This window comes from Dipteris shenzhenensis, chromosome 26, assembly GCF_047967505.1.
Source record: "Dipteris shenzhenensis isolate YYH24624 ecotype China chromosome 26, Dip_SZ_1.0, whole genome shotgun sequence".
Lineage (NCBI taxonomy): Eukaryota > Viridiplantae > Streptophyta > Polypodiopsida > Gleicheniales > Dipteridaceae > Dipteris > Dipteris shenzhenensis.
Genome location: NC_141621.1, coordinates 20,599,482 through 20,887,839, shown reverse-complemented (window position 1 = coordinate 20,887,839; position 288,358 = coordinate 20,599,482). Strand labels below are relative to the sequence as shown.

The 288,358-nt window shown below is 43.0% G+C and overlaps 5 protein-coding genes, 1 long non-coding RNA gene and 2 other non-coding genes across 12 annotated transcripts; 5 read left to right on the top strand and 3 right to left on the bottom strand.

Annotated features, from left to right (window-relative positions):
• Positions 1–4,832: 4,832 nt before the first annotated feature.
• TRNAH-GUG (transfer RNA histidin (anticodon GUG)) lies at positions 4,833–4,904 on the bottom strand. Its single transcript has one exon. It is a non-coding gene; the product is annotated as a tRNA-His (tRNA).
• A 10,253-nt stretch (positions 4,905–15,157) lies between these two features.
• On the bottom strand, positions 15,158–25,388 carry HMG (high mobility group). The gene is made up of 16 exons (XM_087397395.1): positions 25,140–25,388; positions 24,656–24,841; positions 24,366–24,471; positions 24,114–24,250; positions 23,944–24,027; positions 23,231–23,325; positions 22,834–22,942; positions 22,467–22,553; positions 22,126–22,218; positions 21,808–22,005; positions 21,550–21,704; positions 16,323–16,485; positions 16,114–16,209; positions 15,840–16,019; positions 15,581–15,659; positions 15,158–15,450 (listed from the first exon to the last, which is right to left on the bottom strand). Exons 1-16 carry the CDS (start codon positions 25,347–25,349, stop codon positions 15,314–15,316), a joined length of 2,115 nt encoding a protein of 704 aa, XP_087253521.1. The 5' UTR covers positions 25,350–25,388; the 3' UTR covers positions 15,158–15,313.
• A 917-nt stretch (positions 25,389–26,305) lies between these two features.
• On the top strand, positions 26,306–26,405 carry LOC147884796 (U6 spliceosomal RNA). The gene has a single exon (XR_015543604.1). It is a non-coding gene; the product is annotated as a U6 spliceosomal RNA (small nuclear RNA).
• A 38,995-nt stretch (positions 26,406–65,400) lies between these two features.
• LOC147884795 (17.5 kDa class I heat shock protein-like) lies at positions 65,401–66,051 on the top strand. The gene is made up of 2 exons (XM_087398000.1): positions 65,401–65,564; positions 65,688–66,051. Exons 1-2 carry the CDS (start codon positions 65,414–65,416, stop codon positions 65,960–65,962), a joined length of 426 nt encoding a protein of 141 aa, XP_087254126.1. The 5' UTR covers positions 65,401–65,413; the 3' UTR covers positions 65,963–66,051.
• Positions 66,052–77,279: 11,228 nt separating this feature from the next.
• LOC147884794 (putative galactinol--sucrose galactosyltransferase 5) lies at positions 77,280–80,884 on the bottom strand. The gene is made up of 4 exons (XM_087397824.1): positions 79,294–80,884; positions 78,943–79,120; positions 78,462–78,820; positions 77,280–77,909 (listed from the first exon to the last, which is right to left on the bottom strand). Exons 1-4 carry the CDS (start codon positions 80,653–80,655, stop codon positions 77,337–77,339), a joined length of 2,472 nt encoding a protein of 823 aa, XP_087253950.1. The 5' UTR covers positions 80,656–80,884; the 3' UTR covers positions 77,280–77,336.
• A 37,773-nt stretch (positions 80,885–118,657) lies between these two features.
• On the top strand, positions 118,658–122,694 carry LOC147884793 (uncharacterized). 2 transcript variants are annotated; one of them, XM_087397369.1, is made up of 7 exons: positions 118,658–119,156; positions 119,635–120,017; positions 120,147–120,300; positions 120,385–120,777; positions 120,889–121,339; positions 121,857–121,938; positions 122,063–122,694. In XM_087397369.1, the coding sequence occupies exons 2-7, from the start codon at positions 119,682–119,684 to the stop codon at positions 122,252–122,254; spliced, it is 1,608 nt and encodes a 535-aa protein (XP_087253495.1). In that variant the 5' UTR covers positions 118,658–119,156; positions 119,635–119,681; the 3' UTR covers positions 122,255–122,694. The 2 variants fall into 2 exon arrangements, with proteins under 2 accessions (XP_087253495.1, XP_087253494.1); XM_087397368.1 differs by having other exon boundaries at positions 118,658–120,017.
• An 11,218-nt stretch (positions 122,695–133,912) lies between these two features.
• LOC147884792 (uncharacterized) lies at positions 133,913–135,011 on the top strand. 3 transcript variants are annotated; one of them, XR_015543587.1, is made up of 2 exons: positions 133,913–134,410; positions 134,577–135,011. It is a non-coding gene; the product is annotated as an uncharacterized LOC147884792 (long non-coding RNA). The 3 variants fall into 3 exon arrangements; XR_015543586.1 differs by having other exon boundaries at positions 133,913–134,431; positions 134,580–135,011; XR_015543585.1 differs by having other exon boundaries at positions 133,913–134,431.
• Positions 135,012–160,401: 25,390 nt separating this feature from the next.
• SECA2 (Preprotein translocase SecA family protein) lies at positions 160,402–286,399 on the top strand. 2 transcript variants are annotated; one of them, XM_087397301.1, is made up of 33 exons: positions 160,402–160,600; positions 160,837–161,157; positions 161,259–161,378; positions 161,483–161,552; positions 161,656–161,720; positions 161,976–162,060; positions 162,143–162,178; positions 175,419–175,510; positions 175,644–175,709; positions 184,938–185,002; positions 185,106–185,193; positions 185,319–185,384; positions 185,482–185,597; positions 201,757–201,847; positions 201,991–202,074; positions 202,153–202,245; positions 202,542–202,637; positions 202,739–202,824; positions 235,646–235,724; positions 235,911–236,024; positions 236,117–236,212; positions 236,307–236,370; positions 236,542–236,834; positions 236,956–237,011; positions 248,919–249,024; positions 256,754–256,834; positions 260,495–260,574; positions 260,745–260,799; positions 269,341–269,440; positions 269,634–269,805; positions 285,042–285,165; positions 285,533–285,607; positions 285,696–286,399. In XM_087397301.1, exons 1-33 carry the CDS (start codon positions 160,598–160,600, stop codon positions 285,867–285,869), a joined length of 3,312 nt encoding a protein of 1,103 aa, XP_087253427.1. In that variant the 5' UTR covers positions 160,402–160,597; the 3' UTR covers positions 285,870–286,399. The 2 variants fall into 2 exon arrangements, with proteins under 2 accessions (XP_087253427.1, XP_087253426.1); XM_087397300.1 differs by having other exon boundaries at positions 161,256–161,378.
• Positions 286,400–288,358: the final 1,959 nt, after the last annotated feature.

The following is a 288,358-nucleotide window of genomic DNA, read 5'->3' as shown; positions in this document are numbered from 1 at the left end:
ATCAGAAGAGTTGCCACAGCCTCCGCTTGCATTTAAGGAAGAGGATACTGAGTCTACTCTGAAAGCACTACATACTACAGAAGAAGTAGAGACTGAGTGTACATCTAGAGCACCACAGCCTCCATTGGAAGCATCAGAAGAGTTGCCACAGTCTCCACTAGAAGCATCAGAAGAGTTGTGATGCATGTATGATGTTGTGTTTGTAGTTTTTGTTGATTATACACCAATTTGTGACTTATTACTTAAGTGGCATTTACTGATGATATTTATATAATTATTTCATGCACACACTTTTATGATATGAATGTGTGATGATGTGATTATTTGGAAATATAACCTTGTGTGATGAGAATTTTGATATGAATATGTGATGATGTAATATTTGTAATATATTTCTCGTAAGTATCAATTCCCAATGCTCCACTCACTTAAAGTACAGCATTCCCAATGCTCTGCAAAATTTTATTCAGTTGGACAGTCTCCACTCACTTAAAGTAGAGCATTCCCAATGCTTCTCTCACTTTATTCCAACCCTTATCCTTATTATAGCGAACACATCGTGCCTTAGTGCACTTGTATTTCTTCCATCCTAGTCCTTCCACAAATGCTCTCTTATTTCTTACGTCCTAATCCTTCTAATTAACTTGTATTCGTCTTTCACTTTACATCTTCCCTCACTTTCTATCCCTTCAAGACACTCTCTTATTTCTTACATCCTAGTCCTTCTAATTAACTTGTATTCGTCTTTCACTTTACGTCTTTCCTCACTTTCTATCGCTCTCTCTCTCTCTCTCACTTGTAATATATTTCACTCGCAAGTATCAATTCCCAATGCTCCACTCACTTAAAGTACAGCATTCCCAATGCTCTGCAAAATTTTATTCAGTTGGACAGTCTCCACTCACTTAAAGTAGAGCATTACCAATGCTTCTCTCACTTTATTCCAACCCTTATCCTTATCATAGTGAACACATCGTGCCTTAATGCACTTGTATTCTTCCATCCTAGTCCTTCCACAAACACTCTCTTATTTCTTACATCCTAGTCCTTCTCAGTAACTTGTATTCTTCTATCCTAGTCCTTCCACAAACACTCTCTTCTTTCATCCATCCTAGTAACTTGTATTCTTCTATCCTAGTTCTTCCACAAACACTCTCTTCTTTCATCCATCCTAGTGCTTCTCATTAACTTGTATTCTTCCATCCTAGTCCTTCCACAAACACTCTCTTCTTTCTTCCATCGTAGTCCATCTCCCTTTCTTTATCATCTCCCCACCCATGGATGTCCTTGGCATTGTCGAAGATGTGGAGTTCAGAATTAACAGTCTCAAAGAATGGATTGCTGACCAAGGAGCACAGAGAGGCCAGAATTCGACAAGGTTCTCCTTTGACACACATGGAGAGAGAGGAATTTGATGCACAAAGGCACGCAGAGAGGGAGGAGACTCTCAAGATAGCAGAGAGTGAAAGACTTTTAAGACATATTATAAAAGCACGACAAGATCTCTTAGACTTCTTAAGTAACCTTTGTTATCGTAGCTCTCGTCATGGGCGATTTGATGTGGATGCTGAGAGAACAATAAGAACCTCACAGAGAAATTATAAAGAAACGATTTGTGACTGCTTAAATTACTTCTTTGCATGTAATTATGCAGTGAAAGATTGGGTTATTGAGAAGATAAGAGAGACCAATGATGAGATCTTCTAGACTTTGGGTGATTAAGAAGATAAGAGAGACCAAGATGAGATCTTTTAGGAGCTAATGTAAGGTGTTTTTTGACACCATATGGCTTTGAGTTATATGATCTACTTCTTGTACAAATGTGATGTGCTCTTTTTTAAATGTACTCTAGTTTTAATAACATGTCACGCCATTTTTTCTAATTTGATTTTTTAAAATCTTACGTTTTGTCTCTTTTAACAATGTGATGTCCTCTATTTTTAATGTACTCTAGTTTTAATAACATCTCACGTCATTTTTTCTAATTTGATTTTTTAAAATCTTCCTTTTTGACTCAATGTTTTGTTTTATAAGAGCCTCTTTTTTTTAAATGTTTTATCCAAAATTATCTCACAAAATGAATTTGGACAGTGCACCAGTCCAAAATTAATGAAATAGGTGTTAGATGCAAAATGTGGCCATGCTATTGTCGTCAAATAGAGACGAGGTGTCCACGAGAAGCATGTTATAGAGGTAACCAGTTCGAGAAGGTTCTCGCAGGGAAGGTGACGATGTTCTAGAGACGACGCTGTGCTAGACAATATATTCATAACAGGTTGTAGATACTTTGTCATAATCTGGACGCCACGACATTACCTTAGAATAATGCAAAATGATTAGCAGCACAAATTATTTCCATGACAGCCGCCTTGAACTGCAAATACTATCTGCTACAAGAAAATCCACGTACTTTGCATCACTCTGATCCACTGCTATAAGATCTTTAATATGTACTTCTTTCTCCCTTGTTTGCCGAAAGACCAAACCATGAATTTCAGTTGTTGTTGCAGCATGCAAGACGCTCTTTGGTTAAGATTCTCACAATTTGCATTAGACTCTCACAAAACTTTGAGACCTCATAAACACTTAGAGAAACACCGACTGGATAAGATCTCTTGGACCATGTTGAAATAGATCCTCACAAGAATTCACTTACTTGTTTTGACAAATATCTGTCATGCGACATTCCCATAGATCGTCACGACCCACTCTCATACCACTATTGGCTTTTAAGCTTCCAAATTACACACAACCCAACTTGCACTATATCAAGGAGACTACATAAGAAGATAGATAATCTCATAAAGTAACATTGCGCATGAAATATTTAATCAGAGAATAGGTCCTTTATTTAACTCTTATGGACTTTTGCTCACCTCGATGAGGTTTGTTGCAGAAAAGTACAAAGACAGATCCTCTATACAACTCTCTACAAGAATCCACCACCATTACTGAGTAGTTGCTCTACTAGCAAGAGCTACAATACAAGACTCATGACTCTCATCGAGTCAGATGGACAAGAAGAAAGAGCTCAAGGCTGTGATTCAGCACATCGATCCTAAACTGCCTTGAGTGGAAGTTGTCACATACTTTCATCTCCTCAGAAGTGGAGCATTGCTGCACAGATCAGAGAACACTCCTCTCAGAATATTCACAATAGAACCCCGAAAACCAATGATCTCCCTTTCGATTTTGATCCAGAAGTGCCAACATGAAGATAAATTAATTACAAGTGAATCAACACAATGATTGAGCAGGACAATGACAGCAGCAGCAAAGTCATCAACAATGACGCACATAAACTACAACAACTCTGTAATCTTTGGAAATGTAACGTTGAGATATTCGTGACGTTTAACTTGTACAATATAAAACCAAATTTTCGTAGTAGGGTTCCCAGACGTCCGAGGCACAATCTTGAGCATTTTGTTTGCAGCCTCAGCTATAACTAAATGCTATTTCTATTTTTGCATGGGCATTCGGGGGCATGCAACAAGCTTTGCTCGTAGTCCACATGTTCTTGAAGACATCGATAAAGGGTTCAGTAGTTCGATCCCTATAGCACAGAAGCGACTCCAACCGTTGCAATCTCAAATTTTGATAGAGCTTACCTATGCAATCGGTTGTTTGTCGATCAACTTCGCCCACGTCTTGATCCTGGTCGGAGGCTTTTCGAGCCTGTACACCGCTTGAAGGTGTGGAGGTTGTCTTCAACAATTCATTCAGGGGGGAGACGTCAAAAGTTGTTGTCTATTACGGTGGCTGAACTCGCTCCGTCTAGCAAGGAGCTCTTATCCCTGGGACATACACGAAAACCGGCTCACCTTATGCGCGAGATGAGTTGTGCCCCCATCAGATTCCGGCATGAATGACTGGATGCAGCCCATAGTTCTGCAGGAAGACCGAGAAGCTTTCAAATTCTTACGTAGGCGAGTGGTGCTACAGCACTTCCATCTTCTATAGGCTCTCCGATGGGAATTACGACAATTGTAGTCTCGTTTGCTTCATGAGACAAATTGTTGTAAGATGTGATTGTCACATACTAGTGATCCTAAGGGTCGATATGACCGAGGACCATTCGCATTCTCCATGCGCTGGGGAAAGATGTTGCTTGTGCATTCTGCTCGAGGTGTAAAGGTAGCTGGACGACGGATTGCTTTCGCCCAAGCATGCGTCGAAAGGACGTAGAAGTTGCAGGCAGCCTGCAAAAGGCAACGAATGAAACCAAACCAGAAGTGACAACAACAACGCTAACGACGAGGTTCATGAGTTGTAACAACAACGGCGTTGCTCGAGACTACACTCATGGGCTTAAGACACTACATTTGCATCGAAATAGAGCATGCAAGAGGAGTTGAACAGGAAAAGGAGCATGCAGAAGAAATTCGAGAGGTGGTACCAGATGAAAGTCGAGCTTGGATATGATGAGGAAGCCTCTTAGAAGGTCTGTCAAAGGCGAAACTCGAAAACGAATGCATGCGCGACGCAGCAAGATAACAAAGGGCAGTCCATGCAAGGAAGTCGGGGAAATATAAGAATGGCCTATGAGGTGGGCGCACGTGCGCAACAAACAAAGGGTTGCAAGCTTGTGGGGTGGCAGCGACCCATTGAACAAAAGAAACGAAAAATTTGTAAATCACACAAAAAATAGTTTTCGCTTCTTCAACATAACCTTTACATAGACTTGCTCCTACAGCAGCAGGCCAAAAATGGAGAATTTTTTAAAATAAAAATTGGCAATTTTTTAAAATAAAAATTGGCTATTTTCGCTTCTTTAATCGCCTTCACTTAAGACCTAGCTATGGCCAAAAAGCAAAACAAAAAAGAGAGTTTGTGGCTGCTGGGATTCGAGCCCAGGTCTCCACGGCCACAACGTGGAATTCTTACCACTAAACTACAGCCACATGGTTGAAATGGGATGGCAGCATAAAATATAAGTATAATTTTACTTTGCTCGAGAATTAAAGATGATCTTCGTTGCCGCAGCGTTGACACTCAATGTTCCTTTGCGACCCCCTCCCCAGTGTACGCCTGAGGATTTCCGTCCCGCTTTGTTTCGCTTGGGCCTTCACCTCCCCAAAGGAACAAGAGCCTAAATTCTCGGAAGGTCATGAATGGAAGTTTCGTGTCACTCGATTGTTGAAATCCGAAGACTGTGAATGCCTCGTGGTGCCCAGACTGGGCATGGTAAGGAAGGCCTTCAACTGTTTGGTCGATTGCAGGCTCAAGACGTGGAGCCACAGCTGCAGCGCCAGGCTATGTGCTCGGTGCTCTGCGTTAGGCATAGGTAGCGCTAGCTGTCCGTAGGCATAGGCGCAATGATCCTACTCTTCTTGCCTCTCTTTGCCGCTCGTGTATCGTCCACATTGAGCAAGCAGTGGCCGGAGAGAGGACTGTCATAAGGCAACAGAAAACCGTCCAAGCGATGGTCTACGAGCGAATAAGCCTTTCAGTGGTGCTTGTATGGGCGTGTAGTGCTCGCAGGCAAGGGCTACTGGGCAGGGCTTCCATCTCGGGCATCCCGTCCTGCAGGCATTCACTACTAACAGCAAAGGACTAAGGAAAGACGATAATAGCTCCGCTTTACAATTCTGTCATGCTAAAGGGCACTCACGACTGCTTAATGGACCAACCTTACTTAAACAAACTCCCCGGGACCATTGCTTCCGAGCTCTGAAACCTTCCTATGGGACAACCATTGGACTGGAACTATTCCAAGTGCCCTCTGAAACTATTCTGCTCTAACATAGCTTGAGCTTGATCAGACGGATTTCTCCTAGAGATGTTCAGAATGAGCTTGGAAGGCTTCAAAACTTGGGAACTCTTAATCTCAAATATAGCAGATTGCCTCGTGTTCTCCATTACCGTTGGCCAATCGCACAGCTTTGGCAAACTTAGCATGACTCATAACCGCTTAAGCGAATACATTCAGCATTTTACAACCTTACATATTTTGGAGTCTTGTATTTGGGAGACAATAACATGGAGGGACGGTCCCAAGATGGTTCCAACCACTGGACCAACTTTCTTTACCTTGATCTTTCCCGGAACTTTCGCATTGGCGTTCAACGTAAGCATTGTGCTCAATCTTTCTAGCTCCCTTGTCTTGGAGAATATGGATCTCTCCTACAACAATCTATCGTGTGAGTCCTTCGCTCGACTTTTGGTTTCTAATTCAATTTCATCAATTCTATTGTGAACATCCATCCTCGTGGGTTTGCAACCAATGCCTTTGGTGTGCTGCATACTTTCTCCAATCTGCTCTTTAGAGTCCTTCAAGATCAGGCCACCGTCCCTTAATTCAAAGAGGGAAAAAAGTTCGAGCCAGACATAGTGGCTGTAAAGGGGATCCACAAGTGTCAAAATTTTGTGGCTCTCCTTATTCCAAAGGCTAGCTTTTTACAAGGGTAGTACACAAGTTAGAGTGGTGCTATTTTTTAATGAAGAAGCGTGGAAGCACCTTGGAGGATAACAAATGACATGTTGCTAGCATTATGGGCAACTATTCAAGGATCTCTTTGATGATACTTAGCAACCATCCACAAAAGCAAGTGACTATAAATGGGAAGGACGTGCAAAGAGTGCTTAGGCTTATAGGAGGTAAGGATGCTTCTTTAAAAATATATATATGTGGTATCTAAGTTTCCTATTTGGGATGCACATATGAATAGTGATAGACATCTTCTTATGGAATCACAATGAAAATCTTATATCTTGTTCATGGAATATAAATATAAGCTTTCTTTCTTGAAATTTTGTACTTGTTCCAAACTATGTTATTTAGTTCTATGTGCATTCACCTTTGTTATTTTAAACATAAGCTTTCTTTCTTGAAATTTTGTACTTGTTCCAAACTATTTTATTTAGTTCTAAGTGCATTCACCTTTGTTATTTTAAACATATTATAAATGCATCCATCTCATAAGAAATACTATCATAGCAATGGTAATGTGTATTCAACCACATTTCTCCCAATGGGCGCATCAACCAAGTCCCATGTGGCATTCTTCTCAATGGATTTAATCTCAGCTGCAGATCCCTATTGTATGTGCCTGACCTATTCTGGGTCCTATATTCGGCCTAGAGTAGCTGCAGCTGGCCTGTCCCCTACGTTGTGCTGCTGTACTTATCTGTGGGCCAGGCAGCCCCTGTTGGAAAGGTCACCTCCCATCTGTAAGCCCCCATATGAGGAGAGCGTGGGGGAGGGAGACCAAATTTTTACTCAAGATTCCACCCGTTCCTCCCTCTTTACCTATTTTAATGGAAATAGATCATGTTCACAATGCATAGTTACAGTCTCCACTCCATTTCGAAAAAACTTTCAACAAAAATCAAGATTACTTGTTAGAGATCCTCAAGGTAGAAGCTGGTATTTTAACAATAATCATTATGGGCATGTATGAAAGTATTATCATCTACCTCTTTTTACCATTAAGAAAAGAGGACATGGAGGCTTGAGAGAAGACAAAACCCTCGAGCAACAAGAAGCCTCCTTTTAGTTAAGGTGAATTTGTAGTTTCAACAATTATTAAGAATGTCACAATTTTAGCATTAGTCAACTCTAGAGCCTCCTTAACTACAATCCACTCTTATCTCATTGCTCAACTAAATGTCCCACTTCCCTTGGGTAGTCACTCTTATCTCATTGCTCAACTAAATATCCCACTTCCCTTGGCTATTCACCAACTTATTTAGAGGCTTCTTTAGGATATCCTTTTTTATTAGTTTCCATTTGTCCAAGTTCCATTAATGCAAATACAAGTAACAAGGAAGACATGGAGTTTTACATTATCAATTGTACATGTGCAAAGGAGAAGCTCACTTACTTACTAAGAGATGCATGTAAAAATGTTTTTAAGATATGGAGTACATGACATCTTGGCGGTACCTTTTTTTTTCATGAAAGAGACTTCTATTAAGTATGAAAAAAACCTACGTGAGCAAGCTCGATGCAAAAATACATCATGTTGGGGATGAGAAAAAAAACTCTAGAAGAGTTAAGAAACTCAAAAAGAGCTAGAGAGAAACCATGGTTGAGGCTAAAAATGTCAACCCTAATGTAGTCTCTGAGAAAAAGGGAGACCCCCTCCATTCTAGAAGGAATATAACCCTACAGAGTCTACCCGAGAGGACCCCTGCATACTCACCCAACTGGCCATGAGAGTATAAATGGTATCAACCCAAATGCTGGCCAAGATAGGACCTATGATCCATCTACGGCCTCTGCGCATCTAGCCCTCCAAATCTACCAAGCAATAATACTAGCCAGTATCCCCAAGTAGAATACACATCAGGATGTACTGGTCTATGTCGTGAGATAGGCACATCCTCCATAGAACAAGGCTCAACTAGGTGTTGTCGAAAAGAGATGGCCTAGGAAGTATCTTGCCACTCATAAAAAATCTGGGGTCTTGATAAAGAGAGCCAAGCCACTGATCCCCAGGTCATGAAGAAATGAGAGGGAATAAAAGTGTTGAGAATCCTGGCAGCCCCTATCCAAATGACTCTCGCATGTCTACAGTCCCATAAGCAATGATGAATCAACTCCTCTACAGACGAGCACCTTGGACAAGTGGAGTCTGCTCCAAACTTGGATCTCTACCTGTTCACTGCAATCCCTCCATGTATAGAAAGCCAAAAAAATAAATTAACCTTTCTATTTCTTCGGGATTTCTAGAGCCTTCTCCAAAAGACTTTCTACAAATCAGCTGTCTACAGACACCTGATAACCCTCCCAATGAGGGGCAATGGAAGGTCTCCAACCTCTACAATTGATGTGGAACCTTCTGGCATTATTAACCGTGTATGAAAAGGAAGACTCCTCTCTTGGTTCCCTGCAACAATCCATTCCCACTCTCTAGAGTCCCAAATGACCTGAAGAGGAATACCTATCATCGAGAAATCCCCCATCCAAGGTGAACAACACACGGGTATGTCATTTGTAACCACCCAATCATTGGGTAAGGCTACTCTATCTGAAGTATCCTCCCTGCACTTCCTCTAAGATGACTGACCAATTGTTGTTGATAATCTTCTAGAAGCCTTTGAAGGCTTTCCAAGAACCAACCGAAGTGGCTAGGCCTCTCTCCCACTTGGACCACTACATATAATGAGACAAACCAAGCTGCCTACCATGCTCATCAAGTATACAATCATTCCACTTTGATAGGCTGCCTCTCAATCTCTTTGAGAGAGGAGGGAGGAACTCTACAAAGGTAATTCTGAGGCTTGACCAAGCTTTCAGAATAGCAACCCTAAGTGGGGAGGACGGAGATCTGAGACAGGCTGAAGAGAAATTCCATCTGGTGCAATCCATCTAATCTCCACCTAAGGAGGCTCTGCATGTCTGAATGCACTGAATGAAGAAATGGTTCCAAGGCTCATCCCCAGGTAAAAAACCTCTAACCACAAACTTGCAAAGCAAGGCCTTGCATTGCAAATTTGGGTCTATGATGTTGAGACCCCCGTCCTGCATGCGAAGGACCACCCTGACAATAGTGTTTGTTGTGCCATCTAGCCCACTCCATAAAAAATTCCTTATAGGCTTTATGAGAGCTGAGTGATGCAATCCCTAGAATTGCACCAACAAGAGCAAACATACCAAGCCGTGGCCAAAAGAACCTAGTTGACAACCACCACTCTAAATGCGAGGTCCAACCTGGTTGAACTCCAAAAAAAGGAGTTTCCTCCTAATACTCTCCAACACCGGAGCAAACCGCTTTAAAGAAGAGATACCATACCGACCTGGCATCTTAAGTACCTGACTGACACACCCCTCTAAGTTTAGGTGAAGCCCAAATCAGTCCCCCAGGCCGGAGAGTCATCATCACCGACCCAAAAGCCATTGGACTTGTTCCAATTAATGTGAGCACCTGTTGCCATACAAAACAAGTCCAAGGTTGTCTTGAAATATGTGAGAGTCTAAGGGAAGGCCTCCAAGAAAATAGTAGTGTCATTTGCTAGCTCACAATCAACTAGGTTCTCCTCCTGTCTAAGTGGTAATCTGAGCCCAAGAATATCACCTCTAGACCTGAGGAAAATGCCATCGCCTTAGCCACAATAGGAAAAGAAAAGGGGCAAGAGGGCATCCCTGACGGATTGATTTGGAGATCTAAAATCTACTCCCTTGACCCCTCCTATAAGTACCTGGCTGTGGGCTGATTTGTACAACATTGAAACCCCTATGATCCATGCATCTAAAAACCCAATATGATGAAGGGTGCCCTCCAAGAAGCCCCAATCTACCCTGTCATATGATTTTTCAAAATCCAGGAGCAGAGTGGACAAAATACTTCATGGCCCACTCTGAAGCTTCCCAAAAAGAAAATATATTATCAAAAATGCTTCTGCCATGAACAAATCCCATCTACGTATCATGTCTAAGATCTAGAAGTATGGGATGCAAATGCAAGCTAATCGCTTTTGCGAGGATTTTATAGCAAGTGCCCAATAAAGTGATAGGTCTCCATTGTGACACTAAATTTTTGCACCCTTCCTTTGGGATTTGATGTATGAGAGCCTCTGTAATTGAGTCAGGCATCTCACCGGAGTCCCAAACACCCTGCAAGGCTGAGGTAATGTGATCCCCAATCATATCCCAAAAGGTCAAGAAGAAAGAAGGTGTGAGTTCGTCTGCACCTAGGCACTTCCCCTTGTGAAGAGTAAGAAGTGCAAACTTGAAATCTATGTTGGTGAAAGGTGCATCAAGAGAAAGCCTCATATCTAGTTTCACCACAGCATAGTAATACACTACCATATGACCTATATGGCATCATCATTGACCTCGCTACCGGGATCTGTTGAGAGAAGGGAGGCATAAAAATCTATAGCTATGTGCATGACGATATTTGGATTTGATTGTAAACTCCGTCTGAGAGTCAATGAGTTGAGAAACACTCTCTCTACTTGGTCTGGGGCCATGAGTAGAGAAGAACTGCTTATTGACTCTACCTCCCTTCTGGATCAAGGACTCTCATGCATGAAAGGCATACTCTGCTCTCTGATCTATCAAAATCTGATGGTGACCCCCTTGCTGTAGCAAGGTGCTCCTGAATCCAAGCATTGTGTGGCCTCTTCTGCTCTTCCCTCTGCAAGGCTGCTAAGTACTAGTGGTGAACACCAATCTCTCGTCTAAGAATGGTAAAAGCCAGTAATATCGGAGAGTGCATTTACCATAAGTAATGGGGTAGGCACTCCACCCTACAAGTGAGAGACCCAGATCTGCAAAGCTGCCTCTGTGGAGTCCTCCTCTACATAAAGGGCATCAAGAATCCTAATACTGGCAGACCAACCTCTAAAGTGCAGCTCGAAAACCATTAGCACCATCAAAAAGTGATCCGAAGTGGAAACCCCAGAGGCAATGCAAACTAATCCTCCTCTATCCAAGGCCCAATCATCAACATAAAAACAGTCAATCCGTGCATGGATAGGTATCTAGGGCCTCCTGTTCGACCAGGAAAACAGGATTGACCGTGGAATGAGTGTGAAAGGCATCATGAAATGAAGCATCTTTGCCACTAAATCAGAAGAGGAATGTATCCCAAGCTGCCTTTTCCAAGGTGTGGATACCACCCTCTTTGCCTCCTTTTTTATCCGAGGGCAACTCCACCATGTTGAGGTCTCCTCCAATGACCCACGAATTTGCAATGGGGGCTCAGAAGAGCGATTCCTTCAAGAACAGGACACAATCCCCTGTATTATTGGGGGTGTAGAGGTTGAGGAAACCAACCTTATGTCCCCCAATCAAAAGAAGAATCCATTGGGCTCTAGAGGGGAAAATAACTCTGTGTGCAATTACGAAGGGGAGAAAAAAGTCCAACATTAAAATGCATGTACCTCCCCTAGTGCCCAAAGCAAGTGACCAAAAAGTGTGTCCTAAAAGAAATTTACATGACTTTGTGCAATCTTTGTCATGCAGCTTGTGCTCCCTAATGAATAAGACATCAATGGTGCCACAAGTAACACTTGGATGAAGTTGATTCCTGATCAACGGTATGCGACGGCGAGGAGGGACGCCACCAAGTCCCTGTATGTTCCAACTAACAATCCTCATCGAGAGGAGGTAGCATGGAACATCTTATCCGACCTAGTGGCGAAAACAAACCCCTCAATGGGGAAAGACCTCCTACTCAATGAGGGAGGGAGGAAGCCAAGTGGAGGAAATTTCCCAAGGGAAAGAAAGTGTCCATCTGAGGAAGGAGAGACCCTATCAACAGGAACCACTATCTCACCAAAGGTGGAAGGCACAAAATCCTCCTCCGGGAAGTCTATGAGATCTGACAGGGCTGCAAAAGAGTTCCTATGAACCAAACCTATCATAATGGTGCGAAGAATCCCTTCAAAGGAAGTGGATCAACAATGTACACAACCCCTTTCCCTCTATCCAAGAGGGGAGCTGAGGGAAGGGGTTGCTTAGAAATGGCATGACCTTGTAAACCTGTGAGGGCCTCTCTAGCCGAAGAAGTATCATCAAGTGCTTGGCCAAGGAAGGGGCTACCACTGAGCCAAGGGAGAGGTTGCAACCAGAGCACTAGCGTCCTGAAACAAATGAGCAACTAGAACAAGAATATCCAAAGCTCCAGATGGTATGGCATTCTGGACAGCGGCCCTCCTGATCTAGAGAGTGTGAAGGCCGCACACAAACTGAAACCCATCTAGGGACAATAGGTAGAGGTACCGAGGAAGCACTCTATAGAGGAAGAGCACTCTGATGCGAAGGAGTTGTCACAACACACTATCGAGGTCGAGTTGATGGTGCATGAACTATACCAACACCCTGTCGAGGTCGAGGAGGGGTGTTGGAATCGTACCACTCCCCTGTCAAGGTCTAGAGGGAGCTACTGTGCCATAAGACTTTTTGGGCCTCTTCTTATTTTTTGGGCATTCCTTGGCAAAATGCCCAACAATCCTGCAGATCTTGCACTGGTCCTATCTGCTTGCGATTTCCACTCTCTATCAAAAGAAAGAACCATCTGGATGCTGAAGCATGACATGGTCATCAGATAAATTAGGGTCCAACGAAAGGACCTTAACTCTAGGAACCCCATCAAAATTGATCACCTGTACAGCTGTAGTGGGCAAACCACGGAGGGGGGGGATCTCAGTGACAATACCAAAGTACTCCCCAATCCATGGGAGTAATCGATGGTAAACCTGTGGAAGACCGAAAAATCAGACGAAAAAAGAGAATCCCTACTTGGTCCTTCACAGAGTTAAAGCCCAGAATGAAAGGGTCAAAGAAAATCTTTCTATGTCCCAATTGCAGGCGAACGTCTTTGAGTCAGGGGGTGAGGTCCAAGGGAAGTGCCGCAGCATCCAGTCTCTAGCTTGTGATGTCGAAGGATGAGACCCATAGATGCGTGCGATCAAAGTGGTAGAACTTTCATGTTCTACATCCTTCTTGAGCTGTTGCAATTCATCTTCAAAGAATGTGACTGTTTTCGTGATCAATGGAAGCAGGATAGGATTAGCTGATTGGAAATCCATCACCAATCGAGGTAGGAAGGCCGATTCAAACTTAGTTGAATGATCCATCCATCACTTCTACTGCAAAAAGAAGGGGCGGGGAAGGGAGGACGGGCTGAAATAGAGAGGAACCAGAAGGGTAGGGGGAAGAAAAGAAGGGAGGGGCTGAGAAGACGGCAAGGAGGGGAAGAGATAGGGGCAAGGAAAGGAAGAAGAGGGAGCGGGAAGGAGGGGATGAGAAGGCGGGGAGGGGCAAGGAAGGGGAGGGGGGACGGACGAAGGCAGGGAGGGGGCTAAGGGAGGCAGGTAGGAGGGGCCAAATAGTGGCAGGGGAAGGCGGGGGTAGAGGCAGGGGTAGGGAGGCGAGGAAGGACGCTTAGGGAGGCAAGTAGGAGGGGCCGGGGTAGGGGCAAGGGTAGGGAGGCAGGGAGGGGAGGGGAGGGAGTTGAGGGGGGTGGGGAGAGGGCTGAGAGGGGCGGGGTAAGGGAGGCGGGGAGAGGGCTGAGAGAGGCGGATGATGGAGAGGAGGGGGCTGAGGGGAGGGAGGAGGGAAGGAGGGGCTGAAGGAGAGGGGGCTGAGGAGGCAACAGGGAGGTGTACGAGGAGGAGCAACAGCCAAACGAGGTTCTTTTCCCTCAGCTTCTTTCAGCTTGATAGTACTTTGAAGGGTGGATGACCAACAATATCACTTGCTTTAAGGCCATCCCAAATTTTCCAACTCTCACATCTAGTAGTGATGTCTAGCCATGTGGCCATGCTGCTTGGAATTGTGCAATGTGGTTACATAGTGCACACAAGCAATTGGTGTATTGGAATTTGTTAGCAGTGTCTGATCACGCCATTCAAAAACATTGGCAGAGTGTACCAATTTTGGAATTAGAAGGGGTTTCTTAGTACTCTTTGTAGTGCAAGAGCAAAAGAAAAATATAATTTAAGCCTCACCTTGTATGATTTTCACTTCATTATGTACCTTTTTTTTTTGTGATTCACAAACTTCTTTAGAGACTTCTTTAGGATCCACATTTCTATTAGTTTCCATTTGTCCAAGTTCCAAGACAAAGCAATTGTGCATCCTCAACAAATCTTCCCCATAACTTCAAGATCTAATTGGTTTCTTCATAATGAAGCATGAATTGACTACACACATAAATGCTTGCATTTACCCAATGCAAAAGCAGCTCTGTGGATTAGTGCGAGAGTCACTCATCATTCAACATCTTCAACAACCATTCAACTTGCATCAAATTCAGAAGCAAAATAGAGCAATTACTCTCACAATAGATTCAAAGGCAACCATCGAATTGTATAAAAGTCCATGGGCTAGTGAACCTCACTTGGTTAAGAAGCAAGATGAGCAACAACACTCAGTAAATGTCAAATGTATTGTATTTATTAAAGTACAAATGTACAACTTGTGAGAAGAAATCGCATGTGATGCTACCACACTCGGCAAATACCAGAGGCTACGCTTCTCACAACTTGGTGCTCTAGCTTCTTTTTTTAATCTAAAAATCCGATGGTATCTCCTTAACATCAAGAAGATCTGCAATAGCCAATATTACATGCAAGGATCCACTTCACCAGCACACACACATGTTGCTTCCCATTTAATCAGTAAAATAATATTTAGAAAATATCGCTCGCTGCTGCTGACATGAAAAAGTAACAGAAGAAATACAAACTCATCAGCTCAGCCTTGAACCAACTTCTTTTCTTCTTTGATTCACAGGTAAGGACAATTCACGTGAAAAAAAGATGTATATTACACCTCTCCAGAGCTATGGAGGACTCTTAACTGAGCTTAGGCAGAGAAGCTTTACATAGAACCGTTAGCCGTTAACCAGCAAGGCTACTCTGAATCTTCAGCAGACGACTCATCTCCAGCAGGTGCTTGAGCACCTTGAGCACTCCTGTATTGAGCCATCTCAGACTGGTATCGTGACTTGTCAAGCTTTGCACTGGCTTCAAAAGGTTCCTTTTCTTCCTCTGCACTCATCAAGGAATGTAATCAAGCTTCAAACAACTAAAAGTTCAGAAGTTCAACACAGAATGGCAGTCTCAATGGTGAAAATGTGCAAATAAACGTGCCTAAGATATCCTCTAAACTCTACAGTACCTGACAAAACCTTCCATCTCTCTCCAATAACCTTTCCAACCTCCTTGAACTGCAATCCTGGATTCGTTTTCTTGAGTGTCTGCCAACATAAATCATTGCAACCAGAAAAAAAATGTCTTCAAAGCATAAGAGATCAGCGCATATTATTGCTTTGACGACACAATTCAAGTCATAACAAAATAGAACAGATCCCACTTCTTGTTTCTCCAAAAATCCAACATATTGACTAAGAATGAGAATAAGGTTCACAAACACCCACCTCTCTTTCAGACTGTGCAAAGAACATGAAACTTGACATGGCTCTTTTCGGTGCATTCGGGTCCTTTTTCCTTCTTTTCTTTTTCTTTCCATCCTCTTCCCCATCTTCCTTCTTCTTTTTCTTTGAAGTGGCCTTTGGGGCAGCGGGTTCCTTTTTCTTTGGCTCCTTCTTAGCAGGCTTCTGAAATAAATGTGGTGCAAAGTTCTAGATCTTTAGGGGACAATACTATCCAGCAAATGAAGAATAAGCAGCAGTCCACAGTTCAAAGTCTTGCCTCTTCATCCCCATCCTCACTGGCATCTGAACCCTCTTCATCTGACTCATCTGTTGGAGAACCTGCATCATCCTTCTCCGCAACAAAGTCTTCGTCCTGCCAGGAAACAAACAAGGGCAGGCTACCGTTTAGCCCTAAGCTAGCCTTGAGTGACCTCCTGTTCACAATCAAATTAGAAAAAGACTGTAAATTCGATTAAAAACACCTACCTCTTCATCGCTATCTAGTGCATCTCCTCCGTCCCCATCACGAGCATTCTTGATCCGATTGAGATGGGGATCAACTGCCTCATCATCTGACCCTTCCAAAACAGCTGCAACTCCACCAGGCCCTTGCACCTCTCCCAAGTTTAAGATCTTAAGATTTTTGGAGCTGCAAAAAGGTGCAAAAAGATGTCCAGAGTAAGCATATTTTGACCAAAAGACCTAAATCCATAATTGTTAGGTTTGATGCAAGCTGACAACACTGTCTAACATTGGGCTGTTTGTTCACACAGATTCCAATCATGGCTCAGATTCGAGTGTCTCTCCCCTTGAATCGCTCCCTAAAGCCATCCCATTAGTTAGTCTGCAGTTAAAAGACCATCCAGAAGACAGGCAACTCCAGCCTACTTGGAGAAGATGTGTTCAGCGCATGCCACTTCGCTGGCATGGCAAGAATCGCACTGGAATGGAGCAGGCTTGGTCCTCCCTGCTTACTCCAATCAGTGAAATCCTCATAATTGGTGGCACCTGGTCACCTGACTGAGAACCTCATCGAAGCTTGGAGCTGACAGGATTTTCTTGGATACCCTCAAAGGCCAGTATGTGGCCTTCTAGACACCTTGGCTCCCTTATCTTATCAACTTTCAGTCTGAAGATGGCAGGTCATTTGTTTCCTTAAAAGCGGTTAGCAACTAACCTGCTACTTTGGGCTGGAAAAATGCTCTCTAAAGTCAAGTACAACACTCTTTCCACACACAAAAACATATGATTTTAAATGGAAATTCAGGTGGAGAACCAGCTCTTAAGTGAAACAAACAATTTACCACTTGAAAGATAGTGGATTCTTGGATATGTTGCAAGACTCTAAAATGGGAACTAAGATGAATAATTTCAAGAGGATCTAGTTCTGGTTTGTCTAAACATGCATATCGCCCTGCATGGATGGACATAGAACATAAGGGCAATTAAGCTTTAGAATGCTAATGACATCTGCTCATTAATATTTTTAGAGAGCAGGAACTCTATGTGAGATCTCAGTCAACGAAAGATGTTAGCCAACACAAACAAGGCTTTTATAATATTTGTTAGCCATCCAACATCACCACAATCGGAGGCCTAAGCTGTTCTTTATTAACTCAAATGGCCAAAGGCCACAATTTGCTCCTATTTTCAACAAAGGTACCGTGTGCAACTTTGGCACAATTTAAAAACATATTTGCAAGAGCCCATCCATAAAATCCCCAAAACATGATTGTATACAGCTGAAGGGTTTCATCCATCACATTATGGGTAGAAAAGACTCCTGCCTGTTGCTGAGGATTTCCAAAGTTTTCTGTACATCATGTCATGAATAAGGGACCCTAGAGAGTTCACACTCGAATCAAGGTCACAATAAGGAAGTGACAGATTACTAAAGACCATCTCACATAATGAAGATTTATGTAGGCCCAACAAGGCTGAAGTCAGACAATAGGTCTCAATATAGCTATTTCAGTGAGATGGTTATAATTAGCAGGTCTAAACAAGAGAGCATTAATCATGTAGGGAAGGTCAAGATAATGTCAAAGCAAAGCAGAACATAATACTCTAATGCTTTTCCCCCATTCACACTAAGCTCATCTGCATGTAAATTAAATCAGAAAGTCAATCCAAAGGCTACGGCAGCAACTGGCCGCTACAAGCTTATTATGCATGGCTAGAACTGTTTAACCAAATATTGAAGCATTTTTAGGCCAAAGTATCGCAAGAAAGGACCTAAGTCTAGCACACTCACACTGTAGAGGGTCAGGGTTATTTTCACAATGTCTTCGTAGTTCCTCCTTGGCCAACCTTCACGGAACACAAAGTGTGCCCTGCAAGTGCATTTCTAGAGAAATTTTGCGGGGCAATTTAGCTGACTAGGGAGCAACAATTAAAAGACTGCGAAATAATGAGCCGCTCAAACAACATTATCATGGATAACCTCCCCTGAAAACAAATACATTCACGTAACAAAACATGATCATTATATTATATGTGTATGTATGTGTGTGTGTCTGTGTATGTGTGTGTGCGCGCGTGCGCGTAGGTGTTGGAAGGAGGGGAGGGGGGGGCGGTCACTGGCATCCCACTCCATGGGACTTCATTTTGGGTTATATTAATGGCACACTTAAAGGCTTTCCTTTTGTTTCTAAAATGCTATTGGCCTAGCAGGAGATTCTTTCTCATCTCAAATAAAATGGTCGTGACTCTTGATGGCAATTCCTTGTGTGCGGAGAGCCTGCACTAGTCAAAGGTGTTTGATCAACCCCTTGTTAGGAGTGAACCTAGGCGCTCATATTTTGTTTCACCTAAAGGCATCACTCATGTTAGTGATGTACTTCATGATGATGGTACTTTATTGCCTTTTCCTTTGGCGGCTAGACAGTATGCCTTGGGGATGCATTATCGACCCCTCTAGCACTTTCTTTCTCAAATGCTTCGTTCTTTTTTACCAATGCCCAGGTTGGAGCTTACGTACATCCTGACTGATTGGTTATTACATCATCAAGGTTCTTCTTCCCGCCCATTATGCCGGCTGATATTTCAATGACTGGTCTATACAAGGTTTTGATGCCTCCTCCTTGGATATCACATCATTTGGTCTTTCAGTCGAAATGCCAAATGATGGCGCAAAAAATTGCAGCAGCTCTAGTCTTGCAAACTACCACTTCGTCAATAGGTTTTTCTATGGCGGGTGATGCTTGGTGTTATTCCCTTCGGCCTTCTCTTGGCCCATAGACATATTGCTCTTGCTTTATGCCATAGATGTTTGGCTCCCAGAGAATCCTTGCTCGATCTTTTTTCGCTTTGTCCTGTCACTCGTGACTTCCTGTTATTTCTTCAGCAGTGCCTCCAAACTCACTTTCCAATTGCCTCCTTTGGCAAGCTATTCTGGATCTTTGGCATCCACCCACGACGTGCAAAGTATGATCTATTTTTCATGTGGGTTCCTTATTGGGCACTCTGGACTCTGGAAGACATGAACCATGCAGTCTTTTGAGAGCCTACTTCCATGTTCTGCTTTTTCCAGATGTCACTTAGGCAATCCTTTCATGATTGCCTATCAGTTAGATTATACTATCTACTTGTCCTAAAATAAAAAAAATTTGATCGTGTTTGCTGATCTCCACTTTGGAGGCAGCCTCTTTGTAATATAAAGACACATGGATTTCACCCCCAAAAAAGTGTGAGTGTGTGTGTGTGTGTGTGTGTGTGTGTGTGTGTGTGTGTGTGTGTGGATTTAGACTATACTGCTTTCTTGTCATATAATGATATCTTTTGATCCTTGTAACTAGAGGTCCCCCCTTTGGGAACTGATTCTTGTAACATAATATTTGATGGATTTCACCACGTGTGTGATGGACAAGTAGTCTGCGTCAACTTTGTAATTGCAAAATCCCTCTTCACCAACAGACTTTTCTTTCGAGGATAGTTGTGGGTGTTTTTCCTTCTGGCATACTCCTAGCTCGAAGGCATATTGGGCCGTCTACGTGTCATCGCCGCTTAGCTACTCAAGAATCGGTGGTTCACATATTTTGGCATTGTTAAGATTCCCGAGATTTTCTTATATTTCTAGAAAGGATCTTGCAAGGCTATCTTTGGCAAGCTATTTTGGCTGTTGGATTACACCCTGACCGGCAAGGATATGATCTTTTCTTTTCCTAGGTTCTCTATTGGGCCCTATGGGCTCTTTGGAAGGACCGAAACCATTGGGTTTTTGGTGACCCTTCTCTAAACAAGTTCTCTTTTTTTCGAGAGTCCCTCTAGCAGAAGCAGTCCTTTTATGACTATATGTATGTGGGCCAATTGGATTACTCTATGCAAGTATTCTAAAGATGTAATTGCTCTCCTTAGAGACAACTTCTGTTAATATAACTATCTGGATTTCACCCAAGAAAAGTGTGTGTGTGTGTGTGTGTGTGTGTGTGTGTGTGTGTGTGTGTGTGTGAGAGAGAGAGAGAGCATATACATACATATATAAGTACACACACGCACGCATACACATATGTATATATGGCTCTCCAAATGTGCCAAGAGGCAATGCTGGGGTGTGTGTGTGTGAATGAATGTAAATATGGTATGTGTGTATATGATTTCACCCCCAAAAAAAAGTATGTGTATGTATGTATGTACGTACGTACTTACATATGTATGTATGTATATGTGCATATGTATGTATGTATATGTATATATGTATACATGTATGCATGTATGTATGAATGAAAATGTGTGTGTGTGTGTATGTATGTACGTATGTATGTATATATCTAGATGAATCCAAGAACATGCCCAAACTCATCCTCTAAAAACACAACATAGTGCAGTTTCAATCTCATGAAAGTCACTCACAAGATTGAAAACCATAAACTCCGTCACGCATAATACTATGATGACATCCCCACTAACGTCATCGACACCCAACAATGGGTGTAGACCATAGTATAAACATATGCTCACACATATGCTTATATGTATGTATGTATGTATGTTCGTATGTGCGTATGTATGTATGCATATACATATATATGTATGTAGAGATGAACATGCCCAAATTCATATATGTAAACGTTATAATATATATGTATGTATGTGTATGTATATATTATATATAATATAACAAATAAAGATACAGCCGATGCTTCAACATCACTTCATTCTTAAAAGGACTCTCGTAAGGGACTCTACACACTCTCTCTCTCTCTCTCTCTCTCTCTCTCTCTCTCACGTATGAATACGAGAACATGCCCAAATTTATATATGTATGTGTATTTAGAAGTCTCTCTCTCTCTCTCTCTCTCTCTCTCTCTCTCTCTCTCTCTCTCTCTCTCTCTCTCTCTCTACACACACACACACACACATACATGCATGTATATATAGAGAGATGAATCAAGAAATGCCCAAATTCATCCTCTGAAAACACCACACACTGCAGTTTCAATATCATGACAGTCCCAAGGTTGAAAACCATGAACTCCATCACACATAGCAGTGACTATGACATCCCCACCAATATCCTCAGCACCCAACGGGAGTGTAGACCACATTATAAATACATGCTCTCATTCTTTTACAGTTCATTCTTTATCAACTAAGACTACAATGTACATCTTTGACCAATAAAAACCCTTGTAAAGCACCAACATAAATAAGCACACATAAATGTTTGCCCAACAATTTTACTGTCATCAAAATCCCAAAATCGTGTTCATACTTGATAAAATTGAAAAGGTTATGGTACTCGTTGCGCTGAATGTTGCGGAATTGATGCTCTTGTTCACTTTTAAGGCGAATTAAAAGATCAAAGTAATGTGAAGACATGCTGCTCGTCCCAGCTGCACCGTGCCTTTCAAATTCAAAATAATCAATCTGCAGAGGACACAGTTTGCAATTTCAGAATCACCACAGCCTTGCATCAACTCTCAAAACAAAGGATCTCGACATACCATCAAAATGAGCTTAGGAGAATAACCTCATCATGAAGTATAAGTGTCGGGGGTTTTGGAAGGAAGAAAAAGCCCTTCTCCAATGGATATAAGATGCCATCCTCTGCCTTGAGAGAGGCCCTCACAGCATACCCATCTTGACTGCTTCGGAACTTCCCTGGTCTTGTCACCTTGGCCCCAGAAAGACCACGCAAAATTTGTGCAAAGACTTCAAATGCTAAGCCCTGGTCCGTGAAAAAATGATCACACTGTCCGTCAATGACTCCAAAAGCCTATTTTCAAAGCATTTCTAGCTACATATCAGCAATATTACGAGAAGAGGGATCAATCACGTGTGTGTTCACCTTGTATGAAGGTTCTAACCGGTCCTTGTACTTTGAATTTAGCAAATCTTCACTGATAGTTAGCTCACACTCAAAAATTTCTTCAGTGTGGAACTAAACACCAGCATAAGTCAAATAGCATACACAAATCAGTAGGTTGCAGCACTTCAGATGACAAATGAACATAATTGGAACTAGAAATGAGCAGGCCCAATGCAGATGACACCACCTAGTAAATCCAAGAATTAACCTAACGTGAGTACAAATTCGTCTTGGTCAGCAGAATATCAGTAAACTAACCAAAAGAATCATACTGATTGCCCAGTCTCACATTCACATCATGACAGATATAGGATGAATACCTGTAAAACGATGTGTGGGTAGAACGTTTGACCCTTTCGTATTGGAGGATCCAGTGTTATAACCACAAAAGTATGGGGTTGATGAGACTGAAGTACAAGAATATGAGTACATGAGTTACCACAAAAAGTGGAAGAGCAATACAACAGTCAAATTTTCGATGCTATGGAAATGAGCTTTATTTTCACAATACATGCTCTTGTTTGTCAGCAGTCAGAAACTCGATTAGACCATTCAATCACAGATATAAACAGATGGAGCTCACAATTGCAGCCAATTCTGTAAATATTCGCTATGGGAGAATCATAAGCAGTAGGCAAAAATATATCGATATTTATATGAACGTTGAAAACTAAGTCAGAAGTCTACCTTTGGCAACACAAAAAGACGCACTACACTGCTATATTGAATCTTGAAGTCATTTGCCTGGCCCTGAAGTCGCAAGAAGGAAAGATGCAGTTCTACACTATACCTTCCCCTGAAAGCATCCACAATAAGATGAGTACAATTAGATTCATGAGCCTCTCTCTCTCTCTCTCTCTCTCTCTCTCTCTCTCTCTCTCTCTCTCTCTCACGCACACAAGTATGGAGCATGTATATATGTATGCATGCATGTATGTATGTATGTATGTATGTATAAACATATGTAAGAGCGTATACACTCGTGCTTTGAGCCCCTCTCCCCCCCAAAAAAAACAAACAAACAGAAAAAAAGAAAGCAAAGTATGAGCTGCCTCATAACACTAGAAGCCCTAAAAGTAAATACCTTGGAGTCAAAATAGCGACCTCCTTGAACCAAGCAACAGCTTCAGCACCTGATGAGCCCACATCTGCCATTGACAAAATCTTCTCACGGAATACCTGGTCGTCAAGAAATATAAGATCAATACATTTCAAGACCTGCAATAAGCAAGCGCTTCAGAAGTGCTCTAGTAGTGGATGCGAGTAGGCCCCAAACAAAGTGGAAAACCCCCCTCCAGCATGAAACATCTGAACATACGATACCCTTATATAAAAATTTAAAAGAATTTGCACACCCTATACATTGAAAAATAATGCTAGAATACAAAATCATCATGTCATTACATAGAAAGTATGATCCCTAAAATGTTTTGCATGGCTCTAGTAGACAGTAAACTATATACCTTTATAAGACTAGAATAAGTCCAATCATACAAATTTAGATTTTTTGTTGTTCTAAAGTTCAAAAATCACAGAAAATAAAAGGGAAAATGAAAAAGAAGAAAAAAGAGGTAAACAAAAACTTTAATGAAAAACAAAAGGAAGACATACTTAGCAGAACGAGTAGTAGACAGTAAACTAGTCATTATCAAAACGAGCTACTACATGTGCAAATAACACTTAGATTTGGATGGATGTGCAGATGCATGTGCACACTGCATGTGTTGCATGCTTGCACACACATGTCGGAGCGCCTACACCCGTTCAATATAGCTGTAAATCAAGAAACTCGCAAACCTGAGCTGGGGGATGACTATCATCTCCCACATAATCGATGTTGGTATTTGGTACATGAAAGCTCATTTCCATCAAGCAATCTTTCTGAAAAGCAAACCATAATATCACAAACCGGCCATGTGATTGGATAAACATCTTGAAACATCAAGCAACACCTCACAGTTATATACCTCATTTGCTCCTGCTGTGTCATCTACATGGAACTCTAACAGAACATCAGTTTTGCCCTGCATTTGAGTCTGTGATACGTCGGCTAGAGACAATTCAAATGCTTGCTTCCCACCAACCACAAATGCCAGCATGTTTCCTACACATGTGAACAAAGTGGACCACAGCCAGGCATAGATGTCTTAATATGCCGATTTGAATTGACTCAATACTGCCAGAATCCTGATTATAGATGCAAAGTTCAGAACTCATACCATCCAAATCAGCTTGACCCCAATTTCTGCCACTTACGGCCAGATGTTTCTCTTCAGGTGTAACACCCATGGTTGCGGACATGAAACTTGATAAACTTAACATATCCTGGATTCACGCAGAGAAAAATTGCTTTAAATGATATAGATTCCTGCCATTCTCGTGATACATGAATAAAAGAATTAGTGCACTCACAATATACAGGAAAAAACAAAACAAGTTCAAGAAACGCACATGCAAAGAACTGGAATGATTAGCCCCTAGTGTGAGAGTTGAGATTAAAAGAGTGCACCTGCTCTTTGAAACCATTAAATTTCACATTAGAGCCTGCTTTTAGGCGTACACCAAGCTGGTAACCCCTAGGCACACGTGTCCAGCTCAAGGTAGATATATCTGCCTTGGGGACCTCGACGACCTTGCCACCCCCAGCCTTCCTCCACACAAAGCCTCCGTTATATATTTTCAGTTGCCCTGCGTTCTGGGATTCACAAGACCAGGAAGAGCATCATTAGCGTCAATATTGCATGCCCATCTAAAATTGGTATATGAAGCAGTGTAATTCATCGCTCCGCCCTCTCATTACGTAGCTAAGTCTTCCGACAGTCGCGAATCTCCAGCTTGAAGGGTAAACCCACTTCAAAAAAAACTACAACTGATACGAGCAACTAAAATGGGGTTTCAAATGGCCGCGAATAGGCCCTTAGGGTTTTAGACTGTCCCGATTAAGCAAACCCAAATAACAAGGCAGGTAGAAGATGAAGGAAAGTAGAACAAACCGTGCCGCCTCGACCACCGAGCATGATGTTGGCATACTGGTGCACGTTGTCGGCAGCCATGGTTCTGTGCGATGATTCAAAAGAGACGCCCGAAGAAGAGTGGCTCGTCTTCCCCCTATTATATATACTGATTTTGGCGCCAAGCCAAGGGTTTTTTTCTTCTTGTTTGGGGGTATGAGATGAGATTTTTTGGCGGTGCACACCGGTCATCAGATTGCTAATTTATGTGTGATTAGTGGAGATGGAATGAGCCAATCATGTCGCTAATATATGTGATTGGTGTAGCACTCCGAGGAGATGGAATGGGCCAATCATGTAGCAGTTTGGAGGAGTTGGCAGCCTTCATGGATCTTTGGTGTCGGTGTCCGGACCCCCGTCCCTCCTGTTGGGCCAACTAGGATGGCAACCCTTCACACCTCCTTTTGGAGGGGTGGTGTGAAGGGTCTATGGAAAGATGGAGAATTCTTGGCCTGCACTGGGTGAAGGTGCACGTTTTCTTAAAGGGAAAAGTCCTAGATAACCAGCAAAGCATGACCAGGCCTACCTACAATCTATTTTTGAAACTGTACACTGTTGTTGCGGCATCCTGTGCAACAAAACCCCTCTCTATTTCCAGTTGTATTCTCTACGTATGTAGACAGGAAGATGTTTCCTAGGAATGACACAAGAGGGATGGTTCTCCCATGAATTCTATGTAGATGCTTGTTCATGTGTGGTAGTTGACCCTACAACAATGAGCACAATATTGCATCTGACAAAGCATAGAGCTACATCTTTCTGTTCATTCTTTATATAGCCAATCGATGTGAATCCATGATGACGTCGATGGATCAAGGCGGATTTGTTATATCGTTTGGAAGCTTTTCTTTCGACTTCTTTTTCGTTTATTTTATTCCTTTATGTTTTTTGCATCGAATTATTAGACGTCAATGGTGCATCTAATTAAAACAGATAGAGTTTCATGTCGAAACTAAACTAAAACGGCTTGATATAAAATTTCAAATTGACGAAATGAGTTCTTTTATGATGTTGTGGGTCTATAGAAACTTACATGGTTGTTTGATTTTCGTTCGTAAGGTGTGCATTGCCTTATGTTAGTAGTGTACTTGTAGGAGCTAAGTATCTCTCCTTTATAAAATATATTCCACTTTAGGAAATAAGAAAAAGGCTCTTCAGAGATATTTGATAAAATTGGAATGATATAGAGAAGATTAGCATGGCCCCTGCACAACGATGACATGCATAAATCGAGAAATTTTTGTTTTTAAAAAAATCGATACATGATGTATGGGGAGAGGTGGCACACTTCTTCTCTGGTTAGCTATAATATGAGAGAGTGTGTCCCTCTCTTGTCAGCTTGGAAAGGAAAGTTTACCTTTGATTAGCTAGTCGTGCAATCCTTCTGTCGATAATAGTGCTATTTGACGGGATACCTGCATGGCCAAGACAACACGTAAAGCACATTCAAATAGTGTGACATAACATGTCATGATTAGAATCATTTATCTATTTTGTTCTCTCACACACATACACATGCAGATCAATTTTGTAAGTGTATAGGAGGGATTGCTTTAAATGTCTAAACAAAGACCAACTTTGAAAAGTTTAAGGTCTTGCATTTAAGCTCCATTCAAGCTCTCCTTATAGCCTCGAGCATCAAAAATGGCATCTAGATTGACTATAGATAGGGAGATTGGGTTTGTAATTGTCAATTCAGCTCCGGAGCAGCCATCAAAAAAGTATGAGCCGAGCATCTTTTAGAGGAGCTCTCAATCCCATATGACAGATCGAATAAGAAAGTTATAAAACCAAAAAAAAAAAGAAAATCCATACATGATGTATGGCAGGAGCTGGCACACTTTTTCTCTCGTTGTTTATAATATGAGAGAGTGTGCCCCTCTCTTGTTAACTTTTGTTTTTCAGTTTTCTTTTTTCTTACAGTTTTTTGCTCAACTTTTTGTTCTGCTTTACGAAGTTCGACTAGACACTTGCATGGAAACGAGAACACGTGAACTTAAGTTTAATGAAATCTCAAACACATGATACACTAACATTTCATATCTAGCATTGAAACACATGGACATTTACAAGCTCTCACTTAAAAAGAACTTTTTACCAATTAACGTAGCCAATGATTATATTTAAATAAAATGAGATGCCTTTAAATGTGCTTTGTGTATAATATATAGGTCCTTAAATAGGCCATATATGGAGTTATGACAGTCCATATACATAGAGTAAAAGGTTTTACAATAAGTTTAGCTATAATCTAAGCTATGAGTATAAGCCATAAGCTTAATCACAAGCTAAGCAATAAGATTAGCCATAAGCTTATCATTAAGCTAAGCCCAAAATCAAGCAATACGATTAGAATTAACTAAGTAAAAGCAACCATCATAAAGGCACTCGAAAATCAGCATTAATAACATGCAGTGCAATATGCTAAGAATCATTAAGCTAGGCTAAAATGTAAGGAATACAATGATCAAACTTTCTACAAACTTTAGAGTGCTCCAGAAACATGAACTGAGAATAGAAGGTAAGGTCCCGTAAATAGGGGGTAGAAAATCTCATGTCCCCCCTCCCACAAAATATAAGGCATATACCTTGAAAAGTATGCAAGATTTTAAGATTTGTACATATTTTTCATAATATGTGAGGCCCAAGGGGGGGGGGGTCTTTTGGATGAGGGGGGGGAAAACAAAAAATACACTAAAATATGAAAACCTATGTACTTTCAAATTAATGTAACTTTTTTATATGTTACCTAAACTTTTAGTGTAGAACACAACATGTTAATTTAACTAATTTCTACTCATGGCATATTGTTAAATTCATCTCATACTCATGATTTTGATAGTTTTTTTACTAGAGGGAGTTGGCGCCTAGGGTTTGTTGGAGCTAGTGCAAGGGTGGACATGTTGGAGAGAGAGGAGGAGGAGAGGAGGGAGAAGGCCATGCAAATAAATATTGGAGAGAGGAGGAGAAGAGGTGGGAGCAAGCGATATAGAGGGGTAATGAAGCTTTCTAGTGTTAAAGAAGACAAGGAGAGTTAGAAAGATTTTGTTGAGGGTCACTTTTGTCTCTCTCTCCTAGGTCCACTCTATTAATAGAGGTAATGAAGCCAAGTGCTCGACCTATGGATGATGGCAGAAGCTCAATCATCATCACAAAGTCATGGTTTTCTGATCATCAAATCAATGAAGGCCTTAGATGTTTATACACTTGGGTGGAATGTCAAGTCTTTTCGAAAATCAGGTAATGAAATTCTAAGTTAAGGCTGCCCACATGGAAATCTCTTACATATTGGATCCAAGTCCAAAAACGTGTACTCCAACTTGGCACATTCATGGATGTTGCGTAGAGCCCAATTCCCAATTTCTTACTTCCTTTTTCTAGGCACAATCACCCACCCAAATGTTCGGCACCAACCACCCCTCCAATTGCAGCATGAGCAACTTGAGGTTTACAACAAGATTGGATGACCACAGTATGTAAAGAAAATGTGACATGACTTCCATAGTACATAGTTGCAACATGAGCAACTTGAGGTCTATAACAAGGTTGGATGACCACAGTTTGTAAAGAAAATGTGGCATGGCAGCCATAGTACACATTTGTTGCCTGTGCAAAAAATTATGCATAGGCAACAAGTGTGTAAACATCCTATCCTTCTTCATGAATAAATACATTTTAGAAAATTTTCAAGTTGTGGGGACCTACTTTAAGGCCTTTTCACACTGCCTCAACACCTTCTAAAGAACCCTATTTATGCCGCACAAAGCTAATACAAACAAAAAAGATAGCTAAGTGGTTAAAACATGGCATGAAGTCTAGAGTTTGAGCCCCACCAGCTAACAATTTGATTTGTCTCATTCCAAATGCTTTTGCATGGGAGGCACTTGGGCTGGGGGGCTTGCCTGTCCAAGTTTGTCCAACCCGGAGGATTAAATGTGTTATCGACCCATGGCATGAGGCCCTTGCACAAACCCTTGGTGTAAACACCATCAGGTAGGATTAACGCATATTAATATGCCTAGGCTGAGGAATGGTGTTCGGGCGTTGATGTATTTCACATGCGATCGGAATTGCAATAGCTTTTCTACCCATTTTATTGGATCGACATGAGATGGGCCCACGTTTTGGGGTTTTCCACACCTTAGGCGGGTTGCCCAAGTTGGATGAAAACAAGGGTGTTTATAGATAGAAGCGCCCAAGCTTGGGTGCTACTCCACCAACCAATGAGCATGTGAGGAGGAGGATGGTGGGCAGATTGTGTTTACAAACTTCTCAAACAATTTTTTTTTGGCTGGTTGATATGGCCCTGACTATGTGCCCATCAAAATAATATTCTTAGGTGGCCAAGTTTGGTTACCAATTTATCCACCAATCATATTAATTTATAATATTCTTATTAGCATTGCCTCCTTAGAGGTAGTGCTATAGTGGAACATTGGTGAATTTCCACGTGTAACTTTTATTAAATTTAATTGAGTTGTGTATTTCAAATCTCCATTTATGGAGATCATGCTACAGCCACCAAGCTTGGTTACCCAAGCTTGGCACCTATTTATCCACCAATCATATTAATTTATAATATTCTTATTAGCATTGCCTCCTTAGAGGTAGTGCTATAGTGGAAGATTGGTGAATTTCCATGTGTAACTTTTATTAAATTTAATTAAGTTGTGTATTTCAAATCTCCATTTATGGAGATCATGCTACAAAAATTACCTTGTAATAGACCAAAGCCCTTAAAAAAGCCATTTGTTTTCTCTTTTGCATGCAAAAACACTTGCTTTACCACTATACTAAGAGGTAGTGCCCATGTGCACTTGTGCACTATTGTTTAGTGCTTTTTTGCTGGCAGGCACTAAGAGACATTGGGCGGTTTGTAAAGACTCCCACCCAAGATTTTCTCATAGGGGTGCCCCATACAAGTGGCTGATTTATAAAGGGACAAAATATGATAGACATCTCCTTTATCCAATTATTTTGTGCCGATGAAGTTTAAGACCCCATCACTTGTCTGGCACATCTTAGACAAAGTGGCAAACCACTACAGCCTTGCTTTTAAAAAGGTTACACAATCACTAAGTCCCCATTTAGAGAAAATGTAAAGTAGCTTGGATACATATTACAATTAGATTTTCTACTATGTTGTAAGAGGGAAAGGAAAGGTGAAATTGGAAGGAAAGGGAAAGAGAAAAAAGCAAGTGAAGGTGAACAAATATGGGGAAAGTTAGATGAGTGAACAAAGAGGATAAGAGGGAGGGAATATACTAGTGGGGACAACCCTCATTTAAATAATTACATGCTTTTAATAAAGGTGGTGTCACACAAGCTAAAATACAAAAATAATTAACTACTTAAAAACTTAGAAACAACTTAATCCTAAACATCATTAGTATCAACTAAACTGCCACTAAGTTAAATTTAAACTAAGAGTAAGGAATTGAGAAAGTCAGCATAACTTTTTGAACTGGATTTCCAACATCGGTCTTGATTAGAGAAAGAAGATGAATCTCAATCATAAGCCCTGCCATAATGAATGTACGACAATGGGGATTGTGTTGAATGTGTCTGCAGCACTAGCAGAAGACAATATGTGATGCCACTAAAGCACGGAGAATAATCTCAAAAAAGTTTATTTAGTATCACTCAATGCTTAGAGGTCCGCCCCCACTCCAACGACAAGAAGCTAGAATGAAATGTTATTGGTTACGTCTTTTATAGCATTTTTTTGTAAGGGAAAGAAATGTAGCCATAGCTTGTGGGAAAGGCAGCCATGAGCAACAACATCAAAATTTGGCTAGCAGTTGGAAAAGGGAAGACATTCGACTAGGGAATGTAAGCGGCTTACTTGTACAACGAAGCAGCCATGCCTGAAGATTAGAGCTAAATTGAAGGCAACCCATGGTTGAAGGCTTGGCGTAATGGGTAACATGCGACAAGATGATGAGCCATCAAGATGAAGGTGATCGGAAACAACACATAGGGCTGCAAGTTCTGTCAAAAACTCCTTTGTCCATGGTTTTATAATAAGATTTTATATATGTCAAAGATGTGGGGCTACAGTCTACAACCACAAAGTAAGAAAAAATGTGTAGAAAAATTCTCTGGAAAATTTTATGCATATTCTATATGGACCTTGTCCCCCATACCCTAGATTTTGGACTAGGGTAGTAACATAATACATATTGAGTTGGTGCCCCGGGCTCCAGGCATCCTTCCTCATTCTTGTCCTTCAAGAGCAAGGGACCTTGCATCTATTATCGCACTATTTGTGGCCTCAAGGATCTTAGGGAGCACATCAACAGTGTCAAGAATGTGCAAAAGATCATCGATGCCATGAAGTTGGTCTTGGCAGAGGGCACAAGAGGTTGTTGTGAATAGTCATCCCTTCTTAAAGAGGTTGTTGTGAACAGTTGTTAAGGTGTTGTTCATGCTCAATCTGTAACTATAAGCAGAGGATTTTGATTGTCCTCTGACCATTGATCCTTGGGGATTGTGGCTTGTGTGGTGGATCTAGCAAAAATGGGGCACCGACTAAGCCAACTAAGGAAAGTTGAAAGATGAGAGCTTCTTATTTCAAGTGATGCATCACATTCTTGTTAGTAGGTTTCTTGATATCGGTAATGCCCCCATGGCCATCATTGATAATAGTCGTGAGTTGTCTTCTTATTTTGGGCTAATTTTTTGGCGACTGACTAGGCTTGTCACATCCTCTTGATTAGCTTTGCACTCGAGTTTTATATAATGGACTTATAGTAGAAATCAAAGTAACACTACTTGGATGCTAAGGATGCCCCTAAAAGTATCATCTTTTATAACTTACATTTTTGAAGTAGTATAAGATCTCTATTTTTTAATTTTCTTTCATGTGTGATCAAAAGAATTCTTTGACATTATAGGAAAGCGTATTGGACAAAACATGTTTGTAGGAAATCTACAGATGCTGCCACATGGTAGCTCAACATGTGTTGAGTACGAGGGTCCCACACCCTACTTCCTAGCCATGCAGTCAACCTCCTCATTCCCCAAAAAGTCTCGGGAGGGATATGAGGAGGGCATTCAACAACCATTTTATATTCAGGGATCCATAGATTTATGTGATTTCTTCCTTCATCTTCCAAATGCGCATGCCAAGGGCCTTATTAGACCCCTTAATTTCTTTTATTTTTCCATTACCATGAGGGTGTTAGGACCATACCAAGGTCCCTTCTTCCAACAACCCCCATGGGCCTAGCACCCAAATATTTAGAACTCCCAGCCAGGTCTAATACGCTGACCACCCACTACTTCAACCTAGCACATGGTGACCACCCACAATAGGGCCGGGTCAACCATCAACAACACCTAGGAATCACCTGACGACTGCCCCCAACACCTAGGAGCCTCCAATGCACAATTTACTACACAGCACACAACACACGAGGGTCGTCATTTCCCACATGTGCAATTTATGTTTCAATCGCTAGAGAATTGCATACAGTGCAATAGCTTTAATAGGGCCACCATTGTGAGAGACCACGTACACATCTTACACTCATAGTCTATAGGCCCACAACTTGCTTTAATATCATGTAGGAAATCTGCATATGCTGCCACATGGTAGCTCAACATGCGTCGAGTATGAGAGTCCCACACCTTGCCTCCTAGCGACATAATCAATCTCCTCATTCCCCCAAAAGTTGTGGGGGGGGATATGAGGAGGGTATTCAACAACAATTTTATATTCAGGGACCCATATATGTCACATTAACTTAAGGGATTTCTTCCTCCGTCTTTCACATGTCAACCGTGCATGCCAAGGGCCTTTTTAGCCCCCTAATTTCTTTTATTTGTCCATTACCATGAGGGGGTTAGGAACATACCAAGGCCCCTTTTTCCAACAACATAATGGTATCAATTAGAGTGATCCGATCACATTATGTGTTACATAATGGATGAGCCACTAATCATCCATCATGTACACCATAATGTGATGAGATCACTATTGATAAATTAGAGGAGCAACATGCACAAGGTGCTGATGCACTTGCAACAACTAGTAAAGTTGCATGAAGGCACACACAGCCACAACACAAGACAAAACCAAAATGAAAAAAATGACCAAAGATAGCACATTCCGAGCTATACAACACACAAAATCCAATACAACAACAAACCATAAGCAAACACCTAGCCAACAAGACAAGCAAGCAAGCTGCTAACAAAACACATGTGAATAGAGCACAATCAAATCCGCATACTACCCATGTACAAAATGAACCACACAAAACCCGCAAACCTAAAGCACACATGTAATATGTGGACAAAGTAAACAAATGAGCTATAAAAAGGACACATGAACATCAACATAGTCAAAGTGCATGCGCGCACACACACGCAACCACATCCATCGAAACACCAAGGCACACACAAACTCAAAGCAGCCAAACACTAATCTAAAGGTAGGTACAATAGATTCCATGCCTCTTCCATGCATTGATGCTAATCTACCGAATCATAAATCGGTCCTTAGGTGATCCTTGCTGGATGCTATTAGCCATCCTACTGCTTCCATAAGGAGTTGTAGGAGGTGGAGAGTTCCCTCGACATTCCTCCAAGATCCCCTTTTCTCATGAATCACCGTCAGAGACCACACTTTTGGCACCGTTGCTGAGGAGATAGAGGTATGCTTTTGCTTGAACATACTTCTTCCATTATTTCCCATTGCCATGAAGATTGCTTCTCGAGTTTAGTGTAGGGATAGAGCTAAAAAAGTGAAGGAAAATGAGTGAGAAGGAAGAGAAAAAAAACTCAAACTATTTTTTGGAAGCTTTTGAGTGGTTTGTTGTAGTTTATGTACATTGGAGGTCTCAAGACCTAGGAGGTAGTGCTTGGAATCATTGATAAACCTTGGAGCAAGTCCCATCCCACTAGAAAAAGCTGAAAACTGATGATTGGGTTGAAGTTTCAAGGTCTTGGGAATGACAAATAGTCCACCATCTTGGGAAGAAAACCTTCCATTTTGGTCCAAACATGCTTGGTCTTTGTTATTTTTAATTCTTTTTGGTTGTTTCTTGTTGTTTAGTAGGTAGTTTAGCTAGGAAACTAGTCCTCATACACCCCAAACATAGCACAAAGGCCTAGGAAACTCAAAGAACCCCAAAAATTTAGTCTAGCCAGAGTGTTTCTAGGAAGAAATGTGGGGTTAGCCTAATGCAGCACACATGCCAAGTTAATAACCTAGCATACATCGAGATAAAATCTGTCGAGATAGCATTGACCATGCCGAGATAGCATTGACTCCATCAGGTTACCTTTGACTTTCTCGAGATAGTGTTGACTTCTCAAGTTTAGGACTACTACCATTTCTGACACCTTTGGACCTAGTTTGACAACTGACACCTGACATAATCTCAAACAGCTACTAGCATAATTAATGACATATCTTGTCCAAAATAAGGTTCAACTCTAACTCCACGCACATCAAGATAGTGAACGCCGAGATAATAACTCCATGCACACCTAAATAGTGCATGCTGAGATAATAGCTCCACACACACCTGGATAGTGCACGCCAAGATAATAACTCCATGCATGTCAAGATAGTGCACATCGAGATAATAACTCCACACACGAGGAGTTAGTATCCCAGTGCACACCAGGATACTAAGCTAGCACACACATTGAGTTAACAGACTAACTAAGGGGGGGAGACTAAAAACTCATAGGCTAAACCTCCAGGTGAGCAACCCCCTGAGCAACCTACTTGCTATTAAGGTCTAGAAAAATACTAGGAGCTGAGCTAGAACTGAAGGATAGTGCATCTAACAATTTGAGATCGAGCCAAGGAACCACCTTAGTATCAGCCTCATCAGGAATATCGATCCCTAGCTTTCACTCGGTTCATGGTCCATTACAGGGTGACACTTCTTGTTCAAAAGACTCAATCCGTTTCGACGCCAAAATGGGGGAGAACCCAAATGTGGGGGTCACTATAGCTCCCAACTCCAACTCGTTTAGGCCCCAATCCCCCACCCCCTCCACTATAGCCATGCATCTAAGGGAGTCATTCTCTATTATTATGGGAAGGTTTGGCTTGGCCGACCCTGACCTAGTCAATCCCTTTGTCAGGTAGACTCGAATAACTGAAGAGAAGCAAGAATTTCCACCAATGCCTGCATCGAAAAATGCTCAAAGCAGTCCCTTGCCAGCCTCAGCTGAAGAGACTTCAGGGTCGCAGGTTCAGTTTTATGAAGGTGAACCCTCCTTCATGAGAACTTTCAAGATCTGGGTACCTAGGTTTTGGCCACTAAGACCCAAAGAGTAGGGTAGTGATCAAATGAGCTTTGGGGAGAGCGCCTTGCCTCATTTCGTGGGCCCTCATCCCAATTTGAATGCAACTTGGGGAGGAGCTCTAGACAACACTCCCTTCCCATGGCTACACCTTATAAGCTGGTACCTAACACAACCATACCAATGCCAAGGGCTAGTAAACCCGAGCCCCCCGCGTGTTGGCTCTAGGTCCTACGACCTATTTGGCTGTTGAACTACTTTAATCCACCCCAAGGACCACCCAACTATGGTAGCATGCCAATCCCCCTAGCAGCTTCTCCCTCGCCATAGACAGTACTCACCAATGAGGCAATGAGGATCCTAGTGCAAGCACTAGGAAGGGGGCCCATGCTACAACGAGTCATGGGGAGAGACATTGACACTTCACAAAGCCATCCGATTACCATCTCCAAGCCTATCATGGAGTTTCTTAGAGAAGGGGATCCTATCTCCCACGTGAAAAAGTTTGAGCAGGTTTGCTAGACCTTGGAGACATCGGTGACCTGGACAAAGTGAATGCATTTGGGTTGAGCCTTGATAGTAAGACAAGTCAATGGTATAGGGCCTTATGGGTTGAAAAAAAATCAATTGGGAGATGTCAAGACCTTTATAGTGGGATTTTCTCCCATTGGCCCAAGATGGAGTCCAATCAACCAATTGTATGAGGTTAAGCAAAGGGAGAACGAAACCCTATGGGAATATATCGCCAGGAATAAACATTCAAATTCTTGTTGTGAGCCTCATGAGTGAATAAGTGATGAAAGGCTCCTACCTCGATTCCTTCTCAAGTTAAGGGATGCAAAATTGCATGACCATTTGTTCACCCTAAACCCCACATCATTTGAGTTGTGCAAGGCCGTTGCTTTATTGTGCCGTTGTACTTGATGGGAGAATCATGAGACCTCCTAGTGTCATTTTTTGAGGGTCAACCCCCTGTTGATGTATCAACAAAGGCAATCCTTGACCTTCACCGCCCCACCCAACCAATTCAATCAAGGTCTCAATCAAGGTCAACTTGCTATATAAGGAGTTCCTACCAATCAAGGGCAATACAAGGCCCAAAATCTACCATTGCCACCACCTGTTCTAGGCCCTCAACCCCCATTGCCTCGAATCACCCCTATGAACCAAGTAATTATTGAAGAACCTCAGAGTGAGTGGGAGGAACCAGATATTCCACAGACAAGTTACTCGGGGCCAAACGAAGAGTCCTCATGCCAATCTAGGCTAGATAAGTCACTACATCCTTCAAGATGAGCAGTATGTTCCAGTGTACCAAGCAGCTCCCACCCCTCACCGAGCCAGAGATATGAATACGTTAATGTGCAGGCAGGCCATCCAATGCTATACATGCTAAGGCCCACATCGGGCTAGTGAGTGTCCCTACAAGAATCAAGCTAGCTAGTCAATTTCCTTTTCAAGTGCCAATGACCTCACTTCCATAGAGAGTGCCCCTATAAAGACGATCAACTCTTGCCCCTAGTAGCTATGGCAGGCACTAACGTGTTGTTATGCATAGGATATGGGGTGGTCCACCTCTTTAAGGATTGCCCAAGGAGGCAAACCCCAAAGGCAACCCTGGACCCTAAGACCAGTATTAAACTATTGAGCATTAGAAGGGGCTAGGTTTCATTGGTGTCCCTGAATGTGATTACTAGGGCTCTAGCAAGGGCCCTGAGTAGGGAGCTCAAAAAATAGGACCAGAGAGAGAAGGAGCTATTCAGGAGCCATCAAGATCGGTGGATAAGGTTATAATCTAGAACGGGTCAGCTGAGGACACCACAACCACCTCCACCATGTCTACAGGTACTCGTCCACCCTAGGATCAAGAATGAGAATAATGTAATAGGTGGATGGCCATGAGATCACAGCTTAGGCTTCAATGGTGCACAGTGAGTACCCTAACCTGACAATTGAGAAGCAATGCCTTGAAGAGGCACAACAACTGGTCCGCAAATGCTAGGAAAGATTTGAGGAAAGGCTCAAAACTGGTAAGGGCAGGGATACCATACACCCAAGCTACCCACCCAGAACAGAGCTCCTAAAGCCACTCCTACACTAGAAAAGGTAGAGGAGAAGGGCTCGAGGGGAACTTTGGTAGGGAGGGGGTAGGGAAGTCACTCTTTAGGCATGCACAAGATGTTTGAGGAGGACACTAGGTGGCACTGGGATACAAACAAAGGAGGACCCTACATCATTTTATGGCTTTGAGGAACTACAATTGGAAGGCCAAGAACCCATCATCCAACCTCGAGATGTAGTAGGGCTCACCACCTTCTTGTCCAAAGAAGCTAAAATGCCTATAGCAGCTCTATTGAGGGGAAATCCTGTCCTCTAGAGTGCTAAAATGGATGAACAAACAGATGGTCACACCCCAAGAGATGGCCGCTGAGGTAGTGGAAGTCCCCATGGAAGAATCAAGTTTTCTGAAGATTTTGGTTAATAAGCTATGCCAACTTCGAGAGTGACGACACCAACACCATGCTCCCAATCGCCTACTAAAGCAAGAATGCCATGGAAATCTTGGACGAAGGAGTTGGTGTCAGCATCCTCACTAAATAATGCTGGGCAAATGGGGAACGCCTAACCTTGAAAACACCAATCTGGTTGTCAAATTAGCTAATGGATTCGGTAGGGGTGTTGATGTATATTAATATAAAAAACTTTGGCCTCACCTACCATTTCTAGTTTGTGGTAATGGATTTCCATGGGTAGCTAGATGGTTATGATCTTATTTTGGTAAGACCCTTCAAGCACACAGTAGGACTGGTCCTAAAATAGGATATATTTGCATAAGGATGATCAAATTGTTTGGGTCGACCTCCAAACATGGAAGGCCCATCCCTTGATTGACAACTTATTTTGCCACAAACTACTTACCCAAGTGGTAGAGGCCAAGGCCACCAGGAAGGTGAATGCATGGACAACCACCAAGTTCCTATATGAGAATGTGATATTGTGCTAAGGCCTTTCACTAGAATAGCAAGCGACTGAGAAACACATTTATCAATGATACCTGATCTGCATTTTGATGAGTGAGTTCCTCATTGTTCATAGGAAATCCACCCCTTATTACCTAGAGCAAATGGCCAAGCCAAGAGGTCGAACAAAATCTTGAGCCACATGATGACATGCATGGTTGAGGCCAGTCATATAACGAGTGGGAACATAGGATTACCACAAAACTATGGGCTTATCGGATGGCATATAAGGTTGCCACTAACTGCATGCCCTTTAGCCTAATGTTTGGGATTGAGGCAACCTCCAGATTGCATTTAGAGATCGATTATGCGACGAGGCGATTCTCGAAAAGATGATTGAGCTAGAAAAGTTGGATGAAACTAGATTAAGAGCATCATATGGTATAAAAGTTGTGAAATTACGCTGCAAAAGGTGGTTCGACTGTAATGTGCAAAATAAGTATTTAAAGGATGGTGATCTTGCACTACTATACAGTGTGAGGAACATGGAGTGCAAATTGAAATATCAAGGAATGGGTCCTTATCGGGTCATAGAAATAACACCACAAGGGTCATGCAGAATCATGAACCTGGTAGGTACTGAGATGGATGGATATATCAATGATAGCAAGATTAAATGCTATTATGGTCCCCTAAATCTCCAAATGCTACAAGCCATCCATTGTGAAAAGGAGATTATAAAGGAAGTTGCTCGTATGAAGTGACAAGCGATAGAGGAAGCTAGGTCTTGGTAGGCTAAAGCAAATAAGTCAAAGTTATTAACAATTTGTAAGGCGACTATAGAAGGGTTGAAACCCCTGGAGAATCTCACCATTGCCCCTACCAAGGTACAAGTGGATTTTTAGTGGTGCAAGGAGACAATTTGTTTAGTAGAGGCTTTCATTAACCCTAGAGTAAGCCACAACCTTATATCCTATGAGATGTGCACTCAGTTCTTGAAGTTTCACGTAAGCCTAGAGCCCACACCTATCATGGTATGCGCTGTGAATGGAAAAATTGCACCCATGATAAGTTTTACCCATATTAGTAAATAACCATGCAGTGGCGAGTAGATGTTATGTTATGCCTACAGGTGCCATGGACGAGTATGTCATTCTCGATAGAACTTGGTTCTGGGCTGTCAATTAAAAATTGATTGGCACGAATGCACAATGGAGGCACAATGACACTAACCAATGAGGGTAGCACCTCAGCTGTCTCGATGAGCTCTAGTATCTAAGGTACAATGAAAGCTGGCAATTGTAGCCCCATGCTAGCCCATGGCAGCAAGGCAGCCGCCCCTTTGAGGGAAGTAGCAAGCTAAGGGTGTCCACTTTTTGTTCACTCCCCAATCCTTAGGAGGTGGAAAAACAAGCTTTTTAGCACACAAAAATGCAAATCTCACCTACTTCCCTATGGATCTAGTCTTTGAAGTCTTCTGACACAACATCACACTTGCTATTGTGCACACAATCGTATAGTCTGATCGAAAATTCGATGCACACACAAAAAATTTCTTTGTGTCACACGGCATGGTTCTAGGGTGGTCACACGTTTGTCACGAACAGAGAGTGTCATATTAAATTCTAAATTTCTCACTCATTTTAGATTAAATGTTATTGAAACTTTGTAGTGGTCTCTTTGCATTATGTAGAGCTTAACTTGATTTATTGGTAATTTTTTGAATGATTTATCTAATTATAAATAATTATTTATAATAAATAAAGTCATAAAATACATGCATTTTAGTAGCACACCACATTTTTTTAGTATTTTGAATAATTAAGCAAATCCAATTCAGTGGAAGGTTAGTAGGCACATAAGGGTGTGTGGTTGAATCATCAAATCCCAAATCCAACGGTTAGATTTAGGAAGATTGAAGTTTAATTTTTACTTTTACTCCTTAGAGGATCAACAAAGAATATTAAAAATAAATCTAGTAATTCTCAAACATGACCAAACATTTCAAAAATGTCAATATTTTTAGTCCTCTGCATGATGAATAAGAGGAAAAAATTTTGGTTAAATTTGAGTAAGGGAAACGTACGATATGGCCTCCAACAGTGAAATCTCCCTTTTGTGGGGGAAAAAGGGCCACCCAAGCCTAATACCAAGACAAGGTAGGCTTGGTATTAGGCTTGGTGAGGTAGGCTGGGAGCATCACCGACCCTAGTGGCAAGCCTTTGGAGTGTGCATGCTGCCCATGCGGAAGGATGAGTCATCAAAACCATGCCACGTTGTTAGACCACGTGGTGCCATGTCATCAAGAAGATGTGACATCACTCCTTGCCATGTCACCTTACATTGCCACACGTGCTGCCACATGTGCCACCTCATCATTCCACATCATGAGCCATGTCATCACACCTTGCCACCTTGGCATACCTCCTCAACCTTGCCACGTCACCAATCCCTCCACCTCAATTTGCCATGTCAATCTACCACCTCATGAATGCCAACTCATCATGCCACATCACCTTTCAATGTCATGGAAGAGACTATATTACCACATCATGACCATGCATGGTGCCACATCAGCCAGATGTATACACGATGATGTGCGAGGCATAGAATACCTCAATCGAGGTATATGACCTGCGTGAGGCATACAATACCTCGATCGAGGTATATGATCGAGGATGACCGAGGGATACCTCGATCGAGGTTTATACATGCATAATGCATTGAATACCTCGATCGAGGTATATGGTCTGATCGAGGTATATGATCTGGTCATAGCATACCTCGATCGAGGTATTTGAAGGTACAAAACTTAGCCAATTAGTTTCAATCTTAGCACCTCTCCGCCAATAATAATGAAGAGCAATCCAAGAGCAATCTAGTGGATGAGTTGAGGCTCTCTATAAGACACCACGTTTTGGTTCATTTCACCCATTCTTAGCCATTCTTGCCTCCTCATCACTTTGTCACACCTTCCATCCTACTTTCATTGAGAATGGGTTCTCAAAGCCGTAGAGCTAGTAGACGTGAAAGATGTAGGACCCCCCCCAAATCTCATTGACGAGGAGTGCAAGCAGAAGGCTCGTGAGTGCAAGAGAGCCTCTAGAGTTCGAGCTCACGCTGCCACCACTGATCCACCTCCAGCTCTACCTCTACATCCCACCTCCACCCCCACCTCCACCCCCACCCCCACCCCCACCCCCACCTCCATTGTCCCCCCATCCTCATCCGCTCCCCTACCTCTAGCCTCCGCCCTTCCCCTAGCCACCTACATTTTGGCCTCCACCTCTACCTCTTCCCCCTCCCCCTCCCCCCGCTTCGCTTGGCGCCTCCCTTCCCCCGTCCACCCTACCATCTCCCATTGATCCCCTTGCCCCACCTTGCAGCAGCAGTGTTGCTTCACGATGTGCCTTGCCGAAGTCCACTATCCGTCGTCGTACTAGCAAGATTGTGTAGTCTTTTTTTTGTGACCTCACGCCAGCTTCGCAGTCTTCTCTTCTCACGTCCCTGATTGATCACCCTGACTTGGTAGAGTGTAGGAGGCTTGCTGGTCTTGGTGCACATAGAGATAGGGTTGTATCTAGTGAGGTCCTTAGCAGTGTTCGACGTTCCTATGCTTCTATTAAGCATAGGAACTCCAGTGATGCCTTGGCAGCACATCGTGCTATTGTGGCTGCCATTAGTAGACCTCATATGATAGGCCATGTGCGTACCGCTTCACGTCTTCTTCAGATTGCACCACGCACATTGCGAGCAGGCATCATTAGGAGGCAGAGTCTAGAGGATAGTGAGACTGATGCTCTTTGGGCTTCGAGTGGTCGTGCACCTCGCAGCGATCGATTGTTGGATGATTCCACTAGGTCCTTCATACAACAGTTTTGGGAGGAGCATTGCAGAGTATCCCCGATGTTCAAGAAGGCATTGCGGAAGAGGGTGTCACGCGGTGTGTACATTGAGCATGGTGCATGTTTTTTGGAGTGTACCCAGACTGAGTTGTACACTCAGTTTGTAGAGGCGCACCCGGAGTTCAAGATTGGGCAGAGGTCATTTGAGCGATGTAGGCCATGGTTTGTGCGATGCTCTCAGGAGCGTGACACATGCTGTTGTCGCTACCATGTGGATTTTGGATTGATGTATGACATATTCCGTTCCCTTGATGGTCATAGGGGAGTGGTTCAACTTCATTCATTCCATATTGTGTACACGAGATGGTGATGCTTTATTCCACTCCCTTGATTGTGTGGAAGGCACGTGTACTTTGTGTGGTGACTTTGCTAGAGTGCCACGAGTTGCACTAGATACTTGTGATGTGCAAATGGTTCATTGGCAGCAGTATGAGTACTGTACCTTGACATTAGATGGTGGTGCACAGTTGAGGAGGTTGCAGCTTGTGGGGAAGGACACACCACGTGTTGTATTCATTGACAGTTTTTGAGGGAAGCTGTACCGCTACATACGCCACTCGCACACTGCGAAATGGGAGGATCGTTAGTTCCATGCATGTTTGAGGACATTTCCTATAGGGGTGGTTGTCTCAGTGGTGGACTTTGCGGAGAATTACACCTTTGCACCATAGCATGAGATCCAATCGGAGTATTATTTCTCCGAACAGGTGACGTGTGATTGAGTATTGATTTTTTCCCCGCCTCATTATATTGAATTATTTCAATAGTCATATTTTTTTTCAATGCCATATTGCAGGTTGCTATATTTGTGCACATTAGCTATCGTCATGCACAGGCTCATGTGGATGGCATTGATAGCACCATGGACTCACGCGTCATTGTGCGAGAGTATCACTTCTACATTAGTGATGATCGATTGCATGATGCCCATTTTGTGCAGCATTGCTTCACTTTGCATGATAGTTTCTTGAGGGATCATGGTGTCACATGGCAGCGGCGCTGGATCTGGTCAGACGACGGCTGCAGTGGTCAGTTCAAATCCGCTAGACAGTTTTATTGGTTCTACAGATGGCACTGTGAGACAGGCATTCTGATCACATGGAGCTACTTCGAGACAGGGCACGGTAAGGGAGAGCACGATGGTGCAGGTGCTTGCGTGAAGCGTGCTTTGCGTCGATACCAGTTGCGTCACAGTGCCGATCGCTTCAAGGATGCACATGATGTGGTGCGGTGGTGCAGCCAGCACTTATCCACTAGTGCTATCTCCTCATTTCAATCGCGTGACGATAGGGTGGTGAGACGGTATTTTTGGTGCGTGGACATTGGGAGTCTTGATCGGTCTAGCCTTTTGATTGTCATTCTGTGCCTGGTACTCTTGATTTCCATTCCATCAGGAGTGTAGGTGAGTCTCACCCCACAATCTTTTCTCGACGGTTTGCATGTTTTTGCTCTGCATGCATTGATGATGATTGGGGAGGGTGCTCCATGATACCATGGGCCGATCCATGGGTACGGCGAGTGCTTTCTCCCTTCCAGCCTTGGGAGGAGGTACATGATGATCAGGATGCGGGATTCAGTTCCTCTAGAGATTATGACCAGCTTACAGATATTTTGCGTATTGGTGATATCTTCGCGGTTATTGCTTCGGAGGGCAATGAGGAGGGTGTGGATTATTACTTGTTGCGATGCTCTATGCTGAAGAGTGTGCTGAATGAGGATACAGTGGATGGGCATGGGATGCACTTCAATGCTCATAGCATGATCGTAGGTGGCCACTATTTTCAGCAGATACAAAGGCGTGGTCGCTATATTGAGTTCCAGGAGTACATGGCGGATCAGGAGGCATACATGTATTCTCATCTTGTTGTTGGGATCAAGATTACTTTGAGTCGTGTTCGCACTCGCAAGGCGACGTCCACTCCACGATGGCGCCTTGCAGTGGCGGATCACGAGAGCATACTTGCAACTATTGTCATGAGAGCTGATCCTGAGGAGTAGCACATTACATATCATATTTTTGGGGATCATCAGTTGATCAGATTGATTTTTATTGGGTATCACTAGTTGATTACGCTTTTTTGTATTCGATATGTATAGGCTCACTGTGTGATCGTACCATTGTAATTTTCATGGACTCATATTTTGTATTTCACTATGATGGCTGTATACACGTTCATACACATCATTGTATTAGATTCTATTTTATACATGATGTCCGATGTCTTCTCAATGGGATTTGTTGTGTTTGTAAAACAAAAAATTGTTTATTAGTAGTAATGTTGTAATTTGTTTTGTGCTTTAGGACATTTTAAAAATGTGACTAAGAAAATTTACGCACGTACTAACGAAATACGCGTGTGGACTTACTTGTTGGGGATGAAACTTCGCATGACTCTTAGGCCACCCTAGACATACATCCACGCGAGATTTGGTCTGAACTGATTTGGTGTGCGCCATGTGGAAGTTACAATGCGTACATTTTTACAATCCCTACTAGCACGACTGTGGCAAAGCTATGGCACACATACTAACGAAATACGCGTGTGGACTTATCTGTTGGGAATGAAACTTCGCACGACTCTTAGGCCACCCTAGACATACATCCACGCAAGATTTGGTCTCCAACTGATTTGGTATGCACCATGTGGAAGGTATAATGCGTACATTTTTACAATCCCTACTAGCACGACTACGTGTGAAAAATGGCGCACGTACTAACGAAATATGGATGTGGACTTATCTGTTGGAGATTAAACTTTGCACGGCTCTTAGGCTACCGTAGAGTACATCCACGCAAGATTTGGTGCCCAACTGATTTGGTATGCACCACGTGGAAGGACAAATGCATACATTTTTACAATCCCTACTAGCACGACTACGTATGAAAAATGGCGCACGTACTAATGAAATACGCACGTGGACTTATCTGTTGGGGATGAAACTTCACATGGCTCTTAGGCTCCCTAGACGTACATCCACGCAAGATTTGGTCTCCAACTGATTTGGTTTGCGCCACGTGGAAGGTATAATGCGTACATTTTTACAATCCCTACTAGCACGACTACGTGTGAAAAATGGCGCACATACTAACGAAATATGCATGTGGACTTATCTGTTGGAGATTAAACTTTGCACGGCTCTTAGGCTACCGTAGACATACATCCACACAAGATTTGGTGCCCAATTGATTTGGTATGCGCCACATGGAAGGACAAATGCGTACATTTTTACAATCCGTACTAGCACGACTACGTATGAAAAATGGCGCACGTACTAATGAAATATGCACGTGGACTTATCTGTTGGGGATGAAACTTCACACGGCTCTTAGGCTACCCTAGACGTACATCCACGCAAGATTTGGTCTCCAACTGATGTGGTTTGCGCCACGTGGAAGGTATAATGCGTACATTTTTACAATCCCTACTAGCACGACTACGTGTGAAAAATGGCGCACGTACTAATGAAATATGCATGTGGACTTATCTGTTGGAGATTAAACTTTGCACAGCTCTTAGGCTACCGTAGACGTACATCCACGCAAGATTTAGTGCCCAACTGATTTGGTATGCGCCACGTGAAAGGACAAATGCGTATATTTTTACAATCCCTACTAGCACGACTACGTATGAAAAATGGTGCACATACTAATGAAATACACACGTGGACTTATCTGTTGGGGATGAAACTTCACATGGCTCTTAGGCTACCCTAGACGTACATCCACGCCAGATTTGGTCTCCAACTAATTTGGTATGCGCCACGTAGAAGGTATAATGCATACATTTTTACAATCCCTACTAGCACGACTAAACCCTAAACCCTAAACCTTGAACCCTAAATCCTAAACCCTGTTGGGGATGAAACTTCACACGGCTCTTAGGCTACCCTAGACGTACATCCATGCAAGATTTGGTCTCCAACTGATTTGGTTTGCGCTACGTAGAAGGTATAATGCGTACATTTTTACAATCCCTACTAGCATGACTAAACCCTAAACCCTAAACCCTGAACCCTAAATCCTAAACCCTGTTGGGGATGAAACTTCACACAGCTCTTAGGCTTCCCTAGACGTACATCCACGCAAGATTTGGTCTCCAACTGATTTGGTTTGCGCCACGTAGAAGGTATAATGCATACATTTTTACAATCCCTACTAGCACGACTAAACCCTAAACCCTAAACCCTGAACCCTAAATCCTAAACCCTGTTGGGGATGAAACTTCACATGGCTCTTAGGCTACCCTAGACGTATATCCACGCAAGATTTGGTCTCCAACTGATTTGGTATGTGCCACGTGGAAGGTATAATGCGTACATTTTTATAATCCCTACTAGCACGACTAAACCCTAAACCCTAAAACCTGAACCCTAAATCCTAAACCCTGTTGGGGATGAAACTTCACACGGCTCTTAGGCTACCCTAGATGTACATCCACGCAAGATTTGGTCTCCAATTGATTTGGTTTGCGCCACGTAGAAGGTATAATGCATACATTTTTACAATCCCTACTAGCACCACTAAACCCTAAACCCTAAACCCTGAACCCTAAATCCTAAACCCTATTGGGGATGAAACTTCACACGGCTCTTAGGCTACCCTAGACGTACATCCACACAAGATTTGGTCTCCAACTGATTTGGTTTGCGCCACATAGAAGGTATAATGCATACATTTTTACAATCCCTACTAGCACGACTAAACCCTAAACCCTAAACCCTGCACCCTAAATCCTAAACCCTGTTGGGGATGAAACTTCACATGGCTCTTAGGCTACCCTAGATGTATATCCATGCAATATTTGGTCTCCATTTGATTTGGTATGCGCCACGTGGAAGGTATAATGCGTACATTTTTATAATCCCTACTAGCACGACTAAACCCTAAACCCTAAACCCTGAACCCTAAATCCTAAACCTTGTTGGGGATGAAACTTCACATGGCTCTTAGGCTACCCTATATGTACATCCACGCAAGATTTGGTCTCCAACTGATTTGGTATGCGCCACGTGGAAGGTATAATGCGTACATTTTTACAATCCCTACTAGCACGACTAAACCCTAAACCCTAAACCCTGAACCCTAAATCCTAAACCCTGTTAGGGATGAAACTTCACACGGCTCTTAGGCTACCCTAGACGTACATCCACGCAAGATTTAGTCTCCAACTGATTTGGTTTGCGCCACGTGGAAGGTATAATGCATACATTTTTGCAAGCACCTTTTCAATGCTTAATGTTTACAATTATGACACGGCATTATTTTTAAAATACATTATGTATTAGATGTGTGAATTGAGATATTTGAAATTCAAAATCATACTCTTAATTTTAAATACGCACATGGGGATGAAACTTCGCACGGCTCTTAGGTTTAGTGTAATAATTGCAAGCATTGATATATATGAAATTCAATATGATATTCAAAATGATAAAGTTGGAACTTGAACACTTTCAATGCTTAATGTTTACAATTACTTCACATGGCATTCTTTTTTAAATACCTTATGTATTAGATGTGTGAATTGAGATATTCAAAATTCAAAATTATACTCCTAATTTTAAATGTTTATGTTAGATTTGAACAAACTATAAACTGAGATAAACAAAGTGTGAAGAACATCATGAAAGTACGAAAATGCTCATACATCATAAAAGTAAGAACAATATCATGAAATTACCAAAATGAATCTGTACATCATCATCATCATCATGCAGAAGTGCATCCCTAAACAAGAAATGTGTGAAGCCTAAACAATCATCCTGAATCAGAATCTGATAACTCCACATATGATCCTCTAGTGGAACGCTGACGTGGCTCCTGTATGACCCGCTGCCCAACCGTTCGTTGTGTGCCCTCAGGCAAAGCCGGATCAGATGGGCCAGCCTCATCACCTGCATGAGATGGGCCAGCCTCATCCTGATGAAGAGGAGGGCATGCTGCACGTGCCACCGCTGCCATCTCTGCCTCCCTCGCCTCCTCTATGTATGCGCGTCTCAGCTCCCATAGCTGTGCATCTGCGAATACTCGTGCCTCAAATTCAGCGCGAGTAATCGTCTCTACATGTAGAAGACGTTGGTCTCGGCCCCGCCCAAGCTGCTGCTCCACCCACTGCTGCAATGATGTCTGCAGCTCTGCCTCTCGCTCAATACGACGTACCTCCTCTGCTCGTGCCTCGTCACTTGGCATGAAATCACCATATGAAAAGCGTCGTGGAATGCACGCTGCAACCACCGATGTATCAGCACCCTCCTGCATTAGCAACGCTCTCTGTGTCTCCTCCCTGTAGTGCTTTGTCAAGACTACGCGGGCGAATGGATCAATGGCCTGACGATGACCAAGATATAGATCATCCATGCCTAGTCCTCTGTATGTGGCCACATCAATGTCAGCAAAGCATACAGGGCACACTGATCGTGCCACCATGTGGCGGGTCATGCAATGGAGATGTGCGATGTGGCCGCATCCTAGTCCAAACCACCCTATGGTGTCAAACTCCTCGTGGCAAAGGATGCAAGTGGCAGTAGGAAGCCTGGCTATGACTGTTGCGTCTATGGGTGTCCTAGTCGGCACATCTACAGGAGGAGCGGGGTATAGGGCCACGCTGGGGTCGATCCTATGGCGAGATGGATCATGACTAATATGCCTCAACTGCAAAATATAGTGCTCCGCATGATGGTATGCTATGCATGTCCGAATCCTCTGCTCCTCCAAATCTGTTTGCAACAGTCGTACAGGAGACTCCATATCCTGACACAATAGATGTGCCTGCAATGCAAACATGTCGCGTACATGGTGAGAATTAACAAAAAAACTTCAGTTCAAAACACGCTACAAAAAATAAACTAACATAATCAAAATAACTAACCTCGTCCCTAGACTCGGCCAACAATGCCTCCAACTCTGCAATCCGTGCGTCTCGAGCCTCCAACTCAAGCTGAGGCGGTGTAGATGTGGGAGGTGGTGTAGATGTGGGAGGCTCCATCGATGATCGAGGTGGGGGAGGTGGAATCGAAAGTGATCTTGATAGGGCAGAGACCATGTGCTGCAAGGATGATGCCACTGAATGAACATCCCCCCTAATCTGTCCTCCAACAGCTCGCAATGCTGGTGCAGGGATGGTGTGCAACTCTGGTGCCTCGCGTCGACGCCGAACACCTGCAGTTTGACGCTCCTGATGCCCCATCCTACCATGTCCCGCTCTTGATCCTGGACGGGTACTAAGGTAGTCTACCCGATGACCAAGCACAAACTCAGCATATAGCTGCATGGCAAATGACCTGGCTATCTGACGGTTGTGAGGCAATCGACCACCATTCGCAGCGAGATATCTTGGATAAATGTGTGCTGCTATGATGGGGTGCCTACAACGTAAAATATGCAAGGGGAGCCCTGATCGTGGTCGCATCGCCTCAGTGTGACCATCCCAAAACATATCGTCTAAGGCCTGCCTGTGATGTGACTCACGCTCAAACAACTGTCTAATGGCTCTCCAGAATGGCTCTCCAATCCAAGCCATCACCAGTGATCTCTGCCTCAGCCTATGCCTGAAAGCTATCCACAATGTCCTCAACTGTGTCCAATCGACCCAGAGCCTCAAAAACTGAATCTAGACTCGCAACCAAGTGAGGGGGTGCCCTAGCATCCTGCAGTGCCCTCATCTCAGCTCTCAGCATCTCTATCTGCATACGAATAGTGGTGCCAAAACTTGTGCGCTGGCTAGCGCATGCACCAAAAAAACACATGGAAATTAATATTCTATTTGGGTAATGAAAATAATATTCTATTCAATATGACTTATAATCTATTTACGTAATGAAAACTATTTGTACGTACTCCTTGATGAGGTAGGATGTCGTTGGGATCATCCTATGCACCTACCGGTAGATGGGCCAAATGTGTGGCTAAATATTATGTTTATCAAACTCAATATTATTAAAAATTCTTAATTTTGATTAAAATTTTTTCAAACTCTAGTTGTTGCATTTTTAAACTTAGATGTCTCAAATATTTTTTCCTTATATGTTTCCCTTTTTTTACTTTTTATCCAATATGAAACTTTTCCACATGTGGTGTGAGGACCACATTGTCCACTTATGGCCCCTATACTAAGGATAGATAGTGGAGAGGTTTGGTTAATAAGACCTTCTTTGAATGCTTTACTGCCTTGGGTTTGCAATAGATATGGGGGAGATAGAAGGATACCTAATACATTACTTTGAACGATACACAAGCAAGGTGCATCTAGTATTTCTTGGACTACACATTAAAAAAGAGAGCGGGTTGACACTACAGACCTTTTAAAGCGAGAACTTTGAGAAAATAATTAGGCCTTTTCAATATTATCTATTTTGGTTGGGCAATCCACCTCAACTAGTGGCCATTCCTATAGATCATCACTTGGTTCCCATGCTTGGGGAGAGAGGAGACCTTTGGACAATCATAAATTACGTATGTGTTTTCGATGCGCTGGTGCATTTAGAAGATCCAATTAGCCATACGCTTATGCATCTAACCACTCTAGTGTTGGGGCCTTTGCCCATGTGGTGTGGTGTTTTAGGGATAATGCCCATGTGGTGTTTTATACAGCCTACTTACTCTACCTAAATTATGAAACAACTCTTAACCAACTATATAATCTATAATATTCCACATAAAAGATGATTTTTTAAAAGATGGTTTTGAAGACTAAAATTTAAATGTTTTTTTATTTAAATAAAAATAGCACCAATTTCAAAAATAACATAAAACCTACTTTAATCTCTCTTTTTCTTGTTCTTGTTTTCTTGTTTTTAATACATGATTTTCTTATTTTAATAAAATTCTTATTTTCTTGTTCTTGATACATGAATTCTAAAAACAAAATTTAAACGTTATATTAAATTCAAAACTTCAGTAATTTGTAAACTTCAGTTATAAATTTTTTTTAATAGATTATTTTAAAAAACAAATTATATACTTTTTGACATTTAAATAAAAACTTCACTAACTTAAACTCTTATTTTCTTTTTTTTAAAAGATCATTTTTAAAAATAAAATTTAAATGTTTTTTTATTTAAATATAAATAACACTAATAAAAAAAATATCTTTAATCTCTTTTTTTTTAAAGATGATTTCAAAAAACAAAATATATACATTTTCAAGCTTTAAATAAAAAATTACGTAATTCCAAAAATAATTAAAAAAAACTTTAAAATGCATTTCAAATTTAGAAATATTTTATAATTATTCCTATAAACTAAAATTTAAACGTTTCTTTATTTAAATAAAAATAGCACTAATTTAAAAAGCAACTTTAATCTCTTTTTTTTAAAAGATGATTTTAAAACCAAAATATTTACATTTTCACATTTTAAATAAAAAATTACGTAATTCCAAAAATAATTTAAAAAAACTTTAAAATGCATTTCAAATTTATAAATATTTTATAATTATTCCTATAAACTAAGATTTAAACATTTTTTTATTTCAATAAAAATAGCTCTAATTTAAAAAAATAACTTTAATCTCTTTTTTTCCAAAGATGATTTTTAAAAACCTAATTTTTACATTTTCACATTTTAAATAAAAAATTAAAATGCATTTGAAATTCGAAATATTTTATAATTATTCCTATGAACTAAAATTTAAACTTTTTTTTATTTAAATAAAAATAGCTCTAATTTAAAAAATAACTTTAATCTCTTTTTTTTCAAAGATGATTTTAAAAAACAGAATTTTTACTTTTTCACATTTTGAATAAAAATGTCGTAATTCAAAATTTTAAAAAAAACTTTAAAATGCATTTCAAATTTAAAAATATTTTATAATTATTCCTGTGAACTAAAATTTAAACGTTTTTTTATTTAAATAAAAATAGCTCTAATTTAAAAAATAACTTTAATCTCTTTATTTTCAAAGATGATTTTAAAAAACAATAATTTTTACATTTTCACATTTTAAATTAAAAATGTCGTAATTCAAAAATTTTAAAAAAATTTACAAATGCATTTGAAATTTACAAATATTTTATAATTATTCCTATGAACGTTTTTTTATTTAATAAAAATAGCTCTAATTTTAAAAAATAAAAAATTTTCATTTTCACATTTTAAATAAAAAATGTCGTAATTCAAAACTTTCAAAAAAACTTTAAAATGCATTTGAAATTTAGAAATTTTTTATATTTATTCCTATAAACTAAAATTTAAATAAATTTTAGCAAAAAAAAAAAAGCTACATAAAAAAAACCCTACCTGGACTCTCCTGCTCCGTCCATCTCCGTCGCTGTCCGTGGGTCGCTCTCCTTCGCTGGCGCAATTCCGTCGACGTCCCGCAAATCCGAAATCGGTCGATGAGGAGGAGCTCGATCGAGGTATGCAGAATGAGGGGAGTCGCTCTCCTTTTATAAGAAAATTTAGGGTTTCCCTACCTCAATCGAGGTATTTCACATGCAACATACATATCGCTCCATCATACCTCGATCGAGGTATAGACATGCCACGATACCTCGATCGAGGTATTTTGACATGCCCATACATCTTGGTACATCTACCTCGATTGAGGTATAGACATGCCACGATACCTCGATCGATGTATTGTGACATGCCCATACATCTTGGTACATCTATCTCGATCGAGGTATTGACATGCCACGATACCTCGATCGAGGTGTGTCGGCAGTAGCCGGATGCCACATGTCTCGATTGACGTATTCGACATGCGGCCAAGTCATCGGTCCAGCATACCTCGATCGAGGTATGTCAGCTGCCCTGTCGGATGGCACATACCTCGATCGAGGTATAGCTGGACATGCCACATTACCTCGATCGAGGTGTAGCTGGATTGCCACGATACCTCGAACGAGGTAGATGTGGCATGTATAGGTGGCTTGCCAGCAAACCTCGATCGAGGTATAGGCTCGGTCCGGTGAAAAAAGCCCAGCACCTCGATTGAGGTATTGGCTTGGCTCGGTTGTCCTCGTGTGTGATTTTCATTGGAACTAATACCTCGATCGAGGTATTGCAGACCGAAGCAAAACCTTTGTATTTTCACTCGAGCGGGTATCACACTCACCCGAACGTGGTTCGGAAGTGGACACCCTTAGCTTGCTACCACCCTTGAATACAATCAAGGCTTCCTCGTCCACTTTTGTGGCTCCCAAGTCCCATTATGTGTCATCCAATACAAGAACCATACTCTCGATCATACCTTCTGCATCGGTAGCCCTTCCCCTTGTTCTTCCCACGAAGAAAGTAAAAGACCACTTTATCCAGGGAGAAGTCCTTCCTGTTGGCAATTGGTACCTTGCAGTGAGTCACTCCCTAAGTGCAGCTCCACTTCCCCGCTTGGTTCTGACCCCATCTCTCCTACCCTCTGGAACTCCAAGGGCATCTTGGGCAACAATGGGAAGGAAATAAAAAAATCAATCCTGATGGATCCCCAAATATCTGCCCCAAGCCCAAGGTTACTATGAGGGTAATAGGTGTATCTGGGTACCTAGGGCCCCCAACCTCGCCACCCACCCACCATTGGGGCACCCACTAGGGCTCCACCTGCAAGGTCACCAAACATCAAGAATGTAGTGGTACCACAAGAACCTGCCTCTAAAAATGAGGTAGTGCTACAAGAACCCATTGCCGACACTTCATAGAAAATACAGCCAAGGTATGACCACTAGAAACCCCTTGCATCCTCGCATGATCCGACTCCAAGAATTAGCTAAACGAGAAACTGCAACATTAGTTGCACAAGAACTTGCTGGTTGAAAAAGGGAAAGGCATGGCATGCTAGGGTCTGAAGCACCACTTGCCAAGCCCAGTCTCCACCTCTACCTCAGCCTCAGTAATGAGCACGGTCCATCTACAAGAACCTATTTCTGAAGGGGATACATAACCATAGGAACATATTGTCACTTATGCGCCCTAGCCATTGGTACAAGGCACCAATTCTCTCACCCCAGGACCAGGAGGCTTGGTGGATTCCTCATGTTTATGGTCAGTCATAAAAAAGGCAGTCAATGGAAGCAATGTGATACCATCACGTCAGCAACATTGGCCCTGAGGTCCCAAATTTTTGTGCTTTTCACTAGTGCAATGAGCAAATATGCAGTTGGGAGAAATGCTAGGTATGATAATCCTTCCAAAGTTTGAATCTTCTCCTAGCTCTCATAATAAGTGATAATTCACAGCAGTTTCCCCCTCAGTGTAGGTGAAAATAGGAATCTCCCCTTGGTAGAGAGTCACTCCCTTCGTGAACAGGGCATCACCCTCTTTCCCCCCCAAATTCCATTCACAAAGCACTAAGGTGAATAGGTACCACCACTCCATCAATCAATTCCACCACAGTCCCTCCCCTAGCTTCTTCTTCTTCTTCTTCTTCTTCTCCTTACTCTCCTCCTTTTTGGTCCCCTCATAGTCCTAAAAAATGTCAAAGAAATGTCAAAGTCAGGACAACACACTCAAATGGCACCATAGAAGGACTCCTCAAAAAATTCATTGGGCTATTATCTCCACGTATGCGTCAAGTCACCATTGCAACATGCACCAAGTTACCATCATAGTGTGCTAGTAGTTACCATTGTAGTATGCATTGAGCTACCATCAGAGTGTGCATCGAGTTACCATTGCCGTGTATGCCAAGGTACCATCGCCGCATGCACCAAGCTACCATAATAGCATGCACTGAGTTACCATCATAGTGTGTTTCAAGTTTCTATCATAGTGTCTACCAAGTTATTAATAGCAAAGCATGCGTCGGGATAGAAAACTATAAAAGTAGGACTCTAGGCCAAAAATCCACTGCGTTAATAGTTATAGCCAAACTCTTGCATTTTTTTAAAAGAAATTTCAAGCTGACAACCCTGCCTCCATAGCTATCCTACTTGCTTTCTCGCACCCCGATCTCCTCCGTCTGCATGAGTTCTTCCTCTGAGAGTTTCGATAACTCTCTAAGCGATCTTTTCACAATCTACCACTCTTTCGGCCTCATGGAATCCAGCCAAACCCACGTCTCCATTGCCAGCTTGTCTAGCTCATCCACTACTCCATCCACCACCACAGCTCATCAACCATCTTCTCCCCTTTCTACTCCATCCATCACTCTTTCTCTTTGTCTTTCCCTTCCCAGCACATAACCCAAGAAGAGTTGGTGGAAGAAACCCAACCCTATCCTAAAGAGAGTGGCCAAGCTTCCACATTTCACCCCGCTGAGTGCTAAAAGTCATCTCCTCCTCTCCCCTCTATACTAAGGACTCCATCACAATAGCCAAGACTTCCCCTCTTGATAATGAGTGGCTCACTATGCTCAATGGCTTGGCTATCCAGTCATCTTTTTGCTACAAGCCCAACCTGGACTTCTGTGTCTCTTACCACACTTATGCTTGCTATGGAGCCTATCACGATCCCGAAGTAATGCCCTTCCTTGAAGGCATTGAACTTATTTCCGCTAGTCCAACAACTCCCTTACTACCTGGATCTCAAATTGGTGATCCAGTTCATCGACAGCTACACTCCATCTTGATGAGGGGTCAACATCTCGCCTTGGCTCAGCTTCATTATGTCCTTGTGGATGTTGATCTTCTTTAGGGACTGGTGTGGACGGGGTGTGGATGAGCCGTTGTTCAAAATTGGATGTTTTGCAGACCCAAGATATTGTCAAAGGCACCTTCTCCATTTTAGGGTGTTGGGTCTAGCAGAGTCATCGCAGGTGGTGGTCAAAGTGAAGGAGGGTATGGGACATCTTGGTCTAGAAGATAGGCATGAAGAGGATCAAGACCTGACTTGATAGTCGATGGCCATGGATGCAATGCATTAATATCAATGGGAACTTCATCTAGCTAGATTCGCCACTCTTCCTTCCATTGCTCGATCACGTGGACCACATCGGGGTCCATGATGCCTAATTGTATGCATTTATATTTATGTCACTTTTGCTGCCCCTGTGGCTTGGAAAACTTGGTAATGGGTGATTGGCACACTTGTACAAAATGTTCCCAGAGATGGTATTCTAGATCGTGGCTATCTCAAGTAATTGTTTTAGTTGAAGCATGGTCCCAACACACTCTGACAAAGTTGAGGGAGTCAAATGAGGCAAATCCTATATGTTATGCATGATAGATCACACTCATTTTGTATGTTGCTCATTGATTGAGTGCCTTGGTCTTCACCTACTTGTTGAAGTTGTGCATAGGCATGTCATGAAAAGACTTTCATTGGCGTAGATATTCTAAGGGGGTGACCTTGACTAGCTATTGATACAAAATTAGGGCATGGAAGGAGTCTTAGTAGCCACATCCAAGGTCTGATAGGTAACCTGAAAGACTTCTTTTCCAAGGATGGACCACAAAATGTCTGACGAGGTATTTAGGATCATGGGAAAAACTTCTAAGGGAGGAGGTAAGGGATTCACAAAAGGACGAGGGGGCTTCGAGGTAACTATGGATGATCTATTGGAGACTAGAACCCCTCCCGGTTGGGATACTTGATCAGTGGTCTTTAGCTCATCTAGCATCAATAGGACATGCACAGTCAATGCTTTGGAAACATGCTTAGTACAATGTACCCAACTACTGCCTAGAGTTGGGGTTAACTGGTGGGAGCCCACCATCTTTGAATTGGAGGTGCGAACGGCTTTACTTGGGGTTTGCACTTCAAAGGGGGTGCCCCAGGATGAACCTTCTTGACCCGCCTAGTCATATTCATTGTTGGAGTCCCTTCTTGGTTGTTTTCTAGGATGCTCATCATGCAGCACCCAAAGCATCATCTCAATCCACTTTAGCATGTGAAGTTGGTCTTCATAGTCTTGGTTCAAATGCCAAATCTTTACGACCTCAGCTTGGAGCCTTATAAACTCGGTAGTAGCTTTTGCCAGCACTTGTGTGGCCTCCAAGTCTTTGATGCACTACCGGTGTGTGCGCTTTTGCTCCCTATATGCTCAATTCTTTGCCTGGCCTTAGCGAGCAACTGCTTGTCCTCCTCTTGCTACTGCAGTTGCAATGCAGCATGCTTTGCCTTCAAGTCCTTCTTGCTCCTCAACTCGTCATAGTCTATCTTTAGGTAGGTTAGAGCGGCCAATTGAGCTTGGTCATGGGTAGCATACTCCCTTTGTGTAATGTGCACATACTGTTGGGAGGTACCTAGTACCTAGCCACTTGGTAAAGAGTGCACAAGGCACTATTGGATTTGGCCAATATCTAGCACCATATCTCAACCTGCTATGCTAATTCACTGAGAGGAGGAATTCATCCATGAAAAATAGTTCATTAATGCTCCAGTACTCAAGATCACCTTAAGGAGGAAAGGTGCGCTGTGCAGCCAGAATTCATCGGCCTATCTTTGGTTGTTCTCCCGATCAAACAAGTTGAGTACTTGTGGGCTCCAGACCAATAGAGATAATTGGGGCAGACACTGGGGTGGACACACCTATGGAGGGTATGACAAGGGGCCCCGTACCAGTCACCGGAGCAACAGGGGGCCCATAGCAATCACTAAAGAAACAAGGGGCCCATACAAGTCACCTAGTCACACTTGTGGCAATAATCGATTCATTGAAAATCGCAGCGGCAACAGCAATGGTCACATTTTATTGTGCACCACTATAGTTAAATAAAAAGTATCCATACTGAAGCTCGTGGGACAAAATGGAAAGGAGTAGTTACTAGAGGGATGGGTGCAATTGGGGTAAGGGCAGTGGATAGAGGTGTGATAGAAGGAGTGGAGTGACTTGTTGAGGATTCATCTCAACATCATATTCGAAATGTGCATAGCACTAACCCAAAAGAGTGCTAAAAAGGTAAGGGTTGGAAACCCTAACCTTAACACTAAAGGGGTTTGTATATATTCTTTATTTTTAACTAAATCTAGTGTACAATTAGTCATTTGTTGTGTGCTGTCTAGCTATGCCCTCTCTCATCTCCACTCTTCTCCTCTCCTCTCTCCATATTTATTCATGGTATCAGAGCTCCCTTGCCTTCCATTAAGGCATCATGATCCACATGAGAGAGATCAAGAAATTGAGAGCGGTTGTGTGTTCTTTCACTTCCATAGAGTGAGAAAATTTCCGTCCATTGAAAGGATTTTCATCCATTTTCCTTGAGAGATTTCATTCATTGTGTATGAGAGATTTGTGAGAATTCTAAAATAGATTTGTGTGAGAAAGAGATAGGGAGAGAATCATACTCCCGTGATGAGAGCCTCCATTAGTTCTACGGAGAGAGAGAGAGAGAGCCCTAGTTCTCCTTGAAAGAGAGCTCTCTACATGGAGAGAAAGAGAGAGATATCTCTTGATTCTTCTAGCTTGAGGGAGCTGCTAGACAAATGGGAGGCTTCCTTACTAGCTTCTAAAGCTAGCAGCGAGCACTCACGCAACCAAGGGCAACTGCAATCTCATACAACTATGCTATAGAAAGCTTCACAATGAGCTTACGACCTAAGGACCTCTCTAGCCTACAACAACACAAAGCTACTCTTCTTCTGCAACTAAGGTAAGCAACAAAGCAGCTCGAGCTCTATCTATAGCAGCGACTAGCGAGCCAGGCTTACAAGCTTTTCGATGAGATCCATAAGGCAATCGACCTATCTACTCTACCTACAGTTGCCTCCAACAACAAGCTCCCATCATCAACATTGTCACTCAGAGGTGCAGCCTAGCCTGCAAAGGAGCTCCTCAGCCGACAAACGAGCATGCAACAACACCGGCCACCCAGAGCGCCAACTCGACCTTGACGACTAGCCCACCAAAGCAACGAGCCAAACGGCTCTGATACACATAGTAGAATAGCAAAGTCAGCCTCCATCGACGACGAGTTGCGTAGCAATACCAATGAAGGCCAATCAGGTTAGTAGAGGGTGGCTCATTTCACAACCGACTCGGCTAATTCACAGCAAGCATCGCGACTCCTATGGCCGAGCAGCTCAAGCAACACCAACGCCCATGCAAAATGCATAGTCCACGACCATCTCTTGCTCTCCTCTTGCTGCGAAAAACTAAGGCAACAAACGATTTGCAAGCATCTCTGAGCATCGCTTCTCCACTAGCCAGGGAAGGCTTAGCGGTCCGACATGACAAATAGAAGCTCCCACGATGGCTCTTCCATCTACGAGCTCAAACACAGCATCACCCACGATTGTCAACACAATGTCTAACCATCACAAGCTCTGAGATGCCATCTCTGAAATGGCCAGTGCGGCGACAGCCACCGACGGGAGTTCTCAAGAGCGTCAAGGGTGGGTGGCTCTACTAATGCCATACTCCAAATGGAGCAAACAGCCTAGCCACAGATGCCATGACGCTACAACAACGACTCAACCTCTTTTCCATCGACAGAATCTAGCAGATTCTAACAGAATTTGAATGTTCCATTCATATCACACGTGGAACCTTATCAGAAACAAGGCTTGGCTTCCCTTGTGACACGTGGCCATATTTGGACACACAAGCTTGGGTTAGGTCACAATTTTGACACGTGGTAGGACCTAGCTACCACATCACCATGTTATCTACCATGTGGCACACTGCCACATCAGGAGAGCTATCCTTGTGCCACATCATCATCAATAGGCCCTTTGCCACATCACCTTATCTACGCAAACCTGCAGTGCCATGCCAACATTATCTACCATGTAGGCACACCTACCACGTCAACATTGCCACCTCAGCTACCCCTCAGCTACCACCTCATCACTACCATGTGGCACAGTCCCCTCGCAGCACAGTTGCCACTTCACAGGCACCCTGCATGAGCACAGACCTACCACGTCACACAGTGCTCCATAGGCACACCCCTTGCTAGGTATAGTCTCTTCATGTGCACATAGCTGCGCAGATGCGACACTTATTTGGAAACCCATCGAGGCTCACTGGTTGCTTTGGCCTTTGACTTTGTGAGCCACATCTTGATGTTGGGTAATTGGATGTCGGCCTACTGATCATGACTCTTCAAATTCATAGAAGGAAATAGGATTCTCTTCTGCAACCTGATGCCATGTTTGGTCCTCTTTGAACATTTTGTGCCTTAAGAGAGAACATCCCATTAAAGAGCCATCTGATCCTTCCTTGTCCACCTTTCCCAAGATGGGAGAGGCTTTAGGGGCTCTACTAAAGGCTTGTTAGTTTGGATGTATGGTATTCGCACCCTTGCTAGTCTTGAGCCATTGCTCTAATTTCTCTTGACAATCTCCTACCAACTATTGTGCCTCAATGAGGCATTGTTTTTCAATAGTGGGGTCAGGTATTTTCCTTAACCCTTAAGGATTGGGTTATACTTGTAAGTTGACAATCCCCTTGTGCTATCTTTGCCCTTAAACAAAGGGTTGGTTGGATTTAGAACTGACAGGGTGTGTATTGAAGATGTAAAAGTGGATATGGTAGTTGTGTCCTCATCGGATCTGCTCTGAATAATCACTCTGATCGTCTTCCTACTCTAATGGCACCTGTATGGTTTGGATCCCTAGTTGGGCACCTGTACAATTGGTATCCCTAGGTTGGGCTGTGGCTATTTTATCCTTCTTGGCATGCTTATGGAGTTCCTTTCTTAGAGATCTAGCTTGGTCCCTAGTGACTGAACATTTAAGGACACCGAAGAAACTTGGCCTCTCTCGACACTTAGTAGATTAATGCTGGTCTTAGGATCTATGGCCGTTCTTGGGGTCCTTCACATTGGACAGTCCTTGTAAAGATGGTCCACCTTGTAGTCCAAACACAACGGAGCATTTGCGCAAGTGGTAGTCCCTCAGGAAGTGAGGTCCTTGGCACTGAAAGCAAGCCAGTGGTTGATTAATTGGCTAGGGACTCATTGGCTTGGTGTTCTCCTTGATAGGTATAGCACTACATCGCGGGTCTATGCATTAAGGTATTCATATCCTAGGCTCTTTGAGTGGCAGGAGCCATTTGGTATACCAAGATGTATTGTTCATCTTGCATGATGTAATGGATTATCATGTTGGACCAGAATGGGGTACTCTCGTATTGCAAGAAGTTACTTACTCGATCACCTAGTTCATAGGGGTGATCCAAGGTGGTGAAGGTCAAGAGCCTAAGATAATGGATGTAATGGGAGGTTTTGAGCCCTATATTCCCCTTGGTTGGCAGAGAGGGCTTGCTTGAATGGCCAATTATCCTTGATTGAACTGATTTGGTGGTGTAGGCAAGATCAGGGGCTACCTCTATTAGTACATTGGCTGGGGGATGACCTTAGGATAGTGACACTGAGATGTCTCATTGTTTCCCCATCCAGTGCAATGGGCACAATAGAGTGCCACCCTAGACCTAAGGCAGGGGCATTCATTAGTTGGATGGTTGCTAGTGCGGAGACCACACCACACATTATCTCTTCTAGGGAATAGGTGAGGATTGCTTGAACCTTCCCTTGTCAATCCCCCCTTAAGTTGTTGGGCCACCCAATTCAAAAGGTGGGTGGCCACCTCATCTGGAGATGCACCCTTGGTGCGTGGAACTGCCTCCTTGGCTTCACCAACGCTAGTGGCTTTACTAGTGTGGGGCACATTAGATGAATAGACCTGTGACTTTTTTGCTTGGGCCATGTCTTTCATGTTGTCCAGAAAAGAAGCTAGAAGAAAGAAGCTTTTGCACAAGAAACTGGAAGAGAAGAAAAGCTATGGTGCAAGCTAGAAGAGTGGCTAGAAGCTACAAGCTTTAGACATGCATGATTGCATCAGAGGGGTGATTGTGTGAGTGATGATTGCATCAGAGGCGTGACTGCATGAGTGGGGGGGATACATGAGCTTGAGATTGAGCATGAAACTCAAAGTTTCATGTAATGAGTGTCGTCTAATGAGTATAATTGTTTCTCCCTTCTATAATAATATATTATTCACATGCTATCAAAATCAACAAGCCAAATTACCTTTGAAAAGTGCTTTGATTTTCATACTTTCAATGCACAAAAACCATGAAACCTAAACATGATTTCGAGCAAACAATTAGATTGTGGATCATTTTCCCTTTCAAATACTTTAATTTGAGTTTTCCATTTTGGATTTTCAAAAAAGGGTGGGTTGCAAGAAAAAAAGGCACTCCAAAATGAGCTCAATATGTTCATGGGAGAATGTGTGTGTGTGCACGCACACACATGCATGTATGCATGTGTGGGTGGGTGGTACAAGTTTGCATGAATGCATGTACATGCGTGTGTGTGTGTGTGCACGTGCATGTGCATGCACACACGTGCGAACGTGCATGTTTGTGCATATATGGAGGGATGTGTGCATGTGTGTGTGTGCGTGTGCGCATGCATGGCACACATGTGTGTGCACGTGTATGCGCATGTGTGTGTGTGATATTTAGAGTGCATATGCCTTTTTTCACTATAGATAGGAGCCTTATAGGTTTGAGAGTCCTAGAATAATATTATTTATATCCCTTGCCTTTTTCGGTGTTTCCCTTAAGAGATTTCAATAATCTAACATTACCATGTAGGAAAAATCCATACATGTTTTGTTGTGTACTTCATACATGGTTTTAACTACTTCTTCATTTCATACTTATGTTCAAATTTTCATGTCATCACCTATAGGGTTTGAAATCTTGAGCTTAGTGGATTGAATGTACCTTAATATATATCTCGATCATCCTTTTGTATCTTCCATCACTTTGTTGGCTTTTGTCCTTAGTTTGATCTCAACTCAAATGGTCACCTTCTTTTTTGTGGCCTTCTAGAGTTGTACACGTCCTCAAGCCTTTCAATCTAAGGAAAAGGGAGAATTCTCAATCTATATTGGATAATGGGCATGCAACCACCATAGTCTCCTTAGAGGTAATGGGGATTTCACTCATAGTGGATCCTTGCTTCCAAGTTGGTGCACTAGGTACTAAAAGCTAGGCCAAGCCACTACCATGGATACCTTTTACCTTCTCACAAGGAAAAGATTCAAGTTTTAATAGGTTTCTTTAAAAGTCCAAATCCATACAATGACTAGTTGATTGCATTGGATATCCGTACGTGCATAAAGCACTTGGCATGATAAGAGAAAATTCTTGCAAGCTGATAAGAATAATATTCTTCAAAAATCAACAAAGAAAAGGATTGTGACATGTTGATAATCCTCTCATAATCCTCAACTTTAATTTTGTTCCTTAACATGCCAACCATACAAAACACTTTTTCTCACACAAGTGTTACGTCCCTAGAACAGAAATATCTTATCTTTATTGGATATCTCAAATCTTGACATATCACGCGTTTATTCATAATAAATATCACATTGATAATATGCAAGTTCTTATCCCATGAAAACTAAAAGAAAGGTTGTGTAAGAATGTTTCTTTTCTTCTATGAAGGATTTAGCGAATAAGCCCCTTTTATAAAAAGTTCACATGCCAAAGGGGTAATTTATTCACTTGTCAAAATATTTTTAAAATTTTAAGGGTAAAGATATTTGAAAAGCCACATGCAAGTCACGAGGTTCTTGAACCCATGTGAAATGCATCTATAAACCTCTCCCCCACCTTTGTGTGATAATATTTCCCATTGTAGTGCAAGTTTTTTGGTCCTTCTCCTTCAAGTTGCTCTTTCAAGACCTTGACATGTATGTTCCTTTTGAAAAATTGACAAAGATAGTATGATTTTGAGAGAATATGAAAATGTAGCATTTCTTATTAGAAATAATACTTGTGCAGCGTGCTTAATATTGCTTGGTCTAGTAACATTTTTTTTGGTTTATCTCTTGTGTACCCTCTCTATCATTTAGTCACTCTAAAGTGCACAAATTATAATAGACTAGTGGTCATGGGCCTTCTACAAATTTCACCATATGTACGACTGGCCCTATGACATATTGAGCACCATTAAAGCCATATAAAATAATAATTTCTTTCTTTTTTCCAATTTTAAGAATCACTATAGGTAGGTTGTCTTGCCTTTAGTGTGTTTTGCATTGCAAGTGACATATACCAATAATAGATTGACACAATGCTCAATAAAGACGAAATACCCTATGAGAACAAGGTGGACAATCCATACTAATGCCTTGCCAAAGGGACGGCATCACATTAAGATGGAGCAAATTTGTTATTGTTGACCTCCCTTTGGATTAAGTATTTGATCCTATGCAAATATGGCATGCCCATACATGAAGCTAAGGAAAGGCTAGGGCATGTACCCATGGCACACAAACAATGATGCAATTGGCCATGTGAACTTTGTTCCCTTCATGTTCACCTCAAATTTCCTCAATTGGCAACATTATGTTAGGTGAAACCCTTGCTTTGATTACTCATCCCTACTCAATACCACACTAAACACAAAGCTCGATGCGTTAAATATAGGGGCAAATTATATAAACATTGGATGATTGATATGTCCCCCAAATGCTCTAAAAAATAGATCATTCAAGAAGCAAAGGGATACAAAGTGAAGAGGTTGAGGGTGGTAAAGGATAAAGAGAGAAGAGGCTGAGAGGGACTAAGGTACAAGGTGATGTTGCTTTTGGATATTTTTATCTTGCTTTTTGTACATGAAAAACTTAGATAGATGTATGCCATTTGGCAAAAGAAATATCCATCACATAAAAGACGTATACCACTTGAACATCTTTATCTTTACTTTGGTTAAATAATCCTACTTTGGAGATGCATGCCATGTGGAAAGGAATATAATAATATGTGGAATATATATGAAGAGGAGATGCGATGCTCTTAAAGCAAAAATATATTCTTTTCTAAGTGGTAAGTTGACTTATTTGTACATTGAGACCCACATATTCACCCACGTTGCCACCTATTCTCTTAAAGGATAATAACCAATATGTTGGAATATTCAACCTCAATACACAAAGAGAAGAAAATATTAAGGATAAGGATGCAACTGTTGTTTACATTATTTGGGCATGTGTATACATGTCAGCAAAAGAGGTGTTGCTAGAATCAACATAACAAAAGATAGCACAAAAGTGTTGCTAGAAACAATAAAACAAAGGAGCATGAAGGGATGTGTGGGAATGGGAATTGTGTGTGTGTGAGAGAGAGAGAGAGAGATTGCCTTGAAATAGAAAGAGAGAGAAAGAGGGAGGAAAAGTTGCATCACATGCCAGTCCTAGGCCAAAAACTCAATTATTATACTTCTAAGAAGCCTATAAAATGGCTCCCTTAACTGAATTCTGTAAGGCGGCTCTCAAAACAAAACCATGGCTCAAGCTCGCTTCGCATCCATCACAGTCCCTATCCAATCCAAACAGTTGTATGCAGCGATTAAAATGACGCCTTCTGAGAATTCTCATCCGCAAGTCGATTGGACAGAGACGGCCAACGCTCACATCTACGTAGCAACTGTTCCAGGTGCGTTATCCAGCTGCTCGATCTCTGGCTCGAATGTTCAACAATTTCGTTGGTTTTCTGTAAGTAGTATCGCATATTCCATGTTACTAGAAACGCTAACTCTGCTGGCATTTCGAGCTGCAGGATTCGGCGTTCAGGACATTCGGGTGCAAGTGGAGGACGACCGGTGGATGCTTCTAACTGGGCAGCGCAAACGTGAACCGGAGCTCCGAGAGGCACGACGGTTGCATCAAGTAGAGCGGGTGCAATCCTACGGGTTCCAGTTCAGATTGCAACTGCCGATGGATGCAAACGCTAGGAACGCGGAGACAATTTTGAAGAATGGGGTTCTGACGGTTACAATTCCCAAAACTGTGTCGAAGATAACGAATCCCCAATTCTACCGTTACTACGATTAGAGTGCAATCTAAATTGCACATGTCTTTATGCGGAAAGCTAAGGAGGTTTAGGAAATAGTCCATGTATAGGACTTCGTTTTGTATCATGGCAACAGGATCTCAGCCAGTTTACCCTTCTATCTATAATAATCGAATGGACTCCTTTTTAGCTAACCTACAAAGATGTGTCTTCCTTCATGAGGCTTTCCAGAATCAATACTTGCACAAATAACATAATTGAATGATTTTTGGGGTCCTCATCTTGATGGCCAAAACATCTAATTCTTCTTCTCAAGTTTTTGTCTTGCATTCCAAATAGCTCCATGTTGAGGACCAAGTCTCCAAAAATTATGGGAGAGAAGGGGATTAGAAACATACAAAACTCTTGGTTTATTTGCAGAAGCTAAGAAGCATTTTTAGGATGGCAATTTTTCCTTTTAGCTCTCATGAAGCCAAATGGCATTTCATGAGGATCTAATGAGTGGATAGGCTTGTACTTGGATCACTTTGCTTGTATTGCTTGAAAGCTAGGCTCGTTGTCTAATCACCTCTATTTTCTTGATCTTAGTATAGTTTCAATTTAAAAAATACTTAACAAAAATCTTGAGAAAAGTACCATTTCCAATGTCCACTCTAAAGTCACCCGAAAAGCAAGTGATTTTCCCATCATTTCCCAAGGTTATCCATTGCTGTGGTCATCCAACGAGTTGAAGTTAAAACCATATTTTCTATATTTCTCCTTGGAAGTATCTATTTCTTAGGGGGTCCATGCATGATTAGGTGTAGCCAATCGCGGAAACACTTTCAAGGCGCACCGCAACATGGATTGTAGAATTGACAAGTGGGTCACAATGACATGGAATAGCGCATGCACTTGTTGGGTTTTCTTGGTGTGCCCCAATTCTCACCATAACAAAGTTTTATCAGCCTCCTTTATAGCACCAGTGCTACTAGCACCACCATTAAATCTATTGTGCAGTGGTTAGCATACCACATGGACTTAAGCTACTATGACCACTACATTGGTGCCTACATGAGGCACTATTCACACATTTTTGAGCATGAATATGATTCTTGGTGGACTTACAATGCCGCCAACCACTGTGCTTGTTGGACCACTGCCATGGCCACATCAACCCGTGCATCAATTGCAACCATGTGGCATCGACAACCACAATGGCTAAAATTATAGTGTAGGCATAGTGGCCCACGTCAACCTCCACGATGGTCAAAACTAGCCATGCCCACCACTGGAATGGTTGTAACCAACCAATTGAATCTAGACACATCAACTCGCATTGAAAATATTTTAAATGAAGGGCAATCCTAAACCTTAATTGTGATGGTCGAAACTCGCCATGCTTACCACCACCACGGTGGTTGTAACCAACCAACTAAAACTAGATATGTCAACCCGCACAAAAAATGATATTTGCAGCTTGGGCAATCGTAAAACTTAATTGGGATTGTATCATTGGGTTATACCTTTAATTGGCATCAATGAAACATAATATTAATTTCATCAAAGACATGTGAAATCTCAATACTTTGAAAGGTTTCCCCCAAAGGGTATCTTTGAAGCCATGGATAGGATTCTTGGTGGAGGACATAACAACCAACCACTGTGCTTGTTGGACCACCACCATGGCCACGCCCATGCATCAACTACAACCACATGGCATCGACAATCATGATGGCTAAAATTATAGTGTAGGCGTAGTGGACCATGTCAACCTCGGAGATGGTCAAAACTAACCCATGCCCACCACCATGATGGCTATAACTAGCTAGCTAGAAACACACACATTGGCCCGCATGCAAAATATTTTAAATTGGGGCAATCCTAAAGCTTAATTATGATGATTGAAAGTAGCCATGCTCCCCATCACGATGTCTATAGCCAGACAACTGAAACTAGACATGTCAACCCTCACGCAAAAGATTTTTGGCAGCTCGGGCAATACTAAAGCTTAGCTAGGATTGTATCTTAAACTCTTCCAAAGATCATATAAATATCAAGATTTTTCATTAAGTGCTACACTACACTACATTAGATTAAGACTTAGTTGACCTTTAATCGGCATCAACGAAACAAAAACATAAATTCAAAAAAAACTTAAATTTAGCAAAGACACTGAAATCTCAATACTCTGAAATGTTGCCCAAAGCACTTGCCATAAAAAAGTGTGCGTTTGATACAAGAAACCTCAATAAGTCACAAGAGGTAGTACAACTCTTCAGAATCTTATTTAGATAAAGGATGCATTGAGCCTCAGACATAAGCTGGTACGTATTAGTGGAAGGAAGGTTGTAGATTATGAGAGAGCAAATAGGTGACAAGCAAATTGAGCAAGCTCAACCTTTCTTTCACTTGACTTATCTTCTAATTAGAATTTTGATGATCAAGTCAATCAAGTGCAAGACGTCACAAAAACTCCCACAAGATGACTTTTGTGGCATGGTCAACTTGGGCACATTGAAAGTTCTCTCGATGTGCTTTGTAACTACTTTGGGAGTGCTTTACATGTGTTTTGGTAGTGCTTTGTGACTACATTGTTACTGGATGGCTCTAGATTTGACTACTTTAAATATCACTTATTTCTACTTGCTTTGTGACATGCCATTGCATTGTGATTGCTTTTCCTACTTTGTATATGCTTTGTGACTCATTTGCATGTGCTACGTGTCTGCTCTCTCATACTTTGTGTTTTGGCACTGCTTTATATGTGTTTTTGCCAATGCTTTATATTTGTTTTGGGCACTACTTCATGTGCTTTTGGCATTGCTTTGAATGTGTTTTTTGCAAATGCTTAAATCTCCATTTGAAGATTTACATGTGTCATGTTTCTTTGGATCTAGTCTTTGTTGATAATTCGCAAGCTGGATAATCTAACATGCCTAGAAGACACGGATGTGTGCACGCGTTTATTGTTGAACCTTCACCTTTGGGTAGCATAGGACACAAGAAGAATGATGAACTAAGCACATGGTGTGGGCTTCTTGGATCAGATGCAATTTTCCATGATAATTTGCAGGCGGGGTCATTAGACAAGCTTGGAAGACATGCACTTGCACATACATTTACTGATGAATCTACAACTGTATTAGATAGTACACCATAGGGTGAGACCATTGAGCTAAGCCCAAGGCCTGCACTCCAACCTACATAAGAGAAAGTAATTCACATGGAAGATGAAGTAGTGATGCTTGAGGCGGAGGTAGTGATTAGTGAGTGGTTAGTGACCCATATTTTGAAGCTGTCATAGATGGACTCACTCTTGTAGCAGATGCTACAACCACCAAGGAGAATAGTCTAGAGGGGTAGACGATTGGACAATGGTTAAAGGGATAGTCAAAGAACCGTCATACATAGAACATCAAAGAGAAGGCGAGTCCATCAAGTGCACAGCTACCTAACACCAGGGGAAAAGGCTTAGAGCCCCGAGTGACATTGAAAAGGTTGCGAGCCTTGCAGCAAAGCGAAAAGAAAGTACGGCATATGCCCATAGGCCATGAGCCTACAAGAGACTGTAACCTATACATTAGAAGTGTGGGTTGCACCCTTATGTAATGAATGGCATATTACTAAAGTTTGGGTTATACCCTCATGGTAAGAAGTTGTGACAACCAACCTGCTGTATTTTGGAATCTCTAATTGTAGTCAAAGGTTTTCTTCCATGTATGTTCTCCATATTTTGTTTGAACTTCTTGAGAGAGTGCCTTGTATCGGCATACACATTACAAATATTTGATCATCATAGGCTTGTATCTTTGAAAATTTTATGTTGTATCTTTTGAAAATATAGGCTTGTATCTTTTAAAAGCATTTGATCTTCATAGGCTTGTGTCTTTTTAAAATGTTGTATCATCAAAGGATCTTTTGAGTGAAACATAGGCTTATATCTTTGAATGTTTTATGGGAGAGCAAGAGACAGAGAGGTCGCTTAAAGTTTATGAACAAGAACATAATCATGTCATGGTTTGTTTAGGTGACAAATTTACAACAAATTTGCACTAATCACATATGTAAAAGGTCCTTTCAAACTCTAGTACAAGATGAGTGTTGCACAAGCCTATGGTTCTTCTCTAGATCAATGAAGGAGAGCCCATAGGGTTTATGAAGCCAAGCTCAAGCAGATTCATCATAGTGGCGATATTGCCATACCACTCTTGAATTGAGAGAGTAGTTATGCACTGCCTCCCCCTCCACTTGACTACTACTACACCCCCAAGAGCAAGAATGTGGAACGCTGCGATCTTATTCATGGTGTGTTGGTTCATCCACACAACTGTGAAAAAGAGTTGTTCTAGCCAGGATGGCATGTTTATGCGTGGTAGGTATGAGACTTTAGCACAAGACCTGATCTCGATGTCACATTTTTTGTTCTAAAGGATGTAGAGTGTAATTGTGCTTGATGAATATTTTGAGGTACGTCTTCATTAACCATATAATATCGTTGCAAACCACTTCCTTTCTCACAAGGTCTTTCCTTTGATTCTTTTTCCCATTCACAATGGTGCCTATGTCCACATTCTAGAAGACCTTCACCATCACGCTTTTGGAAACTTGATTCATCTCATGAGGGCAACATGACATGTTCTTTGGACCACATTTTTTGCACTCACCCAATAGACATTGACGGAAGTGGAATGTGGCTCACATTTTTTGCACTCACCTCACCCAATAGATATTGACGATAGTGGAACGTCCTTTGGACCGCATTTTTTGCACTCACCCAATAGACATTGGCGACAGTGGAATGTGGCTCCAGCAAGTTTGGGGTACACCATAGACTCCGAGAGGGGAGTGACACCCTTGTAAGCTTGTCCAAAATCTTTGCAACCTTCACTATTTCCACATATCTGACACTCACAGTTGCAAGATGATCCATGAAGACCAAAATTCTGCATCCTTAGCTGATTAACTGTATCATTGATAAAAATCATTTGCACATGATACATGCAGCAGCATATGTACCTGTCCTTTAGCTTTCGCATAAAATAGGGCATCAAGCACTCAAATGAGCATTGTTGAATCATAATCTTTGGAAAGGTATCCTTGAATCGTTGGAAGAGCTCAACCTATGGCAACGTACAAATTAAGGGAGCTCTCAGAAGCAGTAACACAGACTATCAATTATCTACTTTTAAAAAAAAATCATTGGCATGATGTTCTCATTACATAATAACATTAGTGATCTCATCATAGACTCACCCGCTTTACGACAACCAAGGTTGAATCCATACAAGTTCAACAGTCATGCCATCCCATAGGTTTCTTTGTGGCCATAATTGACATATCACTTTGTTCCCCCTTTGTGCATTGTGAGTAGTCTCAAAGCAGTTACTGAAAGCAGTCTCAATGCGGTTACTCAAAGTAGTCTCAAAGCAACAACTGTCTTAAAATACTCTCATAGTAGTTCATGATGTCTCCAACCGGTCAAGAAGCAATCTGAAACAACTCTCGAAGCATTTCATCATGCCCTCCCATAGGTTTCTTTGTGGCCAAAACTATCACATCACTTTGTGCCCCTTTTGTGCATTGTGAGCAGTCTCAACAAGTAGTTATTAGAAGCAGTCTCAAAGGAATTACTCAAAGAAATCTCAAAGAAACTGTCAAAACACTCTTATAGAAGATGATCTTGGCTCTTAGTGAGTCTAGATCATTATTTATTTTGTTCAAAGAATTTTGTTGTTGGTGCTTTATTTCTTCTTGATTATGCTTCTCCCATTCGGCTGAAGGGGGGATTGTTGGGTTTGTGGGCAAGAAATTGTTTTCTCTAAGGTTCATAGAGGAGGTTCTATTTTCTGATGCATTGGTCGACACTTGAATATGCACGTGAGGTGATGTCTATTTGTGGTAGTGATGCTTGATTGGAACATGTGGGTGGCCCAATGCATGGGCGACATGTGGCAAGAGCCATGTAGTGGCTAGCAGGTTCTACGTGAGGCGGCATGCAGAGTCGGCAAGGAGGCGGTCTACAAATGTGCCTCTCGATGGAGATATTGGTCCTTTTGTCCAAGCTGTGAGGCTTTTACACAGTGTCGAGCAGATGCTCCATAGAGTCGTTATTCAATGAGTCTTCTACTCCACAATTGTAAGCCAAAAAATCGTGTACGAGTGATGCAATAGATCAATGTTTTTATCTAAAATAATAAGAGTGATTTGGGTCTGATTTTGTGTCGCCATCGTGAGTCTCTTTGTTGTTTTGGTATACTACATCATCTCATGGTCATACAACACTCCCATGCAATTTCGTTGTCTTCAATAGTTAACACTAAAGACAAGGGATATATGTGGGGATTGGTACAATTCCTCATCATCACACCACTCATTGATTGAGCTTCCTTGTTCACAAATCAACAGAATCTGGATGTGCATTTTGCACGCAAGTTGTATGAAGAGACCAGGAATGCTAAAACGCCATTTGCAGGCAATGTCACTCTCCGTCCAGTAAAGTTTGTGAGACTTCCAGAAGATGATCCTCAGTTGAAGGAAGTCACATTTCAAAAGCGCAGATTTTCTCAAAGCCTTTGAAGAGTTCAAAGATAGCGACTTTGTTGTGAAGCTAATCTCTACCAGACTAGATATCGGAATGACATCGAGAAGAGATATATGCTCGCAAAGTACAGGTTCCTTGATAGATGCAGGTTTGAGCCCATTGATGGGCAACACTTTTGTGAAGCTTTTAGAATCACCCTTGAAGATGGACGAAAAGGGATCTTGAATCACAATGAGTATCCATAAAAGTTTTAATGGGTCATCTGCTACATATGCTTATTTAATGATGACTCAAAATATATTCTTGAATCTGAGAGGTTGAATTTGACTCCGTTGACTAGGAGGAAGACTCAACTCTTTTTGAGATCCGAACAAAGGCAAGGAAGTTATGGACCGGATGTGGCTCGCCACAAACAGTAAAGCCTAAGGGGACCTACCATTGAATACAATATGAAGCGGACTCATTTTTTCAGATTATCTTGGATGTCTATAAAGCAAAGCATATGAAGCAAGGAAGATATCCTACAAGGCAGAGGAGCATGCGGTAGGTAAAAAAAAAGCAACGATAAAGCAATTTTCTATTGTTTGGTGGAGACCATTATGGTACGTTCCAAATGAAATTCCAAAGGATGTATGCCAACAATTGCTTGATGGTGATTGATTCTTTGGGAAGAAGAGCAAGCATAGTCGCTTGGATGAAGTAGTCATTAGAATGGTCAGAAGCAAGGCTGCTTTATCGGTGGCAATATTGTTTTTATTGAATTCGGATCAACAGTTCATTGGCAAATTTGTTAATGTGGATAAGAGAAAGGTCCTTAGTCTTGGTCAAATGATTGACTAGTTGTGGGCCAAAAAGTGGGTGTGTAATTAGATTCAGATGGCATTCCAATAAAGGATGCAAGAGGAAAGATGCCAAAGGTTTTAGAGAAAGAGTATGCAGAGATAAAGAAGAACACCTTGGCACTAAACTTGCAAAGTAAAGTAGCAGCAACTGGTGTAGCCTTCAGCTTCTATTATGACATCCTCTTATTAAAAGGAGGACAAAAAATCTATACGTGTCAATGGCATTGATAGAAAGCGCTTCATGGCAATGACTGGTGATGCTTGGGAGAAGCCATGTGTGTTTGTCCTAGATGAGTTGCAAAACTTTGGAGTGGCGGGGATAGTTGACCATGTAAAGTTTATCATTCAAGGCCCTTTAGAAGACAAGAAAAGATTAACACTGGTCCTATTCATGTCAGAAGCACGAAGGGATCCCCTCTTTATTAGTTTAACATCGATTGGATATACACTTACAAAAGTCTTTCGTGGTGTAGTGTTATGCTATGACTTTTTGTAAACCCTATGGAGCTGTATTACAAAGAGGCAGAAAAGCCTAAACTAGATGCAACAATGGTGGACTATCAAAAATCGAAGCACCCTAAATTGATAGATGAGATCGTATCCCACTTTTTGAATGATGGATGGATGGTAGAATTGTAGCGAATGGGTTTTGTAGCTACAAAACTAATACGCCAAGGTATTGATGTAAATATCATTGATACCCCCCTCATCCAATACAGTATTTTGATGCACTTTACAGTTGCACTACGGTATTTGAAGATGAAAGTTCCAAAAAAGAGAGAGGAGATAAACAAGGTAGTGGCTTAGAGGCTAATGACTCTAGTGCAAGTAATGAGGAGGTTGATAGCTCTTCATATAGTGGGGTGCACATGCTTGAACTGTGCATGAAGAGGAAGAGTGATTTAGTATCAGAGAGAGCAAAGGAGGTTCCACTCATCATACGAGAGGGCTATGAGAAAGATCCAATATATGATCGCCACTAAGCCTAGTGCAGACAAGATCAGCGGAAGAACTAAGGAGGCTCAAGGCACACTAAATAAGACACGAGAGGGAGATAGCAAATCTCTCTCTCTTATAATGTGTGTTCTCAATAATACATGATAGGCCTCTTATATAGAGAGTGCCCTTTGAATAGTCAACCATGTGGGATCCTCATCCACGTCTCTCCTTGTGGATATCCTCAATCCACATCTCGACATCATGTAGTCCACATCCTACTTTAATTCTTTCCTATACCATACCTTATCCTTTAATTATGTGCTCATGGCACCACAACTCTCAACACCTCCCCTTGGTGCCATGACCCTTTCGCTACTGCAAGGTGGTCATATGTGAGTTACATTCCATCACCTCCCCTTAGTGCATGCATTGTTACTTAAGGCGGTCAAGTGTGGTTTTTACATGTCAATACCTCCCCTGGGTGCTTTCATAGCTACTCTCAGGTGGTCAGGTTTGATTACAAAATATAGGCAAGGTCGGCAAGGTTTTTTTTCTGTTTCTCAATACATTCCATTGATGTCACCTTTTGACTCATGGCTTGATGATGATGGCGTTTGCTTCTTTGCTTGGTGTAGCTTCATGCATGATGCTTTGTTCTTCCATGTGCCTTGATGCTTTATGTGTGGATGCCATGCTTCATGCTATGGTCATCTCATGCACTTGTGCTTTTGGCATGCTTATGACAATGATGTGTGCATTCATGCATCACTTTTCCATTTGTTGCAAAGGTCTTTTGGCTTCCATTTCTTTAATTAGTTTTGGTTTTCAACAAAACATGAAAAAGATATGGAGCATGCCCTCAAATGGGTGTGCATAATTTTAGCACAATATTGGAGGCCCCTCAAACCACATCCAAGGTTCTCAATAAGGTATGCCCTTTGGTTGAGGAGAAGCTCACGTAGTGTACTATTCGAATGATTACTTGGTTACATGTATATGTAGAATAAAAATTTGACATTTTTCAATAAATTGTTATATCCTCTACTCTTTAGGATGCATGCTTCACATGTAACATAGCACTTGTAATGCTTTAATGGTCTCCTTCCAAATCTTTATTCCATATGTTTCTCGTCTCATGTTCAAGATTGAAATATGTATTACAACTTGAAGATGAAGTTTGTCGAATTCTATTGAGCAATGATAAGTTAATGGTCTGGCAAGATACACATATGTAAAAAATGCCATGAACCTCACCAAAAATGGCTACACCCAACCAAATGTTGACCCACATATATTATAATTTAGATATCTTTTTTTGTCATTGATTAGCATTACTACTCGTCAATACATGACGATGTACGTCCATCAAAGAAGATAGATGTACCTTTGTAAGCTCCCAGTAATGGGTGGGATGTTCTGCATACTGTTTTGGGCTAAGCCTCCATTTGCAAACAACCTTCTTGTCAGGAGACACCTCAGTGTTGTCTCTCCAGAAGAAATGGACAACACATTGAACAAAAACGAGCTCTAAATCAGGCAATCGTGCCTACATCTTTGGCCTCGTTAGCCTATGTCAACACGATGCTTCTTAAATTTCGTGGTTGAATCCTAAGGGCTTTAGCAAATTTGGTATCACTAAATTGATTAGTTGTTGATTTATTGGCATTGCTATGCTTGTATCGACCTTATTTGTTGGCAATGCTCCACGATGTGGGGCATTGCTCTCCTTGTATTGACCTTACTTGCACTTTGCACTCCTTTAACAACACTTGCTGATGTCTTTAAGCTATCTGCAATTGCCACTGATATTGTTTTTTTTTTAAATTATATTTCATTCACAACCTATTTCCTGTTTGGATGCCATATAATCCTAGTCAAATGTTTGCCGCTCACACTCAATTCAAGGTATCTTGTCACATGTTTGAAATGTCACACAATTTTAATGTCAAGTGTCGTTTGTTCCATTCCAAGAATTTTAGTTGAGATAAGAGAGAGAGAGAGAGAGAGAGAGAGAGAGAGAGAGAGAGAGAGAGAGCCTGTGAGACAACCAGAAAGACTGAGAGACGACAACGAGAGAGCGCAATTAGAGGGAGAGAGAGTGAGCACACAAATCCTCGTTGTGTGGGGAAACGATCAAAAATTACAAATCCTCAATGTGTTGGTAAGGATTTTGAAATTTACACAGGTTGCAAGCTGAGAGTACTCTATGATTTAGTACTATATCTATGGTTAGAATTCCATTGTTTTTTTTCAAAGAGAGTACCTTTTACATACACCATAGCGTGTTTAGACCTGTAGTACCTTAGTTCAATGGATGGGGAATTTTTGATTTAGGAGAATTACATGAGCTTTGTAACATGACAGGATTTAGAAATACATGTCCAATGTAATTAATTTCTACTAATATATGGAGGGGAGCTTTAAATTCAAAATCCAAACATGTACACATATGGAAGGGGATAAACAATTGTGTCGACTAAAAAAAGCCTATTAGAGACTGTAAATAAAATCATTGAATATAATTCTGGTGTGTAATGATTTAAATGTAAGTGAAATTTAGTATGGAATAACATTTCTTCTTGAATTGATTATAGACAAAAATGTGAGAATCTACATTGACGCTTGATTCATAATGCCAAAAGTATATGCATGCAAAAGTCTTGTTAAATTCAAACGGGCCTCATAAAACTACAAAAAAAGGAAACTGTATATATTATAGCCAAAATGAATATTGTTCCACATTACCATGATTAGCGATGCATTACAATGAAGTAACATAAGAATGGCATGTTTCCACGAGGTTTCCACCCCTTTCAACTTAGTACAATTATGGTTATTTACAAGGTTAGGAGGGCTAGCCAAGCCTTAGCTCTAGATTAAGGAAAATAGAAAACGCTAGAAGAAAACTAGAGTGAAATAACACTCTCATAATTTTGGATGGGTATATACAAACTTGGAATTCTCTAAATTCAAATTAGGATGATGATGGAATACTATGTTTTTTTCCCAAAAAATGTGTGTTGTGGATGAAATTATGATCACTTGAGGCCTTGCCATTGCTCTGAGTAGATGGGCTTCACAGCGCCTTGGATTTTTTAAAGTTAAAAGTCCTCAAAAGATGAAGCTTAAAGAGCAGAAGCCATGCGGTGGGCTCCAAGGGACGTTGACTACGAGGCGTCCATCAGAGGGTTGGAATGAGAAGGGGATTGGGGTGTTGTCCAATGTAACAAGCTTGGCATTGGTGGAGGCATAGGCAATGAACTCTCCGGTGCCACGGACATCCACTTGAACACTGCAATTTTTTGCTTGTGTGCATGTGGGGATGACTTGTTGCACAGTGCCACCAGCATTGAACATGTTTGCAAGGCCAAGGGCAGCAAACTCAAGGCCATGGGCGATCTGAGTGAGTGGAACGATGGCGTAGATCTCAAACTCGAGGGGCTGTAAGTCCATGTGGAGGGCACCATGAGGGCCGCGCAAGATCGTGAGGTCGCCACTATTGCAACCGAGGACTGCGAAGCCATCGCCGAGTTGCAATTCGGATGCCATGTGACTCCATCCTACATCGCTCGCCATAATGGTTGCTCGACACGAGACACGACACTCAGGAACGCACTGAGTGCGCCGCAGCACCTTGCTCCACCCGCCACCTTGGCAGTTGAACACTCCTACCACACCTCCACACTGCATGAAACACAGCATTGGCAACACGAACCTGAAGTGAGATGGAAAGTCGAGACTCATCAGGGAAGGTGAACCATCATGATTGTGCGAAGAATCAAGGGAATCAATTTTGAATATTTGAATCCAGGTCTTAGCATGTTGCAAAACGTTTCTGTCTTTAGACGACATAACTAAACGTCACAGTTTTTCACAGATTGCCTTCCTGTTTGACAGAAAAACCGATGTGATTTATTCAGCGCATTGTGAACTGATAGCTATAGAATTTCGCTTCGAATCGATGACGATGAATTCGGCAGCAAAAATCCAATGTTAAACAAAGCGTCCGAATCATTCAAAGCGAAGGAATCGGTGTAAGTTGTAACGAAATTAGTCAGGCCCGCAGCAGCAGACATCATGCAATTCATCTGATGACGAATCTAGAGGAAACGTTTGCACTTGACATGATGGCGCGATGAAGATCAGAAGTAATCGGAAGTTGATCAGATCATTGCAGGCCGCAATTTGGACGGGGAAAAGACGGAAAAGAAAGTAGATACTGGAGCCATTGCTTACCTCGTTCAGGTTCCAGATCTTGAGCACAGTCTGGCCGTCCTGCGAGGGATCGAGGAACAAGCAGTCGAGAGTGGGCAGAGCGAAGGCGGTGCAACGCGGGATGGTTCCATCTGGGAAAACCAATTTCCTGAGCAGATCGAAGTCGTGCTGTCCTGGTTTGTCACTCACGTAGATTGGACCGCCGGAGATGGCCCTGGAGGCCGCATGAAAGGCAGCCGTCAAATGCTTGGTCTGGAACATATCCCAATCTGGCTGGATGAATTGCCCCATCCACAGACTGTTGTACGCGCAATGCACCATGTGCAAGCCTTGCAGCCAGAACGGATCTCCGTTCGGATCTTCACACCAGAAATCGTCGCCTGCATTGGACGGATTTCAACGTATAGGTCCGTCAGAACATGCACCAATTGAGCACAATTCCTCCGAACAGTTTATTTAGACATGATAGATTTCGAGTCATTCGATTTGTGATGTTGCTTACCCACTCTGCCCATCGAGATTTGCTCCGTGCCCAGTAGCATGAAGTCGTTACAATGCTCCATGCTCGCTATCACTCTGTTTCCTCCAAAGTTCTTCCTCATCGAATCACTCAGCGCGTTGTAATAAGCCTTGGATAGCTCCACTCGCCCACCGTATTCTTCACCCAGCATCTCCAGAACCTGCAATTAGGAGTCAGTACCTTGAGCGGTCCGGAATGAAAAGACTGACAAAGAAAGACCGAAATTATTAACGCTCCAGCACTTTGCAAGCGAACTTGACGGCAAAATCCTTTCTGAGATGAAATCGCATCAAACATGTAAAATTGTGCGGAAGAACAAGCGAGGATCCTTACATGTATGACATCCACCTTAACGCCCGTGATTCCATTCTTTGCCAAATAGGAGTGCATTTTGTCGTAGAATCTATGCGTGTTCTCTGGAGGCACAAGTCCGATCGTATTACTAACAAGCTTATCGACGGCGAGATCTTCCATAGTCGTTGAGACGCCAGGGGCGAGAACAGGCTGCACCAATTGCGAATGGCAAGAATCAGGCAACCCTGGGCGCACTCCACCCCAGTAACCAGTCAGTGCATGCCAAACATAGATGTCGTCCAGGAGCTTGAATTCGTGCTTCAAGTCGTGAATGAAAGCACCCATTCCCTGAGTCCTGCCTTGCAAATCATCATCATCTTCATCATAATCATCATCATCATAAATTTCCAAAAGTTCATCAGCGTTTCCGAGCTTTGTGTTGATAGGAGTACTGTGGCATGCCATTGTGAGGGTGCCAGCTGAATAATTTCTGAATTTGCTATTCTCCTGCACGCTTGTGAGTCGGCACCACATCTGATCGCCTGCAACCGTCTGGTGCGTTGCATCTTCTGATGGCTCCTGATGATCGTACCCAATAGATTGCCAGCCATCGTCTAGAATCAGAAATCTTGGCTGAATGCCTCCGTCTACAAAGCCCTTAACACCGTTCCAGACACCTTCAGGATTGACCGTCAAGTAGAACGCATCCCAGGTACACCAGCCAAACTTGTCTAGAATAGCCGGAGGCGATTTCTCCTCGAGGTGTCTGAACGTCCCGAGATGAGCTCGAAGGGCTTTCACTGCATCTTTCACGAGAAGAAAGGGGTCATGCCCCGCATGCAGATAGACGCAAGATCTGAAAGAGGATTGACGCACTGATGCCGAGCCACTTTCGACGCACACATCTACGTTGTCGTCCCTCCCGGCCTGAAGAGAAGCTCTGAAGCTGCCTTCGCAAATCGGGAGTATGAGCACGTAAGGATACCCGGGGCATCCTTCTGCTGCAGCTTTGCTTTGGGTGTCGAGCAACAGCATCTGGGTCTCCGTCTCCAAATCGGAGCCACAATCTCCCACCCATTGCGTTGTCCACCACAGCTTGAACCTGAAGATGCTTGTAAAACGAGTGCCCCTCAACTTTCCCAGAGAAACCACATGGCGGCTTTCATCGACGGGGGCGTTAAAACCTAGGAAAGCGCTATACGATTTGAGCGAAGAGCAACCAGAGTGAGGGCTTCTAAGATAGACAGACAAGTAGGGAGACAGGACGACGTTGGGAGGGACTTGAGACAGGACTGATCGACCATTGAAGCGAAGTTTCCCTTCAGAAATTTCGAAACCTCTTCCAAAGACGTCGGAATGCTCATGATCCTCGGGAACGTGGGCTGACACTGCGGGGGCCATAGAAGTATTCTTGTGGAAGTTGTCTAGTGAGAGGCTAAGAAATTGAGCTGACTTCTTACAAGGAAAACTCAACAAGATTCCAAATGTCGGGGTGGATATGAAAGTTTAAGATACAGGGACAACTACCCGTTAACCTATCAGAATTGGAAGATCTGCAACAGATGCGACCTCTAGAAAACGTAGGGTTGCCAAAATAAAAACTAGGCTTCAAGTAGATCATAAACAGCCAAGGTGGGAGGGGCCTATTAACGTGAAGCACAAACAGCTTGCGGATGCAGATAGGCGAAGAAGCAAATGATGGGCGAGAGCAAAAAAGGGAGACCTTGGAGGGGAAGGAAATATGGGAAAGGAGAAAAAGATGAGGATGTTGAGAGTAGGAGGGACGATGAAGGCTGGCGGTCAGAGGAAAAGTTCCAAAGCTGGGAAGTGAGCTACAAGGGAGGCTGCGGATTGAAGGAAATGTGGTGCGGAAACTGTGTGGGGAGGATGGGAATTTATAGGAGAGCTGGGGAGCAATCGGATCGTGGAACTCTTAACGTGTGTCTGTGTACCTGGCCCGGATGGAGGGTGGCAGCAGAAGGGGTGCATAAATTGACCTGATGCATTGACAGGGGAAAAGCTGTCTGCATGGGGTGAGAATTGTTGCAGTTTGAAAGTTCGAGGATGTTGCGTTGCGTGGGTTGAGTGTGCAGGAGACAAAATTGAGATCGACATCGAACAACTGATAAATTGATAATGCAGAGATCAAGTGAGAGATGAGAGACTTTTGTCATCGCGGATGAAAATTGCTAAGAACTTGAGTCTTGGACGATTGTATAAGACTTGGAAAACTAGTATGCAGGAGACGACAATATTCAAGATTACAATTTACGTGAGAGACGAGAGACTTTTGTAATTGTCGATGAAAATTGCTTGGAAGATTGTAGTCGGTGCGGTGACCTTCAAGTCAAAGCATGTTTGGGTGAACATCAATTGTAATATTGTATAAACTCAATTCAAGGCATAAAGTCATGTTTTCAGCCGACACGGAACTGGCTAACGGCCGCTCTGCTGAACATCTGGCAGTTGAAATTCGTTAACAATACTATTTCTCCCACCGCCCTTCTATAATCTATTATCTTTATACCCCACCTTCGCTCCAATTTCCAACTGCCATTAACGACCATCTACTCCTGTCCTTCTCTTGCAAGCAATCAATCCTTTGTATTTCATCTTATCCTCTTGATTCTTAACGTATTGTCGCCTGCTGAACTATTTGAGAATTAAGATTACAATTTCTTCACCGCCCTTCTATTATCTATAGCTCCAATTCCCAACTGTCATTAACGACCACAACTAATGCTCCCTTTTTATTTCGAATTTCAGGTTATCAGCTTGCCCTCACCCAAGAAGTGCCCCCGCTTGCATTTCCTCAGCTCAGTGAACGGATAAGAAACAGATTCGCCTTACTTCGCCTTACTTCGCCCCTATCATCGCCCTCCAAACGCCATCAACCAACAAGTGCCCCCGCTTGCATTTATCGTCAGCTCAGTAAACGGATGCAGTGCTCGGCTTGTAAACGGATAAGAGCGTTCCACCCACCTTCCTTGATGCTTCTGCAACCCGTTTTAGCTCCGTCAACGACCAGCTGCCAAATCGCTCGACGATATGATGGTTCCAGCTTCCTTACAACCCGGATGGATATTGTAAATCTAGTCCAAATCCTTAGACCTTTTCCGAGCGCGGAGGAGAGAATTGACGTTGATTTGATGGTTGTCGGTTGAGCACTCATATTTGGATCATGCCAATATGTACAAGACAAACGTCACAAGATCCTTACATGTTGATGTAGCCTAACACCACTTGAAATGTAAAGAATTGCTTCGACTTTAAATTTTGAAGAAGAAACTCAAACATTTCAACATAACCCCACTTGGTTTTTGGCCTGCCATAAGTGGAGGCCTAATTAAACCCGATGGGGCTCCTGAAAACTCATTTTCTTGGTGGGATTGGCGACACTTGGTAGAAATTTGGAGATCTCTTCTCTCCACATTTTTAGCCCTCTCCTCTTTCCCTCCCCCCCCCCCCCCCCCTCTCTCTCTCTCTCTCTCTCTCTCTCTCTCCCCCCTCCCCCGCTCCCTCCGAGTCCGGACTCCCTCTCTTCCTTTCTCTCTCTTTCTTCCTCCTCTTGGCAGGCCTATCGAATGATACATATTATTCATCTTGTTTTTTTTTGGGGGCAAAATGTTAACTTTATTAAAAAGGAAAATAGAAAATGCTATACATTGCGTTTGTGTCTGACATAGATACTGAGTACAAAATTTCCTTAATACCAGAGTCTGGCTAAGGCTTTACAAGCATCATTTTTGTAGCCAAAAGATACCATTATCCTTTGATTTCTTCCATGTAACTTGATATCGGTATTCTTCCAGGAGGCAGCCATTGGAAGGCTCTTCCATTCCTAAACTTCCACATAAGAGACAATATAGCAGCTCTCAGTGGTTGCATTGTTTGGTACGTGAGGTCATTTTGCTTGCCTTTGTCGTCGAGGAGTGCTATTCTCCACTTAAACTTGATGTCTATATTCAAACTGTTCAATTTCCTTTCCACAGCCATCCACAGTTCCCTAGAGATCATTTCCATAGCAAGTGCATAATATGGGTTTCTCTGAACCTGCACCAAAGCGGTCACTCTGAGGGGATGCGGGGGTTCCATTTTGATAGCCGAGCTCTACTAACCGATAGTTTGCCTATCGCAACCCACCATAGTAGAACGCTTAATCTGTAAGAGTGTATAGCATCCCATACTCTCCTTAATCTCGCTGCCCATCTGTCGATTCCATGTCGCGGTGCATGGAATCTCCATTGCCTACGCACCACTATTGCACCTGTTGTCGACTTTGAGCCCCTGAAGTCACGACTATTCATTCTATTCAGGGGCTTACCAGTGGGGCTAGATTACCCCCTAAAATCTTGAGCCTCCCTATAGAGAACACACTATTCAAAATTTTTGGACTTTCTCTCTTGGTTTGGACTTTTTTTTGGAGCATATCCTCTCCACTCAACTTCACTTAGTGAGCTAAAAAATTGGGTCTTTTAGAGCACTAAATGGGTCACTTATATACAAATATGGCCTTATTAAGCTAAAAAGTCAAGTAGTGACCTCTAATTTTTAAAAAAATGGCTCAGTGAAGCTATAATTTCCAAACTCGTGCATGGTGTCCCCATCCAATAACTATAATAATAATAATAGTAGTCTCCTAACTCTAGTTCAATTTTAACACTATGAAGTGAAAATATGACACCATATGAAAAGAGTTTGTTGAATTCAACATATAAGTGGTGTATAGATACACCATTTTTTTGAAAAAAAATCTTGAGTTTGTTGAATTCAATATATAAGTGGTGTATAGATACACCCTTTTTTTGAAAAACAAATCATACAATAAATTATCTTATTGGTGGTGTATAGATACACCATTTGTATGGAAAAAAGCATACAAAACATTATCTTATGCATCTGAATCTCGTTCAGAGTCATCAGATTCATGTAATGTATTTGCACTTGATGGGTCAAGTCTTGCCAAATGATGTTTAATATGGACATGACTTGGATCAGGGATTGTGATACATTTTTCAACATTGTATCCATGCTTCTTTTTAAAACTTCGTGTCCTCGATTTTCAGCAATGAATAATGCTACTGACTTCCATCTCTGTTTATCCCTCATTATTTGGAACCCATTCACGTTTCTTTTGCAAGCATCCCTCATAGAGTTGTTTTATTGTATATCTTCTCGGGAGATTTTTCAATGGCCTTGGTTCATACCATAAAGTTGTAAATGTTATAGGAGTTCCCTTGTGATCCCTTTCTATCTTAGCAACCTTTGCAACCCAAATTGGGCCACCTTGGTCATCCAACTCTGAACCTGGATCAGATGCCCAAACTGCAACAAATAGACCCTCTTCAATCTCATTAGATGGTATAAACTCTGGTAAGGGTTTGTCTCCCTTCATGCCACAATATTTTCGAGGTAAAAGGCATTCCTCTGCTTCTTCCATATCTACTAACATATTTAAAGGAAAACTTGGTGACCTAGCTTGTTCCGGCCAAGAGGATTCACAGTATTCAATGCTCATTAAGTTTTCTTATCTTTCTAAAGATTGGATAAGTGCTTCAGTTGATTTAATTATCTCCAAATTCTTAGTTGATTGCTCAGGATATTTTTGCATCATACTTTGAAGATGTTTAATGAAGGCTTTCAAGCCTTTCATTTCATCTATGTCAAGTGATTTGTTTTTTGCAAGAACAAATCTAGTTTCCTCCAATGGAATTATTCGTTGTAATAAAGCATATGACTCACTCCATAAATGATCTCCATCTACTGAGTAGTGCTTCCATTGCATCACTGGAATATTGTTATGCATGTGAAACCGAAAGTAGTGTGGATTTGTGTGTCCTATTAGGGCATCATCTCCTATTTGTAAATGTGGCTCTATGAATGCTCTCCAATCTACCATCCTCTCTAAGATAGCCACTTCTGATTCTTCCTTGCGAGAACCTCCAATTTTTTTCCCAATTCAAAATAGCATATCCTCCATTGTCAAAACATCCATTGCCTTCAACTCACCAGAGATAACACTAAAGATTTAATCTATGTCTTCATGTGTATGGCCGACAAGAAGAAAGCCAATTTCCACTTCTTCAAATATTTTCAAACCAATCAGCATAGAGCATAAAGCAAATATATATTTATTCTTGTTCTCTCTCCAGTAATTATCAGCTTGTATTCACAACGTGTTAGGTAAACATCTGTGAGCATCTCTGACCTTTCTTATTACTTTCATGATTGATGTAATAACTTGGTTACTATCATGGTCATGCAAACTATCAATCCATACATCATAAAAGATTCGGTATCCATGTACTAATACTCCACACAAGTGTGTTTTTAGTCCACGTTTGCCCTCCAATGCCAGTGGGATACATCTATATCATGGCAAAGTGGTTGTATTCTGGTCCATGCCATCAATGGTGATGCACATGGACTTATCGACATGTGAAATAGCTTCCTCTCTCCAAGAAGCATACAACTTTCGAGCATCCTGCACATGACGTAAATGGATTGATCGCCATTTAATATATCTTCCTCGTTGCTGCTCACATTTACTATGTTCAATGGCATTTTTAAATTGATCACATGTCTTACAGTTTGACATCCTTTGCTTTGATGGTGTCTTGACATGGCAAAAATCTCTACGCCAAATTTTGTACAAGGTTAATCGTGAAATCATGCTCTCGTCTCTGTGTTGTAAAGTTTTATTGACAGTTTCTAGGATGACCTTCTTTGTCATTCTCAAAGGAAGATGTTGTTGGCATTCGACACGTCCATCTAGCATTATTTGTTGAAGATGAGGCTGCGGTAATGCATGGTCTTCGAGAACTTGCTTTAATGTTGCGGTTGCATTTATAGTGCTTCCATGGCATTTAAGCTTGTAGGTATTTCCATGAATTGTATGAACAACTTTTTCTTTCACCTCTTCCCAGATGGTCCAGTATGTGCCATGTGATAGTCCAGTTAACCATTGATATCCTCGATTGCAAATGGGTCTCCCATTAACCATGGCTTTCAATCTAGGTTTACAGTGTCTTGTGCTCAAATCTTGATTAGCGCCTTGATGAAGAAAGCATGAAAACTCTTGAAGAAGATAGTTATGTCTATTAGGCACTGTCTTACTCCAAATACCAAGGCGTATGGCTACACAATCATCTTTCCCAACTTTTTTAATGCAAAGTCTCTTGCAACAAACTCGCATAAGCATCCTTTCCATATTCTCCTCGGATAGCATTACATGTCTCTTTAGTTCTAGAATTGATGCCATGATTCTTCGCCTCTTCACACTCACATACTTTCTTTTTGTAAATAGTGTCTTGTGTTTTCTAGTTGTAAGACCATCAAACCTCGAATCCATTTCCCTTGAATCTTCATCTTTATAATCAAATGCTATGTGGGCTTGAGAATTATTTGATACCTTATAATATCTTGGAAATGGCAATCTGGTAGACATGTTCATTGATGTCAATTTGTTGCCAATGCCTCTTGAATTTTGTGGTTGAACTGTTTCTCCTTCGGAACTCAAGATTCTCCCATCTATATTCTCTGGCATGCTAGCAACAATATTACGAACAAAATGACAAGTCTCAAATTCTCTGCCCCTTTTGCCTTGTGTTCGAGTGGTAACATCATGATCATTGTCACTAATATCATCAATTCCTGTTATTGCATCACTTATCCCATCGATCTTTGCGTGTATTTTTCTTTGTGGTCCCATCTTATTATTCTCAACACAAGACAAGTCTTCTATATCAGTAAGCATGTTTGAGTCACTTGCAACACAAGACAAGTCTTCTATACCAGTGAGCCTGTTCGAGCCACTTGCAACACAGGATAAGTCTTCTATACCAGTGAGCCTGTTCGAGTCACTTGCAACACATGACAAGTCTTCTATATCAGTGAGCCTGTTTGAGTCACTTGCAGCACAAGACAAGTCTTCTATACCAGTGAGTATATGTGAGTCACTTGCAACACAAGAAACCTTTTCTACATCAACATCTGTTACTATAATGTCCTCAATACCTGTGAGCATGCCACTATGATACTCTTGATTACTACTATAGCTTCTTATCAATTTGGATCCCATTTGTGTTATAGTCTTTTTCTTCTGATAATATTCTATTGTGTCTTCCATGACATTGGTGAGTATATGTGAGTCACTTGCAACACAAGAAACCTTTTCTACATCAACATCTGTTACTATAATGTCCTCAATACCTGTGAGCATGCCACTATGATACTCTTGATTACTACTATAGCTTCTTATCAATTTGGATCCCATTTGTGTTATAGTCTTTTTCTTCTGATAATATTCTATTGTGTCTTCCATGACATTGAAGGAAACTGTCTTGGGCAAACTTGATTTCAAGAAAGCTAACCCCCATTCACAAGTACTATGAACTTGTAGTTGAGACGTAGTATTATGGACGTCTAAATGTAAAGTACTATCCATTGCATTTTGAATGACACCTGCACTAGTCAACTTAATTATCTCCACTATACAGAGAAAACTCTGAGCATAGCCCTTAAAGTTGCTAATTGCTAAAACTTCTCCGGAGCAAGATAACATCTCTACTTTTTTCCCCTCAAAATAAGTTTTCTTGATATCTTGAAAGTATGTCTTTGGAATAATTTCTTCTTGGTCCCAGAGTGTTCTATGCGCTTGCATATCAAATATGTCACATTGTAAGATATCTCCCAATGTTTCAAAGTGTCCATGTGGATATTTTAAATGTACTTCAGGATTTACAACGTTGGTGATTATCACTACACATCTTCTCTTACCACAACGTTGGAAATGACACACATTCATAGGATCAAGACTATGAATTCATCCAAAAGCCACCACTTCATTCTTCTTATATAACACCACATCCATACCCTCTGTTAGGGTGAATACCTGTTTTATGTACAAAAATAGATTAGCAACTCAAAATGAACATAATAAATAATCATTGGGCTTATTATTACTTAATAACTTCTATATCAAAACTAGCAGAGAAGGCATTAAACCTAAACCCTACATCCTAAACTTTAAATAATTAATACCAAAACATCTTAACCACCGTAAATCCTAAACTTTAAATATTTAAATCCTAAACCCTAAATCCTAAATCCTAAACTCCTAAACAATAAATCCTAAACCTTAAACCCTAAACTCTAAATCCTAAACCCTAAATCTTAAATCCTAAACCCTAAACCCTAAACCCTAACCAAAATTTAATGAATTTTTTTAATTTGTGCAATAGGTTGGATATATCCCCCAACCTATTGCTTATCCAACCTGTTGCACAAATCAAGAATTTTTCTTATTTGTGCAACAATTTGATATACAGTTGGGGAATATATCCAACCTATTGCACAACTCAAGAATTTTCTCGATTTGTGCAAGGTTGGATACAAGAATTTTCTTGATTTGTGCAAGGTTGGATATACCCCCAACCTATTGCTCGAGCAAAAGAAATTCTTGACTTGTGCAACAGGTTGGATATACCCCCCAATGGGGTCACCCCAACCGAGGCCTGTTGTTGGATATATCCCCCAACATGTTTTGGATTCTGGAATCCACTATGTTGACAAGCGTGAACATAATTATTTTTTTGTCTGAAAAAAAGTAAAGTTTTGTCAATAGAATAAAATTTTCAAATGAAAAAAGATTAATTTCGATTTATGAATGGATAAAAATATTGTTCGAAAAACTTCGTCACGTAAAACTTTCATCGACAAAAAATTTTCGTCGCATAAATTTTTTCCCGTGAATGAAAATTTCAATCCATCAATGGATTTTTTTTTTCGTTGATGAATTTTGGGATTATCCAAAATTTCATCAATGGGAATTTTTTTTCCCAAATTTTATCCACGTCCAGAATCCAATCAACAGGAAAAAATTCCATCGATGGGGAAAATTTTCCATCGACAGGAAAAAAATTTTCGCTGATAGAAATTTTCCATCGATGAAAGTTTTACGTGATGAAATGTTTTTCCTTATACTAGAATGACATTTGCATTTACTCATGTTAAAAATTATCCTCTTTTCGGATGAAAATTTTGTTTCATTGATGGAAATTTTTATCCGTTCAACTTTATCACAACAAAGTGTATTCTAAAATCTAGATTTACATCATTTTTAAAAAGGACAACAATTTTCATCTTCATGATTCATATTTAGATCAAAATAAAGTAAACCACTAAATTGTACTACTCAAAATCGTCTAAAATTTGACCGTTCAAATATTTGCTACTACCACCTCCTCATCGAAGGACAACCCCTCATCTTCTCCTGCCATTGCCTTTGAACTTTGCACACTTGCAACCTTGGCCTCTTTGCTTCCCAGAAGGCCGAGGGTCTTATCGTCTAGACCGTACTCCTACCCTGTTGCATAAACTCAAATTGAATCGTGGGAGAGCACTATTGGGAGCACCTCAATTCTCACAGTAGTTAATCATAGGGAATCATCAGAAGCCCCTATTGTTGTAGGCAACACCTCCATTCTCCCAGAAGCTCGTAGTGAACAATCATCAGAAGGGGCTGTTGGTAGAGCAGATCACTCTTGTATGAGCCTCTGGTTGGCATCCATCGACCACTTGCTCTACTTGGACGGCTTCAAGCATGCCTTCCAAACCTAAATCCTAGGAGATTCTCTTGTCGATTTCCACAACTTTTGAGCTAGTAGATTGTTTACCGTTTGTGCTCCTTTTCATAGCAGCAGGCGGTAGCCTCTTCCTTGTCCATGTGGATGTTACTCTGATCTTCACTATCCAAGCGGAAAATAATAGGCACCTCATAGATGTTTTGAAGTTGGCTAGGATGATAATATGGGATGAGGCTCATCGGTTTGCTTTCGAGGCTAGTACCATCTAGCTCTAACGATATCTTGAACACGCAACCGAGAGAGCAAGCAATTGTAGAGAAAGGTCTATCCAGACCCTCTTGGACCATCAAGAAAAAATATCTCACCGCCATCTCCATGATAGACCCTTGCCAAAATCTGATCGAATGTAGCACATTGGCAATGATTCAAGGATATTTCCATCCCTTGGCTAGTCTGTGCTTCTTTCACACAATCAAACATTCTTTCGTCTTGCAATAAGCCATTTGTAGCTTCTGACAAAGATGTTCTGTTGACAATAGGCATTTCATCATACTCAGCTAACCTTCGCCCATGTTGCTGAAGAATGTGCTCTAAGTGCAATACAACCTTCTTTATTGCTAGGGCACGAGGACCAATTAAATTTCCCGTATTTGATTCCAATCATGAAAAAATCATCCGAAATCTCGGTGGAAAATTTTTCCCACAAAATACTAGGAGACATTGGCTCACTAAAAAGTAGAATTGTGACAAACAGGTGTCTCAGCTGTGCACTATTTTGGTAAAACATGGCCTCTTACATACACACAAACCATTCATCATCACTCTCCAACAAACCTCATGCTATGCATGATGTTTCCTTGAAAGTAGGGTAGACTTGCCTGTCAAAAATACGGAGGTCATCAAAGGACTTGCATCCCGTGCACACATTAAGAAGCATATGCAAGAAGTAGAGCTCACTAGCTCTATTGAGAGGGAAATATTGTACATCCGGCCAATGGTATTCCCCTTCTTTCTTCTAGTCCACTGCTTATTAGTTTTGTTCCAAACCAACTTTCCTGGCAAGTCACCATATAGCAAGTTGTTTGCATCATGTTGCAACTGATTGTAAGTGAACCATTTGGTGAGGCTAGTCTTCTGATTTTGTTCCCTATCCACTCCATTCTATAAATCATCATCATCTCAAAATATGACGTTATTACACATCAAAAGATGAACTTGCAACCTTTGCACATCTGGTTTTTCATCATGCATGGCATACTCATAAATCCGCCAACATGCTTGTAATGTTGACACGTAACGTGCAACCAATTTACTGTTGATCTCATCAATGCCATCGTTAATTGTGTTATGCAAATGCCCTTTCTATCCTGCATGATTTAGCTGCATCCTGACAATGGCTTTGTCATGACCTTTGTATACGTATTTATCCAAATACTTAACCGCAGTAATTGTGGAGCATATTTCAGCATTGATGTGTGCCTTGTACTTCACAAAGAGGAAAGGATTAAATGGCACAATCCAACGGTTATCAATCACACCCCTTTCACTTGTATCTTTCTACCATCATCATGGCACATGTAAACAGGATAAGCATTATTGCCAACAATAGTAGCTTAAGAGAATGCATGTGGATAATGACAAATGAATTTCTTGTCAACCATGCATGCTGCAGATGCATTTAGTGTGCCACACGGACCATGGACATTATATTGTCCAATAATCTTGTGCAATGGTATGTGATTAGGAACATCACCATAGGGGATATATAGATGCCAATCCTTCTTCCCTTGATTGAACAAAAGAACATACATTAGTGGCATGTATGATTGGTGCATATTAGATATTCTACTCAACCCCATTGCAGCTAAAAATTTGAATGTACCAATTTCTGATATCGAAGTCATCCCCTTGTAGGATCCAAGTAGTCCTTGAGGTCGAGCAATGCTCACAAATAAGCATCCTCAGGGTTGCATGTGGATTTGTTCTCAACACTAACCCGATAGCCACCAATGCACTAGCATATGGATTGTATTCATGCATCATCCTCTGCAACAACTCCAAAATGCCTAGATCCAAACCAAGCATCCCATGCAAATAGTCTTGTAGTTCATGATCTACTAGTGTCATATACATACAACTGTGTGAATCGTGGCATCTCTTGCCTAGCCTTATCAGTCAACAAATTTTTGACTCAATGATACACACTACCATGGACCCGAAAAATATGTATACCCCCATTCCCAAAGAACATTTGATCAGCATGGGCTCCCAATGAAGCAAATGCCATGACACTATTAGAAGTCCTAATGGTCTTCTTAAACAATTCGCTTCTAGCATCATGTCCCTATAGTAGAACTCTCCAAATCTCTAGCAATTCCTTTAAGGGCAAACAACGACACATGACCAACTTTACAACAGTGCTTTCCCACAACCTAATGCATATGCATTCGTGTCTCTTGTTTTCACAAATGTGCCTGGCGGGACAAAAGCTGCATGTATGATCCATGGATCCAAGTGCATGAAGAGAAGGAGCATTGAAGGCTAGTGGATACAGAGATGGGTGCTCTACATTATCGCTTAACAAAAATGTATGCAAGATAGAGAGACTTCCCCCTCACACCCAAAACCACACCCATGTTGTGAACAATGTGACTTTGTTCTCTTAAATGTGCAGCAGCCCTGGTTGCATCCATTTGAGTAGTTGTACCTATTACTGGAGTATGTTGATGCTCATTACGTACTGTTGTTTTGCTGAACTATTGAGGTTCATTGTATTTTTAGCAATGCATGCTACATTACTGCATCCATGCATCTGATTCTGTTGTATGCAAAGGCCAACTTCTACACCCATAGATTCCATGTCCACCCTTATGCTTCTAGCACCTTGTGTTTTTTACCTTGTTATTTGTATAGCATAAACACAATGGGCCGCCTGCATTGAAGCCATTTGAGTAGTTGTTTTTATTACTGGAGCATGTTGATACTCACACCTATTGTTACTAAAGTATCGAGGTCCATTGTATTCTTAGCAATACACGCTACGTTATTGCATCCATGCATCTGATTCTGTTGTCTACAAAGGTCGACTTCTACACCCATACATTCCACAGCCAGCCTCATGCTTCTAGCACCTTGTGTTTTTGACCTTATTCTTTGTATAGCATAAACACGATGGGCCATCCACGTTGAATCCAACAATCTTCTCTTGTGAGACCTTAATGAATGTAGCCCCTCTTCTATTCGTCTCGCCATCTTCTATATATATGAGAAATTGAACCCCCTTAGAAAGTATCCACTCAACCAACTACATAAGGATCTATTCCTCAGCAAACGTAAATTTAGAATCTACTATACGAACCTTGCAAAAAGACTTGGAGACCTCTCATAAGAATCTCACAAGTAAAGCCCATAGATATAACTTCACATCGTCCCAAGATAAATACAATCCCATAATATTTGCACAGATGACCAATTCACCATAGAGAACCCAACTCTTGATAATGTTTGTGAATCTATCAATAATTCATGACATGTCTAAATAAATTACCATCAATTGAAACACAAATAGAATACAAAAAACAAATTTGATTTGTCTAAAATCTCTCTAAAATCTCAAAGTTGACCATCTCAAGAAATGATGTCTATATGAATGAATATATTCAAATGGAAATGTATAAGCATTTATGTGAATGATTATTTACTACATTATGCATGCATGCTAATGTTTGTGAATCTATGTCAAAATCAACAACATGTCATAATAAGAAGTCCATAATGTCAATGACGATGCATGGAATCATATATGCATTGAAACATATGCAAAAAATTACAAACATTTGTGTGTATCTCAAACAAAACAAAAATGGAAAGGAACAATCCGCAATTCAAATATTAAATTAAATTGTCTTCCATTGCCATAGGCATACTTCAAATGAAGGTGAGAAGCTAAAATATATTATTCCCATATTTAAATAATGAGGCAAGCACCTACAAGCAAAACAACCAAAGAAAAAAGAAAAAGCTACATCAACCATACATGTTCTAGTTTCAAGCATATGTGCAATGAATCATATGTCTCATGGTCAGAGCATTTCATTACATTTTTATATTTCCATGCATCGTAAGGATTCAACCTTTGAAATACGTTTTATAATAGATGAAATCTCTCTCTCTCTCTCTCGCTCTACCAAAAAAGGATCAATCTTTGCAATAAATTCCTTAATAGATGAAATCTCTCTCTCTCTCTCTCTCCCCCTCTGCAAAGAAAGAAAAAATACCACCTCTCGACCCCTGGAGATGTGAATATTTAGTTGAATGGAGCCCTGCCAAAATTTTAGTCTCTATGAAAGAGTCTAGGGACTTACCTAAGGGCATTTTTAAAAATTGCAACATTATCCAAGCAAATGCATGCATGCCAATGCAAATGCATAAGCATATATGTCAGTGTCTGAATCTTAGAGTCCAAAGAGCCTAATGTCAATGATGATGCATAAGATCAAGGTATGATCACTCCATTGCTACTCTCTCTCTCTCTCTCTCTCTCTCTCTCTCTCTCTCTCTCTCTCTCTCTCTCTCTCTCTCTCTCTCACCGAAATGTTACCATAAAGAACTCTTCAAAACCAAAAGATTCCCAAATCCAAGCTTGTCTTAAACCATGCAAATGTAGTGCCCCCCCTAGAACGAAAGCAAAATAAAGCATCCCATAAACCATGATTTTCTATGTTACATGAACTACCTTCCCCTTGAATGAATGCATGTATGTTCTTACACATTCACGCATGCATGCAAGAGAGAGAGAGAGAGAGAGAGAGAGAGAGAGAGAGAGAGAGAGAGAGAGAGAGAGGGGGAGAGAGTCTAGGGACCTACCTAAGGGCATTTAGAACCCAAAACACCTAATGTCAATGACGATACATAACATCAAGGTCCAACACTCCATCACTAGTCTCTCTCTCTCTCTGTCTCTATCTATCTCTCTATCTATGTATCTATCTATCTCTCTGTCTATCTATCTGTCTATCTGTCTATCTCTCTATCTGTCTATCTCTCTCTCTGTCTCTCTCTCTGTCTCTCTCTATCTCTCTCTCTCTATCTATCTATCTATCTATCTATCCATGCAAGATGTGTGAATGCGAGAGGAGAGAGGAGAGAGAGAGAGGGGGGGTTTTAAATGGTCACACACACACAGACACACATCTCTCTCTCTCTAAAAATGGACCACATAAAAAAAATGGTCATGCCGATAATGCACATATGTCGATAGTAAATCATAATATATGTGGGAACCTAATCATGGTTGCTCCTAACAGAACCATTGAATCTAAAAGAAATTAATCTTGATTTAAGTCTTCTTTCAAATGTGAAGATTGAGCTATTATTTATTATATGAACCACATATCAAATCTCTCTCTCTCTCTCTCTCTCTCTTAACTAGCCTGCAGAGGCATGTAAGTGAGCACGAGGAGAAACTACTGCTGCTATAGAGACCCTTCTTTGAGGATGAGATCAAGTACACAGTGATGCAGATGCCCAAAGATAAAGCTCCCAGTCCAGATGCAATACCGGTAGAATTTTTTCAACATTACTGGGACACATGCAAGTATGAAATAGTCAGACTAATCCAGTACATCTACTTACAGGATGAAATGCATTGCAGTCTCAACACAGGAGTTATCAAATTAATTTTCTAAAGGTCACAATAAGCTTCACCCGAGCCAGTGGAGACCTCTGACAATGCTAAATACCATTTACAAGATCATAGTGAAGCTGCTTGCTAATCAGATCAAACACCTTCTGAGAGTGGGATAATCCACTCATCTCAGTATGGGTTTGTTGTCACGTTAGGTTCTTCAATGCAGAGATGCACATGTGTGTAGATGATGCATAAATTGAGAAGTATTGGCCCTCCAAATGGGGTGGAAGGAGTGCCCACGTGATGTATTTTTGCTAGACTCTTCTCTACATGCTCCACACAAATCCACAAACCATATGCATGCAAATGCCCATATTCACACACCATGAATGACACGAGAGGGTGCAACCCTCATGCCTCTTGGGATCACATCCCTTGGGCATACCCCATTATTCTACCCTTAGCCTATGACTCTTTATGCCTACCATTGATGAATGCAATACCCATACACAATGCTACCCTTTCCTAACCATCCTAGGATCTTTGCATGCATGCATATTTCATTATATTCAATTGGCCAATTTACAATGTTACAACCATAGGGTAATCACCAGATTCCCTAGAATGATCAATTAGGATCGAATACAAATAATTATGTTGTGACATGTCCTCTTGCTTAGAAAAGCTATGTGTCTGCAAATAATCTTCAACCAGTGCGGGGTAATCCTTCAAGTGATCTTCTTCGAACCATTGACCACTTTCATAGGATATCCTTTACACTTTATCAAATATCGAGATCTTTGTCTATTTTTGGTACTTCTGACCTCATGAAATAGTATTCATTCTGGAACAAGTAATTCTACCCCATCTTCAAGTTTTGGTTCTTCTTCTTCAATAGGCCTCACTTGTGGCTCACCTTTATATGGCTTCAAGATGCTAACATGGAAACCATTCTTCATCCTCCAGTTGGTAGGCAATGTGAACCTATATGATGTTGGAGTTCCTTCTGGATGTATAACCTCTGAAACTTGGAAAGGTTCATAATATTTTACTGCTAGCTTTACAAACTTGGTATTTCCTCAGATTGTCTTTATACGCCTTTTGTCAATCTTTAAAAGAACCCAATCTCCCTTCTCATAATGTACATCCTTTCGCTTCTTATTCATAGACTTCTTGTACACTTCTTGAGCTTGTTGAATATGTGATTTAACCTGTGTAAGTACTTCCTGCACATCTTCAATAAACTGATCAGCTGCCAAAATCCTATCTCCTAAATGTGCAACGGGTGTGGGAAGGACTTGGCCATATATGATCTCAAATGGTGCCTTACGAGTAGCAGAATGGGTAGAGTTGTTATACGCAAACTCTAATAGAGGTAAATATAATTTCCATAGGGTAGGATTGTCATGGACATAACTACGTAACAACTAGATAATAGCTTGGTTAGCTATTTCACTTTGTCCATCAGTTGATGGGTGATATGTAGTGGAGAATTGTAATTTAGTTCCTAAGTCCTCGAAAGGAGCTTGCCAGAATTGGTTTTGGAACTTGGGATCATTATCTGATGTAATAGGTTTAGGCAATCCATGTAATCTAAAGATTTCCTTAATAAATAACTTAGCGGTTTCTATGGCAGTGATGTTCTTCTTACATGGAATGAAATGGGCTTGTTTACTAAGTTTATCTATAATAGTAAGGATTTGCTCATTTTGTGTCCTTGTCTTTGGGAATCCTGACACAAAGTCCATAGTAATATGCTCCCATCTTTCACTAGGTATGGGTAATGGCTAAAGTAATCCAAGTGTTTTAACATGATCTGTTCAGTCTTAACTTTTTGACAAGTTAAGCACTATTGGACTAAAGTAGTTACGTCCTTTCTCAATCCTGACCAATAGAAATATCCTTCAATTCTATCAATGGTTCCTCTAATATCTCTATGTCCAGAATAGGGACTACTATGCATCTCTTCAAAAACTAGGGATCTAAAGAAGGAGGGTACATAGATGAAATGTCCTCTAAGAAGATACCCTTCATGAATTGCGTATACCTCTAAGGAATCACCTTGTCCTTGAAGTAATGCATCATATATAGTCCCAAATTCTTTATCACCTTTGTAGGCATCCTTCATTGCACTAAGAGATTCTTCTCTCACTACGGAGACATAGTTTACACTAGGTCTATGACTTAGTGCATCCACAACTACATTCTCCTTACTAGGTTGATATTCTAACTCAGGTTGTCCAAACTCTTGGAGATATTCTGCCCACTTGATTTGCCGAGGTGAAACTATTGGTTGAGAAAACAAATGTTTAATACTCTAATGATATGTCTTAACCTTGAAGTTGGATCCATAAAAATAATGTCTCTGTAACTTCAAAGCATGAACTATGGCTAATAGTTCCTTCTCATATGTGCTATACTTTAATTCAACACTTTGAAGTTTTTAACTTTCAAAGGCTATGGGATGTCCCTCTTGTGTTAGTATGGCTCCAATAGATGTACCACTAGCATCAGTACATATGACAAAGAAAGGCTTATCAAAATCTAGCAAAACTAACACAGGGCTAGTCATTAAAGCAATCTTCAAATTCTCAAAGGCACTCGAATGTCTATCACTCCAGTGGTACATTGATTGCTTCTTAAGTAGATCAGTAAGTGGTGATGCAATCTTAGAGAAATTCAAGATGAATCTCCTATAATAACTACATAAACTGAGAAAAGATCTTAGTTCATGTACATTCATAGGGATAGGCCATTTCTTTATAGCTCTCACCTTGGTTGGATCAACCTGAATTCCATATTCATTGATGAAATGGCCTAAATATTCTATCTCCTTAAAGAACTCACTCTTTTTAATATTCAGGAAGAGTTGGTTCGAGGTTGGTTCTCTCGAAGCAATTCCATCACTTGTGCAAGATGTTGCTTGTGTTCTTCATTTTGGCTAAAAATTAAAATATCATCAAAGAACACAATTACAAACTTGCATGGTCGAAGAACTCTTTTCATTAGCCTACAAAAGGTAGTAGGTGCATTAGTCAACCCAAAGGACATAACTACAAATTCATAATGTCCTGTTTGTGTTCTAAAGGCAGTCTTATGCACGTCTTCTTCCCTCATCCTAACTTGATGATATCTCGACTTTAAATCCAATTTGCTAAATACCCTGGCACCTTTCAAAGAGTCTAACAAGTCGTCAACTCTAGGTATAGGAAACCTATTCTTAATTGTCAACTTGTTAAGGGCTCTATAATCAATACACATCCTAAAGGTTCCATCCTTCTTTTTCACTAAAAGGACTAGAATCCCAAAAGGTGAACTACTTGGCCTGATTAGACCTTTCTCTAGAAAGTTCGCAACTTGCTTTTCCACCTCCTCTAACTCTACCTTATTCATTCGATAGGGAGCTCTACATGGAGGAGAGGACCCTGGAATCAACTCAGTAGTATGATCTTCAGTCTAGAGATAGGCAACTCATGCTAATCATCACTAGCAAATCGATCATCGAATGCCTTAAGGAACTCTAAATGTTGATGTTCCTTATTACTATGATCGGGCTTCACTTCCCTAACATATATCACATTGCAATTCACTCCCTTACGTAACTCTCTTTTAGCTCTAGTATGAGATATGAGCGGAATATGGGAAATATCTCGCTTACCTTTTAAGGTTATCCTCATACCTTGGTGCTCAAAGGTACAAGTATGTTTCCTTACATCCATAGATGGTTGAAAATCATACCTCCAAGACTTGCCTAGGATCATGTCGACTTCTTGCAAAGGAGCAACAAGAAAATCCCTATGATCTTCATACTTTTGGATCTTGAAGGACAAGTTCTTGACTTTAGAAGTACATTGCTCTTCATTACCTCTAAATGCACCACTAATACTCATATCCCTCAATGGCCATTTCTTAGCTTTGATTATATTAGCCAACCTATCTGAGATAATATCATACTTACTACCATCATCCATGAGGACGATGATACATTGGCCACCAAGATATCCATGTAACTTAAATAAGTCGTGTCAACCAAAGATGTAATGCAAACTAGCATTATTGTTCTTTTTATTATTTACAAGAAGGTTCACCCTCTTGCTTAGGGTGAGAAATCCTAGTTACATTGGTCTTATCCATCTTCTTCTTTAACTTTGGACAATCATAGAATCTATAATCTGTCGCCTTTTTGCATCCAAAATATTTTCTCCTTAAACAATCTATCCCTTTCTTGAGGAGACATGAATGGAAGTTTCACACGTCCTCCTGGAGTAGGTTTCCCTGCTAGTTTTCTATTAATTGTTCATACTCCCACTCGCCTAGGAAAGCATCGTTCATTTCAGTTAGAGTTGGCTGATCAAACAAAGGGTCTACTTTGTGAAATTGACACCTCATATGTTATTTCTCTCCTTCTAGGATTGACTTTCCTTTCTACTGCCTGTAGAAATCCTTGTATATGGATTTGAGTTAAAAATATATGGGCACTTGCACGAAAAAAAATTAGTATTTTAAAGCAAAAGCTCTAACGACTCTCTTAGTTGAATGAAGGAGTTTCTTCTTCTTTGTAATTTGTCGTGTTTTTCAAATTAAAGAGAGAACACTTTTTTCAATTGATAATACTAGACATTTTTGGGTTTTAGAGTAAAATGTAAGTAATATTTTATGGATTCTTTTTTCATAAAAGTATTAGTTTTTTAAAATGTTTGACATGAAGTGTATATTTCGTCCCTCTAATTTTGACAAAATGTATTTTGTCCCTCTAATTTTGACAAAATGCACATTTTTTAGGTTTTTTTCTAAAAATGGAGTTGACTTGTCGTTTGCATGATTTTGTTGTTGTTTTTTATCTCGGTCTTTTTTGCATCATGCAACATATTACGAGAGTTTTCCACCTGAGGCCATTGTGTACATTACAGACGGTGTGCCATGGGCACTTGCAACCTAGATTGATGATGGAAACTTCCCAATCTTGGGGTCACCTTGCATATCTTCAACCACTGCTATGGCTTCGGAGGGGCTAGTAGAAAGACTCAACTTTTTTTTAAATTGATTGACTACGTTGAAGCTTGCCCTGCTGCTCAACAGTGTAGACCATACCTTCTGCAAATTCAGCCCAATTGACAATGTAAGTGTCCTTCTTGGGGGCTTTCCTTGTAGCCCTGCAATGCACAAGACCCCGTCGCAAATGAAACCCTGAATCAGTTATGTAGAGAGTCTCTTGGTATACCCAAAAATACAAATTGTTAGCCTCTGGACTTTATTCTACAAGCCTTTCTTGGCTCATTGAACACAGTGAGCCACTCCCGTTTAGGAAGATCCACATCTATTAACCTTCGTGGGTTTTTAATAATATTGAGGCCATAAATGTCATGAAAGTCTTGATGAGTAGTATGACAAAACCTCATGGGTACAACCCCCATAGTAGATGACTCCATGACTCTGGAAGAGCTAGCGAGGGGGTATTGCACCTCAGAGTGTGCCTCTTCTAAGACTTCCATGATAAATACAAGGAACAAAAGTAGCAGAGGGAAGGCTTGTGAGGTGCAAGGAGTAAGTAGAACACCGTGGTACAAGGATTGCAAGGAGTAAGCAAGAGAGATGCAAGCTTGAAAGGAGGGGCAATATGGCCAAATGTCTCTAGTTCTACCCATGGTGGTAGAGGAAATATTAAATGATCAAGGAGAGGATGATTTGGTTCTTGAATTCAATTCCAACCACTAGGCTTGCATGATGGCCACCTGACATGTGTGTCTTAATTAGGACGTGGACACTTAAATAATGATAGTGCAACTCGAGTTCAATGATTCCATTCACTGTGCTAGGCTCAATATTGGCTTAATTGGCTTAACTGGGACATGTGCTATGCTGGCATTCAACTATATGCATGACTTCTAACTATTCCAACTACCAGCTACTACAAGTAAGTGAGCAATACCCTTGTTACTTATGTCATGTAATAGAATTGGTTATGTAATGTAACATACTGGTAGATGGGAAAGGGATTGTTAATTATATAAGTTATGGAGTAGAGAGTCTTGCTACTTTTAACCACCAAGCTTGTAGCCAATTAAATAGCCACCAAGATTGCATTTATGTGAAATGATGGTGATGTAAGGCCCTTAGAGTTCGGGTTGAGTGGGATGACTTAATCTTGCTACTTTTAGCCACCTGGAGTGCAACTGATTAAATAGCCATCGAGATTGCATGCAATTAGAGCCACCTGGCTTGCATGCAATTAGAGCCATCTGGCTTGCATGCAATTAGAGGGATGTGCACAATTTCCAACCAAAAACCTACGAGCAAAAAAGTTCGAGCGATAATTTTTTACACCAACCATGCTAGTATATTTCTCAAAGGAATATACAATTCTTTCTTAATTTCTAGAACCAATTACTAACTTATTTATCATTATAACCCTCATTTTAGAGAACATCATCTATATATGACCAATTTGTGAGCAGTTTAGAAACTCTTATAAATCCCTCCCTATCATACTCTCTTTTGAGGATTATGGTAATTCAATTGATTTAGAAGAGTTTACTTTAGCTTTAGAAATCCCATATTTGAAGTATTGAGAAGCTCTCATGTAACATGTATACCATATTCCTTGGATGAGTAGGAAAAAACACTCATACTTGAAGCCATTATAATCAATCATAAATTCATCTCTACTACATTATCAAATATGGGAAGACAAGGGAGGTATTTTCAAAATATTTTCAATTCTCCAAACCTAAGTACTTTTAAGGAAATGTGGTCCCTATCGAACTCCTTCCTACCAAAAGATGGATTAGGGAGAAGTTGTAACTTTCATATACATCTTGAAATTCCCAATTTATCTCTTCTACATCTCTCAAAATTATACTCTTAAGACTACCATTGCATATAATCTCATGAAATTTCAAACATTTTTCCTTTTAACAGCTCCTCAATCTGAGGTAACAAGCAAAAGTTATGAGCCCTTCTTTGTAGGCCCTCCAAGGATATTCCGTTGTGGTAGAATACGATTGGGGAAAGCTCTTAAAACCATATTCCTCTGGCATAATACTCTTGAAGATTCTATTAAAAAGAGGTTATGTATTTTTCTCAGCCCATCCCGAGGAACTGTAAGGAGGATATTTGCTCAAGATTTGATGATCTATCCAATGGTGAAAGAAACAAAAAGGATTTTAAAAGTCACAAAATAAGTCACCACTTGGAATTATATATTTACATTATATAAAGTTATATTTATATCTATCTCTATTCGTCAATATTTCAAATGTTCTTATATATTCCTCGAAAAAAATGACTTGATACTATATATTTTGACCCCTCCCACCTTTTGTCCCCTCTTCACTCAGGGTCTCACTCGAAAAATGGAAACCTTCCAATTAGAGCCCTCTGGCTTGCATGCAATTACAACCACCTAAATTGCATCCATTTGATCCATCGAGATCTTCAATTAATTCCACTATGGCCTAATATTATTGTAATTCAGCCACTAAATTTAAAGGCTGCAACGCCATTCAAAGGGGGTTGGCCCTTTTGCCCCTTTTGATGGAAGTGACTTCAAAATCCAAATTATCCTTCAAAAGGAAATTCTAGGCCCGATGGGCACTAGCTATTTAACATGCCAGGTAGCTAGCTAAGTGCTTCGTTGACTTCATACTACTCCACCCTCCTTCTTCACCCCCACCCTTGTCTCTTACTCTATGCTCGTCTCATGCTCCATGCTCCTACTATGCCTCACCTCTAGCTTATTCCATTCTTCTTGATCCTATCTATCACCAGAGCCATGGTAGTTCTCTCGCAGACTGTGAGATTGGGCAAAATGTTGCTAGGGGCCTTTCATGGATGGATAATCTGAGAAAAATCTTCCTAGTTTAGTATCGACAAACTTTACGTATGATTCCAAAGCCAAGGTATTTTGTTTGTATATTATACATGAGCCACATGCCCAGGTTGACCATGCCATGAAAGTCATCTTGTGGGAGTTTTTGTGACGTCATGCACTTGATTGACCTGGTGATCATAATTCTAATGAAAAGATAAGTTGCTATTCTTGTAGGACGACAATCAGCGCCTCTTCTTTCTCGATTGTGAGGTCATTGGCTATATAGATCGGTTTAGGGTCTTCATCATCTGAAGCAAGGTCTACTACGAACCATCCGGGTGTGGCACATTAATTAATCAAGATGTCATCGAGTACCCTCTCATGCTCATTTGAAAATAGATCTATGAGCTGGTTAATTAGGAGTTTTGGTTATTGATGATAGGGATTTACTATCTCCCCATTCTTATTCATGGTGACATGCTTGAGCTTCTTCATCATCACAGCTAGAATAATGAAATGATCAGGAGTAAATGAGCAGATGAGGGAAAATTGATGTGACCAATATTTTTTTTTCCATCCACAGACCAAGACCAATATTTTTTTTTCCATCCACACACCAACTAAAATGTTTTCTATAGTAGATGTGAGTTGATGTCCTTTCATTTGTCTCACATTGGGTTTCATCCTATGACATGCAACAAAAATAAGTTTTAAAATTATCAAAAGAAAACATAATTATAACAATAATAATTGACCCAAAAAAATCTTTGCATGTCATTGCTACACTCACCAATAAAGGTGGTCACGTCCATCACATTTATCATTGATGACACTCATCACTGCCCTAGACTGCAAACTGAATGAAAAATTACGACATGCCAAAGCGTTGCCGATGTAATTGACATGAATTGGTCAGGAAGACTCATTAGTTCCTTTGCTTTGTAAGGGACCTCATCAAAGGTGGATCTGGGAGCATTAAATCTGTATGGTATGTCTGCAATGACCAACGTGTACTCATTCTTTGGAACTATCTTCGATAATTCATTGCAATCTCCATTGAGCACATGATAAAAGTTTGGTGGATGGTTTTCCCCCCTGTCAAACTCTAACATGTCATCACTAAGAGTGATAGATTGTTGTCAAGTTAGATGCTCTTTTTCTTTTACAGTCAATCAATCATTTGCTTAAAGCTTGCAGGCATCATACTACTCTCAAATCCCTTCTTGCCTCTTCTCTGAAGGTTGTTGTCAAAATAACAGCTCAATATTTCAAACATTCAAATCTAGAATTTGAAAGAAAAATTCCATTAGAATATGTATACCAAATTTGACATACCATGCTTTTGAATACATTGGAATATGGAGTCAAGCTCTCCATCCTACTACTCTCTAGATACTCCTGCCGAACAGCATCCCAATCTGGCATGTTCAATTGCTGGATCATTGCTTCTTGCATTCTCATGTATATTGAAAGTGATGACACCAATTCTATACTCTCGATCACCTACCAAAGCAAGGGTGCCACAGCAAACTTGTATGGAGGTGCAGGGGTGAGTATAGTTACAAACAATGTTGGGTCAATTGGGGATGGCCCAAGATTGAGAGTACCAATCTAGTAGTCAAGCTGGAAAATGGAGCAATAGCCCAACAGGTGGGACTACTGAGGAACATCAAGATCAAGACCTTTGGACTCACCTACCATGTCTGGTTCATCATCATGGATTTCCATTTCCAACCAGATGGTTATGATGTTATAATAAGAATAAGTGTGGCAAGATTTGTCCATGAGTGGTCCTCCAACCATATTTATATGTGCAAAGATGAGAAAATTTATATGAGAATGAATGTGGCAAGGCCGGCGGTCCATGACTACTCCTCCGAGTGAATTTATATGTGCAAAGATGAGAAAATTATTAGGGTCGGCCTTCAAACCTGCAAGGCCCACCCCATGGCCAATAACTATTCATGGCTAAGTCTGACATCACACAACATACCACCTCCATAAATGTGTTACAAGCCTACACAACAAAAAGCATGCAGGGGAAGACTGAGACAAACACTGGTATGCTTCGCTACCAGAGATGAGTTCTCCCAAAATTGGATGCATGTCCTTGCAACCATAAATGTGTTTGAGAAGACAGGAACACATATGGCAGCATATGATCCTAAGGTTCCTGAGGCTATAGTCCCATTGAATATGATTCCCATATGATTAATATTTTGAGGGTACCTAGACATAAAGTGGGTAAGGAAGGTCAAGACTAACCTCGATTGGCTACGGTAGGTTGATGCTATCGCAATGCACCATGAATTCTCTATCAATTATGGAGCCAGGTTACACAGGATAAAGGCCCCCTTAGCATCCCTAAAGGTAGAGAAGCCCCTCTACTAGTGGCTAAATCCCCCTCTAAAAGCTAATCCCTACATGAGGATAAGGCCTCAAGGGCCAAAAACAAGAAGACTTCTCCTAAGGAGAAGCAACCCAAACTACTTGGCTTGGAAAATGAGAAGAAGAAGAGTCTGACCTATGCTAGAGGTCCCAAAGCACTTCAAACCCTACATGGACCAAGATTGTAAGATACTTCTCAAGTAAGCCAAGAGCTGTCGAGGAGGGAAACCAGTATGGTTTGATAGTCCGGCTAAAGTTAGAGTGAGTAAAAGGATACGAAAACATGGAACTTACCCTTAGAAACTCACGAGAGGGTTATATACACTGAGACAAAGGGATAAACATGTACTTGAAAAGAAAATAGAGATACTTGTGTGGACAAAGCTCATGGATGACCCCGAGATAAGGGGGTCAGATAGATCCAAACCCGAGAATCCACTGCCATGGGATGGGAGTCCCTACAATTGGAGAAACCCCCATGAAAAAATATATATATATAAAGGAAGATTACCCCACGAGAACTTATGAGGGAATTTGAAACCAAAATTAAAATTTCCTAATGTGTGGATGTGCATATATATATATATATATATATATGTGGAAGAGATACACTTGGGATCCGTTGATAGAGATAAACGGGCAGATGCAAAATAAAAGCATTAGGGAGATACGACCGTGACATAATATGCACATTAACTTGCTTTTTCCTACCTCATGAGATCGCAAAGAGAACACAAGGAACCTCAGTGTGCACAAGGCATCCAAATCCTTAACTTACTTGCACATAATACCCGATGTTGCTAGAGGAGATCTGAGGAGATAGCCAACTATGGAAGGACCCTGACATCTCGACTGCAGCAACACCACAAGGACTGCAGTAGCTCTTATGATCCTTGAGCGGCGGATGGACGGTAAGCAAGTCCCTCTTATTTCCCACAATCAAGGGCATTCAAGCCTACTCCTACGAGACAGATAGTCTCAGTGCTAAAGAGAGCACAGTGAAGACTCCTAATGAGGAGTGCAGGGATGACATAGTCACGAGGAGCTCCCCTTGCTAGTGGGGATGCCATATATTTGGATGGATAACAAGACGTAGCACGTTGAGAAACCCATTTGCATGATTGTCTTTCACGCTTGGTATCTAGAGGGAGCGAACGGTTTAGTCATGAATATGCTATCTAAGTGGAGTATCTCTCGCTCATAGATCCTTCAAATGACTAACCATGGCTTCTCATGAGGCTCCCTATGATGAGGGTGAGGTGATTTAAAGCTCGTGATGGTTGATTGTGAAAGAAACCTTTTGTCAAAGCTTATGACTAGATAGGCTTCTAGCTCTAGGTGTGGAAAACTTTGGCATGGCCATTGCTAGACTTAACCACTAACCTCGGTTATGGTGTGGCACATCGAGTATGCCTATATAATCATATATGCATCGCTACTTTTTGTTTGTCTTGACCGTGTTGTTTTTTCATAAGATAACATGAGATACCACTAAGTCGGTGGTACTATAGTGCTTTTTGCTCCTCAAAAATGCATGGCACAACTTCGGTTAATGCTGTGTGCATTAAGCACATGGAAGGGGTAGGGGAATAGGAATCGCAGTACAAGATCGATGAGAGGTGTCAACACTCGCTCACCTCGAGTAGTAGCCAGTAGCTATGCTCATAAGATACGTGAAAAAAAAATCGAGATATGTTAATAAAAGAAGTGAACACACACACACACACACAAAACATAAACACAAACACACACACATACACACACACACACACACACACACACACACTTCCCCTTCCCCTGGTAGGGTGATGAAGTTTGGCACTAGAAAAGTGCCTCTCAATAAGGGATTGGTGAGTAGGCTAGCCCGTAGGGGATTATGATGTATTATAGGGCTAATACGAAGAATAGGGGATTACGAGAATAATACTAATACGGTTATGGGATGGTTGCTGTTATCCCCCATTTAATATGGCATGCTAAATGGAGACTCCTAATCCCCATGGTGGATAGAAGTACTTCCAAATTTGTCCAATATAGAACATCTAATGAAGATGGTGGAGATAAATCCGTTATCAGTATTGAAAATTTTAGAATTCAGGCTTATGATTGCAGGTGATTAATAGCAAATTGTTGGGGAATACTTGAGATGGATGGAGACCCTTGACCCCCAATGAAATAGATATTGATTATACAATACTGGGCCATGTGTAGATACTTATATTAATTGCAATCAAATTTAAACGAAACTATGGTATACGTACCCCTTAGAGATCGGGGTTATCCTTGTAGCAACCACAATCATAGGGGAGATGAGTAGTTATAAGGACATTAGGAGTCCCTATATTGGATGCAAGGTTACTGATAGGGAATCATAGAATTAACCACACCAGATGCATCACCCCCCCAAGAAATGTGGGGTTGAAGAGCACCCCAAGGTTACTGATAGGGAATCATAGACTTAACCACACCAGATGCATCACCCCCCCAAGAAATGTGGGGTTGAAGAGCACCCCAATTGGAAGTGGTTACTATGCAAGAAATACGACATGCGTAGTGGTCTATAGCTCAAACAAATCTTGAAGGTACGTGGGCGATACATGATCTGGTGTGGTGTGCCAAGGCATGGTAATGGGGGTGAGGGAAGCGTAATTACCTCAAAAGTACAACCCGAACTTTGAGCCACAAAGGAAAGAGGATCAAATGAAGGTCCCAAGGGTCAGTCGGCTAGCGTGGGAAGGAGAGCCAAAAACTTCATCGTTCCTTCTATTGGTTCATCCCCCAAGATGCCTGAGAGACCTGCAAAGCCTTCTGTGGCTAGCCCCCTGACAGCAGAGCTGACAAGTTAACAAAGAGTGTAATAGCACCAGCACGAATGGCAGGGCACCTAGGGAAATGAGAGCTGGTAGGAGCCAAAACTCCTCGAGAGCGAAGCAAACAGCTCATCAGTATGGAGACTAACTAGGTAAGAGAAACTATTAGATAGCCTTGGAATGCGGTAGTAGTCGACTTACCTTCAACGATGCCACTATTGTCATTTTTACATAGTCAGGAGTTTGCGACATGAAAAGGAAACGCCACCTTATATCACTCCAAAGATACATTATACCTTCGGGCTTGTGTTTTCTGTCACACAGCCGTGGGATAGATGGATCGATATTGCTCACAGTATCACTATAGATGAGACGTAGTGTGAGAGCTCCATCCCCCTCAAAGTATCAGTAGAGTGTAGACCTCCAGAAGGGTCTGAGCATTTCAATCAAACACTATGATGCTCGGATGGAGGTGTCACAGAGAAGCAGAAGCAAGCCCTCACTTAGTTGATAACTTCTATGAAGTGAAGCCAGCTAAATCACTTCGGGCTCTAGTTGTGAGAAACACATTGTTCCACATCTTTGTGTGTGGATACTCATCATCACACGAAGTGGCTCGTATGCACTTACTAGAGTGCCATCACATAAAGACACCATCGTGGGTCAGTTTGTAATGGAAGCCTATATGTGAGGGCACTTACGTGTTATATACGGTTATATGCAGCATTGTATGTTCTGCGGGTTACATCGTCCATGGTGTGGTCATCGCATAGGAACGATTCTCTTCTTGAGCTCGCAACACAATGTGAAGAGTTTGTTTTTCATTGCAAGCTATGAGCATTTGTACTATGTTAATGCTCAATCGAATATATGATGGGATCGTCCAAAGTAGGTCTAGTAGCACAGCATAACATATGTCATGAAGACTCTGCTATAGAGTTCACGAGCAAAGTGGGTCCCTATATCCTTGACTAGGGACGGAGCTGGTGGGCAAGGAACCACCCCGTATATGCCCACTCATAGAATATATTACAGAATAAGGAGAGTGCTTTAACATGAGACCTCATTGGATCCTACACGATGTAGAGGTTCACAACAACGTAGAAATATGTGTATGTTGGGCTCTGAGCATTGTGGCAAGCCTAATCCAGTTAGCCTATGATTAAGGAACTATGCCCAGAAAGCTGGTGATAGATCTCAAGGGGCCATTGGTTAGGATGGTAGTTATCACTTGGGATTTCCATCCTAGGTTACAAATGCAGTATTTGGGCAGGTAGATAAGAAGAACAGACCCCTGTCCCCCCCCCCGGGTAAATGTATGGGCACTAATGTTTTTCCTATACTTAGCCCTCTTGTGGCTTGAGAAGGCGAATACGGGTTATGAATGGGGGGGTAAGAAATAAGAAAAAGAAAGTGTTTATTTGTAATAGTGGATACATGGTATTTTTGATCCATGACTGTTAATGGCAACAGATTACTATAATACTTTCGTGCAATATCTGATGTTTATTCTTCGAGTTTGGTTACTAGCTAGTAAGGATACCAAGTTACTACTGTAATTGATACGTGTTACAATAAGGACAATAACGGAGAAGGAGAATCTGATTACTAACTTGGTGTTATGACACATTGCCAAATATAGCAGATCTGCGTAGAAGATCCATAAATTTTCAACAACGGTTCTTGTCAAACCTGCTTACACCAAAAACTAGGAAGAAAATTTAGAGTCGAATGACATCCATTTCAATCAACAAAGTGATGCAACAAGCCTATTTAAGAATGAAGAAAAATAATAAATTATGGTTGATACACTGATGAGCGACCTCCTTGGCCAAACTTGTAACAAAGCTATAGAAGCATGGTAATGTTGAATCATGCATGTTTCTTTCTTTGCAAGAATTCCTTTCTATGTTTGAAGTTGCCAAAATATATCTTTTACTACATATGAGGTCGCCTAGCCTAGGAAATAAGATATTAGTATAAAGGGCCTATTTCCATGCTATTCTTGACATTGCCTAGTTCTATGAAGAGGTTCCAAACTGTAGTTCACACTCCAGGAAGGTCTTAGAACCCATTTAGAAGATACAATTTAACTTTAGTTTTACTTGTATGGTATAAATTAGCTCCTACTTGGAGTATTTTCGTCTCTTTTTTACTATGCAAGTTGAATGCCACAATCTAGTTATGAGTTTCCTTGTATAAGCTCAGAAAAGGAATTTCTCTACGCCTTTCTATTATGATAATGCATGGAACATGCATGTATACAATGATGGGAATTTGATTCTCAATAGTTGTTAGTAAAAACTTTTAAGAGATTAGACACTACCACTAGATTTCGAATGATAAGACCTTATCTTGGAGGTATCCATGGAGGCTTACAAAACTCTTGGGGCACTAACTCAATATATATTATGTTGCTATCCTTGTCCAAAATCTAGGGTATGGTAGGACAAGGTCCATATATAATATTCATGGATTTCCTACAAAAGGTTTAAATATGCAAGGGAAAAATATGACAAAATCTCCAGTCCTCCCTACCACAAAGCATGGGATTTATACTTCAAAAAAATGAAAGATTATAAGATTTGTACATATGTTTCATAACATGTGAGACCCAAGGGGGGGGTCTTTTGGATGAGGGGGGTTAAAACAAAAACACACTAAAATATAAAACCCCAAGTCCTTTCAAAATCATGTAACTTTTTGTGTTACCCAAATTTCAAGGTGTAAAGACATGAAGCTCTTTTAGTGTAGAACACAGTCATCCTAGTTTGACTATGTTTTACCATGGCATATTGTTAAATTCATCTCATACTCAAAATTTTCATAGGTATTCTTACTAATGGGAGTTGGCGCCCGAAGACAAAACTATACCCTTTGAAAAGTTCAACACAATTTGTTTCCCTATCTGGCAAACCAAGATTCGTATTCTCTTGATGTGAGAAGGAATTTGGAATGTTGTCAATAGAAGAGTAGAAAATCTAGTAGATGATGCCCAAAAATACTTCTTTGGAAGTATCTGAATGACAAAGCCATGTCAATCAAAGGACTTGGACTTGTTGATAACCTGAGTCTATAATGTGGATTTTGATAAGATATCAATTAAGGTTTGGGAGAATCTTGAGATTCTATTTGGTAATAAAATCAATAACTCAAAGTTTTTTCTTAATCAGAAGTGTTTAATCTGAAGATAAAGGAGATAGGTACTTGTAGTGAGCACTTGAGCACATTAGGCTCTCTTCTTCTTCAACTGCCTACTTTCAAGATTAAGATTGATGGGGATGTAGTTTTGCTTCTAGTATTGAAAATATCTCCAAAAAAATAATGTTCTTGCAATACTTAGAGAAGCCAAAGGAAATGGGTATGATGACATGGTACCTGTTATCACACTGATGAGGGCAAACATCTCACTGGAGCTATGTTGAAGACAGAGAAGACATTTTCTCTAGAAATAAAGCAATGAGGAGTGGAAAGTGTAGCTTTTGCAACAAAATTTGTTGTTCTAAAGAAATATGTTTCAAAAATATAGCCAAAGAACAAGAAAAAGAGCACATGAATCTTCTAGTAGAAGAAGATGACAATTTAAAGCTACATATTTCAAAAAGATGGCCAAAAAAATAAGAAAAGGGCACATGAATCTTCTAGTAGAAGAAGATGACAAGGACGAAGATGAGCCTTCTACCACAAATGAAGAAGACAATTTGTCTCTACTACATACTATAAGTTGTGTCTTCAGGAAGAGATAGATATTGACTAGGCTTGAGAGAGAGAGAGAGAGAGAGAGAGAGAGTCGGAGGGGTCACTCAAGTGACATAGCACGTTAGTGCTCAGAGGGTTTTTTTTTTTAATAGGGGACTTACATGCTATTTACATGCATGAGGGGATTTATAAAATAGCAATAAAGTAGTTTATATGTGTAGATTTTGTGGAGGGATGTCTAAATTCCAAGATTAAGAATGTACACATGTAAGAGGGGTTTTATAAATTACATGAGAAGATGTAAAATTACAACATTAGAGGTATTATTAATACATGCTTACTTCCATAAACTATATGAGGTTTATGAAGAGTGAACTTTCTTGTGTGTGTGTGTCTGTGTGTGTGTGTGTGTGTGTGGGAAAGGTACTCTACCTAGGTAGCCCCCCAAAATGATTGTAGTAAGCGAAGTCTTTCATAATGGCTCCAATAGTCTCTTCGTGTACTCTGCTTAGAGCGAGGGCATGTTTTTGGGTTGACTATTGTAGGTTTTCATGAGTGTTCAACCTCTCATATTAGGCCTGACTGTGAGTTTCAAGTGTTGGCATAATTGTGTTCTTTTGCATCACATGATTGCAATCTTGAGACCAAATCACCATGGCTTATGAAGGTTCACTTCTTCACCTTTACTCTAAAGGGGGTTTTGTTGAGTACTCAAAGCTTATGTAGGCGTATGTGTGCGTGCGTTGTGTGTACATGCATTTTTGTGTGACCACCATGTGTGTGAGTGGTTGATTGATGATCTAAGACATGATATTAAATGGAGAGCCACATGGGCTAGTTGAGTGAATCAAGGAGATGATCGAGGGATGAATCTAATCCCCTAGGATATATCCATTCAACCTATTTAGGAGGCTACTGTTCATGAATAAATTGCAACATCTTTTTGTTTAAGATTTAATACCTAGAGGATGGATGAGAGAATATTTTATACAAAGCAGCGAGAGGGTCAAAGACAAATGATACTAGCACAAAGACTGTGCATGGAGCAAGTACATGGTAATGGATTTCTATAATACTATAGTGTGGGAAGGTTGGAAACGGTGGTTTGAAATAACAAGAGATGAATGGACAACTAGAGCTATTACAAATAGAGGAAACATGAAGATAGCATGCGGCATAAACAAGGAAACATGAAGCTAGCATGAGGTATGGACAAGGTCAAAGATTTCCTCCTAGAAATAACACAAAAGAGGAAGGTCCTTCCAAAACAAGATGCTATTGAGACTCCTAAATCATCATACTAGGCTTGACCAAGCATTTGAAAACCATGAAGGATATGTCCTATAGTTCCATCCATGCCATTAAGGATCTATTGTGGCAATTTAAGTTGTACTGGATAAAGAAAAACTCAGGTAGGATAAAGAACTTAAAAGATTGAAACTGGTGACCAAAACAAAATCAAAGGAAAATTAAAGAAACGAATTGAGGATTGGAGCTAGGATGTGGTACCATATATTTAAAAGATACGATATCAAAATTAATGCAATGATCTAAAAAGAAATAAAGAAATATTTGGTGAGGGGAAAAGCATGCTAGAACACTACAAAGTTGGGGAACCACTTTTGATTTAAAAAATCCATGGCACTAGTTTGGATTTCCACTATTCGGACACCCTTCCACCAATCGGTGCTAGTCTTGTCGATGCACTTGGCGCAATTGGCTCATTCTATCCATGGCTTGATTCTTACTCCACCTCTATTGCAAAGTTTCTTGATTCTAGTTCAAAGGCTTGTCAGTCCTCAGGACTTATGCATTCCTTTTAGGTCAATGTCTATGCTTGTAGCTCAACTCATGAGCGAATTCATTGAATGAATAATCCTAGCTTTCTGTGGATGAATGCAAGCAAGAGGAGGTTTGTCATTAGTTGAGGATTAGATGGACTTGGCTAGTGAAGACAAAGGGGGTCCAAGATGAAGTATGCATATGCTCCTATGAAGCTAGTGATCCATATGTGCATGGTCAGTAGGTGGGGTTTCACTAGGGGATGTAGAATTTCACCTACAGGTTGGTGGATCTATGAGAACTCAATAAGATATTGAGATCTTATCCATTTTTTATTTGGCCAATCCAAGGATAATATTCCAAGTTGATCACACTTGGAGCCTTGAAGAATTCACGAGTGAGTAGATAGAATAATTATTGATATGACATTATTGGGTTAATATGAATTTCTTTTTGTAAGAATGATTAGGCTTAAGAAGATCAGAGACTCATCACAGAGGATGCATCAATTTAGGCAACAAATATTCTATATGTATGTATGTATATATGTATGTATGTGTATCTCTATATCTATATGTATGTATGTATATATATATTTGTATGTATGTATGTATATATTTATCTATTTGTATCTCTCTCTCTCTCTCTACACACACACACACACACACACACAACAAATTATTGATAAAAAATGAGATGCTAGATGAAACTTGGATTAGAGTTGTTTTACAAAAAACAAGGTGAAAATTAAATTAACAATTTCAAACAAATCTAAAACTAAAAATGAAGCATATCTACACCTATTAGGTAGAAAATTGATTATCACTTCCCAAGGATAACATTTCTAAGTCCATTGAGAAAGATGAATGGAAAAATCGAAATAAATATGATATACTAAAGGTATTGTGAAAATGAACATTTGTTTGGCTTTTACTATAGCTAGAAAATTCAAATTTGGGTAGTTGATGTGCCAAACTTCATAAATAATAGGCACTTATGATATAATGTGATGTGAAAATTCAAAGCTACTTGACTTCCAAGCACACTACACATGCCTTGATATTGTTTTAGTATTGGTGAGTATTCTTTAGAAAAGGTGGAAGTGTTGCAGTTTATTCTAAAAGCTCAATTGCCTCCAATTCTCACAATAAAGGATGTGTAGGTAAGCCACCAAGCTCGTGACTTGACTACTAATGTGTTGCAATTGTTGTCGGGGTTGTGGATAAGTCTATTTGCCTACTTATGGGCATTATATGTAGTCATAGTGGAGGGTGGATAGAAAGGGTTGTTTTCAGGGGAAACATGCCAAGAGGTGTAGTTACCTAGTCAAAATCTAGGGAGGTTCCCACTCATTGTGAGGTGTGGAAGTTTTTGCAATTCTTTTTGCTAAAGGTGTGCAAATGAGTTTCAAGGGAAAAACAAACTAGATATGACACGTCTATAAAAGACTGCGTGGGTTGTTTTGTGATCACAGATATCTTACAAATATTGCACAATGAACAATTGTGAATAAGATAACATGTGTTGATGTGATCAATGAAGGAGACCCAAGAAAAGATACCAATACACACTAATAAGCTCGTGTTTAATAAGTTATAAGGTAACTCTCTAGCTAAAAGAAATGGAAATGTACCACCAACACTATGCGGTGGAATATATTCTCCTTCTTCTTTATACAAGTATGATTGTTTCAACTATCATGGGTAAACCTCACTCAAGCCATATTTACCATAACGGTCCCTCATGTTGATGGTATAACCGAATATCTCATCATGGAAGTCTCAAAAGTGGAAAGAGTAAACTATAAAGGTAACCAAGATCTCATATGTGCAGAGCAAAATATTATCGCACATATGTGGCAGGTCCCTTCATATTAATGGTAGAACAAGATCAAAAGTGTAATGAGTACCCTCATATTCTAGGTAGAACAAGATATAAAGCGTGGCAAGTCCCCTGATATTAATGGTAGAAAGTGTTATGACCATGAACTCTTGGGAGTGTCACCTTATAATCATGTAATATAGCACCTTAAGTAATGCAACGGTATCTATTGAAATTGGGACTTCAACATCCAAACATGTATACATATAGAGGGGGATTCAAAACATAGGAAAATTTAGAAATGATACTCGCTCGCATGTGCTCTATGGATTTTGAGGGATTCCCCACCAACCCTGCCGGCGGATAAGGATGGTAGACTAGGATTTCTCATTGACTAGAGTAGACAAGATTAAATAATGGCTCATAACCCCATATTAATGGTAGAAGAAGTCTCTCTCTTAATTAAGAGAACCATCATCATGTGGTCTCAAAATAGGTGTTGCCAAAGAATGAAGTAACTTAAACTTAGACTACTTGTGCTCTACCTCATGATATGACGACTCTATTGCACCATAATGCCTCCATTAGTCTCATGGAAACCCTATTGTCTTAGTGTGTGAGGCAAGGTAAATAACAATGACATGTCAATGTTTTCCCAAGCCATTGGGCCACCTTCATGCACACATTCATGCAACATAATCTCATGCAAGCTCCATTTCCCTCTAAGACTAATGTGTGTAGTGTTTGTGTAGCTCCCATCCCCACCAGTTGGGAATGTTGATCTTGCCACCTTCATGCACACATTCATGCATCATCATCTCGTGCAATGTGGCAAGTATTGTTTTAGTGGTCCATCTTGCTTGAGCATTAAATAGACAATGAATTGCAAGTACTTACTTGCATTTCCAAGAAATCCATCACACTTTGATAGAAAGAGTTTGCAATTCATCCATTTGCAACAGGGGCATAAAAATGCCAAGAGTTGGCACCTACAATCTAAGGGCATTGAATGGCGTGATAACATTCCACCAAAAGTTTATGTTGGGCATTCAATGGGAGTACAACCTTAGGAAATCAACGTTAGCATGAGTGTATTACTATATCCATACAAAACCAGTCAAGACTTTGGTAATAATTTTAAGTTTGTTTTGTTTTGAGAGCTGGCTTTGTTGTGTGAGGCATTTACACCCACCAGACATCTCATTGAGAATTTTATGCATTTTGCTTTTAGAAAGGGACTAAGAAACTGATAAACTCTAGTTTTGCATAAGAAACAAGCTGATATTATCCTACTAGGGTGGGAAGCTACGAGAGCGAAGGTGGAAGGAGGGTGGGGTTGGACGTTGTTAATGAAGTTGTGAGGGTGAAGGAGGTTAAGTGAAAAGAAAGTTAAGGTGGGGGGATTTAATGAAGCCAACAAATGCCCTCAAAACAGGGCAAGAAAATGTAGGAGATTCTAAAGATAAGCCCACAAAAATGTCCTTTCGAAAAGAGGCGAATGATTTGTCCTCTTGCAACTCTCACCTTTCCTTGTATAAGTCACTTACTTTTTGACCCTCCTAGAAGTCTAAGAGGCCTTGCTAAGTTTCAACTTTTTTTTCGTTTTAAGGTGGGGGATTTTAACCCTCATGGCATAAGGGAAAGGGTTTGAGGCGCAAGGGGTGTGGGCATTGCTGAAAGGATCGAGTGAATGCGCTTACCACATCGGCTTCACCTTGTGCGATTGCTGATGTGGCTTGCAACTTCACACTCTCAACATCATCATTTGGTTATGTGGTAGTTGCTCGCATCGCCATTGTTGATGTGGCACTAGGCTCGATTTAGATAGGGTGGACACCATCCATGAAAAAGGGGTGTTGATTGACGAGGCGCAACACGATTTGACCATACTCATGTTTGGTGGGAGGAAAGTGTGTCTAGGACTCCCCCCCCCCCAAAAAAATCCCACTCCCCCTCTTTCTCGCCCCCCCCCAATGCACCAATCAAGAATTGGTGGGACAAACATAAAGTCTTGGAAGGTTGCAATTCCAATAACCTTATGTGTGAAGTTGTTTTTTGTACCTAGCAATAAATGAATAGGGAGCTTTCCTTGCCATCAAAAGGCTCGGGGAGGGGGCCATGTGTCAAATTACTGATTCGACCAGTTAATTCGGGCAAGAGCAACATTACCATAATTTGAAAAAAAATTGATCCAATGGTCCAGATCTTGATTCCACCAACCTCATCCTTTGATGTAACGAGAAATCCGCCCATGACTTCACATGAGCCACTCGATTGAGGAATCTTTGAGATTGTCCGAGTTGCCAATGTGTAGTTGTTGCTTGTTTCACATCGATAGGCGGAGGGGTCTTAGTCCTTGGCCACTAATATGGCAACATCTTGAAGTCATTTTGTTCCCATTGTGTGGGTCGCACGATTTCTCCAACACCAGGGCATGTGCCACGTGGCATATAAGAAGCATCCGGGCAGGCCCCACACGAGGGAGATGCGAATCGCAGCTAGGGACAGCGATGGGGACACGTGGCATCGACGTGTACCTGAGGTATAGCTCTCGGACAAACGACAGCTGACGTGGACGTGTGCGGCCGAGGGATACTGGGATTCCAGTGGGGCCCACCGGTGGAAAAAACGCGTCACCCACGCGGCAACACGTGTCGAAGCGGATAGCGGCGCCTGGACAGGTGGCGGCCGATGCCTGCGTGGCGGCTCCCAGCGACGTACGTAGTGGATTACATGGCAGCACAATTGTGGGGGTGGGTCCCGCGTGGCTTGCAAGAGCCCGGCACGTGGCCGTAGATTTTTTTGGCCGTCGCGGGCGGGGTGCCCGCCATAAAGGAGTCCAGACTTGGCCCCTTTTCTGATAAGACTTTAGCTAGTTGGAACTTGTGCTTCCGATAACGCTGTTTGATGCGCCTTCTTGCCCGCCAACAGAATCTTCACGTTTCCTGCAACTCTTTTGCCACCGCCACGCTTCCATCTTTTTGCGCAGCCTTTCTATTGAATCTCCTCGTCCCAAATCGTTTCACAATTCGCCAAAATCCGTAGTGGGATTGATTTGCAGCTATCCTTTTGCCATTTTGCTGCTCCGAATCGCTCGACGTACTTATTCGGCGATCTTCAGTAGAATTCGTGAGCTCCAGTCCTTTCCAGTCCGAATTTCTGACACAGGATTGTTGTTTGATAAGGACGGAGATTGTACGTCATAGAATCCATTCCGACACTTTGATTCAGCCGTCGCTTGTGCTTAATCCAGTCAGTCTTCACTGCCTTATCGGTGGTATTTCGTCGCCATACGAGGAAAAATCGGTCGATCTTCAGCAGAATTCTCGAGCACGAGTCCTTTCCAGTCCAAACTTCCGACACAAGATTGTCCTTTGGTAAGGAAGCAGATTGTGAGCTTGAAGGGACCACTTGGTCAGTCCGATACAAGACTGAATATTGACAACTCTATCATTGAATCCGCCGTCTTCAGAAGATTTGAAATACGAATTCAGTTCTTAGACTGTACGAGAAACTGCCTGAATTCTGTGTCAAAGAACGAGGAAAGATCGGTCGCGTTTCGTCATACGTGAAATGCATCTGCCGTCCGTCTGGATCGTCTTGTTAGTGTGAGAATTTTGTGTCTAGCGGCCGATCAGCGATATAATCTGCTAAATTCTATCACCAATAAGACATCTTATCAGCAAATTCGCGATAATCTGCTCGTCAAATTGCCGAGAACAGCGCGAGCTGCGCTTGTTTCTTGCTACTTCGCAGATTCTGCAAGTCTTAGTTTCAGAATGTCAAGCCTGAAGCAGAGCTCGGTGCAAAGCTATGCCGCCATCCCTGAGAGTCGTTACGTTCGTCCACCTGCAGCTGGTCCCCTGCCGTTTCGGTCTCGCGATGCTGCGAATCATGTCAAAATGGAGCCTCAGGAACAATATCGTGTGAAATGGCAAGACATCGATTCTTCGTCTCTTATACGCAACACGGCGGAGAGGCAGCTTTCCTCTGGCAACAAGGAGAACATCCGGTCATGGCTTGAAACGAAGAGCCCGACTTCTGTGATCGAGGAAGCGCAGGGCGAGACAGACCCCTCTACGCCCTCCCCAATATGCAGTCCTACTCCATCGTCTCCAGTTTGCTCGCCTCGGCCTTCGGTCTCAAAATCGAAGACAGAACTGCCGTCGTCGGAGCTAGTGCCTGTCAATACCGCTCTGAGAGGCACGGATGCACCTTCCAGCAGCAAGAGGCATGGGGTAACGACACTGTCATCCATTTGTTATTTGTTTTCTGCTCTAAATTTGTCGAAACGATTTCTGGCTGGTCCTGCACGCATAACCGGCGTCTGTAAGCTCTTCGGTTTGATGCTTCTTGTGATTTTCCAGAAGGAGATAGTGCCGTCGAGTTTCGATGCTCCTCCGGATAGTCCTACCGGAAGCTCAGTTTCATCCACTTCCGAGGGTGGCTTGCTAGCTTTCTTAGCCAGCAAACTTATATCTTACAAGGAGCACAGCAGGTCTCTTTCGCGATACGCCAGAGGTAGGCAATCTTTAGCTTCACAACCGTGCAATTCTGCTTGAGGTGTCCTGTAATTGTGCGTTAATTCAATCTCGGCATGTGCAGAGAGGTCTGGTCCCATCGACGACAAACATGTGATGGAAGACAGAGGCAGGAAGCCGCCAGTCGAAGAAATCTTCGTTCAAGAACGGCCACAGTTCGAGAGAGCTCATCCAAGTGATCACCTTCTTCGTACCTCATCAGAGGCAACGTCGGAGCTCTCACTAGGTTCTGCAAATGGCCGAACTCTCAGCATGGAGTTCGACGCTATCCTGGCAGCCGCAGTGGCTGCGGGAGTGGAACGGGCTGACGCGCAAGGTGCTACTGAGGAGATGGAAACTGCGGAAAGAGACCACTTACCCGGAATTCAAGAGGATCATTCCCTTAGAAGCATCACTGCAGCAGACGGCGCAGCCTACAGGGACGATACGTCCAATGCCTCTGTAGTGACGAGGCAAGGTGGTCATCTTCGTCTGTGGCTATATGTTGGATGTCAAATGTTTCGGAAAGTGTTTGTATAAGTGATGATAGAATATGTATCTAAAGAAGCTCTACATGGCTGTCACGCAGGTAGCGAAGTTGAAGAGGTGGACATGAACAGCATCTCGGAGCTGGCTCTGTCGTCTCGCAGTTCAAGCCGAGGAAGCCCGAGAGCGGACTCTGAAGGAATGGAGATTGTGCCTGCGTTGCCGCAGTCATCCAGCAACTCCAGCGGAGGAAGCGTGAGAACACAGTCGCCAGAAAATGCTGCATCAAACCTCAACACAGCGATTTATCATTCGATCTCTTCTGCATCGGCAGCAAATGCATCCAACAGGAACGATCTTGCTCTTGTGGTAGTAAACGACAGATCTGTTGATCAAGCCAGTTCTAGATTATCAGTTTCCTCTGCAGCCAGCACCTCCAAAGAGCACATTGCTCCCATTTCAAGGAGACAGGCCCTGGAGAAAGTGAGAAGGGATAAAATTCTTGCTCGAGCTCTTGCTTACCAGGATGCCGAGAATTCCAAGTATGATAATCGGTAAGTTACTTAATTCTAATATTGTTCATTGACTGTCACACTAAAATGTCTGATGCACTCAGAAATAGTGCTGTGTCTGGAGATACGGGACCTTGTTTCTCACTTTCATCTTGACAAATCTATGATCCATGACGGCTACTTTGAGCCCCTTTGTAGTGTGTCGATTAAGAATTCCAAGTATGACAGTCGGTATGCAACTTGTTTCTAATGTTCATCACTAAAACGTCTGATGGTACTGGTGCTGCGTCTGAAGATGAGGGACCTTGTTTCTGATGTTCATCTTGGCAAAATCTGTGATGCATGAGCTACTTTGAGCGTCTTTCTAATGTGCTGAGAGAGAAAAATTTGCTGATAATCTCTGATTCATGAGCTACTTTGAACTTCCTTCTCGTGTGCTGATTGAAAAAGAACTCCACCAATAGTCGACTGAAGATGAGAGAGCTTGCTTCTAGCATTTATGGAGACTAAATTTTCAAATGCACGCAATCATGCTGCTTCTGAATGTCATGCTATGTAGATACAAAAGAGAGGAAGCCAAAATCAATGCTTGGGAAAATCAGCAAAAGATCAATGCAAATGTTCGCATGAAGAAAGTTGAGGTATGTCCACTGCATTCTGGGTTTTCCCATTTGGCTGATACGTGTTTCATAACTAAATTACAAGCAGAAAGACATAAAATGGGTTCCTGAGAGGCTGCTTGTGCATCTTTGATGAATTTGACAGATGAAATTGGAGAAGCAAAGAGCCAAAGCTTTTGAGAAGATGCAAAACGAGCTTGCAAGGGCACATAAAAAGGCACAAGAAAGAAAAGCCTCTGCTCAAGCAGTGAGGGGTGTCAAAATAGCTCAAGTGGCTGAGGTTGCTGATAACATCAGGAGAACTGGTAAAGTGTCCACTGGGTGCCTCCCTTTCTAACAGTCCTCTTGTCTTCCAAGATGAACCAGTTTTGTAGATAGTTTCTTGCTTGCCCTGCAAGAGAGAATGCTCTTGTGAATTAGTGTTCCTTCTTATCAACTAAGAAGATGTTCCATTTGAAGCAACAACCCTTATGTACTAGACATTGACCTTACCCCTAGTTTGTACCTATAAATTATAATGCCCTTATGCTCTTACGTTAGGCTATGTAACTTCTTATGAACTGAAGATTTTCCATTGGAAGAAGTTAGGCCTTTTGAAGTAGACATTGCCCTTGGGTGTAGTGTGTACTTGAAGATGTTCCATTGCAAAGGTTTGATCTACATAAACTTGTAGTTACCATCCTAGAATTCATAAATGATTAAACTATTATATGCCAAGTACCACCCTCCAACTAATATTCAATTTTTAATTGTATAGACACTATTATTCATTGTTCACTTGCCTGGTCCTCTTGCCTAATCATGTACAATGTTTCCAAATTTTTGACCTCTATTATCAAATCATAAATGGCTTAAATATGACGTTGCACATATGCATTAACTGTGTTGTGTTAAACACTTTTTAGAACAAGTATTCAAATAAAGTTTAATTTTTATCATGGATAGATTTTTCATTATGGACCGAAAATCTACTTTCTACATTTATAACATGTTTTGATAGTATTGCATTCCCTATTCTTCCATGTAGAACATGCAATCTCTATAAGTGATGTGGCCAAGAGTTTATTATGAGGTTGTGTGCTTGCTCAATTTTCTAGCACTTGCATCCTATCTGAAGTGTCTTTTCAAGTCGATGTAAGCATAACCTATCAGGAACCTATCAAGCACAAGGCTAAGAAGACTAAAGGCTATATAGATGGAAATCATATAAGCAATATTAGGCTAAATGAGCGTTTTGCATGAACAATATACTAGGGGCAAAATTTTTGACTTACTCTATGCTGAGTGTATCCTAAGAGTCTGAATCATGGTTGGGAAGATATTGTTTATTATCGCTTTCATCAAAACATCATCATCACGTTGATCTCTCTTGACAATCCAATGCGTAGTTTTAGGAGTTGACAAAGGTGATGGAGCTTACTTTGTAGCGAACAATAACATCACCATCCTAGCCTGCAAATTTCATGGCTATGCTTTGACAAAGGTGAGGGAGCTTACTTTGTAGCTGACAATAGCATCATCCTCCTAGCCTGCAAAATTCATGGCTATGCTTTGCATGAATGGCTATGTTTAAGTTTCCTATTGATTTTTGTCTTAGTGGTTGATGTTAGCCTTCTTAAGGTTTGTATATGGCTTTTGTGCATTGAATGCTTCTTTATCCTATGGTTGATAGCAACAGTGGCCTATAAACCAGATGTCAATTCTTTAACATGTGTCCTTGGTGTGATGCTGGTATTGTTGAGGATCAGTCTTAGTGTCATATCTCATATCATGCATGATCACTAACGTACAGGGTGCTAAAAAGAAAGAGACTTGAAAACCCTACCCTAACCCTAAGGGTTTTGTATATATTCTTTCTTTCTAACTGGTCTAATGTGCAATTAGTGCAATTAGTCATTTGTGGTGTGCTCCTTAATTGTATCCTCTTTCCTTCCTCTTGATTCTCTTCTCCCCTCTCTCCTCCATCTTGACTCTCTCCTCCATATTTATTCGTGGCATTAGAGGGTGTTTGCAAGCTAAGAGTACCCACTTATATTCCACAAGAAAACAACCACTTTTGCATACTAAATGGGTAATCTCACCGAGTACACTAACAAATCTCACCTGTGGTTTGCTAATAAAACATCATGCATCTCCTTGTTGATACAAGGATGTGGTCTAATAGAAGATTGGAAATATATGGTCTCACTTCCTTGTGTATTAGTCTGGGTACATGGAACCTATCTTGGGTCTTAACAGGTAGACTTTTATGATATTATATCAATTTTACATCATATGGACATCAATTTATACAAAAACACCTCGCATAGTATAAGCTTAACTTGATTTATTGATATATTTTTGAATTTATTTTCTAACTAAATTTTAATTTTAAAGGACAAACATTTTAGAAAGCATGTCTCTTTATTACATGCCTAATAATAGGCACTAAAATGACCTATTCTTAAATCTATAACATAATGTTCAGTAGGGCTCCTTCCTTCGAAAATCAATTAATTAGTTCCCTCCCATTCAAGATTAACTTGATTAACCTAAGTTAGTATGACTCCTCATGAATTAACTAAATTAACCCAAGTTTCGAGTTCTGTCTTCTCCCTCCTACTCTCCCTACACCTGCCCTCTATTTTGTTGCCATCTTGCCCTCTCCCTTCCCCTCCTTGTTTCCCTCTTCCTTACCCTCTCCCTCCCCCTTCTCTCTTCCATCGCTGTCTCCCTCCGCTCAGCCTCTCCTACCCATATCTCCCTCTGCTCAACACCCCTTCTCTCTCTCTCTCTCTCTCTCTCTCTCTCTCTCTCTCTCTCTCTCTCTCTCTCTCTCTCTCTCTCTCTCTCTCTCATTCTCCCCACCACTCGCCTCTCCTGCCCTTTCTCTCCCGCTGCTCAAAACACAAAAACAACTCGCTCAGCAGATCACAGTTGAAGCATATGCATGGAGAGAGAGAGAGAGAGAGAGAGAGAGAGAGAGAGAGGGAGAGAGAGAGAGAGGGAAGGAGGCAAGGAGAGGGAGAGGGAGAGGGAGAGGGAGAGGGGGGGGGGAGAGGGAGAGGGGGAGGGGGAGGGGGAGGGAGAGACAGAGGGAGGGAGAGAGAGAGAGAGAGAGAGAGAGAGAGAGCCTAGAGAGAGAGAGAGAGAGAGAGAGAGAGAGAGAGAGAGAGATCAGGGAAGGAGGAATAAGGAAAGAGAGGAAGAAGCAAGGGAGAGAGGGAAAAGGGCTGTTAGATAATGTCACAACCACCGAAGTTTTGTATACCTACCATAAGTCCCACCCGTGAAGTATTGGTTTTTCATTCCATATAGAGAGAGGTTCCGCTTGTTCCAACTGCAAGGACAAGGGTCTATGCATCATGATTTCTTGCACTCTTAATACTGTAGCTATACACAAGAATGAGTACAATCAAAGACCTTGGATTTATGCAAAACTAGCAAGTCAATTAGGAAGACTTGTGGAAGCTCTATGGGTTTGGTCAAAGGCTTGCTACTTTATGAGTTGATGAAGGGGTTCGCATGACATTTGGCTACCTATTGACAAACTAAACATATTTTCTATTTTTTGTTTGCTAGGGAGACATATTAGAGAGTTACCTTTCCATCCCAATTGACTACATATTTCTTATATACGTTTTTGGAAGGATGAAGCCAAAAGACTTTTATATTTCTAATTTTGGTGGAAGGACAAGATATCCATGGATTTCTACAGAGAAGCGATCAAAGATGATCGATAGGAAAACTAGCATTCATGAACTATGATAGATCGTCCCTTCAAAGAGAGGTTGAATGCCATATTTCAACAAACTTTATAGGCTAAGAAAGTATTTTACTGTTGATTCTCTTGAAATATAACTTAATTGTTTTATACTTTAGAATACAAAAAAGCTGCTTGAATTGCAATTTAAATGTGGAATTTTCCACTCACAAAGCACTAATGTGAATAGGTACCGCCACTCCATCAATCAATTCCATGATGGTCCCTCCCCTAGCTTATTCTTTTTCTTCTTCTCCTTCCTCTCCTCCTTTTTGGTCCCCTCATAGTCCTAAAAAATATCAAGAAATGTCGAAGTGAGGAAAACACACTCAGATGGCACCATAGAAGGACTCCTCAAAAAATTCATCAGGCTATTATCTCCATGTATGCGTCGAGTCACCATCGCAACATGCACCAAGTTACCATCGTAGTGTGCTAGTAGTTACCATTGTAGTATGCATTGAGCCACCATCGGAGCATGCATCGAGTTACCATCGTAGTGTGTGCCAAGTTAACATCGCAGCGTGCATCGAGTTACCTTGCCACGTATGCCGAGGTACCATTGCTGCATGCACCAAGCTACCATAATAGCATGCACTGAGTTACCATCATAGTGTGTTTCAAGTTGCTATCACAGTGTCTACCGAGTTATTAGAGCAAAGCATGCGCCAGGATAGAAAACTATAAAAGTAGGACTCTAGGCCAAAAATCCACTGCGTTAACAATTATAGCCAAACTCTTGCATTTTTTTAAAAGAAATTTCAAGCTGACAACCCTACCTCCATAGCTATCCTACTTGCTTTCTCACACCCCGATTTCCTCCGTCTGGATGAGTTCTTCCTCCAAGAGTTTCGACAACTCTCTAAGCGATCTTTTCACAATCTACCACTCCTATAGCCCCATGGAATCCAGCCAAACCCACGTCTCCATTGCCAACTTGTCTAGCTCATCCACTACTCCATCCACCACCATAGCTCAACCATCTTCTCCCCTTTCTATTTCATCCATCTCTCTTTTTCTTTGTCTTCTCCTTCCTAGCACATAGCCCAATAAGAGTTGGTGGAACAAACCCAACCTTGTCTTGAAGAGAGTGGCCAAGCTTCCACATTTCCCCCTGCTGAATGCCAAAAAGTCATCTCCTCCGCTCCCCTCTATATTGAGCACTCCATCACAATAGCCAAGACTTCCCCTCTTGATCATAAGTGGCTCACTTCATCCTAAGTGCACAAAAAAAACTCCCAATCAAAATTTCATGTTGACAAGTAATGAGCTATGGCAGTTGTTACTTGGTCGAGCATAGTATCTTAAAAGATATCTCCAAGTGTCTACCATTTATTTTAGAATCATATAGACCTATTTGAAGCTTAGTGTTTGGACCGAGGACTACTTCCACACAACCCTTGTATCATGAAGGCGTTTGAAGATGTTTGATACATGCATGATGATATGCAATCATGAGAGAGGAATACTTGCACGAAGGCCATAGAGGGTGGCAAGACTTAGGAGACAAAGAGGCTATAATGAATTTTGAACCGGGCATGGATCAGCAGAAAAACATAGGTGGTGTAGCTTCAGGCAATGGATGGAGGATTCTGAGAAATCATTCACAAAAAGTCTCCATGTTGAAGAGCTTGGGGAACCAATACTCAGGCCAAGAAGCAAGCTTCAGGCAATGGATGGAGGATTCTGAGAAATCATTCACAAAAAGCAAAAAGCAAGCTTCAGGCAATGAAGAGCTTGGGGAACCAATACTTTAACCAAGAAGCAAGCTTCAGGCAATGGATGGAGGATTCTGAGAAATCATTCACAAAAAGTCCCCATGTTGAAGAGCTTGGGGAACCAATACTCAAGCCAAGCCGAAGGTAGAAAAATGAAGTGTCCAAAGCAAAGGCAAGAGAAGCTTTAGACAAAGTATGACAAAAATTCTGTCCGTGAGTCAGGGATATAATGGGAATGTGACTGTGGCAATAGGTGGGCTTCCGATCAAGAAGTGGGCCATGGTCATGATAGGACAAGCTGAGAACCACCCCACGGTATAGTACACAAGAAAAGGACTCCAAGCCTTGTTGTATAAGCATTTTGATGGCTAGCACCAAGTCCCGTGCCTTCCCAAGTGCATGTTCGAGCTAGAAGACCACCACGAGGACCAAGTCCAATCACACCCCAAATACCAATGGGTAGAAGACGAGTTTGACCCAAAGATTTGTTTCCATCTATCTACGGGTTATTCATATTCCACATAGAGGTCCACCTCATCAATAGTATGAGGAAGTTGAAGATCCTCTCAGGGGACTAGAATCAAAACCAATGGTTGTAAAGCTCAAGGTATCTACACCAATTAAGGTAAAATTTGAGAATTACAATGAAATAGATGATGAAGACCCATACAACCACTTGCAAAGCATCTTGCAAGTCTCTCAATGGGAACTTCATCTAGCTACATCCGCCACTCTTCCTTCCATTGCTCGATCATGTGGACCACGTCAGGGTCCATGATGCCTAATTGTACGTATTTATATTTATGCCGCTTTTCTACCCCTGTGGCTTGGAAAACTTGGTAATGGGTGATTGGCACACTTGTACAAAATGTTGCCACAGATGGTATTCTAGATCGTGGCTATCTCAAGTAATTGTATTAGTTGAAGTAGGCTCCCAACACACTCTGACAAAGTTGACGGAGTCAAATGAGGCAAATCCTATATGTTATGCATGATAGATCACACTCATTTTGTATGTTGCTCACTGATTGAGTGCCTTGGTCTTCACCTACTTGCTAAAGTTGTGCATAGGCATGTCATAAAAAGAGACTTTCATCGACATAGATATTCTAAGGGGATGACCTTGACTAGCTATTGATACAAAATTAGGGCATGGAAGGAGTCTTAGTAGCGACATCCAAGGTCTGATAGGTGACCTGAAAGACTTCTTTTCCAAAGATGGACCACAAAATGTCTAATGAGGTATTTAGGATCGTGGGAAAAACTTCTAAGGGAGGAGGTAAGGGATTCACAAAAGGACGAGGGGGCTTCGAGGTAACTATGGATGATCTATTGGAGACTGGAACCCCTCCCAATTGGAACACTTGCTCAGTGGTCTCTGGCTCATCCAGCATCAATAGGACATGCGCAGTCGATGCTGGAAACATGCTCAGTACAATGTACCCAACTACTACCTGGAGTTGGGGATAACTGGGAGCCCACCATCATCGAATTGGAGGTGCGAACATCTCTACCTGGGATTTGCACTTCAAAGGGGGTACCCCAGGATGAACCTTCTTGACCCGCCTAGTCATATTCATTGTTGGGGTCCCTTCTTGGTTGTTTTCTAGGGTGCTCTCATCATGCAGCACCCAAAGCATCATCTCAATCCACTTCAACATGTGAAGTTGGTCTTCATAGTCTTGGCCCAAATGCCAAATCTTTACATACGACCTCAGCTTGGAGCCTTATAAACTCGGTAGTAGCTTTTGCTAGCACTTGTGTGGCCTCAAAGTCTTTGATGCACTACCGGTGTGTGCAGTTCCACTCCCTATATGCTCAATTCTTTGCCTGGCCTTAGCGAGCAAGTGCTTGTCCTCCTCTTGCTATTGCAGTTGCAATGCAGCAGGCTTTGCCTTCAAGTTTTTCTTGCTCTCCTCAACTCGTCATAGTCCATCTTTAGGCAGGTTAGAGTGGTCAATTGAGCTTGGTCATGGGCAGCATACTCCCTTTGTTCAATGTGCACATACTGTGGGGATGTACCTAGTACCTAGCCACTTGGTAAAGAGTGCACAAGGCACTATTGGATTTGGCCAATTTCTAGCACCATATCTCAACCTACTATGCTAATTCACTGAAAGGAGGAATTTATCCATGAAAAATAGTTCATTAATGCTCCAGTACTCAAGATCACCTTAAGGAGGAAAGGTGGGCTGTGCAACTAGAATTCATCAGCCTATCTTTGGTTGCTCTCTCGGTCAAAGAAATTGAGTACTTGTGGGCTCCAGACCAATAGAGATAATTGGGGTAGACACTGGGGTGGACACACCTATGGAGGGTTGGACAAGGGGCCCTGTACTATCACCGAAGCAACAGGGGGCCCATAGCAATCACTGAAGAAACAAGGGGCCCATACAAGTCACCCAATCACACTTGTGGCAATAATTGGTTCAATGAAAATCACAGTGGCAACAATGGTCACATTTTATTGTGCACCACTATAGCTTAAAAAAAAGTATCCATATTGAAGCTTGCGGGACAAAATGGAAAGGAGTAGTTACTAGAGGGATGGGTGCAATTGGGGTATTAGAGGAAGCAAGGGCAGTGGATAGAGGTGTGATGGAAGGAGCGGAGGGACTTGTTGAGGATTCATCTCAACATCATGTTCGATCTGTGCATAGCACTAACCCAAAAGAGTGCTAAAAAGGTAAGGGTTGGAAACCCCAACCTTAACCCTAAAGGGGTTTGTATATATTCTTTATTTTTAACTAAATCTAGTGTACAATTAGTCATTTGTTGTGTGCTCTCTAGCTACACCCTCTCTCCTCATCTCCACTCTTCTCCTCTCCTCTCTCCATATTTATTCATGGTATCAGAGCCCCCTTGCCTTCCATTGAGGCATCATGATCCACATGAGAGAGATCAAGAAATTGAGAGTGATTGTGTGTTCTTTCACTTCCATAAAGTGAGAGAAAATTTTTGTCCATTGAAAGGATTTTCATCCATTTTCTTTGAGAGATTTCATTCATTGTGTATGAGAGATTTGTGAGAGTTCTAAGATAGATTTGTGTGAGAAAGAGATAGGGAGAGAATCATACTCCCGTGATGAGAGCCTCCATTAGTTCTACGGAGAGAGACAGAGCCCTAGTTCTCCTTGAAAGAGAGCTCTCTACATGGAGAGAAAGAGAGAGATGATCTCTTGATTCTTCTAGCTTGAGGGAGCTGCTAGACAAATGAGAGGCTTCCTTACTAGCTTCTAAAGCTAGCAGCGAGCACTCAGGCAACCAAGGGCAATTGTGAAATCATCAACAACAACACTTACATCGATTGCCCAACTACAAGTTTACCAATATATTACAATAGACCTATCCTTATTTGATATACAGTCCTGACAAGGAAGTACAGACTCATAAACATAGGAAAACATACATTCAGAAGAGAAAGCATTGTAGATTCAGCTTCCCAAGGCTAGGCATGAGGAAAACAATTATATTGCAACCTCTTGAACATCATGACGATGATGATGCACACTTAAGAAATTATAAACTTATCTCCACGGTACTGATAAAGACAATGGACTTCTAAAGCTTTCTGAATTCCGTCAGCTTAACAAGATAAATACATCCTAGTGTTTTGCTAAAAAATAAATCAACCATCCATTCTATTGAAGAGACAACTGAAAGACATATACACAAATAACTTCAACTAGAGGTTGTCAAAACTGTGGGGAGCCAACACTGACATTCAGTTCATTTTAAACCTGCATGGGGCTGCAACATATTGCACATTATACATTGCTAAAGCAGACAAGGCCACAATAGATGTTGTTAACAACACATTAAACTAGTCAATAAAAAATAAGGCTCCTGCAAACAAGCAAATAAGGAAGGTTGGAAATGCAATATTAAACACAAAGCATATTAGCACACAACAAGTAGTTTACTTGGTGGCGTCTCTCCCATTGACTAGTAGTTTTTGAGAATTTGTTTACATTAACACAAGTCCACCGGATAAATGAACGCACCTATTGACAAGACGGTCACAATTAGAGAAAATGCAGCTCGATAAGCAATGACATTTTCTTTGATGATATTGTTAAAAAGTATTAGAACAAGCCACAAAACTTGCACAATGTTTGCCTCATGGAATATGAAAGCAAATACAACTACATACAATTCAACAATTACAACCAAACGAAGGACCCGGAGAATTACAAGAGAGAATTATGCGTACTATACTTTACCATTCAAAAATGACCAGCTATCCACATAGACAAGAAACTCAAAAATATACACAAGTGAATCTTGCACCAACCAACCCTCGACCATGCTACCTTCGAGCCTTGCATTTTGCCTCACAAAACCCTTCAAGGTCTTCATGAAGCGCTTGAGGAAGCACCATCATGCATGTACAGTGTTGCATAACAATCTCATCCACCAAATGCACTATGAGATGTAGTTGGCTTGTGAGAATAGAATGTGGAAAGGTCTCCTCCACTAAACAAACCACACCTCCAATAACATAACTCAAGCATTCTCAAGGTTGGTGGGATTTATTTCCTTTGAGATTACATACCTAGAAAGAAAAAAGTACACCATATTAGCAATATGAAAACCTTGCATCAAGCATTGATATACTTCACATTTTGTATAGTGTGAAATACCTCACAAGCTCACCCATCTTGTAAATACAATCCTTCACGTCCTTTGATGCACAATGAGAAATGCTAGTAGGTAGTATGAACTGAACATATGAGTAATGGTTGATTAGTTGCTTCTAGACTCACAAATTTGGAAGGAAAAAGAGATTACGCCAAGTCATACTTACTTGGAGCACATGAAGGAACTTAGCGATGTTAGCGGGGCCTAGTGCCATGTGTCATATGCAACATGCACTAATGCTCACCCAAGTAGTAGCTCTAACTACATTGTGAAATTTGACATGTGGCATTAAGGTGGAGCCGATTGCTTAGGGGCTCCACCATGGACCTCCACCTCTCAAAATGGATCTAGGGTAATGAGGTCCCTATCACAGAAGGCTTCATATGCCTTAGTATTTGGGCAACAATTTTGCTTATGGAACGATCCCCTTTACATATTTGCCAAGTGTCGCATGCGTGAGGTTTCATTTTCCCTCTCCCTTCTACACCTCATGCACTCAAGATCACCCACATTAACTTTCCCAACATTGCTAAGAAAGAAAAACATATGGCAATGCAAAAAATGCAAGGTAGATGTGCAATAATTTCCTTTGTAATGCGACATATTCTTTGCGAATGTTGCTTATAGGTCCTCACATAGGCATTTTCATTATAGAATATGCTTTTATCATGCACGTTGTAACAAATGCATTCTTGCAATAATGTGCTTTGTTAGATATGCTTTGATATAGAAGCACATCCGAGGTCATAAAAAGTGCCTCACATGTGCATTTAGGTCATTGTCTTGAAGTCCGATGTGTTGTTTCAAATCCATTGTTTCAATGTGCATTGTGGTACATGCATTGCAACACATTTACCCATGCAAACAAGTGCCAACCAACACATGCATTGCTAGAATTCATCTATTCTTCTATTCTATTCTTTACGGAGACTAATCCCACACCTACAAGGATAGAGGTTCACGGGAGGTTCGGCATCAAGAGGAGGTTTGCAGGAGATTTGGTATCAATGGGGGAGGAGGAAGGAGGTTCAGGGAGAGAGGAGAGAAGGATGGAGCACCAAGAGGTGTGAGGGCAAAGGGGCAGACTGTAAGAGTGAGCCATAGAGGGAGGGGTGCAACTTGGCACCATGCGATATGACGCACAACAAACCAACTAGGACTTGGTGCCACATGGCACAATGCAAATGACCTACAGTCTACTATCGCGAGGACCAGCTGGGTCAGTAAATGCACCGACTGTAGGGTGGGAGGTGGCTGTTGGCCCGGCTTCACCCAACGCCATGTGGTATGATTGCATGGGGCGCCAAAGAGAGTGATGGAAGGCAGGTGGGGGGCCAGTAAATGTATTGCCATAGCCACACCCCTTTTCTCAAGTCCCGTGTAGCTTTTGTGCTGGGATATGGCGGGGCCACTGATTGAGTTATTGACGTGGCAAAGATCGACAAACAGAGGCACAACAACTAGCGAGGGTGACACATGTGGTAGAGCAGGCGCTCTATACATGGCATGGATAGTGCAGCAAACTACAGACATGGGGCATGCAGATTGACCAGTGTAGGCAGAGAGCAGGGTGATGTGGCATGTAGAGCTACAAGGGCTGGGGGAGAAGTGAAATGCACATGACCAGTCTGTGCAACTAGCAACGAGAAACAGTGCCACGTGGTAGATTTATTACTCATGTGGCAGGCAATCGCTGCTGACACGGGCACAAAGTGAGAGAGAGACAGAGACAGAGAGAGAGAGAGAGAGAGAGAGAGACGCATCCCTTTGCTAGCCACGAGGGTGTGAGTGTGAATTCTACAAGGAAAAAGGTGAATGATATATTGCCAGATCCTCAGAATTTTGCGAACGAACTTTACCCGGAACCCCACAACTTTGACAAATCGGTTGATTGGCGTACTCATCAAGAATGAAAATGGGCAATGGGAGCGCAATGGGCGCTTCCAATGGATCGAGGGGAATATTGGGAGGTCGGTAGAAAGTAGTCGCAGAGGAAAGACGCTGCGGGAGATTGACGAGTGATGAAATGCTTGCGCTCTGACAGCAACATGATCTTCCAGACCCACAATTTCCAAAAGTTTTGGACCCACCTGCAAAAGCTTGATTTTGATGGGTTACGTTGGCCATCAGCACGAGCAGGAGGCGGAAGAGGAGGGCTCGAAGAGGAACGAGGAAGAACAGCAACAGCAGGAGAAGAAAAAGCGCAGCCCATTGGTGGCAAGAAACTCAGTTCTTTACCCAACTGCTTCTCGCCATGGATCAAGCCAACAAGATTTCTTCGTCTCCTCGCTGCCCATCCTCGGCTTTCAGAAAGCAGGATGACAATTTCGCCAACCTGCCTGCACGGCGTGGCAGAATCAAGGAATTAATCTTCTCCGGCAACAAGAACCAACGTAAGGAAGTCGGCTACGCAGGTACTTGGCAAATGGGGGAGCATGCATTGCTTCCAGACATATTCTGCTATCTACTGCAGCTTCTTTCTGTATTACTGTGACAGAATGGTGACTGCTAGATTTCCCCGGAGTTTTAAAAACTGATGCCATCTTTCGATTGGTGCAGAAGTTGTGAGAGGCAAGAACAAGATATATCCGCTTCCTTTAAAGGATTCTGAGGCTCCTGCACTTCCGCTTTCCGATTAAGATTGGTGATTCTAAAGGTTGTAGGAGAGTTATTCCGGTTACATTTTTTATAGTAGGATGGGATCCATTTCCTCTGCCATTTTGTTGTCCAACTTTACCTTTAAAGTTTCTGTAAGAATTGCAATAAAAGGTGGCAGCGCTTCTACATACGGTGTAGCTTCATTTTCACATAACGTCAATCAAGCAGGCTACAACTCCCGTCAAATTCTTATATTCGACTATTTGGATCAGATTTTGAGATTATACTAAAGAAAGAGGATAGTTGTCTCCTCCCTGCAGCTGTCGGTTTTAGGAATAATTCACTGCTGACGGTAGCATCAACGAATTTGGACAGTAAATATTTCTATGTGTTCATTTTGATCGTTTTGCCCATATTCTGAAGTTTATTTATGATACTTCATCTGAATCTGTTTGCTGACAGTCGTGGATCAAAACTTCTAAAGACATCTTCAATCTTAATCACCCCCTCCCCTCCCTTTTTTCCCCTTCCCCAAAAAGAAACCTGCGCTGCTTCCTATGCAAACATTCTTTGCTCTTATATAAGGTGTTTATGCCATATACTTGATATTTAGGAGAGTCATCGACTATGACAGGTTTGCCATGATTATATTTACATTTGCAACGAGGTGAACTGTCTAGTTTGAAGGCCCTGTGCCGGGCCCTGTGCTCAAAGGCAGTGCTCGTGCAATTCATTCTATGTTGGTATAAAGACGGTTTGAATTCCAGGTGCGTCTCATATTTTGGGAGTGGTGGTTTTTAGGGGTCCAGCACTTGCTATTGTTAGCTGTAATGTAATATAGGAGGGGTTGACATTCCCCATGGTTAAGTTAAATCCTAGTCCAATGGATGGCCAAGGATGATGCATGTTTGGATTATGCTTTTTTATCTAATATATCTCCCTGCTCCCTGTTCAGACTCCCAACCTGCTCTCTCTCTCTCTCTCTCTCTCTCACCATTATTCTCTGTTTCCTCTTCAAGTGACTGCCTTCATTAAGGTGAGAGCAGAGCACAATTTTGGGCCTCTTCTACCTCTATCATTATCTCCCTCTCACTACATGACATTGTTTGTTTTTGTGACTCTGTCCGCTTTTGTAGCCTCCTCCTGCGACCCTCCTCTCCTCAACTTCTATTGCTTGCTCTGTTAATCACCTCTTTTGCATCACCTTTCTCTATCATCTAACACCTCTTTTGGTACTTTTGTTTGGCCCCCAATGAGCTTCACAAGCGCATGTCGCATCTGTGTGAGGGTAACCTCCCTCTTGTTCTACCGAATGATCTGCTCACATCCTCTTCATACTTCTTTTCTCCCTCTTGTCCCACCCAACGATCTGCTCACCTGCCTCCATTGCCAATAGGTGGGCTGGTTATTGAGCCTTCTATTTTGGGCCAGCCAGTTGGTGATCAGTTTTCACATGGTCACTACTAAGCACCGTCATGCCAGGGTTCTCTCAGGAACTAATCTTCACTAAGGGGACAGAGGTCAATCGTCTTGTTTCCACACGGTAAGAAATTTTACATACTGATGCTTTTGGGCTAGTGCTCAATGTGGATTCACGTGCCTTTGACCCTGGAAATGGATAGAAGTACAAGGCCTACATTCAGGACAATGTGTATCTCCCGAGCAAGGCAGGGGGTAGGTGGGCAGCCCATGGGGGCAATTGTTATTTGACGAAGAGGAGAAATTGCTTGATGCCCAAGATGGTTGTGAGAACAATTGTGAGGATCCCAATGCACATGATATAGTGAAGCCATTGAATCCTGGCTCTACAAAGGTGTAGATCTTTTCCCTTAGATCTCGGCGATAATGCTATGATTTGTGTACATGGACACGTCTCATTATTCAGCTATGGCTGGTTATTCACGTCAGCCTATCAGTTACAAATTCCATCCGAGTAAGAGAGCTTCATTTGTGGAACATTCGGGTGGTAGATGGTACATGATGATGATCTTGCCAGTGAAGAAGTGTAGTTTTGGGATGCAGAGTTTGAGCTATACTCAGTTTTCCCAAATGCTCTCCCGAAATTCATACACTCAGATTCAAAGGGAAGATCAATGGCAGGACCATCCACTTGCTCATGGAAATGACAATACTCATAGGTATATCAATGCAAAACTTTTGCAAGCTATGAGACTCATACCCATTGACATAAAACATGATTTGAGAGTCGAGGTGACGAATGGTCAACACATGATTAGGATTTGTTTGCCTTGGAGATGGGTCCCATTGATGCGGTCTCAGGATGTGATTGGATGAGAACATTATATTGCTATAGATTGTAATGCCATGGAGATAATTATAGCAAAGGAATACTTCAGAGAACTCAAGAAGTCAAACAATTTATTTGCTTTGGAATTATTGGAGGCCCATGGAAATAGTATCTTCGCCATGGCAGCTTTTGAAATGCAGCAAGCACATGGGAATCCGTTGATATTCCTTATCAGTTGCCTCCTAAAAGACTTCCAGATCATGATGTCATCCTAGAGCCAATCAGCAAGGCTCCATACCGACTCTTGAGCGAAAGGAGTTAGTACAACAGGTAAAGGAGTCATTGAAACTTAACTTTATCTCTGACATTACATCACTTTTTGCTTCACCAGTGCTAATAGTCAAAAAGAAGGATGGATCTTTCCAGATGAGCATCAATTATAGGGATTTCAATAAGGTTACAGCAAAGGAAAAGTTTCCCATCCCTAGGATTGATGAGCTTAAAGGGGCACAATATTTCACCAAGAAAGATTGAGATCAGGCTCCCAGGGTGAAAGAAGTTTCCCCTTCGCATTGAGAAGGGTTTGTATGAGTTGAGTGATGTCTTTTGGGTTGCGCTCCAGCAACTTTCTCGTCATTGATGAGCAAGATATGACAACCACAATTATATAAGTTGAGTCTGTTTTTATAATATCTTCATTTAGCAGGAATGCAGGAGCACCTCATGCATTTCAAGGATGCATCAACTGTATACCAAGGCCAGTAAATGCACATTTATGGAACGAGGTGGGACATATTGGCCACATTGTGGGTCATGCTGGGATTCAGGTGGGCTCAAAGATCCAATATATACATGAACAGCCGCAGCCGCGTATGATCTCAGAGCTAAGTGCTTTTCTAAAGTTTGGCAGGCATTCATTCTCCATTTTGATAAGGGAGCAGCCCCTATTATGGACCTATTAAAAAAGGGTGCTTTTCTTTGGTCAGACGAAGAACATGCTAGCATGGACGACCAGAATATTTCCTTGACAGATGTGCTTGCTTTAGTGTGTCCAGACTTCTCATGACCCTCCACTGTAGAAGCAGACGCAAGTGACAAAGGTTTGGGTGCAATATTGAGGCAAGAAGGTGTGATATTCAAAAGTAGGAAATTCGATGATAAAGAGGTAACCTGCCATGTTTATGATCATGAAATGTTGGCCATAATCCATTTATGACATGGCATCACTATTCGTACGGCAGTAGAATCAAGGTCAAAATTGATAATAGGACACTAACGGTTTTCTCTCACAGGCCAACTTATCAATAAAGCAGACTAGATGGTTGGCATCATTGCAATCCTATTCCTTTGACAGTGACTACAAGAAAGGGAATGAAAATGTCACGGTCTGTGGTAGATTAGCTCATCAAACAAGCCCAACATCCCAGGTTGCTTGGCAATTTATGATAACATATCTAGATACCATCGCTTTCCACAAGTGATAGACAGTTACTGAGATGCAAATTTTATGTGGCAATTTTGGCAAGAGTTGTTCTCAGATTTAGGGACTTCTCTCACTCCTAGCACTGTTTATCACCTGAAAATTCATGATCACTTGAGGCGTGAGTAGATGGCTGGAAGGGTACCTAAGACACTTTGGTCATGCCAGAGAAATCTTGGGACATACAGGTTGACAACAATACTAATACCACTGTTTCATGCAATGCCCAAGCCAAGTAAGAAAAATTTGCTGAAGTTGAGGAAGGGGATTTAGTGTACTTGAGGCTCCACAAGAATAGATATGCATCCTTATGTGGGCATACACTGAGAGCTCATAAATACTATGGACCATACAATATCGTGTGTAGGGTGGGAGCGTTAGATTATCAATTAGAGGTAGACCCTACTTCTAGAATGCATGATGTATTCCTCGACAAGTAACATGTGGTCAAGCTGAGTGTGTGCTCACTAAGTTGCCACCAATGGATGAAGAAGGCCACTTCACATACATTCTAGAGCACATCCTAGGGTTTTGGAAGCATGTCCTCCAGGATAAGGTTTATGTGGAATATTTGAGTGGAAAGGTTTGCCAGAACTTGAAAATTTTTGGAATCTTGAATCTATCCTTCAAGAACATTTTTGTCATATGCTTGGTTAAGGTCCATAGTAGTCATTGGCCTACTTTAATGGGTAAAATTTCTTTGACAAGGGATGGATGTAATGATGGAGCAGCTGCCAATCTCATGGCTAAGTTAACCTGGATTAGCCCACCCTATCCTAGCTAAGCTAGTCTAGCTAAAAGGTGATGAATGGCCAAGGACAAGGCATGGATTATCCTTTCCCTACTACATGTTTACTATGAGATCCGAGGGCGTTTCTATTGCCTTTTTAGAGATAGCTATGGGATTTTGGTCCGTTTCCTCTCCTACCCAAACCAGCGCTGTTTGGCAGGTTTCATTCATGAGACATTTAGACATCGCAAGAGGATACTCCGAGCACGGAGCCAGGATTAGAATTCTTCCTCGGTTGATCCCTCTTACAGCTCTATCACGGAGTTCTTTCAGCCAGACCACGTAGACCCCCGTGGGGCGAGGCCTCGACATGACCATGACCCGGAGCGGGTGACCCGATAGCTCAAACAGAGGATTGACACACATATCACATTGGGGGACATCCCCTCCTTGTTTAGAGTCGGAGCCCAACCGACGGGGGTCAAAGTGGCCCTGGTTAGACGCAGAGCTACAATCAGGAGACGTGCCAGGATTGCACCTTTGAGGGGGCGATAGCACTCTATTACCGACCTCATGCCTCCACTGCCTCATCCATCGTGACGTCTTGTAGTTGATGATGATGATGATGTTGATGATGCTGAGAGTGATATATAGTCGGCTACCGACATGACTATGTCGTACTTAGGACTTAGTATTGCCATTTTGCATTTTTTGCATTTTGCTTGTATGATAATGGTAGAAATTGGTACTAATGGTAGAAACTAGTCCCTAATGGTAGAAAATAGTAACAATTTAGGTAATGGTAGCTACCAATTGCTACCTCAAAATCGAAATACTCATCAAAGAAATTAATGTCATAGGGGGTAGCTACCAATCAATTAACTAGTACTTGCCACTTGATTACCTAAGAGCTACCATAAAACTAGAGAAAATTTTACCAAAAAAGCAAGTGGTGGTAGACATTGGTAAACCAGTATCCATTAGTACTATCTAGTAGCAAGATTTGGGTAGTAGTAGCTACAACCAAAACCAAGAATTCTACGAGGGTGAACCATCCTTCATGAGGATGTCTAAGCCCTAGGTACCCAGGTTTCGGCCATCAAGTCGCGATGGGCAAAGGAGGAATGATCAAATGGATTTTGGGGAGAACACCTTAACGCATTCAATGGCCCCTCATCCTAATTTGTATGCACCTTGGTAAGGAGATCCACAAGGTACTCCCTTCCCCATGGCCCCATCTTATAGGCCGGTGCCTAACATAAATGTACCTATGCCAAGTTCCATACTGATGAGTCTAGTGGACTCGAGCCCCCACCACGCATGCCAGCTCCAGGTCCCACAAGGTCAGGACTAGCAAAAAAATTTCCTATTTATCCAACAAAATTCTATAGTCCACCCCAAGGACCACCCAGATGGGCCAACCCCCTCAAGTATCTCCACCTATGGTCCCAATGGACCACCCCAAGGACCACCCAAATATGGTCTTGGCAGGCCAGCTCCCTCAACTACCTCCACCTACACTACAAACAGTACTCACTGGCAAGGCTATGATGATCCTAGTGCAAGCACTAGGAAGGGGGGCCACACCACAAGTGGTCATGCAAAGAGACAGTAATGCTTCATAAAGTCATCTAGTCACGATCTCTAAGCTTATCACCAAGTTTTAGGGGAATGATATCGCCTCTCCCATGTCGAAAGGTTAGAGAAGATCTATGAGACCTTTGGAGATATCAGTGACTTGGATAAAGTGAATGCGTTCAGGCTAAGCTTTGATGGCAAGGCAGTCCAATGGTACAGAGCCTTAAAAGCTGAGAAAAAGATCAACTAGGAAACATTAAGGAAGATCATTATAGTGGGATTTGTTCCCATTGGGCCAAAATGGATTTTGATCAACCAATTATACAAGGTTAAGCAAAAGGAGCACAAAACCCTATGGGAATACATTGCTAGGATTAAACATCTAAATTCTTACTGTGAACCACATGAAAAGATGAGCAGATGCTCCTAAAGCAAGCTAAAAGGTCATCCAAGCAAGGAGACCAATAAAGTTATGATGACCCTGCTAAGGTCAACGAGATGGACCTTGCTAATGAAGGCAAAGACCCTAACCTGGTCTACATGGCTGGTGATCTGACCCCCGAGTAAGAACAAGCCTTGCTTGCCTCACTACATGAGTTTTAAGACTATTTTTCCTAGAAATATACAGACATGAAGGGTGTGCCACCCAAAGTTGTACAGTATACCATTTCTATGATGGATGATATCAGACCTGTGTGGTAGTGACCCTATCCGATGAACCCAAAGTATGCGATGATTGTTAGAGAAGAGATACAGAAGCAAATCAACACAAGGTTCATTTACGAGATTGAGCATACAAATTGGGTGTCCCCCATTATCATAGTGCTAAAAAAGAATGGCAAGGTTAGAGTATGCATTGATCTCAAGAAAGTAAACACCATGACTTGCAAAGACCATTACCTGCTACCCTTCATAGAGCATGTCCTAGAAAGAGTTACAGGCAAACAGCTTCTTAGATGGGTCCTTAGGTTATAACCAGGTGTCTATAGCACCACAAGATTAGCATGAAACTACATTTTCCATGGAATGGGGAGTCTATGCCTCAAAGGTAATGCTCTTTGGGCTTACTAACGCTTCGTGACATTCCAAAGGTTGATGATCATGGCCTTCAAAGAATACTTGAGAGATTTTCTAGAGGTTTTTCTAGATGACTTGTGCATTCATTACAAATGGGATGAACATCTCAAGTATTTGAGAGTGGTATTTGGGAGATGCCATCTCTACCAAATTTCCATGAACCCCTTGGATGAAACTCGGGGTTATACTTGGGTTTGTAGTGTCCAAGAATGGAATTTCCATAGATTATATCAAGATTAAACTTATCTTAGAATTACTCCCACCCACCAATGCAAAGGGTGTACAATGCTTCACCGGACATATGGGCTATTACCACAGGCTTATTTACAATTATGCTAAGATTGCCTGCCCTTTGTACAAATTGCTAATCATATTTCATTGGAGAGAGAAATGTCAACTATTCTATGAGACCCTTAAGTTAGTCGTGGCATCAACCCCAATCCTACGAGCACCCAATTGGGACTTGATCTTCTATGTCCATATTAATGCTTCAAAATTTGTGATAGGGTGTGTGTTGGAACAGCTAAGTGAGTTCAACTTGGATTATCTGATATAGTTTGCAAGTCACCAACTAAATGATGCTTAGATGAAGTACACTACAACCTAGCATGAAGGACTTGCCATGGTGATGCAATCAAAAAGTTTGGGCATTACTTGTTAGAAAATAAGTTTGTATTCTTCATGGATCACTAGGCTCTCCAGTCAATAAACCATGCATGATTGGATGCATCATGCAGTGGATGCTCATCCTCTTAGAATTCGATTTCACTATGGCTGTCTGAAAAAGGGACATATACATTTCAAGGCTGACCCTATGTACCAAATTCCCAATGGAGAACCACTGAGATAGGAGTGGAAGATGATCTTCTAGATGCCTCATTATTCTTGATTGACTTAGTTCTAGAATGGTCATAGGAGATCAAACACCGCTTAGCAAATGGAGTCCTTCAGAACAAGGCACTTAACAAAGATAGGGCCAAGAAATTGATTAAGGAGGCAGGCCCATACCAATTAATAGCAGACAACTTTACAGGATGGGGTAAGATGGCATTATGCACCGCTGTGTTTAAGAAGATGAGTTTGTGGAAATTCTAGATGAAGCTCATTTGGGTATTGTAGGCAGTCACATTGTGGGAGAGCTTACGGCCCATAAGGTATTACAAGCCAAATTATGGTGGCCAACGCCCTTTGCAGATGCAGGCAAATTTCTCGAGCATTGTGATCCCTGCCAATGAGTCTCCATACCTCACAGCCAAGATTATATGCCTTTAATTAGAGTTCTCATGGACCAACCCTTTGGAAACTGGGGAATAGACTTTGTAGGTCCAATTACTCCAGCAGCAAAAGGAGCCTAGGCCCATTACATTATAATGGCCACGGACTATTTCACCAAGTGGGTAGAGGCCAAGGCCACAAAGAAAGCGGATGCCAGAACAACCACTAAAGTTCCTATATGGGAATGTAATATCCCACTCAAGCTTCCACTTGAAATCATGAGCAATAGAAGGACACACTTTGTAAATGATATGATTTGTATACTGATGAGTCCCCAGGTTGCGCTATGGCTAAACCTGATGATGTCTATTGTATGAGGGCAGGACCGCACTGATGTTCTTTACCTTCTCCTTCATGTATGGTGTTATTAGTGTAGGCTCTGATGGAAAGATAATTGCTATTTTTTCCATCAGAGGTCTAGGGAATCCAAAACTACAATGTTTGTTCCATCTCCTACAAGTTTTTTTGTGCTTACATGTTTGAAGTTTAGTGTTGGTTGGTGATATCCTGGAATTGTTTGTTGTGGTATAATTTTTGAGAAGTTGATAATCTCTTCATCTGTTGAGACTTTGTACTCTCGAGCGTTTTGTACCCACAACAGACCATGGTCATGTTGGTTGCTTGTGATTTTGGAATCCAGCTCTGCAAAGAAGTAGTCTTGCACTTTTCCAACAATTGTTTGATCTCATTTTCGCAACCTCTTCATTGCTTGGAACCTCTTAACGTAGTACCTAGCTATGCTGATAGGATTAGATCTAATGAGATCTCTTATCATTCTTTGTGTTGCACTTTTGTCTATACCATATGAAGTGTGGTAACACTCTTCTAAACATGTGGTGAGTGGTTCCCATTGTTTCTTTGTAGAGGAGAAGGTGATGAAAAACGTGGTCTTTCCCAATTGTCAAATCATTGTAAACAAGTTCTTTTTTCAATTTGAACTTATAATCTAAGGATGTACAAAGGCACGTGAAGTCTTGGTATCCTATGTTCTACTATAGAAGTTTATCGATGTTTGTGTCTTCTATCATATCTTTTGCTTTTAGTGTCTTTCATTGTAGTTTGCCTTTTCTCACATGCACCTGTGTTGAAGAGAGGACTTGTCGAATGAGAATTTTGATGGTTTTGAAGAATAGGTTCTCTATTGAGTATGCGAAGTGACGATCCTTATTTATGAGCTCCCATCGAGCTATTTCTTGGTAACTTGTCCGTATAGGCGCACAACAATTCACAGTCAGTAGCTCCTACTTGGCTAGTAGTAACATGCAGCTCCACTCAATGTAGCTAGCCGACCTCAGCCTTGGCTTGGACTTAGCAAAGCCTTCATGGCTCTTGCAATAAAGGAAACGTGACATAGATCCTCAGTGCACGTCCCCCTCCATCGATGGAATTTCGCATGTCTCGACGAAATCTTTGTGGATTTTAGGGAATCTCCAAGATTCTAACGTTGCATCTTATCTCTCCTAGCTGGTCACCTACATTCTGACACCTGGCAAATGATACCTTAACTAGGTTAGGTATATTTATCCCTACGTCAACCAAGGATAAGGTTGGTTAACCAGATTGACACATGACAGCCAATTGTCATTTGGTTTGGTCCCCACACATGAGGGTAAGGTTACCTATTTGCAATGTGGCAGATGTGACATGTCATCAGTCCTACCACATCATCATGATCATCTCAGCTTGCTCAGTTAGCATCATCCTACCCAGTTAGTGCACAATCACCAGCTGCCAACTAGGCACAACTATCTCTCCACAAGCACACGATAAATTTAGCATGTGACACCCTCTGCCACATCACCCCACAATGCCATATCATCACTGGCCATCTCACCATTTTGCCCTCTCTTGGGATCAAAATTTGGCTATCATTCTAAGGGCCGTATGTTTTGATCCAGAGGGAATTTTACAGAGCCGTAAAAAGGAAAATGATTGCCATCTTGTGCTTAACGCATTGAGAATCTCAAAGCTGTCATCCTACATTTCCACAAGCCAACATCATTGATTCCTCTTCATCGAAACCACCTCCTGATCCTCTACAGTGCACCCACTACATAAAACAAATTAAGATTAAATTCTTTTGCTGCATTTGACGCTTTGACATGTAGTCTAGTTGTAGACTAGCACCACCATAGAGGAGATCCAACTCCACCAAGCCAAGTCAGCCATTGCCACATTATGCGATTAGTTTCCACTAGTGTCTGTCCATGCGGTCCTATCATTGGTGTACACATTCACACATTTGACACCAGTTCAGAATACCTGGCATTTAGCAGTTCATCACTTAGCGTGACACTTGGCAGAGCTCCTCTCTCGGATTCAAGATGGTTACATTCTTCTTACACACACATATGTCACCCATGTACAGTCACATTTGTTGACTATTTTGGGCATTGATTCCTACACATACACATTAGCCTTGTATAGCCACTTGGCTACTCCCGACACATAGTTGTCATCGTTTGATTACAGACTTGATCATTGGCACATTGCAGTTCTTCCACCATGACTTGGTTTTGATGGTTTAGCGTAAGTGCCCCACTGGCAGCTCTTTTACAATGTTCTCATGGGTAGACACTCTCGCCGGTACATGGGTAAGCCTCTTGCACAGAGCACCAAACCACCTCTACGATGGAGTTGTTCTCATCACATAGCTGATGATACACTAGTCATGACTCTGGACGTGATCCGTGAGTGGAAAGAGAACCTTCTTCAACCATTCATTGCCACAGGGTATGTATTAGTGTATGATGTTGACTCGAGCCTCATTAGCCTTGACAGATCAAATGATAATGCCGATACTTTAGATGTTAGCATGGATCAGCCCGCAGTTTTTGATCATGAACATTTTTTGATAAACCCTCAGCACGAGGCATATTTGATGGTAAGTCCTTAGTACGAGGCAGTCCCATCTACATCAACATAGGTTGATTCTAGTGATGTACAACCATCACATTCATGCATGGATCTGACTCCATCCTTTACCATATATGTAGATACTCAACAGGAGTTCATCATTGATCATACAATTCTTCAGCAAGGTAAGTCCTCAGTATGAGGCACTCATATCTTTTGCCGGATGCTTAGATACATGCCATAGTGCATTCGGCTCTTCAGGTGATTCCATTCCAGCATCCATCACTACTACTGTCACCCCTAACACAGAGTATATCTTGTGCTCATCTCCCATCTTAAGTTCAGATCAGTTTACAGGACATTCTAGCATCAGCTCAGTAATGCCACATTGCACCACCCTTGGATCCAGTTATCACCACCACTTTCAATCAACAGATCATTCCTCAGGATGAGGATACTTATGCATCAGTGCGGTCTTGCCCCATTGCAGTGGACATCTACAGGTTCAGCCATAGCACAACCTGGGGAGACTCAATGTTTCATCATGCACTTATGGTTGTCATATGTAGTCCATACTTGATGCAGATTAGTGGTTGGATCCATGACTACAAATCGATCCCTACATCAGCATTCAGCACCTCATATGCCTCAGGGACATATTATGTTTTCACAATTGTATTTCAGACTTCTAGGCCTTTATACTGTCAACTCCTTCTCAATGATCCTATGACAGATGCTACATCCCATGCCAATGGATGTTTAGCCATGCACACAGCAAGCGAGACCTCCAGCTCATGATAGTTGAACATACAAGTTGGACACGTTCCTATACCTTGTCATTTGTACGGACCTCTTCACCAGCAGAGTAGCATATCACACCTGCACCTTCGACCCCAGATTTTTAGCCCCTGGATCACTCTATCCACATCGCCTATGCAATTTTCTTCAATTTTACATCATTTAATAGAGACTACGTTACTGTAGCATACCTTGCACATTGCTATCAGTTCTTTTGGGTTGGTGATACCCTCGTATGTCACAACCTACCAGATTCTTTCTCCATCACTACATCAACTAGCCTCACATCCACATGCCTCTTCTTCAAAGCAGTTGCACAATCCATGGCGACTTATGACATGTTCAGCATGCAACCATACACACCGTTGTTCACGCTGTCATCTTTTGATTGACCAGTCTTTGATCCACGTGGACCTGACTTTCTGCATATTTCCTTCCTCTTCCCTTCGGTCTATTTTTTGGGTTTTGTTCTCAAAGGCGAAGGATGACCCACAACATATGTACAGGATCGTAAGTCATACTCATTGTACATGCTTCTGCTACGTAGTCACAGAGCTCACATATGTAGATACTACTCTGATTTCTTTTCAGTTTTCTTTTTCAATTTTGGATGCTATCATATGCACCAAACGAAATCCACAAACAGGTCTTGTACATGCACCCCTAATGAAATTTAAGAGGGGGTGTTAAAAATAGTGTAAACTGCACTATCCACATGGGGCATAGGGGAAAACCCTAACCCTAACCCTAAGAGGTTCACATGTATATCTTCATGTTCATTGTCAATACACTTAGTGTATAGGTAGCTATATCGTGTACACTCCTCTCTCTTCCCTCTCTCACTTCCGCTATCAGAATGGATCCACTGAGAGCATTGGCTGGAATGGCCCATCGAAAAGCAAAGGAGGAGATAATGCACGTGACCCGAGAGCCGTAGGATCTCGCATCTGTGATGACAAGCACTAGCAGTAGCAGCTGGCCCAGGACAGTAGCCTCTCCAACCCCCATTCCACCCCAATCTCTATCAGTAAGGCAATGGAGTTTTGCACTGGAAATGCCTACACTTCCGTTGTTGTGGGGTACCAAAATTTATTAATGGAAGACAATTAAGCCAGGAAAAAGGAGATGGCCTTCATGGAGTCCAAAATGGCCTTAATAGTCACTACACACAACATCTTGCAGAGGCAAATGGAACTTTCAATGGGGCAAAATCTTGCCCTTTTCTAGACCAACACTAAGCTCCAACAAATAGAAGCAACGTTGCAAAAGGAGAAGGCCGAATGCATGGTAGTGCAGGCTAGCGGACTCCATGCCATTGAAATAGGCAAGAAGCTAGAGCAAGAGTTGCAACAAATGCAAGAGGCCTTGCCTCTCTCAAAAACAAGAACCATGAAACTCCATCCTTTAAAACAATATCTTGCCCTCATGAAACGTTTGTACAAACTGAAAATTTTAGAATGAGGACTCCTCCATTCTCTCAAAACAAGTCGGTCTCTTCCTCGTGATGCTGAATGTTTGAATCTATTGCAAGATCGCAAGTGTTAAAGCTAGAGAAAGAGTGATGAAGATGAGAGGGCAAAATTCATTTTGCAAGAAATACATAGGCTGAAAATGTATTGCACTGTATTGATTTCATTCCATCTCTCAACATCCATGCCATCCAATAATGAAAAGCTACAAGATGAAAAGGTAGGTGAGGAAGTTGGGAACCGTGAAGGTCCACACCCCTTCACATCTCATGTGTGAATAGACTTTAAGGTTGACCACTCTCAACCTTAGAGTGAGTGCACATTATTTATACATAGCTAGCAACCACATGAAACCGCAATGCCAATAACAATATTTGAAAAAATGATGTCTTACAGAAATGTAGTGACAACATAAGCTAAGCAATGTGTAATCTCGTATTATGGGGACTTTGAAAGAGTGCATTAGAATTTCGATACAAGGGAACCTCATAGCTTTTTTTTGCAACAAGATTCTCTCCCTTCTAGCCTTGGTGTGACTCCTTATCATCCGCATAATGAATCCACTTAAGATATGACACTCCCAGAGGTAGGATGACTCTATAAACTTTTGTTAGACAAGTCAAGTGAGGTTTCCTTAAATAACATGCCCTCTACTACCTAACCAAAGACCACATGCTTTCTATTGCCATTGTATTAAACCAATGCTATCCAAGTTGTCTGGATTTTATTTTGACAATGAATCAAATTGCAAAAGTATCTGAATACATCCAAGATGTCAAGAAAGCATGGGTCCTTCTAGGCTAGAGTTATACCATTTTGATATCATGCCTTCCTCATGCCTTTTAATTACTTGCTCAACCCCTAGCTGAAATATGTATAGCTAAGTTTGAATTGGGTATGACAGTGAAAGGACTTAATAGGATAGTTGATCATGTTGATGACCATCAGCACAAAAAAGCTACCATTCATCCTTCTGACCATCTTCACTAGATCAAAATATTGGATTGCTTAACCCATTCTCACCGAGTAAAAGCTTAAATTCTTTTGCTCAAAATTCTTTGACGATTGGTTCTTATTTAGGGATGTCCCATAGAAAAATAATTTGAAGTCCATAGAAATGTATCATGGCAACCACATCTAAATTAAAGACCTCTACATAGGTGATGGAGAGGTGACGTTAAAGTTCTCCTCTTGATGACAAGCCCAAGAGTGGTCATGACCTTTGGAAAATTGAACATTAGGGTCATTTGCTTGCAGTTACCTAGAGACGTCCCATTCCCACTTACGATGATAAGTGGATTTGGTGCGATCATAGTTGGCACATCAATAAAGTCCTAATAATCTGGCTGCATTATCTATTACAGGGACTTCGGAGATGCTTGGCACTTTATGTCCTCCTAAGGCTTTTGCAAAAATGTGTGCTACTCCATTGTTTGAAGCTTCATTCGATGAAATCAATCAAAGCTTTGACCTCCATAACATTTGCCATGTGGAGGTTGAAGCTTTGTAGTTTGCCCTTCCATATGCTCAAGTATGTGATATTTGTTGGCCTTAAAGTTAAGGCCAACAAAGGAACTTACCAATATAGGAGGGAGCATGATACCTGTAGGTGATGTCAAAGCATCTCATTGGCTAACTCTCATCACAAGTAGCAGTGGGAAGTGCGACCTAGTTAACTTCTGAATGGCAAGTAATGGTAGCAGAAAGCGGTGAAGGAGATGACTGAGGGTGGTCGACCAATGACAAGTATCCGTGCAGCAAGCCGAGCATGCCAACTTTACAGGGCAGTTTTGTAGTACTTTAGAAAAGTGTTTAATAGGGATAAGGGAAGAGAGAGTGACATTTTGATTTTCATGCTCTCCCTCTCACCTGGCTTGCTAGGTTAGGAAGCTTGTCATTGAGTGTGCATTGCAAGCCAAGTGGCTTGGGTGTATCATTTTCTTTAATATACAAGTGTCGTTTCCTTTTCTATTTGTCTATGATGTGTATACTTAATGTGGTCTTAAATTCCTAACTATTAATAACTCAGTTATCCCATCATCATACGATTTCTCCTTCAACAACAACCGTGATCTTTGAGTTTTCTTGTTGACAACTATTTCGTCACCCCAAGCACTCACATTCTACACTTAAAAGATTGCAAGAGCAAACATCTTCATTCGAGCACTACACATAGTTGGGCTGTTTATGAGCATCGAGCATCTATAAGTGAACTTGTCTTGCGAGAGTCAGCAAACTAGAGTGTCGACATTTGGCCATCCTACTGAGGAAGGGTTGATTTAATTACAAGTTGACGTGTTGTTAGTAGGGGAATCTAGAGGAATGAGATAGCAAGCCTAGAATTGAGTGGTCATTTGAGAGATTCATGTTGACTAGTGACGAGGCGAAACACTTGCTAGGTATTGTGAGCTATTACAAGAAATTTAACTGAGTAACTTTAGATGAGTGGTGTAGTCAGGTTTTGTGCTTAAAGACCAAAGTGTGGAATATGAAAAGTATTCAGACAACTGATTGGCTACTTTTTGACTTAGCTAATGGGCTGATACACACTTGAAAAGAAGACAAAGATATGTGATCAGGCGTGAAGAGTTCCTAAGCCAAAGGAATTGGCTACATCCTGATGGAATGTAACTCACATCTTACCACCTTGTAGTAGCCAAAGGATTATGGCACCAAGGGGAGGTGTTGAGAGTTGTGGTGCCATGAGCACATGTAGAGCAAAGGTATGAGTAAAGGGAAAGTTGCCACATGGCATGGAGAAGATATCCCACATGTGAGCAAGCAAATGGATGTAAGTACCCTAACCTATTAAAGGGAGGTTCATTTGAAGTAAATAAATCAAGCACTTTGCACTATCTCAAGATTCTCTTTATGAGTCCAAGCTAATCTATCTTGGAACCTAATTGACTTGAGATACATGTCATGAGCACTCTCTTCCTCATGTTTCCACATAGGTTCCATCCACCTTAGAGTGCTTCATAGATCCTGAGGCACACATGTTTTGTCATGGTATCAGAGCTTAGGTCTAGTCTTCTAGATTAGTTGTAGGCATGACTTAGGAGATCATGTTTTCTCCAAGATTAGTTTTAGCTTTATATTGAGAGTTCTCTTCTACTTAGAGAAATTTTCATTGATTATAGATTTTCGTTAGTCTCATTTCCATCTACTCTTCTTTATTTTGTGTGACAAAGAGAGAATCAAGTGTTGCGAGAGAGTAGTGCTTCTCTTAGCTAGGAGAGAGGAAGAACATTGTGAATTGAAGGAGACAATAGTGACTCTCTTGAGCAGTAAAGACACTTAGTTAAATCCCTTGTGCCTACTTCCTAGCCTTGACTACAAGCTTTAGCAACCAAGAGAGCTACCTGAATAACTCACAATTGATGTAGAAGAAAGCTAAAGTAGATGCGCAAATAGTAGGAGGACAGATTGGAGCGGCTAACCACTTGTGAAAACAGCTTGAACTAAGACTGTAGTAGAAGCCTCCAACAAGCAAAAGCTTAAAGAGAAGATCATAAGAGGGAGCCAGAAGTCAAGCAAAGGCTCCAACAGCGTTGGACCAGAGTCACCGAGACCTCCAACACCAACAATGAGCAGAAGCCTTGAAGCATACAAAGCGACCACAAAGCCTTCAACCACCTACAATCGCTTCCATTGACGCAACACACAGCGACCATGGCATGTTCCTAAACGGCCGGCTCTACAACCAGCAGCACCAATCTTGCTGTCTTGCTTCTACACGTTCAGCACTGGCTAACCTGCTCACAAGCGACTCCTACAATCAACGAGCTAGCAACAACTAGTTGCAGTAATAGCCATCGACAGCTTCAAACGGTGACTCCTACTTGCATGCAATGATCTCCTGCAATAAAATGGGCCACGGGCTGTAGCTTGTGAAAGCTGCAACACTCCAACGACGAACTCATATGCTGTCCAAAGCGCCTCCAAAGCACCACTCATCCAACGGACCTTTTCTTTGACCAGACTGCATCAAACAACCAAAGCAGCCACGCCTCCAAAGAGTGCAAGCAGCGAGCCGCCTTCATCTCTAAAACTTGTCCCACGCTTAGTCTCAAGTGCCTCCATCGAGCTCCTTGTGACCTTCCAGCATGCCGCAGGCCTCTAAAACCGCAATGCCGTCATTGCCCAAGATCTCTGCAGGATCAAAGGTTTCTTTGTAAGGTGCCAACAAAAGGCCACGTGGTAGATAAGGTTGGGTGTGTTCAATTGTGGTTAAGTTTATAGTTAGGTTCAGTTTAGGTGGACCATGGTAAAGTCAATGTAACCATGGGTTAACCTATTTGGGTTTAAAGATTGCCACATGGCACAGTGCCACCTAAGCATAGAGTCCCTTGCTAAGCACAGTATGGAATTCAGCATGTGAATCCCTGTGCCACATCATCAAAGGCCCTCTTGTTCACAGAAACTTCGACAAGCCATAACTTGCAATCCAAGAAGAATTTGCACACGCTCCAAAAAGGAAAAGTGATCGTCTTTTCAAGCTCTACGCGTCTATCAAGTCAAAATCATTGTTAGCAATTAGACACTGCCATTTGAAGCAAAATAAAGCTCATGGTAAGACCTTTGCAGCAAATGAAAAAGCAAAGCATGAATGCACACATCATTGTCATAAGCATGCCAAAAGCACAAGTGCATGAGATGACCATAGCGGAAAGCATGGCATCCACACATAAAGCATCAAGGCACATGGAAGAACAAAGCATCATGCATGAAGCTACATCAAGTGAAGAAGACAACGACATCGTCATCAAGCCATGAGCCAAAAGGTGACATCAATGGAATGTATTGAGAAACCAAAACCTTGCCAACCTTGCCTATATTTTTGTAAATCAAGCCTGACCACCTGAGAGTAGCTATGAAAGCACCCAGGGGAGGTATTGACATGTAAAAGCCACACTTGACCACCTTAAGTAGCAGGCTTGCACTAAGGGGAGGTGATGGAATGTAACTCACATCTGACCACCTTGCAGTAGCCAAAGGATTATGGCACCAAGGGGAGGTGTTGAGAGTTGTGGTGCCATGAGCACATGTAGAGCAAAGGTATGAGTAAAGGGAAAGCTGCCACATGGCATGGAGAAGATATCCCACATGTGAGCAAGCAAATGGATGTAAGTACCCTCACCTATTAAAGGGAGGTTCATTTGAAGTAAATAAATCAAGCACTTTGCACTATCTCAAGATTCTCTTTATGAGTCTAAGCTAATCTATCTTGGAACCTAATTGACTTGAGATACATGTCATGAGCACTCTCTTCCTCATGTTTCCACATAGGTTCCATCCACCTTAGAGTGCTTCATAGATCCTGAGGCACACATGTTTTGTCAATCCTACCATGAGAACTGATGTGGTCTAAGAACCAGAATTCAATGCCCAAAGGATATTGGAAGAAGCATCGACTATCCAACATGAGCATAAAGTACAAGGAGAGAGACTCGACCACGCTATCCCAGGGGTGGAAGCTAATTACTATGTAGACTTACAAGGACAAAACACTAGTATTGGGCTAAGGCATCCCAGAAGACTAGTAGTTGAAGGCCTATCATGGCAAGTGGCATTCCAGCATTCTTCTATCTAAAGTTTGGATGTCAAACGGTTGGCCATTTCCTCTTTGGATCATCAAAATGAGTGTGAGGATCACACCAATGAATGAAGAGAATGACTTCTTTGATACTCAATTGGTATCCCATAAGAATCTCATTGAGAATTATATGAATGAAGAAGACTAGCCACTGCAGATGGCCAAAAAATCAATAGACAAGAAGAGTGGTGTGCTTCTAATGGAGAAAGATGCCATCAAGTACCTGAAGGGGTGAATGTGGAATAGCTAAGGCAATTTTCCCTAGTTCCTATCGCCATGGAGAGAAATCCTACCCGTCCTGCTAACATACATCGAACTACACCTCTAAGGCCTGGAAACATTCCTATGGACCAATTGTGTGTTGGTTGACTGTGACCTCATACACATGAAGGCGGATATGATAGATGGAGACCTAGTGATCCTATTCTTCCAAGTGGATGACCTGTTCACTCAAGGTATGGAACAAAGAGAGTGGAAGCACCTCTGAAATGAACAAAGAAATCACAGTGGAGTTGCAACATCAAGGTAAAATTTCAGAATTTCAACTTTTGATTTGAGAGATGCACCATCAATTTTCTAGAAGTTTATGGTAAAACCTTTCTAGGACTACCTACTTGAATTCATTGCCATTTATTTGGATGAATTTTGTGTCTATTCTTCAGATAAGACCATCTGTGCTACTTGAAAAAGGTACTTCAGAGATGTAGACAAGCTGGTATTGCACTCAATCTAGCTAAGAGTGTGTTTTGTGTCCGAGTTGGTATTTTGCTTGGGCATGTCATTTCACAAGATGGTATATGCAGCGAGCCAATTTGTGCTATTCATCAACAAATGCTAGAGCTTGAGAATCTAACTTAATTGCATTCTTTTGTGGGCTTCATTAGTTTTACAGGTGTCTTATTAAAAAATTTGCCAAGATTGCAACTCCATTGTATGAATTGGCTAAAAGGGATGCCACATTTGAATGGACTACTCAATGGAGACTTGACCACCAGAAAAGTCTTGCAGGTAGGTTTATGGTGGGAAATTTATTGTTTAAGGATGCCTAGACTCCACGACATTGAGTTCGGCCCTAACTCACTAGGTGTTGAGATACTTGGTGTTGGGATACTAATTTAGTGGGGCATTGAAATGACCTTAATTTAGCATGGTCCCTAGAACTTGGTGTTTATGTTTTCCAATCCTTGTGTGGATGTTTTGGCCTCTAATGAAGATGCTTTAATGCCCCTTGAAATATGAAACTTCCCCAAACGACCTAATTTTATATAAATTTGCCCTTTTTTTAATGACTCGATGACCTTATTTTAGTGCAATGTGCGGGCCTAAGTTTGACCTATGGTTGACTGTGAAAATTGAGGATTCCCTACTAATTATAAAGTGTGAGGCTTGACTTAGGAGACCTTATGCTTTGACTTTTCCCTAATCACCTAATATGTGGAGATATATAATGTGATAAGGGTGTGACGTGCTTTATGACAAAAAATGAACAATATTTGGGACTTATTCATGTATGCAACAAAGATATGCCTAACCTTTTGGCTGACCTAGACTTATAAAGCGAGGAATGCATGTTAGTGCTTATGAATCCATTAGATCATACTACAACAAATGCTCAAGATTGATGTAACGTTGCATACATTGTCGACAGCCACCCACGAGGAATATTAAGAGAACATGTCAGTTAGGCGACTTTCAGCAATGGTCTTAAATTATTGGAAAGAGATGCCAAACATGGTGCTGAATTGTTACATGTGACCATGGACAATGATGCCTATCCAAAATTGCCATCTATCTCATTTTATTTTTTCCTTGGGTTTTTTATTTTTCACACATGGCCAAATACGAAGGGTTAACTACTCGTGACCTACACTAACAAGCAACACAAGGAGGTTCCAGACGCAGGTAGCCATATCAGGTGGGTGAATGGTTAATTGACATTGCTCCACTCTTTAAAATTGTTTATCATTGTATTCGAGTACTAACGAGAGAACTACCTGTATTTGGAATCATGACACACACTTTTTAGTGAAGACTATATTGCATTATATTACAAAGAATATGGCTAGTAGGTTGGCATATCAGAATAGATATAGCAAAAGGCAACAAAAGAGTCATAGGTGGCATGATGAATATCATGGGTCACGAGGCAATCATGGAGTTGAGAGGCTGCTTGAGTGACCCCAAGAAAAAAAAGAGCAATGCATCAAGTCATCTACAAAGATGTAGTGGCTTTGATCTTTCCATATAGTGTCCAAAAGGCCAGAATCTAACCTAGTTGAAAATTTTATGAAAGATTGCTCCTTGAGCTTGCACATACAACAACTCAAAAAGTTTCCAAAGTGTAGTATAGGAAGTTTTGGGGCAAAGCCAGAGAAGGTGCCTAGAACTCCCTATAGTAGATTCGACAATGCCTACAATTAGGCTTAGGTATATGCCTTGTTTGGCTGGTGGTGGCAAAGACACCAAGCTTGCACCTATTGAGATATGGTGCCACATGCACATGAACTAGAGGCAAAGGTATGTGATAAGGAATTTATTAAAGTAGCCACCCTAGGATGTGGACTACATGATGTGGAGATGTGGATCAAGGATATCCACAAGGAGAGATGTGGATCAGACGATCCCATAAGTGTTGACTATTCAAAGGCAGTCTTTATATAAGAGGTCTATCATGTATTGTTGAGAAGAAAGAAATGCACATTCACTCAAGATTTTGTTTATGAGTCCAAGCTAATCTATCTTGGAACCTAATTGACTTGAGGTACATGTCATGAGCACTCTCTTCATCATGTCTCCACATAGGTTCCATCCACCTTCGAGCGCTCCATCGATCTTGAGGCATGCATGTTTTCTCGTGGTATCAGAGCTTAGGTCTCTAGTCTCCTAGATCATTTATAGGCATGCCTGAGGAGCTCATGAGTTCTCCTAGGTTAGTTTTAGTTTTTAGATGGAGAGTTCCTTCTTGGTTTCTTGATGTTTTTGTAAAGGAGAGTTCTTATGAAATTTCCGTCTCCCCATTTTGAAAGAGAGCGGTTCCTTTGTAATCTTATGTGAGAGAGAAAGAGAGAGTTTGTTGAGTGTTTTCATTAAGAGAGAGAGATATGGATCTATTCAATCTGAGAGAGAAATATGGACCTTTAAAGTGCAGCCTATCTAGCATCAACTAAGGCAACAAACTCCAATCGGCTTCAAGAAGCCCTCAAACGACCAACGCCTGCAACACCTTTTGTAGCAGACCTTTGAAAACGGCTTGCAGTCTGTAACACACATTTGCTACTAGATCCATCGATAGAATCGACTGCCTCCTACAGCCACTTACAGATCAAGAAGACAACTCCAGAAGTTGATCTGCTACAGAATCTCAGAATGTTGAGAGCTTTACACCACTAATCCACGAAGCGGCCTCCAAACATCTCATCGAGCCCCAACTAATCTATCAAATCCTATCCTCCCTGCAGCCAGCTTCTAGCATATCTTCGCCTAGCCCCGCCAATGCACTATCTACAGCCACGCTCCATAGGGGACCAAGCGGCTGCCCAGTGACCGACTCTTCCAGCCCTCCACAGCTCCAAAGATCCTCGCCAGTCGCCTCAATGGAGAACAGCTCTTTTGCACGGCTAGCCCACCGACGGACCTCCAAGCTCCAAACAAATGTTGCTCCAACGCAGACTCTAATGGCACGACGGACCCCTGCACGGAAGACTCCAACGAATTGTTGTGAAGTATATCTTGGGATAGACAACATCTATCCAATTTGGCCTCCCTCCTATTGACCCCCCCCTAGTTTGTTACACTATGTGCAATTTGCAATGTTTCCAATGTCTACCAATTCGAGAGATCCTTCAAGTTTCCCAAATCTATAGTTTAAAGCCTCTAACTATAGAACCTACGTCTACCAATTCGAGAGAACCTCTGACTATGTGCAGTCTGCAATGTTTCCTATGTCTACCAATTCGAGAGAGTCCTTCAAGTTTTCCCAAATCTATAGTTCAAAGCCTCTGACTACAAAACCTTTTCCCATCCACCTATCCCTTTGAGTTTCTACGATGTTGAAATCTTCTATAAGAATGGTGTCTTCTCCCAACACTAAAAGGGAGTGCAAGGTAGACTTCTCCAAAACAAGCGCCTATGGATAACGAGCCCGCACACGATCTGCAACACGCCCAAGCGCCCATCGATGCACCTACTCTCCAAGCTCTAATGTAGCTCCATAGCAACTACCTCCAAGCGCCTCGTCACGTAGGCCCATCGACCGACTACACAATGACTACACAACACAAGGGCGACGCTTCTTCAACAACAACAGCTAGGAGGAAGTATCGGATAGGGTCACGGTGCCAGCGACGATAGAGAAACAAAAATCCACCTGAAACCTTATCCTCCTTCATAGTTCTCATTTTTTGACACATGGCAAACTTAAACGAACCATGATTGAGTGCTTAGAACCAAGGTGGTTAAGCTAGTGGGGTTAGGTTCACTTGCTTGGTTTATATGAACCATGGTTAAGTTTGTGTAGCCTTGGGTTAAAGTTGCCACCTCAGCACACAGTGCCACTTAAGCACACAGCACACTGTTAGGCACACTTTGGAATCTGCATGTGAATGAATCCCTATGCCACATCATCAAAGGCCCCTCTTCTTCACAAAAACTTTGATAAGGCGTAACTTGCAATCCAGGAGGAATTTGCACATGCTCCAAAAAGGAAAAGTCATAGTCTTTTCGTGGAGAGATGTGGATCAGAGGATCCCACAAGTGTTGACTATTCAAAGGGCACTCTCTATATAAGAGGCCTACCATGTATTGTTGAGAAGAAAGAAATGCACATTCACTCAAGATTCTGTTTATGAGTCCAAGCCAATCTATCTTGGAACCTAATTGACTTGAGGTACATGTCATGAGCACTCTCTTCATCATGTCTCCACATAAGTTCCATCCACCTTAGAGCGCTCCATCGATCCTGAGGCACGCATGTTTTCTCGGCACCTCCACATGACAACCTACTAATTTGAGAGGCAATTTGTTATGCCATAATTCTTGTAGGCATTTCTTCCACCACACAAATATTTTTTTCATGTTCCACAAGGTGTTGGCATAATCAGAGAGCCAAGATGCACGCAATAATAAATTGTAAATGCTGGAGGCTCATAGCTTATTTAGTGGTAGTCCCTTGCTTCGAGGATGGTTACCACAAATCACCCAACCCTGCATTTTGCTTCTAAATGTGGCACTGGTTTGAAGGTGTAAATTTGATGTAATCAAGGCCGATAACGCATCCCCAAATTGTATAGCCTCGCTACTGTTGGAAATGGGAAAAACTTATTGTCATTGTCAATGATATCCGCAACTATGTCAATGCCTTTGCCCAATAGAAAATAAGCTTACTGTGGTTGTCTGTTTGCTAAGGGGGGTCAAAAGCTTTAGACTAATGGATGCTTTTCAATCTCAAAGAGTTCCCATCAAGTGTAAATCACTTGTGCCATTGTAGGTTTGAGAGAAGTTGGTTTGAAATCCTTGTGACATATGGGCAACAAAAAAAGTGACACAATAGGAGCTCCCATTTAGTTATGACTCAGTGGCCAAAAGCTACTTCAGTAATGAGAAGGCTTATCATCCTCGCCAAGGCTGGTATCACCTTAAAAATTTTGCCAAAATGTGGTAATGAATATTTAAGACAGTGCATTTTTGGTAGCAAACCTTTGAAAGCTCTTTGTGATACCTCTTAGGGCAGTTACACATCGCCTAGTGCCCGCCCAAGCCAGAATATCCATGGGCAGTGTGTTATTACACAGTGTTATTACACACTAAGCAAGCAGAAGAAGAATAACAAGGATCTCGTTATTGCAAGAGCTTGAAGATGTCTACATGTTCAGCTATGGGCGGGGGTAAATGACTGTCCATGTTCATGGGCACCTCCTTTTTGCAGAGCAAATCATGCCTTACCAAGTGGCGACCACATAAGTTCCCTTCTTGGGGGTGGGTGGGCACAATTTTCCACAAAAATCTTTCATTGTTTTTCTTTCATGCCACATAAGAAGAGGCAAGAAGCACCATGCCACAGATAGTGAGGGCTTGATAACCTCTTCGTAGGGTGCTGTTAGAAGGTCGGGAAGGTGGTGGACGCCGCCCCTATACCCCTCCTCCTCAACGAACTCATAGTCAGAGGCTACATGCGGTGGAAGGTTGTGGAGTGTTTGCACGATTGCATAGTGGACTGTAGGATTGCACAGTTGGTCATGTGTCAGTGGTATCACCACTAGACAATTGTAGAAGGTCCGGGGCACTCCTTAGACTGTTGTCAAAAGATAGCGCTATGTCTTGGAAGGTGCCAATGGGGAAGACCCTAATAATAGAGAGGCCGTCCATCTAGGGGGTCCATCGTTGGGTTCATGCCAAAAGGTGGTGTGAAGGGCTGTCGTTCTAGTTGGCGCAATAGGAGCGATTGGGCCAAGACCCTAATAATAGAGAGGCCGTCCATCTAGGGGGTCTATCGTTTTGTTCATGCCAAAAGGTTGTGTGAAGGGCTGTCGTTCTAGTTGGCGCAATAGGAGGGACGGGCTCAGACATTGATACAAAAGATTTGTGTAGATCGCCCACTCCATGGCCAACTCGTCAACCCGCTACATGATTGCCCTATTCCAATCACAAGTTGGTGACTTAAATTAGGAGCCTGATGACCACGGTCTAAACGCACCCTCTTGGGCGGCCTCTAACGCCTCTGCAAACGCCAAGTGGAAAGTTTCGAGTAGTGAAGCTTCTGATGTGAGCTAAAGAGACATTCCAGTCATTGAATATCTCAAGTGTCTACAGCAGGGAATATTCGTCTCGGCCAGAATTGAGCATGCCAATACTTTTCGTGTAACGAGAGCAATTTAGACATGGTAAGGAATCTCTCTCTCTTTCTCACACACACATACAAATATTTTTTTGGGTGAATCACAGCTGGTGTTGATTTTTAGCACTGCCCAGTTAGGTACATGCTGCACTTTTTTTGTCGTGAGGGAAAGAACACAGATGCACACAGTTAAGTTGCAAAATAAAAGAGGGAAAGAAAACACACACACACACACACACGCAAATCGCACAAGAAGTCACATATATGGGCGTCCCTCCACAGGTCGTCGTGGAAGCTGTTGTCAGCAGCTGCAGCCTCTGCAAAGCTCTCTCTCCCAATGGGCACTGCAAGACTATCAATTTGTATTGCCAACCTAGCTCAACAAGGAACATGCTCACCATCTCTGCCTCCCGGTTACGTCCCCTCACCACATATCTCGATACAAACGATCCCAGGTTAAATTTTTATGGACGTGCCCTGAATTTCCCTCAGACCAAGCTCACTAGGCAGGGTCGAGACTGCATTGTTGTGTATGCCAGCACGTTGGAGCTGACAGCAAGTGCTCAATCTGGCGTTGTTAGTCAATCATTACAACCTTTCAAGGTGATTCTATAGGGCTCTGTTTATGAAAATGCCATCTTGCTTTTGACCATGATCATAGTCAGAACAGTCAATAACGTTCCCTTGAACTTTTGGTTCAGCAGTTCAACCCAAATTGGCGCCAGTTGATAAATTTGAATTTCTGGGTAGTTCGGGATTACTGCAGGCTTGTGGAATCTGTCAATGCTTTGGAGTTGGAAATGCGGGGGCTTTCAAATGAGCAGGTTTTCCTGAAATGCAAACACGCTCTGCTATCCCATTGTTTTTTATATAGTTTAGACCATCGTTTACAACTTTTGCTTCTGTTTAAAAGATAGTTTCCGTGCAGCTACAAGCTAAAACCAATGAATTTAGGGAACGCATCAGATTGGGGGAAACATTGGACGAACTGCAAGCTGGTAAGCCCATTCCCTTTTCCCTTACCGCTTCCACACTTTTTCTCCCTTCTCTTTCTTCGCCTTGGACCAGTTTCTCAATCCACAATCTTGCTCTTATGAACAGAGACATTTGCTGTTGTTCGTGAGGCAGCAAGGCGGATCTTAGGAATGAGGCATTTTGATGTTCAGGTACTTGGTAGTACCACTTTAAGACCAGCCTACATATTTCTTTTTGAGTTGAAACTTCTTATGAAGCAGAATATGACTAAGTAAATTTATCTTGTTTTTCTGGATGTTCTCTGCCACATTGTGTACCTTTTTGGCTAGTATTCCTTGATAGATACTCTTTCAGAAGCAAGTTTATTTTTTCTTCCTTATGACTGTGCACTCTTTGGTTTGGAGGATGATTAATGTCCTCGTGCTGTAATGCTGCTTCTATTCTAGATTATTGGTGGGGCAGTGCTTCATGACGGGGCCATCGCAGAGATGAGGACCGGTGAAGGCAAAACTCTGGTGTCTCCCCTGGCAGGTCTATACATTTTCATTTTCATAAAATTGAAGGATGGAAATAGATGAGGACTGTGACTAAGCATCATTTCTGTGATCTGCAGCGTACTTGAATGCTCTCACAGGTGAAGGAGTTCATGGTATGTTCTGAGAACTTCTCTAATTTGTGTAGGTTGTGGTTTTGTGCTGATTGTGGGAAAAGGCGAAATAGAGGGTATGGTGTCAAGATGGAAGAGGATTGAAACGAAAAAAATATATGCAAGGTAAAACAACTAGGAGGGCTCAAACTGTCATGACAAGAGAAATCACTAATCCATGATTAGTAGACATTAAAAACATTATTATATAAAATATGCCAATGGTGTAACATGTATTTGTATTTATGGACACTGACCGATTTGTTATGGTGGCGGTGGATCATCTCAGTAGATAGAACTAGTCGAGCTGGAGCCATTGCTTCAGACGGCATCAAATTTGAACATGTGACACTCACTCTATTATTAAAAATGTGCACACACGTGTCTAGGTCCTAGGGGCAATAGGAAGTGAAGGGTGCATTAAGGTGCATTGAATGGTAGTGCATGGGTCATAGGATAAGGGTAGGTGTAAATGGGAAGATGGAACTTGAGTGATCTCAAGGGACATTAATGGAAGGGTATCACCCTTTCATTGTGAATCTCACGTAGCATTCTTCATTCACCTTGCATTCATCCGCCACCTCTCACACACCTTGCATGTAGGTAGAAATAGAACAAGTACTCTCATGAGGGCGCTCTTTCCCAATGGAGGGCCAATTGGCATTCAAATTCTACATGCATTGCACACATTTGCATTCTTGAGAAGGCTGTTTCTTCACATTTGGTATCAGAGCTTCGACGATCCACCACCGGGACGGAAAGAGAAGGAGAGGAGCGAGCACAAGCCAAGGCGCAAGCGTGTGGGATAGAGGCACGAGAAGCAAATGCAGCGTAGGGCAAGACTGTTGGAGGGAATTGCATGGACAGACCATGTGCGAGAAGGCATGCGCGGGAGAAGGCGGGGCACACGACAGACTTATGGACGGGTAGTGATGCAGGGCGTCAAAGATTTTGTTGGGGAAGGGAGACGGTTTGACGAGGCCGGTGAAAGCAATCACGAGATCTGGTCCTGCAAACCTTGAGAGAAGGTTGACTGCAGATCGCAATATCAATGGAAGGCAGATCGCAAATTCACACAGCAAGCATTGCAATCTTTGGATTACGGAGTCTCCAAGGCAAGGGCTTTCTCTGATTTTTTGGGTCTTTGGATGGGGAACGGGGTGTCCTAACGGGGTGACTCTCCTCCCTATGCGAATGGATCCTTAAAACCCTTAAACCGTGGGAAAAAGAGAAACCCCCCCCCCCCCCCCCCCGTCCCCCGTCTTCCCCAACGGAAAGTCGGATTGGAACAAGATTTTAAGGGGGTGATCCACCCATTAAGTACCCCCTATAACGATATCTAGAGCTCCAATCCACTCAAAATAAGTAGTCCAAACGGAGCGCACCAGTTTACAGCCAAAATACAAGAAGAAAAGTCTAAAAGAGAAGGAAGAAGAGGTCATTTGAAGTGGTTTTTCGACACAAGCAAAGCGGGAGTCAGATAAGTATCACCAGCTCTATAACACTTGACTTTTGCTGTAAAATAAACCCCTTTTCTGAAATTACAGCAAGTCATTTTATCTCTTGTATTACTAAAAGGAAAGAATGGAAGGAGAAGGGATATTCTTGTTCTGTTTCCTCCACTACTAGAAGGAGATAGGGAGAGAACACTATCACCTCCTTCTGAAGAGGATAATGTAGATGAGAGTTACACACATATTGAGTATGATAACCCATGTATAGAATTACCTTCATCTCTCCTTCAAGAATCTCTCGATAGGGAGTTTTCCTTTAGAAATGAATGGAGAAACGAGTTCATCCAAGAGCAAGGCGCTGAGTTTACGCCTTTAACTCAAAATCCCATACACATGGATTATAATCCAAGTGCAAGAGGGAGGGAGGAGTCTCCCGTTAATAAGCTGGTTTCTTAGCTTAGCCATATGATTGAACAGTCCATTATGACAAAATTAAGGACTAAGAGAGTGCAGAATTTTGGGGATGACGATTTAGGCACCCCCTCGAAGAGAGCCAAATCTCAACCTCGAGAGAGAATAGAGTTTCCAAAGTATGATGGAGCAAGAGAGGCAGATAAAATCCTCAATTGGATTCGCCATTTTGAGCTATATTTTTCCCATCAAGATAAGACCGACCACGAGAAGCTTGCTCTTGCCACACTGCATCTACAGAAGGATGCTTTGATGTGGTGGTCCTTATGACAAACGGGAAAAGAGCCTATTCTTCAATGGTCCAAATTTGTAGAGCAGCGTAAGGTCACTTTCATGCCTCCAAGGCATGAAGAAGAATCGACCTTCCGTTGGGGAAGGGTCAGGCAATTCGAAAATGAGAGTAACGCTGAATTTATAGCTAGGTTCTAGAAACTCTCTTTAGAGTTACCTTAGAAGAGTGAGGATGATAAAAGGAAGAAGTATTTAGCAGCCCTAACCCCGAAAGTGAGGTATGAGGTTGAAATGTTCAACCCAACCACCTTGAAAGACCTCACTAAATTGACTGAGATTGTTGAGAGGAAATTGAATCCTCGGAAGCCTTTCAACAAAGGAAAAGAGAACGCTATTGTACAAAACGTTAACAGGGAATCACGTCCTGGATGGATACCATTTCCTTCCATGATTGATGATGAGAAGAAAAAGCTAATTAAGGAGGGTAGATGTTTCGGATGTAAGAAACATAAGCCAGGGCATCCATGGCATAAATGTCCTACTCTATTAGCCAAAATGCCAAAACGAATTCTGTAAAAGGGAAAGGCAAAGCATCCAAGCAGAAGGGTGAGGCTTCTACCTCCTCATCCCAAGACTCTACGGTGAACATAGTGTTGGGGGTAAAGGCACATTGCCAACCCTTAATTAAAGAATTAAAGATAGGACACCTATGACTGTCTTAAGACAGTCATAGGGTAAACCTAATCCTAATAAAACATAAGTGAGTTTGTGGTGTGGCTCACTATCACTTCACACCCGCACTAGAGTGTCACTCTCTCACTCTCACTCTCTTGCTCCCTTCCACTTCGCTTCCCCCTCACAACTGGTATCAGAGCCTATCAAGCCTTCTCTCCCCCTCTCAACTGCCTACCTCATCCGTACCGTACGGACGTACGGACAGATCCGTACGGCCGTACGTCGTCCGTACGACCGTACGGACGGGCTTGACATCGCAGCGACAGCGTGGTCGCGGGTGCGGGCATCATCAGTTTGTAGGCGGCGCGTTTTTCGAGGGCATCAGAGTGAAGGCGCGGTCGCGGGCTGCAGGACTTCTGCGCGGCGCATTTCGCGAGTCACCTCCAAGGGCATCGCATTTCGTACGGCAGATCTAAGGCGGCGCATTTTCGTAGGGCTGCAGGCTTTTGTTGCGGGCGTGGGCGTCGTCAAGCTGCTGCAGTACAGCAGCATAGCTGCTGTGTTTTTTTGCAGCCATTCATACATCAGCTGTATGGACTGCCGTACAACTTTGTACGGGAGTCTTGGCATTTTGTACGACAGTCCTTCATCCACCAGCAGGGTACAGAAGTACAGCAAATTTTTTTTTTGCTGCAAAAATCTCGACTTTTTTTTTGGGGGGAAGCGTGCACCGATAGTACACAGGTACTCTGCAGGGACAAAAGTACAACAGGTACTTTGCAGGTACTGAAAAGTACAGCAGATTTTCTGATTGGAAGAGGAATATTCCTGAAGCATTCTAGCAGTATACTGTGCATTTGTTGAGGTACATCAGGTACTCTCGTGTCACTCACGCTTGAGGTGACTTGTGCCACAGTGGTGGTGTTTGTGCAGTTACTTGTCATTCAGGAAGGTCAGATGCTTGTTTTGCAGAAACTTCTATGCATTTACTGAGTGCAATTCTCAGTTTTGGGTGACCATTTCAAAGGGCTTTTGCCTGGATGTGTTTGCAGTATATGCCTTGAGGCAGTGTGTAGCCAGGGAGTGTAGCCAGGGAGCACACATCTGCTTTGTTTCCGCAGTGCATTTGGTGACATTTGTTGCAGGTCACATTCTTTGTACGCACTTTGAAAATCTCAGTTGAGCCACGCTTGGTCAGGGCGCATCGAGTTTACTCGGTCCCTAACTGCCCATCGTTGACAGTGCTCAAAAGATTTTCTTCTTGGTGTCTGTACTTTGTGATTTGTGTTGTTACTGAGTACACAGGGGCAGTCTATGCATTGCACATTGTCAGGTACAAGTGTCAGAGAGTTTTCATATTGCTTGCTACCTCAGTGTTGAGGTGTCCTCCACTTGATTCAGTTGTCAGATCAAGGGGCTTTTGCCCAGACTTTGTTTGATAGCACTTGGGTTACCGACAGAGATCTTCAGATGCATTTTCTCCCCTTGGTCTAAGGGTGATTGCTTGGGATTTATCCCATTTACTGTTGCAGGTTTTGTGACAGGCTGAAGGATCATTTACTGTTTTTGGGTGTTAGTCAAGTGGTTTCTGCAATTTAACTCAGTGCAATACCTCATCTGAGGTGGGAGAAGTGATCAGTACAGTCAGTACAGCAGTGTTTACAGCAGTGTTGGTGGTTTTGTCAGATGATTGTGCACTGTTAAGCACTTGTTGAGCAGCAGCAGCAGTCTGAAATTACTGTTTTTTATGCCTCTCTGAGCTCAGAACAGTTTGTCAGAAGGTACAGTAGTTGCAGGGACATTTACTGTTTTGCTGCAGATTTTACTGACAGTTAAAAACAGCACCATTGAGAGTGCTTCTGGCTCTAGAATAGAGCAGGCCTTTTCTGAGAAATCAGAACCTTTATTCAGCCTCTTTTACTTCCAGGGAGTCAGGTACTTTCCTCATCTGATATGGCATCAGGAGGAGGTGATTCTTCAATTCTGAACATAAAGAAACTGGAAGGAGCACATAACTATGCATTATGGGCAGAACAGTGCTTGAATGTACTTCTGTTAAAGAAGATTGCTAAGCCCATAAGGGTGAAGGGTGTCAAGCCATCTGATATGGCAGCTGATGACTGGGAAGAGCTTGATTTGTCCGCGAGGGCAGCTATCATGCTCACTATTTCAGACACTCTTGTGTTCAATGTACAGGTTGAAAAGACCTCTTATGGTCTATGGCAAAGACTAGAAGAATTATATGCCCAAAAGAGCTCAGCCAGTAAGGTTTATTGGCTGAAGAAGCTGGTTGATCTTCGCATGAAGGAAGGTACAGCTATGACCTCACACTTGAGTGAGTTCAATGCTATCTTTACACAGCTGATTGCACAGGGGTTGAACCTTGATGAGGAGTTCAAGGCTACTTTCTTGCTGTGTACCCTCCCCGAGAGTTGGGACACTTTCAAGACCACCCTGTCAAACTCGAATGCCACTCTTATTTATGCTGATGTAGAGAGCTCTCTCCTTATGGAGGAGATGAGCAGGAAGAATAATGCGGGCAGCAAGTCTTCAAATGCTTTGCAGGTACAGGACAGAGGCAGGACTCAGCAGAAGGGGAGATCTGCTAGTAAGTCCAAATCCCGTAGTCAGTCCCGTGGCAAAAAGGACATTGAATGCTTTTATTGTGGCAAGAAGGGACATGTGAAGTCGAAGTGCTTCAAGTTCATACGGGATCAGAAAGCCAAGAAGGCTGAAACAAAGGATGCAGGAAATGCAAGCAAAGGCAAAGGCAAGGCCAAGGCAGATGACTTGGATGCAGTGAATGTTGCAGCAGAGGACAGTGACAGTGACATACATGATGTTTTATGCTCTTCTGCTGTAATAGCACATGCTTTGGTTATTGATGGCCATGACATGCACACCTGGCTCTTGGATTCAGGTGCCTCTTTTCATGTTACTCCTCATAGGGAGTGGTTTACTTCCTACACAGGTACTCATGGAGTTGTTCATCTTGGAAACAACTATGCATGTCAGATTGCAGGGATTGGCAGTATACAGATAGTACTTCCTGATGGACAGTCATTTATGCTTGATGGCGTTCGCCATGTGCCGCAAATCAAGAAAAATCTGATTAGCACTGGCTTATTAGATGACAGTGGTTACCACACCACATTTGGGGATTCCAAATGGGTGATTACTGATGGTCAGACTGTAGTGGCTGAGGGTTTTAAGAGTGATACCTTGTATCCTCTTTATGTTTCCAGTGTGGGTAATCATGTTGTTGCCATAACCGAGCTGCCAAAGGTTTCATTGTGGCATAGCCGGTTGGGACACATGTCTGTTAAAGGAATGCAAGAACTGTCACGTTTGGGTTATCTGCTGCCTCTCTCTTTTTCAGATTTGCCTACTTGTGATTATTGTATTTTTGGCAAGCATTCTGTCACTCCTCATAAGAGGAGAACTCCTCAGAATAGAGCACCACTTGATCTAGTGCACACTGATTTGTGTGAGATGCCACAGCTATCACTAGGGGGTGCAAAATATTTTTTTACTTTCATTGATGATGCCACACGTAAGGTGTGGGTCTATTTCTTGAAGCATAAGGGAGATGCCTTAGATGCTTTCAAGAAGTTTGTCGCTCAGGTTGAGAATCGGACAGGTCGTAGGCTGGAATGCCTCAGATCCGATAATGGGGGTGAGTATGTGTCACATGCTTTTGTGCAGTTTTGCCAAGCTAAGGGCATCAAACAGGAACTCACAGCCCCTCATAATGCATCTCAAAATGGTGCAAGTGAGCGGATGAATCGAACTATTCAGGAGAAGGTTCGATGTATGTTGTCTTATGCTGCATTACCCCATGGCTTTTGGGCAGAAGCCGTGCAAACAGCAGTTCACATTATTAACAGGTCACCAAATAAGGCTTTGGAGTTGAAAGTGCCAGAGGAGGTGTGGTTTGGCAAACCACCCTCATATAAGCACTTACGTGTATTTGGCTGCGAGTGCTTTGCTCATGTACGCAAAGATCTACGCACCAAACTGGATCCAAAGTCTATCAGATGCATCTTTATGGGTTATGGTGACGAAGGTGAAATGGGGTACAGGTTATGGGATCCCGTTAAACGGAAGATTATACGCAGCAATGATGTCATCTTTAAAGAAGATTGTGTACACAAGGAACCCGTGCAACCTGTGGAATACAGGAGGGTTATTTATGATGATGTTGGACAGCAAAGAATGCCCATTTATATGCAGCAGCAGCCTGCTGCAGATCACCCTGTTCAAGAGGGTATACAGGCTGAAAATCAGCCAGATAATTTTGCCAATGATGCACCACTGGATGTGCCAACAGATGGGGCTGTAGAACAGCCAGATATGGTGGTACAGCCACCCGTCATGCATGAAGAACAGGCTGGACAGCAGCCTAATCCGGAACATTTTGTGAGGAGGAGCACCCGTGCACAACGGCCTCCTGCCAGGTTTGTTCCAGGAGCCAATAATGTGGCTAATTTTATCATGCTGACTGATTGTGTTGAGCCTTCCAGCTTCAAGGAAGCTATGGGAAGAACAGAGAAAAAGAAGTGGGAGAAAGCCATGCAGTCAGAAATGGACTCCCTACTTCAGAATGATACATGGGACTTGGTGCAGCTACCTGCAGGCAGAAAGGTTTTGCCATGCAAGTGGGTTTACAAAGTCAAAGTGGATTCAAATGCTTTACCTCGGTATAAGGCCAGATTGGTTGCCAAGGGATTTAAGCAGGAAAAGGGCATTGACTTTGATGAGATTTTTTCCCCTGTAGTCAAGATGACTACTTTGAGAGTAGTGTTAGCTCTTGTTGCTCATGATGACATGGATTTATGTCAGATGGATGTGAAGACAGCTTTTCTTCACGGAGATCTTCATGATGAGATCTATATGAGTCAGCCAGAGGGATATGCTGTTAAAGGGAAAGCACAGCTTGTGTGTAAGCTCAAGAGGAGCTTGTATGGACTCAAGCAGGCGCCAAGGGAATGGTACAAGAAGTTTGATGCCTTCATGCAGTCCCAAGGGTATCATCGGTGTGAGACCGATCATTGCTTGTACACCAAACGGGCAAAGGATGGCAGTTTGATGCTACTCATTCTATATGTGGATGACATGCTTATTGCCAGTAAATCTCAGCATGAGATTAGTGTTTTGAAGAAACAACTGCATAAGTCTTTTGACATGAAAGACTTGGGTGATGCAAATCATATTCTTGGCATGCGTATTACTCGTGACAGGTCCAAGGGACTTTTGTTTCTATCACAGAAAGAGTATATTGACAAAGTACTGCAGAGGTTTAAAATGGAAGGGGGGAAGTCCATTAGTACCCCGTTGCCTCCACATTTAAAACTCAGCAGTAAGGACAGCCCCAGATCAGATGATGATAAGGCTGAAATGGCCAAGGTTCCGTATGCATCTGCAATTGGATCTTTGATGTATGCCATGGTTGCCACTCGTCCGGATATTGCTTTTGCGGTGGGAGTCATCAGCAGGTATATGGCAAATCCAGGCAAGCGGCATTGGGAAGCAGTGAAAGGTGTCTTGAGGTATCTCAAGGGTATCAAAGACTTGTGCATATGCTATGGTAGGCAGGATGCATTGGTGCATGGTTTTACAGATTCAGACTATGCAGGGAATGCGGATAACCGGAAGTCTACTACCGGTTATATTTTCACATTTGCAAGAGGTGCTATATCATGGGTGTCTCGGTTGCAGAAATGCGTTGCACTGTCAACCACAGAAGCTGAATATGTTGCAGCCACTGAGGCTTGCAAGGAAGCAATATGGCTTACTCGGCTGGTGGGAGATTTGGGCATTACAGGAGATATGCCAGTTTTGCATTGTGATAGTCAGAGTGCTATCATGTTGGCAAAGAACCCGGTCTTTCATCAGAAGACCAAGCACATAGAAGTGAAATATCATTTCATCAGGGAGGTACTGGAAGACAAGCGACTTGAGCTTGTGAAAGTGCACACTGATGATAATCCTGCAGATTTGCTCACTAAGAGCTTGCCTACAGAGCGGTTTGCACATTGCCGCCACATCATGGGATTAGGATGAGACCATTCTTACTTTATGGTCTTGTATACAGTAACTGTATATTGCTGTAATTTTTATTCTTTTCTCCCCTTTAGGCACATTGGCCTTTAGGTGGGAGGTTGTTGGGGGTAAAGGCACATTGCCAACCCTTAATTAAAGAATTAAAGATAGGACACCTATGACTGTCTTAAGACAGTCATAGGGTAAACCTAATCCTAATAAAACATAAGTGAGTTTGTGGTGTGGCTCACTATCACTTCACACCCGCACCAGAGTGTCACTCTCTCACTCTCACTCTCTTGCTCCCTTCCACTTCTCTTCCCCCTCACACATAGAACCAAGAGTAAATGCTATCCCTTCACCCAACACTGGTGTATGGATGTGTGAACTGAATAGAGAGTAGGCATATTCATTGTAGAGTATGGATAGAGAATAAATATTTTTCTCTCCGCGAGAACGTCTTATGGGATGAATAGGGCTGAAATAGAAGAGTTGAAAAAAGAGAGTGATGATCTATAGTCTCTATAGATTAAGAAGATCTTCATCACAAAATCATCTATAGCCAAGGTCCACCTAGTTCAATGAAACATTTGGGTGAGAGAATCGTTTTAATATTGACCAGTTTGTTGAGAATATGTTTCAGCTTATTGAGCAGGTTAGTATAAAGAAATTTCAGCAGCTAAGTTTTCAGAAGAGGATTCTGAGCATGAAGAGATCCTGAAGAGGCACTGCAGTGGTACTTATGCATTTTTAATATTCAGCATCAAGAGGAATCAGAACTTAAAGATGGGATTAAAGTTTTGATTCAGAAGAGATCATGTACTGCCAAGAGAAGACTATTTGCAAATTATGAAGAGGAGATGCAAATGCAGAAGTAAAAGAGAAGCATACTATGCATCAGCTTTGCTCGTCTTCATGCACATTCTACCTTTCACATTTTTTAGCATCCAGGTTAGTAACCACTTTGATCAGATGGTGTCCACCAAGTGTATTGAACTCCAGGGAAATAGAAGGGACCCTATTCTATCTTCACGCTCATGGGCCCCAGAAAAACATGCAAATTAAATCCCCACAATGAATTGATAACCTGTTGTCCTTAACAATTATTGTGATGGATAACATAGCGTCCGGTTAAAATGACTCAAGGCGACCACAAACAAACAATATCAACACAAAGACGGCCATCAAAGTCATCCAAAAACTACTCCTAAAGAACAACCACAACATGGCTCTATACGCTGCCAATTTTGCAAATTAAAAAAGCTATATGCAGTTTGTGTGAAGAAACAGCCTTCTCAAGAATGCAAATGTGTGCAATGCATGTAGAATTCCAATTGGCCCTCCAATGGGGTAAATCGCCCTCGTGAGAGTACTTGTTTCTATTTCGACCTACATGCAAAGTGTGTGAGAGATGGCGGATGAATGCAAGGTGAATGAAGAATGCTACGTGAGATTCACAATGAAAGGGTGATACCCTTCCATTAATGTCCCTTGAGATCACTTGAGTTCCATCTTCCCATTTACACCTACCCTTATCCTATGACCCATGCACTACCATTCAATGCACATTAATGCACCCTTCCCTTCCAATTGCCCCTAGGACCTAGACACGTGTGTGCACATTTTTATTAATAGAATAAGTGTCACATGTCCAAATTTGAAGCACTGGCTCTAGCTCGACTAGTTCTATCTACTGAGATGATCCACCGCCACCATAACAAATCGGTCGGTGTCCATCATAAATACAAATACATGTTACACCATTGGCATATTTTATATAATAATGTTTTTAATGTCTACTAATCACGGATTAGTGATTTCTCTTGTCATGACACTCCCTCCTGCTTGAATGGGCAGAAGTCCTCTTCTGGATGCTTGCTTGCCCTCTTTCTCTTGCTAATACATTGTAATCACTCAGAAATGGTGCCCCAGAATGTGCGTGAAGGCAAGCACAGCTGATGCATCGTAAAATTGCAATTACTCAGGATGCTGCCCTAGAATACTGATAGACTGTGTGGCACATATCAAGTGATGAAGTCTCATTGTCAAAGTAAACTATACTTCCAGAGTGTGTATTATATGTTACAAAAGCTTAGGCGAAGTAAAATATGGAATAAGAGTGCCTATGACCTCGAAATCTGAACTTGTAATCAAGGAGAATAGCTTTTCTCTTGCTTTCGCGTTACAGAGTTCTTTCATCATGGGAAGCGGACTCCCTCATTGGATCTCCTCCCTTCTATGGAATTCATGGTGGTCAGTCGTCCAGCTTTCTTGGGCCTGAGGCATATTATTGTCTCCATGGTAGGAAGATTGGTTCTCATGGGAGAGCATCTGTAGACAGGTTTAGGTTCTAAGATGGGTTTTATGTGGAGTTAGTGGCTACTAGCTAGGTGATATCACTCTTTTAATGAATTCCTGTGGTACGTGGCACATACAAACTTCAACTTTTATATCCTAGACAATGCAAAAAGAAGGCATCCCACTGGCACTCTTCTACAGCAATCTTAGGGCTGGTTGTGATCATTTTAAATAGTTTTCCTTTCAAATCATAGATACTATCAGTGTTTAATTCTCATGTACCTGATTGCTACCTTTTTTACCTTTGCCTTTTCTCAACTGTATTTATGTATGTATTACACACACGATGTATATATAGGTATGCAAGATTCTGCGGTAAACAAAATCTCTCAATTGATTAGTGAGGGATGGAAAAAGAAGGGCATGAGTTTACTGTAATTGTTTACTACATATGTTTGTATGTTGTCTATTTATGTGCGACCTCTCCAATGTGTCTAGGTAAAGGTTGAGGCTCGCCTGAACCATTCCCAATCTACGTGGATGTGAATGTGAGACCCACAATGCGGCCCATTACCGCTTGGTCCTAAATCCCCTGTACCACACATTCAGCCTATGGTTTGCCAATTAGATGTTACTAAAGATGCTGCCATTTGAACATCTCTGGCCAGAGCTTGCGATTGCCACCCTTGACCCAACACCTCGGAAACAAAATGCTTGGGAAACAAGGAATTGGAAGAAAGAGGAGAGAAGGGAAAATGGTGGCGTGAAGGACAAGAGTGAGGGTAGCTAGACAGTATGGGGAAGAGGTAAGGCTGAACAGGGGACTAAGAAAGGGTGTGAGCCAAAGGACAGGGAGTACGAAAGGATTAAGTCAAAGGACAGGGGGAAGAGGGCTTAGATGAGTGCAGGGGTGGGTAGAAGGATAGACAGGTGTGTGTATGTGGCTGCAAGAACTGGTGGGGGAGCCAGTAAGGGAAAGTAAGGGGAGTAAAAAGGGAGCCTGGGAGAAAGTAGAGGGTCACGAGGAAGGGCAGGCTGCTATAACAGCTGTCAGCCACTTGAGGGGGCCAAGGGGAAGCCAGAGGAGCAGGTCTGAAGGGGAGGAGTGGATAAAGGAAGCAGGGGAAGAGAAGGGGCTGTTGCAGCAACAACCCACAAGCAAGCAGTGTGGGAGGAGAAGGACGAAAAGGGGGATGGCAGCCCGAGGCTGTATCTGCTGGAGGGAGGAGGCAAACACGAGCTGGGGGAGGAGCTGCAGGGCAGGGTGGAGGAGAGGCTGAACGAGGGTTTGGGAGCTTAACGGGGAGTGGAGTTTTGATAGCCTAATGTTTGTGCATATACAATTTAAATTAAACTTGTTTGTGCTGCATAGTTACCAATCCAAACAATTACACTTATTCATATGCCTGTACACACATACACTTGTATGTACATGCATACATGCATAACATGTAATACAATACATGTGTGTGTGTGTGTCCGTGTGTGTGCGTATGGGCGTTTGTGTTAATGTGGAAATTAATGATAAAGAATTCAATGCTTGAAATATATAGACCTCTGCAAAATCCACAGACAATTGTCTTTCTCTCTGTTTTTCTTTGTTCAGCATTTCTCAAATTTGTAAGGTTGGATATGTTCTACTCTTATAAAGGGGGCAGGGGTGTTTGAATTTACTGTGTGTCTGTAATCATAGAATAGATCCTTCAAAATGTTGAATTGTTTTGAAATGTATCAGATGTATTTTAACAGCAAAATTGTGCTTCTGGCAGTGAGGGTAGTGATTGCCACTTCCATTTAAGACTCTTTTGTAGAAATTTATCAAGATGGTGGGCTAGAGCCACTAGCACCTTGGTTTTTATAATTGCTTCGTTTATCAAGTATATATGTGTGAGTAATATGGGCAAGCCAGCTCCTTAACGGACTTGGCAAGCTGCAGAAGTTTGCTTTGTTTCTTCTTTATTAGATGGTTACAATTCTAGGGTTGTGACTGATGTTATGATATGTTGGGTGTCACATGTAAGATGATATGTTATCAAAAGGATTATTACCTGGTGTAATGTGTGTGCAAGCAGTGGTCACAGTTAATGATTACCTTGCTCAACGGGATGCTGAGTGGATGGGAAAAATTCATCGTTTTTTGGGGCTTTCAGTTGGCCTTATTCAGGTTGTTTCAGCAGCTCTGGTTCTTGTTACATGTATACTTGAAAATATTTATGGAATTATGTATGCTATGATATTATTAAGTTTTGGCTCAGTTTATTATTGTAATAGTGACATTTTTTCTCTCTCTTGCGCAGAGTGGGATGGATTCTATGGCAAGGAAGGCTGCTTATAGTTGTGATATCACTTTTGCCCATAATTCGGTAATTCCTTGAGAGTTTTTTCATTGTGATATTGTTACAAAAATGTTGAAGTGTCCAGTTAATGGTAAGAAAGTATGTACCTGCTCTCTCTTCACCATTTTCAAGGAAGCAGCTTAAAGCCCATTTATCCATGCGCATCGCAGTATGTAAGGTTCTTTTCGATGTCTTCAGAATAAAGGTGGAGTACACTAAAATTTGGAAGAGTCAGTATAGAGTCATTATTTCCAGACTGAGTAATTCTGCCCTGCTGCGTATGGAATTTGCTGTCCAAAGCTTCAGGCTCCCCTGTCATGGAAATGAAGTTTTCGACGCACTCTTTCCTATTCAAGAAACCTGCCTTTGTTTGCGCCATTTCCTTCTCAAAGAATTCGCCACTGTCAGCGCCATTCCCTGCTGAAAAACTAGCCCTAATCTGCCCCATAAGCACCCGCCATTACCATTGGTTGCCCAGCTACACCATTTGGTGGTCACTGCTAGTGCCTGGGTGTTCTCAGCTCCCGACCACTGTTTCGGACTCCACAGCTCTTAACACTTCCACTCTCTTGCTGTCCCTTAGTCCTCTGCCATTGATTCTTGCTGCTCTCCATTGCCAAAGCCTGCTTTCAGCCCACCATTTCATTTACTCCAAAACTGAGCTCAAGAAGACAAGGACAATGGGAAGGAGAGTAATGGGCCCTTCTCTCTCCCTCTGTGATTGACAGGAAAAAAGTCAAGAACATCAAGATAGCAGCCCTGGTAAAAAAGACAATAGGTTCCATGGCAAAGGGAAAGAAAGGTGACAAGAAAGAAGACGAACAGTAAAAGCAGATCAAGCTCGAGGACATGAATAACTGCAGCAACAGCAGTGGTCTGTAGGCTGACAGGACTGCTATCTAGAAGGCAGCCACTAAAGCCTCAGCCTCAGCCTCAGCAGTTTCAGCTGTAGCCTCAGTTTCAGCTTCATCATCATCAGCGACGTCGTCGCCATCATCATCATCGTCACTATCTTTGGAGACGACATCACCAACATTGACATTGACATTGACACCAGGATTGACATCAGCTTTGACATCGGTATAGATATCGATGTTGACATCAGTGGTGGCTTCTATTGGAAAGGTGACCTCCCCATCTGTAAGCCCCCATATGAGGAGAGCATGGGGGAGGTGGAGCTGGGTGTGATGAGGTTGCCACATGGGCAGCATACAAACATATAAAAGTAAAGACATGGGGCTGCCACATGGGCAGGACATAGGCTGCCATGTGGGCAGCACAATCAAACCATGTACTTGGCTGCTTGAAGAATAGCATGGAACCTTGCCAAGATCAGCCGCTGCATGGACACGTTGCAGCATCTGGAGGATACTCATGTCATGTATGGCGACTGGGTTAGACCTAAGGATCTGCGAGCCTGCGTGGATGTTTGGACAGATGGAGCCGGAAGAAACTAGTATGGGGTGCCCAGGATAAGGCCGGGATAGAAGGCGCTTCTGTATGGGACTGTATGGATGGTGGAGTAGTACGTACGTGTAACAAAAGCTGAGATTACATTAGCCATGCCCACAAATTCATAAATTACCAAAACCATAGAAACCAAGAATCAGAAAACAAGGAGGAAAGAAGAGAGACGATACCGCATTGGCTCCAATCTGCCCCCTCTAGATGGTGGCTCTTGCTTCCCATCTACAGTATTTATAATTGCATATTCCGAAAAAGCAAAAAATAGTACATCCAAAAGCATCCTTTGTTCAAAATTGAAGGGATTGCTCAACATAACTTCACTAGCTCAAAATATCACAAGGCTTAATATGGCCTCATCCACATTTAATAGTCCACGGCTTAGTATTTGGCTGAGTAGCCGTTTCTGTATAAACCAAAATCAAATATGTTTTCTCACGCTTCTTAATTGGTTTCTTGGCTTGTGTATGATTTAGTAAAGGACTGATTTCAATTTTCATAGAACTCTTTAAACATATTTCTTGTTTGTTATTCTCAAATCCACATCTGATGTGTGTCATAATCTATCTTAGGATTATATTGATGTCTCCATGGCATTCCTAAGATGATATCAACTCCTTGTAGGAGTGCTACTAGGAAGTCTCGTCTATCTTTATAAGGTTTGATTGAAATCTCTAGATCCTTGACTTCTCTAGTGCAGTTATACTTCATCTTGGGGAAAGCAGCTTTACCTTTATAATGAGATGGGGATGACTCCTAGTTGAGCTTGGCTAAATCTCTTTCTGAGATGAAGTCATGCGTACTATCGTCATCATGTAAAATAACTTCTTCACCGTTAATTAAACCTTTCATTTTCAAAAGAGCATGACAATTGCACTTACCTCCATCTTCGGAATGGCTTGGCGTCGCGTCTCGCTCTTGCTTGGCTGCTTTGTTCTTGATCATATGTACTTTTGCCATTGGAGTCTTTTTCTCTCTGGACATTTAGTTGCTATATGTCCCACCTTGTTGCACTTGTAGTTATTTCCTTCTTCTGAAAAATTTCACCATTCGGCTTTGAAGGAGACTCTGTTTTCCGTGAAACAAAACCAGATTTAGATTTGAAGAAATGCTTTTTATCAAACCTCCTTTTCGTATGAAAGGGTACAGATTGATCCAAGCTCTTCTCTTCGTTTGGCATTCCATTATTCCTCTCACAATTCATTACAAGTGAAATGGCGGAATTTAGCGAACGAGGATGAAACATATTGATCTCAGCTCTCAATTTGAATTTTAACACTGCCGCATATTTTCTTCGTTGATCTCGCTCGCTCACTTTCTCTAGGGATTGTAATTGAATCAAGGTTTGCCAAAACCTATCAGTGTATGCAGAGATTGTTTCTTTGTCAAATTGCCTAAATATATTCCCCTATTGCTTGGCTTTTCTTCCCTCGCACTGTTGCCTGACTTTTTCTTTGAAGTTCGAGGGAAGAAAAGCCAGGAAATAGGGGGATATATTTAGGCAATTTGACAAAGAAACAATCTCTGCATACACTGATAGGTTTTGGCAAACCTTGATTCAATTGTAATCCCTAGAGAAAGTGAGCGAGCGAGATCAACGAAGAAAATATGCGGCAGTGTTAAAATTCAAATTGAGAGCTGAGATCAATATGTTTCATCCTCGTTCGCTAAATTCCGCCATTTCACTTGTAATGAATTGTGAGAGGAATAATGGAATGCCAAAAGAAGAGAAGAGCTTGGATCAATCTGTACCCTTTCATACGAAAAGGAGGTTTGATAAAAAGCATTTCTTCAAATCTAAATCTGGTTTTGTTTCACGGAAAACAGAGTCTCCTTCAAAGCCGAATGGTGAAAATTTTCAGAAGAAGGAAATAACTACAAGTGTAACAAGGTGGGACATATAGCAACTGAATGTCCAGAGAGAAGAAGACTCCAATGGCAAAAGTACATATGATCAAGAACAAAGCAGCCAAGCAAGAGCGAGACACGACGCCAAGCCATTCCGAAGGTGGAGGTAAGTGCAATTGTCATGCTCTTTTGAAAATGAAAGGTTCAATTAATAGTGAGAAGTTGTTATTTTACATGATGACGATAGTACGCATGACTTCATCACAGAAAGAGATTTGGCCAAGCTCAACTAAGAGTCATCCCCATCTCATTATAAAGGTAAAGCTGCTTTCCCCAAGACGAAGTATAACTGCACTAGAGAAGTCAAGGATCTAGAGATTTCAATCAAACCTTACAAAGATAGACTAGACTTCCTAGTAGCACTCCTACAAGGAGTTGATATTATCTTAGGAATGCCATGGAGACATCAGTATAATCCTAAGATAGATTATGACACACATTAGATGTGGATTTGAGAATGACAAACAAGAAATATGTTTAAAGAGTTCTATGAAAATTGAAATCAGGACTCCCCTCCATAGGGGGGCAGAGCACTGAGACCCTGACCTGCACTGTTTGGAATTGTAATGGTACTATATGGTCAGATTAGGGAATTTCTCGGAATCTTACATAAGGCGAGATATAGCCTTTCATATAGCTATCGAAGTTGAGAACCCCTTGTGCCTGTTGTCAGTGGTGGGTACACATGGGAGGCAGCATTTCGGGATGAGACTTGTGAGACAAGTGGAGTGCATGGATCAAGAGGAGTGTCAATACTATACATATCATCTTTGATTGGGACGATCTCCGTTGAGAGGCGCATTATGCATGTTAAATTTTGTGTGGATTCGGATCCAGCATGCTTGTCGAGAGGACCTCTTCATTGCGGGATGTTATTTCCCTCCCAAGACCTCACACTTTGCTCAAGACCCACGCAAGGAGGTCGAGACTTCACCACACACAGCCCTATATCCGGACATCATGGATTTCTCATGTTGCGGGAAAGCTCTCTTCGTTGGGGACTTTAATGTGAGGACGCGAGCACACATTAGGTATCGTTTCTAGATTTTTGTGATGACTTTATAGTAACTAGACGTTGATCTAGATGAGGGAAGGATGTGTCGATTCGCTACAGACAAGGGAGCCCCAGTCACATCCTATGGGCATGCACTATTGGACATGGGCATGATACAATGTATAATGGTCTAGATGCATGGCCCTCCTCAGTTGGTTTTACTTGTTTTTCACATGGGGGGGGCTCTAGCATACAACTATCTCATGGGATCCCCTGCCTTCACCTTGCATATCACGGATATCTCTGTCTCACTACCACCTCCAGGAGCAGACCACCACCTATCTCTTTTTTAGTGTATCCATCTCTTGTCTTATGATGCACACCATGACACGGCTCACTCACACTGTATATCATGGCATACGTTTTGATCATAGTCTTTCATTTGAGTTACTCCACACGCCTTTTCACTTTACTCACATGTATTGATGGCATACTGCTCCTGGAGGATTGAGGCGCGCTGACCACCCGCTCTTTCCATGAAGCTATCCTACACTTCACACACATCACCTGTTGCATGTCCACTGCCTCTTGGCTCAGTACCCTGCAATCGCTGGTATGATCATGAGGGTAAGGTTTTACACCGTCAGATCGAGACTAAGCGTCACCTTTCGAGCGAGACAGAGACGATACATGAGTATCGTCATCTGGTATGCTGGAGGAAGTAGGTTTTCATTTACCAGAACGAGGAGTTAATAAACATTTTGCTTAGTAACAACTCTGAGGACTTTTGGCGTAAGTGTCTCAAGCAGTGAGCTCCATCTCTCACGGACACCGCACTCTGGCAATCTTATGCATGCACACTATATGATGTTTTAAACCTGCCAGCACCTAATCTCTCGTGCGCACTACGTCTTATATTTTGCACACTTTTCATAGGCGATCGTGTCAAACACGTAGCTTTGAAGGTTCTTAACAACCAAGAAAAAGATCATGACGGCCTACACATTGAATTCTTTGCATATGGAATAAATACTATGGTCTTGATCTTTTCAAAGCTTTTTAACAAAGCAGTTTGCACTGGTTTCCCTCACACTTGCGCTCTTAATACCATCACTCCGATCTACAAGGCAAGGGATCCCATGAGTCTGAAAAACTACCAAACCATTATGATTGGGCATGTCATGTCCAATATCTATGCATTATTGCTCGACACAAAGGTTAGATCAATGTGTTTATAGAGCTCCAAGGACTTAGGGCTGACGGATAGGCAGGCTTCTGGGCCGATCATGGGACTCTAGATCACATACTCACACTTAGAGGTGTCATTGAGGAGGCCAGAGCACGGAGGCAGAGGGTTTATTGATGCTTTGTGGATTTACGCAAAGCTTTCGATACAATGCCGAGAGCTTGTCTCATTAGACTTGCAGGAGTTGGTGTATGATTAGGACATCATCAGGGCAGTCATGGCAAGTCATGAGAGAGTCCTCGACAGGTTCGAATAGGTGTAGGGTGGACAAAGGAGATCAAGAGACTATCGGAGTCAACAAGGTTGTCGATTGTCACCAACTGTTTGGCCTCTATATAGACGAGCTTGAGACTTTCATTGGGACACTTGGGGGCATGCTGCTATGTTGCCGGCTCCTTGATCTAGATCCTTCATGATGCGACCAAAGTTGGAGGCCCGATTGAGCAGGGCATATGCCACACTTGCTAGAATTGAATGGGAATGCTTTTACTCTCATTTCCAGTATCTTGGGACCAAGTCTCTTCACAACAGGTATGTGTGATAGCCCTTGTTGGGGTTTTATGCCACCACAGCCTTTCACGCCTTTGCCAACCATTGTTGTGATGCCATACCATAGTTTTCTATCCTCTCCATGGGCTCATATATTTTTGTCATGTTATGCCTTATAAATGAGGATAACTATGGGCCAACCCATCCCAGACCTGGGACATGGATAGGTTTTTGATTTCCAACCCTGCCCTCTCTCTTAAGGTCAAGCTACTAGAAAACAGACATGTGCAAGAGAACTTAGGTCTATTGCTTGATAATGCCTCTGCAAGTCCTAGGCCACTATCCAAATCTTCAAAAGAGATGGTCTTGCTATGGCTAAGCATTATGGAACTTTTTGTGAGAACACATGAAGAGCAGTGTGCTGTAATTCAAAAGCGCACATATATTCGAGGAGGATCACCTTCAAGGGAACTTGTGCACAAGAGAATTCAAGAGAGGGATAAGGAGCTTGAACACAACCTTTTAATGCTGTCCAAAAAATGGCAGCACAAAGGAGGCGCAAGGATGTTGAGGTTTGTGTATATGAGTAGGGGGGACTAGGCCCCTTTTATTGGTCCCACTCGCTGCCCATTTGGCTGATCAGCAACCCTAGAAGAGCCAGCTATCAACAGTGTGCACGTTGTGGAGTTGTGGAGGGGTGAAGGTGGAAGCAAAGGCATGGGCGAGGGCAAACACGAAAGGATAGAAGAGGGAGGGATCTCGGGCATTGGCCTTGAGGTTGTCTGAACTTGTGCCGGTGGAATCTACCTTGTGTCTTGTGGCACCAATCTCCTTCCTCTCCATGGAAATTGAGAGTTAGGGGGGGAGGCACCTGTGGTTGCATTTAGGGAGGCTTGTTGTTAAGGACCCATCCTCGTTTGCTGCCTTCAGTGGGCACGTCTCCTTTGATTCTTTGTTATGTACTTGCCAACTTTGTTGCCTGCTTGAGGTGGTGGCTTCAAGCTTTGAAGCTGGTCCTTGATCATTTTCTCCAGCTTGGAGATTTCCAAAGTGACTTGCGCAATGTGGGCAAGTCCTGGTCAGGCGGCCCATATATTTGCAACGGAGGCATTGCCCTGGTAGGCATGAGACTTAAACGTGCTACTTGAACTCCTCTGACCAGGGTCTCTAAAGTACCATGCAGAAGACCAACAACGCGCCCAACCCTTGTAAAGGGCTGTATAGCCTTTTGCACCTATTGTTTGTCCTTTGGGAAAAGCAAGATCTCGATGGTTGAGGGTGTCAAGAGGGTTGGCATGTGAGCCCCTCTGGCTAGATCAAAAGGTTTTGCCTCCTTTGTCAAACAAATAACACCGCCTGCTGGAAAAAGCAAGAAAGCAAAGGATGAGGGGAAAGAGAGGGGGATGGAAACGAGAGGGAAAAGGCATCGAGGGACTTGGGGAACCCGTCCCCCCTCCCCCTCGGGTTCCCCCCTCCCACTCTCACCCCTTGGGAAAAAAGAAAACGGAGGAATGATGGAAGGAAATGTGGCGAAAAGAGGGGTAAGGGTGACTGAAGTGCCTAAAAGAAGAGGGCCAGGGGGGGGGGGGGGGGGGACTGGCAAAACTGAGCGGAGGGGGGATGATGGAAGGAGAGGCGGGGGTGATTGTAGAGGCGAAAAAGGGAAAAGGGGGGCTAAAGGGGGGCAGAGCGGCCCTAGGCAATCGTGCGAGGCAAGGCCACTACTTGGCCTTAATACAGCCCAGGACAGGATGAAAGGCCAGCAAAAGTAGCGATAACAGAAACGGGGGGTGGCAGTAGCTACAGGATCTACTCAGGCTGTTTAGTGGCCCGAAATGGGCTGCCTACAGATCCTTTGGGTGAAGAAACGGGGAGGAAAGGAGTGGAGAATGGGGGAGCAGGAGGGAAGGCTCAGGATGGGCAACGAAGGTGGCGGAAGAGGGGTAGCAGGGAGGGCACCGAGCAGGGAGGGGCTATTATAGTGAGAACTTGAAAAGCAGTCTGTGATTGGGCGATGTGAGCAATCATCAAGTGTGGAAGTGTATATAGATGCTACGATACTAGCTTAACTTTGATTATGACACTTGCTCAAGGGAGGCTCCAAGATAAGGTGAACTCACTCTTGAATAGAGAACTTGAAAAGCAGTCCTTCAATTGGGCAATGTGAGCGATACAAGAAATCATGGAGTGTGGTTGCATGTTTAGATGCTACGAGACTAGTGCAACTGTCCAGATGACACTTGCACAATAGAGACTCCAAGGTAAGGTGAACTCAAAAGTGATACATAGAAGGAGGCCCACCAGAGTGATGGCTATAGCAAGTACAGGTGAGCTCATACTTCTTAGTTTATGTTCTTAACCGGAGGTCTGTGACATATAAAGTAAGGGGGGGTAAACCCTCTAGTTATTGCCCTTGGCAGTTGTGATTTCCCTGATCACGACTTGCGCAGTCAACTAATTGGTCTATTGACTGATCCTGTCTGGTTTGGCCATCGGCTACCCGTTTGTTGGCCCTTTTATTGGATGCATTTTTTGGCCCCATAAATGCCTCTGATGTGGGTCCCACAAGTGCTTGCAGGTAGAGTGCCATAAAGCACCCGTATGCACTCTGGAATTCTGAAATTCTTGCTGTGCTTACTAATAAGGTCTTTGGGGATTGTACCAAAAGCCCGCTTGGAATGCACAAAAGAGCAATTTAATTCTCAATTTCTTGAATCACGCCCCTTCCTTGTGTGCGCATGTGTGTGAGTGAGTAACATGAGATGAAATCGTCAAGAGTAGACTTGAACCATTTATGGGACAAACAGTAAGTATCCAGATGCCATTGTCTGCTGCTCTAGAGAGCTGCCATCCTGCCTTTCATTTTACAATGATGTACGGCTTTTGTAGTTTACAGCAGAGTTAAGTTAGCCAAAAAGCTTTCAGTTGTGAACTTGCGATGTGCCCGCCTGTTGGTCCGGCTGGTTGTACAAACAAAATCTTTTGGCTCATGTGTATGTTGTGCAAGGTCCTCATCAATCATATTTTTGCAGATGGTTTTGTGTGAGCGTTTCAACACTTGCTAATGGGGAGCAGTTGAAATCTTTTGTTTGGGTGTATGGGTGAGCTTCCAGTGTTATTCAGATGAGTATCTCTGACATGTTATGACATACAGGAAATTGGGTTTGACTACTTACGTGACAACATATGTCAGCGGAAGGAAGAACAAGTCTTAAGATGGTTTGCCTTTTAACTCTTTATACCTGTCTTGCGTTGTTCTCCTTTTTTGCTGATTGGTTACATATTTGATGTGTCTAGATTTAATTTTCCCGTGGACATGCAGGCCAAAGCCCTTCAATTTTGTCATTATTGATGAGGTTGATTCAGTCCTCATTGATGAAGGAAGGAATCCTTTAATTATTAGCACTACGGTGAGTTATTTCTTTCTTGTGCAGGGTGTCAGAGTAGTTAAGTAAAAATCATATCAATACTCAAGGAGAAAACCCTGCTATGGCAGATTATTTAGCTCAATTTTTAGCGGATTTTCTTCATGCAGTCCAGCAAAGATGTTGCTCGATTTCCTGTGGCTGCCAAAGTTGCTGAATTGCTAGTTCGAAATCAGGTGGGACATCCATGATGGGTGTATAGTTCTCAAGTTGAGCGAAATCTATCTTTTGAGGTAAACCAGAAATTGTGAATTTGTTTACATGTGATTGTAGCACTACACTGTTGATCACATGGACAAGAGTGTGGAGCTTACAGAGGAGGGCATAGCTGCTGCAGAGCTGGCTTTGGACACAGAAGACCTCTGGAGTGAAAAAGATCCATGGGCCCGGTAATATAATATATGTATTCTCAATGCCTGGAGGGTTATCAATAAATCACTTGTCATTAAATTCTTTCATATTTTTGAATTTCATTGGTGCTCAATCATTCAGGATAGTTGACTGCTTGTTGCATATCAACTTTTTTTAAAGGTTGGCATTGTTTTTTTGCTTTTTAAAAAACTTTAGATGCTGCTTCCAAAGATAAACCATGGTCACTGCTCAGCTCTTCTGGTTCCTGCTTGTCTAGCATTCTTACTCAGGATGTCTTGGTGTTTACACTCTTCAAGCTCTTCCCCACCTCTGCCCTGCCTCTGTATCTTTGTGTTCTGTTCTTTTGTCCTTGTTGCAGGTTGGGCTTGATATTTAGGCTGAGGCATTTGGAGCTTGAAGCCTTGAGCATACATGTCAGAGTGAGCTTGAATTTTGACAGCACTGATGTAGTCCTTTGTTTTGAATGAAGCAAGTAGTTGTCCCAAGTGCACATACTGCATTGTGTGGCCACAAGTTACAACATTATAAGACTACCTTTCCACCAGGTCTTCAAAGACGTAGTCACATGTACCCTAGACTTCTAATGTTTTAGAAGCACAGGGTGCATATAGTGTTTCACAAAGTTTCATTCTCTAGCTCTATATGGAGTGTGCATTTTATCAAAAGGGGAATAGCTATATCAAACAATGCTGGGCCCGAGCATATAGACATCTGTGGAACCATGATCAACGATACTCGGTGAAGGATGTCAATGTGTCTATCCACATTTCGGAGACATTGTATTCTTGAAGTTCATGGCATCACAGTAGTTTTCGTGACTTGAATGAAGCAAACCTGCTGTCCACGCACACAAGTTGTGTTGTTCTGGTATCTTGAGAAGCAGCTTCCTCTGTTGCAGGCATTGTATCTATGCTCTTTGCCCTCGTAGATGTGCTTTCTTCTCCGTTACTTTTATTGTGCTCAGTCAATTGAGGCTCTTTCTATTTGGTGGCTTTGTGGAGGGCCCACTCTTGAGGTGGCATTCATATGTTCAGGCGTAGCATGCATTGATCTCCGGTCTTGTTCATAAGTGGGCCTCTATCTTTGACTCTTCTTTAACTTGATGGCTCCATGCACTGCCATAATTTGTGTTACTGCTCCTCTTCTATGCAACAAGGCCTCTAAGGTCTTTCTTTTAGCCCTCCCTAAGCCTCATCCTTAACCTCCTTCCACCCTATGCTGCTTAAACATTGTGTACCATGATTTGGGTACCCTATGGGTGCAATGTTGCTTCTTATATGCTAGTTATATGCATGTGGAAATGGATCTAGGTGTAGCCTGGCATTTAAGTAAACCCCTCCTCTGAGATCTGTAAGCAGTGATCTCTTTAGAAGCTCAATTGAACCAAAGCTCAGTAGGTGCTAAGCAAGTCATGTATGTGTGGAGCTGCAAGAGATTATCCCCCCCCCCCCCCCCCACCCCCGGCTCTCTCGCTCGCTCGCTATGGGTGAGACAGGACGGGCAGAGGGCATTCCACATGAGGGACAGGTTTGCACTGTATGTGGTATGCAGGAGACTGAGACTGAGGATCACTTTCTTTTCAACAGCAGTTTTGGCCCACTTAGAAGTTTCTGGCACAACCTGATCAGCGACACGTGACTGTTTTCCTCCTTGAGCCTGGTGACACAGAGATCTGGAATACAAACGCAGAGTGGGCATCGCCAGAGCTTAATTAGAGAACGATCATGGAGTTTTTCTCAGGCGACCAGAGCCAAGGGCAACAGGGGACTAACGTAGGAGAGTCAATTCGACAAACCTGACCCCGGATGCACACTCTCATGAGGACCACAAATACTAGTTTTGCCAACAAAACTAGTATTGGGACCAAGATTAGCTGTTTCACCTAAACTCTATTTTATAGATTTTGTCCTTCAATTTGTGATTAAAATTGTCATCACATTAGTTGCACCAATGAAACTAGGATTGGAATCAAGGAAGAGAGAGAGAGAGAGATGATATGATATGATTGTATTAACATCCTCGTGAGACCCTTCAGGATCTATGGGACAGTGATCACTATCAACAAGTAGTGATTGTTTACATTCATTGAAAGAAAATAGCATAAATAAAAGCATAAATGTGCTATGCAGTGAGTACTTGTTGTGCTAACCTGTGTGCTAGACCAAGTACTTTGTTGCGATATTCTAAAATTTCCTTTATGTAGTTGCCTAGCTCTTTGGCTGGCCACTCCAGTAGGGATTTCAGGTTGCTTCTATTGCCCCCATAACACTCTCTGATTTGCGCATATGCTCGACATGTTAGGAGTACATGCTGCTCATTTTCTACTTCTCCTGTGGGCAGATTTTACATACTCTTTCCTCTCTTGGTACCCTGGGTCTTGCCCATCTTCCCCTCTCCACGGAGAGAGAGAGAGAGAGAGAGAGAGAGAGAATATAACATCCTTGGAGGCCTATGGGACAAAGTACACCAAGAAAGAAAGATATATTAACGTCTGCAAGAGGCCTCACGGGCCTATGAGACAAAGTGCGAATCCAAGAAGTACCTCATACAAGCCATTGAGGGCTGAAGCAAAGGGTTCACTAAGACCCTTGCTCAGAACTGAAAACTGAAAACTGAAAGCAAAACTTAAAATGCTAACATGCTCAACTAGTGAACAAAATACTAGAGTAGCAAAGTAACAGAAGCGTGTCAGATTCGTAGGGCTAGCACTCCTAGTACATGCTTAGGTTCCATATATCTAGGTAACCTGGTGGCACTCTGATGAGATGTGAGAAGCTCTAGTATCTGTGTTTGTCGAGCTGTCTCGCGGTGTGGGGGAGGGCGTGGTCTCCTCCATCTCTAGATCCGGTGGGCTACGTCAAGGGTGATGCCACGTCTCTGGCGGTCGCCTCTGAGAAGGGATGAGATAGACCGGGGACCTCGATCGTGCATACTCTGGGCTCTCTCCATGTCGCACATGGAGTGCGTGTCCCTCGTCTGGCCACATCGTGGTGGACACTCCTACTATTGATCCACGATGCTCTCATCTCATCAAGCTCCTCTCCCTCAGCTACACTGGTAGCTGACTCAAATGCATATAAGTCTGTGACAAAAGTTTGTGATATATCAATGGTGACCTGTGGCATCAGTCCATGCTGCTCTTTGGCCTGTCGCATCAGTGTGTCTCTCTATCGGCGCATCTCAAGCAGATAGAGCCCAACATAGACCTGATCATGAAAATGTATTAGCCGTGTGAGTGGGCCAAAGCCATGTCCCTCCTGAAAGAGGCAGTGATATTGTCTTTTGCTCTCTAGGTATGCGTGCAGCTCTCCCTGCCTCAATCCGCAACTGATGTGATGAGACTCGTAACTGACCAATGGCGATCCTCAGTGCATGTGAAACTCTCCTGTCCTCAAGGTAGTGAGGTCTGATGACAAGACCATGCTCTGAGATCCTTAGGAAGTGACCATGGTAGAATTGGATCTTGGTGGAGAGCTCCTCTCCCCCCCAAGCCCTAGAGGTATGGAGTTGGAGGAGGTCCAACTGTATGATATGGTTGATCTCATCTCGTGGGATCATCTTGGGTGGTGTATCCAAATTGTACTGAAAGGGGGGAAGTCTATCCATTTGAATGCTGTGACTACCAAACCATGTGGATATCTGTGCGTACCATGTCGTATCAAGACCACTCTCAGCTAGTCGCTTGGAGGACTCTAATGCCAACCTTGGTAGTCTCCACTGGGGTAAGGTCCAAACTCTGTGGAGAAACGTCACTGCTTGAAAGATGGCATCAACCTGGAGAGGGGTTATGGCGAACTCTGCCTGTATAATCTGATGGGGACTGAGGGTTTACTCTGAATCATCCTGGATCCCATGGTCACATGTAGTCTCTCAAATCTCTTCCACTCCGTCACTGAAATATCACTCTCCCAAAAAGGTGCTGTGTACATGGCAGTCGGTCTCACCGCGTGTCAAAGAGCCAGCCCTTCGTCGGGGGGTCCTGGAAGTGTGCTTGAAAGCATCGCGGCTCTAGTCGGGCCAGAGCACCCCGTCTTCGTGTGAGTCGTGCCGTACCCGCATGGATCATCGTGAAACCTGGTCCAGTGAACACTATCCCCAAATATGTATAGGACTGCATTATCTCCACAGGCTCGCCATGATATGTGAAACTATGGTGACGGGACACTGCTCGCGAGGTGTTGAAGATCATAACCTTGGTCTTCCCAAGGTTACCTGTCAAGTCTCTCTCCCTGCAGAACATCTCCAAAGCCTCTAGATGTTTTTGCAGCTTCTCTGCTGAGGATGATGAGGACTATGTCATCGGCATACATCAATATCTGCACCATCAGGTCAACCAGGAGCGAAGCCTCTCCGCCTAGTCGATCGACAAAAGAAGTGATCTCGTCAATATAGAGCCCGAAGAGAGTTGGTGATAGGGGGCAGCCTTGCTTTACTTCGATGGTGCTCTCAATCCAGTAGCCTCTTGGGGCACGTATCCTCCCTTTGATAGACTCGTATGGACTCATGACCCCCCAAATCATGATATCTGGGAGCTGTAGCTCCTGTAACCTCCTGATCAGGCGAGAGTGTGGGACAGTGTCAAATGCCTTACGAAAATCTACGAAGCAAGTGTTAGACTTTCTGATGCCTTGACTTTGCCTCCTCAATAATAGCCCTTAGGGTGAAAATGTGATCCAGGGTGTACCGATACTATGGTGGTGGTGCTCCAGGTAGGTAGGAAGCCATGGCATACGACATTGTTGAACAGTTGTGCTAATATCGGGGTCAGGATCTCTTGCCCATGCGCAAAATGCTCAGTGCGAATCCCTCATGATCTGGTGATCGTCGGTTATGAAGCTGAAGAAGGGCAGCTCGTACATTTTGCGAAGTAAACAAATGACATGTGGTGGGTTGGGCATAGAGGACATATCAGGTGGTGCCTACCTGGGACATCATATAGAGAGCAAGCATATGTGTGTCAGACTACGGGATCTGTGATGGGAATGGGTGACTTCCCTTGTGATAAGGGTCCCCATCCCATAGTAGGATCTCCGTGAAAGGAACTGGTCACCTCATCCATCCTGTGCATGAGGAAAGCCCACTTCTTACGCTGTGTCACTCGGTGTGAGATCCGTTGTGCCTCTAGTGAAGTTAAATGTCCCAGTGCTATCTCACGTGTAAGGTGGGCTCTCATGTCTCTGCACTCATCATCAAACCAGGGATTTTGGGGCATCCTCCCATCTGGAACACGTGCAGATCGTGTCGTGGGAAAGGATCTGGCTGCAACATCCTGTATCATCGATATATGAATGTCTAATGCATGTGCGAGGTCCATCCCATCGCCAAGTAGTACTGGAAGCTCAGAAGCCAGGTGGCTCACGTACATCGGGTCAAGAGCATGGTCAAAATAGATCTGAACATGAGTGGGTGGTGAGGGGGCCCTCCTCATGGCTGGCATGGCGACTGATATACAGAAAGTGAGATATGAGTGGTCGGCTCCGAGTGGAGGCGGCAGCACAATAAAATCATGTATCCATGGGGCCATTGCTAGTGGACCGAGTAGGTAGCCTACCGTACTACTCCCCCCTCCATGTGGGAAACATGTGAGTCCACCAGATGATGGCCATCTTCGAAGACTGCTATATAGGATCAAGTCATGTGTAGCACCTAGCTCGAGTAAATGTCTCCCATACGCTGTCACTAGTGCATGTGCATCTGCCGACTACCTCACGATCCCCAGCTCTGTTGCATACTTCTCCTGTACTATGAGGGAATCCTCATCGAAATGTAACAGGCCCACCTGTCTGTTTCTAGTACGTGCATTGAAGTCACCAAGGAGGAGAGTATCCCCGTGTCTGGAGAACTCCGTGATATCATCATGAATAGTCTCATATGGGCTGTGCCCATTAGTGGTGACCTCTCGCGCATAGGATGATGTGTCTGGGTAAAGTAACATACTGCAATGAAGGTCAGTTGTGTCTGGTAACTAGACCCGAAATCACATGTGTCGTGCATGGTCCTCCCTTTGTATCATTGAGAGGAGTGGCCTCAGATGTGATCTAAAGAGGACAGCCACACCTCCGGATCCTCGTACCCCACTACCCCTCCTCAGTTCCCTCTTGTGGGCAGACTCCCATGTGTATTGTGTCACTGTGGGTAGCCCTCTCTCTGGGCTCTCATGTGTCTTGGTGTAGAAGATCACATCTCTGTTATGGTATGTCTCCAAGAACCCCCTTGGGTCGGACCATAGAGTGCCATTACAATTCCACACTGCTATCCTCAATTTGTTTTGCATACTCGCCCCATCGTTCAGACACGGTCATGTGCTGTCCCCTTCTCCTGCTGCATCTCGTACTTCTTTTTCTACCCTCTCTCGAATGATCACCCTACCATCTCTGTAAACTGTCCATTTTCCCTCTTGTCTTGCAGCCATCACCCGTGAGATCTTCATCTAGAAAGATCTTGGTCCCCTTCAGTGCTGCCTGTGTACTCATAAGGGTGGATCTATCTGTGGCTGTTTGCAGCTTTACAACCAAAGGCCTCGTTGGTGCATTTGTTTTACCCACTCTCGAGGCTGATTCACAAGTGAGGTTTACTCCATCTTGTCAAAGAGGATTTTGGCATCTGACATGGGGCTATCACCTACTGTTAGGCGTCTGACCAGCACATTCAAACTCTTGCTGTCCTGTCATTTTTCTTCCTCAATTGTTTCAGAAATGAGCTCCCTTTTCTTTGGTGTTGTGTCTTTCTTTAGTACATCTTTCCATGCAAGCATATTTGCTTTCCCCTTCGTGAATTGTTGTTTGAACATATCAATGATCTTGGTCATGTCCTGCATCATTTTACCTTTCTCACTTGTCCATTTGTTTTGCATCTCCTCTTGCCATTTCTTCATTTCATCTTGCATTTGGGCTCGGAGGTTTGAGAGCTCATCTTCTCTAGTCTCTCTCAGCTCCTTGTATAGGCCTTCAATTTCTGTGTCTTGCATCTTACATATTTCCTTGAGTGTTGATATGTAAGCCTTGGCGCTTGGGTCTTCTATTTTCTTCGCCTTCGTCTAGATGAGGCTATACTTCCGGTCCTTATCACCCCTTGTTTTCTGGTCGGGTGAGCTCTCCTTTGTCCCCATAGTGGCAGCCTTTCTTGATGTGATAGTCTTCTAGCCGGTACAGGTTTGGTGTAGATTGCGAGGGCTGAGGAGGCTGGCTACCAAGCTCAGCCTTGGTGTTTTGCAGCCCAAGGCTGCTTCACAAGCAACAAACAACTGCTATGGTCCTCGGGACCCCTTATGGCGCAGTTGAACAGCCTGTGGGGCGGATATGGAGCCTCGGGGCTCACACAAGTGCACCTCGGCAACCGTCGTCTCTATTCCGTGTCTCCTGCGATAGCTTGGATGCTCCTGTGTTGGTGGAGGGCTCTCGTGATTCCCCCGTGGCACTTTGGGCAAGGCATAGCTTGTAGCTCCTGTGCTAGCAGCTAGCGAGCGGCCAATAAGCAGCAATCAGCATAGTAGAGGTGTAGCAATGGCGGGGAGAGCAGATGGGAGCAAGCAGCAGCGTGGGGAGGGAGCAGCGCGGCAATATGGGGGGGTGAGCAAGCAGTAGCGCGGGGAGGGAGCTTCAGCAGAGGAGGCGTGAGTGGCCAAGCTGGCTGGAGCATGGCAAGGAGCTGGAGCATGGCGTGGCGGAGCAGCATGGCGAGGTGAGGCGTGGTGAGGAGGAGCAGCAGTAAGGCGGGGAGGGGCAGCATGGCGGAGAGGGGGCAGCATGGAGAGAGAGAGAGAGAGAGAGAGAGAGAGAGAGAGAGAGAGAGAGAGAGAGAGAGAGAGACGTCCGCGGGAGGCCTCGCGGGCCTATGGGACAAAGTACGGAATCAAGTAGCTCATATAGACCACTGTGGTTTGGGCAAAGGGCTCACTAAGGCCCTTGCTGAGTACTAAGTTGCTATACTAGTACAAAATAGCAAAGTAAAAATGCAAAATGAGAGTGATATGAAGATATCAAGTGCCCAGAGCTAGAGTCCCAAGTGTGTGGACCGGTCCTAAGTATTCAGGCTCCATGATGGCGCTCTGATGAGATGCAAAGAGCTCATGTATCTGCATCTGTTGGGATGTCTCCTGTGGTGGTGGAGGACGTGGTTTCCTCGATCTCTGGATCCAATGGGCTATGTCAAGAGTGATGCCTCGCCTCGATCGATCTCCCCTAAGGAGAGCTGAGATAGGTCGAACCTCGATCGTGTGTGCTCTGGTCGTTTGTCACGCCGTGTACGGTCTCTGTGTCCCTCGTCTGGCAGTGCTGTGTCGGCTACCTCCGCTGATCCATGTATCTCTCATGTCGACTAGGTCCTCCTCCTCTGTCCTAGAGTGCCTTGGGGTCGAGTTAGAAATCTGTGACGTGTCTCTGCGCTCGGTCTACCTCGCTACCCTGTGGTGCGGTGGTCCCATCCTCCTGCTCTCTGATATGCCGTAGTAGTATCTCCCTGTGTCGTCGCATCTCCATCAGGTAGAGCCCAATGCAGACATGGTCCTGGAAGTGGATCAGTCGTGAGAGTGGGCCAAAGCCATATCCCTCATGAAAAAGGCAGTGGTAGCACCCTTGGATCTCATAGTAGGCTGGGCAGACACATAGAAAGTGCTCCTTTGTCTCGATCGTCCCCATCGTGCATAACCTGCCAGTTTGCTGCTCTCTGGGTATGCGTGCAGCTCTCCCTGTCTCGATCCTCAGCTGATGGGATGAGACCCGCATCTGTCCGATGGCAATCCTCAGTGCGTGTGAGACTCCTCTGTCCTTGAGATACTGAGGTCTGATGATGAGCCCATCTTCCGATACTCTCAGAAAGTGGTCATAGTAGAGATGGGTCTTGGTGGGGAACTCCTGGTCCCCCCCCCCCCCCCCCCCAAAGTGCGAGATGTGTGGAGTTGGAGGAGATCTAACCGTATGATGTGGTTAATCTCATCTCGTGGGATTGACTTGGGCGGTGCATCCATGCTATATTGAAATGGGGGAAGCCGATCCATTTGAATCCTGTGACTGGCGAACCATGCAGTGATGCGTGCAAACCATGCTGTACCTGCTCCACTCTCAGATAGTCGTATGGAGGACTCTAGTGCCAGTCTTGGAAGTCTCTCACGAGGTAGGAAAGTCACTGTCTGAAAAGATGACATCAACTTGGAGAGGGGTCATGACAAACTCTGCCTGTACTATCTGATGGGGGACCGAGGGCTTACTGCGAATCATCCTGGAGCCCATATCACCTGCAGCCACTCGAATCTCTTCCACTCTGCTGCTGAAATATCACACCCCCAAAACGGTGCCGCATACATGGCGGTCGGCCTCACTAGAGTGTCGAAAAGCCAACACTTTTGTCGGTGGATCCTGGAAGTGCGCCTGGAAGCATTGTCGCTCTAGTCGGGCCAATGCACCATGCCCTCGTGTGAGTTGTGCTCTGGCTGCGTGGGTCATCGTGAAAATTGGCCCTGTGAAAACTGTACCCAAGTATGTGTAGGACTACACAATCTCCATTGGCTGACTCTGTTATGTAAAGCTATGTCGGTGAAGCACTGTGTAGGAGAGAGAATAGCTCTACAAGCCTCAATGGGCTGAAGCAAAGGGCACACTAGGGCCCTTGCTGAGTGCTATACTAAGCTAAAGAGATCAGGAGCTCTAGCAAAGAAACTCAAATGCAAACTGAATACTATGACTTATAAGCTGAAAGCCGGCACTATGGTGGCTCTCCCATGGGCTGCAAAGATATCGCGGATCTACGTATGTCCAGTTGTCTCACGTTGTGGCAGAGGATGTGGTTTCCTCAATCTCTAGATCTGATGGGCTATATCAAGAGTGATGCCTCATCGCTGGTGGTCTCCACTGAGGAGAGCTGAGACAGGCTGGACATTGATCGTGCGTGCTATGGTCACTCTCCGTGTTGTGTGTGGTCTCCACGTTACATGCTCGGCAGCTTTGTGTCGGCTCTCTCTACTGATCCATACTGCCCTCATATCAGCTAGCTCCTCGTCCTCCACCTCACTGTGTCGTGCGGCTGACTCAAATGCATGAAAGTCTGGTGCCACCTCAAGTGGTCTTTCATCCCTCCTTGTGCTCGGTTTACCTCAAGATTTTATGGTGTGGTCACCTCCTCCTGCTCTGTGATCTATCACATTAGTATCTCTCTGTGTGGTCGCATCTCAATTAGCCCAATGTTGACTTGGTCGTGGAAGTGGATCAATCGTGAGAGTGGACCAAATCCGTGCCCCTTTTGAAAGAGGCAGTGGTATCGACCTTGGATCTCATAGTAGGCTGGAGAGACACATGGAAATGGTCCTCTGTCTCGACCTCCCTCAACATGCATACTATCACTCCCCCAAAAAGGTGCTGCGTACATGGTAGTCCGTTCACTAGGGTGTCGAAGAGCCAACCCTTCGTCGGTGGATCCTAGAAATGTGCCTGGAAGCATTGTCTCTCTAGTTGGGCCAAAGCATCCTGCCCTCGTGTGAGTCGTGCCCTGGCTGCATTGGTCATTGTGAAAACTGGCCTGGTGAAGACTGTCCCTAAGTATGTGTAGGACTACATTATCTCCACTAGCTCACCTTGGTAAGTGAAGCTATGTTGGTGAAGCACTGCGCATGAGGTGCTCAAGATCATAACCTTGGTCTTCCCAAGGTTGATTGTCAAGTCTCTCTCTCTCTCTCTCTCTCTCTCTCCTGAACACCTCTAGGGCCTCCAGATGTCTCTGCAGTCCCTTTGCTGAAGATGATATGAGGACTATGTCATCCGCATACAATAGTATCTGTATCATCAGGTCAACCAGTAGTGATCCCTCGCCCCCTAGTCGATCTATGAAGGATGTGATCTCATCAATGTTAGTGCCCGAAGAGAGTCGGTGAAAGGGGGCATCCTTGCTTCACCCCGATCGTATTCTCAACCCAATCTAATAGGCCTCATGGAGCTCGAACTCTCCCTTTGACGGACTCGTATAGGCTCATCACCGCCCAAACCATAATTTCTTAGAATGTGCATCTCCTATAACCTCGTGATCAGGTGGGATCGTGGGACAGTGTCGCAGCCTTCCAAAAGTCTACAAAGCAAGGGGAGACTTTCTATCGTCTTGGCCTTGCCTCCTCAATGATAGCCCTCGGGGTGAAGATGTGGTCTAGTGTGGAGTGCTGTCGATCCTCAGGGCGTGTGACTCATCTGTCCTCTAGATACCGGGGTCTGATAATAACTCCGTCCTTCGATACTCTCAGGAAGTGATCAGGGTAGAATCGGATCTTGGTGGGAAACTCGTGGTCCCTTCGCCAAGTCCGTGACATATGGAGCTGGAGTAGGTCCAATTGTATAATATGGTTGATCTCATCCCATGGGAGCAAGTGACTAGGGGCATCTAAACTGTACTGAAAAGAGGGGGACAATCCATTTGAATGCCCTGACTGCGAAACTATTTGGTTATGCGTGCATACCAAGCCATGCTAACCCCGCTCTCAGCTAGTCGTATAGACGACTCTAGTGCCAGTCTCGGTAATCTCCATCTGGGTAAGGTCCAAACACTCTGAAGGTAAGTGATTGTGTCTGGAAGATAGCATTGATCTGAAGAGGTGTCATGCCGAACTCTGCCGTTATGATCTCTGAGGGCTTGCTTCGGATCATCCTAGATCCCATAGTCACCTGCAACCTCTTGAAGCGTCGCTTTTCGGTCCTGATAGGTCACTCCCCTAGAAGGATGTTGCGTACATGGCTGTCGGTCTCACTCGTGTGTCGAAAATCCATCCCTTTGTCGGAAATGCATGTGAAAGCATAATCACTCTAGACGGGCCAGAGCTCCCTGCCCTCACACACACACACACAAAAACACATACATACATACATACATACATACACACACACACACACACACACACACGCATGCACGCACTCACGCACGCACGCACGCACGCACGCACATATATATATATATATATATATATATATATATATATATATATATATATATATATATATATATATATATATATAGGAAGTGAGGTTCTTGTTGAAGTAGAGGCCTCTCTATTTCTGTGGCTTCTTGCACCTTTGCATCAATCACCTTCTGAGGAAAAGGTAAATAGAGCAATGACCGGACCTCTTCAAACTTTGATGGCAATCCACCATGCGCAAAAAAATACACCTTCCGGAACATGAGTGCAGCCATGTGTTCCTTGAGCTCTCTCCCATATGTAGCATGCCTTCACCCAGCTTGATGCTCCTCGAATCACATCCCCACAATGCTTGCAACAACACATTTCGTGCCATAACTGCCATATTTGCTGATGAGAATTGAATCTCCCCAAACATCATGCTGATTGGGAGACTTGCGGGGAGACATAATGGAGAAGGCCCTCAAAATTTACGAGAACAGAAAATTGGAGCAAAATGGACTCCTGCTTCCTTGATCCCAAAATAGGTAAGAAAAGAAAGGAAGCTGCAAAGGGGGTAATGGGCAGGATCGTTGATGGCAGCAACGTGGGTGGGCAGGCTATGAATCGTTGTTGGCAGCAATTGCTACATCGGTAGCGATGTACTCACGTTGGTCATCGGTTGTGGCTGGCAGGAGCAAATCACATGCATGTGGTGACCACAATAGCAGGTGCCTCAGCTCAAACTTTGGCTGTATGCCCAGCAAGGGCTGGCAGGAAGGAAGCGTTGAAGGGAGTACGGGCTGGAGAGGATGAGCGTACTGGGCCTAGGCTAGAGGTTGGAGCGGATGGTGAGTGTAGGCTGGCTTCCGGAGACAACATTCCACTCTTGATCAAATCTTCATGTTGCGTACAGTCATAAAGGAGGCGAGATCGAGACCCTAGAAAGTTTGCTTGTTTTGTAGACTTTCGTAAGGCCTTCGACACAGTTTCACGATCCTACATGATCAGACGAGTTCAAGACATGCAAAACCCAAGAGTCATGATCTGGTGGTTGATAAGATTGTATGAGTCAGTTAGAGGGAGAGTACGAGCCCTTGGAGGTCTATCAGACCAATGTCACATGAAAACACGTTTTGTGCCCTCAAAACAAGACAAAACGCTTTGTGACGAAACGTTGTGAAACAATACGAAATGCTCCCAATGAAACACACGTTTCGCCCAAACCCATGTAAGTTGTTTCTACCTGTCTTGTGATTCGTAGACTTTGCAAATCATTTCTGCCTTTGTCGCCTACACCTTTTGCCTCTCCTGCTGTCCGTGTGCCTCCATATAAGAGCTGATCTCTCTCTTCAGTACTAGATCTTGGCAGTGTATGACCAGTATCCATATGATCCCCTGCATTGTGTATCGGCACAACAATGGTCGTACTCCAAGTAGGGAGGGAAGCTGTGGCACACAGCGTGATTAAACATCTATGCTAGGATCGGGGCCAAGACCTCCTGTCCATGTGCGAAATGCTTAGTGCGTAGCCCCTCATGATCATGGGCTCTCCGATGGTGGAGCTAGTGTAATGCATCTCACACATTCTGTGCTATGAATAGCCTACAAGTGGTGGGTCTGGGAAGCGGGGCCATGTTAGGTGGTGTCTGTATCGGGGAGTCATAAAGGGATGTCGAGTGTGCCACACATCAGGGTCTTTGATGGGAATAGGTGATTTCCCCATGCAAAGGTGGAATCACCCCCTCGAAAGACTCTAATCACCTCATCCATCCTACATGAAAGGAATGATCGCCTCTTGTGCTGTGTCACTCTCGTATGAGGTAAGATCTTATCTTTGGGCATTCATCATCAAACCATGGATTCTGGGGAATCTTCCCGGCTGGGAATTGGGCTGTAGAGCGAGTTGTGGGAAAAGACCTGATAGCGGCATCCCGGACCTTTGAGACCAAAGTGTCTGAGGCATGGGCAAGGTCTACAACAGGTGGGCCGGTAACTCATGAGACAAGTGGCTCATATACACGGCATCTAGGGCATGGTCAAAGTGTATCTGAATCCGAGTGGAAGCTGGCGGGTGCCGTCCTACTACAGGCATGGAGGTCGACATGCTAAATGCCAAATACAAGTGATCTGCACCAAGTGGGGGGAGAGGAGGTCATGTACGTGTGTCACAAAGGCAGGGGAACCTATCAAGTAATCTACTGTGCTCTTCCCTCCATGCGGGAAGAAAGTGAACTTTCTGGATGATGGCCATCTGAGAAGGCCGATGTATATGATCAGATCATGTATTGCTCCCATTTCTAGTGAGCGTCTGCCATATCCAGTGACCTATGTATCCTTTGAGCGCCTCACTATTCTGAGCTCTATTGGGTCAATCCCTGGTACTTTGAGGGGATGAGTTCCGAAGTCAAGCAGATTAACTTGTCTGCTCCCGTTTGTGCATTGAAATCACCTGATAGGAGAGTCTCCCCTTGCCTTGACAACTCCGTAGTGCTGCTTTGTGGTGACCTCATGGGCATATGATGATGTATCTGGGGAAAGTAGCACACTGCAATGGAAATGGCTTCTGCATCTTGTGGCTGGATCCAAATCCACATGTATCGCGCATGCTCCTCTCTATGCATCACTATACCTTCCGAGCCTTGGACGCCAGTATCTCTCCTCAATGCTTTCTTATAAGCTCACTCCCATGTGTACCCTGTTACTGTAGGCAGCCGTCTCTCCGGACTCTCGTGTGTCTCAGTGTAGAAAATGATATCTCTAACAGTGTATGTCGCTGAGAAGGCTCCTGAGTCAGACCAAAGAGTTCCATTGCAGTTCCACACAACAATCTTTACTCTGCTTTGTGCACCATCATATCAGTCTGACGCCGTCATGTGCTGCCTCATCCCTTTCTTCCCTTTCCTCGCTTTCTGCTCTCTCCCTTGTGATGACTTTGCCATCTCTATATACAGCCTACTTCCCTTCTTGCCTTGCTGCCACAATTCAAAGCATCCCTTCTCTACGGTGTTCTTGCTGCAAAAGAGTGAGATCATCATCTAGATATGTCCTTGATGCTCATAAAAGTGGACCTATCTGCCGCTGTCGCATTGGCATCTGCCATCAGGGTGTCACCCTTTGGTAGCCCTTTAACCAGGACATTCAATGCTTTATGCTGTCTTCTTTTTCCTCTTCAGGCATCATAGATAAATTCCTTTTTTGGGTCTGATGTGCCCTTCTTGACCACTTTGGTCCACTCCTTCATTTTTGCCTTCCCCTCATTTATTAGCTGAGAGATTTCTCCATGTTTCCCTTGCATGTTGGCTTGTAAGGCAGCTATATCTTTATCGAGTTTTGCATTCTCTGCTTTGAATTCCTCAAGCGCCTTTGCATGCATTTTCCCCTTTCCCTTCTAGTGCTTGTAAAGTTTTCATATGTCCTTTGAGCATGCTCAGCTCCTCATTCAGGAGGGCTGGATCTCACCTTCTTCCATTCGAGTATGTGCCTTTAGAGTTTAATTTTTTGCTTGTAGGCTGATAACCTTAGCTTCCAGATCCTTTATCTTTAAGGCATGTTGGTTGGTCTTAGCATCCACTATCCGAGCTATTTCTTCCTGCATTTTACCTATTTGAATCCCCATCTGTACTTGCATTTCAATCTTCGTTTCCTCTTCCATAGAGGCATGCAATCTACGCATAATTTCATCATTGTGTTTCTCAATTTTCTTCTGCAAACTCTCAAGAGAGAAAAATGATACAATAAGCTGAAAGGGGGGAGCTACTAAATGAGCATCACCACCAATGGTAAGTGCTAAGTACTACATAGTCGTAGCATCATAAAAGAGACAAAGTAGAATAAAACAAGAGTAGATCAGACAAGACACAGTGGGCTGAGGCAAAAGGCTGTAGGGCCTTTGCTGAGTGCTATGCTGAGAAGCTCAAAACCTCAAATTCAAAACCTCAAAATCTCAAGACCTCAAAACTCAAAACTAGTACTCAAAATACAAAATACAAAATACAAAACTCAAAACTAGTACTCAAAGTACAAAACTCAGAAATCATGGGATGACAAAGGATGTGATCAAATGTCATCTATGACCCTGGTATCATGGCAGCTCTCCGGTGGGATGCGAACGTATCTCGTATCTAAATCTGTGGAGTTGTCTCTGAACAAAGGCAGACTTATCTTTTCCCATTTTTGCTGGCAAAGCATGTCTACTTGCTTAGGTTTGGCTCGATTTTAGTTTTTTCAAATGAAAGGACTCGTAGTTAGACTGTTTTGAAATATCAGCATTTTTAACTGAACCTAATTTGTGTTGCTTTATGTGCCAGTTTCGTAATGTCAGCGTTATGTGCTAAAGAATTTCATCAACGAGATGTGCATTATATTGTCAAGGATGGCTCTGTCCAAATTGTTGATGAGGTTCTTGGACTTTCCTTTTTGTTTCATGCATAGTGTCCACCTTTTTAACGCTGGAGAGATCATCTCTTGGGGCTAATTGAATTGATAGCATACAACATCGCATTACAAGTGCCCTTTGAATTTTGATGGATGTGTAAGTGCAGTTTACTGGACGAGTTGTGGAAAACAGGAGATGGTCAGAGGGCCTTCATCAATCTGTAGAAGCGAAAGAGGGGGTTGAGATACGGGTAATTGCTGAACCTTGTAAATAGCAATAATTGAATTGGATTCATCAGTTACTGATGCTGGATGAATCTCTGTGACAGGAAGAAACAGTTGTTGCTGCACAAATCACAAATCAATCTTTCTATAAACTGTACTCCAAGGTTTCTGGCATGACAGGCACAGCCAAGACAGAGGTAATACATGGAAACTATTTGTAGCTAAAATACAGATGGATTTTGGTGGAACAGGGTAGATTTTTCCCTTTTATTTTTTGTGTAGATTTTTGGTCTTTAGAACAACAAAAAATCTAAATTTTTATGATTGGACTTATTCAAAGGTATATATTTAGGCTCGTTTGAGAACATTATGCTTTTGGTAATCACTGGAAGCACAGTTCACCACTGCCTAGTTCTCTGTATGTGTGAGATATATCACCTTGATGATGTTCATTTTCTTAAAGTTGTATATGCTTGTGCCTTTGGGCTCGCAGGAAAAAGAGTTCTTGAGCATATTTCAGATGCCAGTGGTGGAAGTTCCAACAAATTTACCAAACATCCGAGAGGATCTACCTCTTCAATTATATGCTGTATGGATCAATGCAGCTCTTTTTGGGAAATGGGTGTCTAGTCATTGAGGCTTGGCTTCTCACATCATGATCTCATTTTTGACGTTAAAATCTATGCTCAGACAATGGAGGGGAAATGGCAAGGAGTTAGAGAGGAGGTGATAAATATGTATGAACAAGGCCGCCCTGTACTCGTTGGGACAACTAGGTAACTGCATAGTTGTATTCATTTTGATAAACTCTTAAGTAATTCAAGCTGATCGTGCAGCATTGAAGTACTCTGCTTCATTCAACGATTCTTCTGTCAGAGATATATTGCTTTTGGGGCTTCTCTCTGTAGAAGTTCTATCATATTGTTCTCCTTTAACAAGTACTTTTGAAGATATTTGTTTGTTAACATAGCAATGTTTGATTTCTTTTCTACCATCCCTCCTGTTCAGTTCTTCCATCACTCCAATGTCCTTGGTCCATAGAGGCCGAGTGCAATTGCTTTCTCCAGCTGCTTTCTCTTGCCTGTATGACCTTATGATTGTGCTCCTTAACTTGACCCTAAAAGCATTCAATAACTATTAGGTAATGCCGTATTATATTAGAAACTTGGCATATTCAGAAGGGACTTCAAGCTGTGAACAAGGCTACTCGAGTATAGGTCTTTGTTCTACAAGGAATCAATGAGTAAGCTTAAACTTGGGGATGCATGAATGGTCTCAGTTTCAGCAATGAGGCAAAGCCGTCAAATGATTCTAGCTCCGTCACATAAAGCAAATGGTTCTAGCTCAGTCACATAAAAGCACATAAAGCAAATGATTCTAGCTCAGTCACAAAAAACACATTTCAGGGGACCTGAAATGCAGAAACATTTCAAATAAAGGTGTAAAACATAAACGTTGCAGAGAGTTATTGTGTGTGTGTGTCCCCGCGCACCCACGTGTGTGTTAAGATTGGGTCCTTTTCATCCGGTGATTCTGCTTGTCGGTCGTTGTTGTTGGCAGATATCACAGTTGCAATTTCTAGTAGGTGTTGCTTGGGGTTATGCATATTGGATAGATTTTGGTACACAGACATATTGCTCCAGACTTTGGTCACCGATTTTTATCTTCTCGGGAATCAATGTCTCCTCTATTTTAGCATTGCTGTCACATTCATGACTTCCTGTTCTTCTTGCAATGATGACTCCAGGCATGCTTCTTTGGTGCTTGCTTTGGCAAGATTTTTTGGTTATTTGGGATCCACGCAGTCAGACCGGGGTATGATCTTTTCTTTTCATGGGTACACTATTTAGCATTATGGACTCTATGGAAGGATCATAAGCATAGTGTCTTTCGTTACCCATCCCTTGCGAAATATCCCTTCTTTCGGGTGCCTTTGCGGCAATTTTTTAAGGAGTGTCTGCATGCTCAGGATTTGGATTATCTTGCTTATCATAAAATGAAAATTTCTGATTTTGTAACAGCATCTCCTCTCCTTGGGGAATGCAGCAAAGGATTTCACCCCAAAAAAAAAGTGTGTAGATATATGTACATGTATGGATATGTATACATACATACATACATACTATCCCATCCCCCCCCCGCCGCCGCCCCCCCCCCCCCCCCACCCCCCCTTCCAACACACACACACACTTTTGTGAAACCAGTAGCTATTAAATTAACATGAAATCAATGTACATGACATTAGACTCCAAAAGAGAGCCTAATGGAAGAACTCAAAAACATTGAGAAAACACTTCAAGGCTAGTAGCATCCAAGTCCCTCGCAGCATAACTATCATATAAGGATTGCTTGAGGGACATTCTGAAGAAACCATATGCCTGAGGAAACTGTTGTCCCATCCTAAAATGCAATCTCTGTGTCCAGATGGTCCATAGTACCCAAAAACGAGCCCAATGAAAGAAAAGGAGAAATGGAGACATTTGAGATGAGAAGCATCCAAACATCCAGAAAAGTTTCCCAAATCTGATAGAGGGAAACCGAAGTCGCAGCAAATGAGAGACATGAGTGATCAGTATCCGAGAGTGCGGGCAGGACCATAATAAATGTGGAACTGTCTCCCTGTGATGAGAGCAATGGGGGCAGGAAGAGGAAGCAATACGACGTGCTTTCAATTCACCCCAATGGAAAAAGCTCCCACTATACATCTCTAAAAGAAAAGCCTCAGTTTCAATGGCATTTTTGCTTTCCAAATGTTCCTGAGTTTTGATTGCCACCAAGATAAAGGCCTATCCAAATTCCAAAGAGTGTTGGCATGCTTATCAATCCATGGCGGTGGAAGAATAAATCTGTAGACCATCGAGGATGTCAAATTATGCATTGAAAGTGAAGAGGTAGCAGGAGACAAGGAAGTCAGATTCCAGTCCAGTAATCTGTCCTGTACAAACAGCGGGGGGACAGGAACAAATGGCCGCAACATAGTTGTGAGTATTCTCCAAATGGGCCGATGATGCAGACCCAAGGGGAATGTCCTGCAAGCTTGTGGAAATGAAAGCACATAACCATGTGGATCCACCACATCTCCGACCAATCTTATGTCCAATTTCATAAGATTATATGCTTTAATAGGTGCCTGTAAAGCAAGAGGCGATTCAAACACCTTGCTCCAATGGATGCTTTCCAAACGGAGAGAATTACCAGGATGAGAGGAAGCACCTAACCATTTAGCATAAGAGAGAATTCTCTTCCAATCATGAATAAAAGCAGTAGAAACAGGACAGCCTGGAATTTTCCCTTGAAATGTGGTCATGACTGCTTCCCAGTGATCTGTAATCCAATGCCCATATGCATGGGACTGCATGTTTCCACACATAGCTGCTAACATAATAGCCCATGGCTGTTTTTGCTGAAAAAAATCAGCAATCATAGTGCTCTTTCTTGCCAACATATGAAACTGAAGATTGAGAATATTCAGTCCCCCATGAGTCTTAGGAGAACAAACAGACTGCATGGGAAGTAATCGCAAAGCCTTTTTGTGAGGTTTGCTTTTCCAAAATATCTCCATAGCCTGGGACATATAGGAAGCCAAATGCTTACAGGACCAGGGAAGAAGAGGCAAATCAAATTGCACATATGCCATAATGATAGACTGTACTATCCGAAGTCGAACATGTAGAGGCCAAGTCTACAAGTGCCAGTATTCCAGCTTCTTGTTAATCTTTTGAAGCACCCATTTAAGCTGTTGTTGAGAGGTAACATTCCACCCAATGGGATACCCTTAATGCCTCACAATGGTATGGGAAGAAATAATGTGGCGTGGCTAGAGAAGTGCATGCCAATCAGCTTCTTTCAATGCTAGAAGATTCGATTTCTGAAAGTTGATATGCAGTCCAGCAGCTAGGCCAAAGTCATTCAAAGTATGCATCGAATGAGAGAGGTCACTTTGAGAATTCCTGGGCATGAAATATGAATCATCAGCATATGCCTGTGCAAGGAATGGCTGTGCCCTTGGAATTTGCAAGCCATGAAGCTGCCCTGTATCTGCAAGATGATCCATATGCAACAATAACGGATGAGTAGCAATGGCATACAGTAGCGAACTAAGAGGGCATCCCTTTCTCACTGAACGGGTCATGGTCCATGTCCTTGACAACCCACTACCAAGCAGACACTGTGCAGTGGCATGAGAATACAACCAGTAAATAACATGGACCAGCCGAGGGCCAAATCCCAATTTGTGCATAGTCTGAGAAATAAAATCCCAATGGACAGTATCAAATGCTTTCGCAATGTCCACTTGCAGAATGAGAACATCTTGTTTATAATATTTGGCATACTCAATTGCAAGCAGAGCATTGGAGATATTGTCAGTAATCTGCCTTCTGGGAACAACCCATACTGCCTAGGATGAAGTCCTGCTTGCAAGATGAATCGAATCCTAAGGACAATCATCTTGGCAATGAGTTTGTAAATGACTGGCATAAGAGATATGGGCCGCCAATCAGCCATTGTCTCACACAACCTTTTTTTGGGGATCAATTTGGCAAGGCCATGTTTCCAAGAAGGAGGAAGAGATTGTTCTGCCCAAGCATGATTGATCATGAGAAGAATAGTGTTCTTGAGAACATCCCAAAATGCACGGAAAAATTCAACAATCAATCCATCCCAACCAGGAGAGCTGCCTTTACGTAAATGACTCAAAGCATCATCTAGTTCATTAAGCATAAATGGCTGCTCTAATGCATGAGCATGTTCCCGAGACAATATAGGCTGAACATGCATAAGAAATTGAGACCTAGCTGCATTCACTTGCATCAAATTATCAGACTGAGGAGAAAAGAGATGCTGAAAATGACTAGAGCATTGCGTTCCCAATTCTGATTTGGAGGTGGTCCAGGTGCCATCATCCTGCCTGATCCTGCAAATATCCTCCTTTTGCCTATCCGCATGCAGGCTTTTAAAGAAGGCCTTGGAGGAGCAACCCTTATCCAAAAGGGGTTTCATGCGAGCTCAGATTTGCCACTTCTTTAATTTGCGAAGATTATTTTGATGGATGATATGAACCGCATAAGTGCAAGAATCCTGTTCAGAGGAGGTGAGCTGTCTGTAAGAGCTGATTACATCTATTTGTTGCTTGTGAGATTGAGCCTATTTCAGCTTAAGCCTGAGGTTTTCCATGTGACTCCGTCCATAATCTTGAATAACAGCCTGCAAGCGATGGGTGAGACTGATCCATGCAAAATCCATGTCTTCCTGAGCATGTAAGAGGAGGGGGCGGACGGCCACTCTCACCATGTTCTGAAATTGTTGATGAAGCAAATAAGCACTGTTAACATGGAGTAGACGACAACCGAAAAAAGGCATATCATCTGTCAAACGTGCTATAGATAATGTCAAGCATACTGGAAAGTGATCAGACAGCAAGAGGGAATGATCAACCCATAATGCACATGTGAAACTAGTATACTGCTGAGCATGCAACAAATACCATCTGTCAAGTCGAGCCCAGTAATGAGTAAAAGCATTGTGACGGTATGTATAACCCATATCTCTATCCCTTGTTGAGAGCCATAAATCTTCTGCATGCAAGATAGAAAGCATATTCTCCCAGTGTCGAAGCTCAGTGGGGATCATGTGAGATCGATGAGTGGTGTTGTCTTGCATGGCAGGTGAGTTATTAAAGTCTCCACATAAAAAAGCATTGGGCAGCCATGGGTAATGCTTGAGGGAGGCCCACATTTGAGCTCTCGTCGCAGAAGTTTGAGAGGCATAAACCGATGCTATTTCATAAAGATCAGCATGACAGATGCATCTGATTACTATCCATCGACCCTGAGGGTCATTGTAAGCAACCGTGGGCTGCATATCATGTTTCACCAGCATGCATACCCCCGAAAAGTGCATAGTACCAGCATAAAATATGTCATAACCAGCAAAGTGGTCTTGCTGCGAACCAAGAAGTGTTGATTGTGTTCCTGTAAGGAAATTACATCGGGGTGCATTTTATGTACATAGTGCCAGAAAAGTCTCCACTTATTAACATTGCAAAGACCTTGGACATTGTATGTAATGCAAGTAATTGAAGCAGACATAGAAGATATGTATAGTCAAACCGAGAAACATAGTAAAGGTGTGAGATGTCAGGCCTCAACCATGACATCGGCGTCCACCTGGCCTCCTGGATCAATAGCTCTATCGTCCTCATCATTGTCACATACAGGAATGCCCTTCTTGAGCACGTCAACCCAGAGTCGAGAAGTCAGGCTGTCAGCAGGAGTAGAGGCCTGACCAGGGGAGGAAGTAGAGGCATCCCAATGCCGAGATTGTGACGGTCGTGGCTTAAGCACAAATGCCTTTTTGGGTTGCTGCCAGGCACCTTGGGGAGAGGCATTAGATTCTGAAATTTTGCCCTTTCCCTTATCCTTTTGCTTGGCTGAAACCTGGACCACACTTTCTTTGGGAAGAACAGATTTAGATGTCACATCACCCAATTTGCTAGGCATAGCCTTAGGCCCCGGACCATGAGTTAGAGGGATAGTATTTTCTAGAGCAATAGCTATAGGTGGGAGTTGATGCAGGATTGCAGGACACTGTGAAGCTAGATGGCCAAACTTATGACAAGTAAAGCAAGCACCTGCAAATACTCCCCATTTCAAATCAAAATATTTTTCACCCAAGGGAACATCCTCCACCTGTACCGCAATGGAAGGAGGGGTTGGGTGATCTGTATCCCAAAGAACACAAAACCGATTTCGATTACCCGAAGGACGGGGTGGGCATACAACTTGCCCCAAAGTAGCTGCCAGACTTGGTAACTCAGCCCTCATATAATCCAGAAAATCCACTACCTCAACCCATACAGGGCAGTGATGTCGAATAAGACCATGATAATCCTTATTTGGCGACCATGGCATGACATGCACCATTTGTCTGCCATAGAATAGAGGGGACATCTCCAATATCTGCTGACGATATGAGGCATTCAAAAAATGCACTTCATAGAAACCTCGAGAAGCAAAATATACTCCTGCAACAAAGCAACCTCCAAAAAAGCCTGAACCCACTGAACCACATCATTTGCAGAAGGTAACTTCCCAGGGAAGAAAATGATAACTGCTTGCTGAGAGAACTTCCGGAGAGGAGTAACCAATGAGGGCAGCTTCAGCTTATACTTAAGGGCCGGGGGAGGTTTGGCCCACTCCTTCCGGCTCTGGTGGAATTCATCCTTGAGCATGTCGAAAACATAGTGAGCATCTTCAGAGGCTGCAGTAGACAATTCGACTTGCTGTCTTTTGGGGTCCCGGGACAAGTCCTTCCAGGAGTAACTTTTAATATGATCCTCCATGGAGGTAGGCAGGGCAGAATTGATGAAACGAGCAGATAGCCGGGGATAAAGAAGGGCAGCGGGGGTTATGCACAGATGTGGAAAGGGCGATACACAGCAACGAGGAGGAGAGCAGACGGCAAGAAGGGGCAGACGGCAGTGGCTAAAGCGGACGAGCAGAAACGGGGCGATGTAATTGAGGGAAACTTCTGAAGGGCGCAGAAGAGAGCGGGCGGGTTTGATAGAAGCAGGCAGATGCACAGAGGTGCACGCGGGCAGATGCGCACAGGAAGGCAGCAGGCAGACGCGCGGTCAGTAGTGGGAGCTTCTTGCAGCAGGCAGACGCGCGTTTAGCAACGGGAGCTTCTTCTTCTCCACGGGCAGCAGCAGCAGCTCTATCGACCGTCGCGCGTTCCTTACGTGCACAGGGCAATTGCGCGCAGGGCAGTAGCAGTAGCTCCGTCGACCTCCAAGCTCCTCTCTCTCACACACACACACCACACACACAGACACACAGACACACACACACACACACACACACACACACACACACACACACACACTTCAACAACACAACACACACACACACACACACACACTTTTTTTTTGGTAAATGCATGATCATATTATCAGCAAAATTTACATGAGGGTCTCAAAAAAGCAGAGAGCCTCAACAGGAAATCAAAAGCAAAGAAAAACTATTTCCAGGCATGACTGAGGAAGATCTCCTTGATAGCAAGCATCATAGATAGATTGCCGTAGGGAGAGTCTGAAATATTCATAAGATTGCAAGAACGGATTCCCAAAATATCGCATGTTGTGATCCTGCCAGATGGTCCAAAAAGCCCAATATCTGACCCAGTTCAAAAATAAGGAGTAATGGACCAGGGTTGCAGGAAGTCTGCCAAAAAGCCAAAAATGTTTCCCAAAAGGTGAGTTAGGGAAACGAAGGCGAAGCGACATGGAAATTTTGCATAAGAAGGTCTTAGTGCTGGAACACAGCCAAAACAAATGAGACACCGTTTCAGAAGGGGCCATGCATCGAAGACAGGAAGCAGATGCAATCCTTCGTTGAGCCAGAGTGACCCCCACGGATAAGGTTCCTGTAAGACAACGCCATAGGAAAAGCTTTTGCTTGAGAGGCAATTTGCTTCTCCATAAATTGCGGAGATTCTTTCGCCACCAAGCAAGCGATTTTGCCATATGCCAAAGAGAATTAGCATGTAAGTGAATCCATGGTGACGGCTGGAGGAGAGAGTATGTCGTGCTGACCGTTAGGTTAGGAAGAGGAACAGGACGAGAATTTGAGCCCACCGGGTGTAACTGCCAATCATGTAATCGGTCCCTGTTAGATAAAGGAGGGATGGGAAGAAAAGGCTGCAGTAATTCAGCAATTTTTCCCCAAATAAACCTGTGATGCATGGCTAGTGGATAAGAAGCCATGGCTTGAGGGAAGGAAAGCATGTGCCCAGTAGCATCAACAACGTCATTTATACACCTGATCCCCAATTTGCTGAGATTATATGCCCGAATCGGCTCTTGGAGGGCCAATGGAGGATCAAAAACAGCACTCCAATAAATACTTTCTTGCCGAAGGGAATTGGCATGAGATAAAACGGAAGGGGCCCAATGAGCATGCGAAAGGACCTGTTGCCAATCGCTAATAAGTGAGGTAGCAAAGGGGCAACCCGGGATAGAGCCTACAAATCTGCCCAAAATAACCTCCCAAAAATCAGTGAGCCAGGCACCATGTGCAGTAGTACGTAAGGACGTGCACATGGTTGCAAGCATATGAGTCCATGGCTGCTTCTGACGAAAAAAGGTGAGTAGAAGAGGAATTTTCCTGGCCAAGACATGGTGCGCAATATTCAGCACATTCAATCCACCGTGCATCCTTGGGGAACAGACTTTTGTCATCCTCATAAGTCTTAGAGCTTTAGCAGAAGACTTTGTTTTCCATAACAGTTCCATGGCATGAGACATAAAGGCAGAAATGTCTTGAGAAGTCCAGTGCATCAAAGGCAAATAATACTGAACATAAGCCATAATAATCACTGGACAATCCGGAGCCTAACATGGAGTGGCCAAGTGGAGAGCTTCCAATAATGGAGTTTGGCATGAAGCTTATCAAAAATCCATTTTAACTGTTGTTTCCTAGTGATGTGCCAGCCAATAGGGTAACCAAGATGGCGGACCACATCACAGGGCTGCATAATGTGCCCAGGCCATAGAAGAGTATGCCAATCATATGAATGCAACGGTATGAGGCTAGATTTATCGAAATTAACATTCATGCCAGCAGCCAGGCCATATGAAGAAAGAGTGTCCATAATAGTCTTCAACTGCTGTGGAGAATTATGTTGCATAAAAAAAGAATCATCTGCATAGGCCTGAGCAATAAAGGAAGGGGCTCCAGGAATCTGAAGACCAGTGAGAAGACCTTGTGCGGTAAGATGATCCAAATATGAGAGAAGTGGGTGAGTGGCAATGGCATACAACAGGGCACTGAGTGGACATCCTTGCCGGACCGAACGACCCAAGGACCAAGATTGCGAAAGATGATTTCCAAGGATGCATTGGGCTGTAGAGCCAGCATATAAACAGTAGATGACATTAGCCATTTTTGGCCCGAAGCCCATCTTAGCCATTGTTTGTGAGATAAAGTCCCAGTTGACCGTGTCAAAAGCTTTGGCAAAGTCCACTTGCATAATAAAAACATCCTGTTCAGAATATTTTGCATATTCAATAGCCATGAGAGCATTGCCAATATTATCATGAATCTGCCTCCGAGGGACGAAACCATATTGCAAAGGATGCAAGCCCTCATAGAGCACTTGATGAAGGCGGTGCACTAGCATTTTAGCAAAGAGTTTGTAAATAACGGGCATCAATGTGATGGGCCTCCAATCCATAAGATGCTCACACAATTTCCTCTTGGGAATGAGTTTAACTATGCCATGCTTCCATGAGGAGGGGAGTACTCCTGTGTGCCAAGAGTTATTAATCATTTGTAGGATGACACCTTTAAGATCCTCCCAAAAGTGTAAGAAAAACTCCACTGTGAGACCATCATACCCCGGAGCCTTACCAGGGCTAAGATGAGACAAGGCATCATCAAGCTCCTTATCAGTGAAAGGCATATCCAGTTTGAGAGCTTCCTGTGGGTTGATAATGGGATGCACCTGATGCAAAAGAATCTCCCGAGCTTGTAATTCTTGCAAAGAAGGAGTATCAGGGGGTGCAAATAGCTTCTGAAAATAAGAAAAGCATTCATGTTGAAGCTCTGAGAAAGACCGAGTCCATTCCCCATCCCGTTTGCGGACTCTGAGGCAAGATGTCTTTCTCCTGAAAGCATGTAACCCTTGAAAAAAGGATTTAGAGGAGCATCCTTTATCCAAAAATTGAGTCATCCTTGCTCGAACCTGCCACTTGGCCAATTTACGTCGGTCATTAGCTTGCAAAAGAGCTTTTGACTGAGCGAGAGTGTCCATTTGTTGGGAAGAAAGGGGCTGCATCTGAAAAAGTACAGTCAAAGATTGAACCACTGCTTTAGCATGCCGAACTTTAGCTCTCCAATCAAGCATAAAATGACTCCCATATTCATGTATGGCATGCTGAAGCCTGTCCACAAGGCGTTGCCATGCAAAATTACTGTCATAATGGATATGTGCTGCGAGGGGAATTAGGGCATGTCGGATCAATTGTTGAAAATGTGCATGCTGGAGATAGCCTTTATTGATATGTTTCATCCGAATGGAATGCAAGGGCATGTCATCCCAGGGCTGACCAAACTGAATGTGCAGGCATAAAGGAGCATGGTCAGAGAGACCAAGGGAATGATCAATCTCAATATGAAGGCAGAAATCTGTATATTGCTGAGCCTGCAGTAAATACCATCTATCTAGGCGAGCCCAGTAGTTAGTAAAGGCATTATGATGGTAGGTGTAGCCCCCAATTCCAGTGTGCATGGCTGTCCATAAATCTTGCGCATGTGTCGTGGTGAGTAATTCTTCCCATGATTGCTTTTCATAAGGGATCATATGAGATCTTTGAGTAGTATTGTCAGAAGACATGGGAGAGTTATTAAAGTCACCACCAAGAAGAGCACAAGATCGCCATGGGTAAGAAGCAATAGCATGCCACATGGAGGCTCTGGAGGCAGAAGTTTGTGAAGCATAAACCGAGGCAAATTCCCAAATATCACCATTGACATCACATTGAATCACCATCCATCTGCCATCACAGTCATTAAAGGCAAGCTGGGGCTGCAGCTCATGTCTGACCAATATGCATAGACCCGAGAAAAGCTTAGTGCCTGCATAGTGAATATCATAACCCCCAAAATGGCCAACTTGGCCTGCCATAGAATGCTGGTTATGTTCTTGCAAACAGAGAATGTCTGGCTGCCTGGTTAGAACATAATTCCACACTAATCTCCACTTAGAGGGATTGCAGAGACCCTGTACATTAAAAGTAACACAGAGAAGTTTATCAGGCATGAGGATATATACAAGGAAAGGGCCAAGAATGTACAACCAAAGAGTGCTAATCATCTGCCATCATGGGCTGCAGCCCTTCCTTTCCTGGGTCAAAAGATAGCCCTTCCTCAGATTCACAGACAGGAATATGTTTTTTAAGGACTCCAACCCAATTGAGTAAGGGCGAGGGAGTGGCTGAGGTAGAGGCTTGGCCTGGAGTAGGAGTAGATGCATCCCAGTGACGAGATTGAAGGGGTCTTTGCCTGAGAACCCGCTTGGGCTGTAAAAAGCCATCAATATCAGGAGCCTTCTCTTTCTCTTTACCTTTGTCCTTGGCTTTGAATATGGCTGGGATTTGTGAAGCCACTTTTCCAGCTTTAGAGGCATTTTTATCCTGATTCTTAGACCCAATAGTCTCTTGCTTGCGAGCTGGCTGAACCATTGGAGGAGGTATGGCAGTGGCTGGAGGAGGATGCAAGACGGTAGGGCATTCAGAGGCCAAATGCCCGTACTTATGGCATGAAAAACAAGCGCCTGCGAAAATTCCCCATTTCAATTCAAAGTACTTTTGCCCCATTGGCAAACCTTCAACCTCTACTGCAATGGAGGGGAGAGTAGGGGTATCTGTGTCCCACAATATACAGAATCTATTACGATTCCCAGCAGGGCGAGGAGGGCAGATAACTTGGCCCAAAGCAGCAGCCAATCCGGGCAGTTCCTCTCGCATATAGTCTGGGAAATTAACCACCTCCACCCAAACAGGACAATGATGCCGAATGAGACTTTGATAGTCCTTGTTAGGGGACCATGGCATAGCATGCACCATTTGCCGGCCATAAAACAAAGGAGAAAATTCAAGCACACGCTGTTTCTGCAAAGCATCGGTGAGGTGAACTTCATAAAACCCACGAGAGGCAAAGTACACTCCCTCCACAAAAGAGCCTCCGAGGATGGACTGAATCCATTGCGCAACATCATTGGCAGATGGTATCTTTCCCGGAAAAAAGATAATGACTGCAGTGTGGGCAAGCTTCTTAAGTGGCTGCACCAAGGATGGTAGCTGCAATTTATAGGTAACCTGGGGAACAGGCTTGCTCCAATCCTGGCGAGATTGAAGGAAGTCATCCTTGAGAGTGTCGAAGACATATTGGGCCTCTAAATCCATGCTGGCGTCTGAAGCGAGATCAGGACAGCGTCTTTTAACCTCTGGTGTGCGCTCCTTGCGCACATAGGTAGTTAACGTAGCAGCGTCTGAAGCCATAGGGAGAAAGAAGAGACCAGAAAGTGAAAGGTAGGAGATATAAAACAGGAAGGAAAAGGAAGAGAGAGCAGGCTGCGTAGGGTAAGCAAACGGAAACAGGGTGGCACGAGCAAGGGCAGGGCAGCGCGAACTGGAGCAAGGCGGCACAGGGGGAGCAGGCGGCGCAGGTTGGAGCGGGCGGCGCAGGCTGGAGCAGGCGGCGCAGGCTACACTCTCTCTCCGTCGTTCTCATACACACACACACACAACCATATCACACCTCCTACACACACCACACACCACACACACACACACACACACACGTGCATGCACGCATGCGCACTTTTTTTTTTTGGGTAAAAGGAAATTTGCATTAAGAAAGCATTTACATTCAAAATGGGACAGCTACTACTCACAACTAAAAGCAGTGATAAAAGAATTCCAACTGGGTCTGAGGAAGGTCTCCAAAGGAATGAGCATCCTGTGGAGAGATCAAAGTAGAGAAGCTCGAAAATATGGGAAAACAATCATCGAAGAGCGCTCATACAATTGAATGCTACGAGCATGATACAATGACCAAAGAGCCCAATATGGACACCAAGATAAAAAGAGATTATACTCGGGGATAGAGACATATCTTCCAAACAACCAAAACCGCTTCCCAAAGGAAGTGGATGGAAAACGAGTGCGAAGCCTTGTCAAAAATCTGAGAAAAGAAATCTTGTGCAAAAGGACAGGTCCAAAACAAATGCAAGATCATCTCCCTCGCATGAGAGCAAGTGGGGCAAGTCAGGAGGCCAAGAAAGATCCCACTTGTAAAGCCCCAACCAAACAGCACCATAAGAAGACTATTTGCTTAAGAGGGAGTTTGCTGTTCTAGATGCACCAAATAGAAGTTCTCCGTCAAGAAAGGGACTGACTTAGATGCCAAAAGTGATTGCCATAATCCTGAATCCAAGGGTGTGGAAGCTAGAAAAGATATGCCATCTTGGCAAAAAGATCTGCTGCAAACGAAAAAAAGGAGTGACCCGGAGTCTAATGATCAAACCGCCAATCTAGCAAGGGAGATCAGAAAGTAGATGAGGGAAAGGCTGAACTGGCTGCAATAAGGTGGTAATAATACACCAAATAGATATGTGATGCAGCCCCAAGCTATACTGTCTCCTGGCCTATTGAAAGGAAAGTGTAGAACCCCGATCATCACAACATCTGCCACCGTAGAAACTCCCAAACGGTGTAAGAAATATGCATTACGAGGCTGCAAGTGAGCCAAAGGAGAAGGAAAGACCCAACTCCAATGAAGACTTTGCAATCGAAGTATGTTACTAGGATTTGGAGGCTCACCAAAGCGAGACGTAAACTTGGAGTCCTTGTCAGAAACAAATGAGCTACATCTTTAGCACTGGCCATTTGTTTGCAGGGAATAAGCATACAATATTTACTAAAGCGACAAACAATAGTAAGACATGAGTATTATGTGTACGTGCGGAGGTGGACGTGGCCCCACGAAATCCCTACCGAAAAGGACCGTCGTGGATTGGCAATGGCATAAGTAATCCTATTGCTTTCTTGTGGGAAGCCTTGACCTTTTGGCATATCTGACAATTCTGAACATAGCCGTATACGTCCTTCCGCCACTTGGCCAATAGAAATAGCGCTCTAACTTCTCCAAAGTCCCGTTGATACCTCAGTGACCACCGGTAAGGGCGTCATGGGCATCATGAAGAAGCAACTGCCGTTTGTCTTTGAGTACACATAATCTTTTCTTATAGAAAAGCCAACTGTCCTCTAATGAGTATTGGTCTGGAGCAAGCGTTGTGGCTAACTGGAGCTGCGTGCCAAACTCTGCTGACTACGCGTACTGTGCCTTCATGCTATCAAGATCCTTTCCTTTGATTTCGATTACAGTGGCTTGCTCAATGGTCTAGATGGAACCTTTTCGATTGAGAGCATTGGCAACGGGGTTGTTTTTTTCGGGAACGTACTCGATCATTCCCAAAAAAGTGCTGGAATATCTAGATCCACATGTTACCGATCACTCCATTGTGAACTAGGCATTGTCTGAAGCCACTTAAGAGCTTGGTGATTTGTTTTAACCATGAAAGTCCGTCTGTATAGGGAAGGCTTAGTTTTAATGCCTGGATGACACCGAGGAGCTCTCTATCATAAACTGAATAGTTCTTTTCGGCATCATTAAGCTTTCTACTGTAATATGCCACATGCCTATCTTCTTGTTGTAAAACTGCTCTAATGGCAACGTTGCTAGCGTCTGTGATTATCAAAATTGGATCATCCCAAGAGGCAATCTTCATAGCTGGTGTTGTTGTGGCCAGTTGTCCGGAGTCATCTTGGGCTTGGACTCCTTCTTTTGACCAGAAGCTTGGCCGTCTTTCTTCTGGAACTGGTTGTCCTTCTTCTGATCCTTACCTGCTGTGTTGTTTGACTGCTGCAAGGCTTTGGAATTTTTATGGACCTGCTTGGGGTTTCCCCCCGTACAGCATCATCTCTTGATTCTGTGCGAGAGTCAACGCCCGCTCCTAATCCGGCGGGTCGAAGTTCTGAATGGTATAATGGATGTTGGTGTCCAATCCTCGAATAAATTGCTTCAAATTTGCGCTCTCTGTCACACCCAACTGCTGCGCCAGCATGATGACCTTGTTACTGTGTGTCAACATAGGCAGACCATTCTAGGAGAGACGAGAAAACTCATCCTCCAGGTTAAGCATATATTGGGGTGGGAGAAAACGGGCTTTGAGGTCGGCCACAAACGTTGCCTAAACGAAATTTGTCTTAAACGTTGTTGGGTCGGTATGCTTACTAGCTCAATGTTGCCACTAGGTCACCGCCTCACCCGTAAGGTGAGGGGCTGCGAGGTGGACTTTATCTTGCTCATCTTGAATCCGCGCTAACAAAAAATAAGCTACAAATTGATGAATAAATTGCAAAATTGTTGAATGGTCACACTTACTATCATACTTAACAAAATTTGGAGTGGACCGAGTAAGTGGTGTTACTACCTTTGTCGATGACGAAGTTGTGGCGGTGACAGCTGCTGCGCTCAAACTTGCTTGCATAGCGGTTAACGTTGGAGAAGCATTGCCTCTCAGTCTAGCTTTTGTTGCCTCTCTGCCTGGGCGAGCTCTGCGCATCGCAGTGCCTCCTCATTTTTGCGTTCCTCACGCATCAACAAGAGTAATTTTTCGAAATCTGTGGTTCCTCTTTCGTCCACCGGCTTTTCTGCTTCTTTTTCATCCAGACGTTGTTTTGTCTGGTCCAGCTGTCTTCTTCTGCTTTCTTGTAGGTGGGATGAATGTTCTTCGAGTTGCGGTAGGAGGACCCGATTCTGCTCTAGAAGGTTCGCCATCACTTCTTGATCATTTGGTGGAAGCGTATCTTGTTGGAAGTCTTTCTCCTCTTCAAAGTCTTCAAGGGTGAATCATGCTATGCCTCTCACTAGTACACAGCCAAATCACGCTTCAAAGCCATCTCTCAGCTCTCTTTTAGAATCTATCACTCCTAGCTTTCAATCTCTCACTCATGCAGTAACCCTGCATTTCGGTGGCCAACACAAGCCTCTCCCTTGCGTTGCAGAAGCGTCCTACATCGTCAGTGTGGACAGCATCAAGGTCTCGGTATTGGTCGGTGTTGCCTCTCAGGTCTTTGGGTTTGCTATACGTGTGCACACTGAGCTCTTCAGAAGCGTGTTTCCGTGCTCTCTCGAAGAGTGCTCTTTTTATTTCTCAGTTCTCCAAGTATAAAGCAAATTCTCCCCTAATTGGGGGAGGGGGCCCTCAGTGGGTACTGGGACCTAATTGGTTGTCGACTCGACTCTCTCTCTACCCTCATCTCCTTTCTGTATGGTGGATTACGCGAATTCCTCGCTAAAGGTTTAAAGAACGTCTTGATGTGAATTACACAGGATCAGATTACCGTTGCATGTTACATCGGTATCAGAGCTTCGGTCTGTATCCATCTTGACTACCGCAAGTGTATAGTTGTATTGAGATCCGGAAAGGACACACAATCAATTTGAGTGGATCAATATCCGTCCCATCCCCATCTTTTTGCTGCATAGGAGGAAGCATGGGTTGCTTTCCCATTGATTGCATTGCAATGTGCACATCCTCTCTGACCTTCTGACACTTGTCCTGACAACATCCTTTAGTATTTGTGGCTGGAATCACTTGACAACCATCACAATTTTGTCCTGCATTTTATAGGCATCATCCATGGCTCTAAAGCATCGTTTGGCTGTAAGCCAAGGAGTGGCATAACATGGCTGGACTGCATTACAAACATTGGCCTGACTGCATTCTCCCCAGATGTTGGGTGTCTACTTTTATAGGCTTGCATAGCCTTTGGCATCACTCCCCTGGGCATCATAGCTCCAACAACTGGCTGCTCTATGTCATTTGTATCGTGACATTTAGCATAGGACATCACTACCAAATCTAACAGCTGAATATGTAAGGTACAACCACCATGGCCATTCAAGGTGCTTCGTGCTTGCAGTGCACTAGCCTGTGAGGCAAAATGCATTTCAGCTTGGAGCCCATCTGAAACTTGATGCATAACAATCTTCTCAATAAGCCCAAAAGGTGAAAATACTTGATGCAACACATCCAATGTAATGGGGTACAACAGATGATGGATGGTGATCAAAAGGATTCCCTTGGGCTGTGAATCTTCCTCTTGTTGAAGCTGCCCTAAGCTTCGTGCATACTGCTCAAAGCCCTGCATAAGCTGCCCAAAAGTTGAGGCACGTTGCCCCATGTTCCCTCCAAAGGCATGTGTCTGTCCCGCAGTGTGTGACCAAGCTTTGTTTCTGTCCCACTGCGCCAAATGCATGCACATGTGCTCGATTCCTGCCTGTCTCCAATCTCGAAATGTGATGGAGAGGCTCGGAAGAGGGGTTGTCGAAGAACCTTAAAAAACAGGGTCCAAATGAACCCAAATAGGGCTGTGGAAAGCCCCTAAAAGAGGCTGGAATTCAGAGTTTTTGCCTTTTTTTTTTTTTTTTTGGGGGGGGGGAGGTTCCCTAAGTCACCTAGGACACTTGAGACTCCTAACCTAAGGACTGGTAAGACAGTTTAGACACTGGCTTAGTCTAACCTAACCCTCCTTGTAACCCTAGTTAGTACTAACCTAACCTAGGCCTACCCAAACCTAAACCTAACCAACTAACCAAACCCTCTAACCCACTATAGTTTGCATGCAACGCTAGAGGCTAAGGTTTGTAGGTAGGCGGCACACGGGCACAGACTGGCACAAAGATAGCGCGCACGGGCAGATAGGATGGAGTGACGGTAACGGGCAGAGAGGATGGATGGGTGCCGGCTGATGGAGATACCACGGCTGACGATCATGACGGTGGTGGGGCAGTTTGACGGGTTGACAACAGGTGCGGGTAATGGTTTGGTGGACAAAAGGGAGCTGGTCGGGTAGATGCAGGAGTGGGCAGACTAGTAGAGGCTACCCTTTTCAGAATTTCACGACCAGGGCTGACGCTGATTTTTGGAGCTGACGCCGGTGCGATAAAATTTGATGCAGGATTCGAGATGGTCATCAATTGCTCTACGAATGGATAGCAAGTCGGTGCTAAGGCTTGGTTGTCGTTGACATAGGTCGTCAGGCTCACCAAACCAATCTTGATAGCTTACAACCTTTCAAGCTGATTCGTCCATGGCTGTGCCTGGCGTTGGTGCTGCGTGTTGCTTCAATGCGGAATGAAAGGTGTGTTGCTTCAATGTGGAATGAAAGGTGAAAGGGAAGACAAAGGTCTAGGGTCGGAGCTCTGAGACCAATGTAGAAAAGGGGTAGGGGCAGATTTAGAGAAAGGGGGGATAGACTAGCAGAAGGGGGAGAGAGATAAAGGAAGAAGGGAGGAGAAGGGGGTAGGAGAGAGAGAATGTGTGAGAGAGAGAAAGAGAGCGTAGGCAGCAGGAAGGAGGAGGTAGAGTAGATAGGATTAGATGTCACATCAAAAGGTGAGTACAAAAGTGTGGAGGTGGACTTATATAGTCTCCCTCTACTAGATGTCCTTTTTGCCCCCTCTAGGCCTAAAAATCCCCTACCCAAATTAGGCCTGACCCTTACTAACTTGACCTGATCTTGGCCTTCATTACATCTTGCCATGTTTAGAGCGCTAGAAGGTTTCCATAACCATAGACATGAAAGATGTAAGATCTCCCTTGCTGAACATAATCAAAGGGCAAGTAAAATTGTATGTATGCCATGAAAATGGATTGAACAATCCATAGCCTGACATGCACATGCCAAGTAGATGCAAAGGCCAAGTAGATGCAAAGGCCCAGTCGATAAACTTCCAGTATTCAGGCTTTTTCTTTAGCTTGGCAAGTACCCAATAAGACTGTTGGCGACGAGTAATTGTCCAACCTAAAGGATAACCAAGGTGATGAACCAGCTGAGTAGATTGGACAATTTCCCCCGGCCATAAGATTGAATGCCATTCTTTGGAATGCAAAGGCAGTAACTTGGATTTTTGAAAATTTACATGAAGACCAACAGCCAGACCATATAATGATAATGCATGCATTAGGGAGGATAGATCCTACTCAGTATTTTGAGGACCGAAAAAAGAATCATCAGCATAAGCGTGAGCAATCATAGTGCTGCTTCCAGGAATCCCTAAACCATGCAACATGTCAATCGCCACCAGATGATCCATATATTGAAGCATGGGATGGGTGGCAATAGCATATAGAAGCGCAATAAGTGGACAGCCCTGACGAACTGAACAACGAAGAGTCCAGGCTTCAGAAATATCCCTAGATAGTATGCAGGCAGCTTTACTGTCACTGTAGAGCCAGTAAATAACATGCTGTAATTTGTGACCAAACCCAGTGCATGCATAGTCTGTGAATTGGATTGCATCAAAAGCCTTGGCAATGTCAACCTGCAATAATAAAATATCCTGCTTTGTGTATTTGGCATATTCTGTGGCCCAATGAGGACAAATGCCATTGGGGGGTATAAGTATTTCATGACTCTCATTGATGATTTCACAAGATATTGCTGGGTATATCCTTTAAAGGCAAAATCTGAAGTTTTCTTATGCTTTCAGAGATGGTTGAATATGGTTGAGAATGAATCAGGAAGCAAGCTTGTCACCCTCAACACAGATAGGGGGAGTGAGTATATGTCAAAGGAGTTTGATGCATTTCTATCCTCAGGGGGCATTATTCACTCATGCACTACTCCTTACACTCCTCAACAGAATCCTGTTTCTGAAAGGAAAAACAGGTCCACAATGGAGATGGCCAGATGCATGCTTAAGGCCAAGTCTTTGCCCAATAGATTTTGGCTTGATGTAGTAATGTGTGCCAACTATGTGCTGAATAGATCACCTACACGGGCATTGAAGACTATTACACCTTATGAAGCATGGAAAGGCAGTAAGACTTCACTTTCACACATGAAAGTTTTTGGGTCTCTTGCATATGTTCATGTACCATCTCAGCTGAGACATAAGCTTGATGACAAGGCAATCAAATGCATATTCATTGGTTACAGCCAGGAGAGCAGAGGGTATAGGTTATATCAACCAAATACTGGGAAGATTATTGTCAATAGAGATGTGATCTTTGCTGAACATTCAGCTTCTCCTCTTGTGGACTGCAAAGCAAAGTCAGATGCTGACATGTTTGATGCTTTTGAATCTTGGTTACCTTTGCCATCATCAGAAGAGGATTTTGAGCAGCAACATGAGCCTCGTGCAGGCCCTCCACTAAGCAATAATCAGCCTCAACCTCATGCTGATTTGCAGGTTTCTCTTCCGGCCCAAAATGATCCCACTACTCATGATGTAGTCATTGAAGAAAGAGCTGTCAATAGACAGAACAGGCAAGTTCCCGGATGGCTTCTTGATACATTGAGGGACAGCAAACAAGATCAGCCTTTTGCTGCCCGGACAAGATCAGGGAATAGATAGCATGGTCACTTTCTTGAGTTTGCACTCCTTGCTACAGCTTGCAATGAAGAGCCTTTGTGCCATAAAGATGCTTTTGACAGCAAAGAGTGGATGGATGCAATGAAAGCTGAGTTACAATCTATTGCCAAAAATGACACATGGGAATTAGTAGATCTCCCACCTGGCAAGCATGCCATTGGAACGCGGTGGGTCTACAAATTAAAAAGGAAATCTGATGGCAGCATAGATCGATACAAAGCCCGTCTTGTTGCAAAAGGGTATGCCCAACAACAAGGCATTTACTTTGAGGAGACATTTGCTCCCACATCCAGGATTACTACCATTTGATGTGTCATTACCATTGCAGCCCATCATCATTGGCAAGTGCACCAACTTGACATCAAGACCGCTTTTCTTCATGGGGATCTGCAGGAAGAAGTCTATGTCACACAACCTCCTGGCTTTGAGGTTGTTAATTCTGAAAATAAGGTATGCCAGCTTAGAAAAGCCCTTTATGGTTTGAAGCAGGCACCCAGGGCATGGTATGCCAAAATTAATGCACACTTACTATCCCTTGGTTTTCAGAATAGTCCCACAGAACCCACTCTTTATGTCCGTGGGAGTGGATCTGATTTTTTAGTGCTGATTTTATATGTGGATGATATGCTCATCATGGGCCCAGATACTCAGCAAATTGCAGCTTTCAAGGCTGATTTGCAGCAGATTTTTGACATGTCCGACATGGGACGGCTCCATTATTATTTGGGCATTCAGTTTGCTAATGTTGAGGGGGGTATCATGATGTCTCAGTCCAAGTATATTGGACAGCTCCTTGATCGTTTTCAGTTTGAGGATTGCAAGCCAATCTCTACTCTAGTGGACCCTGGCTTCAAATTCTCAGCTCATGATGGGAGCCCACCATGTGATATCACTCTTTATCAGCAGGCTGTTGGATGCCTTATTTATTTATGTCACACCAGACCTGACTTGCAGTATGCAGTATCTCAGCTCAGCAGATTCATGCACATGCCCAATTCACAGCATTGGCAGGCAGTGAAGAGAGTCTTCAGATATCTCAGAGGCACTCAGGATTTCCCTCTTCTATGGTGATCAGGGTTCACTTACCATGCATGCTTACACGGATAGTGACTGGGAAGGATGTTCCGACTCCAGAGTGTCACATACTGGCAATTGTTTTTTGCTTGGCAATTCATGTATTTCTTGGCTCAGCAAGAATCAACCGACAGTTGCCACGTCTAGCTGTGAGGCTGAGTATCACCGCTACAGTAGAGTGTGTTTGGCTTCGACAGTTACTTACAGATCTTGGTATTTGCCAGACATCCTCCACTATTGTCTACACTGACAGCCAAAGTGCTTTGGCCATTGCGCGTAACCCAGTGTTTCATGCGCGTACCAAGCATATTGAAGTTCACTATCATTATGTTCGGGAGCGTTGTCAACAGGAGACATAGAGTTGTCCTATCTTCCCACAGAGGACAACATCGCAGGTATGTTTACAAAGGCACTTCCTCGTCCCAAGTTCGAAGTCTTCCGACAGGCTTTACACTTGGTTCCCTTTGTTACATGATCTGACATTCCTTGTACATTCATAGGTGGCTATATCCTTTTGGATGAACATGTGCTACCATGACCAGAAACTACCAGGTATTTTGAGACGTTTCCAGAGTACTTCAGCCCATCCCATGGAGGGGGGTTTGTAGGCCATCTTCTGATGGTTCTAGTGATGCCCTATAGGCCATGGTATGTACCTTGTAGGCATAAGTGTAGGTACTTATAGTGTTAGTGCCTTTTAGGCCACATAGGACACTTAGTCCTATGTGACACCTAGGACACTTAGTCCTAGGTCTAGGTACAAGTACTTAGTACTTGTGTTTTTTCCATCCATCTAAGACTTTGACGTGACGGCTGTTCTACTTCGTCTCCTTCGTACCTGCACTCTCTCTTCTCACCGTACCTTCATTTATTATCATCCTCGGGGGGCCAAAAATGACCCATGGGACCTAATCCTCAGTACAAAAAATCTCCTCCAATGTGGAGGGGTCAAGAGTTTTCAAGTTCTTGATGGTATGAAAAAAGACGAGTGACAAAAGACCCCAATGTTGCTGGAGAGGCAGTGGAGAGAACTGATGAGAGCTGTGTGGTGTCTACCAGGGCTATAATTATGTACCGAGCTTGTGTTCCTTTAGTAGTTGGATGTATGGGGCCCACAAAGTCAATCCCCCATTTTTCAAAGGGTAGTTGCATCATTACTATTGTTAGGGGATTGAAGTATTTGTGTTGGGGTTTGGTGGTTACATGCAACTTTGCATGCAAAGACTCAAGTTACTTTGTGTTGACATGCACTATGACTAAGGTCTGCATGTTTAATTCTCAGGCATATGGTTCAAACTCATGTATGCAGGATAGTGAGCAATGGTGTTGAAGTCTAGTGCATGTAACTTTTAATTTTGAGTGTCACATTCAAGTACAGCACTGCATGGCTTGAGCTTTTGCGCAGACAAGCATGCAATGGCCTTAGCTTCTGTGCAATCAACATAGCCTTAGCTTTTCGCTTCATATTCTAAGTTTAGTACATATAGCCTTTAACGGAAAAAGCAAAAGCATATGCTATATTTGGCTAATACATGAAGGGGGGAGGAACTATTATTGGCCAATCGGTAGTTCCTATTCCAGGCTAATACTTGCAGGAGAACTGCGCTTGCAGTCGTAGGCTGTTTACCGTCTGATCATGGTATTAACCGTCTCCAATCTTCTCCTGCTCCATCCTGGAAAGCCAGTTCGCTCCTGCACACAGTTCTCACAAAGCCTCGATTGGTCTAGGACTTGCGTAGTTCTCAGATAGCTGGTCACAATCTGGCCTGCGCATTCTCTGCAGTCTCACCTCAAATTTGATTCACCAAGGGCTGCTGCTAGAGGTCTGCCTAGATTTGTTGCTGTTATAGCCTAGAGTCTACCAAGCAAATCTGGTTTGCCAAAGCTTCTGCGTTAAACGAACATTGAATTATCAGTTGGAATCTCTTTTGCAGAAGGTCCTCAGTTTATTCCTTGCAGTCCTTCCTCACTTGAAAGCAGTGTCCTTTCCTATCATTATGTAGGATGTAAAACACTAAAACTATTCCTACTGCAGATCACGGGAGCAGCACCGTTACTTTCCTCCCAGCCAACCTTGCTGAAGCATTCGAGCTGACAGAGAATTACGAATCAAAAACATACGTGAAAATCACAACTTCTCTTCTCTCTCTAGCTTCAACAAGCCCCATCTCCCTAGATGGATCTAGATGCCACATGTCATCATCACAGGGCCTTCCTAATGCAACATTTCACCCCTCTCTTGGGATGCATTAAAATCCTTTGCCCCTAGGCACATTCCTTGCATTAGGCCCTTAGCCTTAGATCCACCTAGTCTGGTGCTATCAACCCTCACCTAGGACCTTGACATTAATTCCCTCCCGATCTTTTACATGAAGCGCAAACAAATAATTACAAACATAGATCCTTTAAGGGAAAGTCGACTGATTCTTCCGAGGTCATGCTACCTCGGCTAGAGCGTAACATTCCTTCTCTCTTCAGACATCAGCGTCCTCGATGATAAAGTCTGGGAACACTCTCCGCAACTGGTATACGGATTCCCAGGTAGCTTCGGATACAGGCTGACCATGCCATGCAACCAACACCATGGGTATCTTCCGATTTCGTATTTGCATTGTTCCTCGGTCCAGGATTCTTGTTGGTTTGCGCCTTGCATTATCCTCTATCTCCTGAAACAAAACCACACCTTCGATTAGTGAGTCACCTGTATGTAAAAATTTCTTTAAGCGCGAAACATGAAAAACCGGGTGGACCTTACACCCCTGTGGCAATTCTAATTTATAGGCTACCTTGCCTATTCTCTTTAGAATTAACCACGGCCCACAGTATCGAGGTGATAACTTAGCACACTCTCCTGAAGTCGACGACTTCGAGTGCGAAGGAACTCTGAGAAAAACTTTTTCTCCTTCCTTAAATACTCTTATAGACCGGTTTTCATCCGCATACACCTTGGCTCTATCCATAGCCTGGCGGATATTAGCTCTCGCAAGTGCTAGCATCTCCCGCATCTGAACCACAAAGTTCGCAACACTAGGCACTTTCTGAGGTACTCCAACTATAGTTGGATTTGCTGGTCTATAACCATAGTTCAGCTCAAACGGATTGAACCCTGTAGAGGAATGTTTTCTATCATTGTAGGCAAACTCCAACAATGGCAACCACTTGTCCCATGTATGTTGCCTCAATGACACATATGCCCTCAGCATATCCTCTAAAGTCTGGTTGACTCTCTCCATCTGACCATCCGTCTCAGGATGATCCCCACTACTCATTCCCAACTCAGTCCTTAGTGTCTCAAATACCGCTGTCCAAAAATGACCGGTAAATCTGACATCTTTGTCTGACACTATGGATCTAGGCAATCCATGCAGACGAAATATATGTCTAATGAACAAATCCGCCACTTACGGGGCACTAACAGACTCTCTAGTCGGAATGAAGTGAGCCATCTTGGTTAGACGATCAACCACCACAAGGATAGAATCATATCCTCCTTGTGTCGTAGGCAGCCCTATAATAAAGTCCATGGAAATGCTCTCCCACTTACTTAGTGATACTTCCAAGGGCTGTAAAAGTCCGGGTGGCTTCACCCGCTCGGCCTTACTTACCTGACACGAGAAACACCGTGTCACATATTCATGAATATGCTTTTTCATCTTTGGCCAAAAGAAATCTCGCTCTACGAGATCATATGTCTTCTTGACCCTTGGATGTCCCGCACACGGGCTATCATGGCACTGTCGAATGACTCTCTGCCTGAGATCATTCTGACTAGGTACTACAACCTTGCCATTTCTTTTCAGCATACCATCCCTTATGGTATATCTTGCATATGTTTGGCCTTTTCTGGATGCCAGGTCATCCTTTTCATTTTCCCCGGGTTTTAACACATGAGCCTTAGGCCAGAAGCTCTGGACAAACTCGTCCACCTTTTGAGTTTCTCTGATCTCGGCCATTAGAGCACTCTCTAATACCGTGAAACTCAAGTTGTGCATAATGCGAGACAACGCATCAGCAACCTTATTGTCTTTTCCTCTTCGGTACCGAATGGTTAAATTAAACTCCTGCATGAGCTCTGCCCACCTAGCTTGGCGGCCCCTCAAGTCAGGCTGTTTACAAAAATGTTTCAGAGTATCATGATCCACATCCACATAAAACTCTGAACCATACAAATAATGCCTCTATGTTTTCAAAGCATGGGTAACAACATACAACTCCAATTCATGAGTTGGCCAATTCCTTTGAGAGGGAGAAAGCTTCTTGCTTTCAAAGACTACTGGCTTTCCCTCTTGAAGGAGGACTGCTCCTACCGCAATGCCACTTGCATCGGTTTCCAGGAACAACGGTTTCTGGGGATCAACTATTTTTAACACCGGTCCTGTGACCACAGCTTGTTTTATGGTGTTAAAACTTTCTTGTTGATTCTGTCCCCATATAAAAGGTACTTTATCTGAGGTCAGATCAGTCAATGGCAATACTATTTGGGAATATCCTTTGATATGCCTTCTATAAAATTGGACAAATCCCAAGAATGATCGCAACGCGGTCAGACTCTGAGGGATTGGCCAAGTCAGTATTGCAGCCACTTTCTGTGGATCCATTTCTACCTTCTCTGGAGTAATTATGAATCCTAAATATTCAAGCCTAACCATACACAGTATAGTTTTCTTTTTATTTACATAAAGACTGGCTTTCCTCAAAGTATTGAACACTATTCTTAAGTGTTCACGATGCTCAGTAATACTTTTAATGAATACTAAAATATCGTCAATAAAATGTACTACAAACTTTCCGATATACGGACGTAGTAAATCGTTCATAAGCATGACGAATGTAGTAGGAGCATTGGTAAGTCCAAAGGGCATCACCAAGAACTCATAATGACCAAACCTGCTTCTGAAAGCGGTTTTATGCACATCCTCGGCTCTAATCCGGATCTGATGGTAGCCACACTTAAGATCTATCTTACTGAAAATCACGGCTCCATGTAATGCATCTAGCAAATCATCAATCCGAGCCATCGGATACCTGTGCTTAACAGTGATATTATTTAATGCTCTGTAATCTATACAGAGGCGAAACGTATCATGCTTTTTCTTCTTTAATATCACTGGCGAAGCAAAAGGTGAGAAACTTGGTTGAATCTGCCCCAACTTGAGGTATTCTTCCAGTTGTCTACGCACCTCCGCCTCTTCAATAAAACTCATTCTATAGGGAGGTCTATTTACAGGTTCTGCCCCCGGGATCAGTTCAATCTTATGTTGAACATTCCGCTCTGGAGGTAACCCATAAGGTAGTTCATTCCTAAAACATTCAGAGAACTCCTCTGTTATAAGATAAGCCAGCTTGGCCATCTCACCACTTTGCGCAACATCAGTGCTAGCCGACGAATCATCAACCGGCTCTACCAATGCCGTACAAAGGAATAAAAACTCTTCTTGAGCTTTTCGGATTTCCATCACGGAAACCAACGGTCCCTGAGGTACATCTTTTCACCTCGCAAGACGTAAAGCACATCATTCGTCTTGAATTGATATACGTGCTTTTTCCAATCAATGGCTGGATTCTTCCTAGAATGCCATGCCATACCCAGGGCTATATCTGCATGAGCAAGCTTAGTCATTTCAAAATCAAGCTTCTCAGCATAGTCCTGAATACGAAGCTCCAACTGGGTAACCCTTTGGTTCCATACTTCAGTTGAACTTCCATCTGCCATCCTGACTGTATACGCATAGTCAGATGGGTTAGTCTTTAATTTCAGCCTCTTCACGAGTTTGGAGTTAATCACATTGTGAGTTGACGCCCAGTCAAACAACACAATGACATCATGATTGGCTACTTGCCCTTTGATTTTAATTAACTTCGTATCATTAAAGGCTGTATACCCCGTTGCTGCGGGCTTAGATAGGATGTTATCAGGTGCACTCGTTACTAGCTTAGCAACAGACACACATAACAAACAAGATACTAACCTCTGAGAAGATCCCGCTAGCTGAATCTGCATCTCTTCCGCTCTGGGACTTCCTTCCATCTCCACGTCGCATTCTGAGATCACCATCTCAGCCATTCGACGATCTTTGTTACGTGGACAATCCTTCCACTGATGAGGCTGAAGGCAACCAAAACATAAGCCTTCTCTCCTCGCTTTTTCCCTTTGTTCTGGGTTTAAGGGAGACTTAGACCAAGCCCGGGCTGCCATTGGGGTTACTTTCCTTTTCACTCCAATGGTGGTACTTGATTTAGGAGTTTCAGCTGGTTTCGCCTTCTTGGCTTGACCACTCGGCTGAGAACCACTCCCTCTACTAATCCATTTCTTCTTAAACCCAGATTTCTTCGGATACCCATACTGGGTTCCGACCTGTGCAAACCCACTTGGCCTGCTGCCCTTGGCATCTTCATAGTTCAGGGCTATAGCTATTGCATCATCTAACGTGTTCGCGTACTTAGCCCGAACTTCCATCTTTATTCAATCATTCAATCCAAATATGAAATCTTTCACTTGGATTGATTGAGGCAGGGATTCATCAACCTTCATTACACTCTCTCGAAACTTATCAGTGTATTCTGCCATCGATAAATTTCTCTGACGAAGGTTTCTATATTGATCCCAAGCTCGGGATGCTTCGTCAGGAGGTAAGAAGTATTTCGTGAACTCTCTTTTAAACCCCTCCCAGGTAGTGGATGCTATACCATCTTTTTGTTGTTTAATCCACCACCGATCCGCTGCCTCACTAAACATGTGGGTGGCCTCACGGATCTTCTTGATGTCATTTCTGATTTCACAAATGGCGAACGCCTCGTCCCATTTGTGTAACCAGGTCTCAATGACATCGGAACTACGGTCGTTCATCCGACCAGAATACTTTTCTGGCCTGTAATTGGCAGTATTTGGCACTTTAGCCTTCCTAGGCTCGACCGTATGGACACTAGACTCCGGTTCCATTGGAGCCTTTCCCTTCTCCTCTCGAGAAGGTCTGGCAGACATACTGTGTATCGCTCTCCTAAGTTCAGACTGCCCTGCATTGGCCTGCAACTGCTGCGCTAATAACTGTTGCAAGGCATCCTCAAGCAATGCAATTTTGTCAGATAAAGTGTGAGCTACTGGGCGCGACACCTGCTGGGTCAGCCGGACTCTTGACTCACCAGGGTCCCTCCTGGAAGCCCCTTCTTCTGCTTCCATTCAGTCCAATGGGTGTTTTGTTTTGTTTTGTTTTTTGTTTTTTTTTTAAACACCGCTAGAAAACTGTATTTACAAGCTGACACAATTCAGTCTACTTGCACTCTTACACAATTTCCTATACTAGGGAATTTCTGCAATCCCAGATTCACACTGACTAGGCATTTGACACATGCATATATCTCAAACAACGCTTTTTCCTATCCTAGGGAAGCTCCTGCAAACTAACTCAGACTGTAGCACATAGGCATAATCTGTCCCTTCTATAGCATCAAAGCTTCACGCAGACTAATTCTTTACGAGATCCTGTTTATGAAAGCAGAGCATCAACCGACTAAATCCAGAAAAAAACACGGAAATGATGGAGGTCAAGGAGAGCTCCTTGGTCATCAACGATTTCGTCACAGCCTTCTCGGATCATCTTCTGCTTCACCTTCGTTGTCCAAGTTCTGGATACGTGGCTAGCTGCTTGTCGAATAGTGCTCCATCCTGCGTCACGCCATGCTGCACCTTGGAATCCTTCGATACGTATCTCTACGTTCTCTGATCTCAGCTCCACATTGTTCAAGCCCCTACGCTCCTGCGACAAGTCTGGTTGGCCCGCAATAAGCTTTGACCTACTTCCCTAGCGCACATACGCTCAAAGATCTCCAACGCCACGCAGCCAGCTTGGAAGCTGTGACTGGAGCGATGCTCAAGCAAAGCTAAAAGCGTATTTTCACAGGCTCCTCGTAACCTCCGTAATCCTGCGTCGCTCATCCCCGAATCAGCGAAGGCCTCCCGTCAACCATCGCTGGTTCCGTCGTAGACCACGATCACTGGTTCCGTCGTAGACCACATCGATCCCGTCCGTCCATCGCAGGTCACAAGTAGTCGAGTCGCCACCTACGCTCCACGCCTGCTGTCTGCTATCACCGATCCCCGCATGGACTTTCCGTCACCCAGACCGTCTTTCTCACCTAACAACCTCCTGGAGGCAGTGCGGAATGACCACCGCTCGAAATCCGTCCCCTCTCTAACTCCTAGCCTTGGGCTCTGATACCAAATGTAAAACACTAAAACTATTCCTACGGCAGATCACGGGAGCAACACCGTTACTTTCCTCCCAGCCAACCTTGCTGAAGCATTCGAGCTGACAGAGAATTACGAATCAAAAACATACGTGAAAATCACAACTTCTCTTCTCTCTCTAGCTTCAACAAGCCCCATCTCCCTAGATGGATCTAGATGCCACATGTCATCATCACAGGGCCTTCCTAATGCAACATTTCACCCCTCTCTTGGGATGCATTAAAATCCTTTGCCCCTAGGCACATTCCTTGCATTAGGCCCTTAGCCTTAGATCCACCTAGTCTGGTGCTATCAACCCTCACCTAGGACCTTGACATTAATTCCCTCTCGATCTTTTACATGAAGTGCAAACAAATAATTACAAACATAGATCCTTTAAGGGAAATGTCGACTGATTCTTCCGAGGTCATGCTACCTCGGCTAGAGCGTAACATAGGAAGCTCATGCAAGCAATCATACTACTATGTGGGACCATAGTTTAATTGAGATTGAGGACGAGTTTCTCTCTGAAAGGATCCATTGAGATCCTCAGGTTATCATTAAGGAGGTAAACTTGAACACGATAGTCATGTCAGTAATAGGCATCAAGTGAGTCTCATGTCAAGATGGACAGTGAGATTCAAGTTGTGTACTTGACCGATTTCCACCCATACCTCTCCCTCAAGGCCAAAGTGTTTTGGTTTTGTATAGGTCTAGGCAGCCTATTATTATTTTAAAGGGCGGAGGAGAGAAAGTCTGGAATGATTTTCTAGAACCTAGCAAGATGGATTTGATTTGGATCTTGATTTTTAAGTTGGATTCTACGAAGGTTTATGTTTATGATGATCCATATAGACCGGCTGTGATCTGTCATGGTATGGGACACTATGTGGTATGGGACACTTTGCATACTATTGATGGATGCATCATAATCCCTAAGTGGTAGAAATTCAAAATCAATACCAATGGGCCCTTAAATTTCATTTATTGGTATATGGTCTAGATGTATTGGTGTTTGGTTAAAGAACAAAGGTTCTTTAGAGTTATTTTGGACTAGGATCACTTTGCTGAAGCCAATGCAAGTTTTCTTTGAGAACTTTTGATACTTATGTTTTATAGTATCATGGTTTACCTTTTGACAAGAAGTCTAGTAAAAGACTTACCTGACGGGATTTGGGTAGTGTGACGAGTGGCTACTAAATATGCAGGAGATTTCATAAAGTTGTCACTATTGGTTTATTTAACTTTCTATTAAGAAAGATAATAAGACAGTAGTAATAGGTTTCTAAATTTGCCATGCATATTAGACTGATACTTCTCTATGGGTATTCATATGGTTTCTTAGGGTTTTTTGAAAGATACTACTCTATAGATACTACAATAAATGCAATTCCTAAAGGGAAGTATGGTTTGGTGAACTATGGCTTGACATTTAAAGATTACAAACTTGTATTGTTTGACAAAAGTTTGACAAAAGACTGTTCATATTCCAAGATGAAAATCAAGATATTCAATAGAATGTTGAATATTGCCTACTCAACCCTCAGATGGGAATCGATATGTGAAGGCATAATCAATTTTTGAGTCTACTCAAAGGATTGTAACGAAATCCTTCTCAATTTACATTGTGCGGTAATTCTATAGATTCCAAGTTCTTTACAGATACTACTCTTGGAATTTCATCTTGGACAAGAAGTATAGTATGAGAATCATTGATTAGTTTTCCTACTGTGATTTATGCCTGCACAAATCTGTTTTTAAGGGGGGAAAATGTTATTTCCATAATTGGACTAACCTTGGTTTAACCAAAATTGGATTTTCTAGTGTGAGGCTAGGGTAACGTATGATCTTGGATCAGATCTAGTGTTAGGACATAGTCTAATCCAGGGTTTGGATTAACTTAGGGTTGAAGACTAAAGCTAGCATGGATGAGGTTTAGACCTCGTGGATTGGGCTAGTCTAAGAAAGGTATGGTTATTCCAGGATCAACAAAGCGAACTAGGAAAAGCATCTTTAAGTAAAGGTAAGCTACTTTATGCATGAAGTCTAATGTTAGGGCTAAATTGCTAAAGATAGCCAGTGCTAGGCCTCTAAATATGAGCTAGGTGCTCAATATTCGGGGTATGAGGACTTGGAGGCTCTAGATGTAGACCTATTGGCTAGGACTGGTAGTTGGGGTAAAGGGTCATGTGGTATGGGACACATGATCTGACCCTAATGCTACCAAGCTCTTGTGGTGGTCTAGGTCTTAGGCTCGAGGTGGGTCGAGGTCCTGAGCCTACGGCTGGGAGGTGGGCTGCCAGCTTAACCCTAAAGGGTTTCTTCCTGTATGTTTCATTAGTGTAAGGAGAGGAGGGAAAATCATTTAAAGAACACAATTCAATCAAATGACATTGAACCGAAAAATCGCACGAGGAGCTATGTATCTCATAGAATACTTTAGGCCCCCACAAAGAGAGTCAAGCCACTGAGCCCCCGGTGATGACGAAAGGGAGGGAGCAAATGTCCCGCAATCCCTTCCAGACAACCATGGCCTGTCTTCGTAGATAGATAACACGGGCATGAAGAATGTCCCCAAAACTGGACCTCCACTGATTTACAGCAATCCCTCCTGCGAGACTTTAATTTCTGCAAATCTGCAGAAATCTGAAACTCCTCTCAGCGTTGCTAACGGTGTCGTGGAAGAATGGAAGGCTTTTTTCATGATTGCCTGCATCAATCAACTCCGAATCCTAGGATGCCAATGCAAGTACCTTATGGTGACACCCTCATAAAGAGATTTTACACATGCACGCATGCATGCATGCACACATACATGTATGTATGTATGTATTAATTGCTCTAGTTTCTGGAACAAGTGAGGGAAGCTGCCGATGTGTTTGCTTTAGGAAGTTCTCTTTGCAGTCTTTTGAGCATTAGATGGTTTCTCAGCATGATCTGTTGCGATGATAATGCCACCCCTCAAAACAGCCTTTGGAAGACTTCAAAAGATTGTTTTGTTTGCTATTTGTTTGTAATAGACTTTGTTTGCTATTTGTTAGCTATAGAAATTCCTATACTTGTTCTGGTCCATGGAAGAGAATTGTTGATCCAATCTATGCTTCTTGAGGATGAATTGGCAATTATACATCAAAGGTTTTTTGTTGAGTTTTAATTATCATTCTACTCCATGAGAATGGCATACTCTAGAAGGTCAATGCTTTAATACTTCTATATGGCTTATGAAGGGACAATCATGGGGCGGAGGTCTATTTGTCTTGGTCTTTAAATCCTTTAATGCATATGTTGCAGTGTTGAACAGTCAGAAATACTGTCAGAACTGTTGCAGGAGAGTGGAATTCCACACAATGTACTGAATGCTCGGCCAAAGGTAAGAGTAATTAATTATCATGTCTTTTTAACTGGCCATAATTGCCCCTATAGAGAAGACTCATATAGAATCAGTATAAATACTAGCCATCCTGGGTAGGTTTTATGATATTTTGATCACTGTCTAGATTGTCCAACATGACATATATTCAAAAAGAGTTGCTCATTTTACTAGTGATTTCAATAGTATGCAGCAAGGGAGGCTGAAATCGTTGCACAGGCTGGCCGAAAACGGGCGATTACTATTTCCACGAACATGGCTGGCAGAGGGACTGATATAATACTTGGTGGAAACCCAGAAGTATTCTATTCTATATTCATCTTTGAGACAAAGTGGGTTTACTATCCGTTTTACAGTATCTATGGTTTTGACAACTTAGAATGTATGTGTAGATGCTCGCAAAAGAGTTGGTGGAAGAAAGGCTGCTGGGTCTTTTGACACAGGAAACTCCCAATGTTGACACAAATGGAAACTCTCCTTTGAACTGGGTGTGATGCGACTGGAAATTTGCCGTTCTTTTAGGTAAGTTTGTTTGTACAAACTTCTCATTTGACAGCTAAAGACTTTGCGCATCTTTTACAGGGTTTTTCGAGGATCACATTGAGTCCAACATCCCTAGCCAAGCTGGGAAAGGCTGCTGTGATAGGTGCAATTTCAAATATATGTGCAATATCAAATGTATTTACCAATTCATGAGACTAGTTGTCTGATGCTTTCTCATCCCTTTTGGAGACGTAACACATTTCGATAAATCAAATATTCACAATTTCAATTGTTTTTAATCGTGCATTCTTCTTAATATTTGTCTGATAATCAGCAAAATATGTTATCGGAGAAGGGGGTGAGAATTGGAGCTATGTTCAAGCAAAGGGGAAGCTGGCATCCTTTCTGGAACTTGCAACCACAATAACTGAGCAGGAGCTAGAGAAGCTTGCAGGATGCCAAGGGGCAGAAACTATTGTTTTGGGTCCTGCAATAGCAGTTGCATACCTGTCGATTTTAAGGGATTGCCAAGTTTATTGTCGCAAAGAAGGTGATGAGGTAAAGCAACTTGGTGGACTCCATGTTCTCGGTACCACACTGCATGAATCTCGCCGCATTGATAACCAGGTTTGGTTCCTAAACTTCAGGTTGTGTTCATTCTGTAGTAGCTGCATAACATGGCATTCTGTTCTTGTACTGTGGAAATGTAGGGATTCACATGTTTCTGTATTGGATATGTGGCAAGCAGCTTCGTGGAAGAGCAGGGAGGCAAGGTGACCCTGGTTCTACTAGGTTTATGATAAGGTGCACGGCTGCCATTAACCAAATCAAACAAATTATTTCAGAGAATCTCAAATTTATTGTTTTCCTTAAGACTCAAAAGAAGGCAAGAAAAATATTCCCTCAAAGCCACATCCCCAAATGGTTGGAGGATGGTGTGTAGAACATGCACATCTGTAAGATGTTAGTAGTGGATTAGTGTGGACGCCATACCCTAGAAGCAATTTATCACCAGCTAGGCGTTTCCCTGTCCTAGGGCTAGTTAGGGCTTTTATGTTGGTTCGACGGTACATAACCCTAAGTTTTGTTGTACTTAAGTCACTCTTTCTGCAATGAAAACAGCTCATTTTGCTTCACTTGTGCTCACTCCACTCTGCTATCCACCCCTTTTTCTATCATTTGGTTGTCCTAGCCTCCCCCACACATACTCGCATCTTTCCCAACCCCACGAGAGCACTTTCGTTTGCGATGACTCACATTTTGTTCGAGAAAGCCACCTGGACAGCTCGTTTTTCCTAGCTGGGTGTTTCAGACTTGGTCGTCTACTTTGGGGTATTTTAGAGCTTACAAGGATGGTCTATCACTCCTTGGAGGTGCTTTCTCTGATTTAGAGCAGTTTGAGGGCTGTTTTTGTTGTACTGGAGTAGGCGCCTAGAAATGTCACATCGGTCAAAATTTGGACTTGCAGCTGTTGCACCTGTTGTGGGCCTTTTTTGATCTTGAGCCCATAATTCGAGGTCATTTTCAGACCTGTTCCAGCATTCTTTTACTGGTCCAGCGAGTTTCAGTCCAAATACATGCTGCTGCAGGTCGTTCTTTAGCAAGAACAGGTCGAAACTAGTAAAAACAAGGTGCAACACCTGTTTTGGTGATTTTACTGTTTCTGGTCACGATTTTAACCAGTTTTTAGGTCGCCCTTTGTTAGGAAATGGAGTCAATTTGAGTGACTTTTAGTGTGTTCTAGAGTAGTACTATACTACTTTATATCCTAGAGTGCCACGTGTCACTATGGGACTTATCCCATATACATTTGACACTTAGAGTGTGTGTGCCTATCCTATAAAGGCATTGTACTCTCATTGTTATAATCATCAAGTCTCATGCCTTCCTTGATCATGTAAGTACTTTGCTTGGTTGTATATTTCTTTCTCGCATTATTTCATTTCCATTATGCTTTCCTAGTCTTGCTTTTCCTTTCCATTCCATTCCATTCCATGTCTTGCATCTTCATTTGGTATCAGAGCTAGACTATCTTCCAAGAGGTTGAGGTAAGAGATTGAGGACATTGAAGCCTCTCTCCCTCATACCCCTTGGAGGAATGGCTTCTCCAATTCCATCTTGAGCTCTACTCTCTCCACCCTGAGCCTCACCAACAATGGCAACTCAACTCAAGGCTTGTGGCAACTCCAATGGTGTGAGGCAGCTCAGCTCCAATGATTCGTGGCAGCCCCATGCTTCGCTCCTAGGCGCCATTCTCTTGGCCTAGTGCCCAGCTCACAGCAAGCAGCAAGCCCGTCATTCTGCCCGCTTCTCTGTAGCCGTACAACTGTACGGACTGTTGCACCGTACAGTCTGCCCATACTCTCTGCCCTTATAGCCTACCCGCTCCTCTTCTCTACTCGCTGTGTTGCCCGGATGACGAGGACAAAATGGCTGTCCTAATGACAAGTATGGAAGGGATTTCTCGCTTTGAGAATGCTCTTGAAGTACTTCGCATTGCATCAACTACATTCGAAGATATGGTGTCTCTGTTGCTTGAAAAGGATCGTCACAATAAAGAATCTCCATCCTATCCAGCGGATACTACACAGGCTCTTGCTTCCACTAGCAAATGGAGACCTAGGCCATTGACTCCACCAGGACGAGGAAAGACATTCAAGTGCACTTACTGCAACAAGCTCAGTCATACGGAGGACAAGTGTTACCAGAAGCTTGCTCAACAACAATCGAAGGATCATGCCAGCTGGGTGGCATCCGCCACTAGTGATGATGTAGACGAAGATGACCCACTGATATAGGATCATGCTCTTACAGTCTGTCTTTTGCATCTAGAGGATGATGGAGATCATGATTTTGCTTTCTAAAGCATAACATATCTAGGTACTCTGCCCTGGGGGTGTTTCCAAAAAATGAATGTAATAAATCATGTGTGTTGAGTCAATAAAGGTCCTCTGTCTTGGATAGTCCTTCTAAAACGATGTATTTCTTTTATATTTTTGGTGTATGGCTCCATGTTCCTCATTAGTCTTTGGAGCCAGGTGGGGATGTACTATGAAAGCGCCATGTGTTTGTCTTTGATAGGTCTATTTGTTGGTGCATTGGTCTCCTAGACCTCTGAGTTGATCATGCATCCATGCATGATGAGCCTCTGAGCCATGCTAGATGAGATTTCTATGTTATGCTCACTAGCCTCTGAGCCATGCTCACTTGCTTCTGAGATTGTGTGGGAGCCATGTCTAGTTCTAGACCAGCATGCACAGTTTTGATGACCATCATTGTCATGTTCTGTTCTTGGTTCCATTCCAGTAGTCCCTCACCTTTCCTCCATGGGGGGGTGTTAGGAAATGGAGTCAATTTGAGTGACTTTTAGTGTGTTCTAGAGTAGTACTATACTACTTTATATCCTAGAGTGCCACGTGTCACTATGGGACTTATCCCATATACATTTGACACTTAAGAGTGTGTGTGCCTATCCTATAAAGGCATTGTACTCTCATTTTTATAATCTTCAAGCCTCATGCCTTGCTTGGTTGTATATTTCTTTCTCACATTATTTCATTTCCATTATGCTTTCTTAGTCTTGCTTTTCCTTTCCATTCCATTCCATTCCATGTCTTGCATCTTCACCCTTGCTTTGTAAAAGCTTTTGTGCAGCCGTGTATCTGTGGGTATTCTTTGTTGGTAATATGCCACACGCAAGGAACTTGGTAGTTATGCAACAAGACAGTCAAGCTTTTGCTAAAGAGGCAAAACAGTTGTGCAAACAATAGGAGGTGAGCTCATTCCCGCACATTACGAGAGAGTAAAATGCCCGGGCTGATGCATTAGCGCAAGAGGCTCTTAGGGAGACAGTGAACGTTATGGTTTTAGAATCAGGGTTAGACGATTTACAGGATATATACAGCTACATACAAGAGGGAAAACCTCTTGAGAAGATGCTAAACAACAGTAACAAAAGTCACTTGTGAGAGCAAAACCTTGTAAGCTAATGGGGATATGTTCGACAAGAATAGGAAAGACTTGGTGCTGCGAAGAGTGATTGGGAGGGCAGAAGCACAAAAATGATGGAAGCTTGTCATGAAGATATCCGTGGGGGCCATTTTCCACATGAGAGTACAGCTAGGAAGGTTTTGGCGGCAAGGTACTTTTGGCCTAATATAATATGCATAGGGATATTCAGGAATGGTGTACTACTTGCCATACTTGTTAGGCTTTTGGAAGAAGAGAGTTAAAAAGTGCCCACTAAACCCCATTCTTGCATTAGGCAGCGGGGGCTGGAATTTGTGACCACGCTCCCATCATCAGAAATACTATATCCAGTCTCCTCTCGAGGTGGATATACAGGACTATATGCTGCATATGAAAAAATCCTTCCACGGCTCTTGTCCATGCATCACCCCGCTCACCACCATCTTACAGAGCAAAGCCCTGCACTGCAAGTTTGGGTCAATGATATTGAGACCCCCTTCTTCAGTGGGGGAGGATCAGGGTCTCCCAAGCCACCCTGGCTATGGCATCCGCCATCCCATCTAGTCCACTCCACAATAAGTTTCTTACTGGTCTCTTGAGATGACTGATACTATCTCTGGAACGGCACCAGCAAGAAGAATTAAATTAGGCGGTGGTGGCCAATAACCCGTGGTTTACCACCACAACCCTAGATGCCAGGTCTAGTTTGGCCGAACTCCAAAAAAGGAGTTTCCTCCTTATGCTCTCCAACACAGGAGAAAATTGTTGTGCAGAACAGATCCCCACACCTACCTGACATCCCAAATACCTGACGAAGACACCCTCTGAATTAAAGTTAAACCAATATCAGCTTCCCACCTCATCGCTGATCCAAAAGCCATTGGCCCCTGCTGCCATGCAAAACAAATCCAAGTTGTCCTGAAAGAAGTGTGTGTCTTTGGCGTGGTATCCAAAAAAACCGCCGTATCATCTGCCAGCTCACTGTCCAATTGCTCATCTTTCTGCCTGAATGCAAGTCTCAACCCAATAATATCAGCTTGAGATCTAATGTAGATACTCATAGCTTCAGCCACAAAGAAAAAAAGAAAGGGGGCTAAAGGTGTAACCGGCCTTCGGAACCCCAAAGGGTGGTAAACCACAACTACTTTGATTACACCGTCAATTACAACCACTTAGCATCCATTTAAACACACCACATCAGATAGCATAAAAGAAAGTACAGGTGAGGCTAGAATGCCCCTGCTCAATGATCACACAACAACACCGATTGGCCCCAAACACTTGGCATCCCTTGCAGTATTTCTTTATTCTTCTTTAGTGAAAAGTAATAGCAAAATTACAACCAGGGCACACCCTGAACTGTTCCCACTAGCTATCACTGTTCACCGGCCCACACTAGGCACACACTGCATCAAACTGGCAAACCCTGCATCCCAACTACTCGAGCAAGGCATAGGCATCCTTCTGACCTCATCAACCTGGTATCAACCTGGGTTCACCCTCTGTAACTAGGTGATGGCAACAGACCGAGGGAATCCCGTAGAGAATATCAAATAGAAAAACTAGAAATAAATCCCACAGTGAAAAAGAAAGAGAAACTGGGCTGGAACCCCTACTCCACACTAGAATAGGTTCCCGTGGTATCCAGAACCCCGCCAAAGACCTCAAAACAGAGATTCGCAGCAAGAAACCCTAATTTGCAGCAGCAAGAAAACTCTGCCTCAGGCTGCGTGCAAGTACAAAACGCCTGCAACAAGGTCCGTACAGTCTGTATGGCCCGTCAGTACAGTCCGTACACAGGTACCTGCAGCAAGAAGGATTCCATACAGTCTGTACGGACTGCCTGTCAGTCCGTACAGCCTGTAAATTACGTCGTACAGCAACAGGTCAGTGCCAGGAAGGGCTCCAACGATTCACAGATGATGCTCCTTGGCTTGGACTGCATGCAACAGGGCTGGAGAGCAAGGAAATAGTGCAAAACAACAGCGAAAATAGCAACCAGCAGCCTGGAGAAGGTTTGATGCAGCAAACAGGAGAGGAAGAAGATGGCGAATTCCAGAACAGACTCTAGAACTGGACGCCAGCTGCCCTAATAGGAGGAGGATGCTAAAATTGGAGCTGATGGCTACATGCCTGACACGTGGCACATTTATGCCCTAACTCCCTGTACCAAGGAAACGTTGGTTACATAGGCGCAACTTTAAAGGTTCTAACCCCACTAACCAATGTCAAACATTGGTACTGTCTAGGGGCAACCTTTTAAACCTTTTCAACCCCTCTTCCAACGTTATTTGGGGGCAAACTTCCTATCTCCAGTAAAGTCCTCCGCGGGGTCAAAGTGATGTTATGCCTTGATTCTAACAGTTAGGTCTAGCAAGTGTGTCCAGTTAGATGTTAACAATAGGGGCTTTCAGGAACTCACCGCTCCTCTAGGCCAGTCCCCCACGGCCAAATTGGTTACAAACTTAGTCATAGTTCATTTGCTTACAAAATTCACGTCCCGGTGACAAAAGGGCATCCCTGACGGACTAATCTAGAGATCCAAAACATGTTTCCCTTGACTCCTCCAATAAGTACCTAGCTATGGGCTGATCTATAGAGAGCAAAGACCCCTCTAATCCAAGCATCTGTAAATCCGAAACGAAGAAGGGTTCCCTCTAGAAAGCCCCAATCTACCTTGTCATAGGCTCTCTCAAAGTCCAGGAGTAGAATGGCCAGCCTTTTGCCACTGTGCATGGCCCACTTAGAAGCCTTCCAAAATGAGAAGATGTTATCAAATATGCTTCTGCCATGTACAAAGCCCGTCTACAAATCATGAAAGAGATATGGAAGTATGGGCTGCAAATGTAGGCTGATTGCTTTCTCCAAAACCTTGTACAAATTGCCCAATAGAGTGATGGGTCTCCACTAAGACACTAAGTTCCTGCAGCCTGTTATGTGGAATGTAATCATACTTGATGAGCATGGTAGACCACTACGCACTTCGCATTATATGCAGTGGCCCATCCCACTTGCCGATGATGACTCTCCACCATCCCTGCCAGTTTTTCCCCTTGAAGATGTCCACTAGCGCCGGGACTTACAATCCTTTCAGGAGCTACCAGCAGATAGCGTGTTCATGCACCATTGGAAGTGACAGCTTGAGGGCTCACACCTCCACCTCTACAAAATTCTCGAGGTGCACCTCCTCACACAATTCATCGCGCAGTCATTCGATGACTGGTGCCATGCGCATCCCAAGCGCACCAGAGGAGGATACAGCCTCGCCCCCGATGCCTTAGTCCCCATGACCGATGTAGATGCCAGTCTGTAGCCAAATTGGCGGCTCCCCTTCTTAAAGCTGGATGTTTTATAAGTTGGTCATCTCAGAAGGAGTGCAGGGAGGATTCAGCAGATAGCCATACTTGTGGAGTGGATGGATACAGATGATATGCCTATTACGGGTTCCACTTGGTTGGGTGCTTTCACTAGGACGGGTATTGCTATTTAGGTTATTGCTTTGTGGGATGCACATAAGGATGCCCTAGTTTGTGATGTTCAGTTTGGAGGGAGGCTCCACATATCTTCAGATGATATCCTTCAAGGGATTCCCTTCCAATCGGTCAGGATTGCAAGCTATATGGAGCATGGTACATATTCACAGTGGTACTTGGATCCCGACCCTATTCTTTTAGCCCTTGGTTTGAGATAGTAACGGATCATGGAGAGCTAGTCCTTCCAGCCTTGTCACTTGCTTCCCCAGTCTCCCGTGTACTCCTGTTGCACTTCTGTCGTGGAGAAGAAGTTAGTTCTTGGTAGTGGGCTTCTCTTTTGTTTGTCTTGAGCTCCCACGAGCTTCACGTGATCTCGAGCTTGAGTTTTGTTGTGAGATTTTGCACTAGGAAGCACTCCTCAGCTAGGCGACTTCGTTTTGAGTTGCGCAGCAGTTTTTTCAGGCAATTCTGGATACCGAAAGTTTTGTAGCTGCGTCGGGTAACCCGGAGGGGTTTTGAGTAGTTGTATTGGTGTTTAACCCCCCTTTGGAACTGTTCGTGCTCTCAGAATTTCATTCTGAACAACAGATCAGAAGATACCAGCAATATCACTTACGTTTTGCCGTTTTTTGACTGATTTCCATACATTGCACCTGCAAACAGCTCCGTACACTGCCTCGCCATCCGTACTGCGATCTGTACACCTGTACACCTCGACATTGCTGCCCATTGCCTCTCCAACTCACCATTCACATCTCCAGCTCCGGATTCAGCTTGGTGGTTCGACTTTTGCTCCTGCTCCAGATTGAGATCCTTGCTTCAGCTCATTTTCAGCCTCTCCCAGTTGGTTCTTGCAGATAGCATTGCGCAGGTGTCTTGCAGATTGCATTGACAGGTTGTGCATTTGGAACAGTTTTTTGGCTACACATTGAGTGCAAATCATTGCTCAGGTCAAGGGTTGGCTGTAAGTTGATGCACTTTTGAGCAAGAGTTTGCTATTGCATTGTGAGCCATTGTTTGGCTGAGATTCTTGGCTGAGATTCAAGCTGATTTTTTGGGGCAGAAGTATATTGCATTTGAGCCAGTGGTTGGCTATGGTTGAGGACAATTTTTGGGGCAGAAATATTGTGCTTGATTGCATTTTGTATCCCGGAAGGGATTGAGGTTTGAGTAGAATTTTGGGGCAGATTTATTGCCATTTCAGAGCAGCCATTGTCAGTGAATGCCATTGCAGTTCTTTCAGTTGTCCATTTGCTGTCTTTTCCCTTTGCATGTACACTTGAGTTTATTCTTGAGCTTGCAATCATGTCTCTCAATGAGAGTTTTGGTACCATGACTGAGGCAGATAAGTTGGATGGACCTAACTATGCTTTGTGGTCGTTTACACTCAAGAATATCTTGGGTGGAAAGGGCTTATGGGACATCGTAAATGGTGATGAGGCTAGACCTGCTGGATCTAGCACGAGTGCATCTTTCACTTCTGGCACTACCACTCAGTCTTCTACTACCGCTCCCACGGAGGATTAGAAGAGGTTTGATCGCAGGGATGCCCAAGCGTTATCTTTGATTGCATTGTCTGTGAAGACCCAGGCTTATCAGCCGAGGAAGGAGGGGAATGCAAACACAAATGCAAGGAATGCAGAAAAAGGTGCAAAGGTGAAGAAAGGCAAATGCAATTATTGCAAGAAGCCTGGTCATTACATTGCAGAGTGCTAGAAAAGGATTGCCAATGAGAAAAAGAGGCAAGGCACAAGTAGTAATTATGTGGCACTAGCTGAAAATGCCAATGCTTCACTATCTCATGCAAACTTTGCACAAGAGGGAACGGATTATGTGTTTACTGCATCTCACAATTGCATGAGATGACCATAGCACAGAACATGGCATCCACACATAAAGCATTAAGGCACATGGTAGAACAAAGCATCATGCATCAAGATACATCAAGCAAAGAAGAGAATGCCATTGACAACATGTATTGAGAAGCAAAAACCTTGCCACCTTTAGCCCACATGTTTGTAAATCAAGCTTGACCCCGTGAGAGTAGCTATGAAAGCACCCACAGTATCCAATCAAGGCGGGGATTCTTCATTTGTTGCCATAGATGTATCTAGATAGTGGTGCATCGAAGCACATGACTCATATGAAAGAGTGGTTTAAAGAAATCAAACCTATTCATGGCAGATAGATTACTTGTGCCAATGATGCCACTCAAGACATCACAAGATTGGGAGATGTTCCCATCCTTCTGGATTCGGGAAAGAAAAAGTATCTTGTGATGTCCGGTATGTTCGTGACTTGAGGAAAAATCTTGTTTTCGTTCCATCCATGGCTCATGATCAGCACATGCTTGTAGAATTCCAGGAGGATCAATGCAGGATCAAGGATCCAAACAAAGGATATGAGATTGTGGCTATAGGTTCTTATGAGGTCAGCATGGGTCTTTATAAGCTTGATGCTCAGCCCTATAATCAGCATGCTATGGCTGTCTCTTCTTCTACTCTATGTGATTAATGGCATGCTAGGTTTGGTCATGCACATCACAGAGCTTTGGCAGATTTGTATAGTCATAATATGGTTGAAGGATTGCCAAAATTATAGCAGCCTGCTCGAGGTGTGTGAAGCTTGTGCTTTTGGAAAGTTGCATCGCTTACCGTTCCAAAAGGATGGTCTAGGTTCGGTAAGAGCACAAAGAGTCTTGCAGATTGTGCACATAGTGACATTTGTGGACTAATGAATGTCACAACCCATAGAGGGTATCGGTATTTTGTCACATTCATTGATGATATTTCAAGGTTCACTTCGCTCCTTCTCATGAAAAGAAAATCTGAAGTGTTCAATTGGTTTAAGGAGTTCAAAGCATTGGCTGAGAACCAAACCAATTCTAGAAGTGGAACACTTAATTCTGACAATGGGGGAGAGTATACTTCACATGCTTTTGAGGGATAGTTGAAAGAGCATGGGATAAAGCATCACAAAACAGTGCCATACATGCATTAGCATAATCCGATAGTAGAGAGGAAGAACAGGACTCTCATGGAGATGACGCGGTGTATGCTGAAATTTAAGAGAATGCCAAAGGCATTTCGGGGTGAAGCAATTGTTACAGCCACATATATTCAGAATCGTTGCCCTACACAAGCATTGGCTGACACGACGCCTTTTGAGGCATTTTACGGGTGCAAGCCCAAGGTGAATCATTTCAAAGTCTTTGGGTCTGTTGCATATGCTTTGGTACCGTCTGAAAATTGATCCAAGCTTAATGCTAAAAGCATTAAATGTATCTTTGTGGGGTATATCACTGAATATGATCCAGCCACAAGGAAAGTAATCATAAGCAAGGATGTTTTGTTTGCAGAGCATGATAGCATGCAACCCATCCGTGAGGAGTTACCTCCATATGATGATACACCTCTGGCCATCATTCAGTTTGAGGATGATGCTGATTTGGGTTCTCCAGTTGATGTTCAATGTACCTCTCAGATTCCAGTAGGGTTGCCACATGTTAAGGGCTCTTTTCCCTCAAATGTTTCAGATTTGCAGCCAGATCATGGGGAGGGACAGCCCAATATTTGGAAGTATTATCACCACTGTGCAAAGGATGTTACTCCAGATACACTTCCAGTGGGATAGCTGAGAATTCAGTTCCTAGATGGGCTAGGTTGACACTTGCAGATGCTAAAGATCAGCCTATATTGGGGAGAACCAGGGCCAGCACTTAGAATGCTAAGAAGCAGGTGAATTTTGCTCTCATGACCTAAGTGATGGAAGCTGAGAGTGAGCCTCAGCGCTTTGATGATGCTCAGGGCAATCCAACATGGCAGAAAACCATGGAACCTGAGATTAGATCCATTCAAAAGAATGCTACATGGGACTTGGTTGATGCACCATTGGCAAGGATTTGGTTGGTACCAAATGGATCTACAAAATAAAGTATCATGCAGATGGTATAGTTGAGAAGTACAAAGCCCGTTTAGTTGCCAAGGGGTATGCACAAGAAAAGGGGATAGATTATGAGGAGATTTTTGCTCCGGTGGCCAAGATGACTACCATTCGCTCTGTCATCTCTCTTGCTGCGTTTATGTTTGGTCTGTGTACCAGATGGATGTCAAGACCACCTTCCTCAATGGGGATCTCAAGGAGGAGGTCTATGTGCATTAGCCCCAGGGTTTTGTTGTTCAAGGACGAGCACAAGGTATGCAAGATTAGGAAAGCCCTGTATGGGCTGAAGCAAGCGCCTTGTTCATGGTATCATAAGATACATCAGTTCTTGCTGTCCCAAGGCTTTGTCAACACTCATACAGAGCCAAATTTATATGTTCTGCAACAAAAATCAGATTTGTTCATGCTTGTGCTTTATGTCGATGACATCATACTCACTGGCAGTAATTTGCAGTAAATTGTAGGAGTGCAATCTGTCTTGTGTCAGACCTTTGACATGACATATTTGGGCCTCTTATACTATTGTCTTGGCATTGAATTTTGGCAAACCCAAGGGGGAATTTCTATGTCAAAGACAAAATATTAGTTGAAGTTTCTTTCTTCTTCTTCTTTTCTTTTGGAGTTAGGTTGTGTTGTGACCTAAGTAACCGCCCCGCCCCCCCCCCCCCCCCCCCCCCCCCCCGCCCCCTCTCTCTCTCTCTCTTATTTTCTGTTTTGTTTCTTCTTTTTTGCTATCAAAGTTTTCGTTGTTTGGTTGGGATTTCAAAGTGTAGTAAGCACGAGGTTTACCCATGAGATTTCAGAATCTTTCAAAACCCAGATGGCAGCTTATGCGTGGCTATTGATGAGAACACAAGTGTAGCTTTGCTTACTAACTTATTTTAATTTTTTTCTTTTACAGTAATTTTTTTTTCTTCTCATTTACTCATAATTTGGTGTGGACTTGCTCACAAACTTTCTTCTTTCCTTTGCTCTTTTGCTTGTTCTATATAAGATTGTAATTTATAAGATTGCATATATTCTAGTTTTATGAAGGTATGTGTCTATTAGTTTTTATTTTTCCATTTCTTCTTTCATTTCTTGAGACATAATACTCTTGTAATTTTATTTGTAAGACATAAGGTTTAGCATTTCAGATGCTTGACTCCACTATTTTCATTGTTTTGCTAAATATGACTATAGCTGATGGGATTACAAGATTTTTAAAAAGAGTTTGATAAATGGCTTGTTGTCCAATATGAATGTTGATAACCTATTTAGCTTTCTTGTTAGTTGGTCTCCTTAATCAATGAGGGCTTGCTACTAAACACTAATTTGAATCTTTCAGCTTTGAGGACGAGCTTTTGCAAAAGACCTTAGCAAAAAATATATTGGTTACAAACTGGATTCCTTGGGATACTGCCATTTCGGATTCCAAATTTCTTGAGAAGCAGGTATGTTGATACTGTAAGAGAGAATTCTTTCCCTTCTAAGACAAATTCAGAACCTGGTGATAGGAAAGGACTAGTGGTTTATTGTAATATGCTAAAGAGGGCCCCAAAAGTGCAGCTCTTCCGCTTTAAGGAGTCTTATGTTCTTTCGTAAAAGCGCAGTCGATGTTATGGGGACATGCTCAACTCAAGTTTATTCCTATTTGTTTTGGCCCATGGAGGCTAATTAACCTATATTTGTCCATGGTTTAATATATTTTATGCGTAGGTTAATCCTTTAAGCTTATGTGTAAGAGGGGTGCACATCATATTTGTGGATTTTAAAACCCGTAATCTTTTATTTCTCACACTTGAGCTCTACCACTAAGCTATAGAGTAGTATAGCATCCCTAAAGATGAATATAGTATTATAAATGGTCCCTTCGTCCCCCCCATGTCCCTTCCTCTTTAATGCCCCCTTCATAATTGGTCTCCTCTCCCCCCCCCCCCCCCCAAATCTCACCTCAAGTGGCTCCTTCTTTAATGCCCCCTACCTCCATTATTCTTTAATTGAAACTTCTTCCCTCCCCCCTATATCCCTTAGTTTAATCATGGGCTTGCCATCTTCCTTTTCACCCCTCTTCTTTTCCCCCCAACTAATACATAGGAATTTCCAATTACTAGCTAGGAACACCAAGCTTGAATAAAGGCATACTCATATGGATGAATCTTTATGCAATAAGTCTCACGTGAAGAGTGTTGTTAACACTGATGCAACACGAATTTTCTTTAGAATTTTAAAATCATTTGCAACATTTTTCACTCCATTCCAATACTTGGACTCGAAGTTATGGCTTTTGAAATTCAAGGACTCATTCTTAGGAACCCCTATGTGAAGACATTGGGGAGCTCATAGGTATGCCTGAAGGTTTCTTTTGAAATCGCTCGGCTATTAACTTTCACAAACCAATCAATATCAAAGTAAGACATACAAATGAGTAATCGATCGACGAGGTTGTATGAAACTTTTGATAGGGGTACGAAAAATGATTGAAAGCAGAGTGGGTAATATGGTTGGATGTTGCAAGCTGTTCCAATTATTGGATGTGATTTGGAGAGCCGAACGGAGATAAATACCACTGATGGGAGTAGGGATAGGGCTTCCTACAGGAGTGGCGAACCAATTTATTTTGGATCAATATGATAGTATGAAAGGTAACATTGTAAATTTGCCAATTAAATGGTAGGCATAAAAGAGTCATAGGCTAAGGGTAGAATAATGGGGTATGCCCAAGGGATGTGATCCCAAAAGGCATGAAGGGTTGTACCCTCTCGCATCATTCATGGTATGTGGTATGAGCATTTGCATGCATATGGATTAATGAGCATGTAGGAAGAGTAGCAGAAATACACTTACGTGGGCACTCCTTCCACCCCATTTGGAGGGCCAATGCTTCTCAACTTCTGCATCATTATCCCACACATGAGCATCCTGCATTGGAGATCATGACAAGTGGTATCATAGCCTTGATCCTCTGCCTGTGTGAAGCCACCATGTGGAAACTCTTGCAAAGGTTGACATTAGCGTTCATCATGTTCTCTCGGCTCATTAGGGCCAAGGCTACAGTTCCGCACGAGATCATGCTAGTAGACTTTGGAGCTACTCCCCTTGCATTGGATGCAGCGTTTCAGTCGGTCATGTATTTGCACAGGGTTAGGGAGTTTGGAGACTCAGCAGCAGGCATAGCTCGGTTGCCATGGTTAGCACTTGCATCTTCTATGGAGTTGGCACGATCTGGGGCCCGATACTGCTGGTACTTCAGACTCACTAGGTGGCTCACATCTCTTGGACTAGACATGGATAGACTGCCTGCCTTCCGATACAGCATGGATGCCCCTCATCTCGAGTTGACTCGCCATGAGCTTAGCCAGGTCACGAGAGCAGACTTGCTGTAGCTTCATACGTATCGCACTTGGATTTATCCCACGCAGCTTCCGACGAAGATGGCCACATATCGTGACCACTTCCTTTGGATCTCAGAGGATGGGTTTGTCATTCCACTAGGCTATACAGGTATCCACATATCCCACTCACTGAGGATTGCCCTTGGCCAGCTTAGAGTCTCTTCGCATCAGCTCGAGATAGAGGCTGGTAGGATGCGACGCATGGATGATGGACGGCGACCAGGCCGAGAGACCAGGATCTGTCCTTGTTGCACCATGGGAGAGGTGGAGTCAGAGGAGCACTTCATTTGCAGATGCCCGCTATATTATGAGCTCAGAGGTAGATTCCACTGTCTCTTCACGGATGGCTTTGGACCTCTCTCACGAGTGATGGATTACGAGGATCCGCATTGCCTAGCTCTTTATGTCAGGGAGGCCACTATGCTTCGACGAGACTACCTCAGAGACCATCAGCACAGACCGGAGCGTGATAGAGCCCAGCCTGATAGAGCTCAGGCACACGCTATACCAGAGGACAGAGACCAGGAGGAGCATGAGGAGGTCAGAGCTCACACAGGACACATGCCTCCACCCGGTGGATGTACATATGAGATGGTTTGTAGACGCCGCAGGATCTTGTTACATAGGGGACGTACTCGCCGCTTCATCTCCAGACGATCCAGATTGATGGCAGCTTTTCGGAGGAGACTTATTCATGGAGATCTCGCCCCACCAGCCGCTCACCTCACCTTTGCTCAGATTTGTACTCTCATAGCAGGAGGCAGAGTCGATGGACAGGATTTCCAGTATTATTTTGGTTCTCAGACTCCGTGACACCTAGACTTGTATCTTTGCATTGGCATATTGTACTCATCCCCCCATTTTGCACCCAAGGGCGGTTTCCTTGCATCTAGTTTACTTTGTATTTAGGCTCAGATTTGATATTATGTACTTTCACTTGCATTGTATTGCGTAGCACTTAGATGATATTCGACGATGCCTCTTCTTTGTGGCACGTTGATTTTGTGCTATCTTGTATGCAGAGTTCTTGATGTCCCATGGGCCCATTTTGGCCTTTAGTGGACAATAATACACTTTCTTTCTTTCTTTCTTTCTTCTCTCTCTCTCTCTCTCTCTCTCTCTCTCTCTATCTCTCTCTCTCTCCTGCATGTCGCACAGTCTGTCCTGCTTGTGTGGCACCCTTCCCTCGCTGCATTCATTCCCCTCCCAAAAACCGCCGCCGCCGTCCACATATGTGGTGCCTGCCCACTTGAAGTCTCTCGCGCTATTAAAGGCACCGCCGCCTCAAGGCAGCAGCCGCTTGCTCCATCGGCCACGTGTCGTGTGTCGACGCTCTCAGTGCGTCGTCATTCGCAGCCTTTAATGGCTACAGTAGTCGCCGTCTTAATTAGAGGCTGCAACAATCAGTCAGCGCGGCACGTGTTGCCGTGTGCAGCCTCGTGAACCGCACTACCTCACGACTTGCGTCGCCCCCCGCCACGTGTCGGCGTCCATTGCCATCTGCTTCTACCAAAGTCAGGCACCCGTGACTACTCCCTTTGCTAGCGAGTGCCTGTCCTTTTGGGCAATACACCTCCAAGAAGACGAGTGAATGAATGAGAGACTACATGTCATGATGTTGTCCCGCATGAGCTAGGGGAAGAGATGCACTCCACACGATATTATCCTAGAAGAGTTTTTAGCGAGACCCCTCCACACCCATGCCTCTTTTTAGATCATTACCTATCTAGATTGCCTTTCACAATTTGGATGGGTAGATGCATCGGGATAAAGATTACAATGCGTGGCTCTCTCGTCATCTATGCACAATGCTAGGATTGGCGAGATTTGTTGCCTCCTAGATGTAGTTCTTGCATAATCAAATGTCTGTGGAGAAAAAAATAGCATGTTGCAATGCCCGTGGTCTGTGGTCTCCCGAGCTAGATTCACATGTATCTAGCATCGTGTAGTTGCGACTGTGATCTGTTCCTGGAAGTGATTCTTTTCTTCGTTTGATGGGCATACATAAAGGTGAGGTCCTCATTGATCTGAACATTGGTCCCTTTCAGGCTGTATCTTTGTTTCAAGACATATTCTCTCACTCGAGCATCTTTGAATTTATTGATGCGAGGCTTCTCCTGTGAATTGTCATTTCCTACCCTCCTTCCATTCTAAATTTGTATTTCGACGATCCAAACTTGCATTTAAGAAATCTTTTTCTGTATTTAACATGCCAATTGCATCTTCTTTTTGCCCAACCATTTTCAAGTTCAAGGTTCCATTCCTTTCGTCTCAAAAGTTTCTTGAATTACTCAAGAAACTAAAACATGGAAACATACCCGAATATGATACAGCTTAAACTTTCCATTTCATTTTTAAACGTTTAAAAACACACAAAAATTCATAGACAATTGAAATGTATATTGATGACAGATGTTTGCTCTCTGGATTATGGCATTTTTGTAAATGGATGGTATCATGAATGATAGTAAGTGTAGAGCAAAGAGCATATAAATTCGAGAGTCAAGTACATGATGTATAGAAAAATAGAGAGTCACCCATGATGTTAGAAAAATAGAGAGTTAGGTTGTCAGCCATGAAAGTATGAAGGTGGTATAGCGATAAGCCTCATCATCATGGGCCTGGTCTCTTGATCATCCTCATGCTTAGGAGCGTCCTGTGCTTCACCATTGTCATCATCTTTATGGATGGAACTCCAATATATGGTCCAAAAGTGCACTCTGCCCTAAACTTGCTAAGCAAACACAAGTTTGCATTAACAAAAATACAAGGTCATTAGCCTTTTGAACCCCAAGCCTGTTCCTCTTTTTGCATGCAGTTTCCAAAATTGTCTCACATGAACCTTCACAATACAAGGGTCATCCCCATCAAGAAGCTTTAACATAACAGACCAACATAATTGAAGTTGTGACCTGAAGATAGACCAACATCATCCAAAACATGTCATCCAAAACAATGGATTTGAGTCTTAGAACCCCTGCAGAGTTACGTTCACGCCATGCATCCCACTCAAAAGAAACAAAAAGCTGCCTCAAAAATCCACTTCAATTTGATGAAATTGTAAGCAAAGTATACGTCAGAATACTTCAAGAAATTCTTTGGTTGGTAGCTTGCAAAACATTGCCAAAATATAGTGATGGTGAGCGATGAAAGTAACAACATGCTTGCCCATCTCAATGGAGGGCTCCACCCGTTCCAACTTAACAATGCCATTCAAAAGATCATTTAGCCCATGAACGATGCAAGGAGTGAAAATAATGTGAGAGTACGTATCCTCAAGAATCTTCCTTCCTGCGCTGTTGGAGTTCTCACCATCGAAAACAAATTTTATAACATTATTTGCATCCTTGTCTCCATCCATAGGCTAGCCAACCTTTTTGAATTGTTAATAACTTTAAGGAAGAAGCCGGCCCCTCTAGAGTACACGATGATGCTCTAAATAGAGTGGCTCCTAGTGTCACTAGATCCATCTCCCGTCACCGTGACACCACATCTCAGCCATATGCCTTGGGACTCAAAGCTTGTTCTATGGTGGGTCACTCTCCAAATTGTGCTACGTAGGGCCTTGCATGAAGGAGTGTGATGGTCCGAAGGCTGTAATTTCCTTCACCATATATGTGAAGTAAGGGCTCTGATCTTTTATCATGGCTACATCTACTACGTGTGCCATCCTCCTAGGATGCCATGAGGCAGCAAGGCTATTCTATACGGCTCTTAGGGCTGGCGAAGTGGTAGCCCCACGTGTATGTCTGGATAAAGCTCATGTTCATCAACATGAGACAGGAGCTACCATGCATAGAGAACCTTCTGCACTTGGGATCGGCGATGCTCGACCTTGAGGATCAAGAATCATAGGTCAATATTATCTAAAATCTTTGCGAGTGTCTCAAATGTGTGAGGTTTGTGGCTCACATTGAAGGGCAAGGCGAGATGCCTTGCTCTCTCACTCCCAATTAATGAGCCTGCACTCGGTCTGTGCCTCCACTTTTTGTTGCTTTACAAAAGCGGTAGTCTACTTGCAGGCTTCTCAATATATGCGCATTTGCTCAGAAAACTCTCCGAGGGATCAGCATAAAATTGTGCTCTATCTTGAACACTCGTGATAGATCGCTTCCAATCAATCACATCTCTTGCAACAATAAGGATCTAGCTGAATACCCTTTGATCCAAGCGTCATGAGATCTGGGTTTATATCCGTACAAAAACATAAATTGACTGTAGCCAGTGGCTGTACGATTAGCACTATTATAGACAAATTTCACCGTTGGAATATAGTTTTCCCACTTATAAGGCATCTTGGAGATTTATGACCAAAGCATATCTTCCAAGACCTGATTCACTCTCTGTTTTTAGGATGACAGAAGTCATACTGAAATGGTTCACAGTTTTGAAAGACCTCCTGCCAGATATGCCCAGAGAGCTGCAGATCTAAGTGACTGACTATGTCACAATGCACCCTATATAATCTAAACAACTGCTCAACAAGCTGATGATCCAGCTCCGTAGCCTTCATGAGTACCTTCTTAGGTAAATACTTTACCATCTTCATTAATCTATCCTCCGCTACCTAGATAGCATCATGACCTCGCTGGGTTCTGGTAATTCCACACCGAAGTCCTTGGAGATACTCTCTCATTTAGCTCCAGGGATATTTAGAGGATGCAATAGCCCTCCCACTTTTAGGTGTTCTTCCTTACTCACTTGACATTGCTGACATTTTACCATATCATTAGTATATCGGCCTTCATCTTAGGCCAATGGGCTGTTAATGTGGAGCTACCTGTCTGGACCTGCTGCCAATACCAACCAAAATGACTGTTGGTTCTACATAGCCCTCTTAGGGAATTGTAAGGGTCAGCTACAATCTCTGGAAGACTCGAAGAGTTTACCTGACCAATGCGACTTCCCTGCCAATATCTAATCGCCATGTCAAAATCTTGCAAATGCTCAGCCCACTGTGCCTTCCTTCCCCTCACTCAAGCCTATTTCACGACCAACCGTTCTTGTTGAAGTGTCTCTGAAGAGGGCCATCTCCATGTTCTATGGGTGTTACCCGCCATAGGTCATCTTGGAAGATCTATTGAGCTAGCAATGTTAGAGGTAGGAAAGGGGCATCTAGTGACTACTAATGTGGCAGTGATGGACATGCCCTATGATTAGAACCATGTGGACACTTGTGCATACCAGCACTCCTCATCTCCCTCAATTGCAAGCTCGATCGTAGATGAGAGGGGCCACCATGGTAGTCTATGGCAGCTTACATCCATCCAGCTGAAAGTATGGGATAGGTAATGATATGGAATGAGTGCGTGCAACGAACTCTACTAGAATAAGGAGGAGGCGGAGCTTGAAGAAGATCAGGGAGGGACTAAGGTCACATCTAACGTGAGTAGGAGGTGGACTCATATAGTCCTCTCCACATCCTTTTCAGGTCTCTCTAGGCTAAACAACCCATAGCCAAATTGGCCCGAACTTAACTAATTGGGTCCAATCCTAACTTGTGGTCCAAAAATTTGTCATGATATAGTTATGAAAAAGCAAACTTAATTTTTTTGGGCTCACCTATTATTCAAACATAAAGGATTTTTTGAGGTTGGTTGACTGCATGTAGGAAATCTATGGAGCTTGTGTTATAATATAAGTATTTCATCCTTGTGTTAAATTTCAGTTGTGAAAACTTCTGGTAAATATGTGTTTGTGATGAACAAAAACGTTTGTAGATAATAGTTCTTTGGTTGTGCTTCAACGAAGCTTTTCTTATGTTTCACACTTGTTGATGTGTGCTTAGGTTGATAATGTTCAACGCTTCATGGAGAACCACTATAGTGGTATTAGAAAGAGCCTTGTTGACTATGAGGAAGTTTTGGAGGTATACTTTTTCTTATCTGTACTTGTAGATTAACTAAGTGTCCAGATTTTGTGCTGTAAAGCCCACCTTTGGGCTATTGTGCTTATTATGATTTCTTTGGTTGGGATTCTGTTGGGCTTGGGGAATGCTTCAGCAAACAACAATGTCTTGGCCCTTGGTGGTATTGTCATATGTGTGAACGGGCAACCTGCCCTAGATATCCTTCAATGCAATTATGCATAAAAGAAACATTAATTTGATTTTTTGAGTGCCAAACCAAGGTGAGGGAGGTGGATAAAGGGTCTTTAAGAAATGGCATATGTGTTGATAAGCAAATAGTAGTGTAAAGCCCATGTTGTCGATCCCCATTATTAGTTCTAGCACAGTGTCTCTTGAGATCACGTCTTTCTACTTTTGAAATTAATTCGTCTCTTTTTTCTAGCATTATTGATGATACCATATCCAACAACACTTTGAACAACAAAAGTCCAAAGATTTGACATGTTGAATCTTTGTTGTAAGTTTCAAAGAAGACCAAGGTCGTTGTTATAAATGCACCACTTTTCTTTTGACATAAGTCATGTGCCTTAATATTGTGATTGGTCATATTTGTGAAGGACAATTTAGGAAATGGTAGATGCACTTTGTGCATAGAATGTGTGGCTTTAGTAAGGAGCCCAAAGATTACTCTTATACTTTTGTACCCCCTCTTGGTACTCATGTATCATAAATTTTAGAATCTAGAGGTTTTTCTTCGTTGCCATGCTTTTCCCATTTGTTCTCCAAGCCTTTGTATACCGTTGGTTTTTCTTTATGCATTTGTCTCCTCAAGGAGCCTTCAACTAGTGAACACCTTTGGTTATACCTAATATTGTCTTGGTTTTCAAAATTAATTGAGCTGAGCACTATCCAGTCTAGGGCTAAAGTTTGAGCCCACACCTTGGTCAAATCTTCATCTATGCAATCTATCCTACCATCTTGTTGTCCACATAGTGGCTAAAGTTTGGGCCCCACACCCTGGTCAAATCTTCATCTATGCAATCTATCCTACCATCTTGTTGTCCACAGATTAAGCCCATGATGGCATGCCCTTTTTCAAATATCCTAAAACTTAGCAATACAAGCTCAAACTTTTGCAATTGTTTTAGCATCATCTCTGCTTAAGAAGTGTTCAAATTGAGCTGCACTTCAATTGGAACAAAGTGAGTTGATGTCTCTCTAATCCTTCCATGCTGTGCCCGAAGCCCAAGAGACCAATGGAGGCAAGCAACACACACTCAAAGCATGTAACAAAAATGCACAAGCACAAACTACAATTTCAAGAAGCAAAGGCATCTTTTGTAATGGTTATCCTTTGAAATGCAAATTGATCCAAGACCATACCCACTATGCTCACCAAAGGTTCTAAATGGCCTTAGGTTATATTTCATATATAATCTTTTATATCTCCCAACACATCGAAGCTCACCCACAAAGTGCATTGAAGGTAGTATTGGTCATGTACATGGGACATCAATAGACCCATTGAAAAAATGGATGTCCTAGATAGATGAGCACGTGATGACTAGCTGCAAGGTGATCCGGTACTGATCCGCTAGTATCCCAATAATTCTAAATCTGGATTATACACAACATAGAGCAGATTGACCAATCTAAATTCATTAGATAATGGTGTACCATCACCATAAAAGCGTAACATCACAAGGAAAAGGTGATATCAGTTACCATGAAAAGGTAACTCACGCATCATTGTATGATATGATATGGTTGTATTAAAGTCCGTTTCCCTTTAGGATCTATGGGACAGATAACCACTAGCAGCTAATAGTGGTTCTTTTACATCCGAGAATTGAAAAGAAGTCTTTATAAAACTTGCTATGTTGTGAGTGCTTGCTTGGCTAACTTACAACCGTGGACTCCCTAATTGCTATGTACTGTCATCCAATCTTCCAGCTCATCAATGAATATACCAAAGAGAGTTGGTGAGATGGGGCAGCCTTGCTTGACCCCTATGTCGCTACTTATGTAGTGGGCAGTGTGGGGGTATTTGCATCTTGCTTAGCACAGCTTTGGCACATGATATTTTCACGTAGAATGAGCTCATTGGGGGTGGAGCTGTTTGGGTGGGGCTGATGGTTAAAATTGAGATTGTGAAGGTGTATGCTGCAGCTTGTCTATGGCATTGAGGCCCTTTTTGGTTCTATTCACCAATAGCTTAGTAGATGTGGGTTCATGGGTGCGTGAAGGAGACTTCAATAACGTTAAGCAGAGCACAACAACCGGGAGCAATTTTCTCTTGAGGTTGTGAATTGTAGAAGGAATGCAAGTTTTCTAGGTCATATAGAGCAATCTCATTTTTTCCTTTGGTTAAGTGTTGTTACGATAGGATTTTTAGAGAGGATGGATGGCTTCTATGTAGCGGATTGGGTCATGCACATAGGTGGTTCAGCAAAGGGGGGCCGACAATGCTAGAGCGTTCACCCATTTCCCTTTTGGAGGGGCTTCATTTGGAGCTTCCTTAGAAGGAGTGTGGATCCTAGATGACCTCGTCCAAGAGAGGGAGGTGCACCAGGTCATGGTGAAGATTTGGGTAGTATAGTAGAATTCTCCACAAGATGGTTGGGCTCTTTGGACTAGAGAGAGCTTTAGGCGCAGGTCCTCAATCTTTGAGAGGGAGGAGGCTCTTAGGCACGATTTGCCTCCATTGAGCACATGAGCTTAATTCATTGTGAGTCGATAGACATGATTGTGCTTGCCTAAAGCCATAGGAGTTCCGTTGGGCAGACCACTTCGCCTCTTTAGGCCTCCAACATGGTGAAACGATGACACGACGATTTTTTGAGACCATGGGTCCTAGATGAATAGCAACCTAGCTTTAGTCGGTGAGGGATGAGTCAGGCTAGTTTGAGATCTTAGAGGTGACGACCTCTTTTTATAGGTAGTTGTTCTAGGTGGTGCAGCGAGGGAGGAGATTTGGGCACACATCAACTCAATTGTCATTGCTCACATGATGCATCGGTTGGAAGCCTCTATCACGGAGAAGGATTTGCTTGAAGGCCATCTTGATGCAGAGATGCTTGAGAGATGGCAATCTTTATGCAAATTGGGAACCTCTGCTTTGCTTTTCAAGAGATTTTTGATCTGAGATAGATGTCCCGTCCTTAGAGAGGGATTTCTTTGACAAGACCAACGTTTGACAGGCCTCTTGCAATCCTCCTGTTGGATTTCCAGAAGGCTGACGATGGAGGTGGCTTGCATTCCCGGAGGGGACAATGCAGTGTCTGGGTTTTCAGCATACTGGGTTTGTGGGATTTCAGGACTGTATGTAGGCAGCTTCAACAGAATCCTTATCATGGAGGCATTCTTGTTCTGTGAGATAGGTTGCCCATTGGTGCCCTTGTTGTTTCTTTTTGTGGTTAATGTCTTGGGATACTTACTCCTCACTGCAGGTAAGCTTGTAGGTGGAGATGCATATACACATAGTTCCCTTCTTGGAGAACCAAGTATCTCCTACGCTCGTAGCCATGCCGGAAATTGTGGAAGGCATCCCCAGTTTGCATCCATACACTCATCCCAATATATAAATGCTTGGTATTATTGTAACAAAAATTCTGCAAGTCCAAGCCATTTATCCAAGGACTTCTTATTTGTGGTAGTTATGTCAGAAATTTTGGTAAACAGGTGCAAAGAGTGCATGTCTATACTTTACGACAATCATTCCTTGTTGCTGATACGGATTCTCGTCGGCAGTGCTTGTATCAGTAAGTACTTTTGTGTTTACACTTTTTTTTCAGGCTAATGGCTGTTTGGCATGTAAATTCTAGATGCTTAAACATTTCAATGAATACAAATGATTTAAACTAACAATCATGCTTTCCATCTTAAGCATTTCCATCGATGGAAGTATTTGAAATAATAATATCTTGTCCAGATATATGCAGGCTGTTGCAGATGAGATGGTGATTCCTCACGTGGATCAAAATAGAGTGCGTAAATCTCTCCCTCTGTGTGTGTGTGCGCGCGTGTGTGGCTGTCTCTTTCTCAACTTTCTTTTTTTTCAGGCACTCTTTGCAGCAATCTCTCTATGATTGTCTGCAAACTCATTACATAGACTCTGATGTATACTTCTCATAAACTGAGATCTTCTCTTGATGTATTTTGGCACATCCCATTTTGGGATAGTTACTATGTAATATAAAGCATAAAAAACTTTCAGTTACTATGTAATATAAAGCATAAAAAACTTTCACCCAAAAAAGAAGAAGTGTGTGTGGCTGTCCCCCATAAGGACTAGATATAAAGCAAAAGGGAGCGTTTCAACCTCAATTGTACTTACAAAGAGCCCACTGTTTGGGGATATTGTAGCTATTAATTGTCAGAACCTGGTATTTGTGTGAATTTGGACGTGGAATCCTGGTTGGAGGTTTCAGGGACCAAGAACACAGGTCCTTTTATGTATGCCAGGCTACCTGAATGTCCTTTTATGGCGCCTATACATATAGACTAAAGAGGCTTTGTAAATTCAGTATGAATGCATAGAAGGTGGTGTGAGGCAGAGGTACAAGTGCAAACTTTAAATGAGAAGCACATGAAACATGTCAATGTGACAATCTTTGCATGATAGATGGAAATGCCTGAAACAAAATTTTCAAGCGAATGTTGGAAGTGATGGTGTCCATCCTCTTCCTTAGGTGCTAGAGTCCTCCTTCATGCATGATTATCAACTCAACAGGAGAAAGCAAAACACTTTTGAAGTAAAACATGAATATGTCAAATGGAGAGGGTTTGGTGGTATAGGATTGAAATAATCTGTAAACTTGGTGGGAATAATCCCTGCTTTGCTATTCTTAAAATGTGATTCGTGCTACTATATTTAGGGATTTTATTTTTTGTATTTAAGCTAGGAATTGGCTTTTCAAAGACTGACGAATCAGATATCAACGCCAAAGCTCTCACCAGTTCCCTCCATGTCGCAGCCCAACACTTCTCCCCTTATACAGCAAAAAACGTAAGATAGCCACCCGAAAGGTCTGTACCTCAGAATGGTTGCTATGATGATGATTGCAAAGCATTTAGGCAAGTATGGCATGTTACTCGGACAAGGATCACACCAGAAAAGCGTTGACGTTTTGTGCTGTGCAAGGACAGTTTCTTCTCTGATGTCACAAACAAGAGCTCTTGAGTATCTTGTATAACAAATTTTGGATGTAGCTCATCCAATTCAGGACCCTAGTCTTTGAAAAGTCTGTGGAGAAACACTATATAACGTCCCTTACCAACCCATGCCCGAACTAGAAGGCACAACCCTTTCCACCGCTTCCAAACTTTTCACCACAACCCGCTTGAAATAGGCTATTACGAAATTGCAGAATGGTAGATCCAAGGGTCTTGAGGGTCTTCAAGAGGAATTGCTAATCCATGTTTTCAGGGGTGCTTCCTCCAATCCTAGCTCTTTGTATAGGCTTTCCACCTGTTGGACCACAAATACCATCCTACCCATTCACAAGGCAAGGGATCTCATGGACACATATGGATATTGGACTATCATGGTTGGCCATTTGATGGCCAAGGTGTATGGGTCAGCTTTTGAGATACACATTGGCCAGTACACTGAGAGAGTGGGCATGCAAGCGATTGGGTATGCAATATTCAAGTGAGACCTTAGAGCCATTATTGAGGGGGCTAGACGAGAGTATATTGCTGCCTTGTGGAGTTTTGGGAGGCCTTTGATTCAGTATCACGGGCTCGTCTCATTGTGCGACTCCGAATCTTAAATATTCCACATGTCAGTATATCATTAGTGATGGCTTTATATGAGAGAGTTACAAGATGAGTGCGCACAGGAGTAGGGTTATCAATGGAGCTAAGCAACCCCGTTGGGGTGAAACAAGGATGGGCCTTGATGAGCTGGTCTCTTTTGTCGTCACATTGGGAGGTCTAGTATAATTATGCTATATGCCGATGAAGTCATCTTAATCTCAAACACAACACAGGGACCACATGCATTTGATATCTTTTGTAGATCTTTTGTGAGAGCTGAGACATGAAGGTCAATTTGGGTAAAGCCAAGGTTATGATCTTCGATACAAATGCTCTACTTTAGCAACAGAGCTTCAATCTTGCTAGGGAGTCGGTTGGGATAGTTAGATCCTATGTACACTCGAGATGCCCTTTCACAGATCCCATTTTAACCATGAAACTAGCTGCATAGGTATGCTTGACTAAGGGCATGCTTCACTGTCTATGTTGCAGAGGTAGTGCTTCTAGGCATACTTTCAACATGTGAGCACGTACCATCTTTTTGTTTTTCTAGCTGACCAATGGCCTTATATGTAAGTGCTCTTTGGGTAGTAGACCTCAGGGAGTACGAGTGAGCTACTTTTGAGAGACTATAGGTCATGATGCTGTCTTGCATCACACGACATGATCTTGGCAGAGTTTGGAGCACGGCCCCTTCACACAGATGCTCTATGCCAGATCATTAACTATCTAGGCCAAGTCAGACAACTCGGCTAGACTGATGCCAATCAACAGGGACTAGCATGGAGGGCCCTTCATCATCATCTAGCTCATGGTGGAGGGAGACAATCAGTGCTAGTACAGGAGTGTCTAGTTGGTTCCGGTCACAAGACATGGTTATCTATCACTTACTGTCATGCTAGTAGTCTTTGGATTTCCCCTTCTATTGCGTTTGGCACAGTAGGAGACTCGTTAGTTCATTCTGATGATCTATAGCAGCTATACATCCCCTCTATCCTATAGCTAGTTGCAAGACAAAGATGGCCTTCTACCGAGCATCTTTCCTCCATCTAAGTGAGGGTGGATTTATCCAAGCACCAAGCTATCTATAGATTCATGCACCTCACTTAGTGTGGGAGAACCGCACAGATTCAAGATTGAGGTAGGGTGTGAGATTGCAGCCACTCAACACGTACAGACCTGAGGCTCTTTTCACTTTGTGACATACATGAGGTGGAGACAGAGGAGCATGTCCTGATGAGATGTCCCATATATTATGAGATTGGGGGGAGGTACTCGTGCCTTTTCACTCATGGGTACATAGACATGGGTAGCGGTATCGACTAAAACCAATGATGTGCCACATTCATATACGAGGTAACTTGACTCAGGTCCAAACTCATGACATCCATTATGGGACACGCCTCAGATGGTAGGAGACGGTGAAAAAATGATCAAGAGACACTAGGAATTGAGACCCTGACTTTCAAACATACCAAATTAACAAGAGATCGGACACGAGTATAACGAGCACTTGTTCTATTGGGGGTACCATCATGCCAACGTCTCTGGGACAAGTACCCTTCACAACACTCTTGAGTGCACCCCGCAGAGAGGAGCCAAGGACTCCATCAAGAGACCACAAGTCTGATGGAACCCTAGAGCTAGTTGGGCCCATGTGGAGTTCAAGCTACTCATGATAGGTACCGGACATATGACACATGTTAGGACATGACATAAGCTGCTCTAGACACATGGAGTCCTTGTTGTCCCTAGGCTTATCAATAGTGTTACTCTTGAGAGGGGTGATAGACAGTCCTGAATTCAAGGCACTCATTGGTGAACTTCCTTAATAACTTGGCTGTAGATGATGGGTGAACAGCCTGAAGTCCTCCAGGGACCAAGCTCTTAGGGTTGTTTTCAACCCGTCCTCCATTTGGCTAGGTCTAGAACCAGACAACGTACATGAGACATGCATAAATCTAGATTACTTGGACCGTCAAGCTGCAATTGTGGATCTGTATTGTTGCCCCCCTATAAGTCACAACCACTGTCTGACCCTGAGTCCTCATGTCCTGTGATGACTCCAGGCACTCAACACTTTCCATCACCGTCACAAAGGATCCCAACTCATCTTCTGACCAATCCTCAATGTCTTACATTTCGACAATCACACTGAGATCCATGTACCTAATCTTAGCAGCACTCGGAGTTGCCACCAAGAAAAGTTCCTTTGTCACCGGCTGAGCTGACTCCTCTGACTCTGAGCTGGCACCCTTCTTCTACTTCTGATCAGCCTTCTTTTTTTAGCATTCTTTCACAAAATGTCCTGGCTCATCGCAGTAGAAGCATTTCCTCTCTTTCTTCTCTTCTTCTTGTTGTCTTCATCTGAAGAGTCCGCTCTATCGTCAGATTTTCCTTGCCTTTTCCAGGCTTACCCTTGCCCTTGCCTTTGCTCTTGTCCTAAGCTATTAGGGCCTTGTCATCCTTATTTGTACCGTTGTACTTCTTTCCCCGTGCTTCTTGTTGTAACAATGGAACTAGCTCCTGGAAAGTCAATAGCGCCGCCCTATGCCTTGTAGTCATCGTAGTCACAAAACTGTAGCTCTGGGGGAGCATTCCCAGCAACAGCCTTGCCATCCTGGTCGAGCTTGTCCTTTGACCAACTACCGCCAGATGATCCCGCACCACCTTCATCTTGGTGGCTTGTTCCTGTACCGATTCTCCTTGCCGTACAGCTTTGTCTCAAGGTTCAAGATTCTCATTCAAGCCGAGTTTGGATCATCTCCACTACAGCTTGATACAACGTTCCAGATTATCTTGTATCTGTATCATGTCAGGGTGTACAGAGACTGCACTTCAGGATGTTGCAGATTGCCATGGCTAGCATTGTCCTTCTCTATGGCCCTAGCAGCTGAGGGTGACCAGAGATGCTGGTATGCACACATAGGCAGGTGGTTCAAGAGATTGGGGATCCACATGAATAGACTTGCCCCCTTCTAGTATAGCATTGACTCGCCATTTCTCCCAATTAGGTATCACTAGATACGTGAGGATCTCATGCAGCTACATATATTCCGGACCTGGTTGGAAGCTAGTGAGCTTCCGGTGAAGCTGGCTTCTACAGAGATCACTGCCTACATATTTTTTATGAGGGTTCTAGTGATCCTTCTAGATATCCTTGGATTCACCTCCCCCATTCACTAAGGATATCAATTGGACAGTTCTGGGTTTCTTCACATCGACTCTGTTGCCTCATCTGCTTGCAGCCCACTCCTTCGCTTGCAGCCCTCTTGCTGCACCTTGCCCCTCCACCCCCGCCTTCAGCCTGTTCCCTCCACCTGCACCCTCCTCCCCGTTGATTGACCACCCTCCGCGCCTTTGCCTCTAACCTAACCCCCCCTAGCCTCTAGCCTCAAACCCCCCCCCCATCCACGTAGCTAACTAACCTCCCCCAACCCCCCCGCCTCTTCATTGACCTCCAGTCCCGGCCCTGGGTATGCCTCCCGCCAGGGGGGGGGGCTCATGCTCCTGCTCCCACTCTTGCACTATGACCTGCACCAAGGATTCAGAAGTCAGTCCAAAGAAATGGGAAAAGGTGAAAAAGAGATGGACAAAGCCAAGAAAGACGACAAAAAAAAGCAAAAAACACAACTGAAACTCGAGGATGTGAACACGCACTACAACCGAAGTGGACTTGGGGTTGACAGCAAAGGCGGGGTCCACCTCAATCTCAGCTTCAGCCTCAATCTCCGCTTCTACTTCTACTTCAGCCCCCGCTACATCCTCGCCTTCACCTTCACCTTCAGCTTCTGCCTCAGTTTCAGCTTCAGTTTCAGTTGCAACCTCTACATCCCCAGCTACAGTTACTGCCAGTGACATACCCATACCCATGACATCGGCTTCTTCTCTCTCCCCTAGGATAGGGGGGGTGTCACAGATTTCATCCTTTCCATCCCTCCCTTCCTCTCCCGTTATTACAGCTCTCTCACTGCTTATGACACCTACTTCGGAGGTGTCATACACAGCTCTGCATTACGCCTCGACCTTTCTCTCGCCTCTGCCTCTCAAACAGCCTACACTCCCACACCCTATTGGGATCACCTCATCCATAACTCACCCATTCACCACCCACCCTCTCGCCTCATCCTCACACTTTTATGCCACAACCCATCTAGTTTCCGCTAGGACACGGACGAGCTGATCCATAAGAGGCTTGGGAGAACTTGTTGATGGAGATACACAGTATCTGTGAGCATGAGATGAATGACACGCTTGGCACAGGAGCAGGTCCGCTTCACCCAGGAGCAGAGGCGTGTCATATAGGAGCAGGCTCGTGCTATTCGAGAGCATTGATCTCATTTAGGGACTCAGACAGGATATCTCGCGACTCCGACATGAGGTCGCTGCCATACGCATAGTCCCAAGGAGTACTCCAGTTATTGAGGCACAGATTGCGAGCATGCAATCTGCAATTGAGGAGACTTTCAGATGGGTCGACGTGGCCAAATGGGAACCTGCAAGGGTAACAGTTTTGGCTACCCTGGGAACCTGCAAGGGTAACCGTTTTGGCTACCCTCATGGAGTAGCAATAGAGAGCCAGTCAGGCTCTCAACATCAGAGTACGTGGGATCCCGCGCATTGAGGCTAGACTGATGATAGATGCGACGGCTTTCGTGGCCACTACTTTGGGTATAGCTGTTGAGAGGGCATGGCGGGTAGGGAGAGACCCCAACTGAGAGCAGCCCCTGATCATACGGTTCCATGACGCTCAGGAACGACTTTCGGCTTTACGGCGTAGGTCAGCCCTACAAGACCAGCCAGCGATCTCCATAAATGAGGGCCTCACCCCACTATAGGTTGAGGAGAGGCGCTCCCTGTTGCAGCAGCGGGATCAAGCCCGCAGGAGGGGAAGTGGGCAGTAGTACGTCGGGCATCAATCCCCCCTCCCACATTGGGAGGCGGGTCTATGAGACTGAGATCTCCGAGACCCTATCTTGCACCATTTGGAACTATAATGGTACCTTATGGTCAGAACCAGGGAACTCGGAATCCTCTACAGGTCGCGACATAGTCTTTTACACAGAGACACATCAGAGTCCAGAGCGCCCACTATCAGTTGTCAGCGGGCACACATGGGAGTCTGCTTTTACAGAGATGAGGCTAGGGACACAGGGGGAGTAAGAGGATCAGGAGGAGTAGCAGTTCTTTACAGATCCACCCTTCTGGGGACCATTTTAGTAGAGCAGAGATACAAATTCTAGGTTTCTTTAATCCGGATCCGACACGTGGACAGTCGGGATCTGTTTGTTGCAGTATGCTACTTTCCTCCCGAGGGATAGAGATATTCGAGATGAAGGTGAGACATCTCCATTTACAGCCCTTTATCAGTCCATTGTTGACTTCTCGAGCCGCGGAGAAGTTCTCCTAGTTGGGGACTTCAACACGAGCACATGCGCTTGTAAGGTACCACTCCTCGACTTTAGGGATGATTCCATTCTACTGCCAGATATTGACCTTGTTGGTGCATGTATACTAGGGGTTTCGGCTGACAGACGAGGTCCGGTCACATCTTATGGACAGGCCCTATTAGACCTCGTGAGGATGCATGATCTCATTATTTATAATGGTCTTGACAGATGGTCCGCCTTAGGTGGTCCTCACATGCTTTCCACATGGGGGAGGTTCTAGCTTTGTTGATTACATAATGGGATCCCGTGTCTTCACATCTCGCATCACTGATTTTACTGTAGCATCTCTTCCTCCAGGGGCTGATCATACCTACCTATTCTTTAGCATTTTTACTTCCGGTCACATAACAACCTCCACCCCACTGAGTTCCTACTCCACCTATCATGATATACGCTTCGACCGCGATCGCTCACCTATTTACTCAGGCTGTCTAAACATACCTCTTGCTTATATTGACTTCATACCCCTATTAGAGGACCACGATGCCTTGATCACCCGCTCACTACACGAAGCTGCCCTTCACGCTTTCCCTAACACCACACGCTCCACCCGCCCACCATCACCTAGGACCGTACCCTATAATAGTTGGTATGATGATGAGTGTAAGGCTTTACATCGTCACCTTAGATTCGAAACCAAAAACAGTCTTTCGAGTGAACCTAGGAAGAAGCAGTAGGATAGGTCAAGAGTAGATGTAGAACAATCTCCCTCGAATGTGATTAGGTAGGGCAAGTCGAAGAAGTTATACGCCGGGCAGCCAACAAAGATCCCATGAGTAAAGCACCTACCAAATAACACCACAAGAAAACCTGTTGTTAAGAGTGGTAATTTACTGCTCCAGATGCACCGAAGACAAACCTTCCACCAAGAAAGAGATTTGTCAAGGTGCCAAAAAACGTTCTGATGCTCCTGAATCCACTGTTGTGGAAGCGACAAATGATGAGCTTCTTGGCATAAAGATCTGCAAAAGAGAAAGGAGAATAGCCTTGAAATCCCTGATCAAATGCCTAATCCAGCAAAGGAAGAGTAGTAAATAGATAGGAGACAACACACACCCTTTTTTTTGGGGAGGGGGGGTTGGAAATTTTTGTTGTTTTATATTACAGACTCACTATCCCAAAATGGGATGTGCGAAAATACATCAAGACAACACACCACACACATGCGCGCGCGCACGTACGCACGTTGGAGTTTGTCTTAAAGTGAGCTATGGAATCATTATGAATCTGGTAAACTTGAGTTTGTAGGTTGTTTCTAACATGGCGATTGAAGGTTTCTATTTAAAATCTAGTTACAGTTGAAGTAGTTGATTTCAGCATCCCACAACGTGGAATTTGAAGAGTATTCTTGAAGATGTACAAGATCTAATAGATAAGGTGTCAAAGGATCATCAGAGCAACCTGCAGCTACCATCAGGTGAGAAAATTGAAGTGTTTTTTGAAGAATGTTTCGGGTAAAGGATGATTTTGTGACAAGATACTTGAACACTCTTCTTAAGGACTTCGTAAGGTTTACAATAGATAGAAAGAAGAAGGATGGAAGCAACATGTAGAAGCATGTTGATTGATGAAGTTCCATTGATCTCTTTGAATTTTCGCTTTTTAAACAGAGGAGATGCTTCTTGCATCTATTAGACAACTTCGAGGCACGAAGAAGGCAACCATTGATGTTTCTCCTCTTCTTGGCTTGCCATTATTGCAACCGCATGAATTTGATGGACCACGATCCAAAGCTTATGCAGTGAATCGCTGGTTGAAATTGATTTCAGATAGTGCTTGCGAGTAAGTGATTCCTAGCTAGGATATAGAATGCTCTTTGGATTTCTTGGATGTGTTTTGCTTGTTCTAAATCAATGCATAAAGTATATGTGGGAAGAATGACAAAAGGAGGAAAATCTATAACCATATGACTAGGACAAATCGGAATGCTAATCAAGGGCCAAAATCTAACAAGACATGTACATGTACTCATAGGATAGGAAATTATGACTCAATAAACATCATATTAATAACCAATTACCATCATATAAAAGATGGAGTTGGGAGAGCGTACGGTCGGTGCCAATTATTAAAACTTGATTTTTAAAATTTACATAAATTGGATGCCTCGTACACGTAAATTTATTTGCATATCTTATTTACATAATCGAATGCCTCTAACGCCTCTAATAGTAAGAGACATACCCCGGATCCTTCTATGTTTGGAACATGTCCGTGATCTACTGTTGGCATCCAATGAATGATGGCACCTCAAATGTGGGGGGTGCTCACAAGCCACACACAAACTTTTTTTTTTTTTTTTTTTTGGAGGGGGGGGGATTGACATCCAGTTGTTATTATATTACAAAGAATAGTCCCAAGAAAAGGGACAGGAAGTTGGAAGGCTTTCTCTCTCTCTCTCTCTCTCTCACACACACACCCACCCACACACACATACACATACTTTTTTTTTTGGTGAAAATATTGTTGCTTTTATATTACAAGATGCATCCCAAAGCAGGATGTGCTCAAAATACATCAAGCAAAGATGTCAATATATGACAAATATACATCCTGATCTAAAGACCCTGCTCTCTCTCTCTCTCTCTCTCTCTTACACATACTTTTTTTTGGTAAAATCCAGTGTATTTATATTCTCATAAATTTACAAGATGGGAAGTCTCCCACACACTGACATCAGACTCCAAAAGAGAGCCCAATGGAAAAACTCAAAAACAGGTAGAGAACACTTCAAGGCTAGTAGCATCTAAGTCCCTTGCAGCAAAACTGTCATATAAGGATTGCTTGAGGGACATTCTGAAGAAAATATATGCCTGAGGAAATTGTTGATCCATCCTAGAATGCAGTCTCTGTGTCCAAATGGTCCATAGTACCCAAAAGCGAGTCCAGTGAAAAAAGAGGAGGAATGGAGACATCTGAAATGAGAGGCATCCAAACATCGAGAAAAGTTTCCCGAATCTGATAGAGGGAAACCGAAGCCGCAGCAAATGAGAAATATGAGTGATCAATATGCGAGAGTGTGGGCAAGACCATAATAGGTGCGGAATTGTCTCACAGTGATGAGAACAACGGGGGCAGGAAGGGGAAGCAATGCGGCGTGCTGCCAATTTCGCCCCAGTGGAAAAAGCTCCCACTATACATCTCCAAAAGAAAAGCCTCTGTTTCAATGGCAATTTAGCTTTCCAGATTTTCATGAGTCGTGATTGCCACCAATATAGAGGCCTATCCAAATTCCAAAGAGTGTTGGCATGCTTGTCAATCCATGGCAGTGGAAGAAGAAATCTGTAGACCTTCGAGGAGGTCAGATTGTGCATTGAGAGCGTATGGGTAGCAGGAGGTAAGGAAGTCAAATTCCAGTCCAGTAATCTGTCCTGTACAAACAGTGGAGGAACCGGAACAAATGGCTGCAACATAGTTGAAAGTATTCGCCCAATGGACCTATGATGCAGACCCAAGGAGAATGTCTTGCAAGCTTGTGGAAATGAAAGCATACAACCTTGTTGATCCACAACATCGCCAACAAATCTTATGCCCAATTTCATGAGATTGTATGCTTTAATAGGTTCCTGTAAAGCAAGAGGCAATTCAAACACCTTGCTCCAATGGATGCTTTCCAAGCGAAAAGAATTACCATGATGAGAAGAAGCACCTGTCCATTTTGCATATGAGAGAATTCTCTTCCAATCATGAATAAAAGCATTAGAAACAGGGCAACCAGGAATTTTCCCCTGAAATGTGGTCATGACTGCTTCCCAGTGATCTGTAATCCAATGCCCATATGCATGGGACGCCATGTTTGCACACATAGCTGCTAGCATAATAGCCCATGGCTGTTTTTGCTGAAAAAAATCAGCAATCATAGTGCTCTTTCTTGCCAACATATGAACCTGGAGATTGAGAATATTCAGCCCCCCATGAGTCTTGGGTGAACAAATAGACTGCATGGGTAGTAGTCGCAAAGCCTTTTTATGAGATTTGCTTTTCCAAAATATCTCCATGGCCTGGGACATATAGGAAGCCAAATGCTTGAAAGACCAGGGAAGAAGAGGCAAATAAAATTGCACATATGCCATAATGATGGACTGTACTATCCGAAGTCGAACATGTAGAGGCCAAGTGGACAAATGCCAGTATTCCAGCTTCTTGTTGATCTTTTGAAGCACCCATTTGAGCTGTTGTTGCGGGATAATATTCCAGCCAATGGGGTAGCCTAGATGCCTCACAATAGTGTGGGAAGAGATAATGTGGCCTGGCCAGAGAAGTGCATGCCAATCAGCTTCTTTCAAAGCTAGAAGTTTTGATTTCTGAAAATTGATTTGCAGTCCAGCAGCTATGCCAAAGTCATTCAGTGTATGCATCAAGTGAGAAAGGTCACTTTGAGAATTCCTTGGGCACAAAGTATGAATCATCAGCATATGCCTGTGCACACACACACACACACACACACACACAGACACACACACACATTTTTTTTAATAGTGAAAACTTTTGTTTGATTATATTACAAGAGTAGCGACCTCAGAAACGAGGCAGCCAAAAGTACATCAACTGAAAATTTCAGTATATGCTAGATATACATCATGATCTATGCAGTGCGTTTGCAAGAAATCAAAGAAAGATTGCTGCAGAGAACGCTTAAAAAAGCCAAACAGGAAAAATTTGGGATCACTAAAGACTTTACAGTTCATGTCTATCCATAAAGTCCATAGTGTCCAATAGTGAACCCAAACAAAGAAAAGATCAAACTCCCGTTTGGGTGGATGAAGGCCAAAGAGCCAGAAAAACTTCCCAAAAGGAAAAGTCGGGAATCTTGCTCGCAGGCGAAGACAAAGAAGATCAATGAACTCACGAGAACATGGATAAAACTAGAATAAATGAGGCACAGTCTCGTGAGAACTCAAGCATCTGTGGCAACAAGCCGGAGCAATATGTCTACAAGCCAACATCTGTCCAGATGGAAAAATGCCCAGAAGCACTCGCCAAAAGAAAACTTGTTGCCGAAGAGGAGTTTTGTAGGCCCAAAGCTGGTGTAATCTCTTTCTCCACCACTTGGCTGGGCGATGCATTCGCCAAATTGAATTGCCTTTCTTTGAAACCCAAGGCTGAGGCAAAAGGATTTTTTACAATGCAGGCACCGTAATCTGAGATAGCCTCAAAGGGCGAGAAGAGGATCCTAGTGAAGTCAAAGTCCAATCCTCTAACCTGTCCTGAAGTTCCAAAGGAGGAATCGGAACAAACGGCAAAAGTATACAAGCAACTTGTTGCCACAAAGCACGATAATGTAGCTGCCAGAGAAAAGGGAAGGACGTAGCCATCATCATGAATAACATTAGCAACATAAGTGACGCCCTTAAAAGAAACAAAATAGGAACGGCAAGGTTTCTGTAAAGCCAACGGAGACTGAAAAACTGTCGACCAGTGAATACTTTCAGCTCGCAAGGAATTACCCAGAAAAAGACTGTTGACCATGCCATTCTAGATGAGATAGGACGTGCTTCCAATCAAAAAGCAAATTGGAGACCAAAGGGCAGCCAGGCAAAGTGCCGTCAATGCGACCAAATAAAAAATCCCAGTAATTGATTAGTGACCAAAGGTAGAAATATTGATATGTGTGACTAGAGATTTAATCATAAGAGCCCAAGGCTGATCACCTTGAAGAAATTGCAGCAACAATTTTCCCTTGTGAGCAAGGATGTGCTCCTGGATATTTGTGATGTTCAAATCACCATGCATCTTAGGAGAACAAAGTTGATGCATTGAAAGTAGTCTGATACTTTTTTTGCCATGTTTGGAACGCCAGAAGATTTCCATAATGGCAGACATGAAAGAAGCAAGATCTGGTTTGGTGAATAGAATCAAAGGCAAATAAAATTGAATATATGCCACAAGGATGGAATGCACTAAGCCGAACATGCAAAAGCCAGGTTGCCAATTTCCAATATCTAAAGCTTGACCATCACCCAATCAGTTTGTTGACGACGAGTGAGACCCCATCCCAAACGGTAACCAAGGTGATGAACAATCTGAGTGGGTGGAATGATTTCCCCCAGCCATAGAAGACTATGCCAGTCTTTAGAATGCAATGGGAGCAGCTTGGACTTTTGAAAATGTACATGAAGACCAGCCGCCAAACCATAAACAAAGAGAGCCTGCATCAAAGCAAAAAGATCATTCTGCGTGTTCTTTGGGGTAAAGGAAGAATCATCAGCATAGGCTTGAGCAACCATGCTGTGATTTGCATCCAATTCCAAACCATGAAGGGAGCTTGTAGCCATGAGATGATCAATATATTGCAGCATAGGATGAGTAGCAATGGCATACAATAAAGCACTAAGGGGACATCCCTGACGGGCGAAACAACAAAGAGTCCATTCATCAGAGAGATCTCCAGAAAGAATGCAAGCTGCATTGCTGTCCTTGTAAAGCTAGTAAATAATCTGCTGCATTTTTGTTCCAAACCCAAAGAACGCATTGTTTGCGAGATGAAATCCCATTGAACTGTATCAAAGGCTTTTGCAATATCCACCTGTAAGAGGAGAACATCCTGTTGTGTATATTTGGCATATTCAATCTCAATATAAGCATTGGCAATATTATCTATGATATGCCTTCGGGGAACGAAGCCATATTGCGAAGGATGCAGCCCATCATGCAAATAACCTTTAATACGGTCAACAACCATTTTGGCTATAATCTTGTAAATCACTGGCATGAGCGTTATTGGTCTCCGATCAGTCAGCGAATCACATAGTTGTTTTTTAGGAAGGAGCGTTGGCAAGTCCTTTTTTCCATGACATAGGCATTTGTTGTTTTCCCAGGCTGAATATACCATTTGTAGCAACGTTTGCTTGAGGATATCCCAGAAGGCAAGAAAAAATTCCACAGTGAGACCATCCCATCCTGGAGATTTCCATCTACCATAGGATTTAACAGCATCTGACAATTCTCTTTCAGTGAAACGAATTTCCAAATTCCAAAGCCTGAGCATCAGAGAGGATGGGATGAACATGCTGCACAAGAAGCTGATGGGCAGACACAACCTGAGAAGAAAGAATGTCCACATGCCCAAAATGAGATAAAAAGTGCTGCACACAAAAAGCAGTAAGCTCTAAGCGGGATGAGGACCAAGAACCATGAGGCATCTGGATCCGACAAATATTGGCAGCCTGTCTTTTGTAATGCAAACTTTTAAATAATTGCTTGGAAGAGCAACCTTTATCGAAAAAAGCCCTTTGCTGAGATCGGGTCTCCCATTTAGCAAGCTTTCTTCGATCATTCGATTGGAGACAATTTAGCCTGACATAAAAGCATGCTTTCTTATGAAGACAAAGGCCGAAGATGACCAAGGTTAGTCAGACTCTGGCAAGTGTGTTTGGATGCTTTACGGTCTCCCATGTGGCATGCTTTACACACACACACACACACACACACACACACACACAGAGAATAGGCTGATGAGAAATACATCAACAAGAAAACCTCAATATAAGACAGATATACATCATGATCTATGCACTTTGTCCGTAAGCAATCATAGAAAGATTGCTGTAGAGAGCGCCTAAAGAAACTAAAAATTGAAAACGTGAGATCACCAAAGACTCGGTGATTTCTCGCCTTCCATGGAATCCAGAGTGCCCAATAACGAACCCACTGGGCAGGGTGCACCCCAACGTACAAGAAATTGATATGCCTAATATGAACATTTAGAAATCAGCTTACAGACCGCATGCATTAGTGTAATCGGCCTCCAGTCTAACAAATGCTCACACATGGCTTTTTAGTAATCAAATGCAACAATCCCTTTTTCCACAACAGAGGCAAATTGCCAGAGAGCCAAACTTCATTGACCATGTGCAGCAGAACAGGGCTCAACTGATCCCAACTCAGCAAAGAACTCAACAGTGAGGCCATCGGATTTGGAGCGTCCCAACGGAGACACTGCCACTTTCAATCCTTTATCAATAAATGTCATTCCAATGCATGTGCCTCATCCAAGGATATAATTGGGTGAACATTTCGAAGAAACACATCCGAGGCATCAACCTCTACAGGTAAGGCGGAGGGTTGCAAACAAACCAGCGCAATAGTGTTGCACTACATCATCAAGGTACCACTTATTCTCTGTCTACTAACCATTCGAGCGTAGCACCCGATTCAATGAATGCATCCGATGAGAGGTATGCAAGATTTTGAAAAAAGCCTTGGAAGAGCAGCCCTTATCTTGCATGGCTTCGTAACTAGACCAAACTGCCATTTTCTTAACTGCGGTTGATCATTCTCAGCCAAACAATGGGCAACCTGAAGGCCGGATTGTTCGTGGAGGGACAATGGATGTTGCTGCACAACAGCAGTCAAGTGCTGAATTCCAGTCTTTGCATTTGCTACTTTTCAGCGTAGGTCACCCATGTAACATTTACCATATTCTCTAATTAAATCCTGTATGCCCAAAGACAAATGGTCTCGTTTCCCATTTCTCTCTACAAAGGCATGCAATACAAGTGTATCAATACGACCTATGACAATATAGGACTCATGAAGAGAATTCAGAGTGGTGGTGATCATCTCTGAATCTGGAATGACTTCATCAATATTCAGCAATTGTTCCCTCAAATCCTAAAGCTTAGTGAGGTGAGAATTCATGGAATCTCCCTCATCCATATGCATATGGGAGAGCTTTCGCTTCAGAAAGGAAACTCTGGCATCATTTCTTGCTGCAAACATACTCTCTAGTATCTCCCAAGCTGCCATTGATGTCTTGCATGACCGAATGTGAGGTATAATGAACCTCTTGACAGAAAGAGAAATCATTGAAAGAGCTTGTGCATCTCTAGAGTCCCATCTTTTCTGCTCTGCTGTGGGAGCTCCTGGAGCGGCTGCTCCAACTACTTGTGCTACATTTGCACCTCTACCCCTGCCTCCAGCTGTAGGAGTGACTGGTGTAGCCACTGTATCTGGTCTTGCTTCATCTCCAAAGACATAATCCCAAAGACGTCTGCCAACCAAGATATTGTGAACCATGAAACTCCACAAGGAGTAGTTGGTGCCATCCACCTTTTCCTCCTGTGTGAGAACTCCGAACACCTCATTGGGGTTGTTCTGAGCCATTTTCTCCAGATAATCTCAAGAAACAGAGCAAACTGACCAAGTAAAATCCCTTTCTAGGATGTCAAATGCACAAGTAAAATCTGCAAAGAAAATCTGCCTACAGTGACAAATACTGTCACAGCCTATCAAAGGCTCAAAATGCACCAAAATTCAAATGTTGCATAAATTGCACTTTGCCTGCAAAAGCCCCAAATTTCTCCAAAACTTGCAGATCAACTGCAATGTCTGCGAAAGCTCCAAATGTGCTCCCAAAAGCTAAGCCAAACAATGGCTGAATGCATAGCTGAACCTGTAATTGAACTCTGCCAAAAAATGACGAACACCTTCAGCTTGCAATGAGCTGCCTGTACGAAATTGTACAATCCGTACAGTGTACAGACGTTTGTATGACGAAATGTACGGAATGTAGCAGGTATGGAATGCAGGATTGTGTAGACTGTCAGTCCATACGGTTGTACGGACGGTTGTACAACGAAATCGTACGGCTGTACGACGAAACCAGTACGGGATGTACGATAGTGTATGGACGTGAGCAGTCAGCTGGTATGAGATCTGTACAGTCGTACGGACTGTACGGAATGGAGGCTGCAGGTCGCGATGAAGCTGTACGGACGTGAGGCAGAAAGCTTGGCGATGGAGCTGAAATGCGGGAGCTTGAAGAGGAGAGCAAAGAGCAAGGAGCAGGGAGCAGGTCCGGGAAGGAAGTGCTCTAATACCAAATGCTAGAAAACGGAAGCAAGAGCAAGAGTGTGCAAAGAGAGAGTGAGCTGAACATAGGTGACTCCGCAAAGTGTACTGAACTGAAGTAAAAAGTACAATGAAAGAGATGAGGTTTTGTCTAAGTGACAAAACCCTATCTAATCACTAACCGTAGTTAGAGATTAGCCGGTGGTTAGGGGGGAAAACCTCTAAGAGGGAAAATTTCCCCTAACCCACTTATTACATTACATTGGCCACTGCCTAGAATATAATTAATAATTCTAACACTTTTGTTAATTTCTGGTACTTTATCTGTAAGTAACTGTTGGTGGATCCCAATCTTCCGTCTCTTGGTACTAGCGGCCGAATGATAAAAGTTGCTAAGACTAGTCAGGGCTGCAGCCATACATGAAGGAGATGGCACTCCACCCTGCATATGTGACATCCATATCTACAAAGTTGCCTCTGTGAAAATCCTTCTTTGCACAAAAGCCATCTAGAATCCTAATGCTAGCAGAGCGTCCCCTCAAGTGAGGCTCATAATTCATGAGTACAACTAGAAAGTGGTCTGATGTAGAAACACCTGTGGCAATGCATACTAACCCACCTATATTCAGAGCCCAATCATCAACATAAAATCTATCAATCATTGTGTGAATAGGCATCTGCTCTCTCCTGTTGGACCACAAAAACAGGAGAGACTGAGTTTGAATGCGAAAGTCATTATCAATCCAAGCATCTTTGCCACTGAAACGAAACAAGAAGGCATCCTAAGTTGCTCTCTCCAGAGAGTGAATGCCACCCTCTCTACCCCCTTTTTTATCAAAAGGCAACTCAACCATGATGAAGTCACCTCCAATGACTCATGAATCTGCAATAGGGGCCTAGGAAAGCAGCTCCTTCCACATAAGGACACGATTTGCTCTATTGTTAGGGGCGTAAAGGTTCAGAAAGCCAACCTTACGTCCCCCAATTCAAAAGAATAATCCACTGAGCTCTAGAGGGAATGATCACTCCGTGCTCGGAAGAAAACAATGTGAAAATGAAATGCAAGTACCTCCTTTAGTGCCCAAGGTAGGTGACCAAAAAGTATGACCCGAAAGAAGTTTTCCTGAGTTGGTACTATCTCTGGCACCCAGTTTGTGCTCGTGAATAAAAAGAATATCAATAGCGCTCCAGTAACACCTAGATGTAGCTGATTTTGAATAACGGCCTACGACGATGATGTGGCACACCGCCTAGGTCCTATATGTTCCAGCTAATGATCCTCATCGGTGCAAGGAAGTCGGATGAAATACCTTACCCGATCTGGTGGCTGAAACAAACCTCTCTTGAGAAGTATCCCTCCTGCTGAGGAGAGGAAAATCCACTGGAGAAAGAATCCCTACACCTGCAGAGGGGGATGTCTTGTCAATAGGAATTCCCAAGACAACATTCCCAAAGGTGGAGGGAACAAACTCTTCCTTGATGTTCGCCAAATCTGCTAGTACAGAGAACGAGTTCTAGTGAATCAAGCTTGGCTGAGGAGTACGAAGAATGCGTGCGCTCAAGGATGGTGAGGGTGATAGAGAGGCAACCCTCTTGCCTCTGTCAATGGAGGTGGAATGAGGAGCAACAGAGGCAGGGGTCTGCACTCAAGAGGAGTCAGGAGTGTGAAGGTTAGAGTGAGCATCATTGTTGGTCCTGTCCCTTAGCAGGTACAGATTATCTTTGGCAGGGAGTGATGCATCGGAAGGCCCCTCCTGATTCGCAGGTGGTGGGACAGTGGCAGAGTCATCTATAGCATTACCCTCTCGAGTCTGAGGAGGGTCAAGAACAGGGGGGTGCGAACGGGGAAGCGGTGTTGACACTGGAGGTGGCTTGGTAGCGCACATCGAAGGAGTAGGGCGAGTGCCGAAGGAGCGATACGAGGAGAGGCCACACTAGAAGACCGCTTGGGTCTTTTCCTCTTCCTTGCAATCTGTGGCAGAGTGCCCAAGGGCTCTGCACATCTTGCACTAGTCCTGCTTTTCTGTGATCTCGACTCTCTGGTGAAAGAAGGAACCATCCAGACGCTGGCATGATATGGTCATGTGTGATGTTAGGGTCACTAACTAAGACCCTAACTCTAGACATCCCATCAGACGTGACTGCCTCTACTACTGACGAGGGCATGTCGTTGGAGGGGATCTCTTTGACCAGACCAAAGGCAGTACCAATGGAAGGAAGGAGTCGATGATAGATTTGACAGAGGCTAGGAAATCTGATGAAGAGGGAAAAGATGTGGTTGTCCTCCTCAACAAGGTGAAAGACCAAACGGAAACGTGAGATGAAGATCCTCCTGGAGCCTAGCATAAGAGGGTTAGCCTTAAGCACTGTGGCCGCAGAGTGGAGTATCAAAAATTACCTCGAAGAGACCACGTCCCAATAAGCCAATGTCGGTGAGATGGGCTGCGAGATCTTCGCTCTACATCGTTTTTGAGCTACTACGGCTCGTCTTCAGAAAAAATTACTTGTCTTGCGGCCAGTGGAAGCGGTTTAGGATTGACTGAATGGGAAGCCATTCGTCAATCAGGGTGAAAAGGTCGATTCGATTGCAATGAAGACTGTCCGCCAACCTTTGTTGCTATGTGAGGGGAGAGGAGGGGCTCAAGAGAAAGAGGAGGCGGCTAGAGGGTGAGGGAAGGGGGCGGGGGAAAGGGCTGGGGTAAAGGATTGAGAGGAAGAGGGATAGAGGGTTGAGAAAGAAAAGGAAGAAATATATATTACATCTGCTGGAGGCCTCGTGGGCCTATGGGACAAAGTGCAAAAATACACCAAAGGGAAAAACTTATACAAGCCTTAAAGGGCGCCCTAAGGCCCTTGCTGAGTACTATGCTGAAATAAAGAGCTAAATAGCTCGAGTACAAAACATGTCATATCATATCATATCATGTCATGGTACTATCTGAAGTAGGATGAGAACTGGAGCTGGTGCTGGAACTCGGAATCCGCAATCCGGCACTGTGGTGGCTCGTCTATGAGCAGCGAAAATGTCTCGGATCTGCGTCTATCTGGCTGTCTCATGTTGTGGTGGTGGAGGGGGGCATGGTCTCCTCGATCTCTGAACTAGCTGAGCTATGTTCAAAGTGGCCCATCTCTGGCGGTCTCCTCTGAGGAAAGCTGTGATAGGTCGGACCTCAATTGAGTGTGCTCTGGTCGCTTTGTGCCATGGGTGGCCTCTGCAATCCTCTCTCAACAATCTGTACTGCATGCATATCAGCTATCTCCTCCTCCTCCACCCTAGTCGGCTTGATCGGTAGGGCGTGGTCGAGGAGGTGAGCGCGATGGCTCAAAATGGCGCTCCCTTGGTAGCCAAGGATAGACATTGGAGATGTCCACTGGGGGCCGCCCGAGTTCTGTTAGCAATCCAGGGACCAGGCTTTAGCAACTGGGTCCTCAGATGAGAAGTTGATACCGAGGGTTTCAAATTGGTGCGGTACCTCTACAATTGGCTGACACATTCCTGCCACTTTATTCCTGGTTCCTTGCATAGGTCGCAGATGTTATCATGTATAGACCGCGCTTCCGTTACATGGCTACTGCTTTGTTGCCCAAGCTCGCGTAATAGCTTGCTGTAGTAGACGGGTAACTCGGCCATGGTAGGCTTAGGTAGCTGCCGAACTCATGCGAGAATCAACTTGCGCTCGGCTTTGAAGATATTGTATAGCCACAAAATGGTTGAAGTCTCGGATGGCCTTCTTGTAGACTGAGATAATTGGTTGGATGGCTCCAAAATGTCCTGGTGCTCTTGAGCCTTGTTCGTTAGATACTTCTGGCACTCGAGCTCACACTAGAAGTTGCTATGATCAATCTTTAATTTTGTATGTGTGTACTGCCTACTGAGCGTGAGCGTGGACCAGGTCGTTATGAACCGTTTTCTGGCTTTCTAAGGGAACAGTGACAAGGACACCTTCAAGCAAGGTGATGAGGGGGGGAACAGTCACCAGTGGGAAGGGCACCCCCAAGGAGTAGGAACAATTGGAAGGGAACAGCCAATAGGGTACCCCTGACAGAAAGGGAAACGACGGCGAGGATACAATGGATCAAGAACCATCGAAAGCGACCGAGCCTGTGTATAGAGCCGAGCAACATGGAGTTGGCTCAGCACTCGGTCCTCTTACCTTGCCTCCACTTCTTGCTTCCCTCCAGAGCCTTGGACCCGTAGAGCCCTTTCCTCTCAACCAGCTACTGACTAAAGATGAGCATTAGGATCGTAATGTTACAGAAAGTCAGTGGCAGGTGTTGAGAGAGAATATGGTCTATGCGGCACAATCCTTGAACTATTTGGCCAACCATTGGATCTCCCCACAGGTGCTGGATTATAAGTTATTTTTACAGGCAAGATTGGGAGGAGGTGATCAGATTTTTCGAGGAATAGACAGCAAATCTACGTAGGGAAGAAGTTAACCTGGTTGTAGAATGTAGATTCCTAAAAGAATAGCTTTTCGTCTCCCTATTGTCCACTTGTCTGGCTATCTGGCTGCTCCTCGCCAGTTCCTTGCTCCTATTGTTCCTCGCCCTTATCCTGGTGTTGGTCTTCTTCTTTGTCCAGCTCGGTTTTTCCCCGTTCCTGTTCCTTTCCCTTGTCCTGTGCATGCTATTCTTTGGCTTGCCCTTTACCCTGCTCGGCTTGCCCTTGCTCATCCTGTCAACCCGCTCCCCAAGTTCCTACTTGTTGGTAGTACACCTAGCCAAGGCACTCTCCCGGACATGAGTTCTTGACGGAGCATACATAAGTGGGGGATCGAGCTTACAATGGGTTTGCCCCTTGTTGATGGCTCAGAGATGGTTCTTGAAAGCCTTTTCAAAGATTATGAACCAGTCCACATGGAGTTGGTCCTCCACTGCCATAACGATGCGGGCTACATATTGGCGGGGTATATATCCAACGCTCTTCTTGAGCCCGAAGAACTCGGACAAAAATCGACAGGTCGTCTTCAGGGCTTCATCTTTCGATTTGTTGATGAGGTAGCCCTGTGAAGACCAGTAATTGCCCGCCTCAAAGAACGCATCACAATGTTTAGCATCGCTGTCTTCTTGGGGTCGGACCGTTGCTTCATTTAGAGTGCCCTCTCTAGAAGCTCTGAAGTAATCCTGACATATGTGTCATTGCTGATTGTTCTCGTCAATTGGCCGCAAGAATACTAGTGAGAACATCATCGGAGAAGTTTCAATGGGGTGCAGAGGAGAAACGCGAGAGCTGCGCTTCCGCTTCGGACGGGTCTGACGATCTACCATCACGACAAAGATGACAAAGCTAGACACAAAGAGAGGTGAAGGAAGCTGTAGGTGAGTGATAGATTGGCTTGATGAGGACAAGAAGCTCAAAGGGAGGGAAGGAGGTGAAAGAGCGAGAGCACAGAGTATTTGGGAGGTAGCAGTTGATAACGATTGCATATACTTAATTTGGAGCTTCTGATCAACTGCAATCGTTTAGAATATGCGACTGCAGTGCCTATCAAATCAGTAGTTGTATGGATCTCCCTTACTTTAGCATGATGTCTCAGCATAAATGAGCCCTTAACGTTAATCATGCCACATGGCGGCACATGATCCACAATTAAACAACTAGTTGGCATACTGGCTCACCAAGGCATGGCCAACTGAGTGATTTATCTCCGAGTACCCTATGTGTGAAGAACTCACTGTTCGGTATGGCTTAACTTTGCTTCCATTGATGTCATGCCAAATGTTTAGCTTTTTAGTATAGGCACTGGAAGAAAAAAAATGGCCGGGACTTCCCGTAGACTCTAATGATGAAGACATTACGGGGGTAAGTTTGTCTATTGATGTTGATGAGGGAGATGTCAAGAATGCTATTGGTCATGTGCTTTGGTAGGAGCTCAGTGATTGGGCCATCTTTGTAAGCATGGTGATTGGCTTGTCCATGCATGGAAAACCACATGTAGACTCTATAGTGCATGCTGAACGTGGTCGTGACTCTTGGTGGATCTTGTGGGTTCTCTGGCAACTAGGTAATCGTGTTATGGTCCTCAACCGACCTGCACAGGTCCGGCTTTGTGTGTGTGTGTGTGTGTTTAGCTTGATGCCATAGTTTAGTGAGCTCCAACAAGGTCGGTCGACCTGAGGAGACAGTGCATGGCAAATCTCAGTATTGCGATCTTCTTTGTTGTGATAATTGGAGTGGATTAGTCGTTTTGAGTGTATGAGACCGTGGAGCTCTTGTCTTGTGATTTCCTGCAGTTTATTTGAGTGCTAGAGTTCTTGGAATTGGAAAGGTCTCTGTGACCATCAGTCGATGTCTATTGTAAGCAGCGTGTCTCTCTGTGTCGAGTGATTTTATCATAATAAAGTGCTTTTGTCGTGAGTTGAACCATTCAATACTTGATTTTATGTGAGTGACAGAACCAAAATTGTGAGTGAGATCATAGAGTTGATTCATTATTTTCTAACACAAAAGAGCCCACTGGCTGAGTGGAAGAGAAGTGAACGAGTGGGTTTGGGAAGGGGGCATGGGGTGAAACCAAGACGAAGTGGGGTTGGAGAGAAACAGGCAGGGGCCAAAGCACATCCCTTAAGCCTTCTTTGCCTGCCAAAAGGCAGTCAAACTACTGTTAGGCTCTTCCAAAGCAAGCTGAGGTTGGTTTGGGATTTTGAAAAGGGGGGGGGGGACTGGCAGGGGGTGCGTTGAGCTGGCAGCACTGGAGGAGGACCTGCAACCCAGGTTTTAGCACTTGGAAGCATTATTTGTGTGCCTTGAGACAGCAGCTGCTGTATAAGGCACAGTTTCATGGATACTGAACCAAATGATGTGAGAGGAAGAAACACTTTTTATAGCCCTCAAAACATCTAGAGTCTTCTAGGCGAAATTTTTCGCCGCAAATGAGCAAAACGTGTCACCAGCATATTTTTAGGTTTGTTATACCTGTAAATATTTAATATGTGCCAGTATGCATATGTTGTATATTATACATGTTTCTGGATGAAATGACTGCAAACGCTCGAAACATTCCTTCTGAAACACAATTGGAAATGTTTTGGGTAAAACACTTCAGGTTACCCTGGAATGAAACAAGTCAACTGGATTAATGGGACTCCATTTTGCGGTTCTGGGATTGATCATGAGTGGCAACTGTCTATCGTTTCTATTAAGTTACCTTTAAGCTTCAGAATCCTAGCAAGGCTATTTTGAAGATATAAGAATTGCTAACATTGTTCAGCACATCTTGCAGGAATGGGAAGTATAAGAGGGAGGCACTTTTTCTCCGCAGGTTTTTCGGGGAGACGTTGATTGGCATGTACAGAGAGAAATTGTTTATGTCAGACATGTATCCAAAAGATATCGATCAAACAGAGGTAATAAGATGTGAACCTTTGTCTGCAAAGGTTTCATACATATTCTGGTGTCTAGTGATTATCATTTCAACACTTGGCAATCATCCTATACTGGATTCATTGATCTGGGATTCCACCACCATTTGGGTCTGGATACATAAATGATGTTGGTTACTAGAGTATGTCCAGCCAAGGCTTCTTTGCCTAGTCTAACATTAGATATCCTTCAGATTAGAGGCTATTCCTTAAACCCCTATGCGGATACTTGCTATGTATTTCCATTTCTGCAAAAACAGAAGAGTTCTTAAGTTAAAAAAAGAAACACATCTAGTGAAATGAGGTTGTGTTGCCTTTTACAACATAGCAGCTTTATTGAAATGATATACAGAGATTGTTGGCGGTTGCTGCATTGGACATGTTCTGGAGGGAGCATCTGATCAACATGAACCGGCTTCGTGGAGCTGTAAGTATCTCATTGTGTTGCTTTTGTTCATTAGGATAGGTCTTAGTATCAAAATCCTGATCGGGTTTCTACTTAAACGAGTGTTCAGGTGAATGTGAGGAGTTTTGGCAACATGAATCCACTGGAGGAATACAAGATTGAAAGCCTTCGTTTTTTCATTGCAATGCTTAGTTCATTTCGGCGTCTTACAGTGGAGTCACTGCTGAGACCATGGCTTGTTGAGATGTTTAATGGAAACGTGCTCAACAAGGAACATGCATGAGTATTATTGGTACCATTACTTCACAGCCAATCTAATAGGAGAGCAGGCTGCTTCTTTGAGAGATGAATGCCAACTAACTAAGAATGCAGGTGTTGGGTCAGAAGCTCATTTACTCGGGGTATGTCTGTACCTTGTAAACGCACTATCAAAAGTACCCACCATGACATAGCTTCTTAATGGGATGGTAGGCTGAGTAAATATGAAAAGGGGTTTCTGTCTAAGAGTGTTGTCTGTACGTTTTACAGAAGGTTAACTGGCTTCCCACTGTACCGTGTAAAATCATGTCTATTATCATGCCCAGCTGGTTCAAAGCAAATCTTGTGGTTGCATGTGACACACAGTAGGGCATATTCAGGACCATTTTTTTCAACTTATTTTTTAAAGAAGGTTTGGAAGAGATAAAGTTCTCCATCCTTTCCCAACATAATATTGTATCTTATCAGCATTGCCAAAGCATGGCATGGGGAATCATGATCCAAACGTTGAAGGTGGTTAAATATGAGAGGGCCAACACATTCTTATTTTTACTCTATTGGGACTCAAGAGTTAGGTCTACGATTTGAAAATGGATTTATCACTGTAAACTTCTAGAACATTCCGCATGTTTATTTTTATATATTGGGTCCAAGTGGTTAGATTCATCATGGCAATTATGAAATGTTGTTTATGACAATGAAAAATGTAGGAAAAGGTTTGATTTGGTGAGCTGCAAAGGGAGAGATGTTATCGGTTGTGTCATTGTTAAAAGTCTTTGTATAAAGACTAGAGTGAAAGATGGTATGATGAATTTAAAAGGATGAGGATAGCCAAAATCCTTTTGGAAAAGATCCAATCATACTTGCAAAATCAAGATCTAGAGAGAGTAAGACTAACTTTAGAGAGAGAAAGGCTGAAATCCTATACATTTTGAGGTCCTTCCACTTTGTGGAGGGACTCAAAAGGTCGCCCCACTTTGTGGAGGGCTCATGAGATTCCCCACTTTGTTGTGTAGAGACTTAAAAGGTCCCCTCACTTTGTGGAGAGACTCGTGAGGTTCCCCTACTTTGTGTAGAGACCTAGGACGTCCCCCCAAAAAGTGGAAGGACTCTTGTCCTAGAGGTCTCATACAAAGGAGGTCCTACCTTGGAGGTATCTATAAATTGTGTAGAGACGAAAATATATAAATCTCTCTCAATGGAATGAAGCCCCTACTCTTTGGGGTTCAGTGTTCAAGTTTGTGTTCATGTGATTGATCTCCCTTAGATCCATGCTCCCTCAACACCTTGCAATCTCTCATCCTCCCCCCTTCCTCTTCCCTTCCTCCTCCTCCTCCCTCCTCCTCCTTCCTTTCTTGATAACCCTTCTCAACCCTGATCCCTTGAAGTCGCGAAGGAGACTAACTCTCCACTCCTCAAACGTGCTCCTGAACCATGCAACTCTCTCTTAACCTTAGAACTCCTAGTTAGCTCTCTTAACTTATCATCCTCCTGAACCCTGCAACCCCCTTCTAAACCCTTGAACTGCCATGTTGGCGAGAGCCTCCACCCACCATTGTGATCCAGCTTCATTTCTCACCTATGCGAGTACGAGCTACTTTCCATGCTTTAGTCCACACCTCTCATCGGAATACGATTTGAGGAGGTATGCTACATTTGTGAACACCTATGTTACAATGAGCAACGACAGGATTGTAGGTGACCACACCCTCGAAACCTGGACTTCGGAGTGATAGGGATAGTATTTTGATGCCACTGTCGAGGAGATTAGCGCCTGAAGTGAAAGCGGAGCATGTATTTGCATGTGTAAAAAAGGACCCCCTCTTCGAAAAACCATTCAAGACACATCCCTCAAGGCAAAGGAGTAGAAAAATGCTTTCAATTGATGCAAAAGAATGAGATTTACATCCTAAAACAAGGTTTACTTACATAAGCACATTAATACACTAATCACAACAAGTTAACCCTTAAACCCTCCACATCCTATAAAAGCAAAACCACCCCCTCTCATTTCTTTCCCCTCACTTTTGCAAGCCACTTCCATTTGTCTTTCATCTCCAATGTCTCTTAAGCCTTCCTATTTTTTGTCTACCTCCATTTTTCGTCCACCACCAAAACCACAACTTTTTTTGTCTAGCCCCTCTCCTCCACTTTCTTTCCACCTCCCACCCTCTATCTCCACTACCTCCATCTGTACCTCCCATCATCTCCTTGTTCACCACCTCGACTTTTTCTGTTATCCATCCCCTCGATCTCCCATTCACCATATCCACCATCTTCTCTTTTTCCGTCAAGCACTCCTCACCTCCATCACCTTCACCTCCACCACTCAAGGTAATTCTCCACTCTCTCTTTGCTACACCATTCTCCTTTCTCTCTCCACCCTCTTCATCCAATCATCTCTCTCCACTTCACCATCTCCCTTTCTTTCTCTAGTCTACCTCTCTCCAGTCCACAATCTCTCTATCTCTCCCTCCACTCTACCATCCCACTACCCCTCTCCACTCTACCCCT

Excerpts from the sequence above, each read along its gene's own strand:
- SECA2 (XM_087397300.1), top strand. Across the intron at positions 185,194-185,318 it reads CTTTAATTATTAGCACTACG|TCCAGCAAAGATGTTGCTCG; the intron begins GTGAGTTATTTC and ends TTCTTCATGCAG. Across the intron at positions 285,608-285,695 it reads TGAACCGGCTTCGTGGAGCT|GTGAATGTGAGGAGTTTTGG; the intron begins GTAAGTATCTCA and ends ACGAGTGTTCAG.
- LOC147884794 (XM_087397824.1), bottom strand. The coding sequence starts at position 80,655 with ATGGCCCCCGCAGTGTCAGCCCACGTTCCCGAGGATCATGAGCATTCC. Across the intron at positions 79,121-79,293 it reads TTAAGGTGGATGTCATACAT|GTTCTGGAGATGCTGGGTGA; the intron begins GTAAGGATCCTC and ends TCCTAATTGCAG. Across the intron at positions 78,821-78,942 it reads AATCTCGATGGGCAGAGTGG|GCGACGATTTCTGGTGTGAA; the intron begins GTAAGCAACATC and ends CGTCCAATGCAG.
- LOC147884793 (XM_087397368.1), top strand. The coding sequence starts at position 119,559 with ATGTCAAGCCTGAAGCAGAGCTCGGTGCAAAGCTATGCCGCCATCCCT. Across the intron at positions 120,018-120,146 it reads CCAGCAGCAAGAGGCATGGG|AAGGAGATAGTGCCGTCGAG; the intron begins GTAACGACACTG and ends GTGATTTTCCAG. Across the intron at positions 120,778-120,888 it reads CTCTGTAGTGACGAGGCAAG|GTAGCGAAGTTGAAGAGGTG; the intron begins GTGGTCATCTTC and ends GCTGTCACGCAG.
- HMG (XM_087397395.1), bottom strand. The coding sequence starts at position 25,349 with ATGACCGGTGTGCACCGCCAAAAAATCTCATCTCATACCCCCAAACAA. Across the intron at positions 22,219-22,466 it reads ACCCACACATCGTTTTACAG|TTCCACACTGAAGAAATTTT; the intron begins GTATTCATCCTA and ends GCTGGTGTTTAG. Across the intron at positions 22,006-22,125 it reads GGTTAGAACCTTCATACAAG|GGCTTAGCATTTGAAGTCTT; the intron begins GTGAACACACAC and ends TTCACGGACCAG.
- LOC147884795 (XM_087398000.1), top strand. The coding sequence starts at position 65,414 with ATGGCTCAAGCTCGCTTCGCATCCATCACAGTCCCTATCCAATCCAAA. Across the intron at positions 65,565-65,687 it reads CTACGTAGCAACTGTTCCAG|GATTCGGCGTTCAGGACATT; the intron begins GTGCGTTATCCA and ends TTCGAGCTGCAG.